General features: G+C 37.6%; 2 protein-coding genes and 5 pseudogenes across 7 annotated transcripts, besides 15 other annotated features; 3 read left to right on the plus strand and 4 right to left on the minus strand.

The window, feature by feature from the left end:
* Positions 18,127–18,702: an enhancer, noted in NCBI's record as "OCT4-NANOG-H3K27ac hESC enhancer chr4:69137738-69138313 (GRCh37/hg19 assembly coordinates)". NCBI's record gives its function as "activates a minimal SCP1, AML or CMV promoter by ChIP-STARR-seq in primed H9 embryonic stem cells {active_cell/tissue: H9 hESC(primed)}" and the evidence as "EXISTENCE:reporter gene assay evidence [ECO:0000049][PMID:30033119]".
* Positions 18,703–19,277: an enhancer, noted in NCBI's record as "OCT4-NANOG-H3K27ac hESC enhancer chr4:69138314-69138888 (GRCh37/hg19 assembly coordinates)". NCBI's record gives its function as "activates a minimal SCP1, AML or CMV promoter by ChIP-STARR-seq in primed H9 embryonic stem cells {active_cell/tissue: H9 hESC(primed)}" and the evidence as "EXISTENCE:reporter gene assay evidence [ECO:0000049][PMID:30033119]".
* Positions 23,439–23,981: an enhancer, noted in NCBI's record as "H3K4me1 hESC enhancer chr4:69143050-69143592 (GRCh37/hg19 assembly coordinates)". NCBI's record gives its function as "activates a minimal SCP1, AML or CMV promoter by ChIP-STARR-seq in primed H9 embryonic stem cells {active_cell/tissue: H9 hESC(primed)}" and the evidence as "EXISTENCE:reporter gene assay evidence [ECO:0000049][PMID:30033119]".
* Positions 46,429–48,566, plus strand: LOC100422188 (UDP glucuronosyltransferase family 2 member B11 pseudogene; annotated as a pseudogene).
* APOOP4 (apolipoprotein O pseudogene 4) lies at positions 50,309–51,073 on the minus strand (annotated as a pseudogene).
* Positions 56,494–96,197, minus strand: YTHDC1 (YTH N6-methyladenosine RNA binding protein C1). 4 transcript variants are annotated; one of them, NM_001031732.4, is made up of 17 exons: positions 95,833–96,197; positions 84,390–84,491; positions 83,679–84,007; positions 83,134–83,557; positions 79,415–79,504; positions 78,901–78,954; positions 78,210–78,304; positions 76,309–76,417; positions 76,109–76,226; positions 70,246–70,330; positions 68,856–69,022; positions 66,230–66,312; positions 64,933–64,969; positions 64,797–64,836; positions 64,626–64,688; positions 62,421–62,555; positions 56,494–60,430 (listed from the first exon to the last, which is right to left on the minus strand). In NM_001031732.4, the coding sequence occupies exons 1-17, from the start codon at positions 95,858–95,860 to the stop codon at positions 60,206–60,208; spliced, it is 2,184 nt and encodes a 727-aa protein (NP_001026902.1). In that variant the 5' UTR covers positions 95,861–96,197; the 3' UTR covers positions 56,494–60,205. The 4 variants fall into 4 exon arrangements, with proteins under 4 accessions (NP_001026902.1, NP_001317627.1, NP_588611.2 ...); NM_001330698.2 differs by having other exon boundaries at positions 64,797–64,860; NM_133370.4 differs by lacking the exon at positions 78,901–78,954.
* Positions 95,566–96,145: an enhancer, noted in NCBI's record as "NANOG-H3K27ac-H3K4me1 hESC enhancer chr4:69215177-69215756 (GRCh37/hg19 assembly coordinates)". NCBI's record gives its function as "activates a minimal SCP1, AML or CMV promoter by ChIP-STARR-seq in primed H9 embryonic stem cells {active_cell/tissue: H9 hESC(primed)}" and the evidence as "EXISTENCE:reporter gene assay evidence [ECO:0000049][PMID:30033119]".
* Positions 122,358–122,757, plus strand: MT2P1 (metallothionein 2 pseudogene 1; annotated as a pseudogene).
* On the minus strand, positions 128,807–128,961 carry LOC124900917 (uncharacterized; annotated as a pseudogene).
* Positions 134,991–135,547: an enhancer, noted in NCBI's record as "H3K27ac hESC enhancer chr4:69254602-69255158 (GRCh37/hg19 assembly coordinates)". NCBI's record gives its function as "activates a minimal SCP1, AML or CMV promoter by ChIP-STARR-seq in primed H9 embryonic stem cells {active_cell/tissue: H9 hESC(primed)}" and the evidence as "EXISTENCE:reporter gene assay evidence [ECO:0000049][PMID:30033119]".
* Positions 135,548–136,103: an enhancer, noted in NCBI's record as "OCT4-NANOG-H3K27ac hESC enhancer chr4:69255159-69255714 (GRCh37/hg19 assembly coordinates)". NCBI's record gives its function as "activates a minimal SCP1, AML or CMV promoter by ChIP-STARR-seq in naive H9 embryonic stem cells {active_cell/tissue: H9 hESC(naive)}" and the evidence as "EXISTENCE:reporter gene assay evidence [ECO:0000049][PMID:30033119]".
* Positions 150,188–150,887: an enhancer, noted in NCBI's record as "OCT4-NANOG-H3K27ac-H3K4me1 hESC enhancer chr4:69269799-69270498 (GRCh37/hg19 assembly coordinates)". NCBI's record gives its function as "activates a minimal SCP1, AML or CMV promoter by ChIP-STARR-seq in naive and primed H9 embryonic stem cells {active_cell/tissue: H9 hESC(naive and primed)}" and the evidence as "EXISTENCE:reporter gene assay evidence [ECO:0000049][PMID:30033119]".
* Positions 151,588–152,287: an enhancer, noted in NCBI's record as "OCT4-NANOG-H3K27ac-H3K4me1 hESC enhancer chr4:69271199-69271898 (GRCh37/hg19 assembly coordinates)". NCBI's record gives its function as "activates a minimal SCP1, AML or CMV promoter by ChIP-STARR-seq in naive and primed H9 embryonic stem cells {active_cell/tissue: H9 hESC(naive and primed)}" and the evidence as "EXISTENCE:reporter gene assay evidence [ECO:0000049][PMID:30033119]".
* Positions 152,288–152,987: an enhancer, noted in NCBI's record as "OCT4-NANOG-H3K27ac hESC enhancer chr4:69271899-69272598 (GRCh37/hg19 assembly coordinates)". NCBI's record gives its function as "activates a minimal SCP1, AML or CMV promoter by ChIP-STARR-seq in primed H9 embryonic stem cells {active_cell/tissue: H9 hESC(primed)}" and the evidence as "EXISTENCE:reporter gene assay evidence [ECO:0000049][PMID:30033119]".
* Positions 152,988–153,687: an enhancer, noted in NCBI's record as "OCT4-NANOG-H3K27ac hESC enhancer chr4:69272599-69273298 (GRCh37/hg19 assembly coordinates)". NCBI's record gives its function as "activates a minimal SCP1, AML or CMV promoter by ChIP-STARR-seq in naive H9 embryonic stem cells {active_cell/tissue: H9 hESC(naive)}" and the evidence as "EXISTENCE:reporter gene assay evidence [ECO:0000049][PMID:30033119]".
* Positions 153,688–154,385: an enhancer, noted in NCBI's record as "OCT4-NANOG-H3K27ac hESC enhancer chr4:69273299-69273996 (GRCh37/hg19 assembly coordinates)". NCBI's record gives its function as "activates a minimal SCP1, AML or CMV promoter by ChIP-STARR-seq in naive H9 embryonic stem cells {active_cell/tissue: H9 hESC(naive)}" and the evidence as "EXISTENCE:reporter gene assay evidence [ECO:0000049][PMID:30033119]".
* Positions 153,978–154,272: a silencer, noted in NCBI's record as "tiled region #109; HepG2 Repressive non-DNase unmatched - State 24:Quies". NCBI's record gives its function as "represses a minimal TATA promoter and a strong SV40 promoter by Sharpr-MPRA in HepG2 cells {active_cell/tissue: HepG2}" and the evidence as "EXISTENCE:reporter gene assay evidence [ECO:0000049][PMID:27701403]".
* Positions 156,093–156,851: an enhancer, noted in NCBI's record as "OCT4-NANOG-H3K27ac-H3K4me1 hESC enhancer chr4:69275704-69276462 (GRCh37/hg19 assembly coordinates)". NCBI's record gives its function as "activates a minimal SCP1, AML or CMV promoter by ChIP-STARR-seq in naive H9 embryonic stem cells {active_cell/tissue: H9 hESC(naive)}" and the evidence as "EXISTENCE:reporter gene assay evidence [ECO:0000049][PMID:30033119]".
* Positions 193,570–243,711, plus strand: TMPRSS11E (transmembrane serine protease 11E). 3 transcript variants are annotated; one of them, NM_014058.4, is made up of 10 exons: positions 193,570–193,630; positions 207,928–208,052; positions 212,738–212,859; positions 214,986–215,053; positions 217,567–217,730; positions 220,830–220,868; positions 222,368–222,545; positions 223,476–223,735; positions 224,956–225,098; positions 242,750–243,711. In NM_014058.4, the coding sequence occupies exons 1-10, from the start codon at positions 193,620–193,622 to the stop codon at positions 242,909–242,911; spliced, it is 1,272 nt and encodes a 423-aa protein (NP_054777.2). In that variant the 5' UTR covers positions 193,570–193,619; the 3' UTR covers positions 242,912–243,711. The 3 variants fall into 3 exon arrangements, with proteins under 3 accessions (NP_054777.2, XP_011530198.1, XP_047306095.1); XM_047450139.1 differs by lacking the exon at positions 193,570–193,630 and adding an exon at positions 207,235–207,313; XM_011531896.3 differs by lacking the exon at positions 207,928–208,052.
* Positions 197,433–198,016: an enhancer, noted in NCBI's record as "OCT4-NANOG hESC enhancer chr4:69317044-69317627 (GRCh37/hg19 assembly coordinates)". NCBI's record gives its function as "activates a minimal SCP1, AML or CMV promoter by ChIP-STARR-seq in naive and primed H9 embryonic stem cells {active_cell/tissue: H9 hESC(naive and primed)}" and the evidence as "EXISTENCE:reporter gene assay evidence [ECO:0000049][PMID:30033119]".
* Positions 198,017–198,599: an enhancer, noted in NCBI's record as "OCT4-NANOG hESC enhancer chr4:69317628-69318210 (GRCh37/hg19 assembly coordinates)". NCBI's record gives its function as "activates a minimal SCP1, AML or CMV promoter by ChIP-STARR-seq in naive and primed H9 embryonic stem cells {active_cell/tissue: H9 hESC(naive and primed)}" and the evidence as "EXISTENCE:reporter gene assay evidence [ECO:0000049][PMID:30033119]".
* On the minus strand, positions 263,024–263,777 carry UGT2B29P (UDP glucuronosyltransferase family 2 member B29, pseudogene; annotated as a pseudogene).

Consider the following 278,839-nt stretch of genomic DNA (forward strand, 5'->3'; position numbering starts at 1 on the left):
TTAGTTATTTGAAAATGCACAATAAATAATTCCCTTTCTTTTTGTTTTTTGTTTTGTTTTGTTTTTTTGTTTTGAGACAGGGTCTCACACCTGTTACCCAGGCTGGAATGCAATGGCGTGATCATGGCTTACTGCAGCCTCAATTTCCCAAGTTCAAGCGATCCTCCTGTCTCAGCCTCGTGAGTAGCTTGGACTACAGGCACACACAACCACACTCAGCTAATTTCTGTATTTTTTTGTAAAGATGGGTTTTTGCTATTTTGCCCAGGCTAGTCTTGAACTCCCGAGCTGAAGTGATTCTCCTGCCTTGGTCTCCCAAAATGCTGAGATTCAGACATGGGCCACCATGTCTAACATAATTCCCACACTTTTGAAGTTCTGTTTGAAGATGTCTTTGTAGGAAGCCCCACTCAGGACAGATATGTTAATTGAGAAATGAGATAACCCAAAAAATTCACTGTGAATAAAGTGTTGCAGGCAAAAGGGAAAAAGCCTTTACTCTTACTTCACACAATATGATTGTGAACCATCATTTTCTAGATTTGCTTTTATCTGTACCTTATAGTAGCTAACAGACAGTTCTCAAGTACCTTGTCTATTGGCTGGCAGTATAATATTTATCACCAGAAGATATTTATCACTAGAAAATAATCTGATTCTTTCTTCAGTAAGCAAAACTTTGGTTTTTCCTCATAGGAGATAATTATATGTATGATTTCTCTAACATATAAGAAAAAATACATTCAGTATGAGATCAGCAATTTATGACGTGATTTCAAATTTTAATGTTAAAGCTGAAAGATCAAGTCTAGGTGGGACACTGTAGAAGGCCAACACAGGTGGATCACTTGAGTCCAGGAGTTTGAGACCAGCCTGGCAACATGGCAAAACCCTGTGTCTACAAAAAAATACAAGAATGAGCTGGGAGTGGTGGCATGTACTGGTAGTCCCGTGTACTCAGGAGGCTCCCCTATTCAGGAGGCTGAGGCAGGTGGATGGCTTGAGCCTGTGAGGTCGAGACTGCAGTGAACCATGATGATGCCACTGCACTCCAGCCTGGGTGAGACCCTGTCTCAAAAAAAGAAAAAACAAAGCAAAACAACAACAACAACAAAAAAAAACCAGATTAATTCTAGAGTTTGGTACATATTGTCAATAGTCTAAATGTTGCCAGTCTAAGGACATCCAGATAAAAGGTAGTGGGCGATAGAGCCAAAATCACGTCAGGGATAAAAGGCTTTTGTCTAAATAAGTGAACTTTTAAAAGGGTAAAATTTAACTTTAATAACTTGCTTCTATTTTAAGTTATTTTTATGCATCATTTTCTTTCTTAGTCTTTTTAATGTTTTAACTGCTTAACTGTTTCACTCTTTCAATTATTTTGTTAGTTGTAATGCAGTTGTCCACTTTCTCTTTGTCCAGACGCTTTCTTCCTCAATGTTCTTAAGAACACATCTCTGGCAGCCATGAAAAAGAATGAGTTCATGTCCTTTGCAGGGACATGGATGAAGCTGGAAACCATCATTCTCAGCAAACTAACACAGGAACAGAAAACCAAACACCGCATGTTCTCACTCATAAGTGGGAGTTGATCGATAAGAACACATGGACACAGGGAGGGGAACATCACACACCGGGGCCTGTTGAGGGGTGGAGGGCAAGGGGAGGGAGAGCATTAGGACAATATCTAACGCATGCAGGGCTTAAAATCTAGATAACGAGTTGATAGGTGCAGCAAACCACCATGGCACGTGTATACCTATGTTACAAACCTGCACTATCTGCACATGTATTCCAGAACTTAAAGTAAAATGAAAATAATAATAATAATAATAATAATAATAAAGAACACATCTATGGTCACTTCTTAATCTCATTTACTTTTTCAAAAGAACTTTAAATTTTGTAGTTTTTAGGTTTAGTCCAAAGTTTTCTCTCTTCTTGCTCTATCGTCTCTCTCTACTGGAGCTTACCCACTCACTCAGCTTAAAATACCACCTATATGGTGACAATAATAAAATGTATATCTTAAGATCAAACTGCAATTCTTGGTACCAGATTCACTTGTTCAACTCCCCCTACTCACCTGCTCCTTTCACATTCCTCATAGACATCTCAAGAACATATCCAAGAGTAAGCCCATGATCTCTTCCCCGAAACAAGCTCTTTCTCTTTCCTCGTCTCTTCCCATCTCAGTAAATGGCTCCCTAGTGGTTTCATTTTGCTGTTAGAAATGAGGGTTCCATTCTTAAAGACTCCTCACTCATCCACTCCCATGCGCCACCAGTTGTCTGTATGGCCAAATTTTCTTGCTGAGTGTTTTGAAAATTCATCTGCTTCCTTTTATTACCTCTACTACTACTCCTGTTTATATCACCATCGTTTACTACCTGAACTTCTGCAAAAGCTTTGTACCTGAGCTCTCCACGTCACACTTGGCTGCCCTGCATGTAACAGCTCTTCTCTAGACAGGGTAGTATGCCTGAAACACAACCCTGACTGGGTCCTTCAGGTTTAGGATGAAAGAATCCGCAACACAACTTATCAGGCCTAACAGAATCTAGTCCCTGACAACTTCTCAGTCTTATCTCAGGCCATTGTTTCTCCTTCTCTAAGCTAAAGCCACTGTGGTCTTCCTCACAATTTTCCCACGGTTAAGTTATGCACTTCTGGGCCTTCTCATATGCTAATCTCATAAACTAATCTCTTGACCAGAACATTCTTCCCCTCATGTCTCATCTGAAAGGCCACTTCTTCCCTATATTGCAAGCTAAGTTAAGTCCCCCTTAGAGACCTTCTTTGCTTCAATTATGACTTCAAAGGTAATTTTATTCACGTGGTTTTTTTTGTTATTCAATGTCTGTCTTCCTTGCTAGATTGTAGGCAGGGGAGACAGACAGATGTCTTTTTTTTTTTAAAGTAACTAGATTAAAGCCATGCCCTTTGTACCTGTTTGATCAACATATATTGAATGAATTATGATATGTCACTTTTTCTTTGACTTATTTGGATTTTCTTTTTGGATTTATTTGTATTTACTTTTTAAGTTACAATTTTTTTTTCTTCTCTCTGACTTCTGATAGGCTATCATCCATTATGAGCAATGAGTACTTCCCATCTATTTCCTCCAATGTCACACTTTCTAAGCTATGTAACTTAAGAGATTCATAGGCCAACTTCTTATTTTGAAGATAATACTATGTTTTAACCTGTATTAATAAAACATTTGAACTACTAGATTGTGACCATCTTTTCAAGTATAAACCTTCTCACCTGTTCACAGAGGTGATGTGAACCAACCCTTGGTCACTGCTCATATGATGATTGGTTATTGGAGAAGATGTGATCCAAAGGACGGGGGAGGCTTCTTTCAAGAAAATAATTTTTGACAAAACCTTCCCAAGTTCAAGTTTAGTAAGTATGTGAAATTGAATCTTCCAATATGGAAGGTGAGATATTGAAGCATTTGAAGTATTTCTCACATTTTTCCACCTCCTATATATTTATTGATAATAAAATGTTACACAAGAATTACCATGGGAAATGTCTTCCTCCCTCTTCTATTTCATTATGAGACACACACACACAAAAAAATTGACCACAGATAGCATTAGTCCTAAAAGACTCTTTAGGTCGGTATTTATTTCTCTGCCAATTATTCCTTTAAAATAAGCCAAAACAATAATGTAGTATTTATTAAGCAGTCCAGAAATGTTTAGAGTACCAGAGTTTCTTGAGAAAGGATGCTTTCTAATTCTCTAGTGGTTAAGGAATGTGGCATGTAAGATGTCTCCTCTGGGGAATCAATTATAATTTTCTCAATGACCTATACCTGGCCAATTTTTGTTTTAGTGTGGCTCTCATGAACAGAATCTGGCTTTTTTTTTTTTTTAAATCAGAATCTCAGAGCGTACTGGATACTGTGATGTGCTGCCCAGATTCCCTTTCAAGATCAAAGCAGTCATTCCTCTAGCTGCCAGGAGTTGTACTAGGTTGTAGTTTACAGCTCATTCCCTACACAGAAATTGCGCTCAACCAAAACAGCAGCCTTCATCCCATGACTAATTACTGCGGAGGAAGTTGGTTTTAAAGCTGGAGTGTCAAGTGAAATAACTCAGTCGAATACCGCATAGTCTCATTTATAAATTGGAGCTAAACAAGGGCAATACAGAGCAGAATAATAAACACTGGAGACTACAAAAGGTGGGAGTGTAGTAGAAGCATGAGGGTTAAAAAATTACCTATTGGGTACAACGTTCACTATCGAGGTGATGGGTATAATAAAAGCCCAGGCTTCACCACTACACAATATATGCATGCAATAAATCTGCACTTGTATCCTCTGAATATACAAAAAGTAAAAATTAAATTTTTAAAAGCTAGGGTCTTTGATTGGATTCCAGACATGTCTGAGAGGCCATCTCAGCTTCAGAGCTCTGTGTGATATTGATTGAGGCCCTTGTGGCAACTTCTTCCTCTTCCAAATCTTGCTTCCTCACCTTTTTCTAGGTATTATTCCTGTAAGCATTGTTCCATAAACCCCTATATGCAAATGTCTGTCACAGAGTCTATTTGCTGATAATTTACGGCAGATTATCTCTGGCTTTTAAACGAATCTAACTCATTTATGTTTATTATGATTATGCATGTATTTAGACTTGTTTCTACCATCTTATTTTATGACTTATGTTGATTTGTTTTTATTGTTATTTTCTTCTTTATAATGAATTAAGCATATTCCTTTTTTTTGTAATCTCTGGCAGTTGAGAAATTGCATATTCTTTCAGTTTACATAATGATAACAATGTAATTATCTTATTTCAATGTATGCCTTCAGTTTCTAGCAAAAATTTAAACATATTTGTCTATCATTATCTACGGCTAATAGCATCTACAAGAGAAGAATTTTAGCATCCATTCCCTTCTTCTATTAAAATAATCTGGCATTTTAATTTTATAATTTTTTTTGTTTTTGTGTTATATGAGAAATATAATTGCAAGGTAGAAGTTTTTCTGGTACCTTTCAATCTTTCTTACTTTGGTCTCAAGTATAGTTTTTCTAATGTACATTAATTTTTTTAAACTACATATTTTTAACACTTGAAAGCTAAATGTGAGCCCCACGCACATCACAAATAATTTCCAAAAGCTAAGCATTAAAAACATAAAATAATATAAAGAATAGAAAAGAACGTTGAAACCTTTTTATATATTATTAAGTGTGGAAGAATTATGACACAAAACTTATCAGTTTGACAATTTAAAAAATGTAAAGCTGCAATATGATAAATGTCATTTATATAATGTTAAAAGCAAGTGACTAATTGAGGAAAAAACTTACTAAATATGTAAAGAGGATTAATATTCATAATATATAAACAGACCCAACACATCAATATGAAAAAGCAGTCTTCCTAGAAGAAATTTGTATGACTAATTCAAATTAGTCTTTACCGAGAAAAGAAAAATAGCTCAGAGCAGTCTGGGCTATGTGAGGTCTGCAAAATGTACCAGGATCAGAAAGACATGAGCATAGCAATAAGGCATTTTGTTTCTGACTAGCTGCCTCACCCATTATCTTCATGTTCTTGGAATTTGTGATACAAAGAACAATATATAGCCACTCTGTAGCTTATATTAATATAAATTCTTAGTAAAGAACTTAAGAACAGCTTCTTTTTCTTTAAAAATCCACTTGCAACTGCTGCTAATCAGAATGTATATTCAAGGCAACTTGAATCTATGTTCCCAGGTTGCAGTCCTCAAACTTGGTCCAAATAATATCCCTATTTATATTAAATTTGTCTCAGCTTTTTCCTTTAGACAGAGAGTACCATGGCATTCAGCACCTTATAAAAGCTTTGTCTTACTTTCTGGAAGAGTTTACAATAGATTTCAGCATTATTAACCTTTATTTGTAGAGTTATCACTCTTCTGCTCAAAAGTTCCTCAGCTGCTGTGCCTATGGAGTAGGCATTCTTGTATTCCTTTACTTTCTTAAAAAACTTGCTTTCCCTTTAGTCTATGGATTTGCCCTGAATCCTTTCTTGCAGAGATCCAAGAACCCTCTCTTGAAATCTGGATTGGCACCCCTTTCTGGTAACACCTTCTTGATGAACCATGAAGAGACTACGCTGAGGAGACCCCCAACCCAAAGGAAAGGAAATAGACTGCAGCACTAATTGACTGACTGGGTAAGTGGGGTGCATCTGCCTGAGTAAAGGATGGAATTAGCTTAGAGGCACAACTTAGGGGAGTTAGAGTCTCTCCTAAGACAGAGAGGGTTAAAGGCCCCACTTAATAAAAGGCAAGGATGCTTGACTGAACTTAGGTTCGAGGCCCAACTTAGGAAGGTTAGAGTCCTTCCTAAGGTTTACGGGCTTAAAGGCCCATCTCAGTACAGTCCCTCTTAGCTAAAAATGACAGGAGCCATCTGGAGGAATGTTTGAGCCTTGCCAGTTTGATATTGGGTGGTAAGCAGAGTGGCTACTGTAGCAAATCTGGTGTATCTTGTGCCATAAACTTGTCTTTCTATATTGTTCTGTCATAAAGAGGGGTACCTTAGGATAGAACACGGGGCTAGGATCCCATACACCTGCTGTTCAAGATAACCCAGTAAACCAGTCAGTTACAAACTTTGCTGCAGATGCTTGGACAAAAAAAAAAAAAACCAAAAACTGAATAAAGTTTTCATCTCGTTTCATGTCCTTGGAAGCTTGACCTTGTAAAGACACGGTAGCACTTTCTCTTGGTTTCCACCGTCCAGGAGACAGGAATTTTGGAATTCATGTCATAGTTAGCCCTAAAAATTATCTTGAGCAGTTAAAAGCCTTTGCAAGCTCAAAACTGGCTGCTGTAGGCTCCTTTTGGGAAGGGCAATGGGAACTGCCCAGTGCTGTAGCTTAGTAACTAAGGCTTTGTCTTTTCACAATGGTGGCACGTGTTCAGGGTTCAATTCCTGGCTTAAAGCATGAGTCCTTTCTGTGTGATATCTGTGTGATCTTTACCATTTATTTATTCTCTTCCCCTCCATGAACTATCTTGGTTTTTTTTTTTTTTGTCTGAGCACCTGGGAGGTTAGCTTTAGTAAAGTTCAAAAGCCAGAAATGTTGGCAGTTTGGTGTGGCTAACCATGGGTAATAAGAAATTTAAAAGGATTTATTTTCTTTAAAGAACACTGTATTAGTCTATTATCATGCTGCTAATAAAGACATATGCAAGACTGTGTAATTTATAAAGGAAAGAGATTTCATTGACTCACAGTTCCACATGGCTAGGGAGGCCTCACAATACGGCAGAAGGTGAATGAGGAGCAAAGTCATTTCTTACATGGTGGCAGCCAAGAGGGCATGTGCAGGGGAACTTCCCTTTATAAAACCATTGGTTCCCATGAGACTTATTCACTATCACAAGAACAGTATTGGGGAAACTGCCCCCCATGATTCAATAATCTTCACCTGGCCCTGCCCTTGACATGTGGGGATTATTACAATTCAAGGTCAGCTTTGGGTGGGGACATAGCCAAACTATATCAAGCTTCTGTTCTGTTTTGCATTGCCTTATATGATGGTTTTTACTCTTGGGGGTATCTGAAACCACTTTGCGTTATGAAAGAGCTTTGATGTGTAATGACTAGGTAGAAAAAATAGTTTTGGAGATCCTCAGCTCTTTGCATGTTTGGATCAGAGAAACATGCTCTTGGCCACCTGGAAGGTATGAAGACATCCCTAACCCCCAAATCCCCACTGAGAGAAAAGACTGCCACGCAGGATGGGCTAATCACAGAACAGGCTGATTGGATTTTGTTTCCTTTGCAATAAAATCATTGCACTGTATTGTTCTATAGAGTTTCTCTGTTTTGGGATCTAAGATCTGATATAAAAAATGGGATCCTTAATTTTGGGAGATAATGTTTTACCTTCCAGTTGTGCATGCTTATAAGGCCATAGAAACTGCATGCTTTCCTGGCCCTGTTCCTCCAAGGGCTCCACCTTGAAGTCAATAATCCAGTTAAAGAACTAGCAAATGAAAGATCTTAAAACTACTGGACCTCCTTCTTCTGTCTGTGTATTTATATGTGTTGTGTGTGTGATATGAAAGAGCTTTGATTAATTGGTTTAAAAATAATAAGAGCTTAAATCAAATATTTTATCAGAAAAATAAAAACTGTAATGTCTTTTAGTTCACATGGCTTTAGCAATCTTTTGGAAATAAAAACAGTTTTACATGCAACATGTGTAAAGAAAGTAAAATGTGTTTTTGGTAAAAGATTATAAGAAGTCATGGGAATGTGGATTTTTTTAACCTATATTAAAGCGTTAACAGATTGTTTTAAGTTAGATAGAATAAAGCTGAAGGTTTGAGCAAGTTGTAGAAGGTTCAGAAAAATTAACCTTGTAAAAGAAAGTCTGTGTGTAAACATATTGGCTAAAGTTAAAGGGGTATTATTCAGTTTTTCCATAAACTGAACATTGGAATAAAAACACAACAGGTTTTTCTTACACCACTGATCTGCTCCTTAACAAAAAATGTAAAGGATTATAAAAAAAGATTTATGAGAATCTTATCTTATGGTCAGACATTAAAATTGAATAGATTTGTCTGTAAGGTTTTATTAAGAATTGTGTTTGACATCAATAATGCCCTAACGTGGACAGACATGAGGGCTCGTGCCTGTAATCCCAACACTTTGAGAGGCCAAAGCAGGCTGATCACTTGAGGCCAGGAGTTGGAGACCAGCCTTGACAACATGGTGAAACCTCATCTTTACTAAAAATACAAAAATTAGCCAGGTGTGGTGGTACATGCCTGTAATCCCAGCTATTTGGGAGTCTGAGGTATGAGAATAGCTTGAATCCAGGAGGCGAAGGTTGCAGTGAGCCCAGATTGTGCCACTAGACCCCAGCCTGGGCAACAGAGAGATACTTTGTCTCAAAAAGAAAAATAATAATAATAATAATGCAGTAATGTAACAGTACAATTTGGCTTTCTCTCTTGAACAAGATTTTTAAATTTTATTTAAAAAAGGTTTTTGTTTGCCTTTTGAATAAACTATAGGAAAAAGAAGAGAAAGAAATGTTTGGAAAGCTAAGTCTTTCCTCTATTAATTTGTAAAGATTTTTGTCTTCTTAAAATTTTTAAGTTATCATTTTGACTAAATGAATAACTTACCAATAATTTATGGTGGCCTGGGACTTTATTTTTTAATATCAAGTGTTTTAAACCTTGATATTTGAAAAACTTTCTAAAACTAAATTATAAATTATGTCTTTTTCAGAACTAATTAATCTTTTAAAAATTAGGTCCCTAAAGTTCAGAAGAGACATATTGGCTTATTTGGTATAAAAATTATACAGGAAGCATTGTCAAATATGAAATGGTGCTTGGTTTTCTTTGGGCAGTGTTTGTATAAATGTGTTATTGATATGTGTTCCAAAACTTTCTTAAACTCCTATAATTCTGATGACTTAGTATATGTTATTAAAAACTATAATTGTTATGTAAAATTGTTGTATGCCACAGGAGTAATCAAAATTTCTAGTCAATTGTAGCTTTAATAGAGGCTGCCCTAAGATGTTTTGTCATCCATGGACAATTGTTTTCTAGTTTTCATCCTCTTCAAAAGGTGGTTTATAATCAGCTATAGAACTTTCAGGTGCTCTTGAATGCAGGTTTCTGACAACTTTGGAAATTATGACACTAGAATAGAGAGAAAAACTTTCAGGACTCATGGAGAGCCAAAATGTTTATGAATATCAAGCAGGACAGGAGTTAACTTAATAGAAATTAATAGAAGGCTTATGTGATCTTTTTTGACTTTTTGCTTAAAACATTGCTGATCTTTTATCTTGTTTTTTAGAGTCAAGGAAACTTTTCTTTTGAGCTATTTACAGCTTTTAATGACTGATTATAGTATACTCCCATGAACAAAAGGTGGAGCATATTTGTTTCTCTCTACCTGATTTCTCCAGAATTTGGAGACTATGTGTGAGTATTCTTAACTTATGGCAATATAGTTATTTGCGTAAGTGCAATAACAATGTTTTATTTTTCAATAGGACACAATTGGAGAAACTCGTTATTTTACCAAGGCCTTGACTAGAATGGTGTGCTTTCCTTTAAAGAATCAAATTTAACTTGTAGAACCAATAAAAAGCCCTTGGGAAAACTGGCCTTATACATTGTCTACACAGTCCCTGTACAGGGTTCCTGACCTACAGTAAGTAAAGAATGTCACTTTCTAATAGCCTCAGAAGCCCCAAATTACCTTGGGACCTCAAGTGGAGAGGAATTTACCCAACTCATGGGTATTTGAGGGTACAAACCTATGGCTGGGATTGGTTTTAAAAGTCTTATCTGAGATTACTTCTATGGAACAGATTTCCATCAAAGCCAATTTTTAAAAGCCTATGTAAAAAAATAATTATTTTTGCTGAATTTATAGAAATAATCAGGCCAAGTATAATAAAGCAAATCAGTCTTACCATGATTTATCCTTAGTAAAAATGGGAAACTGGAGAGAGAAAAAAATCATGTTTCAAAAACTGTGGTACACCTGTTACTAGACCCTAGTCTCATAAATTGTTTTGGAGTTTTTTTTTTCCTGAGATTTAAACTGACCCTACTTTTTTCCTGTGAACCAACCAGTGATTTCTGGCTGCTGCTCAGGAGAAACAGGAGAGATGCATAATGTAAAAATATGGATCAATATTCTAATTCTGAGCATGTTGGAATCAGCTAGCAACCCATATCAGCTTGGTTTCAACAATTGCCCAGTTCATGGTAAGCATTCTTATTTCATTTAGTTGGGGTAATTTTACTTATTTTGCTTTACTATTGTGGAATATATTGCTGTTCTACTCTTTGTGTAGGAATGCAGGATAAGCTTACCAAATGTTTTCTTAAACTGAACACTTATTAATTTTCCAGATATCACCTTTTGTTGGAACTCAAGAGTTATGAGTGGCCCTTAACATACCGATGTTTTCTAACTGAGCTGCTCTCTACCCTGAATACAAGAGACCTTAATAGTTAGGTAGGACTATCATTGCCCCTGTTCACCATGAATAAGTTACAGAAGATGAATCTTCATCCCTCTGCAACCCTTAGTATTAAGGATTCCCTTGTAAAAGGGAAGGGGGGAAATATGTCAGAGACATTTGAACCAGAGCAACTTCATCTTGAGTAGGGGCTGTGTAAAATAAGGCTGAGAGACCTACTGGGCTGCATTCCCAGGAGGTTAAGACGTTCTAACTCACAGAATGAGATAGGAGGTTGGCCCAAGATACAGGTCATAAAGACCTTGCTGATAAAGCAGGTTGCGATAAAGAAGCCAGCCAAAACCCACCAAAACCAAGATGGCAATGAGAGTGACCTCTGGTCATCCTCACTGCTCATTATACATATTATAATGCATTGACATGCTAAAAGACACTCCCACCCACGCCATGACAATTTCCAAATGTCATGGCAATGTCAGGAAGTTACCCCATATGGTCTAAAAAGGGGAGGAAACCTCAATTCTGGGTATTGCCTACCTCTTTCTCAGAAAACTCATGAAGAATACACCTCTTGTTTAGCAAATAATCAATAAATAACTGTAAGTATCCTTAGTCTAATATCCCAAGCTTCTGCTCTGTCTATGAAGTAGACATTCTTTTATTCCTTTACTTTCTTAATAAACTTGCTTTCACTTAAAAAAAGTTCATCATATTCCACAGGGTAAATGCATTAGGATAGCATTCAAGGTTCTCCATAACTGTCTACAACCTGCTTTTTCTATCATATTTATTAGTTCTCCAACGAAAACCTACTTTACTTCATTAAAAAATGATATTCCTATTTAATGTCCCTAAGATATATGATAACATTTTTCTCCTTCATTTACTTTATATTTTACTTCTTATTGTTATAAGTTCTTACTATTTTTCTGTTAACAGGAAAATCAAACTCTAAAATATTTTAAAGAGTTTTATTCTGAGGTAATATGAATGACCATGAGCCCAGAGAAAACACAATCTCAAGAAGTCCTGAGAAAGTGCGCCCAAGGTGGTTAAAGTTTGGTTTCATACATTTTAGGGAGGCAGGAGTTACAGGCAAAGATATTAATCAATACACGGAAGGTATTCATTGGTTTGACCTCAAAATGGTGGGATATCTTGAAGGGGGAGCGGCTTACAGTTTATAGGTGGATTCAAAGATTCTTTAATTTGCAATTGATTAAAGGAGTAAGGTTCTCTCTAAAACTTAAAGTCAGCAGAACAAATTGTTTTAAATGTTTTAAGTCAAGATAAAGATGTAGCAAGATAAGGATGTGGCAAGATTGATGGCCTGTGGGTGAGGCTTCACACTTGCCTTGCATGGCCTTAGGACTTGTTTATAATTTACTATCTTACTGCAGCAAAGTATCTGTTATGTCAGTCTTAAGATGTCTATTTTAACATTAATGCTAGTCAGCTGTTATGCCTAAACTGCAAAAGGGAGAGAGTATAAGGCAGCATGTCTGACCTTCCTTCACATCATAGCCAAGATTTCAGTTTTGTCTTTTTTTTGTTTTGTTTTGTTTTGTTTTGAATTGAGGTGAAGTTTCACTCTGTTGCCCCGGCTGGAGTGCAATGGCGTGATCTTGGCTCACTGCGACCTCCAGCCCCCCGGGTTCAAGTGATTCTCCTGCCTCAGCCTCCCAAGTAGCTGGGATTACAGGCATCTGCCATCATGCCCAGCTAATTTTTGTATTTTTAGTAGAGACAGGGTTTCACCATGTTGGCCAGGCTGGTCTCGAACTCCTGACCTCATGATCCACCTATGGAATTATAGCTGTGAGTCACTGTGCCAGGCCAGGAATTCAGTTTTTAAGGTTTTTCTCCCCTTGGCTAAGGGAGAGGCTTAGGATTTTACTTTTAGTTTACAGTTCTCATAAAACACCCTATTTTTTCCTGCCAATGAATCCTACCCATTTTTCAAGATCTAGCTCAGATTTTAGCTTTTTAGAGAGACCTTTTTAAGCACCTTAACGCCCTGTGATTCTTCCATATATCAACTCAATTCTCACAGCAACGCTATGAGGTAGGTATTATTACCTGTTATTTTATAGATTGTTAAACTGAAGCATGAAGAGGTTAAATAACCTGCCAAGCATTTCATGATTAGTATGTGACAGGTGAAATTCAGACCCAGAAGATCTGCTCCAGAGTCCTTGCCATTGCCTGCTCTACTCTTTTAATTATTCTAAATTCCTAGAGAAGAAGAAAATATGGTAAAGTGGAAGAAGATACACTCTGAAAATCTGGCTGCAAATTTGAGTTGGGTTGTTTACATTCTATATGACCTTGGGCAAATTACTTAAACTCTCAGAGTCTCATTTTTCGTTTTTAAAAAATAGAAAATTGTGAAGACGAAGTTAAAAAGATATATCTAAATTTCCAGACACATAATAAGTATTATGTATTGTGTATTCAAAGAGAGCCAACAGCCTTTGAAAAGACTATAATGGTGAGAAAATTATGACAGTGAAAGAGATCTAATCTAACTGACTCCATCTTGCCTATAACCTCCAAGCTGCCTTTGTTCATTCTTGGGCATAGGCCAAACTAACTCTGGGAGGAATTTAGTTTATAATTTAACTTTGGAGCAAAGGTGATAACAGCGCTTCCCTAAACAAATTGCCTTCTTGCTGGGGGGACCAGACTGCCTTCATAAAGCTAACAAATGAGACACAAGATTAGAAATTATGACTCAGAAGTCATGCAGCTAGAGGCTACAACCTCCCCAGTTGTTCCTATGAATAACATAACTACTGCAAAACCGAACATTGGTGTTCAAGATATTTTTTTAGACCCTATGTTCTGATAGATCAGCTGGTACAACCCAGACTGGTAAACTGGCTCATCTGATCTTGTGGCCTCCACCCAGGAACTGACTCAGCACAAGAGGACCCAACTAATCAACATTCCCCATTTCCTAGTTCCTGCCTGCCAAAGTATCTGTAAAAAACCCTAGCATCTGAATTTGAGGGGAGGCTGATTTGAGTAATAAGAAAATTCTGCTCTCCCATTTAGCTGGCTCTACGTGTATTAAACTCTTTCTCTATTGCAATTCCCTTGTCTTGATAAATCAACTTTATCTGGGAAGCAGGCAAGAAAAACCCACATCTTTTTTATAAAAACAAGTCAAAATGTTTTATCTGCTCTTCCATTATGAGGTCATTTGTGAATTTCATTTAACTCTAACATTTAGCCTTTTACCTTTAGTACAACAGACAGAACTGGTGGGTTGAATACTGTTTAGGTTAATACTCAATGTCTCTGAACTTGAGCCAAGTTTATAAATTTACTCAAGAAAACAAGAAGCTACATTCACCAGCCACTGCCTGATGATTAGAGAGGCTCCACAGTGGTGTTGGCTTCTCCCTCATATGTTGGCCTGCCATGGCCATCGGCCCTGTACAGAACTCCTCCCAGTCAAAAGTCAGTCAGTTTTTCCAAAATTGGTGTCTGATGATGACTGTCATCTACAGGCTGGCAAAAAAAGTGGTTAGCTTGTCGACTCCAAGAGCAGATTTATCTATTTATATTACATATTCATGACTGCAAATCAGTACTTACATTAATAATGCAAAGTACTCTGATTAACGTTTATATTAACCATAACTACTTGTGAGGTTTCTTCTGGGTTGGGAGAGTTTTGTTGTTAGATTTCTTCAGCAGGTGCTATGTTTGCAATACGCTGAGTTGTTAACGACTAATTATTTTATCTTTCCTGATCGATAAATAATATATTTAAGATATATTTATGCTTTCTGCTTTGCTTTATGCTATTCTGCTCTGTATTCCTATTTAGTGTACCACTAAACATAGTACATATAGTACACATAGTACATATAGTGTACACATAGTACATATAGTGTATTACACATAGTACATGTAGTGTATTACACATAGTACATATAGTGTATTACACATAGTACATATAGTGTATTACACATAGTACATATAGTACATATAGTGTATTACACATAGTACAAATTGAGATGAATATATAGCATGAACAACATATTATATAGGTAATTCATTATAAAATTACTAGGTTAATTTATTCTTTCTATAAAAAATATAGATTAGTTTTTATTTTCTTTGACTTCTCAATTCTTCTTTTGTTTCCTTATTTTATTTTACTCAGATGTGATATCTCTCACTTCTACTTCTCTTAACCATTGCTTTGTTTCTGTGTTATATGGAAGAGTAATTGACTAAAGGATTCCAGAAAGGTCTGTTGCACTATTTTAAAAGATAAATGTATGTATTAGTCCATTTCACACTACTATAAAGAACTATGCAAGACTGAGTAATTTATAAAGAAAAGGGGCTTAATTAACTCATAGTTCCACATGACTGGGGAGGCCTCAGGAAATATACAATCTTGGTGGAAGGAGAAGGGGAAGCAAGGCACGTCTTACATGGTGTCACGAGAGAGAGAGCACGCAGGGGAAACTGCCACTTTTAAACCATCAGATCTCATGAAAACTCCATCACTATCACAAGAACAGCATGGGGAAACTGCCCCCATTATCCAATCACCTCCCACCAGGTTCCTCCCTCGACATGTGGGGATTACAAGTTAAGATGAGATTTGGATGGGGACACAGAGCCAAACCATATCATTCTGCCCCTGTTCCCCTGACCAAATCTCATGTCCTCACATTTCAAAACCAATCATGCCTTCCCAAAAGTCTCCCATGTCTTAGTTCATTCTAGCATTAACTCGAAAGTCCAAGTCCAAAGTCTCATCTGAGACAAGGCAAGCCCCTTTCACCTATAATCCTATAAAATCAAAAGCAAGTTAGTTACTTGTAAGACACAATGGGGATACAGGCATTGGGTAAATGTTCCCATTCCAAATGGGATAAATTGGTCAAAACAAAGAGGCCACAGGCCCCACGCTAGTCTGAAACCCAACTCTGCACTAATTAAATCTTAAAGCTCCAAAATCTCCTTTGACTCCATATTTCATATTCAGGGCACACTGGTGCAAGGGGTGAGCTCCCATGGCCTTGAGTGGCTCTGCAGGGTACAGCTCCTGTGCCTGCTTTCACAGGCTGGTGTTGAGTGCCTGTGGTTTTTCCAGATGCACAATGCAAGCTGTCAGTGGATCTACCATTCTGGGGTCTAGAGGACAGTGGCCTTCTTCTCACACCTCCACTAGACAGTGCCCCAGTGGGGACCCTGTGTGAGGGTTCCAATCCCATGTTTCCCCTCTGCATTGTATTAGTAGAGGTTCTCTATGAGGCCTCCACCACTGCAACGGACTTATGCATGGACATCCAGGTGTTTTCATGCATCTTCTGAAATCTAGGTGGAGGTTCCCAAACCTCAACTCTTGTCTTCTGTGCACTCAAAGGCCCAACATCACATGGAAGCCACCAAGGCTTGGGACCTGCACACTCTGAAGCAATGGCCCAAGCTGTACATGGCTGGAGCAGCTGACATGCAGGGTGCCATGTCCCAAGGCTGCACAGAGCAGGGGGACCCTGAGCCCAGTTCACATGAAACCATTTTTCCTTCCTAGGCCTCCAGGCCTATGATGGAAGGGGCTGCTGTGAAGATCTTTCACATGCCCTGGAGATATTTTCCTCATTGTCTTGGCTCTTAACATTCAACTCCTTGTTACTTATGCAAATGTCTTCAGCCAGCTTGAATTCCTTCCCAGAAAATGGGTTTTTCTTAGCTGCCTCTTGGTCAGGCTGCAAATTTTTCAAACCTTTATGCTCTGCTTCCCTTTTAAACATAAGAAGTTCCAATTTCAAACCATCTCTTTGTGAACTCGCATGACTGAACACTTTCAGAATCAACCAGGCCACATCTTGAATGCTTTGCTGTTTGGAAGTTTCTTCTGCCAGATACCCTAAATCATCTCTCTCAAGTTCAAAGTTCCACAGATCTCCAGGGCAGGGGCAAAATGCCACCTGTCTCTTTGCTAAAAAAAAAGCATGTGTGACCTGTGCTCCAGTTCCCAATAAGTTTGCCATCTCCATCTGAGACCACCTCAGCCTTGGCTTTATTATCCATATCACTATCAACATTTTGGTTAAAACCATTCAACAAGTCTCAAGGAAGTTCCAGACTTTCTCACATCTTCCTGTCTTCTTCTGGCCCCTCCAAACTGTTCCAATCTCTCCCCATTACCCAGTTCCAAAGTTGCTTCCACATTTTCAAATATCTTTATAGCATTACCCCACTCTTGGTACCAATTCTCTGTATTCATCCATTTTCACACTGATATAAAGAACTACCCAAGATAAAGAAAAGAGGTTTAATTGACTCACAGTTCTTTCTGGCTGGTGTGGCCTGAGGAAACTACAATCCTGGTGGAAGGGAAGCAAAACATGTCTTACATGGTGTCAGGAGAGACAGAGCACGCAGGGGAAACCCACTTTTAAACCATGAGATCTTGTGAGAACGCTCTCACAATCATGAGAACAGCATAGGGGAAACTGCCCCCATGATCCAATCACCTCCCACCAGATCTTCCCACATCATGGGATTACAATTAGAGACGAGATTTGGGTAGGGACACAGAGCCTAACTATATCATTCTGCCCCCGTGCCCTCCCAAATCTCATGTCCTTTTCACATTTCAAAACCAATCATGCCTTCCCAGCAGTCCCCCCAATGTCTTAACATATTCCATCATTAACTGAAAAGTCCAAATCCATAAGTAAAGTCATGTGAACTAAAAGTCTACAGTTTTTATTTTTCTGATAAAATATTTTATTTAAACTCATTATTTTTAAACCAATTAATCAATATACTATCATCTTTAGTAAAGGATGCACCTTGAGAAAATATTAGAGGATGTGTTACATTCGTTACAAATTTCTCATTGTTGATTAAAATGTCAGCATTGCTCTCATTATGAAATTTGGGAAAGAAAGGGAACATTTTTTAACCCAAACTAAGTAACTAATAGTCAGTTTTAAAAGCTTAGTTATTTGGATTATTTCATTACTCAAAAACTGGCTCACTGACGATTCAGGACTTTTTGCTCTTACCACTTACATTTTAGTCATTACCCCACATGTCCACTAGATGGTGTGTAAGGACAGAAAAAAATAAATTAAAAAATCAAAGAACTTAGAGGGAGATGACCACAGTGTTTAAGTGAAGAGCTGAGAATTTTCTTTGGATTTTATCCCTAGTAATTCCAGTTACTCTAAAACAAGTGAGAAAGATCCATACTAAAGAAAACCTTTTTAATGTCATCCTGGCCAACATGGTGAAACCCCGTCTCTGCTAAAAACACACAAATTAGCTGTAGTCCTAGCTACTAAGGATGAGGCGGTAGAATCTGAACCCGGGAGGCGGAGGTTTCAGTGAGCCGAGATCGCGACACTGCACTCCAGCCTGGCGACAGAGCGAGACTCCGTCTCAAAAAAAAAAAGAAGAAAGAAAAAAAATTTATTTATGGCATTTGCCTACCAAAATTACTTTTTGAAAAGGTTTTCAAGTCATTGAACATAAATGTCTTTTCGGTCAGAGGCGTGCATAGAAATAGAGATGGGAAGGCAAAAGGAAGCAATACTAGCAACCACTGAAAAAACTCTTGTGGGCAGACAGGGAAGAAAATGTGGGCTGCTGTTTTGACTAGCAGCCATCTACAGAGGAATGTTACTGCTCTTTGAGAAATAGTCCCTCCTAGGTCATGGCTCATTGATGGCTGTGTCTGCCTAAAATGACAGAACTGTAAGGAACAGCTAGCTGTCAGTCATTCTACTCTTTGGAACTACCAGGATTCAGCTTCCACAAAATAGAGGTAGAAACAATGTAGGTGGTATTTGCTTGATATATTTATGCTGCTATGCTTTTGGATCCACATGTCACCTAACAAGAATTTTACTGACCTAATTGAGTTGACTCTGTAATTGATTTTTGCAAAACTCCCCCAAAAAGTAAAACAAACAAACCAAAATGTAGTATTTTATTTTCTTAGTTCTCCTGGGAATTCTAGAAACTTGTTTTTGCAGGAGTGGCATCTCCATATGCCCATACGGAATTTGTTCACCAAAGAAAGTTAAGGTTGACTATTGATATGTATTTGCATAGTACTTTACAAATGAGTGGAGGCGAAAAGGGAAGATACAAACACTTTGGTGCTGTACTAACTGGGTACTAAGGTCACTGAAATTACTCAGCCTCAGGAATCTAAGGAGCTCATTATGAATAACAAAAGAAACTTCTATCACTCAGAAAATTCCAAGGGTTTTAGGAGTTTTGTGCCTGGAACCAGATTGCCAAACATATTTCTTATTCTAACACAGCCATATTAAACTAGAATTTTTCAGTGTATCAGAGATTTATCAACAGAGAACAAAACTGAGCTTACATTGTCAGCCGTGGTGGTAATCTCATTTCAAAGCTATGTATACTTTTGAATGATATAGATATGAATATAGCAAAATTCTGATTTACAAGAATCTCAATACATTTGCTCAGAGCTGTGCTAGGCTGTAATAGTTCTTTTTCACAACTACCATTGTAGGTGAATGCCAGATATATGACAGTCACCTTCATACTAGTAAGTTTTCTCTATGAAAAAATTTCAAAGAATTTTGTGTCAGTAAAGGGTTGTGACTTGAGAAATAAAAATAAAATTCTAAGCCCCCACAACTGACTGAATGGATTTCCTCTTGACAAAGGGAACCACAGAGAAAACCTGCATTCACAACCATAATGGGACGGGAGATCAGTCATGCCTCATCATAACCCTTCCCTTGCTAACTGTCATTAGGTTTTCTTCCCTAAGTAGTCCCAATAAACTTGGTAGTCCCAAAAGTGGGATCTTTCCTTGTTTGGTATTGCAGAGCCAATACACAAAACCAAACATGAGCATCGAGTGGAGCAAAGAAAGGAGAAACAGGAACATGGCTCACAGATCAACTTCTCACCTAGTGAGAGGTGAGGAGTTAAAATGTAGAGTCTCTTTAAGGAAAGGCTTGGACATTAAAAGGGAGGGGAGGAATATTCATATCCTTTCTGGAAATGGGCAGTGATATCAGAACCAGAGTCCAACCTTGTTCTTGTTCTTTTATGGTTTCTTCTGGTCATTGTCATGGCGACTGTTAACTATCATGACCCGGCTGGAAGTGTCACTTAGCATGAAAATTGGATTATAATGAAGTCTGAGATATATTTACGGCCACTCAGTCAGCCATCTTGATTCTAACTGGTTTTTGACCAATTCTCCTGAGGAGGAACTTCTGTCTGCATGCCTTCCTGTTTCTAAAAATAAGGAAAGTTACAGTGAGGTAGAAGTTCAGCTATGTCACACAGGCATTATACTAGGTAATAAATTAACTAAACAGAAATCAGCCTCTTCAAAAGACTGCTAAATTGTCTTCCATGTATAGAACAAAGGTAAGATGAGATTAATAATTCCTTCACCTTCCCCTGAGACATCTGCTCCCTCTATTCTCTTTTTTCCTCAAATGTTCACCTATCTTATGTAAACTGTTCATTTACTGGGCACTAAATAATGTCTCACAAGTATGTAATCATTTGTCTCACTGCCACTGTCACGCGCATCCGTGTGAAGACACCACTAAACAGGCTTTGTGCGAGCAACAAGGCTGTTTATTTCACCTGGGTGCAGGTGGGCTGAGTCCGAAAAAGGAGTCAGTGAAGGGAGATAGGGCTGGGGCCGTTTTACAGGATTTGGGTAGGTAGTGGAAAATTACAGTCAAAGGGGGTTGTTCTCTGGTGGGCAGAGGCGGGGGTCACAAGGTGCTCAGTGGGGGAGCTTCTGAGCCAGGAGAAGGAATTTCACAAGGTAATGTCATCAGCTAAGGCAGGAACCGGCCATTTTCACTACTTTTGTGATTCTTCAGTTACTTCAGGCCATCTGGATGTATACGTGCGGGCTTGGGCTCAGAGGCCTGACAGCCACCACCCCTCCTTTTTTGAAGGAAAATTCATAAATACTAAACCTCCCAAGAACTTCTTTGGAAACAATTGATTTCTGTCAAATGTACTTTTCAGGTCATGTTTAACAGAGTAATCCACCAGCAAATGATTATTTAAAAAGCAGAATCCAATTCCTGCCCCCCAGACCAATGTATTTGAGTCTGGGAATGGTGCTCAAGACATTGTATTTTTGACAGAATTATCAAATTCTGATAAATTTTACAAATATCACAGTTTGGAAACAATTTCTCTCTTTTCTTTCTCTCTCTCTTTTTTTTTTTTTTTTTTGAGACAGGGTCTTGTTTTGTTGCCCAGGATGATGTGTAGTGGCATAATCATTGCATAGCTTACTGCAGCCTCCACCTTCTGGACTCAAGCAATTCTTCTGTCTCAGCCTCCTGAGTAGCTGGGACTGCAGGCGTGTGCTACCATGCCCACCAATTTTTTTTTTTTTGAGATGGAGTCTCACTTTGTTGCCCAGGCTGGAGTGCAGTGGCGCGATCTCGGCTCACTGCAACCTCCACCTCCTGGGTTCAAGCGATTCTCCTGCCTCAGCCACCCGAGTAGCTGGGACTACATGCGCCCGCCACCACGCCCGGCTAAATTTTTTTGTATTTTTAGTAGAGACAGGGTTTCACTGTGTTAACCAGGATGGTCTCGATCTCCTGACCTCGTGATCCACCAGCCGCGGGCTCCCAAAGTGCTGGGATTACAGGCGTGAGCCACTGCGCTGGGCCGCCATACACTATTTCTCTAGTTTTGTTTTTTGTTTGTTTGGTTTTGCTTTGTATTGTTGTTGCTGTTGTTGTTGTTTGAGACAGAGTGTCTCTATGTCGCCCAGGCTGGAGTGCAGGGGCATGATCTTGGCTCACTGCAACCTCCACCTCCCGGGTTCCAGTGATTCTTCTGCCTCAGCCTCCCAAGTAGCTGGACTACAGGCACACCCCACCACATCTGGCTAATTTTTGTATTTTTAGTGGAGATGGAGCTTCACCATGTTGGTCAGGCTGGTCTTGAACTCCTGACCTCAAGTGATCCACCCACCTCGGCCTCCCAAAGTGCTGGGATTACAGGCATCAGGTTAGTTTTAGTAAAAGTAAACTCTAGGATGTAAAGAATAAGTGTCTTTCTTTTAAAACTTTAAAGAATTCTAATCCTCAAAGGATGAGATCAGTGGGTTTTGGCCTATGTTGAAAATAGTGAAAGAAATTATTAGTACACCCTTGCATATCCAAGTGTCAGATTTTTAATATTTCACATAAGTCCTATGTTTTAGTTACTAATATTCTACTAATGTTAATTTGCTGTTCCCAATAACTATTCTATGGTTATATGAAATGTTTGTGTTAGAAGAAGTGGGGTGAAAAATATAAGGAAACTCCTTTTTCTATTTTTGCAACTTTTTATAAGTCAGAAAATAGTTCAAAGTAAGTTTTTTTAAGCTACTTAAGTCTTTGAATAATCCTTATTAGACCTTGTTGCAAATATAATAAAATAGCCCGGTGTTTTGAACACTGTGGCTTATGTTCTATTTTCAGCTATATTATCCACCAGCATTTTTCCTTATGGCTCAAAAGATTGGGCTAAACCAGAGCTAGATTCACTATGACATTGCTTCTATCCTTAACATGGAATTCTATGATTCCAATTTATATATTCTGGATATGTTATCCTCATCCAGTGTATATATTGCAAATATATATTTCCAGACTGTGGCTTTCTTTTTCATTCTCTTAACAGTGTCATTTCATAAACAGAAGTTCTTAATTTTAATGAAGGCCAACTGTCACACTTTCCTTGATGGTGAGTGCTTTTTATGTCCTGTTTAAGAAATGTTCCCCTACTACAAGGCCATGAAGTTATTCTCCTACATTCTTATCCTCATGCTCATTGTTGATATGGTTTGGCTTTGTGTCCCCACCCAAATCTCATCTCAAATTGTAATCCCCAGGTGTTGAGGGAGGAACCTGGTGGCAGGTGATTGGATCATGGGGTTGGTGTTCTCCCCATGGTGTTTTCATGATAGTAAGTGAGTTCTCCTCATGAGATCTGATGGTTTTCTAAGTGTCAGTTTCCTCTACTCTCTCTTTTTCTGCCACTTTGTGAAGAAGGTACTTGTTTCTCCTTTGCCTTCCACCATGATTGTAAGTTTTCTGAGGTCTCCCCAGCCATGTGGAACTGTGAGTCAATTAAACCTCTTTCCTTTATAAATTATCCAATCGTGGGTATTTCTTTATAACATTGTGGAAATGAAATAATACAGAGAAGTGACACCAGGAGTGGGGCACTGCTGTAAAGATACTTAAATGTGGAAGCAACTTTGGAACTGGGTAATGGGCAGAGTTTGGAACAGTTTGGAGGGCTCAGAAGAAGACAGGAAGATATGAGTTTGGAACTTCCTAGAGACTTGTTGAGTGGTTTTCACCAAAATACTGATAGTGATATGAACAATGAAGTCCACACTGAGGTAGTCTCCGTTAAAGATGAGGAAACTATTGGGAACAGGAGTAAAGATCACACTCATGCTATGCTTTAACAAAGAGACAGGCAGCCTTTGCCCTAGAGATCTGTGGAACTTTGAACTTGAGAGAGATGATTTAGGGTATCTGGCCAAAGAAATTTCTAAGCAGCAGGCATTCAATAGGTGAACTGAATTTTCCTGAAAGTGTATAGTTGTATGCATTCGCAAAGAGATAATTTGAAATTGGAACTTATGTTTATTAATACAAGGGAAGTAGAGCATCAAAGTTTGGAAAATTTGGAGCTTTACACTGAGGTAGAAAAGAAAAATCCATTTTCTAGGGAGAAATTCAAGCTGGCCACAGAAATTTGCATAAGTAATGAGGAACAAAATGTTAATAGCCAAGACAATGGGGAAAATATACCCAGGGCATGTCAGAGATCTTCACAGCAGCCCCTCCCATCACAGGCCTGAGGCGTAGCAGGGCAAAAAACGTTTCTTGGGCCAGGCTCAGGGCCCTGCTGCTCTGTGCAGCCTCAGGACTTGGTGACCTGCATCCCAGCTGCACCAGCTCCAGCCATGTCTTAAAGGTGCCAAAATACAGCTTGGGCCATTGCTTCAGAGGGTTCAAGCCCCAAGCCTTGGCAGCTTCCATGTGGTGTTGGGCCTGTGGGTGCACAGAATATAAGGATTGAGGTTTGGGAACCTCTGCCTAGATTCCAGAGGACGTATGGAAATGCCTGGATGTCCACTGAGTCATGCAAAAATCACAAAAAGCAAAAAGACAAAAAAAAAAAACAAAACCCTACTTGCCTTTTGTTCCCAAACAGACAGCTGTAATTTCATATGCTTACTTTATCTCTTACATAAAATGTAGATTTACTGAGTACAAGTCAAATGCATAATTGACCTTTCCCCCACAGTCTTCCTTCCAAATGTAAAATGTATATTCACCGAGCATTAATCAGAGCTTCACAAGAATTGACTCATTGCCTACCCTACCTCCCTTTTTTTTCCTTCCCCTCCTGCTTGCTCTTTTCCCTTTAAATATTGAAGTTCCCAAAACCCTGTTTGAAAAAACTCAGGCCACAGATCCTACTGTAACTTGTATTTCTTTTTCCCAGGCATGTCCTCCACCTTGGTAAAATAGATCTCTGAATCCACTGAGATCTGCCTCAGTCACTTTTTGGATTACAGGTGTATTAGTCTGTTTTCACATTGCTATAAAGAACTGCTGGAGACTGGGTAACTTATAAACAAAAAAGGTTTAATTGACTCACAGTTACTCGTGGCTGAGGAAGCCTCAGGAAACTTACAATCCCGGTGGAAGGTGAAGAAGAAGCAAGCACCTTCTTCACAAGGCAGCAAGAGAGAGAAAAGGAGAGGGGGTGAACTGCCAAACACTTTAAAACCATCAGATCTTGTGAGAACTCACTGAGTATCATAAGAACAGCATGGAGAAACTGCCCCCATGATCCAATCACCTCCCACCAGATCCCTCTCTGGACATGCAGGAATTACAATTCAAGATGAGATTTGAGTGGGGACTCAGAGCCAAACCATATCAACAGTATATTCTATTAATTCAGAATCACTTGTTGAAAAGCAAAATTGTTTGCCCAGTAAATTGTAGTTGTGTAGTTGTCATAAAATTAGGTGACTAGATGTATGTGTCAGTTTCTGGTCTCCGACCTCTCTTCTATAGATATATCTGTCTATCCTCACAGTAATACCACTGTAGTCTAGATGTCTGGAAGTATAACTTCCAGGTTTGACTTTCTTCAAGGCTATACAAGGTTCAAAACAGTATCAAAATCCAGAGGTAGAAGGCAAGTTTGTGATGAGGTGCAGGGCCACATCCAGATAGGGCTAATCAGGAGTTAGTACTGACCAGGATTTGATGTTGACCTTATAACAGTGAATTAAGTTTTAAATATGAGAAGGTGGGTTGTCTTATCTGTTTTTATTACTCTCTCTGTTCCTCAGTTTTTTATTCAGTGTAACACATAGGAAAAGTATATTTCTTATTTGATTATTGTGAGCAATAATGTATTGATTCATAAAATACTTAAAATTATTCTTATTATGTAGTAGACTTCTATTATATAGTAGACTCTTACTTAATGTTTGGTATTGTAATTATTGTTTTTCTTGTTAGTATTCTTATTTTAGCATCTGGAAAGTGCTCAACATTTTACTTTGAGGCATTGCAGTTGCATCTCTTTCTACTATTGAAATGATTATGAGGCCGGGCGCGGTGGCTCACGCCTGCAATCCCAGCACTTTGGGAGGCTGAGGCGGGAAGATCACGAGGTCAGGAGATCGAGACCATCCTGGCTAACATGGTGAAACCCCATATCTACTAAAAATACAAAAAGAAATTAGTCGGGCATGCTGGCAGGCGCCTGTAGTCCCAGCTACTCAGGAGGCTGAGACAGGAGAATGGCGCGAACCCAGGAGGCAGAGGTTGCAGTGAGCCGAGATTGTGCCACTGCACTCCAGCCTGGGCGACAGAGCAAGACTCTGTCTCAAAAAAAAAAAAAATTGATTATAAACTGACAGATAATGAAAACAGGTGTAAATGGGGATATGGCTTGCAAACGTTGAACCACAAAATGCTATAGAATGGCACTACAGCAATATCAATGGAGATCATTTCCTCTTATTTGAAAAACAGAGTGGGAGAACTGGGTTTTTGAGAGTGGGTACTAATCCTGTTATATTTTTATAATTTAATGGGGAAATGAAGAAATTACTTAATACATTAAAAAACTAATACAATATCTTTCATATTATAAATATTCAATATGTATCAGCTAGTAGAGAAATTATCAGCTGGTCATGGTGGTTCAGGCCTGTAATCCCGGCATTTTGGAAGGCCAGAGTGGGTGGATTACTTGTGTTCAGTAGTTGGAGACCGGCCTGAGCAACATGGCAAAACCCTGTCTCTACAAAATTAAAAAATACTAAAACTTATTGTGGCATATGGCATGTGCCTGTAGTCTGAGCTACTCAGGAGGCCGAGGTGGGAAGATCACTTGAGCCTAGGAGGCAGAGGTTGCAGTGAGTGAGATTGCACCATTGCACTCCAGCCTGGGCAACAGAGAGAGACCTTGTCTCAAAAAAAAATTATTTTCATTTTTGTACACTAGCATTAGGTTTATTAAAAAGCAACAAGTGTAGAAAGACATCTATGCTAGAGAGATGTACTTTTACATTCAACCACTAAGTGAAAGATATATTTGTTTCTCAAAAACAAAAAGAAAACATGCTTCTCGTGGTACTCAGTAGGATGAACATCAGTTGTGCTAAAATTAAAGTAACATAGCTTTAAAAACATTTCATGTTCAGTGTATTATTATTGCCAATATACCCTCAAACAAAATGTTGTATTTTTATGTAGGTCATTATGAAACAGAAGGAAAATATATATATATATATAAAAAGATTAAAAATAATAATAGTAATATTATAACTGAAATTAATGTATATACTGAATAATTTGGAAACAAAATATTTTTGGTTTCAGAAATTTTGCCTTTTAACCAGGAAAATTCCAACTTATCTCTTCCAAGTAAAATACTTCGTGATTTTATAATTCTTCAGATATGACAAAAAACCACAACCAAAAGAGCTAAGAATATGCCTACATTTATACGCAGTATCCTCTTTTTTCAATAGTTTTAATTGGGTAAATTTGAAATCCCTGGTTGTTTATTATTTATCATTGAAGGGATCAAAATATTCACATAGGAAATTCAGGATGCATCAAATGTAATGGGAATTAGTGATTGATTATGTTGTGTTCCTTTACTGGAACCTAAAACACTTTAGAAGACTTTAAAACATTTGAAAAGTTTTCATGCTGAAAGAAAATGATAACTCTGCAGATTAGTAATTATAATATTCATGGTTCCCTACTTCAACTTTGTTCTCAACGCTTTCTGTAATCATTTAGTGACAAACTTCAGTAATTCCTTTCATTCTGCTTGAGGCTATTTCAAAATTTGTCCACTATCCTTAAACCTCCTACAAATTTTTTCACTAAAACCACTGGAAAAAAACTAACTGACAAAAATTAAGCAAATTTGTACTTACTACTGTATTCATTTTCAGCCATACTATTGCCACATTGGCCTTCCTGTAAAATATGTAAATTGAAGGGGGCCAGCTCCTCCACACCTGTGGGTGTTTCTGGTCAGGTGGGACAAGAGATTGAGAAAAGGAATAAGACACAGAGACAAAGTATAGAGAAAGAAAAGTGGGGCTAGGGGACCAGCGCTCAGCATACGGAGGACCCACGCCGGCACGGGTCTGCGTTCCCTGAGTATTTATTGATCACTCTACCATTTCGGAGAGGGGGATGTGGCAGGTCAATAGGGTAATAGTGGGGAGAGGGTCAGCAGGAAAACATGTGAGCAAAGATCTCTGTGTCATAAATAAGTTTAAGGAAAGGTGCTGTGCTTTGTTGTGCATGTACACAAACATCTTGGTGCATTAAAGAGCAGTATTGCCACTAGCATGTCTCACCTCCAGCCCTAAGGCTGTTTTCTCCTATCTCAGTAAATAGAACATACAATCAGGTTTTACACCGAGACATTCCATTCCCAGGGACAAGCAGGAGACAGATGCCTTCCTCTTATCTCAACTGCAAAGAGGCCTTCATATTTTACTAATCCTCCTCAGCACAGACCCTTTACGGGTGTTGGGCTGGGGGACGGTCAGGTCTTTCCCTTCCCACGAGGCCATATCTCAGGCTATCACATGGTGAGAAACCTTGGACAATACCTGGCTTTCCTAGGCAGAGGTCCCTGCGGCCTTCCACAGTGTATTGTGTCCCTGGGTACTTGAGATTAGAGAATGGCGATGACTTTTACCAAGCATACTGCCTTCAAGCACTTTTTTAACAAAGCACATTCTGCACAGCCCTAAATCCATTAAACCTTGGGTCAACACAGCACATATCTCTGCAAGCACAGGGTTGGGGCTAGGGTTACAGATTAACAACATCTCAAGGCAGAAGAATTTCTCTTAGTACAGAACAAAATGGAGTTTCTTATGTCTACTTCTTTCTACATAGACACATTAACAGTCTGATTTCTCTTTCTTTTCCCCACATAGAGTAAAAAAAAAATTATACTCATGAAGGGTTATATATGACTGTCTTCTATATATCGAGCAAATCTGTACTTGACTTTGTGCTCAAGTCCAATATAACAGCTGCTCCCTTGGCCTTCATGTGAGCAATGTTATCATGTTGGTCCGCAAACAAAGGAATGCCCATGGAGGGACTCCACGGTAGATCATCTCATAGATGCTATTGTTCCACCATAAGTTATAAAGGCTTTGGTTTGGGGATGATCTAGGATTGTGTGATTTTTAGCAAGATTACTAATTGTACATCTGAGAAATAAGATGAGAAACGCACAATATAAGGCAATGAAAGATAAAGTGTTTTCTATGAACAAGTTATTGCATGCATGAAACTGCACTGATATTGCTTTCAGATCTCAGAGGAAGAAGCACCTAAGCCCACTGGGGAGGTAAGTGAAGGCTACGTGAAAAAGGTACTGTGTGACATGAGACTTGAGACTTGAAAAATGAGTGTGAGATTGCCAGAAGGAGAAAATGAAGGAACACATTCACAATAAATAAAGAGCAAGTGTGAGAAAGGGAGAGGGAAGCAAAAGAAAAATACATTATCTTAAAGAAACATTGATGTCACACTGAAAGTGATATGTAGGGCAGGGCAACAGGGAATTGAGTGGGCATGCTGGAATCAGAGGAAGGACAGGCCACACTTTATCATGAAATATATTATCATTTCATAATAAAGTTGTCAAGTATTTTCTCATAGAAAATGCAGTCTCTCATAATAAAAGAGGTGTTGTTATTTTTCAGAGGCAGTAGGGGAGATAGGTGTAAGACTGCAGAACAAAGGACAGTGTGACAATCCAGGAAGTTATCAAAAAATCCTCTGTGATATGTAACTGCATTTGAAATAAGGTACTTTGATTCCGGCCATAAAGAATGTGACTCTGGGTTAAAAAGTGCCATCCCAGGCTGAGCACAGTGGCTGATTTCTGGAATCCCAGTGTTTGGGAGTCTGAGCCTAGAGGATCGCTTGAGGCCTGGAGTTCAAGACCAGCCTGGGCAACATAGTGAGACCCTGTTACTACAAAAAAATTAGCCGGGCATGGTGGTGTGCACCTGTAGTCCCAGCCACTGGGGCGGCTGAGAAAGGAGGCTCACTACTGTAATCTATGATTGTACTACTATGCTTCAGCCTGGGCTACAGAGCAAGACCTTATCTCAGGAAACAACAACAACAACCCCTTAAAGTATGTCTTTTCCTCTCTAAAACTAGAAAATAAATATGAAGAAGTTAATTTTATTTTTAAATTTTTTATTAATAAGTGTTTAATAAATTATTTCCTGTTTATTATCACTCTGGCTATTACTCATGTTTTCAGTATTTTCTTTTTTCATGTCTTATGAAGACATTCATTCTGTGGGATCCACCTATGCCACTGAGTATTGGATCTTAAGGTATTTGGTTTCCTTCCAAAAATACCTTATTGACAATACCTTATAGCATGCAGGAATTCTAAAGAGATTAAGAGATCGCATAGTTAAACGCCTTTCATATGACAGACAAGGAAATGAGGACAAGACAGGGTGAGTAATGAGAACTGTTAAAACATTGATGTAAATAGGAATACTCACATTTCTCGTACTTACTTTTATATTCAATTAAGGTATGAAATGTAACCTTGATGTTTCACAAATAGTTTCTTAAACAAATGAGATTATCAATGACAAATTTAAATATTTAAGAAAGAGTTAAACATCATTATAATTGTAATGCAAAGAATTGTAGCAAATTTCTAATGAGCTATACTTGTTTTTGTTTTATGTACCTATTTTTTATATTAGCTCTCATTTTCCAACTTAATATAACCTCTTAATTTTTTTGAGTTGTGCTGGAGGGCATTGACTTATATTATTTGTTCTATACATTATTTTATTAAAGTTTTAAATATTTTAACTTACAGAAAAGCATGTCTATGAAATCATCTGCTTGTGAGAAATAAAATAATTCTGATTTTTAAAAAGTGTAACTTCTTTTAGATGACAAAGTATTAAACACTGCTTCCAAGAAAAATCTGAAGTGGTAATTTAGAATATAAATTTCGAGTATCATCATGATTGCTGAGTTTGAAAATCCTTCAAATGTTTAATCAAAAGACCAATCTTAATTCAAAAGTTATTACTTTTGTAATAACTGTTTAAAAAATTCAAAATTGTGATGATGCTTAATTTTGTTGAACTGACAGTTAACACTTTGATGATGTACTACAAAGCATTAACGTCAGTGATTAATATGATTTCATATAGCCAAGTCATTTCCATGCCCAGGCCCAAAATAAGGTACTGATTTTGGAATTCCCAAGATCCTTATAAACTGAAGTACCATAGACAATTTTTTTAACTTTTACTTGGTATATGAGTGTTAGAGTTAATTCAAATTTTCAGCAAAAAAATTAGTATAGGTAATTAGAAGGCAATAGCAGACAGAAAATTTAAAAAGTAGCTCACAAATACCTAAAGACCAGAGGAGTACTCTATACATTAGAAAATACATTACTAATATATTTTTTGAAGTTGAGGGCATCTGAACCTCTTCCTATGGTATGCTTGCTTCCACTTTACTGCTTCTTATATTCCCTTCTTCCTCCATTAGGAGAAGGCGTTTATTGGAAGCAGAATCTTTGTGAGGTCACATTTTATAATACACAGGGTTCATCTTAAGGGCAGGATTCCATCTTCACCCTTTCTCTTACTTCTTCCTGCTTGAAACATTGGCAAGCTCAGGTTCACCAATTCAGGCTGGTTTTCTCTTTCTCTAAATCTACCTGGGTTGGTTGGTACCTAGACTCAAAGTTAGTGAGCCCTGAACTTTTTTTCTCTGCATACTCCCTGAACAGCACACTGAATAGCTCTGTTCCAACATTTCGGTGATGTAAAAGAGGCAGGGATAACATGGCAAGCTTAAACTGTGATGCGATTCAGAGGCTTTTAAATGCAAGCTTAGGGTTATTTTGCTAGTACAGGGGCTCATTAAATTTAACTTTTTTCTAATAACATCTGTAGCATTTCCAGTGTCCTCAGGAATGCTGTGAGGAAAAGGAGGAAATAGACGGGCAGAATTTGGTGATTTCTCTGTCCCTACCTGTAACACAAGTATAATATCAACTGTATAATATGCTATACCTGTAAAGATTTTTATTTCTAATCACAATGTTAATGCCAAAGTTATCGATAAAAAACAGTTATCTTAGCATGTGCCAAATATATATACGTATATATAAACCATATATATGTTTTTAAGTGCTTTCTGAGATAAATTAGAGCTATCCAACAGTCTACCTTTTACAGAGGTGATTTCTACAATCAGACACTTTATAGACTCATTCAGTAGCTGTCTTCAATTAAGGAACTTCATCTAACATTTTGTGGGATCTGGGAAAGTGCTGATGCAATCACTCTGACCTGTTCTTCTTTCATGTTTCTAATCACTGATCCCACAGAAAACACCACCAACACCATTTTTCTGCAGAGCTGAGGACCACATCTTCCATTTCCTTTGAAGAAAGAATTTTCTCCATCACAAAAGAGTAAGACCACAGCAAACGCTATAGAAAGGATTGATACAAATAACTTAGAAGATAAATTTTATATTACCAGGAATTAATAGAGCTTGGCTATTTTTAAAATGACTTAATCACTCAATTTCTTTGGAAGGAGTTGTGTAATCTGAAATAGATGGCCTCTATTAGGCATATTATGTAAATGTTTGTATGTGTGTATGTGTAAGAAAGAAACGAAATAGAGCTAGTATATAATAGTCAGGGAGAGATAATGTTAGACAATAATGTACTCAGATGCCTAATTTATGTTACTAATTACTAATATAGATTCCTGAAAGCAGGCATCACAGCTAGTTCTAAATTCAGTTTTAATTCTATCTTGTTATACTTTTACCAAATCACTTGTGTTTATTCTATGTAAGTTTTCTGGAGAATACTTTTAATTTGGAGTCATTTGGCTTTACTTGTCTGACTACAAGCAGTGTGGAAAAGTTACTTGTGGTTTTGTCATCTCTATGATCTTTTATAACTCACCTTAAAAATTGCAGGAATTTCTTAAACATTTCCCCTAAAATACCTCTTAAAAGCTGGAGGTTAAGAGTTGCTGACAGTTAGAAGTCTGGTATTCTGGCTTGCAATTTCTGTGAAATAGTCCTAAGAGTTCTGCTTATATCCAGAACAATACTTGTATAATACCTATTAGAGTGAGCCTTATTTCTGGGCTTCTTTAACTTTTGCACTGAAATCATACTGTAAAATTGATATCCCTGTAGAATGTGCTGTTTGTAACTGGCAGTGTGGGACCCTCATCATTACCTACCTCATGGGGGTGATGAAAGGATGAATGCATTAACTTGGTAAAGCACTAAACTTGTACATAGCAACTTAAATTTGCATTTATTTTAATTATTATTAAGTGAAGAGAAAAATTTCCACAATGATTCTAGTTCTTACTTTCATTACCTAATATATTTTTTAAATGTAATATGTTTCAAATACAAATGATAAAAATACGAGCATATGCTACTTCAAAAGTAGGAATTAACTTTATGGTATAAACTGAGGGCTGGTAAATTGAGGCCTTTGGGCCAAATCTGACCAACCACGTGTTTTTTTTAATAATTGAGGTAAAATCACATACAATAAAATTTCATTTTATTTGTTATAAATAATATTATTAATAACCCTTTTAAAGTGAATAATTCAGTAGCACTTAATACATACACAGTGTTGTGCAACTGTCACTACAATCTAGAATCAAAGAATTTTCATCCCCCTAAAAGAATATCTGTACACATTAGACAGTTACTTCCCATTCAACCATCCCCCAGCCTGGTAACCTGGCATTATGTGTTAAAATCATTCTACTTGCTATTAGAAAATCAAAACAGAAACAAACAAAAAACCATACAGCAATATACCTTTAACAAAGTGAGGTTTTTTCCTTAATTTTCACATATGCTTAATTATCATTTTCTGATATGGAAATATGTACTTTTAGCTCCCTGATTGCTTTTTGCTACAATATATGCAGACAGTAGAGATATTTTACAAGAAAATCTTGTACCAGTCACTTTCCAAATGGTATCATGGCATGGGAAGTCCCATGGACCAGCTCCCAAGTAAAACAGGAGTAACTAGTGATTTTTTTTTTTAAATAATTTGCAGTCTCTAAGAATTGTCCTAAGGACATACAACAAATAAAGAAATATGTGCTGAAGAAACTCCACTATTTCTTGGTGAAATTAAACCACAACATGCTCATTTGTCCACCTCCTAATTCATGGTAACAGAAACTCCATCATTCCAGAGAGGTATAAACAATACCACAGGGCTCCCACTTTTGAAGCTCCCAGTTGAGGACTATGGTATCTTGTTGGGAGGCAACGTTGCCCTGAATTTTTCATGCACATACCCAAGTATGTGTTACAGAGGCTAAATTCCAGGCAAGTGTGGCTAAGAAGGATCTCCCATATTCCATCCAGCCACTGTCATAACACAGATGTTCTATTCATGAACACTGAGTACCAAATAGCCACTATCCCAGTTGGAGATTCCATGAGAGGAGAGGAAAACTGAGAATAAAGGCCAAAGTAGAAATGCACCACTGTCCATGCCCCCAGTCCTATAGTCAAGGTCAAGACACTCTGCACAGGGGAGAGTCAGGCCATAAACACAGAGCTACAAATGTTTTCCCAAAGGAACTTACTTTATTTGAAACAGTGTGAAAATTGTAATCCTAAGAGTGCTCTGAAAACACGGAGGCTTTCTGGTAAATAATTAAGAGGAAGCTGTTAGCTTCAGAACACATAAATGCTAAGCCACAGGCAAACTAATTTATTAGAGGAAACCAAAGATACAGATTGAAAAAAATCTTCCTGGGGTCTGAGCAATGATCAAATACTGACCTCAAAAACTATCGCTGCAAAAGAATCACTGAATTTTATTGGATCAGACTGTGGAACAATTTATACTCTCAGGCCATTATCAAAAGTAATAGAGCACTCAATCAGCAACTTGTGAAGGCTAACAGCAGGGTTCAGCCGTAGAAGAGGCAGTCAAAGAATGTCCTCCTGCAACCACCATTATTACAGGACATGTGAGCATACCAAGGCTGCACCCTTGCATAGCAATATCAAGCTTAACACTGCAAAGGAAAGAGGCTTCGCTAAAATAGTCCATCTAGTCATCAGCCACAGATTAAAATACACAGAAAGAGGATATCTAATATCTACAGTTGCTACAATCTATTATCAAACATGTAGAGTTTTTAACACAAATTTAAATGACATGCTGAAAAGAAATCAGGAGAGTATGATTCCCACGTGAGGCAAAAGCAGGCAACAGAACCTGCCTGTTTAAGAGACAAGGTGTTGGATTTAATAGGCAAAACCTTCAAAATAATCATTATAAATATGTTCAGAGACCTAAAAGAAGTAATACTAAAGAGGAAAAGCAGGTATAGTAACAATGCAGTATCCAATAGAAGATATATGGAAAGTGATAGTAATTATATTTTTTAAAAAGAAGCAAATGGAAATATTGGAGTTGAAAACTGCAATAACTGAAATTAAAAAAAATTTACAAGAACTCAACAGTAGATATGAGATAGCAGAAGACAGAGCCAGCCAACTTGAAGGTAGGTCAGTAGACATTGTGTAACCCAAAGAACAGAAGATAGAAAATAAAGAAAAACGAAGACAGTCTTACAGAATTTTGCGACAATCTTAAGCATTTCAACATACACAAAGTGAAAGTAATAGAAAAGGAAAAAAAAGAAGAGAAGGGAACAGAAAAAAACTTACAAAAATAGTGCCTAAAGACTCTTCAAATATGATGAGACATTAATTTACAAAGGCCAGAAATACAACAAATTTCAAGTAAGATAAACACAGAGATCCAATCACAGAAACATCATAGAGAAAGACTGAGGGTAAAGACAGAAGATGGCAAAGAAACAAGAGAGAAACAGCTCATGACGTTCAAGGGCACTCCAAAATCATGAATAGCTGACTTATCATCAGAAACTATAGAACCCATAAGGCACTAGCATGTCATATTCAAACTAATGAAAGAAAAAATTCAACCTAGAACTTTATCTACCACAAAACTATTTTCCAAAACTGAAGGAAATAAAAAATAAAAAAAAAATACATTCCCAAGCCAACAAAAACAGACAACTTGTTGCTAGCAAACCTGTCTTATAAGAAACACTAAAAGAAGCTCTTCAGATTGAAACCAATTAAGCAAGCCTAATCCACACAATAAAGGAAAGAGCACCAATAAAGGTCATTATACAATTATAAAAGATAGTATAAATCTACATTTCTTCTCCTTTTTTCTTTGAACAAACTTCAGAAGGAAGTATATAGAGCATGTATACATACAGTCATATCGTTGGGCATATCACCTATAAATATACATGTCTGTCAATAACAGCACAAAAGAGATGATTGGGAGCAAAGCTTTGTTAGAGTAAGAAATGGCAACAAATAGCAACCTGAATCCACAGGAACGAATAATGAGAACCAATAATATTCTGATTTATCTTCAGATTGTATAAATCTTTCACCTTTCACTAAAGAGAACCAATAATGGTAAATAATATGATTAGTATAATCAAAGATAAAAATATATACTTGCTCTCCAAATTGTTTCCATTTCTAAAAAGACATACAATTATATAGTGTCATAAAAACAATGTAATGTTGTGTTGGTAACATACATAGATGCAATATCTATAACAATAATACCACATGTAACACAAAGAAATGATAAATGCTTAAGGGGATAGATATCCCATTTAATTTAATGTGATAATTATACATTGTATGCCTGTATCAAAATATCTCATATACCCCATAAATATATATACCTAGTATTTACTCATAAAAGTAATACTAATATCACAAAAATGGGAAGAGACTGGAACTATATGTGAATAATGTCTCTACAGAGGACAGAGATTTAAGTCAGTATAAATCTGAAGTTGATTCTGATAATTTACCATATATATCTGGTAAGCCCTAGAGCAATCACTAAGGAAATAACGATGAAAAATAGTAAAATGGAACATGTTCACTTAGTGCAAAGAAATATATATTTAAAAAGAAGAAAAAATTAAATGTATATATATGACAACAGTAAACAGCAAACGTAAATTTAATCATAATAAAAACACCACATGTAAATGGATTTTAAAAATCTAGTCAAAAGGCATATATTACAGACCATATTTTCTTTAAATCCAACCATATGCTACATAATAGGACACACTAGAAATTCACATATACAAATAGGTTAATATAAAAGGATGGAAGGAGATATACAAGGAAACAGCAAACATAATAAAGCTGAGGTGGCTATACTTATTTCAGGCAGGTAGATTTCTAACCAAAAATGTTAGTAGAGGTGAAGAAGGACATTTTACAATTGTTACAGTATAAATCCATCAGGAACACATAACAATAATAAGTATATGTGCATCTATTAACAGAGTTCAAAATACAGGAGGAAAAACCATACAGAAATGGAGAAACAGACAATCCAAACAATAATAATTTGCAAATCTGTAGTAATCAAGAAAGTGTGGTACAGGCATCAACAGAATTGATTTTTAAATCCAGAAGAATTATTGGAAGAATATGGGTTTGAACTGTGCAGGTCCACTTACACACAGTTTTCCTTTCACTTCTACTACCCCTGAGACATCAAGACTAACCCCTTCCTCCTCATCATCCTCAGCCAACTCAACACAAAAATGATAATAAAGATCTTTATTATAATTTACTTCCACTTAATAAATAGTAAATATTTTTTCCTTTTTATAATTGTGTTAGTCTGTTGTCATACTGCTAATAAAGACATACCCAAGACTGTGTAATTATAAAGAAAAGGAGGTTTAATGGACTCACAGTTCCACATGGCTGGGGAAGCCTCACAATCATGGTGAAAGGTGAAGGAGAAGCAAAGGCATGTTTTACACGGCAGCAGGCAAAACAGCATGTGCAGGGGAACTGCCCTTTATAAAACCATCAAATCTCATGAGACCTATTCACTATCATGAGAGCAACACAGGAAAAACCCACCTCCATGATTCAGTTACCTCCCACTGAGTCCCTTCCACAACACATGGGGATTATGGGTGCTGTAATTCAAGATGAGATTTGGATGGGGACACAGCCAAACCATATCTTTCTGCCCCTGGCCCCTCCCAAATCTCATATCCTCACATTTCAAAACCAATCATGCCTTCCCAACAGCCCCCCAAAGTCTTAACTCATTCCAGCATTAACTCAAAAGTCCAAGTCCAAAGTCTAATCTGAGACAAGGCAAGTCCCTTCCATTTATTAGCCCATAAAATCAAAAGCAAGTTAGTTACTTCCTAGATACAATGGGGGTACAGGCATTGGGTAAATACACCCATTCTAAATGGCAAAAAATGGCCAAAATGAAGGGGCTATAGGCCCCATGCAAGTCTGAAATCCAGGGGGGCAGTCAAATCTTAAAGCTCCAAGATGATCTTCTTTGACTCCATGTCTCACATCCAGGTCATGCTGATGTGAGAGGTGGGTTCCTATGGTCTTGGGCAAGTCTGCTGCTGTGGCTTTGTGGGGTACAGCCCCCTTCCCTGCTGCTTTCACAGCACCACTAGGCAGTGCCCCAGTGGGGACTCTGTGTGGGGGATCCCATCCTATTTCTGGTACCAATTTACTGTATTAGTCCATTCTCATGCTGCTAATAAAGACATACCAAGACTGGGTCATTTATAAAGAAAAAGTGTTTTAATGGACTCACAGATCCACATGGTTGGGGAGGCCTCACCATCATGGTGGAAATGAAGGAGAAGCAAAAGCACATCTTACATGGCAGCAGACAAGACAGTATGTGCAGGGGAACTGCCCTTTATAAAAGCATCAGATCTTGTGAGACTTACCATCACAAGAACAGCACAGGAAAAACCCACCCCCATGATTAAATTACCTCCTGCTGGGTCCCTCCCACAACATGTGGGGATTATGGGAGCTACAATTCAAGATGAGATTTGAGTGGGAACACAGTCAAGACATATCAATAATTTTCTTAATAACATTTTCCTCTAGTTTATTATAAGAATACAGTAATAACATATAACATAAAAAATATATTTTAACCAAATTTTTATGTTATTGGAAAGGCTTCTGGTCAACATCAGGCTATTAGTTATGTTTTAGGGAGTCAAAGTTATATGCAAATTATTGACTTCCTGGGAGATCAGTGCCCTTAAGCCCCACATTGTTCAAGGATCAACTGTACAGCCATATATTATGGTCAATTAATTTTTGACAAGAATGTCAGAACTATACAATAAAGAAAGTACAGCCTCTTTAAAAATGTTGGTGGGAAAACAGATTTGCCCCATCAAAAGAATGAAATTGGATCCCTTTCTTCAAACCATATACAATAATTAATTGAAAATAAATAAAAACCTACATGTAAGAGCTATAACTATAAAACTCTAAATATAAAAAAAGATAAATATTTGTAACATTTAATTTGGCAATTGTTTCTTAGATATGACACCAAAAGGAGAAACAACCAAATTAAAATGAACGAATTGGACTTCATAAAAATTAAAACTTATGTGCATCAAAGAATACCATCAAGAAAGTGAAATGACGAGCCACAAAATTGGAGAATATATTTACAAACCATATATCTGATAAGTTACTTTTATCAAGAAAATGTAAAGAAAATTTAACATTCAAGAAGAAAACAACACAATGAAGAAGTGGGTCGAATTATTACTTTAGGTTTGAAAGTTATGGAAAAATGCTGTTGTGGCCAATGAAATATAATCAATGGAGCAATTTAAAGACACTACTGAATGAACTTGTTTGGATAGTTCATGAGGATAGTTCATGAGGTTCTGACACCTTCATATTTCATTACCCTTGATCTCGATAAACTATTATTAAATTTGAAATTTTTTCTACATCTTATACTAGAGTTGAACTGGAATTTTTTTTTTTTTTACCAAATGAGTCAGGAAATGGGTGTATAATTTGCCAAAAGACACACATTGAGCATATTTTCCATTACTGCAAAAATGTTCTGGGGCGAAAGTTCTGATTACTTTGAAAAGTTCTATAGAGATGTAGTTCTGAACAAGAAACTTATGACAAACTACAAAAATCAAAGTTTGACATTACTATGGTTTAAATGTGTTCCCTTCAAAATTCAAAATGTTGAATTTCCATTTCAAAATTCAAATGTTGCCAATGTGACAGTATTGAGGTAGACCTTTTAAGAGGAGATTAGGCCATGAGGGCTTCTCCCTTGTGAATGGGACTAGGTGCCCTTATAACAGAACTTGACAGTGACAGTTTGCCCCTTTTTGCCTTTATGTCTTTATGCCTTCTGCCAAGAGAGGACACAGCATTCCTCACTTCCAGAAGACTCAGTGTTCCAGGAGCCATCTTGGAAGCAGAGACCAGAGAGACCCTCACCAGACAATGAATCTACTAGCCCCTTGATCTTGAACTTTCCAGCCTCCAGTACTGTGTGAAGCAAATTTCGGTTCTTTATAAATTATCCACTCTCAGGTATTTTGTTATAGCAGTGCAAATGGACTAAGACAATGTCCTTCTTGGAGATGCCAGTGGTCCCTGTGGTGAGTTGCTGTCTGAGATACTTGAAATGTCCTTTGTGTATAGTCTCTGCTTCTCTCTTGGCTATACATTGAAAAAATATAGGTGAGGACTTTGATTCCTTCCTTCCTATATATCCGTTGTTATATCTGAATTAAGTGGTAGAATGAAATTTATGGAGAAGGTAAAAATATGATATATGTGCTTTATTTTGACTTTTGGTTCCAAACGTTTTATGAAAAGAAATGAGATCAGTTTTACAGAGAAATATTAGGTACGCTGTTTTTATACGGTAGCATAAACATTCAACTTTCTTTGTGCATTTGAAGGTGAGCTTATATGAATATAAAATCAAAGAAAGTTTCCTTTTTTTTTTTTTTTTTTGAGGCAAGAGTCTCGCTCTGTCACCCAGGCTGGAGTGCAGTGGCGTGATCTCAGCTCACTGCAAGCTCCGCCTCCCGGGTTCACGCCATTCTCCTGCCTCAGCCTCCCAAGTAGCTGGGACTACAGGCGCCCGCCACCACGCCCGGCTAATTTTTTTTGTATTTTTAGTAGAGATGGGGTTTCACCGTGTTAGCCAGGATGGTCTCGATCTCCTGACGTCGTGATCCGCTGACCTTGGCCTCCCAAAGTGCTGGGATTACAGGCGTGAGCCACTGCGCCCGGCCAAAAATCAAAGAAAGTTTTCTTTTATAGGTAAATAAGGAAATGAAAATATAAAATGATCTATCAATCTGATAAATATTCTGAAGGGGCTTACATTATAGGGTCAGTTAGAACCCTGTGGCCATCACTCATACAAGACACTCTAAGAAATCATAACTCTGCAAATTGAAGCACCTAGGATTTCTTTCGGAAATTACAGATTCATTTAATTATAGTTTTAGTTTTATCTCTAAATGAACATAGATGCATACGTTGACTTACAAACATATTTCTAGCACAACTGTCTATATAGTAATAAGAAAATTGTTTTCTCTTTCCCTACTTAGAAATAATAAATATCACACACACAACACATAGAAGTATACAGACAGACAAAAAAGATCTAGTAATTGTAAGATTTATCATTTGCCAGTTTGTAAGTTTCTCTTTAAAGAATGCAGTTTCTAGGACCTAATAAGCAGGCACAGCTGGAAGACAAACAGATCCCCCAAAATTAAGGGTCCTATTTTTATACTAAAACCTGGATCCCCAAAAGAGGGAATCAGTCCATCTCCCATAAGAGTCTTATCTCTCAGTGTGGGGCGATGACATTTCCATGTCTTCTAGGTGGCCAAGAGCATGCTTCTCTGATTTAAACGTGCAAAGAGCCATGTATTCTCATATAACAGCTATTTCCTTTTCCCAAAAGGGTATTTCCTACCTAGTTATAAAACACCAAAGCTCTCTCATAATGTGAAGTAATTTCTGATACCCTCAAAAGTCAAAACTGTCAAATAACGCAATGTAAAGAGAACAGAGCCTTAAATTTTGAAAGGAATCTATCCACTTCTAATTCCTGGGGTTTCATGAGGAAAAAACAGATTTTCTCCAAAAGAGGGTCTTTGATTCCTCCTCCGTTTTTCCCAAGGAGTCCCAGGCTATTAGAACTGGAATAAGCTGACTTTTAGTCCTTTTAAATCTCTGATTACCAGATGTTAGCCATGCCAAATCACCAATATTTCTGGCTTTTAAATTTTACCAAAAGTAACCTCCTAGGTGCTCAGAGAAAAAAAATTCAAGATGGGTCATGGAGGGAAAGAGAATTAATGAATAGTAAAGGTCACACAGATAGCAACCCAGAAAGTACTCATTCCCTAAGCCAGGAATTGAACCCTGAACCCCGGCCACCGCTATGAAAAGACAAAGCCTTAGCTGCTGACTACAGCATTGGATGGTTTCCATTGTCCTTCCCAGAAGGAGCCTATAGCAACAAATTTTGAGCTTGCAATGGCTTTTAATTGCACAAGATAGTTTTTAGGGCTAACTATGACATGAACCCCAAAATTACTGTTCCCTGGAAGGCAGAGATGAAGAGAAAGTATCGCCATGTGGCTACAAAGTCAAGCTCCCAAGGACATTTTCAACATGTGGTCTCTGGACAAGATGAAGTGGCAGACTGTTGCCCACAGTAACAGAAAAAATAAAAAAAAGAAAGGGAGAAAAACATTGGCTATGGCAGGGTGGGGAAGGTGAGGCACTCAGGGAGGCCAAAGACCCACTCAGAGCAGTGTCACTGAATCGAAAGTTCAGGCAGCCTCTTGTCAGTAGGGAAGGGATCTTTTCCAGCAGTCCCATCAGCTCTGAATTTTCCACTTTTAGGGAGAAAAACCTCCCCATGTCTTTTGATCCTGCACATACCTAATCCTGTCACCCATAGCAATCAGCAAAGAGTACAATACAGATTAATCCAAACAGAATAGTGGTTAACATCCCATAGTGCCAAACCTGTTCTTAGCCAAGAGGGACTTTACCGAGAGAGAGGGCTCTATATCTCTAAATCTTAGGAAGGACTCTAACCTTCCCAACTTGGGCCTCAAACCCAAGTTCGGTCAAACATCCTTGCCTTTTATTAAGCGGGGTCTTTAACCCTTTCTGTCTTAGGAGAAACTCTAACAACCCTAAGTTGGGCCTCTAACCCAGTCGCATCCTCTACCTGGGTAAATGCACCCCATTTATTCAAAGTCGGCCAATCAGTGCTGCAGTCTATTTCCTTTGAGTTGGGGGGTCTCCTCAGTATGGTATCTTCATGGTTTGCCAGAAAAGGGTCCTGACCCAAACCCCAAGAGAAAGTTCTTGGCTCTCACACAAGAAAGAATTTGGGGCGAGTGCACAGAGTAAGTGAAAACAAATGTATTATGAAAGTAAGGGAATAAAGAATGGCTACTCCATAGGAGGAGCACCCCTAAACTTTTTTTTTCTTTTCAACTTTTATTTTAGGTTCAAGCTTTACATGCTCAGGTTTGTTACATGGGTAAATTGTGTGTTGCGGTGGTTTGGTGTACAGATAATTTTGTCACTCGGGTAATGTGCATAGTACCCAATAGATCGGTTTTTGATCCTCACCCTCCTCCCGCCTTCCACCCTCAAATAGGCTGCAGTGTCTATTGTTCCCTTCTTTGTGCCCATGTGTATTCAATATTTAGTTCCCACTTACAAGTGAGAACATGCAGTATTTGATTTTTGCTTCTGCGTTAATTTGCTTAGGATAATGGCCTTTAGCTCCATCCATGTTGCTGCAAAGGATGTGATCTCATTCTTTTTTATGGCTGCATAGTATTCCATAGTGTATATTTACTGCATTTTCTTTATCCAGTACACCACTGATGGGCATCTAGGTTGATTCTACGTCTTTGCTGTTGTGAATAGTGCTGCGATGAACATACATGTGCATGTGTCTTTACAGTTTACTAATTATATTTCTTTGGGTATGTGCCCAGTGAGATTGCTGGGTTGAATGGTAGTTCTATTTTCAGTTCTTTGAGAAATCTTCAGAATGCTTTCCACAGTGGCTGAAATGATTTACATTCCCACCACAGTGTATAAGCGCTCCCTTTTCTCTGCAATCTCCCCAGCATCTCTTATTTTTTGACTTTTTATAATAGTCATTCTGACTCGTGTGAGATGGTCTCTTATTATGGTTTTGATTTGCATTTTCATAATGATTAGTGATACTGAGCATTTTTATGTGCTTCTTGGCCACATATATTTCTTCTTTTGAGAAGTGTGTGTTCATGTCCTTTGCCCATTTTGTAAGGGAGTTGTTTTTTGTTAATTTGTTTAAGGTCCTTATAGATTCTGGATATTAAACCTTTGTCAGATGCTTAGTTTGCAAATATTTTCTTCCATTCTGTTGGTTGTCTGTTTACTCTGTTGATAGTTTCTTTTGCTGTGCAGAAGCTCTTTAGTTTAATTTGGTCCCATTGTCAATTTTTGTTTTTGTTGCAATTGCTTTTGGAGTCTTTGTCTTGAAGTCTTTCCCAGGGCCTACATCCATAATGGTATTTCCTAGGTTTTCTTCAAGAGTTTTAATTTTAGGTTTTACACTTAAGTCTTTAATCCATCTTGAGTCAATTTTTGTATATGGTGAAAGGTAGGTGTCCAGTTTTAATCTTCTACATATAACTAGCCAGTTATCCCAGCACTGTTTTTGTCAGTGTTGCCAAAACTTAGATAGTTTTAGGTGTGCAGCTTTATTTCTATTTGGGCTTTTTTCGGTTCCAAAGGAACATTAGAATTTTTTTTCTAATTCTGTAAAAAATGTCATTGGTGCTTTGATAGGAATAGCATTGAATCTGTAAATTGCTTTGGGTAATATGACCATTTTAACAATATTATTTTTTCCTATCCATGAGCATAGAATGTTTTTCCATTTGTTTGTGACACATCTAATTGGAAACACATCTTGTTTCCTGAACTGAAACACTTAATATTTTATTAATGACAATACTGCCCCAAATGATATATAAATTCAATGCAATCCTTATAAAAACCACAGCTGACTTCATAGCATAAATTGACAAGATGATCCTAAAATTTATATTAGATATTTAAAGGACCTAAAAATAGCAAAACGCTCTTAAAAAGAACAAAGTTGGGGGACTTGTACTTACTGATTTTGAAGCCAACTGTAAATCTACAGTAATAAAGAAAATGTGGCATAGGCATACAGATAGATGTATAGATTGATCGAATAGGTTTTAGAATCCTGAAATATACCATATGTTAATGGTCAACTGATATTTGACAAGAGTGCCAAAGCAGTTCAATAGGGAAAGAGCCTAGTAAACAAATGTTGTTTGTGTTGACAATTAATAACACGTGTTGTCAAGGATGTGGAGGAATTGGAATCCTCATACATTGCTAATGAGACTGGAAAATGGTATGGCCACTTTGGAAAACAGTCTAGTAATTCTTCGAAAGTTAAACATAAAGCTAATATGTAACCCAGCAATTCCATCTCTAGGTATATACCCAAGAGAAATGAAAACATGTCTACACAAAACTTGTACATGAACATTAATAAATAACATTATTCATGATAGCCAAAAACTGGAAAAAACTCAAATGTCCATTAACTGATGAATAATAAACAAAATGTAGTATATCCATAGTATATAACATTATTTGGAAATAAACATGAATGAAATCTTGATACTTTAACATGAATGAGTCTTTAAAATATTATGAAAAGTGAAAGCCAACCACAAAAGACCACGTATTGTATGATTTCATTAGTATGAAATATCGAGAAAAGGAAAACCCATAGAGAGATAGTACATTAGTGTGTGGTTGCCTAGAACTCTGGATATGCAGAAATTGCATAGGGTGGAGGTTGACAGCTAATGGTAAAGTACTTCTTTTTGGGAGATGAACCTGTTCTAAAATTATTTTCTGATTTTACAAGTCTGTTAATATACAATGAGACATTCAATTGTACACTGATATGGTTTGACTGTGTCCCCACCCAAATCTCACCTTGAGTTGTAATAATCCTCACATTTCAAGGGTGGTGCCAGGTGGAGATAATTGAATCATGTGGGTCGTTTCCTCCAGTTTCCTCCATACTGTTCTTGTGGTAGTGAATAAGAAACATGAGATCTGATGGTTTTATAAATGGGAGTTCCCCTGCACAAGCTCTCTGTCTTGCCTGTCACCACGGTTGTGAGGCCTCCCCAGCCATGTGGAACTGTGAGTCAATTAAACCTCTTTCCTTTGTAAACTACCCAGTCTTGGATATGTCTTTACTAGCAGCATGGGAACAGACTAATATATACACATTAGATTGGTGAATTGCATAGCATGTGAATTATACGTCAAAAAGTCATGACTAAAGTGTTTTTATAAAAATAACTCTAAAAAATGCTGATTCATCCATATAATTATTTTATCTCTAGTTCTGTGTCAAGGAGACTGAAGACAAAAGAGCCTCTCTATTGCCACTACTTTTGGCAGTATACTAAAATACATCACATAAATGCGACGACTTGTTCATGCAAAATCATTGATCTTAGCTAGATGAAAGCACTTAAAAACATAAAAGAGACATTAAATACATTTGTGTAAACACAGGGTCATCTACCTTTTGTTTTTCTATTTGCCATTGACATGTTCAGACTACTTATATAATGTATTTACTTCGAGGTGTAAGAGTTATATTTTAACTTCCGGATTGATTTATCATTGCATAAAAACAAAACGTAAGAATGGCAGAGGGAACAACAATTTAAAAAGAAGCATTGTATTTTATCAAGATGGCTATGAAATGGACTTCAGTCCTTCTGTTGATACAGCTGAGCTATTACTCTAGCTCTGGGAGTTGTGGAAATGTGCCGCTGTGGCCCATGGAATATAGTCCTTGGATGAATATAAAGACAATCCTGGATAAACTTATGCAGATAAGTCATGAGGTGACTGTTCTAACATTGTCAGCTTCCATTCTTGTTGATCCCAACATAACATCTGTTACTAAATTTGAGGTTTATTCTATATCTGTAATTAAAGATGATTTTGCAGGGTTTTTTTTCACACAACAGATTACTAAATGGATACATGATCTTCCAAAACATATATTTTGAACATATTTTTCATTAATGCAAGAATATTCTTTGGGAATATTCTGGTTATACTGAGAAGTTCTTTAAAGATGTAGTTTTGAACAAGAAACTTATGACAAACCTACAAGAATCAAGGTCTGATGTCGTTCATGCAAATGCCATTGGTCCCTTTGGAGAGCTGCTGGCTGAGCTATTAAAAATATCCTTTGTGTACAGTCTCCACTTCTCTCCTGGCTACACATTTGAGAAATACAGTGGAGGATTTCTACTTCCACCTTCCTATGGAGCTGTTATTCTGTCAGAATTAAGTGGTTCGATGACATTCATGGAGACAGTAAGAAATATTATATATGTGTTTTATTTTGACTTTTGGTTCCAAACATTTGATATGAAGAAGTGAGACCAGTTTTACAGTGAAGTTCTAGGTAAGTCATGTTTTTAATTGGTGGTTATTAAGTCCTAACTTTCCCTGTGCCTTTAGAGGTGAGTTTGCATGAGTATAAAATCAGAGGAGTGTGTTTTTTGTAAATGAAATGATGAAGTGAAAATATAAGATGATCAATCAATCTCACAAATACTATGGAAAGCCTGACATTAGTAAGTTAGAACTCTGGGACCATCAATTGTACAGGATGCTCCAGTAAGTCATAATCCTGCAAATTGAACCACTGAGGATTTCTCTAAGCAATTACATATCCATCTTACAATGCTTTTATTTTGTCCTTAAAATAGTCATTAGAAATTTCAATAAATGTCTTGATGAGAGCAGACATGTAGATTACATATACATTTCTACAACTATTTATGTAGCATTAGGACATTGTTTCCCTTATGTAGCTTAGTTTCCTAATTTAAAAAATTAAAACATTTTTCCATATTACTATTACTATGAGGATTTCTTCATATTTGAGTGAATAGTGTCTGTCCCAGATGCAAAAAGCTATATAATTTGAGGTCTCTCAGACTTCCACATTCCTTCAACAACTGCTTACAAGTCATATATTTTAAGGCCTAAAATCTTGTTGAAGAGTGAACATGTAATTATTAGTTTATATTTTTAAAACTATATCTTTCCATTAAAGAAAATATGAATCTAAATAAGGCTGAGCACAAATCACTATTTTAATAATTTGTAAAAATTTTCCAGCTGTTACTTTCAATATCAATATTATTAATAAACTAAAATTATTAGTCACCTATTATGAATCAAATACAGTAGTAGCTACTAGAAACCCCAAAACCTTACAATTCATTTGGAGAATCAAAGATTAAGGAAATAAATTGCTTCCTAAATTGTAGAAACTAGACTGAATACTCTTGAAAAACATGGCTATGGCTATGGTAGAATTAAGTGATGGTGGATTTCAAAGAGTTTTTAAATTTATAATGGTTACTTTTGTATTTTAGAGAGAAAACAAATCTATGTTTAATTCTACAGTGACTCGTTTTAATAATCATTCATGATTGTGTATATACCAATGTGACATTAGAGTCTACCCACTTTACTTACATATGTATGAACAACATCTATAAAATATATAAATTATGTATAAATATGCACATTTATATTTGCTTTAGCAAGTCATAAAAAATTTTGGCTACATTATTTCAAATAATTTTAGAAAATTACCTGGCATATTCACATGACAATTTTATTTCTTTTGCCTTTCCCCCCCCTTCAGGAAAATGCACTACAATTATCTGAGATAATGGGAAAAGCTGAAATGTGGCTCATTCGAAACTACTGGTATTTGGAATTTCCTCGCCCACTCTTACCTAATTTTGAATTTGTTGTAAGACTCTACTGCAAACCTGTCAACCCCCTGCCTAAGGTAAACCTATTCCTAGTTGTTTTATTCTTTTTGTTTTGCATTTTCAGGGGGAATGACTGTATTCTTCGTTCAGAGTGTTTGTCTCATGGTAAGACAGATATGACAAGTGAGGAAAGTGACCTGCCAATTAGAAACTGATATATTTCTTTTCTGTACCATCACAAGTATGTGAATTTCATTACCATTACAGAATAACCTGAGATACCTGGGAGACTTTGAGAGTATAGTCAGTTAACTTAAGGTGTTATTATTCAACACATAAGAATCAATTATTCATTTAAAGAATATAGTGACTAAAATATACCAGAAGTGCCAGATTTGCAAAGAAATGAAGTAGACATAACTTCTGCCCCCTATACATCTTATCTTCTGTTGTGAAAGATAAAATATAAGCAAGTAATAAAAATTGGGTGAAAAGTGTCATCTTAAGGAAAGACCACAGTGCTAACGAAGCATTTAGAGATTACAGACAGTATCTCCACGTCATTAACAATTAAGGTAAGCCCTAAACAAGGTGGAGGGACAGGTGAAGGGATGAGAGGGAGAGGAAGAAACATAAAGAAAAGCAGATAGAGAAGTAAGGACAGTTCCCAAAGACCCTAAGTTTAGTTCTGCAGGAAGAGGCTGAGTAATGAAGCAGATGATGCTGGTGAGGTAGTATAGAGCCAGATAATTATAGGAGTTTGAACATATGTTAAGGGGATGGGGAAGACAGTGAAAAGAGTTAAACAAAAAAGGAATATTATCAGATTTCCTTTTTAAAAAAAATCTCAAGCTTTAGTCACTGGGTTGATTGTAGAGGGGCAAGACTATAGAAAGGGGAATCACTCTAAAGGGAACTTTTGTAAGAATGTTCTTACAAGAGTTCAGGCAACAGGTGACAGAAAACTAGATTAGAATGTTCATAGAGGCAAGACGCAATGGCTTACATCTATAATTCCAGCACTTTGGGAGGTGGAGGCAGGAGGAGGGCTTGAGCCCAGGAGTTCGAGACCATCATGGGCAAAAAAGTGAGCCCTTGTTTCTAGAAAAAAAATGTTTAAAAGTTAGCTGGGTATGGTGGCACATGCCTGTCATCCTAGCTACACGGGAGGCTGTGGCAGGAGAATCACTTCAGCCCACAAGATCAAGGCTGCAGTGAGCTGTAATCATGCCACTGTATCCTAGCCTGGGCAACGGATGGAGACCTTGTCTTAATAAAAAAAAAAAAAAAAAAAAAAAAAAAAAAAAAAAAAAAAAAAAAAAAGTTTATAGAGATGACTACACCTACTCATACAATAATAGGCCAACCTCATATTGTGTTCTGTGTGTGGGAAAAAATAGTTAACATAGATAAAACACTTGAAATATCTCTGGTACATAGTGATCCAGAGTAATATTGACTCTTGCCATTATTGCTGTTTTGTTTATATTACTAATACTATTAACTAATTTGTGCCAGACACTTTAGATATTATTCCTCATTTTATAGAAACTGGTCTTCTAATAGATTAACATTGTATTCTCAACCAAAGTCCTAGAGAACAGATATCCTGTGGATTGCTTTAAAAGTCAATGTATGGATCAGATGAGCAAGTGGAAATGCTAAAATTGTATTGGAAAGGTTGAGGCTTTTCACCTGTATTTTAGCTTTAAAGAAACACCATTCCTCAAAAATATAAGTATATGACTTCAACTATATTTGCAGACAGAACTAACATTTACTTTCTTTCTTTTTTTAACTTGGGTTTTAATTATATACGTATTTTTTCCTGAAGAAGAAAGCCATTTTAATACATTCAATACTGACTTATCCTCCATTTTTCTGTAGAAATAGTGATTTATTGTATGGAGTTTCCAGTGTTTACCTCTATCTGATTAAAATGGGTAGAGCAGGGAGTTTTCTACTTAGTTCCAGGTGAATTCTTCACATTTCCTGGCTTTTAAAAGTTCTCCTTCCACAAATCTTCTATTACTATATATCCGTGTAAACCCCAGTCATATAATCTCTCCCCACTGACCTTGGCAAACACGATGGCTTGTTGTGGATAACAGGTGGAGGCAGCTAATCCCATGAAACCAGGTGGACACACTAGCTTCTTTATTTTTGAACCTCTAGCCAAAAAGAGTCCATTAAGGCCAGCAAAACCAATAACACCAAGTCTTGGAAAAAATCCAGGAGGTGCATTTTAGAGATACTCATAGCTGTCTAATCCCCACTGAACCAAACTTTGCATCTTAGGCTTAGTTTGGGAGTACGTTTCCTGACACAAATTTCTATGTGGCTCACAATAGCGTCGGAACTGTGAGATGCCTACTTCAAGCTGGCTCCTTGACTCTTCCACACACTTCGATTGACCCTCGGGAACTGAGTACAGTGAAAGCTCATCAACCTTCATGGGATTTTGAGGAGGTGAGTCCTTTTTTGGTGCTGCATAGACTTTGAAGGTGAACAAGCGTAGGCTGGTTGGCCTCACGGACCTCCGAATTACCTTGAACATGTCGCTGTCCGTGGTGGCTCTGGCAGGATTTACTTTCTTTTATTCCAGTTTTATTCCAGTATTTCTTTTTTTAAAATTTCTTTTATTCCAGTATTTCTTTTTTAAACCTATTCTTTCTGAAGATCCCAAACTTTTACATATTAGAGAATACAATGGTGGTTTACCTTATGAGAGGAAGTGTTTTCTGCCTTATGCCCAGACTAATAGTACACCTCAGTAAAGCTCATTTTGGGAACATGTGTCTTGCTATATCACAGCTGCTTGATAGAGAAGCATAGAAAAATGTACAGTGCATGTATAATAAAGACCAAATAATTTCTACCACTTGTATCAGTTCTGTCAGTATATAGGATGATATTCCTTATGAAGGAACACAAGAGTCAACATATTCTAACTTAATATCATACTTTTAAGATATAAGCAGAAAGGAAGCATTCTTTATGTACTATATGATCTAAGATATTATTTTTGTCTATGTTCTTATTGGCAGCAATATAAAAGTGAGATCTTATTCAAGTGTTAAGACTCAAAGTCCATTTTGACTGCAAATTGTTTAGGCTGTATACAGTAACTTTCACAAGGTAAAATAGCTGAGGTAGGATTGGTAGAATTTCTAACAAACTAACTCCTATTCTTGAAAGATTTCTTCATGCATATAAAGGGAAAGTGATAATGTTGGCAAGGAGGGAAAAAGAGGAGGAGGAGAAGGAAGGCACAGAGAAAGGTAATAGCAGTATAGTGGCAATCATCAGCTATTGTTACCAAGTTGGAGAAAGCAAGATTTGAATAGATGTCAGGAAGCTTGTCCTTTTATTCTTTGTTTTTGATGTTATAGATTGTTATACAGTATCTCATATTGTTGCTTCTTGGTGTGACAAGAGCTGCTAAAATCTACTTAGTAAAAGTCCCTTATACAATTTTATTAACCACAGTCCTCATCTTGTACATTAAATCTCTAAACTTGCTCATTCTACATATTTGCTAATTTGTATGCTTTGACCTACATCTTCCCATTTCCTCTCACTGCCCACCACCCCTGCTGGTGGCAACCACTGTTTTGTTCTCTGTGTATCTGAGATCTTTTTAAAAATACATATTCCATGTGTAAGGGAAATCATGCGATATTTTTATTTCTATCTCTGGCTTATTTATCATAGCATGAAGTCCTCTCTGTCCATCTGCGTGGTGGCAAGTGTTAACATTTCCATCTTTTTAAGGCTGAATAATATTACACACACACACACACACACACACACATATATATATCACATTTTTAAATCCACTCATCAGTCAATGGACACAAGTTGTTTCCATATCTTTGCTATTGTGAATACTGTTGCAGTGAACATGGGAGTGCAGCTATCTTTACAAAGTGGTGATTTTCATTTTTTGTTTTATACCCATAAGAGAGATTCCTGGGTCATATGGTAGTCTATTTTTAATTTCTTTAGGAAACTCCATACAGTTTTTCATAATGATTGCACCATTCTGCAGTCTTACCGATAGCGAACTAGGGTTCACTATTTTCTCCATACTCTCACCAGCATTTTTTGTCTCTTGTCTTTTTGATAACAGCTATTCTTACGGATGTGAGATGATATCTCATAGTGGTTTCATTTGTATTTCTCTGATGATTAGTGATGTTGAGCAATTTTTAATATGCCTATTGGCTATTTTTGTTTTCTTTAGAGAAATTTCTGGTCAGGTCCTTTGTCCATTTTTAATAGGGTTATTCATGTATTTTCGGTATTGAGTTGTAAGAGTTCTTTATAAATTTGGGGTATTAACCCCTTATCAGATATGCAATTTGCAAATATTTTTCCCAGTCTGTAGGCTGCCTTTTTATTTTGTTGATTGTTTCCTTTGATGTGAAGAAGCATTTAAATTTGATGTAATCCCACTTACATATTTTGCTTTTGTAATCTGAACTATTAGTATGATATCCAGAAAATCACTGCCAAGGCCAATGTTGAAGAGATTTTCCCTTATGTTTTCTTCTAGGAGTTTTATGGCTTCAGGTCTTACATTTAGGTGTTTTATTCATTTTGAGCTGGTTTTTGTTGTGTATCTCACATGTATAGTGTGAGATAAGAGTTCTTTTTCATTCTTTTGCAGGTGGAAATACAGTTTTCCCAGCACCATTTATTGGAGACTATACTTTCCCCTTTGCGTCCACTTGGTGCCTTGGTCGAAATTTAGTTGACCATGTATGTTTGCATTTATTTCTTTGCTCTCTATTCTCTTCCATTAGTCCATGTTTCTGTTTTTTACCAGTGTAATTCTGTTTATTATACCTTCGTAACATAACTTTAAATCAGGAAGTATGATGCCCCCAACTTTATCTTTCTCAGTATTTCTTTAGCTCTTCAGTTTGTGCGTGTGTGTCTGTCTGTGTATGTGTGGTTCCATAGAAATTTTAGAATTTTTGTTTCTATTTCTGTAAAAAATGCCATTAAACTTTCGGTACAGATAGTGTTGAATCCATGTATTGCACTGTGTAGTATGGACATTTAAAAAATATTAATCCCATGAATAAATAAGAGATATCATTCCATTTATTTGTGTCTTCAATTTCTTTGATCTGTATTTCATAGTTTTCCTTGTACAAATCTTTTACCTTCTTGGTTAAATGTATTGTTTTTCTGGGTGCTATTATAAATGGGATTGTTTTCTTGATTCCTTTTTTAGTTAGGTGATTATCTGTCTATAGAAATGTTACTTTTGTTTCCATGTTGATTTGGTATCCTGCAACTTTTCTGATTTACTCCAACAGTGTTTTTTAAGCATCTTTAAGGGTTTTCAACATATAGGATCATATCATCTGCAAATAGGGATAGTTTTACCTCTGATTTAGATGCCTTTTATTTCTTTTACTTATTTAATTGCTCTTGCTAATCTTTCAAGTACAATGTTGAATAGAAGTGATTAGAGTGAGAATCCTCCCCTGATACCAGATCTTACTGGAAAAACTTTCAGTCGTTCCCCACTGATGTAATATTATCTGTGTGTGTTTTTTATAAATGACTTTTACTATTTTGAGAAACTTTACTTCTATACTTGAAAGTCTTTATTGGGAAAGATGCAGAACTTTGTTAACTTCTTTTCCTGCATCATTTGAAAGGAACATGTGGTTTTTAACATTCTCATAATTCACATGTCACATTGATTGTATATGATAAACCAGGCTTGCATGCCAGGGTTAAATCTCACTTGTCATGATGTATGTTCTTTTTGATGTGTTGTTTAGTTGTTTGCTAATATTTTATTAAAGATTAGTGTATCAATGTTCATTAGAAATATTGCCCTATAGCTATCTTTTCTTACAGTGTCTTTGTCTGCCTTGGATATGAAAGTGATTCTGATGCCATGAAATGTTTGGAAGTATCTCCTCTATTTCTACTTTTTGACCGAGTTTAAGAAGTATTGATAGATTCTTTTATGAACATTTGGTACAATTTGGCCATGAAACCTTCTGGTCCTGTGCTATTCTTGGTTGGAAGGTTTTTAATGACTTCTTCAACTGATTTGTTGGATTGGTTCAAGTTTTCTACTTCTTCCTGACTCAATCTTGGTAGGTTATATTTTTCCAGGAATTTATCTATTTTTTTCTAGATTATCCAATTTGTTGCATATATTTATAATAGGCCTTATAATACTTTACTTGTGAGGCATCTGGTGTAATGTCTCCATTTTCATGTTTGGTTTTATTTATTTGGGTCTTTCCTCTTTTTGTCATAGTCTAGCTAGTATTTTGCTGATCTTATTTTTTCAAAGATTACTTTTTTGCTTTTTTCTGTGTTTTTGTTCTCTGTTTTACTGATTTGTATTATTTTCCTCCTTTTGCTAACTTTGGCTTTAGTTCTTTTTCTAGCTTTTTGAGACATAATGTGGTATGTGCACTAGAAAAGAAATGTATATTCTGCTGTTCTTGGATGGAAAGTTCTGTATGTCTGTTAGGTCCATTTGGTCAAACCCAGTATTTGCTTAATTTTCTGTTTAGTTGAGCTATTCAGTGTTTAAGGCGGGGTACTAAGATCACCAACTATTATTGTACTGCTATCTATTTTTCCTTCACGTACATTTTTTTTTTTTTTTTTTGAGATGGAGTCTCGCTCTGTTGCCCAAGCTGGAGTGCAATGGTGTGATCTCAGTTCACTGCAACCTCCGCCTCCCAGGTTTAAGAGATTCTCCTGTCTCAGCTTCCCGAGTAGTTGGAGTTGCAGGTGCCCACCACCACACCCAGCTAATTTTTGTGTTTTTAGTAAAGATGGGGTTTTGCCATGTTGGTCAGGCTGGTCTCAAACTCCTCACCTCAGGTGATCTGCCCGCCTCAGCCTCCCAAAGTGTTGGGATTACAGGTGTGAGCCATCGCGCCCAGCCAATACTTTCTATATGTATTTAGGTGCTTTGTTATTGGGTGCATATATAATTCTTATGTCATCTTGATGAATTGGCCGCTTTATCATTAATGACCATCTTTGTTTTTGTAACAGCTTTTACCTTGAAGTTTCTTTTATCTAATGTATATTACGCCATCCCTGCTCTTTTTTGGTTACTATTTGTATGGATTTTCCCATTCTTATACTTCCAACTTTTGTGTGTTCTGGAAGCTGAAGTGGGTCTCTTTTAGGCAGCTCAGTTACATTGTTTTTTAATCCATTCAACCACTCTTTACTGGATAATTTAATTCATTTAAAATCAAGGTTATTATTGATAGGTAAGGACCTATTTTGCCATTTTAAAATTGTTTTCTAGTTGTTTTGTAGATTCTTTGTTCATTTCGTCCTCTCTTGTTGTTTACCTTTGTGATATGGTAATTTTCTGTAGTGCTAATAAGCTTTGTCCTTTATCATTGTTTGTGTATCTGTTGTAATTTTTTGGTTTGTGGTTACCATGGGCTTACATAAAATGTTACAGTTGTAATACACTATTTTAAGCTGGTAACAACACAGATCATATAGAATTATTCTAGATTTTTACCCTCTTCCCAACAATTTATATTTTTGTTGCCATAACTTACTTTTTTTTTTTTTTTTTGAGACGGACTCTTGCTTTGTCGCCCAGGCTGGAAGGCAATGGCACAATCTTGGTTCACTGCAACATCTGCCTCCCGGGTTCAGGCGATTCTCCTGCCTCAGCCTCTTGAGTACCTGGGATTACAGGCATGCGCCACCATGCCCCACTAATTTTTGTGTTTTTAGTAGAGGAGGGGTGTCACTATGTTGGCCAGGATGGTCTTGAATGCCTGACCTCAGGTGATCCACCCATCTTGGCCTCCCAAAGTGTTGGGATTACAGGCGTGAGCCACTGCACCCAGTCTTACATTTTTTTACATTGTATATTCCTTAGCTTTTCAGAGCTATTATTTTTGACTGTCTTTCAAATCTCCAGTATGAAGGTTACAAATGAAAATATTTAATAGTCAATAGTCTGTGTTTAAGACATAGTAGTATTTAAGATACATTTAATGTATTTATTAGTATTTAAGACAATAGTCAATAATCTATATTTAAGACACAGAAGAAACTGAAAGTGTAAGATTTAGAAACAAGAGAATCCCCACCCCAAAAAATTAGAGATTAAATGATCTACATGATAGATAACAGAATACTATGCATGGATTGCTTATACTCTAAGGATTCCTATTCCTACTATAAGGAACTTGGGGACTAAACTTGAGCCAGTTCTTTCCTGTGTGCCTCAATTTTAATATGTGTTTCAAACTGCATTTGGAATGTTTCCTACCCAAATAACAAAATCTTAAACATGAAGCTAAAATTATCCATGTGTGTCACAGTCACCCTTACGTTGGGTCAGGGAACTCTAGCTTGGTCAGTTAACTGCTGGCAACAGTTCCTTCTTCAATTCCATGCCCCTGAGGACTCTTAATGGTTAACATTATGACAAGACAGGATGTATGTGACCCTCAGAAAGACCACGACATTCTACAGCAGAATGTAGATATATCCAAGGGCAAGATGCCACACCTGTGATGGCAAAATACTCTGAAAAGTCAAACATTCAGGTGTTATAACTTGTATGAGATCCTGATTTAATGGACATCTGCTAAATTTCCTCTGTCCATGTCTTTTGGAGACTGTCCTTCCTGATGTAATCCTCACAGAGGTGACCATAACATGTGCCTCTCTTGCTTCCCAATGCTGGGAGACAAAGAACCCCATTTCCTTGGAAATACAGATTGGATTACGGCTGGCTCCAAAACCAACATGGCTATTCAGTCCTTTTGGGGAACTGACATGGACACTGGGAGGAAAATAGTCTCTCTCCTGCCACTGAAACTACATGGACAATGGAAGCTTGGAGATAATGGCCATTTTCTGAAAAATTAGACCATGCTTGAAAAAAAGCCATTATGGAGGAAATCATTATGGAGGAAATCAAATCCAAAAATTACATGCTTGAATTTTCACTCCTTTGAACTATTACTCCAGCCAATAAAATCCCTGACCGGATTTCTAAACTCGGAATGACTGAATTTTCTGTTTTTCATCTGAACACATCATACTAATGTAGATTGTTAGAATCACAGCACAGTGGAGTACACGAAAGAAACCATGTCTTCTCACAGTGACAAAAGCTGTCATGTGTACGAATATTAAATAAAACATACTGATTTTTATATACTGACTCTTCTGTACAGAAAAAAATCTTGCATTTTTTATACAATGTTCCGGTAAGTTTATTTTAAAAATTAGGAAAGGAGAAAACAGTGATGATTATGTGAGCCAACAGAATTGTTTAGAATAGTGCCAGATACTTGGTAAAAACTTAATGTTGGCTTTTTAAAATAGATCGACTCAATACTAAGCTCAACATACAAAGCATAACTTAACATCTAATTGGATGGCACTTTAGAAAAATCCTCTGCTTAAGCCTGAAGGAAATGTTAATGTTTAAAAATCTCAGGCCAGGTGCAGTGGCTCACGCCTGTAATCCCAACACTTTAGGAGGCTGAGGCAGGTGAGGTCACTTGAGGTCGAGTTTGAGACCAGCCTGGCCAACATGTTGGAACCCCATCTCTACTAAAATTACAAAAATTAGCGGGGTGTGGTGGTGGGTGCCTGTAGTCCCAGCCATTCGGGAGGCTGAGGCAGGAGGTTGCAGTGAGCCAAGATCATGCCACTGCCCTCCACCTGGGCGACAGACTCCATCTCCAAAACATTTATTAATTTATATACTGTTTTTTCAAAAGTGATGAGGTGGTTTAGAAACACCAAATAAAAACATGGGTAAAATCTTGGCCCATCAATTACTACCTTTCTAATCTTGGGCAAGTTTACTAGCCTCTCTGAGCCCATTTAAATGAGTCTGTATATAAAAGCACAAAGTCTCTATTGCATACAAAGTGCTCAGTATTTATTCCTATTATTTCAGGAAAATACCTTTAATATTACCTACCAGTTTTGTATAATGGTTACAGAAATTCTTAAACTGTAGCTATCATCTTGTCTAGCTTACTGATGAATACACAAAATGCCAATGAAGTGACTTACCATGTATCACTAACCGGTTTAATTAAAGACAATGACAAAACTAGAACCCAGGTTTCCTTAAAAGTACTTTTTCCTCTCTACCACAATGCAGATTTAAAACAAATCCTCAGGCTTTAGTTTTGTCATTGTAAATAAAACTTCTGTGAATGCAGGGAAAGATACTACATGCTGGTATGAATATGAATGCAGTATAACTATAGTTTATTATATCCTTTAAGAGTAAAGTGCCTGTGTTGTTCTTTTCAGGCCAATATAGATTAAATGTAAAACTGTACTATGTGATCTGGTACACAGTACAACTGTTGATACTATAAAAAAATCAAACATTCAAATATTCCTAATGTTTATAAAGGCCAAATTCCAAAGGCCAAAACTCCAGGTGTAACTCAAGAAAAAATTCAAAAAAATTATTTCATAAACTGTTTTCTTGAGCGGCTCTATTTCTATGTTATAGTTGGTTACCACTGGGAGAACTGGACAGTTAACTTAAAATACAGAACTAATACAAGAGGGTTAAAAGTCCATTTATGAAGTAAAGTAGAAAGCATGTACAAAGTCGTTCACTTACAGAAGACTAAAACAACAAATAGAAAACCTAAATAAACGATTCTGTGATCAGAGTAGACTCAAAATGTTATCAGGTGTATAAATACTTAACCAAATTATTAACATAACTCTGTGTATCTTATGTTAGAAATAGAAGTAAGCTTTTAATGCAACAGGCCTAGGTCAATCATTTCTGCTAAAGTGTGCCTCAAAAAAAGCAAATGGGGTTCCTAAAATTCCTGAACAAAAAGCATGCTTTTATGTCCATTATTGCATAATAAAACAAACCTGCAATTGGATAAGAAAAAGATACAAAAGATAACCGTCAATCTTTACCAATTTATTTTATACAAAACAGTAGCAATGTAGAATATGGGAATCGTCTTCCGCTGCCACGCACGCAAGTTGTGAACATTCCAAGCCAATGTATACAATTTGGAGGGGAAGGCTAAACAATAGCATCAACCACGCTACTGAACATAGGAATTTTTCATTTAAAAAGATTAAAAATTAGATAGCAATGTCTTCTTAATATTGCTCTCGTCATTGAAGACTGAGGAAAAATAAAAAGTGACTTTATAAGTTTTTTAAAAAAAGAGGCAATGGGGAAAAAAACAAGAGGCTGCTACAACACTGCCATACAGTCAAACCATCATACTTCAATATTTGCATACTCGATAGCAGCATTATTTTTACTGAACCGTGTGCAACTACATGTAGAAACACATCAAAGCAAAATATCATGGCAGTTATCAATCAAGATCCAAAAAGGAAAAAAACAAACAAAAAAATAACTCTAGGATGAACACACTATAAGAACATTTATGGAGAAAGAATCAGTATCTACATTCTTGGACTGTTCCATTCTGCCCCAATAAAAGTGTCAATTCAACTGTCAGCTGTGGATTTTTGGCGGATTTGAGTTTTTCCAGTTCTTATGATACTGCATGCTTGGAACAAAGGGGGTCATAATAAATCCTTCTACACAATGAACTTCATAGGCAGACAGCTGAAAATAAATTTACTACTTGTAAACACACACAAAAAAAAAATACAAGATTTTTTGTATCTTTAAACAATCAGTGCTTCCAAAAGCCCATTATCTTCTATATCGACCTCTCTCCCCTCGGTCTCTGTCTCGATCACATAATCGCTCTCTTTCTCTTTCTCTATCACGTCCTCTATCTCGCTCTCTGTCTCGTCTGTTATCTCTAGGGCGGTCTCGCTCTCGTTCCCGGTCTCTTTCACGGGGTCTACTTCTCCGGCCACTGACAACAGCTTGTGTGCGACGAAGGAAATCATCCACCCTCATATCATAATCATGCTAGAAAAGGAAAGAAATGTGTTAGGTATGTCAAAAAGGCAAATAGTGTTAAGTGGATCCCTGATTTGAAAAAAAAATTTATATAAACAATTTTAAAATATAAAAAAAGAAAAGTCTCTGTATTATAATCGGCGGAGAGAACAATCCAAAGAAATGCAATAATAAATTAATTCACAGAAGGTAATATGCTGACATGGTTTAGAAAAAGGATGATGCCTCATTAGACATCTACAACAGATTATTCAAATCTCTTTATGCAGTTTTCCACTTAACTTTAATGACTTTTCCATCTGATCCCTTCAGTAAGATTTAGGCCAAAGATATTAACTAGTGATGACCTTCAACTATTATCCATATATACTGCCAATTATGCTAAATGTCATCAATGTTTTTCTGGCACAGGCTAGCTCTACATTTTTCCTCCAATTCTACCAACTTCAATTTTACAAACTGAGTATTATGTTCCAGATTTTCTTTCAAACTAAATTGTTACAACTAAGTTGATGTGCAAGAAAAGTTGTGGCTGCTCCTAAACTTGGCCCCTGCTCTAGTTTAAACTTTCTACTCTTAGTTCTCAGCTTACCTTACTGATTTTGGTCTTCTCTCAAAACTTAGCTGAAATAAGATTTGAAAACACAGTCCCACATTACCTTTTATATATGTGATTATGTAAGTAGAGAATATGTATACTAACCAAAAAATCACTACATAAAGATCCATAAAATAGAACTTGTTAAAAAGGATATAGTTGAGGAAAACAAAAAAATCTCAGACTTCCTATTTTAAAAGCCATGTGATCAGTTATGGGAATTTTTAAGACACCACAACCCATCTAGTCAACTAAGATTTCATTATAGATAGACTGTATATTTCTTTCTTGTGTGCTTAACTGAAAATAAACTACTAATTTAAAGTTTGTGAATTAGTTAACTAGTACTCTCAAATTATTTTACAGAATGTTAGAAGTCATGATAAGATTTGATTTAGAGAAAATTACTATCTTTATAAGGAAATTACTGACAACACAAAAAAATGTCTCAAAGATAGGCTAGAAAGCTGCTCTGATTCTCACAAATAGGCCCACTCTTCATCTTAAGTGGGAAAATAAAAAGATGTTTATTTGGCCCCATACAGACTCATCAACCTAAGTAGGGAGTGGAAAAAAATTCTAACTTGCATATCCTACTTAGTTTAACAACAAAACTACCTTTCTAAGGCTATCAAACTTATATGCATATGAATTATGCTTCCAACACTTGCCAGAAGACAATTCTGCTTTATAAATAAAAGTACTATTGGGGGGGGTGGGGAAGCATTTAATAAACTCAGCCCCACTAGTTAAAAACCCAGAAAACTCAAACTAAAACTAGAGTCTTTTTTTCACTGGTCCTGTTTTGAAGCCATCAAAAAAAGCTTTCACATCAATCTTATCAAATAATTAACAGAATCAATGAATAAAGGACATGTCTGCTACATATCATAACATCTGGTTATTCTTTGCTAACATCACAATAACCAGAGGTAAAACAATTTATCAGTTACTAGCTTTAACATTTGGTAGAAATAAAAACAAATGACTAAATGAGATTACAGCTTATCAGCTAACTTAATATACACGATCTATCCTAGAAAAATTGAGTAAGAATACACAAAAAGTTCAGAAATATCTATTAACAATATTAATTACATAGCATAATTAAGATCTCAATATGGAAAGAACATAGCCTAGGTACTACCTAAAAGGAGTTCTATTTGTAGGCGTTTGCCTTAAGCAGTTTGTGATTTGATCAGTAAAAGAAATATATTCTATCTATATAATCCAAAGGGGCATAATCAGGCATTTTTAATAAAAACAAACAATTATTCCAAAACAGTCTGCAGTAAGAATATGCAATGGTCCGTCAATCATCATACTCTGGTCTCCCCATATTTAAGTTACCTACAGAATTCTAAGTAGTTCCCTCACACCTTTGCCTCCTTGTGCACTTACTACTCGTTTATCTCTGTATCTTGCTTCATGTGGTACTGGATGATGTCCTGAGTAAGGGGGATGAGCTTGAGGAGGTGGAGCATGGTGCTGATAGTAAGGATGGTGTGGAGGTTGTTCCATTCCTGGGTAAGGGGGCTAAAAAAGGAAAACCATTTACATTAAGAATCTACCAACACCCTTGTAAACAAGCGATTCTTAGAACCCTTCATCCAAAACACCAATCCCAAACAAGTGAATCTGTACTAGACATTTACTTTGATGGCATTAAGGTGTTTCAAAATATGCTTTTTGTCGAAAATTACACATCTTCTAAGATTTAACATGTTTATGCTTTTCTACTCCTATCATATAAATAACAATGGAAATAGCAAACACTTACATGGTGCTTACTGTGAGCCAGGCATTGTTCTAAGCACTTTACTAGTCTCATTTAATTCTCACAGCAACCTTATGAGATAGATACTATTGTTCCCAGTTTACAAAAGGGAAAACTGAAGCAACAAGGAGTTAAGTAACCTGCTTATAGTCACACTACTGTTAAAGTGGTGAAGCAGGCATACGGCATCAGGCATCCTAGTTCTGCAGTTGGTAAACTGGTTAACCACTTTGTATGTATCTGTTCTTAGAAACATCAACAGGCCTGGTGTGGTGGCTCACGCCCATATCCCAGTGCTTTGGGAGGCTGAGGGAAAAGAATCCCTTAAGCCAGGAGTTGGAGACCAGCTTGGGTAACAGAGTGAGACCTTGTCTCTATAAAAAAATTAGCCAGGCACAGTGGCATGTGCCTGTAGTCCCACCTACTCAGGAAGCTGAGGCAGCAGGACCACTTGTGCCCAGGAGTTCAAGGCTGCACAGAGCTATCATCACACCACTGCATTCCAGCCTGGGAGACCGAATGAGACCCTGTCTCTCAAAAAAAAAGTCCAGGAGCAAATTAACTTTTAAATGCCATTTAAAAAATGAATAAAGGGTAAATTAAAGATTACTTTCATAGTTACTATCAAGATCATATATTATTAAATTTTTAAAATTTCCTAGAATCTAAAGGGGAAAAGTCTCATAATCATCTGCATATAATAGTATAAAACTGTATACCTTAAAAGTGAAACAAAAGTCAGATGAAGAGGCCATATAACATATTGCATTTAAAAAAAGACATAAATTAAAATGTAAGAAAACAGTAGAAGCTACTTCAACTTCCAGGTTTTTATTTCTTGAAAATTAATGCTTCAGCTATCTTCAATATCTTAAAATATACTCTAAGACAATTCAGTTTTCTTAAAGGAAATAATTAAAAAGCAGGAATAATCAGGGTTTAATTAATCTTATTTTACACAGAAAATTTAGTGAGTATTAGATCAGGCACTATGCTAAACTTAACATGTACTTTGTAAATTTATCTTGACAATGAAAATGACACTACTACATTAAATTTTAAGCTATACCAGGACAGTCATGATGTCAATTTCATTCACCATGATATAATCAGAACAAGCACAGTGCCTTGCACAGAGTAAGTACTAAATATTATATTTGATAAGACAAAGCATCAGTGAATGCCCATGGAATTTTACAGATGAGGAAAACTAAGAGTTGTATTAAGAAATTAACCCAAAGTCACAGAGTTGGGAAGAAAAAGAAATATATCTGAACCCAAGCGGACTTTGCACTACTAATTACTACCATAATACACTATTACAGTTCTCAAGCCTGTACTATTAACACAAATGAGCTTTTAGTCTTTAGTTTGAAAGACAGCATACAATTATTTATCATCAAAAATCTGTATTTTAAGTCTTTTTGAGATGGAGTCTCCCTCTGTTGCCCAGGCTGGAGTGCAGTGGCGCAATCTCGGCTCACTGTAACCTCTGCCTCCTGGGTTGAAGCAATTCTCCTGCCTCAGCCTCCCCGAGTAGCTGGGAGTACAGGCACACGCCACCACACCCAGCTAATGTTTTTTGTATTTTTAGTAGAGACAAGGTTTCAGTTTCACCGTGTTGGCCAGGCTGGTCTCGAACTCTTCACCTCAGGTGATCTAGCCGCCTCAGCCTCCCAAAGTGCTGGGACTGCAGGTGTGAGCCACGGCGCCTGGCCAGTTTAAGTCTCTTTAATGAGTAACTGTAACAATCATATTCCGAGTAAGCACCTGAAATACTAGAACTGCAAATTAAGTTATGTAACTTATAAAAATAGAATAATACAAACCATTCCTTGCCAAGGTGGTGGTGGTCCCATGTTATGAAATTCCCTCACATAATCATTGTAGGACTAAAATAAAAGATGATAATGTCAATATAATTAAAAATTATCACAGAACTGCAAAATAAATCAGAGCCTGATTTTATCCACATTAAATAGATAAAATGAAATGCTTACCCCATTTAAAAACACATCTCGGCGAACTCCTGAAAATCGTCTGTTGGGAATAAGATTTGTGAAACTAAATTCAGGTAATTCATAAACTAGTTCCAAGAATGTAATTCAAAACTAGGCAAGAGTGAACCCGACTTACCTGTCCACTTCCTGGTATCGTGGATCCTTTAAATACCCTGTTCAAACATCAAGCATTTTAGTAAATCAAATTTATATTTTTCTTTTATGGCATTATAATTAAACCTTCCTTACCACTCGTTTCAATTCTTTCCATGAAATATGTACTTTAAGTGATGCTACTACTGTATTATCCCATTTTCAAATTTTCTTCTCAGATTACATGATAATCTAGGAAATAACTAATGATATCATAGAATTGTAAACTGCTAGAGAAGCTTTCAGATAGGTATCTTCTATGTTCACACTCCAAATCTTGCTAATCAGAAAATTTCTTCCTTCTGCTTCACAGGGAAGGTAAGGGCAGAGGAACTATCTTGAGCACACTATGACAGGACTTCCTTAAAACAAATGTTTACTTTCCACCTTGGGTATATGTAGGTCTTACCAAGAAAACCACAGATAAGCTTTTTAAAATGTAAACTTAAGGGGGAGGGGGAAAAAATTGCAAAAGTTGCAAAAATGAAGATGTATACACTGAAAATGAAAAATCGATGGTGGTTAGAAAAATATTCTTTCCCCTGCTTCTTTTAATAAGAACCCAACAAATTAAAATGTAAAAACATTTGAGTAGTCATGTTACTGGGGAAAAACTATTTTCACTTTCTACAACAGGACAACCTATTTTGGAAGAATGAGGCTAATCAAGCCACTTGTTACATAATAGTGCTATAATGATCACTAACATCAATCTCCTAACTGCCTAAGTTTCACAAGTGTATCACTGACTCTCTTCAAATACATGATATCCCTTCTTGAATATAGTTTGCTCTCTTAAATTTCAGTAAGGGATAGATTAATTGAAAAGCTACATTTAGATTACATACCGAGTATTTCCCATTCCTCTCCAAAGACATAAAGATTTTTATTTAAAAAAAGTAGCATTGTATGTATATGTATCACATGAAACACTAACTACCATAGGGAACAAAAAGCCTGATAGAATATAAGGTTATTGCTTTTCATAACTACTTTTAACCTTAAACACATGTGCAGATAAGTTTCCATTTTTGCAAAATTAGCAATTTCAGGTAATTCATAGGGTATGATGAGTTACACTGGAATAGACTAGACAACCTTAACGAAGTTAAGGGAAGAATTACACTAATGAGAACTACTAAAATTTCTCAAGATTTAAGTAGTCAGGTCCTGAATTTTTTTCACTTTTAAAACTGCAGGATTGTGAGGGTTGTTTTTAATTTTTTAATTTTTTTCCAATAATTTGAAATCAAATATCTGCAGGATTATAAAATATTAACCTGGTCTCTGGTGAAACTCAGGGGGATAGTCAATCCTTGGTTTCTTTCTGCTGTTATGAATATCATAATCTTCTGGTCGACGCCTACACAAATTAGACACATTAGAAATTAAACCAAAAACTGCTGGGAGAACAAAGAGTAAAGCAAGAGTTTCTGACAGAGATAAGTACAAAGAATAACCCATTATTTAACATCTTAATTTTTTTAGTGAGCAAATTATTTTAAAATTCCTACATTTTGATTCTCAAATTAATTCCTATAAACCAAACTTTAAATGTACTGCTGGAAGTAGATATTCTCTGCCAACTCATGCTATGATGAGAAAATTGCAGACTAGTCCAATCAAAACATGTAAGTCACATTTTAGTAGTCTAAACAAAAGTAAACAAAGTCATTCTCAAACTAAATATCAGTTTTAACAATTAAAACACTTTCCCAAATAAAGTCTCCATTCAGATGAAAAATAAAAACTAGAAAAACCTATCATCATTGTACAATATGTAACTCTAAAATCTGCATATTTAAAACTTATAAATGTCATTTTAGGTTAAGTCTAAACAAAATTAAGAATTTATTTTTCCTCTGCTTTGCACAAATTATGAATTTTACATGATCATACAGAAAATTTGATACTTATTAAAAGCAACTTTACAGGAAAGTTTTTAAAATCTTAATAGTTAAAAAACTATTTCTTAATAATCCTTAGTAACATTTAGTTTTTCTTTCTACATCTAATGACATTTAAGAATTAAGGGAATTTTTTTTTTCCAGAGACAATGCCTTGTAATAAAATAGGCTTTTATAAATTGGCAAGTAATGGGTCAGAATTTTAACAGAGTTCATAAAACTAATTCAAAATATATTCTTTAGAAGGTGAAACTTTACTGACTACAGAGGGCTGTTCTTTACTGTCTTCCATAAATCGGGTTAACTTAACACATCATTAAATACACTTCAATTTACTTAGCAGCTAATAAAGAGTTAAACAAAAAAAAAGTCCAAAATATTTAGAAAATAAATATATCTTTTTAACCTTAATGTCAAATAAAAACTTGATAACAACCTAGCATTCACTAGTTTTCAGCTATTTGTCTGAGTACCAACTGCTTTCATTAACTTTTTCAACACAGTTCACTCAAACTGCAAAGTTAAGTGCAATAATCCCAAGCCCCCCAACAGAATAAAAACAGTTGCATCTACAATAAATAATACTAAGAAAATTAAAAGCTGGTTTAAAAAATAAACATACCGCTTTCCTGTAGTTTGGGGAGTGCATTTACGACCGGTATAAAACATGATAGTAACAGTTCATATAGTAGTCCAACTACTGACTTTAAGCTGTAAGCCACATACATAAATGGAGGCCCTGGCAGGCTTGAGAGAAGGTGTAGTGGTGTAATAAGTATAGTTTGCAGTCCATTGCAAAACTGAGGTAAAAACTTCACTTGTATATATTGTATTGCACTGGAAACCTCTTAGCTTAAAACTTCAAAAGACATCTTGGTGCTCAGTCCTTTTAGGCCAAAAATAAGGGGCTCTGCCAGGTTTCCTCCTACCTACTCGACAGTGTCCTTTTTAAGCTCAAAGAAATGGGGACTCTTGTTGGATTATCTGTACCTACCACAGGATGTCTCCACCAAAAGGAAATTTAATCAAAGGTTTCATCCCATCAACCATACATCCAATAGTCTTTAGCAGAATATTTTAGATTTAGCTGTATGCAAATCTACACAGGGGAAGGTGTTGGGTAGAAGGGCTTAAATCAGTCCTTTGCAAAGACTTCTCCAATTCTGTAACAAGTTAAACCCCCTTTTTCTGGAAAATGCTGTTTAGTTCATAAAGTAGTGATCAATAACCATGGCGATCCTCTAAAAAACACTTTTAAGTCCACAGGTACTGCCAGCATCTGGAAAAGTTGTAAACAGACACAGCAACAGCCCTTCTTTTTGGTTTGTTGCCGGGTCTCCCAGGGCCACTTGATCCCCTTTGGAAAGAACCTATTGTTTTCAGAAGCTCAGCAAGATGTGTGAATTCACTGGGTACATGTTAGAGAATATTTGGCAATAGGGTTAACACATCACGGTGATAAAATCTGAAACAGTCCCAATAATGCTCCTCTTGAATATCAAAATAACTTAAAATATTTTATCCTCTAAATGAGGCGTCATCTTCTGAAAAAATATTAGTGATCCTTTATAAAAGTCCCATATCTGATAAGGCTTATCCAGAGACATACCTGAAAGAAAAGGCTTTTTAAAAAGTATTAACAATTTTTGCAAATAAAGACTTCCTCCTCTTCCTCCTTTCTAGCCTGTTCTTAGCAACAAATGCCTACCTCATTTCAATTGTATACATTGTATTATCAGAGTATTATCTAATCTAAACTGGTTATCACTGGTTATACTTTTTTCTGCATAAGGAAAGATCCCCATTTTCCTCTTGAAAAATGACTGAGACCAAGGTGACCATGTGAAATCCTCAATGAAGCCACAAACTAGTCCATGCAGCTTGATTTGAGGATTTTCTCTTTCTTCTTTACCGCAGGACAAACTTTTGACGAATCATATTCCTCCATCATGTTATTCTGATACATGTGCCTATTATCAGTCCAAAGAACGTTTCTAACCTTCCCACATCCCGGACTGGTTCTCGACGGGATGGACGTCCTCGTGATCGGGGCTGAGAATGCATTCTTCTCTTGTGACGCATTTTATGAATGACCTGATACAAGTCAATACTTTCATCGGGGGGAAACAGAAGACAAAGCTGGGTTCCACATTCAAGTTCAATTTCCTAGAATAGGAAAGTAGCAATTTATAAAACAAAAACAGACCCTTTCAACAGACTTGCATTTTCCTGATGTACCAGAACAAAAACTGACTTGGAAGCTTTCTTCCCAAGGCTGATGATCATATGGGATTCCAATAAGACTTCCAGATTTATAAAACATTTAAAAAGTGTTTTGTGTATTTATATAAAGGGTAAAAACTAAAAGTGTAGAATCTCTGAAGTTAAATACACAAATGCAGTTGCTTAAAATTCTGTGACAACCACCCTCTGAAAAGGGACTATTTCTTTGTGCAAAATAGAAAAATATCAGGACAAGGTCATTTAATACAATGGAAAAAAAAAATTCATGTTAGTGTGTGTACCAACAACTTTGATAATTATGATCTACTAAGTGTATTGAAATACATTAGATTTACCACAAAGGCAGACCAATCTATGGGCTCTTTAAAATTAAATCATTTTCAGCTATTTGTAATTGAAAAAGTGAAAACATTTTTACTCATGAGCAATAAAATGTCATATTACTTTTGCATGGCCAGGCATAGTGGCTCATGCCTGTAATTCCAGCACTTTGGGAGCCCCAGGCAGGCGGATCGCTTGAGGCCAGGAGTTTGAGACCAGCCTCGCAAAATGGTGAAACCCTGTCTCGACCGAAAATACAAAAATTAGCCACTCTCGTAACCTGGTTTCCAAAAAAATTAAAATTAAAAAATAAAATAAAACAAAACTTCTGGTTCAGAATTACATGTGAGAATTACAAGGGTCAAAGAAAGGTTTTGGTTAATTTTCAATTACTCCACATTTTCAGTTCCATTTGTAGACTTGAAAACCTGAGTACATATATTTAATCTTTTCAGAAAGCTGCTTTCTACTCAGAAAACTAGCACATATACTAAACGGCAATTCTAAAATGTATTACAGAAACTGAAGAATCTGTTAAACAGTGATAATATAGTCAAAACAAATTTAAATCTGGCAAATTCTCTTTAGAAATATTTCCTTCAATTGTATCAAATGAAAGTACCATATAAAGCTGCCTATATTTCAACATTAATGGATGTCTTATTAGTCTCAATCACAGTTATTATAAACTTCAGATAAGATTATTTTTTCAAATTCTCACGTGGTCTCTTTCATCAGAAACGGTTAAAACGAATACATCAATAAAGATCTCTAAAAGGGTTGATTAAATGTGTTTTTTTAAAGAATCAATTAAGGCCACAAACCTGTCCATCACGTCCGATCTTTACTGGTTTATGTTCATTCCAAGGATTGGTGAGATGAGCCGACTTAGTGAAGGGTAATTCACGCCTAAATACAAAGTAATATCAATTACATTCTTCTGCAGAATCCTTTAAGGACCTTATACTACTTTTAGTAGTGAATTCCTGTATTAACTGTGACTTAAATGTGACTAAATTTTAAAAACCACTTACAGTGGTTAATTCCCTATAGAAAGCCTCTTCAGAGACTTTTTCCATATTCTCCAGTTTTCTAAAAAAGAGCTTAAGAGCAAGGGCTTGAGAACCAAGATAACTTGGGGCTTAAACCCCAGCCTGCTCTCTTCTCTGAGCCTGAATCTATTTCTTTGATAAACAAGAATATCACCATCTACTTTATAGTTGTTTTACGCAGTTTGCAAATGAAATGACACAGAAAATATTTAGTATATCCCTTTCTTCTATGAACTCAAAAAACTTAAAAACTGACCAAAAAGAAGCTGGACCTTAACCCAGCTGTTAAAACCAAATGAAAATAGAAGTGTCCCTTATTCTCATTTGGAGGGTGCTTTCCCTGTTCAAGTGTACTTCCTCATTCAATATGGCAATACTCTTCACTACGCATAGAATGGCTTGAGTTGTACAATAGATAATTTATTTATAAATGCATATATTTATATTAATTATGCCCTTTACTGAAACTCAAGGGCAGTATCTATATAATTTAAATACTAAAAACCTGGTTTTAAGATCTCTAAGCCATGACAAAATGGTCTCACCAAACTTAAAAAGATATCCTCTATTTTTATAGTTCTTTGTCAACCTAGCACAATGTCACATGAATACAAAGATGACACATAACCAACAGTTGTTAGCTGCCAAGAAATAATTGTAAATTAACACTATTTGATAAGGTTTTATCTGCCTGTGCATAAAACAAATAATGCCAAAATAAATAAACACTTTAAAGAACTATTCACTGTACTTACAATACAAATGAAACTGTTCAGCCAAAGTACATACAAAGACGAGAAAGATAAGAGTTTGCATCCCTAACCTTTCTTCCATAGCCATCGAAGAAAAATAAGCACACACAATTTTCAAAGACAATGGGTACTATATGCACAATACAGAAGATTTTTTTTTTGTTTTTAATAGGAGTGGTTGTATCTATTTTGAAAGAAAGAAAAATAATCACAAAATGCTTCATGAAAGAAGTGGTACAAGAGTTAAGCTTGAAAGAAAACCCAGGTAAAGCCTTATGTAGAGAACTAAGGCAGGGATACATTTGAAACAAAGAGAAGGGCTAGAACACAGGCATAATGGAAAAGGGAAAACATAAGTAACTTTGCCCAGTGAACATGCCACATAACCTTACATGAATTTTCTTGAAAGTGAATATTGCCTGCTCAGACCTTTTTTTAAATTTAATTTTTTAGAGATTGGATCTATTTTGCCTTGGCTGATTGTGAATAAATGGGCTCAAGCAATCCTCTCACCTCAGCCTCCGAAAATGCTAGGATTACAGCTGTGAGCCACCACACCTGGCCTGAATGCTCAGATCTTATATAACTTGTTTTAAACCTCAGGAAAAACTTTGACATTTTCCAGGGAAATAGAAGTATTTTAGAGTTAAATTAACAAGGTGGTATATTCTGTGATGGAGGTGATATATATATACATGGAAGAGTGGTCAGTGAGTAATGAAAATATCCACTAAGTATCACTTAAAAGCTTGGTTTCTTTTTCTAATATACACCTTACTTCACCCATCAAGAGTGAGTCAAAAATACTGAATTTTTTTTCCCCCTTTTCAGGCTCTCAGAAGTAGAAAGACTAGAACAAGTCCACATCAAAGCTTGAATATCCAGAGGCAGAGATCTAGTTTTCTTTGTATTCTGTTGAATAATTTAAATTTTTCTTCTAATTGCCAGTTTAAAACAGTTATAGGAAAGGCATAAATGAAAACCTACAGCCACCAAAATATAAGAAGGTTATAAATTAATGGGATTATCACTGTTATTTAAATATCAGCAATTAAATACCCACGATCCAAGTAGAAGTAAAAGCATAGGCCAAGCTAAATGTATCATTTGGGGTTGAGATTCTTTGGTGGCACTGGTTCCAACTAGATTCAAGAGACATCTGTTCACTGTTTCAACACAGTTAATCTCAGCCAGAACATCACAGAAAACTGTGAAGCCTGAGGCAAAACAGGGCTCAGAATAAATTAAGAAAAATTGCAGGGTCTGTGATCCATGTAGCATCCTTATTTTATCCTTTCTTCTCAGATCACAATCATAGAACAAGCAACCTAACAGTTACCTTCTGAGCAGCTATGTTATGAAGCATACAGATACAACTTATCTTTACTGTGAGTTCTTTGAGAACATGTAAGGGACTCTCTGACCTAAGTGGTTCTGCAAATAGGGCAAATTTAACAAAGAATGTAAAACTGTGCACAGTTTTTTGTTTTGAGACACAGTCTCACTCTGTTACCCAGACTGGAGTGCAGCTGCATGATCTCGGCTTGCTGCAACCTCCGCCTCCTGAGTTCAAGGGATTCTCATGCCTCAGCCTCCCATGTAGCTGGGACTACAGGCATGCGCCACCACATCTGGCTAATTTTTGCATTTTTAGTAGAGACGGGGTTTCACCATGTTGGCCATGCTAGTCTCGAACTCCTGGCCTCAAGTGATGCACCCACCTCAGCCTCCCAAAGTGCTGGGATTACAGGCATGAACCACTGCGCCCAGCCATGCAGAGGCTCTTATATGCTGGACAGTGGTTTGTTGATTAAAGTTAAAAAGAAAAATGGAGGCCGGGCGCAGTGGCTCATGCCTGTAGTAATCCCAGCACTTTGGGAGGCTGAGGCGGGCGGATCACCTGAGGTCGGGAGTTCGAGACCAGCCTAACCAACATGGAGAAACCCCGTCTCTACTAAAAATAAAAAATTAGCCGGGCGTGGTGGCACATGCCTGTAATCCCAGCTACTAGGGAGGCTGAGGCAGAAGAATCGCTTGAACCCGGGAGGCGGAAGTTGTGGTGAGCCGAGATTGCGCCATTGCACTCTAGCCTGGGCAACAAGAGCGAAACTCCGTCTCAAAAGAAAAGAAAAGAAAAATGGAGAGACTCTAAATGAAAACAGAAATGGGTTGTTTGGAATGGACATGAAAGGAATATAACACCTAGTCAGTAAATGTAACTCTGGATGAATAGTATTTCATAGATCATGCCTTATTTTGAGCTAATTACAGGTGGCAACCTTAATAAGTCGCTTTTTATGCCTCCCTCTCTTTATCAGCTAAAACATGACACTTATCTGGTCCCAATCTTCCATGTGCCTACCAACTACCTGAACCATCAAGAATTTAACAGGTTTGAGGTGGGTTTCAAGATTCTGCATTTTAACAGTCAGATGCTACTGATGTAAGTGATCCAGGGATCACACCTAAAAAAGCTTAAGTCTAGTTATTATTATATCCAAAGGGTCCTTAAATATAAATCTAATAATTATTATATCTGCAAAAGAAAAAAATATTAACAGCAGTTACTGTTGATAGCAAAGTCCTGACCATTTCTATTTATTAAATTTAAATGTTCTGAGACTCAAATGTAATTCTCACTATATAGAGAGAATTTAAACTCAAGAGAGTTCAAGTGACTTATCTAAGGAAATATCAATGTTAGAAATATCACAAGCCCTCCAGAACTGTAAAGTATTGTAAAATTACACTTGAATAGAACTTGAGTATTAAAACATTAAAACTATAGTTTTATTATGTAAAAATACTATTTCTAGGTAAACCCATAAACTTACTTTAAAATAATAAAAGCACTTTACTGCCCACAATTTTACACCTCACGTTAGTAGGATAGACAAATTGAGTCTGTCTACCTCTTCGGTTGCTTGATACATTTCAAACAAATTAGTAGAATAGTCAATAAGTCAATGAAGAGGAATATGAAGAATGAATAATCCATGAAAAATTAAATTCATCTTAAAATTAAGAATTTCCTTATCAGTAATGTAAAAATGAAGGTTAACAGAACAAATAACATTTGAAACAAAATCTGCTGCAACCCACATAAAAATGGGCAATTATTTTCTCTCCTGTTCCCAAGAAAGCAACACCTGCAAATATGTTACATTACAACGTTTCCTCTGGCCTTTACAGAGCAGTCACATACACACACAAAATAAAAATAATCACTCCCTTTCCTACAAATTGTCACCAGATTTTCAACTTTAATTATAACTTAATTATAATTTTGATTTCAAAAAAACCAAGTTTATATTTTAAAACCCCTGGGGGCAACAGAGAGGAAGTGGGAGAAAGCACTAACAGTCTCACCACCTAACACTGCATTCCAATACCATAATTATGTATTTTTTCATTTGTTATACCTTTCCATGTTGATATGTGCACAATTACTTCCACATATATTTAAGAGACAAACTATAATTTAACTAATTTTCTATTTCAAAGAATTTAGATGATTTCCAACTCTTTCCCACAGAAAGTAATAATGGGATGAGTATTTTTTCTGCACATAGCTTTTTGCTACGCTATTATCAACCTAATACAGTTATGTGTCACTTAATGACAGGGATACACTCATTAGGTGATTTCATTGTGTGAACATCACAGAATGCACTTACACAAACCTAAATGGTATAGCCTACTACATACCTAGGATATATGGTATGACCTGTTTCTCCTAGCCTACAAATCTGCACAGCATGTTACTGTATTGAATAGTGTAGGTAAATGTAACACAATGGAAAATACTTGTGTATCTAAACATAGAAAAGGTATAGTAAAATATGGTATTATAGGTACCTCTTACGAGTCCTACAGTCTTATGGGACAAGATTCTTTGTTGATGGGTATGTCACTACACAGTAAGTGACTGTATGCTATTTGTAATATATCACTCCCTCTATCTTCACAGCTCCTCACTATCCTACAATAAACATTTAGGCTGACTCACATTCATTCATTCTTATCCATCTTTGCCCTCTGTTCTTCTCTTTTCCTAACCATCTCCTTCATAAAAAAAGGTAGCTCCCTATCCCACTCACACATCCATATGCCCTCCCACTGCTCCCCACAACCCTGCAACCCCATAGTTTGTTTCCATGCTCTTCTTGGCTTAGGCTGATTTCCATCATATGCATAGCATTTTTCTTCTTTTTCATCCGACCCCTTCAGGCTCATCAAGATCTAATACCCAAAAACAACTTAAAACTCACAAAGTAACCATCTCCTTTCAGACACTTTTTAACTAAAATTAATTTTACAGGTAATACATTTGTGTATGCCACGTAAAGATCACTTAAATAATGAGCTTCTTGTGTACAATACTTCAGTGTGCAGTAAGGACCTAAAAATAGTGACAACTCAGTGTTCAAAATAAGCCTGATTATTTTTCTAATAAATACAGTTAAATCTTAACTCAGTTTCAGAAGATCACAATGGCAACTAAACATCATTTGCTAACCTCCTTAAAAAATACTGTCCACGACTAAACTAGTTACCTCCGAAATTGTTAGCCAAGTCATAGTACTTATTTCCCATTCCTCAATAACTTAAGTGACATGTTAAATCACTAAAATTATACAGATACGCCAGACAACATTTCAAGCAACTGTCCAATTCATTTACTGCTTTATTACTAATATACAAAACAAATCAAATACATGTAACTTTAGACTAAATACGCCTTTGTTGTGTCCCACATTAGATAAAGGTAGTTACTGAACAAGGTAAGATAAGTATACAGTGACTTTTTCACTTTAACACATTATTCTAAACTGGTAGTGTATTCAAAATTTCAGTTATCTATACTGAAGTGTATAATTTACCTGCAAATCCAGTCAATTTTAAAGACACCTCCCAGCATTTTAGCACTCATTCCTGCTGGAAGCACCCAGTGTATAGGAGATCCTCCGTGATGTGATTCTGAAGAAAGTCTTGCAAACCCTAAGAGAATCATATCATAATATAATATGTAGATGCTAATATAATTAATGTTTTTATATGTCCAAATTATTTTTATTCTTACCTTGAAATTTTCCACTCTCTCTGACAGAAAATATTAAGATAACACTCCTTGCAGATCTAAATGCAAGATTTAATTTCTTCTCATTTACAGGGAGCGTGGACCATACACCCTACATAAATAACATAAAGACCACAAAGTGAAATTAACTACAACTCTTTTGTGTTTCCAGTTATGTTTGAAAAAAAACTACATATTTTGGTGTGCTTTCAATTTAAGTAAGCTATAATGAAGAAAGGTTTTATTTATCAGCTGTCAGAATAACGTAGTAATAATTTATAAAAACCTAAGGGAAAAAATGGAGACAATTACCAATTTTACAAAACCATTAAAGCAAGTAGTAAATAGATGGAGATGAGGTTCAAATCTAAGGGACTAGAATTCTATATAGTAAAACCAATCACTACAATTATTTTAATATTACAACCATTTACTGTGGTAAATACATCCTGTTTGAAGGTGAATCGCCACTTAGAAGTTAGTCTTCTTGCAAAACCGTACCTGATCAAATAATTTAAAATTACTCTATTAGTCAAGAATCTAGCATTTTTCTATTTAAGTTCGTTTTTTAAAGCAGTTTTTAAGTTCAAATTTTTATGTATCAATAGTTTGACTGAAGAGGCCTACGTTTTACCTACAGCTGGAAGATATTTGTTAATTTCTAAAGCATTTTAACCAATTCTTCATTCATAACAGATAAAAAGAAATGGAATAATAAGGCAGATGCTATCATTCAGCTCACACCATCTGCTCATACAAATGACATCTCATTCAAACTAAGTGCTTACAGTTGTTCCTCAGTCTCCACTGGGGACTGGTTCCAGGACCCATGCAGATACCAAAATCTGAGGATGCTCAAGTCCCTTATATAAAATGGCACAGTATTTGCGTATAACCCATGCATATACTCCCATATACTTTAAATCACCTCTAGAATACTTATACCTAATACAATGTAAATGCTATGTGAATAGTTGTTATACTGTGTTTAAGTTTGTATTTTCTGTTTTATTATTTCTCATTCCTTTTTCCCCTAATATTTCAATCCAGTTAGTTAAATCGAAAGATGAGGAACCCTGTGGATACCGAGGGCCAAGTGTACTTCTGCCTAAATCCACTTAAGCTAGAGAACAGAATAAGGCTATTTGGTGTACTGTTTCCTTCTGTTTGTAAAGTTTTAGGGGTAGTCCTTAAGGTAGAAATATAGAATACTGACAGAAATATCATTAGAGAAATGTCTAACTTTAGTTTTAAGTTTCTGAAAATCAGTTGAAACTGTAGTTACTCAGTTTAAACCAAGAATAGCAAAACACTGTAACAGCTAGTGTAACACAAAAATGTATTTTTGTAGCCAAACATAAAAAGAAAATTATTATCTTACAACATCCTACAGCAACTATGCATATCTTTTTTGCAAAGTCTGGAGTGGATCTTTAAGCTAATTCTTTTTCTTCTAAATCCCAATGATCTTAATTCTAAAAAATAAAACTCTCCATAAAAGAATGATTTCAAAAGAACCTCAAAGTGTAAATCAAGCATCAACATAAAACAAAAATTGGTTAACTACAGGTACTTTTAGAAGTGTTAGCACAATAAATGAGCCACTGAGGAAGTACAGAAACAAAAATCAACAGAAACAGGATCTTTTACAGCAAAAAGTTAAACTGTATAGCCTTCAACATTTAATATTCTGACCCCTAAAATCATCTTAAAAAAAAAAAAAGAAAACTCAAATTACAAGTAGGCTGACTGACTACAACCAGATCCTAAGTGGCCATTGGAATGTAGATCTTTAAAGCCGTAATGAAAATCATAATACCTATGCTACTTGATATAATACAAGTCTATTTTCCCATTTAAAAATTTTGATATTAGGATAGTTTCAACAGAACTGATGCTAATACCTTCGCTTTGGCAAGAGACACATTCTCATGGTTGTTACTCTTTATGAGGAAAAATCTTGCATCTTGAAGCACATATTTGAGTTTACTGGTTTGATCTGAAAAAAAAAGAAACCCAAATCGATTAACCACAAGCCATTATCACACAAAGGGGTCAAAACTGTACTAACTGAAATTAGCCCTCCACAACCCAGCTAAACTTTTAAAACGCAACAATCACCCATTCAACCTGGAAGGCTAAGCCACATGTAATAAAGCAAAGCTAAGAAAAGACAATCAGCATATTGCAAGAAAGTAAACCTAACCTAGTGATGTTCCGATATATCAAATCCATATTTAAGTATGAAAATGGTTACCAAGTTTTATAGATTTTCTTACTCAGATTCAAGAATAACAGACCATTATATACATACATATATATACACACACATCTATATATAACACATACACACATACACACACACACCCATCCCATTTTGTCCAAAAACTAAAATATCCTGAAATGTTTGGTATTATTCTAAAAAATATGCAGTAAGAAGCAGACACAGAGCTTTCTATGTTAAGATATTATTTTTTGCTTCATGTAATATATCGGAACATTACTACATTAAAAGCAGCTATTAATGGAGAACCAATAAGGAAAAATAATGACTATGCAGCATGCAATGAAAACAATTTCAAATTTAAATGATACCTTTTCGGACAGCACGAACGGAAGATGATAATTTCTCATGCTTCTTTTCTGAACCTGTATTTAGCCAAAGTACATTTGTTCAGATTGAGCTTTAATAGAGATAAGACAAAATTTCTACAGTCTTGTCACATAAAATTCTCATTCAAGACAAATTATTCTTCCTGGCGCACCCACACACACAAAAAAAACTTCTCAATGTGTACGAGTGTTTTGCTTTTTGGGTTGTTTGGATTTTTTTAAAAGTATGTATATTTGAACAGTTTCCCACTCAGAAAACTAGTCACTGAATCATCATCTTCCAAGAAAAAAAAAGTGAAAATTCCACTTAAGCAGTAACAGAACAGGATTAAAATAATAAGAAAAAGCTTAGTTTTCTCTAGAATTATTACACTGAACATGCCAAAAATCAGTGCTAATGGACATCAACAAGTTCACACTAAACTACAGCCTCCACACGCTTTCTAAAGCAGATTACATTAGAATCAAGTCAGATATGATCACAAAATGAGAATACCTGCATATGACTCTGATGCAGAGCTTCCACTTCTATCAAAAACAATTGGAGATATGCCTCTAGCTCTCTTCCTTTCCTTCTTTTTCTCATCTAAAAAGAACAAGAGTTTTTTTTTTAAATCACAATACAGAAACGAAGAGAAGTAATCAAACAAGAATGTATCATTACATGTCTAGTTTTTGCATAGCCCTTCTATTAGTCTGTGCTCCTCTCTCCTGATCCCTCAATTTCCTCAGAATGTTTTATTTTAAAAATACTGTTTAAAAAGTACGGGCATCTTGTTTCTTTCATCAGTTTCAATCAAATAAAAACACACGAAATAACTACAAAGTCAGGGCCTTAATTGCCATATATAGGTGGCCTTGAATACAGTTTTCCAAGCGGGGGGGGAAATTTGCAAAGCAAAAACAATTTCTTTCAAAACTGTGTCCTTTCTACACACCAGGTAACACTGTCTTAAGTCCTTATTTTTTTAAACTCCACTACCATTCTTCAGCACAATTACAATTCTGATTCTATCTTAAGAGATCTGATGAACCCCTGAACCCAAAGCTTTACAACTGGAAAAATATATATACCATAATTAGTGATTCCCTTCTGGTTGCCATTGCTTGTTTTTGTGTCTTCTATTTCATTCTCCTTAGCCATTTCCTCCCTGGATTACTGCTCTTATTTTCAAATTCAATTTAAAATTTATCCCTACAATTTTAATGGTAGCCTGTGTATTTCTGTAAGAGAGCTGAAAATCTTCAGTAAATAGAAAAGGTTTGGATTACCTGCCATGTAAGAACCAGTCCCAAGCTTAATTTGGAACTTTGTAAGCATATACATGAGGACTTGAAATGGAATTCAGCTCTCCTATCTGTTTATTTTTATCTTAGTTTTACCATGATAAGCTCCTTTTACTTTTCAGCTTAGAGATAAGGGAATAGGAAGAAAAAAATGCATATACTTATTTTTATATAAACAATGGAAAGCTGAAAAATAATAATCAGTGATCATGTATACAATAACCTACTATATAATGACAGCTATTTAAAAAGCTTTAACTACTTATCTCCTTTAATTCTCATAACAAGTTCACAAGATATTCTCATTACAGATGAAGAAACCTTGAATTAGACAGGCAGTTAGGCAACTAGACTAGGGTCCCACAGTTCCTGGATGGCAGAACCTAGACTCAAGGGCAGGTCCTCTGGCTTGAGCAAGTAGAAAGGATGTTTTATACTATTTTTGAAAGGTGATTACAGGTTTAACTAGTTTTGGGGGCTTTTTTCATTATTTCTTTCAAAAGTTCTGACATGTTTCTTCTAATTTTTCCCCCATGGATATTTCTTTCAGTAGTCTAAGCATTATGAATGCATCTGACTGAGTGTAATTTATCTCTTGTTGCTGTTAAAAAAGAATTATTTCATGGTCCAAAGTACTAAAAAGGGCCTGGTGCAGTTGCTCGTGCCTGTAATCCCAGCACTTTGGGAGGTCGAGGCAGGCGGATCACTTGACCTCAGGAGTTCGAGACCAGCCTGGGCAACATAGCAAGACCCTCTTTATATAAAGACAAAAACAATAATTAAAAAGTTACTAAAAAGATCTGAGATAATGCAGGGAAAATAACAGAAGCAGAAGATCCTACTCAATTGTTTTTATATAATGCTAAACCTAGCATTAGCATGAGAAATCTCCAAGGAATTTTCATCATTTTTGTATGAATAACTCCCAATGCTCTTAAGTTTATGGCCCTCTCCCCCAACTATTACTCTCAGGTCAAAAGAACAATGAAAATCATCTAATAAATAAACTGTTATCAATCAGTCTGTTGCTTTTATAAAGTTACCAAAAATTCTGAGAATAAGGTAAAATGAACTGGAATCTAGAAAATTCATGACAGAGAAACTCAACTGTGATCACTTTTATTTAAAAACTGACGTCTCTTAATCAAGAAGTTCCAAAATCACCCCATTACTCTTTCATAAACTATTGTATAAAAAAAAATTTCCTGCATATTAATATAGTACCTAAAGCATGTTCCACATAAGGGATTTTCCTTTATAAGGAAAATAAAACTTTCAGGTATCTCTTTTAGAATAAACCTAGTCTAGTAACAGAGTTTTGATATCAAGATTTATTATAAAACTACAGTTACCATTTAATTTGAAATGTCTTCTCCACAAAAACAAAGTGTGTCAATCAAGTTACCTTACTATGGTATCATCTAGGAGCCTGTTACAAATGCAATTTCTGGTCCTACCCATTTAAGTAAGTTCCCTTTGTTTAATGTAAACAATACAAACATTAAAGTCTAAGAAATAACAGAGATACCAAAAAGAAGATTCCTACAACAAAACGTTCCCTACCCAAGGGAGTGGTTTCATACATTCTCCACAATAAATGAACATTCAACACATACTGCTAATGAAATATTTATTATCTTAAATTATAAAAAATATATCCTATCAGTTTGTAAAAGGCATGATGGAAGCATAAAGATTTCATATGTTTTTACAACAAATCCAACTACTCATCTATTCTGTTTAACTCTACCTCCCTTGAAAAGCCTATCTTAACTCCCAAACCTAGAATTCTAGTGAACAAAAGGTTGAAAGCACTTCAGTTGCCAATCACTAGAAAATAACTGGCCATCTGCTCTACCTATACTGTATGTAGTATAGATATATACTATCCATATAGTATAAATATATAGTATAAAATATATAGTATAGATATATACTATCTGTATATAGTATAGGTAGAGCAGATGGCCAGTTATCTTCTAGTGATTGGCAACTGAAGTACTTTTCTATACTATATATACTATATATATAAAACAATGTACTATTATAAATGATCAAATTCTATAATAAACTGTAAATGTATTTCAAAAAAATAGGAATTTTCTTATGTTTAGTACATTTTGCTTATGTAGCAATCTGGTAGCATCTTTACATAAGACAGTCATGAGATTATAATCATCATATAGTGCTCTGTAAGTACCCTGACCTCTCCTTGCTGTACCCTCCCCCAAGAAAAGTTCCCCTAAGCCTAGTGCCTCCAACTACGTAACAGTCATACATTTTTGTCTCATAGGTATAGAGAGGCAGGATATATATAGCATTGAAGAAATGACTGAAGATGGTTCTTACCTGATTTTTCCACAAGAATTTTATTTATAGTCTTCATCTCCATCTTATACCTTACACCCCAGCCCTCTTGTCGACCCTGTCTCAGCCAGTCAACTGACAGACACAAAATTAGAAGAAAAGTCTGTGCTCCCAGAGATAAAAAAGAAATAATCTGTTTTGATTCTGAAGCCATATGATGGAAATCTAGGGGTATTTTACCAAGGAAATACTGTAATACCCAGTGGACAGGTTTCCTATGAATATACTTCAAGTACATCAGTGTTTAAATAAACTGCTGACTGGTATGAAAATCTAAGAATTTACAGAAATCTGAAATACATTTCCTTATACAGAATCAAATGGACTTGTGTTCATTTACAACACAACCATTCTGTAGCTAGGAAATGCCTTTCCTAAAATATGTAAATCTTATCCAAGATTATTCAAATGTATTTATAACATTCAAAAGCATATAAAGGATCACAAGACAATCCTATTAATATCCCCCATCTCCTCAACAATTTTATAATTTAAACATTTTCAAGACTGAAACCTATCAAGCTTTTTTTAAGACAAACTTTTACATATAAAAAGTAGTACCTGATCCATCTGTGCCTGAACCAGATCTGACAGACCCATCTGTGAAGGAAACAGATTCAGAACCAGAGTCACTGGCCTCACTTCGAGTGTCATAATCATTTCCCTCCTCTTTCTGGTCTCTCTCATCCTGTTCATATTCTTCTTCTTCCTCCTCCTCCTCCTCCTCTTCCTCCTCCTCCTCTTCCTCCTCCTCCTCTCCATCTTCATCCACCTCTTCATCTTCTTCTGCATCTTCTTCTACTTCTTCATCTTCCTCCACATCTTCTTCCACTCCTTCCTCCTCATTCTCAGTGTTGTTCCCTTGCTCATCAGAAGAACCACTGCTGCCAGTCTCATGGTCAGAGCCATATTCTTCAGAGTTCACTTCTTCCTTAGAAGACTGGCTGGATCTGCTTGCACGTCTATCCACTTCAAGCCCAATTCTCTGATGTTTAAAGAAAAAGGGAATCAGCAGTCATATAAAAGACAAGGTCAGGGTGAATAAACAGTTCTAAAGCCTCAAAAAGAATGGCTTTCTGTTTTATATCTGCAATAATATTTACTACCTCAGAACCATCTGGCGTAGGAGATTTGGCCCTCCTTTCAGGATCCCTTTTCCGGACACAGGTTTTTTCAGGTTGATTCTTATAAGGTTCTCTGGAGGCACTACTTGATAGACGAATTTTCCGATCAGCATCTAGACGCTTGTTTCTTTCAGATCTTTGATATTCCTCATTTTTATACTCTGTGGCTGACTTTCCTTTTGTACTAACTATTCTTTTGTTATTGCTAACAGATGAGCTCAGTGGCTTAGAAACCAGTTGTCTAGAATGGACAGAAGGCTTTTGTCGTTTGGTATCAGTAGATTCCATTCGATCACTTTTTCTTTTTGATCCTTTAAAATACAATGTAAAAAAAAAAAAAAGAAGTATTTGTAGTATTCCATTTATTTCACCAAAGACTGACAATAATATATACATCAGGAAGGGGGGATAGGCCTCATTTCTTTAAAAGTCTTCTGAGAGATTTCTTCTCCAGAGTTAATCTAAAAGAAAACATAGCTTTCAACTATGGGAATAAAACCATATATTTGAGAAGTTTCATATATTAGAAAAAAACAGATTATCCCTATTCATATGGATACCAGTTTATTATGTACATTTAGTGTTAACTGCCTCAAGGAACAAGCACAAAAAAGCACAGTCATTTTTTTTAAGAAATTGAATCTCCTCTATTTATACTGTTATTTCAACAAAAATAATAGAACTCTTACATACCCTTTTTCTCATTTTTATCTTGTTCACTCTCTGGATTATACAGTTCATCATCTTGTTCTGGTACTTCAGTTAAAATATCATCCAGAACATTAAGTTCTCCATCTGCAAATAAAATTAAAAATTAATAGGGAAAAATCACTATCATTGAACATGTATTTTTGAGTACTTACTAAGTGTGAGGCCACAAGCGCCTAGGAGCTTTTACTTTTATATAAAAAGCTTTACTTTTATTTCAGAATCAAGACACAAGATTAATTTCTATAAAACTAATACAGGGTAAAGAATTGGCCAGTCGTGGTGGCTCATGCCTGCAATCCCAGCACTTTGGGAGGCTGAGGCAGGCCAATCACGTGACGCCAGGAGTTTGAGACCAGCCTGGCCAACATGGCAAAACCCTGCTCTGCTAAAAATACAAAAATTAGCAGGGCATGGTGGCACATGCCTTTAACCCCAGCTACTCAGAAGGCTCAGGGACAAGAATCACTTGAACCTGGGAAGCAGAGGTTGCAGTAAGCCAAGATTGTGCCACTGCATTCCAGCCTGGGCGATAAGAGTGAGTTTCTCAAAATACACACACACACACAAACAGAAGTCTGGGCTATCTGGTCTACAAAGCCAGGAGTATACATCTCAGAAGGCATGAAAAGATATACTGAGGCATAAAAAGAAAATGCAAGAATGTCTCTATTTTTACCTCATTCTTTAATTTCTAATATTTCTGAGGGCTTTAAAATGTGTACAATAAATTAGTATACAAATACGTATGTACAACTTATAAATACACATTTACCAAAAATGTGCACTCTCCACAATTACAAAGGGAAAACGACTTTACAGTGGAGAAATGTTTCACAGGCCAAATTAACCAGATAATCAAAGTTAACATCACCAGTAATGAGACAAATCAACATCATGGACCTCCTGTAACAATGCTCTGAGAATAGAACAATGCTTTTGTAATGTTCTATGCAAAATGGAAAAGCTGAACCTACATGAGGAAAAAAATCAGACAAACCCAAATTAAAGGGCATCCAAATATGTCACTGTCATGAAACAAAGAGTAAGAACTATTTCATATCAAAGCAGACCTAGAGAGGCATGATAACTGAACACAGCCCACAATATTGGACATAATTGGAAAAACTGGTGAAATCTGAATAAAGTTTGTAAATCAGAGTAAGTAGCAATGTTATTTTTCTAATTTTGACTGTACTATGGTTAAGTCAAAGTCCTTATAACACATATTTAAGTATTTAGGGACAAAGATATATTATGTCTACAACTTACAAATGGTTCAGGAAAAAAGTGTGCACACATGCACGTACACACACAGACACACAGAATGAGACAAATGTGACAAAATGCTAACATCTGCAGAATGTGTTTGGAGAGTAAAAGAAAATTCTTCACACTGCACTTGTAGCTATTATGCTTATCTGAAATTATGTCAAACTGCAAGTTAAATGAAAAAATTATCAATGTGCTATATAATAAAAAAAACATTTAGAGCCTGCTGGTGTGGACTGTAAAAGCACAAAACTTGTTCAGAGAAGGGAACTATGACTTTATTCAATGATCATGAAAGCATAAAACTCAGTTTTGTCCCCACTTCTACCTTGTCCAACAAGATAAACCTTAGAAATACACACAAATACCATTTTAAATTTTAAAATGTACTAATGCTAATAGTAAATGTTTAAACATTAACTATTCCAATATCAAAAACATCTTTCCAAATTTAAGGTGTGCCAAAGAGGAAGTATAAAGCCATGAAAACTGATGAGACAGAACAATTACATTTGTGGCTTCAGGAAAAAAACAAAGCCCACATGAATTACAGAAAGGTCTATTAATTAACCTGGGGGCTATAAACAGGTTAAATGGGATTCAAATTTTCCCCAAAGTGGGAAAGAAATCTGTGACTGAAGAGAATAGTTAATACAAACGATAAGGTTACATAGGAAATGGAAAAGATATCATTTTCCTTTACATTTGGAAACAGACACAATCTAAAGATATCTGAAAATTACTATGTCTGGAATAGCAAAATTGATCATTTTGGGTGGTACCAATGCTGATATGTACTTTCTATCATTTTTCTAAAATGAAAACAGGCTATATGGGTTTTTATTTTTGTTTACTTTTAAAAAATCTTATTTAAAATCAAGATATGTCAAACAAAAAAGCTTCTCTCATCATCTAGATTCATGTTTTTGCTAAGAAAAATTTCTTCAAGATCTGAATGGTGGCAAACACCATTTTCGGACTCTAAATTATAAAAAAAATAGTCTGATAGAAGTAAATCAATGTTTTACAGATGTTTAATAAGTACTGGGTCAAAGCTCACTAATCAGTAAAAAAGTAGATCCAACAGGTCTTCACAGAATCAAATACATTTGTAGAAGACAAAAAGAAAAAATTTCAAGACTATCACAATGAAACAGGCAAATAATGCTATACAAATCTTTTCATAAAATCACTAGATCTTATTCAGAAATATCATCCCCGAACCCTGAACATTTATATTATATACTTTAGACATGCTAAATTTAATACAGAATGAAATAATTTTGCAGAATGTTAATTTAAATAAATTTAAGTTTCAAACACACTTAAAGCCTGGTTTTCCTATAAAAAGGGGTATTACTGTTTTAAAGTTTTAACGAATTCAAATTCAGATACTGGTTGTAGTTTTAGAAAGCACCTACAACCTTTTTCAAGACAACAAATATTAACCAATGCTTACTACTTTTTAAAAATACTTTGTCACTTTTAAAATTTTATCACTTTTAAAATATATCATATATACAAATCATATAAAATAGAGCATGTTTAATCATTCATTACTTTGCAGATAAAGAAAGAGAAGCTCAAATGTTCCAGTTGACCAAATACACTTGTCTAGTAACAAATGGATATTAGTATGAAGTTCCGGCTTTAGAAATTGACAGTTAAATCAGATGGGGAACAATAAAAGCAACTTTAACCAAAGTATAAAGAACACAAATGCAAAATATTAAAAGGGCATATATACTAGAACATAAATTTCAAATTAGTGCACCAGAAAGCTCTATATCTTTAACATTACAACATTTAAAATCTACTGAAATATTCAAAATCAACTATAACACCCTCACTTAAATGATGTACACACTTTTATCCGTATTATAGTCCATAACATCAATAAACTGTGTGGTTTTACCACAAACTGGCAAACTAAAACCTACAGGATAAACATGGCCCATTGCCTATTTAGAATGGCCTGCAAGAATGGTTTTTACGTTTTTAAGGCGCTTATTAACAAGAAAAAAAAAAAAGCAAAGAATATGTCAGAGAACACTTACAGCCCACAAAGTCTATTTGGCCCTTTACAAAGAGTTTTGCCAACCCCTGATATAATACAAATGACCAAATTTTAAGTACTTTTCTCCATCACTGAAACTCCTTATATATACACTGGAATATAATATACAAGGGGAAAAGTCTTGGAGGTTAAGGAAATGCAGGTTATAGCTTGCATTTAGGTATCAGGAAATTCCCAGTCTTTCTGAGTTCAAGATTCTTCACCTCTGATAAGAGGCACTTAAAAAAGGTCAGTTTTGGGGAAAGGAAAAGCAGGACATTTGAATCTTCTATGAGTTTTTCAACCTGTAAGAAGACTCTCCTTCCTTATAACTATTGGACTTTAATAAAACCTGCCTGCCCCAACCCTCTTGCTAATGACTGGGCTATGTGATATATATAAAATCTGGTCCAGAACACAAAACAAAATTCCTTCTTCAACAAAACAGGTATGGTATATGCATACATGTTCTGATTATCTACTGCTGTATAAGATGATCACCCTAAAACTTGACTTAAAATGGTAACACCTTTCATTATGGCTCATGGTTCCAGGGCTCAACCGGGGTCTCCCATGTGGCTGCAGTCAAATGGGGCTGGGGCTGGGGCTGAAATCATCTGAAGGCTTGTTCATTGACAAGTCTCGTTGATGTCTAGGCTGGGAAGATTCAAAGCTGGAGCTTCTCCAACATTTCTGTGTGTGTGATTACTCATTACTATGGCAACCACCGAGTAGGCAGATCTTTTACATGGTAGTTTAGGACTCTCGTGTCCCAACAGAGACGGGAACAGGTAGAAATCCAGCAACACCATCACAGTATTTATTCATCACAAAAGCTTACCTAGCTTCAAACAGAGGGGACACATATTCCAATCACTGTTGACAGAAGTGTCATACATAATACATGACAGATGTTTCCAAAATTACTATAGTTTTATTTAAGGGTAAATATTTTAATTATATACTTGAGGTGCATTTTTAATAACAAAAATTCATTTAAATAGGTCAATGTTAAAGCTTATAGTATTAAGTTATAAAGCTAATGTAAACTGCTGCTTCTGGCCATATTCTTCACTGACTTGAAAAAGTACACTTTGCATACATTTTAATTCATTTTTTTAACGTAGAATGAATTATAAAAGAAGAAACATTTTAATACTCTCACAAGCTACTGCTGTTAAAGACTATAATCATCACTGGCATATCCTTTTTGAAAAGAAATAATTATCTCTTTTAGATATAAAGTAATATCCACTAGTTCTAGGTTGACTTTCTTTTAACCTACCTGAACAAACGTTTTTAACCATTTCCTTTGTCCTGAAATTTAACATTATTGATATTCTATATAGAGATATGTATACTTTCAATTACTTCATAATAGTTTGACAGTAGTATCCCAACCCAAGAATAACAACAGTAAACAAAGATTAGAAATGCCAGGTTAAGAAAAGGCCTATAAGCATACAATTCATGCACTACAAAAATCCTAATTTCTATGACATAAAGCACTTCACATTGAAAGCCTTTTTTAGATGTCTATATAGAGAACTATAGACATTAAAAATCACTTTTTTTTTAATTTGTTTTTTTGGAGACAGAGTCTCTCTCTGTCACCCAGGCTGGAGTGCAGTGGCGCAATCTGGGATCACTGCAACCTCCACTTCCCAGGTTCAAGTGATTCTCCTGCCTCAGCCTCCCGAGTAGCTAGGATTACAGAGGCCCGCCACACCATGCCCAGCTAATTTTTGTTATTTTTAGTAGAGACAGGGTTTCACCATGTTGTCCAGGCTGTTCTCGAACTCCTGACCTCAGGTGATCCACCTGCCTTGGCCTCCCAAAGTCTTGGGATTATAGGCATGAGCCACCGTGCCCGGCCTTAAAAAATCACTTAAAATCTTTAAAAAAAAAAAAAAAAAAATTTTTTTTTTTTTTGAGACAGTCTCACTGTTGCCGAGGCTGGAGTGCAGTGACATGATCTCAACTCACTGCAACCTCCGCCTCTGAGGTTCAAGCAATTCTCCCTGCCTCAGCCTCCCAAGTAGCTGGGATTACAGGCACCTGCCACCACGCCGAGCTAAATTTTTATATTTTTAGTAGAGAAGTGGTTTTGCCATGTTGGCCATGCTGGTCTTGAACTCCTGACCTCAGGTTAAAATCTATAAAATTTTGTTCCAAAATTAAGATGTCACAAAAAGATGGATTTTTTTATAATGTGCCAGTTCAAGAAATAAGCTTAATGAAACAATCCTACATTAAACAGTATTTACATTTAGAGCTAAAATTCAAATCTATCTAAAAGTTTTACACTAGCAGTCTAGAGGATAAACTCAGCTCTTGAATGCTGTTTTTAAAAATTCTAAGGATTTAATATGAAAACCCACTTAAAAAAATACTATTTGATTATTAGGGGCCCAGATTCTCACCTGAAAACAACCAGCTGGAAGAGTCTAGTCTTCTGTTAAGACACAGAGAAGGTAACATATGTCAAAGTTTTGCATGAGACAATCTGGGTTTGTATCTGGTGAATGAGTTTGTATCTGGTGAATCAGTATTACTACCTGAACAAAGAGCATGCTGGCTCTTAAAAAAAAAAAAAAACAAACTCATGATACCTAACGTATTAAGCAAGTACTTTATCTTTATCTGCCAGATTCTGGCATGCACACACATCTGCAACCCCTGCATAACACTGATCTTAAACTTGAAAAAACCCAAGGCTCAGTTTAATACACTAAGGCACAGGAACATCAAACTAGTTTTAGTATACCGTATATAATACTTTGGGAAAGAGGAGGAAAGCTAAAGGGGACAATCCTACTCAACTCCAGAAGATTAACTTCCTTGACAGTTGCAAGCACTGTGTTGTCAGATCTTCCACATTTTCAAGAGGACTCTGAAACCCAGATTTTTATTTGGAATTGCATGACTCTTCAGTGCTGCCTCAATTAAAAATGAAACAGCTGGCTGATAGATTCCACAGTTGGCTGCTAGATTCCTCCGTGAAAGTATAATCACGTGTGAATGTTTTGTATTAATATTATACACAAACTAATAGCAAAATGAGTTTTGAGGTAAAGGTACAGATTCCCAGGATACAGGAAGTAAACAAGGATATAAAAAGAGTAACAGGTCGGGCATGGTGGTTCACACTTGTAATCCCAGCATTTTGGGAGGCCAAAGCAGGCATATAGCTTGAGCTCAGGAGCTTGAAATCTGCTTGGGCAACATGATGAAACCCCATCTCTACAAAAAACACAAAAATTAGTGGTGTGCACCGCACCTGTAGTCTCAGCTACTTAGGAAGCTGAAGTGGGAGAATCACCAGAGTCTGGGAGGTCGCGGCTGCAGTGAGCCCTGATCGCACTACTGCACTTCAGCCTGGGCAACAGAGTAAGACCCTGTCTCCCCGCCAACAACAAAAAAAATCATTATTTTTAAGGCCTGTTCAAAAACTGACAAGATGTTAGAAATAACAAAGCTAGCTGTTTGTTGCTTGGCTGGGGGATTTTTGTTTTAGGTAAACATGGGAACTTAAAATTTACCATAATCTTTACATTCTTGGCCAGGAAGGTCACAAACTTTAACTCTAGGGATATCAGGGTAGAAAATTAACCTTTATCTGGGACAGTCATTTTTTACTGCAGAAGCTTCTGGGTCAGAAGACAGTGCTATTTATTAACATGTGAGGTTCCAGCATCAGACTAAGATTTAGTATTTAAGGAAAGTTAAATACTAAATATACTACACATTTTGTTTTCTAACACAAGGTACCAAAATAAATTATATTTTAATTCATTTAATATAATTTTAGTGGGACTTGGCAATGGAGCAAGATTACTAGAACCTCCCCCTTCTATTGTCTTGTAATGTACGTTGTACATTTAGACCAGTTTCTCAGTTTTTGTCATTGAAAATCGTCATTCCTCCAAATGAAGTTTAAAAACTTGGATTTCCCATCCAAAACCGCTCTTATAAAAACATACAATTTAAGTGCAAAGATATCATTTTAAATTTTCTACCTTACTTATACTATAGGTAAAATAAATATATTGGAGTATCAATATGTACTCTATGCCTTACAGAGCCCAAACTAAAGTGAACCAAGACAGGCAATTTTATCCTAAGAAATTACTATAGTGAGGGCCATAGTATATACACATAGTATATACAAATGTTGTGGCACAGTCATCATTTTGATGTTCAGATACACAAATATTTCCCATTGTGTTACTACTGCCTACAGTAGCACGCCCAACAGATCTGTTGCCTAGGGACAATAGACTATACCATACAGCCTAGATATGTAGTAGGTTATGCCACCTAAGTTTGTGTAAACACACTATGATAACACAACAAAACCGCCTAACAATGCCCATCTTCATTGTTAAATGACACGACTGTGTTTGTGTGCACGTGACTGTGTGCATGTGTGTGCACATGACTGTGTGTGTACATATATATATATATATATATATACACACACACCTGCATGTAACCGTCTGTATAACGGCTGGGCACGGTGGCTCACACCTGTAATTCCAGCACTTTGGGAGGCTAAGGCAGGCAGACTGCTTAAGCCCGGGAGTTCAAGACAATCCTGGGCAACATAGGAAGACCTCGTCTCTACTAAAAATAAAAAATTAGCTGGGCATGGTGGCACACACCTGTAGTCCCAGCTACTAGGGAGCCCTTGGGAGGTTGGGGATGCAGTGAGCCGTGACTGCTCCACTGCACTCCAGCCTAGGCGACAGAAGCCGTCTGAAAACAACTGTGTGTATATATACAGTAGTCCCTCACTTATCCAAGGTTTTGCTTTTGAGGGTTTGTTACCCCCAGTCAACTGAGTCAATCACTGTCCAAAGATATAAAAATGGAGAATTCCAGAAATAATTCATAAGTTTTAAATTGTGCGCTAAGTAGTGTGATGAAATTACGCACTGTCCCACTCTGTCCTGCCTGGAAAATGAATCATCCCTTTGGTCAACAAATATTTGCATTGCATATGTTACCTGCCATTAGTCATTTAGTAACTGTCTCGGGTAGTAGATCAACTGTCCACATATGGCAGTGTCAGTGTTCAAAGTAACTCTTATTTTACTTAATAATAGCCCCAAAGCACAAGAGTAGTGATGATGGCATACTGTAATGACTGTTCTACTTTATTATTGTTGTGGTTGATCTCTTACAGTCCCTGACTTATAAATTAAACTTCATCATAGGTATATACATATAGAAAAAAACATAGTATAGATAGGATATAGTAATATCCATTGTTTCAGGTATCCACTGTGGATCTTAGAACGTATTTACCAGGAAAATAAGGCTGGTAGAGGTTGGGGGTCAGGGGAGAACTGTTGTATAACTTAAACTGAGAAACTCTTAGCTTTCGTTATCATACTGCACATGTCATTTAACCAGTCAGTCAATGAAGTCCAACCTGGTAAATACTCAAGGTACTGAAACACAATTACTGTATACAAAGAACCCAGTGAACAAGACAGATGTACTCCGGGCACTCAGGGAGCTTCTAGTCTGGTAATCTAGAAAACACGTTATTTTTAACACAGTAACTCATTACACATTACTCATACACATTTTGGATAGATTAAACTTTTGTAACTGTTCTTTGTAGAGAACTTTGTAAAAGATTAATACAATTTATACAAGGTGTTTGCAATAATAGAAAAGATGCATATTTCCTCCTTATATAGAAAAATGGCATTTAATATTAGTTAACACCAACATTGCAACACCTTTCAAATCCAGTTTCTTGGGCAAATTATCACCACAGGAATCACAGGGAGCTAGCAATCTGTCCACTTATATGGGCTGCAGCTTCTAGGTATGAGTATTATTGAAGCATTGTTATAGATTATAGAAATTCATGTCTTTATTACCCAGATAAGTGCAAAACCCCATCAAGAACTCTATGAACAAGGGTCTTTACTGTTCTGTGATTAATATAATTGCCAATTTCTGCAACTTATAGACTCATTTGCTATCAAGATCTTAAACCATTTATGGAATCATTTGAGAAAGAACTTAACGTTTGTGACATGACTGAGATTTTTAGAGGGTTTATCCTTATAATTTCCTGTTTCATGTAAGACAATAAAGCGCTTAAGAGTCCCACTTTTCCTTAAGAGAGGAAGACCTAAGTATTGATTCTAACTATAAAGCTAAGTGTGTGATGATGATCATCAAGTAAATGATACAACCTGTAGGTTACCTAGAACTCTCCCAAAACGAAATAAACAATTCCAGTAGGTAAGTGCTAGTTCTCCGTGTAGTCCAGAAACAATCTTTGTTCTAAACTATAAAGATAAAGCACTTACATCAAGTTTTTAAATAAAGTTATGAAAATTAAATAAAAAAAACTAAGCAAATGTGAGGCAAAGAACCTTTTCAAAAGTGGGGAAATGTATCCTATGTATAGACAACAGGTGATATCACTACTTCCCAGTAATAGCTACACAGTTTATGTATTTGGACTGCATTATCATCACTAAATCATTTCTAAAGCAAAACTTTTAAAATCATCTACTTTTCTTCTTCAATGTGCATTACTGCGTCTACTCTATTAACGACTTGTAAATATTTTCATCTTAGACAACGAATTCTTGAGAAGTACTGAATTTTACTCATTTTTGTGTTTGGTTCATTTCGCCCACCACAACCACTACAGACTCCCATATCCACAGTTCATAAATTAGAAAGACAATCAGATGTTTGCTGAATACTTACTAATTAAGATCATGTATTTTAATAACTGAGTTAACTAATTAAAAGCATTTTCCTTTACTCACTAACACCATACAATCCTATGTTCCCATTACTTCTGGATTTCTCAAAAAAAAAAAAAAAAAAGGCCCAGGGAGATTTTTTAGCATTTAGTTTAAGGATGGAACATTAAACTGCTATAACCTAATCAAAGAACTACTTTAGGATAAGGGCAGTATCTTAAAAGTATTCCCACCCATTCCACTTTCCCAGCTTGTCCCTAACCTAGGGCAGTTCATTGAAGCATGAAGACTCTCCTGATGCAGAAACCAGAAAAATTAAGAAAAAAGGATTACACGCCTAATGTAACTTGACTCTAGAGCCCACTTAACAACCCCCGACAAAAAAACCCCAAATCAATTAGGCACACAGAAGAGATGTGTGAGACACAGAGCAGCGACCGTGTCATATTTTTAACTATAATCTTTCCAAGACTATTATGTTAATCTTAGGGTTGAAAAAGATCTTAAAGCAGCATTTAATCTAGACCACTCTCCAGAGAGACACTGATCTAGGACCTACATTAATATCTCTAGGGCTTGGGAACTTAGTATTACTATCTTTCCATTACAGCAACGTCAGTTCTCTCTACATTTCACTGAAATTTATCCCTCCAACTCTCTGTAACTTGCATTCATTTGTTTCTGACTGTACCCTCTGGGAGCTACACACGGTTTTTCTAACATAATAGCACCCAGGATTTCTTTGCCAGCCTAAGTCACACAGTCATCTTTCCAAACTAAGTATTCCTTTTTCCAAGTACTATGTTTTTCCAAAATAAGTATTCGAGGAACAAAACGGGTAATTCACTTTGCCTATTTAACAGGAACAGCCAGAAGTTATTTGCAGATATTTCTCAAGATTAATAACCTGCCAGTGCCACTTCCTAAACTTGCTCACTTACCACACCACCAGTGTTGATCGCGGCATTAGGGGTTTTCAAATTTTAGCCTAACAGAAATGGTTGTCCTGAAAATACGCGTTACATCCGCATGATCCTACCAGGAAATAAACCTAGGAGCTTGCAACTCAGAAAGGGCCCCTCTCAGCCCAAGACAGCTAAACGGAAAGTCAAGCGTGAAATCCGCATCAAAGAAAAACCCTACTGAGATGAAGTGCTAGGCCATATGGAGACTGAGGACGAAAGGGCAGGCCTGGTCTCCGCCAGAGTCTAAGTGTCTCGGTGGGGGCCACCGGCTCCTCGCGAGGCCAGCTAACCTCCCCAACCCCCACCCCCCACCCCCAACGACGACCACTGCTCCATCACCCCACTCCCGGGCCCCAGCCTCGCCTCGGCCCGTCATCTTTCTCCGCACTAACCTTTCTCCTCCCGACTGTCAGCCGCCATGGCTCCCCTTCGGTTTCCGCCGCTGCCACCGCCGCCGCCGCTTAGACGCGACTCGCGCGGGCGCCGCAGCCGCGGCAGAAGCACGGGCCCGTCCGTCAGTCCGTCTGCCCGGATACGCGCGTCGCACTTGGCCTCTTAACACTCAGCCTTCTCGACTCTTCCCGCTTTTTCCCTTTCTCCCTTCCTTTCACTCCAGCATCCAGCGGCCTAGGCCCAGCCTTCTCGTTAGGGCTCAGACTCGGGCTAGGTATGGGGGAGGGAAGGGAAACAGATGGCGACGGCGGGCGGCGCTAAAATGGAGCCTGCTTCCTGCGCGAAACAATCCCGCTCCCGAAATGCCCTGCGCTGTTTACGCTTCGTTCCTCTCTGGGAACGTCACAGTGCGGAGAGGGGCGGGGAGGCGGGGACGTGCAAAGGAACGTGACGTGACGTCAGCGCGTCGCCCTGCCGCCCTCAGCCCACTGGTACCTGGAAGGAGTCTTATTCAGGGATTAGGTTACCCAGGTTGTTCATGGAGTTCCCGCTGTACGGCCTATAACTGGATGGCGCAATTTTCCCACCTGAAACTCTTAGTGCAGGGCCTAACAGGCCTTCTTAGCTAGAGTCGCTCTAAAGGACTCCTGATTCAGTTCGGGTAATCGGAGTCTTATTTAGGACAAGTCTGGGTGAATCCCTTATGTTTACCAGATGTACTTTCTTAGTTGGAGTTCCACTCTTACCCAAAGGCAGTGCAGCATGCAACCAGCTTGTTTGTAGTCACAAAAGCCTGCTAGTTTTTGTTTGTTTTGAGACGGAGTCTCGCTCTGTCGCTAGGTTGGAGTGCAGCAGCGCGATCTCGGCTCACCGCAACCTCCGCCTCCCAGGTTCAAGCGATTCTCCTGGCTCTGCCTCCTGAGTAGCTGGGACTACAGGCGCCCGCCACCACGCCCAGTTAATTTTTTTATTTTTAGTAGAGACGGGATTTCACCATGTTGGCCAGGATGAAGTGCTGGGATTACAGGCGTGAGCTACCACGCCCGGCCTAGTTTTGTTTTTAATTGGGGAAAGAATTGTATCATAATAGGTCTTTGTAATTAATAACTAATTTAAACATGTTATCAAGGCCCTGGGGCACAAAATTGATTTAAGCAGACCATCGAGGAATCGAAACTACAGAATAAATGACCAGTAGATACATAACTACATAGTGTGGTAAAATCTGCAAGAGAAACTTGCTTAAGATTCATTGTCCAACGGAAACAATCTAATTTTGCTTCCTTGAACTATAACTGAGTTATAAGGGAAAGAAAAATCTGAAAAAGGTAACTAAGTAACTTCGTGATATGAAGACAAACTGGCAAACTAACTGCATATTCAGGGAAAGACAAGTAGTCTAGAAGTCTAGAATGTGGTACCTCTTTTTTTTTGAGACGTGGTCTCACTGTGACACAGGCTGGAGTGCAGTGGTGTGATCATGGCTCACTGCAACCTTGGGCTCAAGTGATCCTCCCACCTTAACCTCCCAGGTAGCTGGAACTACAGGCATGCTCCACCACATCCGACACATTTTTTGCATTTTTTGTGGAGATATACCATCTCCGCAAGATGGCTAACACCTAGCCATCTTGCCCAGGCTAGTGTCTAAATCCTGGGCTCCAGCAATCCTCCCACCTCGGCCTCCCAAAGTGCGGGATTACAGGTGTGAAGCCACCAGGAGTGGCCCCATTTCTAGGACCTTAATTGAACACTAATTTGAATATACGAACACGCACACGCCACAAACACACACACACACACACATTAAATAATATCTGATGATCCTGAGGAATTGCTATTTGTATTTTTAGTTTTAATAAGTTTTGCTTTTTAAAGAATTTCTTATAATTTCATGATTCATATGAAAATATTTGCAGGCCAGATGCAGTGGCTCATACCTGTAATCCCAGCACTTCGGGAGGCCCAGGCGGGCGGATCACCTGTGGTCAGGAGTTTGAGACCAGCCTGACCAATATGGTGAAACCCCGTCTCTGCTAAAAATACAAAAATTAGCCAGGCATGATGGCATGCGCCTGTAGTCCCAGCTACTCGGGAGGCTAAGGCAGAATTGCTTGAACCCGGGAGGCGGAGGTTGCAGTGAGCTGAGATTGTGCCACTTTCACCCCAACCAGGACAACAGAGCTAGACTCTGTCTCAAAATAATAATAAGAATAGTAATAAATATTTGCAAATGAAATTATATGGTATCTGGGATTTATCAAACTGGTGGCAGGTGTAGCGAAATGGGTAGGAGAATAGATTAAACAAGTCTACCCATGAGTTAACAATTGTTGAAGCTGGGCGATACATATGTGAAAGGAAAATCTCCCCAACATCACTAAGCCAAAGGAAGAAGTCAAGCTGGTGATTGATGTCTCATGTATCCCTAAAATGTATAAAATGAAGCTGTGCACGACCACCTTGGGCACATGTCATCAGGACAGCTTGAGGCTGTCATGGGCTCTTTCTTAACCTTGGCAAAATAAACTTTCTAAATTGATTGAGACCTGCCTCAGATACCTTTTGATTTCCACATACATTAGTTAATATTATACTCTCTTCTCTACTTTTTTGCATATTTGAGTTTCCTTTAATAATTTTTTGTAAAGAAGAGCATAAGAAAACAGCCAAGTAATTTAGAAGATATCAAAATGCCATTTTCCCTGATTCTACATTTGTCCTATTAGAACTAAGGAGTAATTTTTAATGTAAATAGAATTCCATATTTGCATCTTTGTTATTAAAATAAGTTTATGGGGCCAGCTGCAGTGGCACATGCCTGTAATTCCAGCCCTTTGGGAGGCCAAGGCAGGTGGATCACTTGGGCTCAGGAGTTTTAAGACCAGCTTGGGCAACCTGGCGAAACCACATCTCTGCAGAAAATAAAATAAAAAATAGCTGGTCATGGTGGTGCACACCTGTAGTCCCAACTTCTCTGGGGGCCAAAGTGGGAGGATTGCTTGAGCCGGCGAGGTCAAGGCTGCAGTGAGACATGATTACGCCTCTGCACTCCAGCCTGGGCAACAGAGCTGGACCCTGTCTCAAAAAATAAAATGAAGTAAGTTTATGTTAAACTAAGAGCACAGCTGTAAAAAAATGCGGTTTTTAATTCAGTCATGTTAGTAAATAGGAAAAGTTGTTGAGGTTATAAAGGATGAACTCTAGGTATGTTGAACATTGGTCTGAAGCTATTGTGTAGTGATTAAGAGAGTAAGCTTTGCAGTCATAATGACGTGGGTACAAATTCCAGCTCTGTCTCTCAATAGCATGAGACCTTAGAGAAATTAACTTCTAATCTTTAGTATCTTAATAAATGGGAATTTAGAAATAATTTCCAAAGGATTGCTATAATGTTTCAAATGATTTTTTTAAAGGCAGTTAAGTGATCAATAAGCTGGAGCTATTGTTATTTTTATTGTTTCTGTAGTTCAGGAAAGATGGATTGTTCTAACAATTATTGTTGGTGAACTTAACCAGAAAATGTAGTATTGAGTGACTCAGATTTTTGGCCTAGCTATGGGTGGAAATAACTTTCTGGGTAAAGATGCTGAACTAAAAACTTGCAGCCAAAAATCCTCTTCAGACCTCAGGGATCATCACAATATAATTGTAAAAATATAACAATGAACATGGAAGTACAGATATCTCTTTTGAGAGCCTGATTTCAATTGTTTTGGATATATACACAGAAATAGAATTGCTGGATCATATGGTAGTTCTATATTTGAGGAACTTCCATACTCTTTTTTTTTTTTATATAGTCGCTGCACCGTTTTACATTCCTGCTATGGTGTATAAGTATTCCAATTTCTCCGTATCCTTGCCAAAACCTGGTATCTTTTGAAACAACTTATACGTCTGTTGAAAGATGAATGGGTTAAAAAACATATGGTTTATACATTCAATTGAATACTATTCAGTCTTAAAAAAGAAGAAAATCGGCCAGTCACAGTGGCTTATGCCTGTAATCTCGGCACTTTGGGAGGCCAAGGCAAGCCGATCACTAGACGCCAGGAGTTGGAGATCAGCTTGGCATACATGGCGAAACCCCATCACTACTAAAAATACAAAAGTTAGCCTGGCATGGTAGCTCGCACCTGTAATCCCAGCTACTCAGGAGGCTGACAGGACAATCGGTTGAGCCTGGGAGGCAGAGGTTGTAGTGACCCGAGATCGCACCACTGCACTCCAGCCTAGGCCGCAGAGGAGAGACTGTGTCTCAAATAAAAATAAAAATAAAAATAAAAAAAGGAAATCTTGCTGTATGTAACAACATGAATGACCCTGGAGGATGTTCTGCTAAGTGAAATAAATCAGTCGGAGAAGGACAAATACTGTACTGCATGATTCCACTTCTATGAAGTATCTAAAATATTCACATTCACGGAAACAGTAAGATGGTTGTTGCCAGGGACTAGGGGGAAAGGGAAATGGGGAGTTGCTGTTCAACAGGTATAAAGTTTTATTTCTGCAAGACAAATAAGTTATAGAGAGCTGCTGTACAATGTTGTGCCTGCTGTTAATGATACTGTATTCTGCACTTAACATTTTGTTGAGGGTAGATTTCATGTTCAAGGTTCTTACTGCAATAAAATTTTTTTTAAAAAACCTCAATAATTACCAAAAAATTATTTCAATATGTAGTAAAAAGAAATATAATGCTTCTGAAGGCAGTTCCTTTTGTACTGATGATAACGAATTGTGAATTGAGATGAGTGGAATTTAGCAATAAAAAGTGTCAAGAGCATTGGGCAATATTGATGTCAATTCTACCTAATTTCATCTATAGATTTGGAACAATCCCAATCAAAACCTCAGTGCTTTTTAACAGAAATTCACAATATTGAGTTTCTTGTTAATTGAAATTTACAAGGAAAGGTAATGGATATAGGATATCGAAAACAATTTTGGAAAACAACAACAATTTTGGAGGACTAGCATTACCTGATTTCAGGGCTTACTACAAACTTATGGTATCAAGATAGTGTGGTATTTATGTAAAGTAAGACAAATACATCAATAGATCAGAACACAGTGTCCAAAAGTAGAGTCACAGATATTATGGTCAATTGAATTTGACAAAGGTACCAACATAATTGAAATGTGTAGAAGGATAGCCTTTTCGACAAATAGTGTTGAGGCAATTAGATATACATATGGAAATAAATGACCGTGACCCCTACCTTACATAATACACAAAAATTAATTCAAAATGGATGATAGGTCTAAATATAAAAGTTGTTTTAAAACTTCTAGAAGAAAACATGGGAGAAAATTTTTACCACCTTGGAGTAGGAAAAGATTTCTCATATAAAATAATCACAAGTCCTAACATTTTTAAAAATTAATACAATTGCAGCTCAAAAAATTAAAATGTTATGGTCTTTAAAAGATGCTAAATGAATAAGTAAGTGAATAAGGCACATTACAGACTAGGAGAAAATAGTTACAAAACATTTGTCCAACAAAAGACTCGTAGGATATATACAGAGAGAGGACTTGCTACTCAGTAAAAAGACAAATATCCCAATTTGAAAAAATAGACAAAAGACTTCATCATAGAAGATGTGTTGAACAGGCAATTATCACATCATTGTCATCATGAAATATCACTTCAATCCCACTGGAATGGCTAAAATTAATAAGATTGGAAATAGCAAGTGTCGCACAGGCATGGTGGCTCACACCTGTAATCCTAGCACTTTGGGAGGCTGAGGCGGGAAGATTGTTTGGGCTTGGAGTTTGAGACCAGCCTGGGCAACATAGTGAGACATCTCTACAAAAAATTTTAAAAATTAGCAGGGCATGGTAGCACATGCCTGTAGTCCCAGCTATTTGGGAGGCTGAAGTGGGAAGAACTCTTGAGCCTGGGGAGGAGAGGGCTGCAGTGAGCCCTGATTACACCACTGCACTCCATCCTGGGTGACAGAGTAAGACCCTGTGTCAATAAATAAATAAATACATAATAAAAAATGAAAATAGCAAATGTTGGCAAGGATCTGAAGCAATTAGAGCATTTATACTTTGCTAGTAGGAATATAAAATAGTACAACCACTTTGGAAAACAGTAGTAATTATTTATTATGAATCTAAACAAGTACTTATCATAGGACCCAATATTTCCCCTCCTAACAAAAACAAATTGTGTCATATTTATCAGTCAAAATACTGCTCAGCAATAAAACAAAAACTACACATGACAACATGGATGAATCTCACATATATGCTGAGTGAAAGATGCTGGACACAATATGGTTGAGATGACACTAGTCATTAAGAAATAAATCACATTTGTGGTTCCCAGGTGCAAGAATGTTGGGGAAGTTTAATGGCAAAGGAGCATGAGAAACCTTCTAGGGAGATGGAAATGCTCTATATCTTGATTGTTGTGGTGGTTACGTGGATGAATACAAAGACTCTCTCCTTGACCAAACTTAGTCAGGCTCCTCTGATACCTTTTGTCAACTAGACCTTGACCTTAGGCTTCCATGTCTTTATTTGTTCAGTTTTAGCTAGACTCCTGCTAAGTCACTTTAGTAAGAGTCCCTTGCTTTTGGTATCTGGTCACCTTCAAAATCTGATCAAATTCATTATTCTCTACCTTCCCCCAGATGATATCTGATCACCCTAACCTGCCTTTAGAAAGAATACTATCAAATCAGTTTAGCAAGAATCTCCTCTTACCCCTTGCTATGATTTGGATGTTTGTCCCCTCCAAAATCATGTTGAAATTTAATTGCCATTGTAACAGTATTAAGAAGTGAGACCCTTAAGAGGTGATTAGGCAATAAAGGCTCCACCCTCATAAGTGGGACTGATATTATAAAAAGGAGACTTCAACCCTCTGTTGGCCTTTTTGCCTTCCACCATGGAATGATGCTGCAAGAAGGCTCTTACCAGATGTCAGCACCTTGACATTGAACTTCTCAGCTTTCTGAACTATGAACCAATAAATTTCTGTTCATTATAAATGACCCAGTCTCTTGGGCCAGGCATGGTGGCTCACGCCTGTAATCCCAGCACTTTGGGAGGCCAAGGTGGGTGGATCACTTGAGATCAGGAGTTCAAGACCAGCCTTATCAACATGGAGAAACCCCGTCTCTACTAAAAATACAAAATTAGCCAAGCGTGGTGGTTCATGCCTGTAATCCCAGCTACTCAGGAGGCTGAGACAGGAGAATCGCTTGAACCCGGGAAGCGGAGATTTCAGTGAGCCGAGATTGCGCCATTGCACTCCAGCCTGGGCATACAGAGCAAGACTCCGTCTCAAAAAAAAATAAATAAATAAATAAATAAATAAATAAATTACCCAGTCTCAGGTATTCTGTTACAGCAGCACAAAATGGACAAAGACACCCCTAATGTTTCCTCTTAGTAATTTTCAATCCACTGACCCCCAACCCTGTTCATTTGCTATAAATCTCCCCTTGTTCATGCTGTATTCAGAATTGAGCCCAATTCCATACTGAGGTTTATTTTCCTACATTGCAATATTTACTAAATAAAATTTGTTTTTTCTGCTCTAGCTACTATTCAACTGTGATTTTCTTTAACAGTGTAATGCAGCAGAGTCATTTGTGTTGTGCCAAGTTCCTGCCTGTGAAATTTAGCATATGTTGTAGTTTTAAAATAACTAACATTTTACCAATACATTTACTTATAACTTCTTTTTGACATATATTATCTTATTTAACATTCTGAAACAGCTTGTGATTTAATTACAATAACACCAATTATATTTTTAATTGAAAAATAAATAAAAGGAATATTTAAATATCACTGGGTATTCTTAAATTTGGAAATGTATTAATCTTCAGATTTAAGACCAGGTACCTAAGCCTTTTCTTCCACAGTAGGATGTCAATGTTAAATTTTCATTTAGCTTTTACATGTACCACAGAATGCAGCCTTGAATCCTTTAATAGCAATTATATTGGTTTATTGAGTTTCATAACAGGAAATAGACTATCAAAATATAAGTACTTCCAAAAAAAGATAACATTTTACAAGGCCCTTTTTTGGAAAACATGGTTAATTATTCCTGAGATATTTATAGAATTCTGGAATTCTGAAGTTGTTCTGCTTACTTTTGAGTAATATCGGTAGCTGACATTTTCTGAGTACTGACTGTGCCCAATCTGCTCTGTGTGCTGCCTATATTTTACCTCACTTAATTCTTATCACAGTCTTATAAGGGATTTTTTTTTTTTTTTTGAGACAGAGTATGCCCTATGTGGCCCAGGCTGGAGTGCAGTGGTGCGATCTTGGCTCACTGCAACCTCTGTTTCCTGGGTTCAAGCGATTCTCCTTCCTCAGCCTCCCGAGTAGCTAGGACTATAGGCAAGCACCACCATGCCTGGCTAATTTTTGTATTTTTAGTAAAGATGGGTTTTTGCCATGTTGGCCAGGCTGGTCTCGAACTCCTGACCTCAAGTGATCTGCCCACCTCAGCCTCCCAAAGTGCTGGAATTACAGGCATGAGCCACAGCGCCTGACTTGTTATCTTTATTAGGAACAAAGTTTCTTCTGAGTAAACATTTAGTCTTTTTGTTGTTGTTGTTGTTGTTGTTGTTGAGACAGGGTCTCGCTCTGTTGTCTAGGCTGGAGTGCAGTGGCATGATATCGGCTCACTACAATCTCCTCCTCCTGGGTTCAAGCATTCTTCTGCCTCATCCTCCCAAGTAGCTGAGATTACAGGTGCGCGGCACCATGCCTGGCTAATTTTTTGTTGTTTTAGTAGAGATGGGGTTTCACTATGTTGGCCAGGCTGGTCTCAAACTCCTGGCCTTAAGTGATCCGCCTACCTCGGCCTCCCAAGGTGGTGGGATTACAGTTGTGAGCCATCACGCCGGCTTCTTGGTGGCATCTTGATACAGGGTGTGCTGGATATCTGTGGCCACCCTGATCAATTTTCCACCTTGCTCTATTCCTTAAGAATCTCATTCATAGGGACTACACAATAATCGTTTATCTTCTCTCAGTTTTGGTTGAGTTCAGGCATTTGAAGATAGGAAGAAAGTAAGGGTTTTGAACTATTTATTTTCATGGCTCCCTCTATGTAGGGTTAACATAGGGTAGCTCTGTCTCTCTATCTATGACCTCAATTCCTTTTCAACCCTATCTATACATCTATTCTATCTGGGCTCTAGTAACTCTGCCTTCCACTTGCCCATCCAGGCCCAGGGTAGTGCTATGGAATGAACTCCCATCCACCCCCAAATTCATATGTTGAAGCCCTATTCCCCAATATGACTATATTCGAAAATAAGACCTTAAGGAGGTTATTAAACTTAAATGAGTTCATAAGGGTGTGGTCCTGATCCAGTTGGGTTAATGTACTTATTAAAAGAGACACCAGAGAGCTTGCTTTCTCTTCTCATTCAGGCACCAAGGAAGGGCCATGTGAGGACAAAGCAGCTGTCTGTAAGCCAGGAAGGGAGCCCTCACCAGATATTGTACCCTGTTAGAACGAACCTTGATCTTGGACTGTCCAGTCTCTAAAACTGTAAGAAAATTAACTTCTGTTGTTTAAGCCATCCAGTCTGTGGTATTTTGTTATGGAAGCCCAGGCTGACTAATTGGGATAGTAAGGCACTATCTTGTATAGTTTCTTAACACTCTGCCCGCACTTTTGTAAAGAGTCCCTTTATTAAACTCCCCCTAATTGGCATTCATGCTGTTTTCTGATAGGATCCTGATTCATACAAAGCAGACAATCAGAGAACATTACCCAAGCTAAGAAGAGTGACTGACCCAAATGTTCTCCTTCTCTCCTGGAACTTGAAGGCATAATAAGAGTGCATCTTATTTCTCTTGGTAGTTAGGCTTCAGTTTCTGTTTCTGTTTTGAAGTGTATGAGACTGCTGTAACTCATGCTCTGTTCTTTTGGCCCAGCCAATGTATGGCAGTTTCTTATAAGGATCACAACCCACCATCTCCTCAGGCTGACCAGATTCTTCACTTCAGCTCTTGCTGGTACTGTGGATTTTTCAAGACTCACTTATGTGCATACTCCATTTGACCCTAGCACTGGCCTTTGCAGTGGTGACTCCTTGGAGAAAAACTCACTCAGTCCATGGTTAACTTGCACACACCTCCAGAGTTACATGGGCATTTCTAGTTCTCTTCACATCTTGGGAAACCAAGAGACAATCTCCTAGGCTCCCCCTGCTTAAACATGCTACTTAACCATTTTAACTCTACTGTGGCCTTCACATTGGCTCTAGGCACTCTGCTTCCAAAATTCCAAACAGGAAGTGGGGTGCAAATCCTATGTACTTTCACTTAATGTCTCTGTAGACATTCAGAAGCACATTTCCACCCAATTTCCCTCTGACCCTCTTCTTGGACAAAGTTTTTGTGATAACCACTTTGATGATAAAGAATCTAGTGAGGCCTTAAGATACAACCTAAGAAAGAAGGTCAAAAACTGCAAAGTAGAAAGAACATTTAGATTTCTACAACTTTTGCAATTTCTTGTGTATGTGACGTTTGTCTCCTTATACCACAGAGATTACCAAAACAGGCACCAGAGGAAAAAAAAGATGATCACCACCACCACCACCACCATTTAATAAATAATGTGTTTAGCATAACTTCAGGATGAGAAAAGAAGATTAGAGCTGGTGGGACAGTGATTCTAAGACTTCTCAGAGGTGATTTCCAGGATGACTACTCCAAAGAGAAGAGGCAAGTAAACTGCAGTCCTCAGGACCTGTTGCTAAGAAGAAAAGAAATTCTGAAGAATCAATTCAGATCTGAAAATATTGGACTGGGTCGAAACACACTTGAAAATATAATCTGTCATACATTTTCTCATTGCTTAGGAGTATGGGCTTGGGCATAAATAAGATTAGCATTTTAGCAAACATTTACTGCTTAGAAGCTATGTGAACGTGGAGAAGTGTAACACAGAGGTGAAGAGCCCTGGCTCCAGAGTTAGGGATGTGGCTTGAATCCTCGCTCTGCTACCCAGAGCAAATTATTTACTTCTTTGAGCAAATTATTTACTTCTTTGAACCTCATTTTGTTTTCTTTAACTAGGATAGCTAATCCAATAGTTTTTTCTTCATCAAGTCATATGTGAAGTACTTATCACTAACCTGTTGTGTGTATGCATGTTAGTGCTAAGTACTTCAGCAATTGATCATCATTATTATCAACCTGAGAAAACTCACTTTACTCTTGTCAAAGGAAAATAAATCTCAGGACCCAAAAATCACTAAGCCAAAGGGAAGTCAAGCTGGGAACTGCAATGGGCACACCTGCCTCCCATTCTATTCCTAAATAAGATAGCTACAAAAATTAAAAAGCTACATGCTTCCCTTGCAGTTTTCCCATAAGGAAATTCCTTGTGAACAAGAGACGGAACTCAGAGTCATCCCTGTGCTCACGTGAGTCAGAGTCCAGCCTGGGCAGCATAGTGAGGCCCTGTCTCGACAAAAATTTAAAAACTTAGCTGAGTGTGATTGTGTGGTTGGCTCATGCCTGTAGTTCCAATTACTTGGGAGGCTGAGGTGGGAGGATTGCTTGAGCCAGGTTGCTCAATGCTGCAGTGAGGTATGACACTGCCACTGCATGTCAGCCTGGAAGACAGAGTCAGATCCTATCTCTGGAAAAAAAAAATGCTTGTAGAATGTAAACATGAGGCCCTGTCTCTACAAAAAGTTGCTTGGGTGTGGTTGAGCCCAGGAGTTTGAGGTTGCAGTGAGCAATGATTGCACCATTGCATTCCAGCCTGGATAACAGAGTAAGATACTGTTTGAAACAGGAAAAAGAAACAAAAACAACATTTGTATGTGGGTATGTTTTATTTCCGGGGGGCTGCTATAACAAAGTATTATAGATTGTGTCTTCATATTTTGGAAGGGGAAAACAAGCTCATTGGGGCCGCTTTTTTAAGGGCACTAATCCCATTTATGAGGGCTCTTCTGTCACGATCCAATCACCATCCAAAGGCCCAACCTCTTAATACCAACACCTTGGGGCTTAGAATTTCAACAAACGGATTTTGGAGGCAGGGGACATAAATGTTCTGATAGCAGGGCTTTTTAGAAGTGTCATGAATAATTAAATTCTAATCATGGTAGCCAAGCCATGTATCAGCTTTCTTATAACTTAATTAGAATGCCAAATACTGTGGAAGAAACAATAACATTGCAAGCAAATGTGTTATTGTTACTTTGAAGGAAGTTATCTTCTAGTATAGTAGAAGTAGTAGATATTGTAGTGGGGTAAAACGTGTTTTCTGACAATGACTCCTTTTACCAGTAGTGAACTGGTAAATGTTTAACAACCAGCTCTCCAGAAAAACAAAATAAAACAAAACTTATTTGTAATGTTTGTCAATTTATGTGGTGTAATTACTCCTGCCATGACCAATTTCAAACTATCTATGTGACATCTCATCACTGAACACAGGAAGAAATGAGAAGTAACAAAATTTTATAGTATTTTCACCATACAGGTGCAATAATTGTAAATATAAATAACCTCAAGAACAAATAATATTAAGTTATAATTGAAAGAATCAGGAAGTGGTGAATTTTGAATATTTATTACTTTTGTATTTAATATAGTTTACTTAACTATACTTAATATTATTAACTTTGTATAATTTATTTTTTAATAATCCCTATGTTTAACAACCAGTCTACAAAAATTTTAAAAATTTAACAACTGGCTCTTATAAGTCATTACAGGCAAGCTTCAGCACACCATTATGCTTAACTGCCCCTCAGATACACAGCACTCATAGCTATATATGTATGATTTTATAGGATATCCTGGCCACAGCTGATGAGAGTAAATAGGGATGGGAATAGGTTCAATGTCACTTCTCCCAGAATTTGGAAAGGGAATCAGACTGGAAATCATCCTGTTTGTGTGGCTGAAACTATAACTCATGAAAATTTGAAGTTACAGGCAGTCACTTTTTGACCATTATGTGGACTTAGTAGTAAATAAGATTTATCTTCCAGTATAGAAGCATAAAAATATGCAAAGGGAAACCAGAAATGGGGAAACACATCTCATTTGTCTTAAAGCATTCTAGATTTCAGCGGCAGTTCTTGAGACCTGGTTGCATTCTACCCTTCGATTTGGACAGATACATTTACCCTCACAGTAGTTTTCCTTTTCCTCTAATATAACTCGAATTGCTTTTTGTTATTTGCAAACAAAAAGATGGACATGAAGGAAAAAGGAAATAGCAAAATACGCAAAATAATAAGCGTAGTATAATACTGGGTGAAAAATGTTCAATTGCTCTATAGCTCATAGATCAAAATAGAGAACTTTGCCCTAACTCTATTCGTAGATAATGAACATTAGGATAAATATTTCAACTCTCCTTTTTGAGAAAACCACAATCTAAATACAGCTACCTTTCTCTGTAGATTCTACTGTAATGTGTGCTTGGATTTAACTGCCTCTCATTGTAAACAAGATTGTTTTGAGGCAGCTGAAAGGTAAAGAGCTTTCCTTTGGCAAGCTCAACAACTCTTGTGACTTAATCATCATCTATACAAGAATGATTACTTCAGTCAGACTTCTCACCTGATGTCAGTTGTTTCCTTGACATCTTTTCTTAGATGTCTCATGATTAGCTCAATTTTAAAAAGCTCAACAGTACCCCCTTGATCCACCACTACCCACACTGTCCACTAACCTACTCATGCTAGGGATCTGGGAATTAGCCTTCTCCTCACCTCACATCTCCAGCACTTGCAGTACAGTGGGGAAGTGAGGGTGAAGGGGAAAGGGAGCTAAGGTACAGACAATGGCTAATTTACATCTCTTGGTGGCAAGTGTTACAACAGGAATAGTATACAACACTATAGAGACATACAATGGGAATAAATCCATGAGTTAGTCATATGCTCCTTTCTAGACCGTTCTCTGGGTACTCACTGCCTGAAAAACATGATTTTTTCTTACAGGTTTCAGCTAATTCTGCATCTCACCAAGAAATTTTTCCTTGACAACCTCTCCCTAACAGAATTAGTTGTCTCTGTTGTGTTCCTGTAACCGAGTATCCCCATTTTTCTTAAGAAAAAGGGAATGAATAACTATTATTATTTTCTCTTCTCTTTTTCCTTTTCCCCTTGATATGGTTTGGCTCTGTGTCCCCACCCAAATCTCATCTGAAATTGTAATCCTTCCCCATGTGTCAAGGAAGGGACCTGGCCATGGGGCGATAGGATCATGGGGGCAGTTTCCCTCATGGTGTTCTCAAAAGATCTGAGTTCTCAAAAGTGAGAAGTGAGTTCTCAAAAGATCTGACAGTTTAAAGGTGTGTGGCAGTTCCCCCTTCATTCTCTCCTGTCACCTTGTGAGAAGGTGCTTGCCTCTCCTTCACCCTTTACCATGATTATAAGTTTCCTGAGGCCTCCTCAGCCATGTGGAACTGTGAAGCAATTAAACCTTTTTTAAATAAATGAGCCAGTCTCGAGTAGTTCTTCATAGCAGTTTAACAATGGACTAATACAGAGAATTGGTACTGGAGTTTGAGGCACTGCTATAAAGATACTTGAAAATGCAGAAGTGACTTTGGAACTGGATAATGGGCAGAGGTTGGAACAGTCTGGCGTGCTCAGAAGAAGACAGAAAGACATGGGAACAAGTTTGGAACTTCTTAGAGTCTAGTTGAGTGATTTTGACCAAAATGCTGATATTGATATGGACAATGAAGTTCAGGCTGAGATGGTCTCAGATGGAGATAAGGAACTTATTGGGAACTGGAGTAAAGGTCACTCTTGATATGCTTTACTCCAGAGACTGGCAGCATTTTGCCCCTGCCCTGGAGATCTGTGGAACTTTGAACTTGAGAGAGATGATTTAGGTTATCTGGAAGAATAAATTTCCTTTTTTTTTGAGACAGAGTCTCGCTCTGTCACCCAGGCTGGAGTGCAGTGGCACGATCTCGGCTCACTGCAAGCTCCGCCTCCCAGGTTCACACCATTCTCCTGCCTCAGCCTCCCAAGTAGCTGAGACTACAGGCACCCACCACCACACCCAGCTACTTTTCTGTATTTGTTTAGTAGAGACGGGGTTTCACCATGTTGGCCAGGATGGTCTCAATCTCCTGACCTCGTGATCTGCCTGCCTCAGCCTCTGAAAGTGCTGGGATTACTGGCATGAGCCACCATGCTCAGCCTATAAATTTCTAAGAAGCAAAGCATTCAAAGTGGGATCTGGCTTTTTCTAAAAGCCTGCAGTCATATGCATTCACAAAGAGATGATCTGAAATTGGAACTTAGGTTTAAAAGAGAAGTAGAGTGTAAAGGTTTGGAAAAGTTGCAGCCTGACCATGTGGTGGAAAAGGAAAACCTGTTTTTTGGGGAGAAATTCAAGTCAGCTGCAGAAATCTGCAAAAGTAAAGAGAAGCCAAATGTTAATAGCCAAGACAATGGGGAAAACCTCTCCAGGGTGTTTCAAAGTTCTTCACAGCAGTCCCTCCCATCACAGACTCAGAGGCCAAGGAGGAAAAAATGGTTTCGTGGGCCAGGCCCAGGGCCCCCCTGCTTTGTACAGCTTTGGGACATGGTTCCCTGTGTCCCAGCTGCTCCAGTGCCAGCCATGGCCAATGGAGGACAAGGTACAGCTTAGTTCATTGCTTCAGAGGGTGCAATCCCCAAGCCTTGATGGCTTCCACATGGTGTTAAGCCTGCAGGTGTGCAGAAGACAAGAGTTGAGCTTTGGGAACCTCCAACTAGATTTCAGAGGATGTATGGAAACGCCTGGATGTCCAGGGAGAAGTCAGCTGCAGGGGCAGAGCCCTCATGCAGAGCTCATACTAGGGCAATGCAGAGGAGAACTGTGGGGTGGAGCCCCCACACAGAACCTCCACTGGGGCACCACCTCATGCAGCTGTGAGAAGAGGACTACTGTCCTCCAGATTCCCAAATGGAAGATTCACTGACAGCTTGCACTGTGTGCCTAGAAAAACTGCAGGCACTCAATGTCAGGACTTAATGCCACCCAATGAAAGCAACTGCAGTGGCTGTACCCTGCCCAGAGCCACAAGGGCAGAGCTGCCTAAGGTCTTGGGAGCCCACCCCTTGCATCAGCATGACCTGGACGTGAGGCATGGAGTCAAAAGAGATTATTTTGGAGCTCTAACACTTAATGACTGCCCTATTGAGTTTCTGATTTGCACGGGGGCCTGTAGCCCCTTTGTTTTGGCCAATTTTTCCCGTTTGAAATGGGACCATTTACCCAATACCTGTAACCCCATCATACACTGGAAGTTATTAACTTGCTTTTGATTTTACAGGCTCATAAGCAGAACGGACTTGCCTTGTCTCAGTTGAGATTTTGGACCTGGACTTTTGGGTTAATGCTAGAATGAGTTAAGACTTTGGGGTACTGTTGGAAAGGCATGATTGTGTTTTGAAATGTGAGAAGGATATGAGCTTTGGGCGGGGCTGGGATGGAATGATGTGATTTGGCTTTGCATCCCAACCCAACTCTCATCTTGAATTGTAATCCCTGCATGTCAAGGGAGGGACCTGGTGGGAGGTGATTGGATCATAGGGGCAGTTTCCCCCATTCTGTTCTCATGATAGTGACTGAGTTCTCACCAGATCTGATGGTTTAAAAGTGTGTGGCAGTTCCCCCTTCATGCTCTCTCTCCCGCTACCTTGTGAAGAAGGTGCTTGCTTCTCTTTCACCTTCCACCATGATTGTAAGTTTCCTCAGTCTTCCCCAGCCATGCAGAACTGTGAATCAGTTAAACCTTTTTTTTAAAATAAGTTACCCAGTCTCAGGTAGTTCTTTATAGCAGTGTGAAAATGGACTGATACACCCCTGTTCTCCACTTTCTACTTAGTCTTTTAGTAATGACAATATAGCCTTTTACCATCCCCTTCACCAGACGCTCCCTACAGGGTAAGTTCATCTATGCACTCTAAGACGGAACTCTCTTTGAGAGTTAACAGTCGATTTATAGACCAAAGCATGCCTGCTATGGAACTCTCACCCACCAGAGGGTTACCTCAAGAGATAACAATTGAAAAACATGTCCGCTACTGTCTCCCAGCTAGGGAGTTTTTATCATAGTCCTGCCCACAAAAATGCCAGAAGTCACCAGCTTGACCTCCTGGTATGTAAGGGACCAAGCTAACATGCAGACCCCTCACCTTGCTCACTTCCTCTCCTGCCTTTTAAAAGTGCCTGCTTTAGGTTCTCACTCATAAGTAGGAGTTGAAGAATGAAAACACATGGACACAGGGAGGGGAACAACACACACCATGGCCTGTTGGGAAGTTGGGGATGAGGGGAAGGAACTTAGAGGATGGGTCCGTAGGTGCAGCAAACCACCATGGCACACATATACCTGTGTAGCAAACCTGCACGTTCTGTACATGTATCCCAGAACTTAAAGTAAAATAAAAAAATAAAAAAATAAAAAGAAAAAAGAAAATGAAAAAACAAAAAAAGGAAAAAGAAAGTAAGTGCCTGCTTTTGCTCCAGAAACAAAGTAGTACATTTAAAGTCAAGACTCCTGTGCTTCTTCCCCTAAGCTAGCTTGGGAAATAAATCACTTTGTTTATACCAGACCTCGCTTTTGTTAATTGGGCTCTGCAAGCATTGAGTGACTAACCTGCATTTATTAGTTACATTCTCACTGCATTTGTACTTGTCTCCATTACAACAATTATAATTATAGATACATTTTAAGTTACTATGGAGCCCCAGCAGAATGCCTGTCACATCAAAATTATCAAAGAAGTATTTAGTAAAGAGAAGAAAAAAAAGAATAAACAGAAGATATCAACAGCTCTGGATTCTACCAGTGACCAGCATTCAATCAACTCTATATAAATTATTCTCTCTGTTCCTATATTTTCTCCTTTGTCCAGTAAGAAATTGGACTCATGGCCAGATGCAGTGGCTCATGCCTGTAATCCCAGCACTTTGGGAGGCTCAGTGGGGTGGATCACTTGAGCCCAGGTGTTCTGAGACCAGCCTGGGCAAAATGGGGAAACCCCATTGTGGGGGTTCAGTCAGGCTGGTGGGAAAAATTTTAGTTATCATAGCCACAAACCCTCTTGGAAGGCCTGAGAGTTTGCATAACTTCAGTAATAGATCTAGCTGAAGGCAGCCTAGTCCCTTTACCTTTAGTTAAATAGGTTAAAGTAGATACAAAGGAATGTGGGGGAGTTTATCTAACTAGCTTGTTTACTCATGTGGTCCTAAGACTAATCTTAGTGTGCTTAATTGCTTTCTACTCGGGAGGTCCGCAATGTCAATTACCCTCTAGTGGTGTTGACTCAAGCCTTTGTCAATTAATCTTTACTGAATGAATGTGAGTCTTGCTGTGTCTAGGCTGGAGGTTCCAACTATTTACAGCACTCTTCTTGGTGTCTGTAAGTGGTCTGGATGCTCAGCCAGACTGGCAAAGCAGAATATCTGTGTCAGTGCACGTTATTCATCTGTCATTGGGTCAGGGTCTGCAGGACAGACCCCTGCACCCCATCTCTACAAAAAACACCCCCTGCAAAATTGTCTGGGCATGGTGCCACATGCCTGTAGTCCCAGCTACTTGGGAGACTGAAGCGGGAGGATTCCCTGAGTCCAGGAGGTGGAGGCTGATATAAGCCAGGATCATATCATTGCACTTCAGCCTAGGCAATAGAATGAGACCCTGTCTAAAAAGAATTAAAAAAAAAAAAAAAGGAAAGAAAGGAAAAAAAGAAAAACGATATGGAGCTTGAACTTTCCTTGACTTTGGGCACGTCACATGGCTTCGATTTCTTCATCTATAAAATGTCAACCACAGAGTTATTGTGAAGATCAAATGAGCTGTGCATGTGAAATGAAACTACCTTTACAAGCATTAAATGCTATAAAAATTTTAAGCATGGCTTTTAGTAGTTTTAGCTCTAATTTTCTATTATTCTAAATAGTGGAATGTGGTAGAAGTATATCACTGTTTTTTCTTTTTTTCTTTTTAACCAGTGGTGGGGATAAGGGGAAGGAAGTGGTTGAAAAATCGAAAGGGAACTTCTTACTTGGGTAAGTCTGGACTTAATTGTGCCAAACTTTCTAAAGCAGCTTCCAGGACAAATTTCCAGGAATATTTAAAAAATTGTTTAGACTGACTGGAACACAGATATGAAGCCACATTTTTTGTGCACGTGTGACTATGTGTGCCTCTGGAAGATTTCAACACAAACACGCTCTCATCTAAATTAACGCTTTCCTCTGAATTGACTCATTTGACCAGCATAACCAGTTTGCATGCCAGTGCAAGCAGAGAAAGTTGTAATAAAAAGAAGAAAAGAATGAAAGGCATTTAGAAATTCGGTGGTTAAATGTACACTTAGTTAATCATTGTATTTGTTTTTCAAGGGCTTCCTAACCTTTTGGAGAAAGAAAAATATGGCAGAAAGCTGACTGAAGTTTGAAATTAATATGTGCAAAATGTCTGTAGAGGATCTAGTCTATCCTCCTTTCCTTCATCTTAAGACTTAATTTTATCCAAAAATTAAGTAGCCTGATTAGTCATCCTTGCTTTCTTCTCTTCCTGGCTCCTTGGGTTTTTTCCCACATGTATTTGTTCAGCATCTATTACAAAGCAGGCACTGCCCAAGGCATTGTTTTTAATGTACAAGTAGGGAGTTTGAAATTCATCCTTTCGATCAGAAGTTCTCAAACTATACGGTGTATATGATTCACAAGGAAAATTTGTCCAAAGTGCAGATTTCTAGTCTTAATCCCAGATATCAGATTTGAGGCTCTTCGTGGGGCCTGGCAATCTGCCATTTTAACAAGTGTCTGGGAGAGCTGTGGCTCATGCCTATTATGCCAGCACTTTGGAAGGACGATGCAAGAGGATTGATTGGAATTTGTGACCAGCCTAGGCAACACTGCATGACTCTGTCTCCACAAAAATTTAAAAAATTAGCCAGGTGTGGTGTTGCATGACTGTAGTCCCAGCTATTTGGGAGGCTGAGGTGGGAGGATGGAGTGAGCTGTGATCGTGCCACTGCACTCCAGCCTGCGAGACAGAGGTGAGACCTTGCCTCAAGAGACAACAACAGGGCCAAACGCGGTGGCTCACGCCTGCAATCCCAGCACTTTGGGAGGCTGAGGCAGGCGGATCACCTGAAGTTGGGAGTTTGAGACCAGCCTGACCAACATGGAGAAACCCCATCTTTACTAAAAAATACAAAATTAGCCAGGCATGGTGGTGCGTGCCTGTAGTCCCAGGTGAGACAGGAGAATCGCTTGAACCCGGGAGGTGGAGGTTGCAGTGAGCGAAGATGGCACCACTGCACTCCAGCCTGGGCAACAAGAGAGAAACTCTGTCTCAAAAAAAAAAAAAAAAGACAACAACAATGGCCGGGTTCAGTGGCTCACGCGTGTAATCCCAGCACTTTGGGAAGCCAAGGAGAATGGATTATCTGAGGTCAGGAGTTCGAGACCAGCCTGGCCAACATGGTGAAACCCTGTCTCTACTAAAAATACAAAAATTAGTCAGGCATGGTGGCAGACACCTATAATCCCAGCTATTCAGTAGGGTAAGGCAGGAGAATGGCCTGAACCCAGGAGGCATAGTTTGCAGTGAGCCGAGATCGCACCACTGCACTCCAGCCTGGGTAACAGATGGAGATTCCATCTCAAAAAAAAAAAAAAAAAAGACAACAACAAACAAGTGATAAGCAATTCAAGGGACTCCATTCACCTGTTTGAAATTAATAAAACACTTAGTGATTAGATTAGGTTGGTGGGCAGCTGAACTCTTCAAGATTTTATCTATATCTCTTTAAGAACTCCAGAATCGGGGCTCTCTGTTCGAATCCAGACTCTGCCACTTAGGAGCTATTCAGTTGATTGTATTAATCAAGTTAACCTCTTTGTACTCTGTGTCCTCCTCTGTGACAGTACATGGGAATCAAAATATCTACCTCAGAGAGTCACTGGGCAGATTTAGCAGATAAAGCATGGGTGTTATCTGGCATATAGCAGTAAGTACAAAAAAGTAGCTACAATAATAATAACATAACATATAAATTAATATAATAACATTGTTACCATTATTGGCAGTAGTTTTACTGTGGCTCTATTTTTTAGAGAGAAGAGAGAAGACACAAAGTTTTGCCCACAATAAGTGGTCAGGTCTTGGAATATGACTAGATGATTGCTTCAAAAGAGAGAAGTGTTCTGACTGCTTGTATATGTCTTCTGAGGCGGAAATTGCTGTTAGTAACAACCATTTTAGTTTACATTTTCTAAATATTATTAAATCCCTGAGTAGTAGGTAATATTATTGCTATTCTGACATTTTCTTCTCATGGCTTAATTTAAAAGAATCAAAATTATACCCAGCTCAGAGAGGTAAATAACAAATGTTCTCAAGAAGCATCTAAGGCCAGGTGCAGTGGCTCACGCCTGTAATCCCAGCACTTTGGGAGGCCGAGGCAGGTGGATCACGAGGTCCGGAGTTCAAGACCAGCCTGAACAATACAGTGAAACCGCGTCTCTACTAAAAATACAAAAATTATCTGGGCGTGGTGGTGGGAGCCTATAATCCCAGCTACTAGGGAGGCTGAGGCAGGGAACTCCTTGAACCCTGGACGTGCAGGTTGCAGTGAGCTGAGATCGTGCCACTGCACTCCAGCCTGGACGACAGAGTGAGACTCCGTCTCAAAAAAAAAAAAAAAAGCATCTAAAACAGGGGTCCCCAACCCCCATGACACAGATTCTGGTCCATGGTCTTTAGGAACTGGGTTGCATAGTAGGAGGTGACCAGCAGGCAAGCAAGTGAGCATTACCACCTGAGCACCACCTCCTGTTGGATTAGTGGTGGCATTAGATTCTCATAGGATCGTGAACCCCATTGCAAATCGTGCATGTGAAGGAGCTACATTGTAAGCTCCTGATGAGAGTCTAACTAATGCCTGATGATCTGAGGTGGAATAGTTTCATCTGGAAACCATTCATCTCTCTTGTCCATGGAAAAATTGTTTTCCATTAAACTGGTCCCTGGTGCCAAAAAGGCTGGGGACTGCTGATCTAAAAGATGTCCTCATCATAATCACAGATAATGAATACAGAATACTCAGTATCGGAGGAAAGATAAAAAGTTCAGTTTGGGTCAATTTCTTCACTATTTACATACACTTAGGGCCTTAGACCCTTCCATGCTAAAATTTAAATGCATGCATTAGCTCATTTAATCTATAATAGCCCTATAAGTAAATTGCTATTATAATCCTTATTTATTTATTTATACATTTTTTTGAGATGGAGTCTCGCTCTGTTGCCCAGGCTGGAGTGCAGTGGCATAATCTTGGCTCACTGCAACCTTCACTTCCCAGGTTCAAGCGACTCTCCTGCCTCAGCACTCCCTGGGACTACAGGTGTGCACCACCACACCACACTAATTTTTAAAATATTTTTTAGTAGAGATGGGGTTTCACCATGTTGGCCAGGTTGGCCTTGAACTCCTGAACTCAGGTGATCAGCCCACCTTGACCTCCCAGAGTGCTGGGATTACAGGCGTGAGCCACTGCGCCTGGCCTATAATCTCATTTTAAAAGATGCCATTATAAAACATCTTTAAAAATGAAATTTATTCTCTGAAGTGTCAACATAATAAGAAAGAAAAAAAAGACACTTAGGTTAACTAAAGTAATAAAGGAACTCAAACTTGAACCAAGAGCTATGTGATCTTACATCTCACTTTAGTCTGCATATCAAACCGCCTCCTAGACACTTTGAGGCTCACGGGTCTGAAGTGGGTGTAGTGGCATCCTGGGAAGATTTAATAGGACAACAAAGGTAAGTCACACAATGAGCTCTAAATTCTAGTCTGTCCAAAGCATGCTCCTTTCTAAAATTATATTCTAAAATGTTAAGAAAAAATACAAAAAAGGGCATTTTCAGAAAATGTTTTATAGTCCTTCCTCTGAATGACTAACTTTACCTTTTTTCTACATTGCATATTCTTTATCCCAAACATATGCAGAACATGTTGATGTGTTCTCTGATTACAAAGTGTTTTCAAATGATAATGTAATGACTCAGTAGACTTGTGAAATGCAGGCAGAAAAAAATCATTTAAAACCAAAATTGACTGTGCTGCTTCTACCTGCTAAGGGAAGTGGTCTAATTCGCATCAGAGGGGTAAGAGGCAGAGTTCCCTTCCCCTTTTGTAAAAGAAAAATGGGGACAGCAAGCAAAAAATCACTCAATTGTTAGGAAAAAATATCTAAGCCACCCTCTCACCTTCCTTCTCTTTCCCAAGAATTGGTTGCACTACTGAAACCAGAGGAGTGCAGGAATTCCACTATTTTGTAAAATAAGTTTGAGCCAAATTTGCCTGAATTTCTAAGACAGGCTACTTTGGTTGATACACGGATTAAGCCTAAAAATAAAACCTTTTGAGATAAATTGGGTAGTACACCCACAGAATCGCGCCCGAGTCAAGGAGGGAAATCCTTTTGGTATTGTGTTTAAAAATCATTTTTAATTTTCCCTACAACGAAGCGAAACTCCTCACATGTGTTTAATTGTTCGCTCTGAAAGACTACACAGGCCGTTACGAAAATAGTTTTTGGCATGAGTAGTGATCTAGTTATAAATCAGTGAAAAATAAATTGTGTCCATAAAAAAGTTACAGAATTTACCCCTGTGCCATTAAATATTAGTTAACAACCTTGATTTTTAAATTGATGTGCCATATTCTACCATATCGATACTGTATTTGATATGGTTCAGTTGCAGACTGCTCTTCCAGAATAAATAGGCAGAAAGGAATTTATCACTGGCTGCAAACCATTAGATGGCTTACAAACTGTTTGGAATTGTAGGGGCAGGCGCTGTGTGAGCGTTTAGGAACAACTTCCATTCTCCAGAAATGGCATGGGTAGTCCTGCGATCCAAAGGCAGCAGTGTCAGGTGGAAGCGCTAGAAGCCCGAGGCTGCCATTGGCAGAACAAAGCAGTCTCGGCCTGGCTTGGCAGCATCCAAAAGGACCGCAGCCGCCCTGCCGCTGCACACGGTGCATCTGATTGGCGGAACCCAAACCCTTCCGCAGCCCTCCCTGCGAAGATATCTGGGAAACGTAGTTTTTACCTTCTAACCTCTAAGGCACGGAAAGCTTATTCGATGTTGATTGTAATGGAAATAGAACTATGTATTAGGATTTGTTTAACCATCCCTTGAGTTTTAAATTTTTTGGTTGTTACGTAATTTTCTCTGTAATAAATAAATAAAATTCCCTAAACAATATGAATACTTTTCAAATTTTTGATAATGATTGCAAAATTGCTCTCTTGAAAAGTTATGCCAGTTTATACTCCTTCCAGCAATCTTTGTTCCATATTGTCAGTCATGATTAATACATTTGTCAATGCTTTTGAAAAGGAAAGTGACATATTATTTAAAAACTATGAATTTCTTTGGCTAGTTTGAAGATTTTAATTCTCACCACAAGTGAATTACGATTAGATTTTTTTTTTTTTTTTTGAGATGGAGTCTCACTCTATCACCCAGGCTGGAGTGCAGTGGCCAATCTCTGCTCACCAGCAACCTCCGCCTCCCGGGTTCAAGAGATTCTCGTGCCTCAGCCTCCAGAGTAGCTGGGATTTGAGGCATACGCCACCACACTAGGCTAATTTTTGTATTTTTAGTAGAGATGGGGTTTTTGTCCTATTGGCCAGGCTGGTCTCGAACTCCCGACCTCAGGTGATTCTCTGGCCTCGGCCTCCCAAATTGCTGGGATTATAGGGGTTAGCCCTCGCGCACGGCCGCAATTAAGTCTTTAGACGATCTGTTTCCCCAGTATTTCCCAGCAATGTATTTATGAATCATCTCGCATCTCGCATGGTGAGAAACTTAACATGAACGTTCAACCATGTAAAATTATTACCAGTGAAATAAATAACTTAATGTCTAGTGACCTCTTACTGTAGCTCTGTATTGGTAGATAGACACTTCTTTTTTGATCTTTCAAGTATATAGTAAAAAAAATGTTCCTTTTACAGTTTTCAATTTTTTTTTTTTTTTTTTTTTTTGAGATGGAGTCTCGATCTGTCTCCCAGGCTGGAGCGCAGTGGCCTGATCTCGGCTCACTGCAACATCCGCCTCCCCGGTTGAAGCGATTCTCCTGCCTCGGCTTCCCAAGGAGCTGGGATTACAGGCATGCATCACCACGCCTGGCTAATTTTTGTATTTTCTTTAAATTAGAGACAGGGTTTCACCATGTTGGCCAGGCTATTCTCGAACTCCTGACCTCAAGTGATCTGCCCGCCTCAGACTCCCAGAGTGCTGGGATTACAGGTGTGAGCCACCGCGCCTGGCTAATTTTTCATGTTTTTAGTAGAGACGGGGTTTCTCCATGTTGGCCAAGCTGGTCTCAAACTACTGACCTCAAGTGATCCACCCGCCTTGGCCTCCCAAAGTGCTGGGATTACAGGCGTAAGCCATCGCGCCCTGCCTTGTTTTCAAAATTAAACTTAGTTGAAGCCTGTAAGACTTAAAATGAAAGCAAGATTATGTGACTTGATTATGATGCAGCCAAATGAATTTAGATGCAAATGCTAGACTTGAAATGTAAGTGTACGAATATACAGCAGTATAATTTTATGAGGTCTGGGGGTTACTTGTGCATGAGCCCAGGATTTAGATATCTGGCTACTCACAGTAAGATCCATGGAAGGAAATAAATTCTATAAGGAAGCACTGTATAACTCAAAGAAACTAGAGAGGCCCAAATGTCCAAAGCTGCCATTTCGCTTGCTGGAATTTGCTGGTGGAATAACTACCCTTCCCCGAATTAATGAGGCTAAATGAATTCCTGGGGAACCCTCAGGCTGTCAGTGTAACACCTCCCACATCTTTTTTCTCCAGCAGGTGGCATGTACAGCACCATCCTGAAATGGTGATAACTTTATTATTATTATTGTCACTATTCATGGGGCTAACCATCTTCCCTTTTCTTCCCAAATAAGTACATGGAGTTTTAGCATAGGTATTAAAGAAGGCTCGTCAGCATGATGGCTTAAGTCTGTAATCCCAGCTACTGGGGAGGCTGAGGTGGGAACCGAGGAGTTCAAGGCTACAGTGAGCTATGATCATGCCACTGCACTATAGCCTGAGTGACAGAAGGAGACCCCGTCTGTAAAAACAATTTAAAGAGAGAAAGAGAAAGATAGAGAGAGAGAGAATTCTTGTTTCAATGACCTAGAGGAAAAAAGATGTTATAAGTTCGCTTTTGAAACTGGAACATTAATTTTTCACCATATTAAGACAAGACCCTGTATATACACGTTAAACTTAAACAGCTATCTTTTAGGCTGTTGAATGCAAGAAGGTAAGTTTAAGTACCATCTAGTGGTAGGCATCACCCTCCACCTAGTGGCATCCCTCTCCATCTAGTGGCAAGATAGGCGAATTGAAAGCAAGTGCCAAAGAAGAAATAGTCTGATACTGAAATGTTGAACAAAAGTTTAAAAAGACAACAGTATTGACCACGCCTCCTCCAAGTCCCAGCGAGCCCGTGTACAACCTGTCCCGACTCCAGCCGCCTCTTCAGCTCGCCATGGATCCCAACTGCTCCTGTGCCGCCAGTGACTCCTGCACCTGCGCCGGCTCCTGCAAGTGCAAAGAGTGCAAATGCACCTCCTGCAAGAAAAGCTGCTGCTCCTGCTGTCCTGTGGGCTGTGCCAAGTGTGCCCAGGGCTGCATCTGCAAAGGGGCGTCGGACAAGTGCAGCTGCTGTGCCTGATGCTGGGACAGCCCTGCCCCCAGATGTAAATAACGCGACCTCTACAAACCTGGATTTTTTATGTACAACCCTGACCCTGACGTTTGCTACATTCCTTTTTCTATGAAATAATGTGAATGATAATAAAACAGCTTTGACTTGAAAAAAAAAAAAAAAAGAGAATAGTATTAAAGTACCAGATAAACTTTACCACTGTTTTATTAAATTTTAATATAAATAAACTATGTAAAATAATTCATGATTGTAGCAGGTTATCTAATTTGGAAATAAAAAGAATACTCTTGCTGGATGGTAAACAGACTATTCCTAGCATGAGGTCTTTTCTTGGAATTATTTTATCTTAGTCCTTACCTAGAAGGACTTAGGAAGTGACAAACAGTGCTAAAAACCTGAGAGAAAAGTTAAGACATAGTGACAGAATTTTGCAGGACAAAAGAGTGATATTAGTACAGTCTTTCTTATGTTAAACCTTTTATGATCTTGAAAATCTTATCTTTAAATCTTAAGAAGCTGTTGGATTATACTTTAATCATTGCAGGGAAAAGATTTAGAAATTATGTTGTCAACCAGTTTAGATCAAATTGACATCAGAATTGGGTCTTTAGGAGGAGATTTTTGGTACAATAACTTTGTAATCTGAGGATACTAATCAGGGTATAATAGTACACTTAATTAGTATGATTAGCTGATAGTCTCAAGTTAGGACGACAGTCATTGAGCCCATATCAGGTAGTTAACAGTGAGCATCTATCTGTTCTAATATGTTCAGCATTCTGTTAGGATTAGTTGGTGTCCATGCTGTCCTTGTTATTAAATCATCTGAATATCATCCAAGACCATAAGGGACTGTATGTTCACAGGAAAAAAATAACAAAATCACAAAATGTGAAGAATGTATGTATTATGAAAAGAAGGTAGGCAAACAGATATCTTTAAAAGAGGAAGCTAAAAAAATAAAAATAAAAGAGGAAGCCAAATGAATGGATCAGATAGAAAAAAATGTTCAAAAGTGTAATAATTGTTTTAAAAGGACTAAAAATATTTTTAGAGACCCAAAGGAGGAAATTAGAAACATGAATCAGAAAAATCAGTTATGAAGGACCAACTGGAGATATTCAGTATGAAAAACCTAATAACTGAAATAACTCAGTAAGTATGGTATTAGATAAACCTTATAGATGTTTTTTAGATACTGCTTTTCAGAGTGAACACACTTGAAATACAAATTAGTGAGCTGAAAGATCAGGTCAATCAACTCTTCTAGAAGGACTCAGGAAGGACAAAGCAGTGCTAAAAAACTGAGAGAAAAGGTAAGATACAGTGACAGAATTTTGCAGGACGAAAGAGTGATATTAGTACAGTCTTTCTTCAGTATCTTCAAGGATTGGTTCAAGGACCCACTGCCTTCATAGTAAAATCCAGGAATGCTCAATTCCCTTATATAAAATGGCCTGTTTGCTCATAATCTACATACATCCTCCTGTATACATTCAATTATCTCTATATTACATATGATACCTAATACAATAGGAATGCTATGTAAATAGTTGTTATGCTGCTTTGGTTTTTATTTGTATTTTTTTAATTGTTAATTTGGTTTTTTCTTGAATATTTTCGGTCCCAGGTTGTTTGAATCTGTAAATGCAGAACCTGAAGATACATAGGGCTGAGTGTATTTGATAGAAAGAGGACAGAGAAATTGTTGAAATAAGAGAAATTTGAAGCTAGGATGCTATATCCAATTAATTCAATGTAAGGCTGAAATAAGTTATTGTAAGGTACACAAGGCCTCAGAAGGCTGACAAAAATTCTGTTTGAAAACACTTTGGGAGGATGTGCTCAAGTAAGACAAGGAATCAATCCAGAAGTTAACCAAGAGATGTGAAAAGTGTGGAACAAGTGAAGCTTTGTAACGTGTTTAGATGAAAAACTGCCAGAGGCATCTTTAATATAAACAGCTTCAGGAAGAGAGACACACTGTATTGCTTTCTTTATCCCAGAGATTTTGGAGCGTATACATAGGTGTCATGCATGTCGTATGTATATGTGCGTATTTGTTGGAGGAACAAAGCCCAACCCCCACCCCCGACAAAATCCCATGAGTTTATTTACACATTGTACATGAGAATTTGCGCTATTTCCTATCTTCAGACGTGATATTTAAAATATATAACAATTAGTACAACATAGGGCACTGACCAATCAGAACAGACACCAGCCAAACTGCTAGAGCAGCTTCCTGGATGCTGTGCCCTTCATGTCCGGATTATGAGTACACCTCTGGTGGGCTGGGGCAGAGGCATGGGGCAGGGTCTCAAAGTGGCTTCTATTTACCATGTATATAGGATTGTTTCAATATTTTAACAACTTGTATGGTCATGTATACTGACTGAATAGCAACTCTGCTATGAGACATAAGACATGTTTGATGACTTCATGCAATTTTCTGAAACATGCTCTTTTTTTTTTTAAAATAAACCTTGGGCAGATGTTATGTTAAGACAGTCTCTGTAGTAAAATAATTTGCCATATTGGAGAGGCTTATCATCTTTACAATGAAAGTCAGAAAATATAAGTAAAACATATTAAGTTGTACTAAAGCAGAGAGAATAATCAAATATAATCTTACTCAAGATATTTTCATGACAACTCAGCTTGCAAGATGTTTTCCTAGGCTTACTGGGTCATAAATATTCGGTATCATTTTTTTTCCTATATTTTAAAGAAAAGGAATTTGGAACATGTAAACTATAAATCTAAGTTTTAAAAAATCTAAACAACAGTTTCCTCTCATTGCAGACCTCATTCAAATTGCAGGCTGGAGCCATGCCCAATATGCCTCTTCAGAGCCACAACTACCCACAGGTAGGTGGGCACTTGGTGAGTGAGGATAAAAAGTTTGTTGTTATAAGTCATTGAGTTGTGCAGTTGTTTGTTACACAGCAAATGACATTCCTTTTTTACTTATTCATCATTCATTCAACGTATTCTAAACATATAACTATGAACTATAAAAACTCAAAACTGGCTTTTCTTTTAAAAGATTGACTAGACAAATTTATGTTAAAACTAATCAGGAAAGGAATGGAGATGCAAATAAACAACAGCACCTATGAAGTTTGCATTCTACTATTGAAACAGAAAATACACAAATAAACTGGGAATCCCAAATGGTTCATAAGCAAACGAAGAGTGACTTACCCTTACTCTGTAATCAGAGAACTGCAAATTAAAACAATTGGAAAGTCTGACAATATCATGCAGTGATGAGGATGTTGGGAAATAAGAGACCTCCCATTCAACTTAAGGGAAAGTAAGCTGTTGCAACCATTCCAGGGAGCAACCTGAAAGTACTTGGTAAATTAACTATCTTTATACTTTCTCAATGATGTAGCAATTACACTTCTAGGTCTCTTGCACATGTCCCTAGGAATATTTTTCACAGCAATGTTTGTGGTAGTAAGAATGGAGAAAGTCTAGATGTCCATTGACAGAGGAATGGGAAATAAAATAAGGGATAGACACATAATAAAGTTATATTCAGCACTCAGAAATAATGTTCTAGATTAATATTTATCTGGATGGCTCTTAAAATATCATGACAAATTGGGGAATAAACAATATGAGATTTATAAAAGAATAACTTTCAAGGATATTACATGCATATGCCCAGAAACACCAAATTCATCTTTAAAGATACACATATATCTAAATGAATATAGCAATGATATACTGGTAGGGTATAAATTAAATATGTAAGGGTGGGGTGAGGTGAGAATGGTGGATGCATGGGAAAAAGGTAGTAAAAAGTAGAAAGGTAAAATTTAAAAAGGGGTATTGCACAGACGCTGAAAATGTGCAATGAAATGAAGGGTGTGATTAATTCAATTTTGTGACTTGATAGTCTAAAAATAACTATATGTAGTAGAATCTGAAATATGAGGAATAGGGAACTTTAAGGGAGTATATGGAAGTCAACGCCGTCTAAGCATGTGCACACTGAATTCTCACACTTTCGATGATGTCCTGCTATTATATCTTTTCTAAGCTTAGAGGAAGATAAATACCACAGTAGTTATATTTTAATTCTAGTTTTATTTAGGTAAATGATAATAATGAGATAAGCCACAAAGTTCGAATTGACATATCTATTAGTATTAGTATACATAAATGTAGAAAATATATTTCAAAAGAAAAAAGAACGTACTATGATCATCAAAAACCTCACCTTTCCACATGATACATATTGTTGATATTTTGATATTTTTCCACCATGGAATTTATTTTGCAATTACCTTGTTAATCAGTATAATGTATAATGTGAGGATTAAATTGCATCTATGGATCTTGATGTGTTATCTTTAGAACTTATTTAGATTGAAGCTTTCATTTTATCTTTTTCAAACTACTATATTAATGATCTTGAATGAAGATTATTATAGGAGTTCAGTGCCTCGCAAAATTTTCTTGTACTTACCCTGTGCTTCATACTCTTATTGTCTTGCCTCCTTTGAATAATCACAAAAGAAAAAGAAGGCAAAGGACTATATAGCACAACCTATTAGAGGAAATGGCTGAAATAGTATTCTCTTAATGTTTAATGTGACTATTAAGAGGGTATTATGCTGGCATGTAAAACAGTTAATTGTATTCAGTGTGTTTTAACATCACTGATTAATTGATGGCATAGTGAATGTTCATCTTGGAGAAAATACCACCTTTGTATCTCAGGGGATCTAAAGAATGTCTTTTGCTGCTGAATAAAGTGCTTCAAAAAGTTCAAAGGGAGAAATGTGTATTTTTTTTTATGGTAAGGAAGAATAGATTTTACCACTTGGGAAAGTAACAGCTTATGAAATCACGCAGTGATGACTGTAATTCAGCTGTCGTCTGTTTCTTTCACCTTCTAACCAGTGAAAAAAGTTAGGTTACTTATTTCTTTGACTAAGTAAATTGAAAAGGAATAAATTCAGAAAGATTATCTAAGGAAACTGGTTATTAGAGCAAAATGGTTTGTATTCACTCTGTAAATGAATGCTCCTGCTGCTTTTCTCTTCATTTTAATCATAATATTTCTTTTTTCCAGTTGTTTCATGTGAATTTTATTTTATTGTTTGTTTTTGTTTTTGAGATGGAGTCTCGCTCTGTTGCCCAGGATGGAGTGCAGTGGTGCCATGTCGGCTCACTGCAATCTCCTCCTCCCGGGTTCAAGCAATTCTCCTGCTTCAGCCTCCCCAGTAGCTGGAACTACAGGCATGAGGCACCACGACTGGCTAATTTTTTTGTATTTTTAGTAGAGATGGGGTTTCACCATGTTGGTCAGGCTGGTCTCAAACTCCTGACCTCAAATGATCTGCCCGCCCTGGCCTCCCAAAGTGCTGGGATTACAGCTTGAGCCACTGTACCTGGCCGTGAATTTTTAAATATATCACATTTCAAAATAATTTTGCAGTTCCAAAATAATTATTTTGTAATTCAAAGACAGTTGAATAAGCAAATCCCTTGGGATTTGATTGTGTCAGAATTATAAGGTCCTGCTTATTTTTATTTTTATTTTTGGAATTTGTCTGATGGTTGCAGATTATTGTCACCGGTTCCTCACGTTTGTTCCCAAAAGAAGTAGGATTTGTGAGACTTGGTTCCACCTTTGATTTTGATCCATCCCTCTGAATCAGGCTAAGTCACAGACTCCCTAGGTCATTGCCACAATTTTATAAGTAAGGCAACTAAAAATAATCTATAGTACTCACTTTCAAAAGATCAATCACTCAATTCACTGAGTGTTAATAACTGATTTAGCTCAGGGAGAAGGACATTTCTCTTATTATTCTCTATAAGAAGGTAAAATATCTAGGTTCTTACATTTTTGAATAGCAAAGTAATGTTGAAATTAGATGGACACCTTGACATAAATCTGAATAAAAATAACATATCTCAGGAATCTTTTAGTATTATATTATTGATATAAAAATTATTAAAATAGGCTGAGCGCTGTGGCTTACGCCTGTAATCCCAGCACTTTGGGAGGCTGAGGTGGGCGGATCACGAGGTCTGGAGATCGAGACCATCCTGGCTAATAAGGTGAAACCCTGTCTCTACTAAAAATACAAAAAAAAAATTAGCCGGGCGTGACGGCGGGCGCCTGTAGTCCCAGCTACTCGGGAGGCTGAGGAAGGAGAATGGCGTGAACCTGGGAGGCGGAGCTTGCAGTGAGCCGAGATCGCGCCACTGCACTCCAGCCTGGGCAACAGAGCAAGACTCCATCCCCCCAAAAAAAAAAAAATTATTAAAATAGCAATATTATTAATGTCTACACTTGGTCTTAGCCAAAAGGCCAAGAAGATATAGTTTCTTAAATTTCTGAGATCTTTCTAATTTATAAAATGCTTTAATATACAGCTTTATTTTTATTAATTTAATTTAATTTAATTTATTTATTTTTTAGATACAGAGTCTTGCTATGTTGCCCAGCCTAGACTTGAACTCCTGGGCCCAAGTGATCCTTTTGCCTCAGACTCCTAAATAGCTGGTACTAGGCGTGCGCATCACTGTACCTTACCTCCATACGCAGCTTTTTAGAGGCAGAAACTATTTCACTGACTTCTATCCCTTAAACCCAGAAATTGCCAGACATAGGTTAATAAGTGCCTAAAGTAAACTTCAGTCTTTTGTTGCTGTTTCCCACCTCCTATATTTGAGGAATTCTCTGCAATATGTATCTTTAACAGAAGCTCCAAAGGCCATGTGCTCTATATCCCATCTTTCTCTTCAACTACAGCACAGTAACGTAACTTAGGCTCACCTGATCAGCTGTACCCAGTTGAACTTTCGCTGGGAGCTGGTGATGCAAAAGAGTAGCAATGGTGGAGAATCTATTCTGATAGTGGCAGCAGTATAGATAGCAACAACCTGTTCCAGGGCAGTAGTGGAAATGAAACTAGTGGTGGCATACGGTGGCTGGTGCCTGAGGTGATGGCTGTACATGTGGTGGCATCCAGTGTTCAGCCATGGTGGGAGCAGTCCCCTTATGACCCTGGATCTATGGTTTTACTTGTGGATCTGGCTGGTGCATAGTGCTCATTGTTGATCTTCCCTTTTTCAAAACTTGTTTCTTTATTCTTCTTGACAATTCTCTTAGATATATAAAATCCTTTTAATAAATTCTGCTTAAATTAGAATTGGCTTCTGTCACTTGCATTAATATACTTGACAAATAAAATATGAAACTGACTTGCATAGCTCTATAACCCTATCAAGACAGGTTTTACGAATACTGTTTATATATCAGTAAGCAAAGACTAAGAGACAGTAATTTACTTGGCTAAGATTAACGTTTAGTAAGAACGAAGAGCCAGGAATCATACATAGTCACTCCGATTCTATGCCTGGGTCTCTTTCTTCCCTATCACAGTGTGGCAGAGATGGGTTAATTTTCTAAGTACACAGAAAGCTTACATTTCACAACTTCTCTTTTAATTCTCAGCATCATCACTTGGTGTAGAGTCCCCCAGAGAGCAACCTGATCCATATCACAAACCTGAGACAAATTTTGGTTGCCTTAAGCCCTTACAATTTGGAGTTTATTCTTATAGCAGCTAATGATCTTTACTCCAATTAATGCAGAAATTAGTAACAAAATTGAGGTGCTGTCATAACAAAAACTTAAAATACGTGACATTGACAGCTGTTAGCTGGATAGTGAGGAGAGAGATACCAGAGATCTATGTTATATGGTGGTAAAATTTTTGGTAAATTTATTACCTTCTTACAAGACAGAAAATGTACCTACTGGGCTTGTCGTTTTAGAGGAAGAGTTTGCAAAATCAAATGTTGGCAGAGTTTGTTGGGACTGTTGGCTTATTTGGAAAAGTGTAGTAATAAAAGAGATGTTCCCAGAAGAAGATTGACCAATTGATGAACAGAAATGAAAGTAGAGAGAGAACAGAAATTTAGAGCTTTTCAAGTTGAATAGTCCTAACTTTGAAACCCTAAATGGTAAGAAATGGACTTACAAAAGGCTTTGAATGAAAGAAGTCCAGTACAACTTGACACTAATAGTTGGATAAAGGGACTCACAGCAAAGATCAGATTAGGGTATGCCTTACACATTGTTTGCTCCAGATAGACTCAAAATACCTGCCATTAAGTAAAAAGAGGAACCACAGTGGCAAAGAAGCAACACAGATCAGACTAGACAATCATTTCTAGGAATAAACTATTGGTATAGTTACTGGCACGTGGATTTGATTGGAAACAAACAGATAGAAGAATATAAAATTTTGAATAAATGATTTTGCCAATGGAGTCATGAAATTGCAATAAAAAAACACGTAAGATATCAGAATTTAACACAACCTGCATGTCCTAGACCTTCAAGCAGGTGGCAGGCAGTAGGCAGTAGACTTGCACATTCATATAGCTGCCAAAAAGGTCATGTGCCCCAGTTCCCACTGCAGATGCGGTCAAGGAGAATAACAGACAGGGGGATACCTTCCAGAGGGTGAGGACATTGCATAAAAGAACTCTCTCCAGAAGGCATAAACAGTGCCTAATGAAGAATTTCTCCTGTCCCCAAGGCAATGTCTGCCCAATGGGATTTTAAAATTGCCCCAAACCAGTTGCTGTGTTTCTTTTTCCCCTTCTAAATGGAAGCGTTTATTGTGGTAATTGTAACCCTTCTCCACCGTTGTAATTAGATATGTATTTATTGTCTTTTTAGTTCATAGGTCTCCGGAGCCTGGGGCATCGCATCTAGATGGAAAGGACTGAATATCAACTGAAGAGCCTAAATTTTGGGCTGATGCAGTCAGTGATTAAGAGTTTTGAGTCAGTGATGGGGCGAATATGTTTCATGTGTGGAAAGATAAATAAAAGGGATGATGCATGACCAGAAAGGAGGACTGTGGCAGAAACAGCCTAGATGCTCACCAATCTTATTTCTACTGTTTGGGCAGATGGAAACTGCTATAGTTCAAAGCCTCTCTTGGAGTTAGATTGCAATCATATGACTGAGAAATAGAATGTGAGCGAAACTCACTGGTGTCACTTCCAAACTTGGCTCTTTAAATGTTCTTCACAATCATTCATGTACTCACTCTACTGTCTTATGACTATTGTACATATTCATGCACATAATGATGTTTCCATACATATAATGTGTAATAATCAGATCAGGGAGAGTCGCATATCTATCAGCTCAAATGTTTATCATTTCTCTGTGTTGGGAATGTTCAATATCTTCCTTCTAGCTATTTGAAACTATATATTATTGTTAACTCCTGTCATCCTACAGTAGTATAGATTATTATAAGTTATTCCTCCTATCTAGCTGTAATTTTATATCCTTTAACAAATCTCTCCCTGTCTCTCAGTAAAGTATCCTGAGATAGTGGAACTTCTCTGGTTAACACTTGGAAAAGAATTGCTGAAAAGAGCTGTCTCACCAACTTTGGGCTGTGATTTTGTTTTGTGAAGTCATTGTGATTTTGGGATGGTTGTTTATAGCAGCTAGCAAGTCTTAGCATGGCAAATACAGTAACTGTCATACTAAAAAATATGATGCAGAATAAATTATGTTAGGTAGATTAAATAAATCTATATTATTAATAAATAATATTTGTAAGTCTGAATTTTATCTGTTGGAATGTCAGAAAAGAATGGGGATTATATAAAAAAGAATTGTTAGAAACCAGAGTGTATCCTATATAGGATCATTAGTGAAGAAATAGATGGAAAAGTGGAAATGAATAACTATTTCTTCCACACAGAATAAAACCCAGAAACAAAGAAAAGTTAAGTAGTATTAGATAGTGATTCCCAAGCCTGGGAATGGGAGTCAGTGATACTCACCTAGGAGAGAATATTAGGAAGGAGTGAGTGACATGAAAAAAAAAGTCACGGAGGGAAAGGGTAAAGTTTTAGTAAGTCCTATGGATGACAATTATGTATTACCTGCAGCTTGTCCTACTAGAGGAATAGTCTCTGTGCCAAGAGGAAAAAAAAAGGCTCAGAATTTCTGATCTAAGACATAGGTAGTTAAGAACTCAAAAGGAAAAATGTAGTCAGTGTATAAGATGATGGAAATCTTGTTTTAAGAGAACTGAATTATTGGAGAATGTGTAAAGAAGAAAGAGGTGTTAAACTTTTGAAGGGGAGTCAGATTTGCTCACATTTTTAACCTTTAACAGTTTCCCACTTTTTTTTTGAAACGGAGTTTCACTCGTGTTGCCCAGGCTGGAGTGCAATGGTGCGATCTCGGCTCACAGCAACCTCCACCTCCCAGGTTCAAGTGATTCTCCTGCCTCAGCTTCCCAAGTAGCTGGGATTACAGGCCCGTGCCACCATACCCGGCTAATTTTTTGTATCTTTAGTAGAAACAGGGTTTACCATGTTGGCCAGGCTGGTCTGGAACTCCTGGCCTCGTGATCTGCCTGCCTCAGCCTCCCAAAGTGCTGAGATTACAGGCGTGAGCCACAGCGCCCGGCCATACTTTATTCTTTATGATACAATGTCTCACTCTGTTGTCCAGGCTGGAATGCAGTGGCAGAATCACAGGTCACTGCAGCCTTGACCTCCTGGGCTAAAGTAATCCTCTACCCCAGCCTTCCAAGTAGCTGGGACCACAGGCGTGCACCACCACGCCTGGCTAATTTTTAAATTTTTTGTGGGTATCACTATGTTGCCCAGGCTGGTCTTGAACTCCTGGGCTCAAGCAATCCTCCCATCTTGGCTTCCCAAAGTATTGGGATTACAGGAGTGAGCCACTGTGCCTGGCCTGGATGGGTAACCTTTGAAAAGTTATGTAAAATCTGTGTGCCTCAATGAGGATAGTAACAGAAACTTCCCTGGAATTACTTGAAGTTTAAATGAGTTAATCTATGTAAACAACCTAGAACGGGCCGGGCACAGTGGCTCACGACTGTAATCCCAGCACTTTAGGAGGCCAAGGTGGGTGGATCTCCTGAGGTCAGGAGTTCCAGACCAGTCAGGCCAACATGGCGAAACCCCATCTCTACTAAAAATACAAAAACTAGCTGGGGGTGGTGGCACATGCCTGTAATCCCCACTCCTCGAGAGGCTAAGGCAGGAGAATAGTTTGAACACAGGAGGCAGAGGTTGCAGTGAGTCGAGACTGTGCCACTGCACTCTAGCCTGGGCAGCAGAGAGAGACTCCATCTCAAAAAAAAAAAAAAAAAAAAAAGAACCTAGAACAATGGCTGGCATAGAGGCATAGAATAAGCATTATATGTATTAGCTATGATTACAAAAGAGGAATCTATAAGGTATTCTGCAGACAAAGAGAAGGAAGTGGCTAATTTAGTCTGCAGAGTAGAGAAGAACCTCAGAGAGCTGCAATTTGCAAAGCAAGGAGGAGAGATGAATATTTGTTTTGTTTTGTTTTTTGAGACCAAGTTTCAGTCTTGTTGCCCAGGCTGGAATGGAATGGCATGATCCCGGCTCACTGCAACCTCTGCCTCCAGGATTCAAGCGATTCTCCTGCCTCAGCCTCCCAAGTAGCTGGAATTACAGGCACCCACCACCATGCCTGGCTAATTTTTGTGTTTTTAGTAGAGACGGGGTTTTACCATGTTGGCCAGGCTGGTCTCGAACTCCTGACCTCAGGTGATCCACCCGCCTCGGCCTCCCTAAGTGCTGGGATTACAGTCATGAACCACCGTGCCCGGCCGAGAGATGAATATTAAAACATATTTGAGGGACTTTAGAAATTGTCAGTCTTTAAAGTCTGTAAGAAGGATGGTCTGGATGACTCCTTTAGCATGAACTCATTATTTAGTAGATGACTCCATCCCAATTAGTATTTATGCCTGTGGAAATCTCATATGAAGAGCTAGATCTGATTAGCAGCTCTATTATATCTAGCTTAATGCTCACAATTTGTTCCACAAAGCCATTCTCTCTCTCTCTCTCGTCTTTCCCTCCTTCCATTTTGTTAGATCACATATTATAATAGTTATATGCTTTAAACCCTTATTTAGAACAATAAAGATGACTGACTTACATTTCAGACATTGTCGCTCCATGTCGCTAGTTTTAAAACCTGCCCAACTTAGTAATAAAAAGTAATGGCTCCTCAGATAAGAGTTTCATGATAGTTTCTTAGAAACGAGTCAATGACACTACTGTAATAGCAGGGGAAAAGATTTCTAAGTCACATCATATTTTCAAACTGACAATTTTAGCTACAAAAGTACAACTTCCAAGAGGTCTTTCCCAGGTAAACATGGAAGGGATTTACCAGTCCACAGAAAAGTGACTGCCTCTCCCTTGGATAAATGAGATTCTTTGCTTCCTGAAAATGAGAAACTGCTATTTCAATTTCAATGCCAAAGATCAAATTTTCTGACTACTGTGAATGAGGCTGCTCAGCATTTACAACACTAAAAACAAAGAAAAGAAAGCCGAAGAGGAACAATTTTTTTTTAGCATTTGCCCCAGGCCTTTGCAATCAAAGCATAACCCAGCTTATTTTTGGGGTGACTACACCCTCCATTCTCCAGGTAGCTGAATCTTCCTTGCATGTGTGAAAGCATCACTGACAAAGTTTCGTTGTCATGGAGTTTTTAGATAAGTATCTCTGAGTTTAAAATCCCAAATTATATGCATCCACCCACCCTTATACTATAATTAATATCTGTCTTGGGGCTTTTTAGAAATAACTACACACATCAACAGTTTCACAACTGCTTCTGTGAGTGGTGAGATTAGTAGGCAGATTTCTAGGGGAATTATGCAGGTGACCAGTCATTAATATGCACATTGTTAAAATGTTTGAACGTTGTCATGATGATGATACAGCGCCGATGAGTGGAGGAACACCAAGTTCTACGTCCTCATGCTGGTTTAGATAAAACGACACTGACACACGTGGAGTGGTTTTAAGGAGCGGAAAGTTTAATAGGCAAGAAAGAAAAGAGAAGGCAGAAGGAAGAGGCTCTCCTGTACAGAGACAGAGGGAGGGGGGCTCCAAAGCCGAGAGAGGGAACCCCATCTGGCAGGGATACCAGCCAGGTATATATACAGAGGCTGGAGGAGGCAGTGTCTGATTTGTATAGGGCTCAGGGGATTGGTTTGACAAAGCATGTCATTCATATAGCCCAGGAAAAAGCCTGCCCTCCCACCCTAGCCTTTTAATATGCCAATGCAGGGCACCATGATGTTCTACCCACGTGGGGATATGTGGGGGCGGCCATGTTGCCAGGAAGTGTGGGGCAAGGTCAAGATGGCAGTGGGAATAGCCATGTTTGGGTGGACCCAGTTTCTAATGGATGGCATTTGCATATCAAAGGTTGCCAGCCTGGCTCTAAGAGCTGCTTTAAAAACGAAAACTTCCCAAGGACCCCTTTTCCTCTCTATCTGCCTAAAATAATTTCTTAATAACTCCTACAACAATGACACCAAGGGGCCAAATTCTAAGATTCCACCAACATGATGCAGTTGGCTTGGCACTTCATAACTCAATTAAAGGGATTTTTGAGGGTTGTTGCCTTAGGTGTACACTGCATGCTTTGAAGTTTTTCCTCATAAAGAACATAATGCAGTAACTTAGGAGAGACCATTAAAGCATTTTTCCCTTTAAGAACTGCAGCAATAATTATAATCTGGTAGCTACTTTCTTATGTTCTTGTAAGATAACTAGTCATCAACAAATTTTTTTCTCTATTAATTTCACTGCGATCAAATATTTCTCAATGAAAATAAAAGATAGGAATTTCCTGTATATATATAAACTCAGTTATTTTGAAACAACACATAACATTAGAATTGAGAAAGACCATGGAAATATTGATTTCAGTGTGAATGAAAAAGAAAAACTTGGGACCTTAATTCACTATGCCAAAAAAGAAAAAAATTAAGCTGAAAGATGAGTCATGCAAGAAACTGCCTTTCCTTTTGTTCCTAAGCAGATAGCTACAGATAAAAGTTAAACATCTCCACTGACTGCTACTCCATGTTCACCTTATTTTATGTAAAGTGCCGATTTACTGAGCCCAAGATCAATACTTAACTGACAATTCCCCTACTTATTCATTTTCCTCTGCAGCTTGTGGATTACCATACTCTCCCCTTTTCCCCTCCAGCTGGCTTTTCCTCTTTAAATATTGAAGCCTGCAAATTCATCCTTGGAGAAAGGCACAGACCACAGACTGCTTCTGTTATTCCATGTTCATTTCTTCCTGGCATGTCCTTAACCTTGGCAAAACAAACTTCTAAATCTATTTAGATCACAGAAAGGATTTTTTATTTCTATACTTCTTTAATGTGTTTTTAAATGTCTGCCTAATAGTTCATGCAGTTGATATTCCATAATCTCATCATGATTGAGTTTATTTCTCAGCTGTATAGAAGAGGACACAAAGGAACAGAAAAGGCAAGTATCTCATCCAGGATTACCTAGCTAGTAAAATGAATGCAGGAAAAAGGGAAAGGCCAAGAACAGTCACATCTATCTGTCTTTTCATTTTGTTTCTTCTTTTGCTTTTCATGCTTAGAAATTCTTTCTCCGCCTAGAGATGAAATGAATATTCAATTATGGTTTCTTCCAATTGTTTCTGGTGCTCATTTTTATATTTATATTTAACCTAAGATAATCTGGGATATATTTTGGTAGAACAAATAAATTAGATGTTTGTTCTAAGAGAAGTCTTGATGAAATGATTAAAAAGTTTATCTATAAGAATTAACAGATAATACAACTGAGAAATCTTTAAAAGGAAGAGTACTGGAACAGGTAACTTGTACTGACAAAAATTGAAACTGATAATCATCGTAACAATTAGATTAGCATGCACCGTTTTAAGGAAAACAAGATCAATTCTATTTAGCATAAAAGCAGCAATTAAAATGATATGAAAATCTGTTTTTCTCAGACAGCATATTAGTTTATTAATTTAGTATTTGATAATTTTTTCAGATACAGATAATATCTAAGTGATAATTTAAAAAAATCCAAACATCCTAAATAAAAATCTAAGCCAAAATCTCATAACAAGCCTGTCTCTTAATGAGCTGTGACAGTGAAATAATCCTTTTTACATGGTGATAGCTGATATTGTGATAGCTGTAAACTTAGCTGTCATCACAGATCTTGGCTACAGAGGCTGCTGTGGTAACGAGTGAACCTAATGGGCTTTGTTTACTTGAGTGAGGAGTTTTCTTCATGCCCCAACCCTGCCCGCTTGCAATGTGCATCTGAAGCCAGGAGGATGTCTCTCCAACTGATCGTATATTTCTTTCTTGTTTTTCCTTTTTTTTTTTTTTTTTTTTTGAGATGGAGTTTTGCTCTTGTTGCCCAGGCTGGAATGCAATGGCACGATCTTGGCTCACTGCAGCCTCTGTCTGCTGGGTTCAAGCGATTCTCCTACCTCAGCCTCCTGAGTAGCTGGGATTACAGGTGCCTGCCACCACCCCTGGCCAATTTTCTGTATTTTTAGTAGAGACGGGGTTTCTCCATGTTGGCCAGCCTGGTCTCAAACTCCTGGCCTCAGGTGATCCACCCTTCTCAGCCTCCCAAAGTGCTGGGATTACAGGCATGAGCCACCGTGCCCAGCCAGATCCTACTATCTTTCTACTTTTGAATTGCAATGTGGTTTATGTCTTTGGATTTTAATAAGCACAAAACTCCTCCTAGAATTAGCAAGATATCAAAAAAGGCCTCCAAGTGGAGAGCATTTGGCCTTGACCTCATGTAGGAAAGAAAGGAGTTGGCCAGGTGTGGTGGCTCCTACCTGTAATCCCAGCATTTTGTGAGGCAGAGGAGGATGGATCACTTGAGCTCAGGAGTTCGAGACCAGCCTGGGCAACACAACAAAACCCTGTCTCCACAAAAAGTACAAAAATTAGATGGGCATGGTGGTGTACGCCTGTAATCCCAGCTAGTAGGGTGGCTGAGGCAGGTGAGTTGCTTGAACCTAGAAGGCGGAGGCTGCAGTGAGCTGAGATTGTGCCACTGCACTCTGGCCTGGGCCACAGAATGAGACACTGTCTCAAGAAAAAAACAAAACGAAACAGGGAGAGTTTGAAGAACAATAATTCTATAATTAAAGTGTTTTTAGAATAGCCCTCAAGGATCCTCTTTCTATCTTTTATACTACCAAACCTATAAACATATATGTGGTTTCCAGGATGAGGAACACAATACTTGAGATGGAAAACTAAAGACCGGCTATGAGCTCCAAGGTTGAGGAACATATTTGCTGAACCCTTTTCCTTAAATTACATTTATAGAAATAGGAAAAATGGAATATCTCCATTAGGCATAATTCAAAAGCACTGAAGAAGTGTAGGGATGTGAAAACACTTCTAAAAAAGCAAGCTTGGCAAAATACCAACTTTTCTCGAGGAACCAATCCATTCTATTTTTCTGTTTGTTTGTCCCAGGTTCTTAAGCAGCATCTGATTTCTAAACTCTTACAAGGGTAGTCTGGATAAAGCACGTTTTATTTTCTCTGTTGAAAACTAAGTATTGCTTAAATGGAGAATCATGCCTTATTTGGTAGTACGCAAAGGTTTAAGGCATTTTTTTTCCTTAGATGAGGGATATCAATACAGAAAAGTCTGTCACTCTGTTTTAAAATTTATATAAGCTCAAAGTTTCAAGTGCTAGTTCATGGGGGAAAGAATTTGTTTATTTTTTGTTTTTGCATTTTCTATGACATCTTTTAGCATAAAGCCTTACAGAGATCATTTTTTTAAATAGTAGAAACATAAATGCTTATTGAACTGAGCACTCTAGCCAAGGAAAAACTTTTCATTAATTTTGAGATAAGAGGCAAAAATGAAAGCATATTATAAACCTTACTGATTATTTCTTCCTTACTTTGGCTATTGGCCATCTTTTAGTTGAAGCATATACATTTATTAAATGTATTAATAAATACATTAAATTAATAAAGTCCCATATTAAAGAAGTTTATGGAAAGATCTCTCCTTATGTCTTAGTGTTCTCTTCCAGGAAGAGGGTATACAGACTTTATAGGAAGCAGATATTCCCTCTTATCTTGTAATATATGTCCTTGTGCAGCATGAGAAGAAAACTTTAAGATCACAGACTAGCCTAAGAAAAATGATTTATCTTTCAGCAAATATTTCTCATCCATAATTTACTTTGGCTTACTTCTGTGTCTACAAGTGTCTGTTGTAGCATATAAATGAAACTAGTTTCAAACAACTTTTCAGGTGCAATAACAAAATGTATGTACCAGAGCTTCTGGATAGCTGAACACATGTCAGTTCCTGGAGGGCGGTGTGCCCAGGGATGGCATGGAAGCTCTGTGCCCCTTCCCCTATGTCTCACCCTATGCACCTCTTCATCTGTATCTTTTGTAATATCTTTTATTTACTTTTTTTTTTTAGAGACAAGGTCTTGCTCTGTCACCCAGGATGGAGTGAAGTGGTGCGATCTTGGCTCACTACAACCTCCTCCTCCCAAGTTCAAGCAATTCTCCTGCCTCAGCCTCCCAAGTAGCTGGGATTACCGGCATACACCACCATGCCTGGCCAATTATTGTATTTTTAATAGAAACGGCATTTTTACAGTGTTGGCCAGGCTGGTCTCGAACTCCTGACATCAAGCTATCCGCCTGCCTCGGCCTCCCAAAGTGTTGGGATTACAGGCATGAGCCACCGCACCTAGCCTGCAATATCTTTTACAATAAACCAGTAGATGTAAGCATTTCCCTGAGTTCTGTGGGCTGTTCCAGCAAATTAACTGAACCCAAAAAAGGGGTCATGGGAACTGCAACTTGAAGCGCGGTGGTCAGAAGTTCCAGAGGCCCAGACTTGCAACTGGTTTGTGTGTAGTTGGCAGTCTTGGGGACGGAGCCCTCAGTTTGTGGAATCTGACTCTACCTCTGGGTAGATAGGATTGGAATGGAACTAAAGAACATCCAGCTGGTGTCTGCCGCTTGGTGTGTTAGGAAAAAACTCCATGCATTTGGTCATAGAATTCTTCTTCTGTGTTGATGACTGTTGTGTTGTCAGAGGAGAGAGAAAACACAGTTAGGGAGAGTTCCCCTACACAATTGATGTCAGTGAAATGGGATTTGCTAGAACAGCCCTCACTCACAGAAACATGTGGTTTAGGAAGAGAAAGGCTAAAAGGCTGGGAGGATGAGGAATCTTTGATTCCTGGGTGACCATCGTGGTCACCCATGATATGAAGTTGCAGTTGTGTTGAGATCAGTTACTACAGGTGAAAGTTACCAGCGGAATTTAGAGATGGATAGAACTCCCCAGGAATTGGTTCACTGGATGCAAAAGGGAATGCAAACTAATAAGAAAAAAGCAAAATATTCAGTCCTTTGGTTGTTGTTACTTAAAATTGCTAAAATGAAAGTAAAATAGGGTGCTGCATCAGGACTTGAAGTTGGACCAAGTTCAGATGGGGACATGTCTGAGCTTAGTTAGGCCACTAGCCTCAAAGTCACACACAAAGGAGAAAATTATGCAGGGACAGTAGAAAGTACCTCTGAAACCTGTGGAAGACAGTCAATGTGAAGGCAGGGCAAAACCAAGTAACTATTTAAACTATTAGAGTAGGTAGTTAGGTAGGCATGAGCAGGACAGGAGCGAGGCCCCATCCAGAAATGCCAGGCAACCATCAGGTGATGGTTAGTTGGTTGTTAAACTGTTGCTCTAAAATAATAATTGGTCACAGCCAGTGCAGGGAAAAACAGTCTCCCAATAAATAGACAATACCTGAAACTGGTGATCAGCAGCTTCCTGATAAGATTTCAGGAGTTGGGTGAACAGGCTCAAGAATGCCCACTAAAAAGCAAAATGGCAGAGATTAACTGGTATATGATCTTTCTCTAGGAAAACCTGACTGGTAAGGAAAAAATGCCTCAAATGAGCATGTGTACAACTTTGGCAAACACAGTGTGCATGTTGCCCCTCCCCAAGTGCTGGCGGACCAGTGTGCATGCAGATAGCCCACCCCAAGGGAAGAATCAGGGGAGAAGAAATGCAAACCTTGGAACGATGCCAATGTATTCTTTCCTCCTTGCAGGCAAGAATCGTTTGCTGCAGACCTGTTGGATTCACAGCTGGTAACAAAACCGGAGAGTATAGTGTGAAGGAATTGTTTCATTTTTGTAGAATGGTGTTATCAGCTTCCTGAGGAACTATTGCTAAAATGGATTATAAGAATGACAAATGTAGGGGCAGTGTCTTTGGTTTCAAATCTTGCAGAGTGAAGAGCATGTTTGGGTTGATATAGGACCCACAGCTGACCATTTGAACAATCACAGATGGGTATATATGATCCAGATATGTAGGTTATTCCGCAAGGAACAGCCAGTCTGATAGATTGGATAAAAGCCATTATAAGATCTATTTGAGAAGGTGGACTGTTGAACTCCACCTATAAATGCCAAGTGGAACACCTTACATAAGGCAGCTGATACAATTCATATGCAAGCCATGTGTGACTGGCTTTATGAGGACATGAATATTCACTCAGTGAATATGTCCATTACCCAGGTCACGGTAAATACTCTGGTTAAGGGGACCCCATGTGACATTACTCCTGCAGACTCAAATAGTTCAAGAAGCCTTATCAAATTTGTGGACTGAGTTTCCCCTCATGGATCTCACAGATGCTAATAAAAACATTAGGTTAATTAATAAGAGAACAGTGAAAGGCAAAAGGGAGAGTCAAAGACTCATCCCCGGAAGATAGAAATTTTAAAATGGTTATTAAAAAATAAGGTGAATGAAGAAAACATTGATGGGGTGAAACTAAGAAGAAAAAGAAAGGGGAGAGTCATGGGACTCGTCCCAGCAGAATGGAAAACTTTAGATGCTTATTAAGAAATAGAATCAATAAAATAGACATTGATGGGGTTAAGCAAAGGTCTTAATACAACACTATTGTAGGTTGGATGGACCAGAGGGGGCCCCATCTTGTCCCCCAACATTAAAAGGCCGCAAACCAGTCTGCTGTATTTCTGCCAGCTTGGAGAAATTTAAAAAGCTGGAAGGCAGAGATTACAATGAAAAATCAGATCTAAAATTGCCTGGGGCAACAGTCAGGCAGACTAATCGAGATAAAGATTAATAAAAGGGCCAGGGTCCTTGGGCTCAATCCTTGGCTGGGGACCCAAAGCTTTTTACACAAGAGAGGGTAAAATGACCTGGGGGTAAAGAAGAGAAGATCCTGAAACTAGAACATAAAAATGTAAGAGTTGATAGGACTATGGAAGTTGGTATATTTGAAAACACTTTATGTGAAGTGATTGCATCTCTTTTACCTGATTTTTTTTTTTGTGGGAATGAACAAAGTATCTCATTGGGAAATATTTCTCCTCCCTGGTGCTGTAAAACAGAAGGCATGTAATAATCTGCCCTCAAGCAATATTAATTGGACATGCTAAATGGGAACCAGTGAGATTGCCCAAGTCCACACAGTGCAGAGTAGAAGCTAGAATGCTGTTATGGATAAATTCTCCACTTGATAAGCCTCTGTGATGCTATTTCCTGGATCTTGTGGCAAAAGCCTCTGAGCACCTCCCAGCAACATCTACTGGGACTTTGGACTATGGAACTTCCATCTGAGGGGCATTTACTGCTTTGCTGTGAAATGTTAGGTGAAGCTACCGCTATTAACACCTGAAATACCCATGTTGGCCCAGCGATGTCAGAGAAACATTCTAACAGGGATGGCAGTGCCCAGGAGAGTTCCATAATAAAATGGACATGGTTTATCGAGGATCATGCCACCTAAGAACTGCAAGGAGGGGATACTCTTGAGCAGGGTGTTTCTTTTCTCCTGAGACTGACTCTGGAACTGTGTGAGAAACTGCTGGATTCTACAGTGCCTGATAAATGGCTCTCAACTCATGAGAAAGAGCTACTTAGTTTGTGGCCAGTAATTCCAAGGTAAATGGACACCATTGTGTTTGGAAGGCAGCTACTTTGATAAAAGAAGGTAAAAACAGATCTGCTTGGTGGGCTGAATTGCACACTGTTTTTCTAACAGTGATGGAAGAATTGATCAATGGTAAAAGCCCCTGAGTTTGGGTGTTTACTGAGCTGTGGGCAGTGTGACCCATGGCCTGGCCATACACTCAGGCAAGAGGGCCATGGAAATTTGGCCTATTAAATGGATGCACATAGGAGCACTGTTCTATGGAGATTTGAGGGGTGCATTAAAGAAGAACAAGTGAATGCCCATCAGAAGAACTCCCTTCCAGGTTCAGAAAGTGACTGGAATTGACAAGCAGATATCCCCATGTACTCCCTTGAAGTGGCCACCTGGGCCTTTGAAATGAGTGGATATGGGAGTATTGTAACAGGGCAGAGATGGGCTGAATGTAGAGATGGTTTTTTTGCACCTTCTCAGGCACAAAATGCCAGAAAGAACTGTTGTGTTTCTCAATAAGAAAGCCAGAGACTGCTGACGGCTTTGGGACAGATTCTCTGGTGGGAAGGCCCTGAACATAGCTGGCAAGTGCGACAAATGCTGGTAGCCCTGGAGGCTACAAATGGGTCTTGACAGGAATAGACACTGGCTATGGAGTGGATGTTGCTTGCCCAGAAGAAGATGAAAATTCTCTGAGTGCCATAAAAAACCGGAACAGAAGATATTACATGGATATAGATGGCTAACCATCAGTTTTTCAGACCAAGGAACACACTGTACAGCCCATAAGAATAGTCCAACAATGGACAAAGAGATATCCACCTAGAGTAATAGTTTGATAGAGCAGTAGAGCAGGCAATTGAAACATTGATTGTGTAAAACAGGGGGAGATAAAAGCACAAAGGGCTGGCTCACATGCCTTCCTGTCTGCTCACACTCAACATGAGCAGGACTAGAGTGTTTCTGCTAGATTTTTTTTCTTTGTTTTTCTGGTTGATCTGGGGAACAGGGAGTTGGGAGGATGCTGGTATGACTATGCCATTCTTGCCAAGGGACGAGTACACTGGTATAACAAATGTAAGTTTTTCTTTCTTCCCCAAATCACCTAAAAGAAATTTATTTTTTTCTCCCCTGGCTGATGCAGTGGTCCTAGGACCAGGACTGCAATTACAACTGCTGGATTAGCAGGGGTGATTTCTAAGCAAAAACCTGTAACTGTGTTTTGAAACCTTATATCAAAATTCCCAAAGGCATGATGGGAGTGGGTTGTGTCTTCATGCTATCTAGAAAAATTGGGGCTATCAGTGAATGCAGCTATATTGCCTGGTGGTAAAAATAGCTCACTAGTTCTGCACCTATGTAACCTTACCCGGTCTGAATTGGCGTGGACTGAGAAGGAGCTAATTGCTAGACTTGTATTACTACTTGCAATGTAGACCGGCACTGTGGTGGTTCTAATTTCTCTTCCAAAGGTGAAAAGGTTTAGGTATTAATGGAGAGAAGGAGAAATAGTAGCTGAGAGTAAATAAATGAATAAATGAGTTATTAATTGAGAAAAATTCAGTATTACATAACAACTCAAAAGAGTCTCAGAGCAAGAGATGACATTGTCTCTTAGCTTAATTATCCCAGATGCCTTAAAGGGTGAAGCTGCGTATTTACTGAGGCCACTCCTGCTTTCGAGACCTGACAAGATTGAGAGGAAACTTGCAACCCTGAGTGGCCTCATCCTGGAAGACATTCAAACAATATGAAGGATTTGATTAATTGTTAATGATTGTGCATAATATATATATTTTTGAAGTAAAGGCACCATGGTGGAAAACCAGGGAGTGGCCTGTGGTGTTATGATATACACTGGTTTTAGTCCACAGTTCCTGGCTTATAACTCCTATATCCCTTGTTACAATATTTTCTTTTTTTTATATAATGTTGGGTATGTTAGGCCTCAGGAGCAAGCCTCTGACCTTCTCCTGCCTTACTTTCACTCTAATGTTTCCCCACTTTCTAATTGTGACGCTTAAGACTCTCACAGGAGAGGGTTCCATCCTATATCCTGAGGGAAGGAATGCTGATGTCATGAAGCTTTCATAAAAACCCAAGAGGACAGGGTTCAGTGAGCTTCCGGATAGCTGAACATGTGGCACTTCCTGGAGGGTGGCGCACCCAGGGAGGGCATGGAAGCTCCGGGCCCCTTCCTTCATACCTTCCCCTATGGTTCTCTTCATCTGGATCCTTTGCAATATCCTTTATAATAAACCAGTACATGTAAGAAAAAAAAAAAAAATGTACTTACAGTTTCCTTCCTTCCTTCCTTCTCCTTCCTTCCTTCCTTCCCTCCCTCCCTCCCTCCCTCCCTCCCTCCCTCCCTCCCTCCCTCCCTCCTTTCTTTCTTTCTTTCTTCCTTCCTTCCTTCCTTCCTTCCTTCCTTCCTTCCTTCCTTCCTTCCTTTTCTTTCCTCTCTCTCTTTCTGACAAACTCTCGCACTGTCACCAGGCTGGAGTGCAGTGGCATGATCTTGGCTCACTGCAACTCCTACCTCCTGGGTTCAAGCTATTCTCCTGCCTCAACCTCCCAAGTAGCTGTGACTATAGGCACATGCCACCAAGCCCAGCTAATTTTTTTTGTATTTTTAGTAGAGACGGGGTTTCACCATGTTGGCCAGGATGGTCTCATCTCTTGACCTTGTGATCCACCTGCCTCGGCCTCCCAAAGTGCTGGGATTACAGGCGTGAGCCACCATGCCTGGCCAACCTACAGTATTTTTTCTAAGGCCATCTCTAGCTGCATACTTACCACACTAGGTAAATTTTCTGTAAAGGCATATGCCATAAATCAGGATTTTTTTGTTGTGGTTTTTTGGTCAAGATTAGTTTCTACATATCATCCAGTATTTGTTACGTCTAATGAGAGGTTGTATATATACATGTGAATGTTTCAGGACCATATGGCAATTATTCCATTTAAAATATTGCTGTCCTACTTCTCAGAAAAAAGGCAAGGCATAAATTATTGTTTTTACTATTTTAAAAAATGTAGCCCTTCATCAGAGCTTAGATCTATAGGTATAAATTACTAATGCTCATCCCTTTCCAGTGGCAAAAAGGAGATATCAAATTATTTTGAGATTTGAGTAAGAATAAAATTAATAAATAGCAAGAGGACAGGTGTGTGAAAGTTTTCATATGAGTAACGCTCGGGTTACTTATTTCTTTCCTTTTAACAAGAATTATTTAGCCCTTGCCTGGCTCTTGCTGCAGTCAATTTGAGAGGAAAGGACATCTTGCCATTGATTTTAATTATTCCCAGTCATCCCATTCCTTTTTTAGTAGATTGAAACTCTCTTGGGCTGGTTTTCTAGCTCCACCTACGTATTGGTTGGCACTGTCTTCATTTAATTTTGCCTGTTATTATTCCTTCATAATGCCTTTCCCTGAAGTGACAGAACATCCTTCACCTGCCAAGGTCAGCAGTTTGCTACAGGAGATGACACTTCCAGGATCATATGCCAAGTCTATGTAAGGGCACAAGCGAACGGTGGTGGTAACTAATAGTCTTAAAGTTATCTTGTTTATTCTTATTTCAGCTTTCCTGCTATATTTTTTGCATACTCTCTAAAGTAATACATGGTAATTGGAAAAATGTGAGAAGATAAAAAAGAAAATCAGAGAGAATGAGATTGTGTATTAATTAGTTATCACCAAACAAAACTCCAGACTGTATAAATACCAAACAAACTCCAGACTGTATAAAAAGTAAAAACAGGAAATAATCATTTCAAAATTTCATTGGATTAATGTTTTCTATTCCTGCATTCTTCCCCCTCCTTCTTACCTCTTCCTCCTCATCTTTCTTCTTTTCCCCATGTCAAGTAATTTCCAAGATGGCCCAGGAATAAAGATATGCAGTTACAAAACATTCTAGCCCTAACTAGTAAGAACAAATATTCTCTTTCTGTGAATAGAAAGGATAGATGGATCTGTATATACACAGACTTGCATGTGAGTTTTTAGAATATGTACATCAGTTAGATTGTGTTAAGGCACAAAGCCATAGAGTTATGCCCCACATTAGGAAATACTTCCAGGAATGTGTATTGCATGAATAAATAAATGAACCAATAGCTTACTATGTGTCAGATTCTTTGCTGTCCTTTAAATAGATGATCTTATTGAATCTTTTCCCCATATTAGGAAATACTTCTAGGAATAAGTATTGCATGAATAAATGATGAACCAATAGCTTACTATGTGTCAGATTCTTTGCTGTCCTTTAAATAGATGATCTTGTTGAAAATTCACTGTGAAAAGAATGGGGATCTAGCATGATAAAAAGATACTTGTTGACTTTATGGCAGGACACAAGTTACACATTTTGCAGACTTAAGAGAGGCTGTGTGGCCTGAATTTTGAAGTAGTACCTACTGCTATAGTAGTGGGCACTCAGATTTTGTAGAATTAGGCTTATCAGAAATCCTCAGTTTAATTGTACATTCTATGCACTTAATATTTGAGATTTGTTACATTGTATTGGTGTCTAATATTTTATTCATTCCCTATGAGTGCCAGAAAAGGAGTGAAGGTAGAGAATATTTCATTTGTCAGTATTCCATGAAACTACTGATTATGGGAAATTCATGAAAGAGCTTACAGTTTAAAATTCTACAATGGATTAATTAAATATATATATCTGATTACAGCTGAAGTTCAAGTCCCTCAGATCAATCAGCAGTATTTTCAGAGATAAGTAGATTTATTTCTTAATTAATTAATTAATATTTATGTGTCTATTAAATATGGTTCTTCATTGCACATACTTTGAAATTTTTTTTCTTTTTTAGAGAGAGTGTCTTGCTCTGTCACCTAGGCTGGAGTGCAGTGGCGCAACCTAGGCTCACTGCAACCTCTGCCTCCCAGGTTCAAGCAATTCTCATGCCTCAGCCTCCAGAATAGCTGGGATTACAGGCACGTGCCACCATGCCCAGCTAAGTTTTATATTTTTAGTAGAGATGGGGTTTCACTGTGTTGGCCAGGCTGGTCTCAAACTCGCAACTTCAGGTGATCTGCCCACCTCGGCCTCCCAAAGTGCTGGGATTGCAGGCATGAGCCATCACACCTGGCCCATACTTTGATATTTTTAACCATCAAATTAGTGAATAAATTACTGAATAAAACTTAACCATATCTCTTCCATGGGTAGGGAGACTATGGCATCACAAAGGAACAGTGTTGTTATATCTTTACAATAGGAAACATTGGACAAAGATGGAAGAGTAAGGACAATGTTATCATTTTCATTGTTCCATCATCATAATGTGCCATGTTGTGTATAGACTTCTCTACACTGTGTGGCTGCTTCTTTGGAATACACAGTCCTAAGCATTGCTGGGATTGTGAATGTCAAACTACTACTATAGATATTTTGTATCTCAGAACTTAAACTTGATGCAGTAATTATTGTCTTAATCATTGGTTTTACCCTTCCTATCATTGTGTTGGAATAAGGTCTTTCCTGAAGTGAGTACTATAAGCAATAGTATAGAAATACACAAGAGACAATAAAGTACGTGAGGAAGGCTGGGCACAGTGGGTCACACCTGTAATCCCAGCACTTTGGGAGGCTGAGGCGGGTAGATCACCTGAGGTCAGGAGTTCAAGACCATCCTGACCAACATGGTGAAACCCTGTCTCTACTAAAAATACAAAAATTAGCTGGGTGTGGTAGCATGTGCCTGTAATCCCAGCTACTTGGGAGGCTGAGGCAGGAGAATCACTTGAATTTGGGAGGTGGAGGTTGCAGTGAGCCAAGATTGTGGCATTGCACTCCAGCTTGGGTAACAGAGTGAGACATTATGTATATATATATGTGTATATAAATATATATGTATGTATGTGAGGAGGATAATAGTTAATCCTAACAGATTAACTTGGAATCATTCAATAAGTAGACTGAACTAAAATTGGGAAGCCATTATTTGGTATTAAATTATGGGCACCAGGGGTAAATGACTGACTAATAGAGCAGGAAACACCAGACAGAGAAAGGAATGAAATACAAATGATGGTCAGTAGGGAGGAGGTGGTCAAGGAAAATGAGTTATGAACAGAAAGAACTCTATTTACAGGCTGACACTATAAATGCTTGTAAATGAAAAATAAAATTCTAAGGCCTCCAGTGAACTGAATGGAACCCTCATCTTGGCCAAGGGTATTCCAAAGTTAACCTGAAACACTAGTTCAAGCCATGACGGGAATGAGTGGTCAGACATGCCTCATTATACCCTCGTCCTGTTGGAATTCAGTCACTACTGACCAGCATTAACATTAAAACAGAGACCTTGGCCGGATGCGGTGGCTCACACCTGTAATCCCAGCACCCGCCTCAGCACTTTGGGAGGCTGAGGCGGGTGGATCACGAGGTCAGGAGTTCAAGACCTGCCTGGCCAAGATGGTGAAACCCCGTCTCTACTAAAAATACAAAAATTAGCCGGGCATGGTGGTGGGCACCTGTAATCCCAGCTACTCGGGAGGCTGAGGCAGAGAATTGCTTGAACCCAGGAGGCGGAGGTTGCAGTGAGCCAAGATCGTGCCACTGCACTCCAGCCTGGGTGACAGAGGGAGACTCTGTCTCAAAAAAAAAAAAAAAAACAGAGTCCTTAAGACAACGAAGGGAGACACTGTAGCAATAAGAGACCAACATAGCAGACAGCAGGCCCTGAAGAAAACTGAAATATTTTACCCCAAGATATATTTCTTTGACATATTTTGAAATGGCCCTGCAATGGTGTCTGTTGTGGGGAAAATCCATATTCTGTAAAGAATTCCCTTCCTTTTCCAAGTCTTTTTCCTGATCCAGGAGAGAATTAACTAAGAATTTGGCACCTTTTTAAGTCTGATGAGAAATATTTACAGTGTATTCTCTCTGAAGCCTCCCATCTGGAGGCTTTATCTGCATAATAAAAGCCTTGATCTCCACAACAACCGCTTTTCTTAACCCAGACACTCCCTTCTATTGATTCCACGCCTTTAGATAAACTCTTCAACTGTGAATCCACCTATGACCTGAAATCCCACTCCCCACAAGCCCTCCCAACCAAGTTGAGTTGTCCCACCTTTCCAGACCAAACCAATATACATCTTACATGTATTGATTGATGTTTTATGTCTCCTTAAAATGTATAAAACCAAGCTGTAGCTGACCACCTTGGGCACATGTTCTCAGGACTCCTAAGGTTGTGTCACGGGTATGTTTTTGACCTTGGCAAAATAAACTTCTAAATTGTTTGGGAACTGTCTCAAATACCCTTTGGGTTACTCCCTGAACTATGCCAGAAAATCATTGACATTGTGAAGGGAAAATATCTTGGGTCCCCCAAATCACTAAGCTAAAGGGAAAAGTTAAGGTTGGGAACCTCTTAGGGAAACCTGCCTCCCACTCTATTCAGTCACCCCTCTTCTCACTGAGATAAGCGCATATCTGATTGCCTCCTTTGGAGAGGCTGATCACAAACTCAAAAGAATGCAACCATTTGTCTCTTATCTACTTATGACCTGGAAGCCCCCTCCAAGCTTCCAGTTGTCCTGCCTTTCCAGACCGAAATGATGTTCATCTTACATATGTTGATTGATGTCTCATGTCTCCCTGAAATGTATAAATCCAAACTGCTCTGACTGCCTTGGGACATGTCATCAGAACTTCCTGAGGCTGTCATGGGCTCACATCCTCAACCATGGCAAAATAAGCTTTCTGAATTAACTGAGACCTGTCTCATAATTTGGGGGTTCATGTTTTGGTAACCACAGAGGGATTCTAAGTAGAGGTGCCCCTGACCTTTGACAAATCTCCTTTTGGTGTTTGGTATCAGCTTGAGCTATCTTTATGGCTCAAACCAATAGGATAATTTGCTGAGGTCTGGAAGCACCCTCTCCAGAGAATCCCTGATCTTCCAAAATTTGGTTGAGATCTACAGTTTATTTTGGTACGTAACTCCTTTTTTTGAATTTTACTTGCTTCCAACCCAAGGAAGGCAAGTTTTCCCTGCTTCCATAATGATGGAAGGCAGATAACTCCTTTATGGAGTTTGAGCTCACTTCCAACAGGGAAGATGAGTTTTTGTTGTTGTTTGTTTATTTGTTTTGAGACAGAGTCTTGCTCTGTCACCCAGGCTGGAGTGCAGTGGCACGATCTCAGCTCACTGCAATCTCTGCCTCCTGGGTTCAAGTGATTCTCCTACCTCAGCCTCCTGAGTAGCTGGGACTATAGGCGTTCACCACCATGCCCAGCTAATTTTTTATTTTTAGTAGAGACAGGGTTTCAACATGTTGGTTAGGCTGGTCTTGAACTACTAACCTCAAGTGATCTGCCTGCCCTGGCCTCCCAAAATGCTGGGGTTACCGGTGTGAGCCACCGCACCCAGCCTGATGAGATCCCCTCCGCTGCCCCCTACTTCTAGGATGGTAGAGAGCAGCCTTCAGCCTGAAATCCATCCCTAGGCAAGTAAATGATGTCAGGCCTCTGAGCCCAAGCTAAGCCATCGTATCCCCTGTGACTTGCACATACACATCCCGGTGGCCGGTTCCTGCCTTAACTGATGACATTCCACCACAAAAGAAGTGAAAATGGCCTGTTTCTGCCTTAACTGATGACATTGTCTTGTGAAATTCCTTATCCTGGCTCAAAAGCTCCCCTACTGAGCACCTTGTGATCCCCCACTCTGCCCGCCAGCGAACAACCCCCCTTTGACTGTAATTTTCCTTTATCTACCCAAATCCTATAAAACGGTCCCACCCTTATCTCCCTTCGCTGACTCTCTTTTCAGACTCAGCCCGCCTGCACCCAGGTGAAATAAACAGCCATGTTGCTCACACAAAGCCTGTTTGGTGGTCTCTTCACACGGATGCACATGAAAAATGAAGTGGGGTTTGTCTTGGTTAAAGTTAAGATTTCCAACCGCCTGATCTTAATTTCTCCTTACCATTAGAGTGCTTGGTAATCATGTAAGTTGTGCAATTGTTTGTTTTGCTTAACTTTTGTTTTGTTATTGTTTTTTGTTTCTGGTTTTTGTTGTTGTTTCAGTCTTTTTCTCATTGGGTTTGATCAACTCTATCCAACTAGATCAAATCCAAAGGAAGTTCCAAATTATGGAACAAGGCCTCTGAAGTGGCTAAATTCCCAGAAAAACGACGACAACAACAACAGCAACAACAACTACAAAAACGGTGGTGTGGTAGCAGAGAAATATACCAGCAAAAGGAAAAAAAAGAGGAAAGGCTTTGATTTTGACTACTAATAGGCTTTATTTACATAGCAAGGTGGCCTTTTTGCTAATCAGGCCAAACTGAAAGAGCAATGGCTATTACTTCTGAAATAGCAGCAATTTGTCCTAGCTGAAATATGGTAATGATATTTAAAAACATATTTTTTAAAGGGGCTCAGTGGCTAGTCAGCTTAATTAAAAGCTAACATCCAAGATGTGTGTGTGTATGTGTGCATATGTGTGTGTTTGTATTTAAAAGACCCTCATGCTTTTGTTTTTGCTTTTCTCCTAGGACCTTGTCTCTTTTTCGAGCAAAAGTTTTTTCTTCTCAGTTGACTGAATTCTGTTTTCTTCACTTGTTTGTTTCTGCTCTCTCTCCTTTCTCTTGCACCCTCTGCTGCATGGGGAACCTAAAATAGTTCGTAATAGCCTGGGGTTCCTTAAAGAAAACAGTGAAGGCACCAGACTCCCTTCGGAGGAGAAACCTGTTTTTCCTTATGGAACCCCAAGAATGCAAACAGACAAGGTCCTCTCAGCTCTTAAACTGCTTACTTTTTTTCACTCACGTCCGTGTGAAGAGACCACCAAACAGGCTTTGTGTGAGCAACAAGGCTGTTTATTTCACCTGGGTGCAGGCGGGCTGAGTCCGAAAAGAGTCAGCGAAGGCAGATAGGGGTGGGGCCGTTTTATAAGATTTGGGTAGGTAAAGGAAAAAGGGAGGTTGTTCTCTGGCGGGCAGGGGTGGGGGTCACAAAGTGCTCAGCGGGGGAGCTTTTGAGCCAGGAGGAGCCAGGAGAAGGAATTTCACAAGGTAATGTCATCAGTTAAGGCAGGAACAGGCCATTTTCACTTCTTTTGTGGTGGAATGTCATCAGTTAAGGCAGGAACCAGCCATCTGGATGTGTATGTGCAGGTCACAGGGGATATGATGTCTTAGCTTGGGCTCAGAGGCCTGACACTTTTGTATTGTGTTACCTGGTTTTTTGTTTTTGTTTTTGGCTAACATAGTTATTGCAACAGAGTTTGCTCTTGGGTTTTTAAGGAAGAGTGTGTTTTAGACACTAGAAATGTCTTTGCTTAAAAAAAATTTTTCTAAGTGCACTTAAAAAAACTTAAAAAAGTATCATGTGGTCTAACCTTATTATAATTCTCCCATTCTGGAGACCCTGGAATCAGTGTGGGCTCTGCCCACAGCTCAGGGATCCAGTTAAAAGATAGGTAGTTCCTATCTAAATAAAACTGGTCTCCTTATCCAATCTTACGATAGATTTCTGTAATTTTATGTTTGATTTGGCATCTATCTTTAATCTCCCTCTAGCATCACCAGACTTTTTCTCTCAGTACCTTGTGATGTAAATTTTGCTATTTGCATTTCACCTGAGTCGTTTCCTTTAATTTGCAAATTTAAGCGTGTTTACCTGACAACTGCCTAGGGTTGTGAAACAGATTATCAAAAATCTGAAAGTCTAAGATAGGGAAAAAAAGGTTTTTATAAATCTATAAGATGTAATTTATCAGCATGCCTAATATGTCTATGTATTTATATGTTATGTACAGAATGTTTCACTACTCAAAATAGATAAAAGAGCTCTAATTAATTGGCTTAAGAAAACAAAAATGCTTGAATCAAATACTTTATTGGAAAAAAGAAAAGACTAGTCAAATGCTTATTCAAGTTTATGTAACTTAAGTAAAATCTTTAATAAATAAGCTAGCTTTAAAATTATTGGTAAAGTAATATTAGAAATGTCTTAAGAATTGCCAGCATACATTTTTGTTTTGTATTTATTAATCAAGCAATTTCATACTTATCCCTGTCAAATGCTATGAGGTGTCAAAATTTGGCATAGTGGTTACAAAACTATAAAACCAGCCCAAGAAAATGATCTTTCCCTGTGTAATCTTTAAATAAATTAGAGATTGATATTGGTGTAATAAGCTACATCATTTTATTTTATTTATTTATTTATTTGTGTTTTTTTGAGACAGTCTTGCTCTGTCACCGAGGCTGGAGTGCAGTGGCACGATCTCGGCTCACTGCAACCTCCACCTCCCAAGTTCAAGTGATTCTCCTGCCTCAGCCTGAGCCTCCTGCCTCAGTCCGGAGTAGCTGGGACTACAGGCGCATGCCACCACACGGAGCTAATTTTTTGTAGTTTTAGTAGAGATGGGGTTTCACCTTGTTAGCCAGGGTGATCTCAATATCCTTACTTCGTGATCCGCCCACCTCGGTCTTCCAAAGTGCTAGGATTACAGTCATGAACCACCATGCCCTGCCTTTATTTACTTTTTTTGAGACTGAGTCTCACTCTGTCACCGAGGCTGTAGTGCAGTGGCATGATCTCAGCTCACTGCAACCTCTGCCTCTTGGGTTCAAGTGATTCTCATGCCTCAGCCTCCCAAGTAGCTGGGATTACAGGCATGTGCCGCCGTTCCCAGATAATTTTTGTATTTTTTGTATAGACAGGGTTTCGCCATGTTAGCCAGGCTGGACTCAAACTCCTGGGCTCATATGATTTGCCCGCTTCAGCCTCCCAAAGTGCTGGGATTATAAGCAGGAGCCACCAAGTCCTGCCAACATCTTGAATTTAGTAAGATTACTGTGACTTCTAATCTTGTGGCTTTTGTCGGTCTAGTCCACAGGCAGTAAGGTTTGTTTTGGGAAAGGACTGTTATCATCTTTCTTTCAAAGCTAAACTATAAAATAAGTTCTTCCCAAAGTTAGTTCAAACTTTTATCAAAGCCAATTTAAAAGCCTATGTAAAAAAATAATTATTCTTGCTGAGCTGTATACAAATAATTTGGCCAAGTATCATAAAGCAAATGAATCCTATCATGATTTGTCTTGAGTAAAAATTAAAAACTGGAGAGAGAATAACTGTGTTTCAAAACCTATACTATACCTGTTGTTAGATTCTAGGTCTTGCCTAATGTTTTTCAATTTTTATTATTTTCTACAGTTTGGACCAAATTCTAATTTTTCTTGGCTACAAGTCTTCAAAATAATGTTCTCATTTTTTTCTTCTTTTTTTTCCCCATTTTTCCTAATTTGGAGTCACTGAAAACTAAGCTGTGCTTTCGTAAAGCCCTGTGAACTGAAGCTAGACAACTCGAACTTCAGAAGAAAATAACAGCAACCTATTTACATACATAAGCCACTTTCCTACCTGCCTCCAATGTAAGGATTTCAGAGTAATGTGGCCTATATCAATTTTCCAGGATTGTTCTTTTGCTTATTGTTGTTTTTCTCCCTTCCTCCCCCTATTTTATCTTTAAAGGATATGAAGCTTCACAACTTCTAAAAAATGAGCTTTCCTAATAACTCAGGACCTATCTGCCTAGGAATAACCCATTGTACCCATGAGAAATTAGAGGAAATCTGAGATCAGAGACTCATTTTCTTTTAACATGTTTTCTCCAAAGATTTTAAAAAAGAAAAGGGGGGAAATGTGAGAGAAAAATATCCTGCCCCCCCAAGGTTACTGAACTAAAGGGAAAAGTCAAGCTGGGAACTGCTTAGGGCAAACTTGCCTCCCATTCTATTCAAAGTCACCCCTTGCTCACTGAGATAAATGCAAATCTGATTGTCTCCTTTGGAGAGGCTAATTAGAAACTCAGAAGAATGCAACCATTTGTCTCTTATCTATGTATGACCCGGAAGTCCCCTCCAAGCTTCCAGTTGTCCTGCCTTTCCAGAATGAAACAATGTTCATCTTACCTATGTTGATTGATGTCTCATGTCTCCCTGAAATGTATAAAACCAAACTGTGCTCTGACCATCTTGGGCACATGTCATCAGGACCTCCTGAGACTGTGTCACGGGAGCAAGTCCTCAGCACTGGCAAACTTACTAAATTGACTGAGACCTGTCTTAGATTTTTGGGGTTCACAACATTCATTAGCTATTGGGGGTCTAGGACTGAAATTTAAAGGCATAGATGAAGTCTGACAGATCCAATCTGATGTTAACTTTGGGATTTTCTTTAGTTACCACTCAGTGCCCCAGTCCTCCTTAAAATACTTTACACCTCCAAGTCTTTTTCCTTCCATAAAAGCCAATTGTTTCTCTAACACTAGGTCTCTGCCTTGCTGTTACCTGCCTTCAGAACCTGGGGTCTTCCCTTCATAGTTAGGGTTCCCACCAGCTAAGAATTCACGGCCTGGATCTCTGCATATTGCCTATGCTCAGATTGCCTTGCTGCCATGTCCCACCTATCCTGTCACACTTTTCTCACCTGGAGTTTGATGGTTTCCTTGTCACTCTTCCTCCCTTGCAGTGTGCTCTACTTTGCTTCTCTGGGCAGACCCTTGCATAATCCTGGGTCTGCCCCTATATGCCTCTAGTAGGAGTTGATGCTGGGCTTGTATTTTGGATAGACCCAATGGTAAATAAACCCTGACTGTCATTCATTCATCTGTCAAATATCATTATGCTCTACCATGTATTAAGCATTATGCTAGGCACTTGAGATATAATGAGAGAAATAACCATGGAGGAACACAGGAACTCTCATACATTGCTGCAATTTGGCAGTATATTGTAAAGTTGAACAGGTACATGCCCTACTCTGCAGCTAATTAATGTCTCGGTATCTACCTATAAAGACTCTTGTTTCTCCTCATTTACTTCATTTGCTTTTCTTTCATTTACAACATATTATGTAGGACATACTTTTTTTTTTTTTTTTTTTTTTTTTTGAGATGGAGTCTCTCTCTGTCCCTCAGGCTGGAGTGCAGTGGAGCAATCTGGGCTTACTGTAACCGCTACCTCCTGAGCTCAAGTAAGGTGGAGGTTGCAGTGAGCCCAGATCCTCCTGCCTCAGCCTTCTGAGTAGCTGGGATTATAGGCACATGCCACCAAGCCCGGCTCCGGTACATGACTTCAGGTGATCCTGACCTCAGATGACCCACCCACCTCGGCCTCCCAAAGTGCTGGGATTACAGGCATGAGTCACTGTGTCTGGCTGAGCATGCAAAATTTGTAATCGGTAGACATTGTTTATAGGCATGTTTCATAATTATAAAATGAATTAAAAATCAGTCACATAAATATATGGGCTTTTTCAAAATAACCCAACATGGAAACCTTGATATCCTTCCCTAGATCTATGGCAGTCTTTGTAGTCTCCATGACATTGCACAGCTTGGGTTCAGAAATGACTCTCTAGAAAAACTGAAACACCACACCTCTGTAGATAATGATGTGCAGCTGGGGCTCAGCCACTTGTGTTAGTGAAGTTCCTTTCACACCAAAGATACTCACCCCACTTCCATATTATATCCAATCATAGTATTTCAACTTCTGTCAAAATTCCCAGTCTCCAACTATGGTGCAGCAGATCCTTTCAAATGTAAATACAATAGCATAAACTTATATACTGACAATTCTGTAACATACAGAATTTCATTCTGTATGATTCTATTTAATAGAGTTTCAAAATATTCATATGGATGACCATAAAAGAAAGTAAGATTAAAGATGTGCTCTTTATGAAAAGGTGTAACCCACATTTCAATCAGGGATACTTTATAATCTTTAAAAAACACACCATTGACCAGGTGCGGTGACTCATGCCTGTAATCCCAGCACTGTGGGAGGCTGAGGCAGGTGAATCACCTGAGGTCAGGAGTTCAAGACCAGCCTGGCCAACATGGTGAAACCCCATCTCCACTAAAAATACAAAAATGCTAGCCAGGCATGGTGGCAGGTGCCTGTAATTCCAGCTACCAGGGAGGCTGAGGCAGGAGAATCACTTGAACCTAGGAGGCGGAGGCTGCAGTGAGCCAAGATTGCACCACTGCACTCCAGGCTGGGTGACAGAGTGAGACTCTGTCTCAAAACAAACAATCAAACAGCCACACCATCGGCCAGGCGCAGTGGCTCATGCCTGTAATCCCAGTACTTTGGAGGTTGAGGTGGGCAGATCCCTTGAGGCCAGGAGTTTGAGATCAGCCTGGGCAACATGGTGAAACCCAGTCTCTACTGAAAATACAAAAATTAGCCGGGCATGATGGTGCATGCCTGTAACCCAGCTACTAGGGAGGCTGAGGCACAAGAATCACTTGAACCTGGGAAGTGGAGGTTGCACTGAGCCGAACTTGCGCCACTGCACTCCAGTCTGGGCAACAGAGATAGACGCTGTCTCAAAAAAACCCAAAAAACCAAAAACAAACAAACATACAAACAAAAAACACCATTGTTTTTATTTTTATTTTTTCCCTATTTACTACTTCCACAGGAAAATTGTTTGATTTTTGCTCTATTTTAAGCCAAACTTCATATGCAGGGTAAGGCTGAGGCAAAACAAGTGAGAAAGTGGTTGTAGATAAATGTAAACGAATGACCATGAGATGACCCTTTCAGAACTTGTGCAACACGTATGTCACCAGCCCCATTAGCCTGTGTTAGGAATAACGTTCAAAATCCTAAGGAAATTGAACACTCGAACAAAGGATTCTTAGCAAAGCAATTTTACTTCTGCGCACAGGGGTGCCTCCTTGGCCAGTTACATGAGAGCACACCTGAACAAAGGGGCAGGGGAACCTTTATTTCTGTTGCAAGTCCTGCCCCGTACGCTTTTTTTATTGGCCAGGGTCGGGTCGTACAATTTAAACTAATCTCGGTTGGCTAAGCATTTGATTTTTTTTAGATAGGGTGGGCACGTACAAGAAAGTGGAGAGGAAGGCTGGACGCGGTGGCTCACGCCTGTAATCCCAGCACTTTGGGAGGCCGAGGCGGGCAGAACACGAGGTCAGGAGATTGAGACCACCCTGGCTAACACGGTGAAACCTCGTCTCTACTAAAAATACAAAAAAATTAGTCGGGCGCCTGTAGTCCCAGCTACTAGGGAGGCGGAGGCAGGAGAATGACGTGAACCCAGGAGGCGGAGCTTGCAGCGAGCCAAGATTGCGCCACTGCACTCTAGCCTGGGGGACAGAGGGAGACTCCGTCTAAAAAAAAAAAAAAAAAAAAAAAAAAAAAAAAAAAGGAAGTGGAGAGGAAGGGGAAGGGTTGTCTGCAATGAGCTAGAAAGTTAGTCTTTTTTTTTTTTTTAAATAAGGAAAGGAATGCGAGGTGGTACTGATAATGCCTGGTACTGTAGCGTGCCTGGGCATTAAAGGAGAAAAACGGAAAAACGGAAAAACGGCGGGGGTACTATGAATTAAAGAATAAAAGATTGATCAGATTATTTGAAGAGAAACCGCATCATATCCCACACCTGTCACTACATAATGAGGTTATGCTTCATTTTTATATGTATATAATTATGAAAAAAGACTCTGTCTGTTTGCTTACCAGATGTTAGCATGTATTTTTCTACAACATTGTTTGGAGCGTTTCCTAGAGTACTGCTTGGCTTTTTGTTCAGGAGCCTTGCTGCAGCTGGGTCCTTCCTTGCAGCCTTCCCACCCTGCTGACTGACAGGATGCTACCTTTATTGCTGCTGATGTTTATCAGACTGATACTCTGCCTCTAATTGCAACTGGCATTGTCTCTCCAGCTCACAGGAGGGGAAACTGTTCTTGTAATTCTTCGTAATACAGTTGAGGCCCGGCTAGGACCTTGGCCAGGCTTGGGAGTCATAGGGTTTGCAAACTCAAATGTCAACAGAAGTCTGGCTGGTAATGGAAGCGTGAAGGCTGCATAGTTTAAGAAATGTGGGCATGCCATTTGGCTTTAATGTTAGGAAATAACAGCCAGTGGCCAGGCGCAGTGGCTCACGACTGTAACCCCAGCGTTTTGGGAGGCCGAGATGGGCGGATCACGAAGTCAGGAGATCGAGATCATCCTGGCTAACATGGTGAAACCCCGTCTCTACTAAAAATACAAAAAAATTAGCTGGGCATGGTGGCAGGCACCTGTAGTCCCAGCTACTCGGGAGGCTGAGGCAGGAGAATGGCGTGGACCCGGGAGGCGGAGCTTGCAGTGAGCTGAGATCACGCCACTGCACTCCAGCCTAGGCGACAGAGCGAGGCTCCGTCTCAAAAAAAAAAAAAAAAAAAAGAAAAGAAAAGAAAAGAAAAGAAATAACAGCCAGTATGAGTGAACTGACGACGACATACTGCATTTAAAGGGAGAAGCTGCTATTCAAAGCCAACTGATTGTTGATATATGGAAACAGGGCTTAGTTTTTCCAGTTACGATTTTGCAAAAGAACTCTGCAATTTATATTTTTTAAGGGAAATATTCTTATTTTTCAATACTGGCAACTAATTCTTTTTTTTTTTTTAAAGAAAGTGCTGTGGCCAAACCAAATATTTCTGTGGGCCTCCATAGAACTATGAAACACTAATCTATGACCATTGACTAACAACTGCTACCGGAAGTAGTTACTTGCTACTCCCAGGACTCACAGTCCAACTATCTTTTAGATTCCCTGCATAGCAACCGGCAGACCTCCATGTAGCATGAGCTGACACAGACAGACATACAGACATACACACACACACATGCACACGCACATTTACAGAGTGCATATGAATGAAAATCCCATTTATATCAGGAGAAAAACCCACATCCTCCCCAATATTGGTGTTGGGCTCCACAGACTACTCAAAGCCATCACTGTGGTTTGCCCATTTAGTCTCAAGTAACACTTTATGTGGAAGAGAAATGTTACATTATAGTCCATATGCCACTGCGTCAAATCCAATGCACTTTGCATTCAATCTTGCCTTCAGGATGAGGTAAAGAAAAGTTGCTACTGTATGCATGGCATAATCTCATCTCCTATCTCCTGGAAGCAAATGGTTAAACAAAAATTATAAACACAACTTCCAAGAACAAAATAGTAATTTTCAGTAGCAAGTAGCCTGAATTCAGATTTAAGATAAACTATGTCTAACTCTGTGGAGGTTCAGCCTGGCTAATAAATCAAATTTACATTAAGGTCAGGGCTCTGGTGGGACTATTCCCTTATATTCAGGAGTGTCTTCAAGAATAATGGAAAGCTACTTGAGTACAAGAGTAAAAGGGCCCACTCAATTTCCACATCAGAATGCGGGAAAACCACATGCCATATTCTCATTGGAAACTTCTCCTGCTTCAAAATTTAAAGTTCATTCTGCACCAGATAATCCATTTGATTAAAAGAAAACAACTTCTGAGGGCTAACCTGTTAAATAAGCCCACATCCAAAGTCATCTTAAAGGTGACTATCAGAGCAATAAAATGAAACAGTAACCCTGCTTGAAGGCAAAACAAATTTGAAGAACAATTCAGCCAGAGGTAGAGTCTTGAAGTCTAACACCAGCTGTAAGAAATGAACACTATGCTGGAGAAGAGGTGAGAGATCAGGCTACCTTGTTTTTGAGTAACCTAGCATGTAGATATCTATTGTGCAGGAAGATGTATCAGGTACCTTGGAATTACAGAACTAATGTCTATGGTGCTGAATTTATGCTAAGAAATATTCTGATAATTTAATTTTCCCATTAAGAAAAAGTTTGCTGGTCAACCTGAAAAATATGGTCTATTTGGCCAGATTGACAATATTTCTCATTATAAATTAACAAATAAGTTTTCTGGTTATATACTTTAGTTACACAAATATATTGTGTAATTGTATGATATGATTACATTGAGAGGGTCTAAATATTTTATATACTTAAGAAATATTAGGTAAGTTGATTTTAAATAGGCATTACAGATGGCAACATAAGTAAATTAAAATATCACCTTATACAGTCAACTCATTTTTAACTTTTCTTTATTCATGCACTGGAAACATGCATTTTTATTTTTATTTCTCAAACTATTTTTTAAGATTAAATGAATTCATTTTTCTTTACCTGCAGAAAATTGCCCTGTCATTAAGAAAGAGGAAGAAGAGAACACTCATATTTATTGACAGCATTGTTTGGCCTCTTATATATATAAAATGTCATTTATTTTGCACAATAACCCTGGGGAAAAAAGGTATTCTCCCTGTGTAATAAAAATAGGTTGAGGCATGTTTAGTAAAACATGCCCTAGGTCACACAGCTAGTAAATTGTGGGCTAAGATGACTCTTTTATTCTTTATGATTTTTTTATTGGCACATTGTAGCCTAAAATTCTAAAAGAACATATAATCTTGTGTGCTACTAAAAATTTTAATCTGCTCTACCCAAGGTTTAAGTAGTATTTGAATGAGCCAGATTGGGAGAGGCCGTGACTCAGTCAGAGTCAGACTGTCAGACTTGCAGTGTTGTTTGGAAAGATGGGTTTCTGAGATGCGCATTAGGCCAGGGACATCAGGCTTCAAGTAAATCTAAAATCTAGGAGATTATTCTTTGTAGGGTAGAGGAGACGCAAAGGACATAGGTTTAAAATAAGCATATTAACCTGTGCAGCTGCATTAATGAGTGCGGCTTCAAAAGAATCTCTTCAGTAACAGAGAAAATAATGACTATATTCATACATAGTAGGCCATTGACAGAAGACCCAGGAATAAGATCAGCCATATATTGTATCTGAAATATGGCTAAAGTGTAATTAAATATTTAATATTAAACTAAACTCATATAGAACTGGGAAATAAGACCATCAAATTCTCAGTTATTGTTATCTCTGAAAGTGGCTTTGTTTAGTTGATAATTTGACTAGGGTTAGAATTATAGGTCCAAATATATACATATATATATATACACACACACACGTATATATATATATATATATATACCGTATATATATATATATATATATATATATATATATATACACTTTTTTTCCAACTCAATATTTTGCTCAAGTGTTTAATTGCAAGTAGTATGCTGATGAAAAATCTGTTGTTAATCTTGTTCTTATTTTCCTGTAAGGAATCTTTCTTTTCTCTCTAGCAGTGTCAGAAATTTCCTTTTTATACTTAGTATTCTAAGATTTCACCATCTTGTACCTGTCTTTTTAATTTTGCATGGCTTTCACTGACCCATTATGTAGTTTCATGTCTTTATAAAGTTCTGGAAAATTTTAGGCTATTACCTCCTGAAATATTTTTTCCCTACATTCTGTCTAAATCTATTGAAAAGAGTTACGAGTGGGTAGGTAATTTGGTGACTGGTCTCTTGGTATGAGAGCATCTCATTCCTTTTGGTGTCACCAATTCTCTAATACACTGCCCTATTTCTCTGCAATAAGAACTGTATTCATCTTTCCTTTGTGGAGATAGATATTGCTATTTGTCTTATAGGAGGGAGAGGAGAGAGATACTCAGGGGCTGACCTGTCTGGGTTCTCCCTTTGTGGGGCTCCAACTAATCATCCTGCCAATGGCTTTTGGGTACCCCTCCTGCTCCTGGATTTCATTCCTTCCAGGCGTGGAGCATTTATCTTGTTGGTCTCACCTCCTGGGTTAGAACTTTTCTGAAGGAATCATGGGCTGTGACCTCTTTCTTTTCTGCTCATATTTTTCAAAGACTAATTATTATTTCTGTCGTTTTCACCATAGATATTTTTATTTATTTAAAAAATAAATTTTCCTTAATTTTTATGAATTTAGTGTAAGAGGAGGGATTATATTAAATGCTCACCATTTTAAAATTAGAAGTCTGTCTTCTATCTTTCCTTCACTAATATGTGTGTTTTGTACTTAGTCATATGGTCAAATACTTGTACATAAAATTATCTGAAAAAGCAAATGAAAAATTAACTAGATTTCCCCGTCGTATTTGCATGTATTCCTTACAAACTTACCTCAGTCTTCATTTTTTCCTGCTCTGTCCATTTTCATCCAAAACATACACATATACATCATACAGTCAAGATAAGCATGCATATATCACAGGTATCTTTAACACAGTTTGAAGATGTAACCCTTCATTAAATGATGATGGAGAAAAAATAAAGGTAAACTTAGAGGGTATAGTTGAGAGACAGTATTAAAACAATTGACTTTTAACCTTATTGGTCTTGATTATGGAACAGAGATGGGTGAATCGTTCATTTAGATTTTTTTTTTTTTTTTTGAGACAGAGTTTCACTCTTGTTGCCCAGGCTGGAGTGCAATGGCACAATCTCAGCTCACTGCAACCTCCGCCTCCCTGGTTCAAGTGATTATCTTACCTCAGCCTCCTGAGTAGCTGGGATTACAGGCATGCACCACCACGCCCAACTAATTTTTGTATTTTTAGTAGGGACGGGGTTTCACCATGTTGGCCAGGATGGTCTCAATCTCTTGACCTCGTGATCCACCTGCCTTGGCCTCCCAAAGTTCTGGGATTACAGGTGTGAGCCACTGCACCTGGCCTCATTTAGATTTTATGTTATTTATTTATAGCTTGATAATATTTTGTCTTTTAATTTTTATTATTGTCTAAATATTCAGATTTAGAGGAAATATTATTTTCTTCAGGCAAAATAACAGTCCTGAGAGGCAAAGTTTTTTTGCTTCTTTTTTTTGAGATGCAGTTTCACTCTTGTCATCCAGGCTGGAGTGCAACGGTGCGATCTCGGCTCACTGCAACCTTTACCTCCTGGATTCAAGCGATTCTCCTACCTAGGCTCCCAAGTAGCTGGGACTACAGGCACACACCACCATGCCTGGCTAATGTTTTGTTTTGTTTTTTTTTTTAGTAGAGATGGGGTTCGAGACCATGTTGGCCAGGCTGGTCTCGAACTCCTGACCTCAGGTGATCCACCCGCCTCAGCCTCCCAAAGTGCTGGGATTACAGGCATGAGCCGCCACACCCAGCCTGCTTTTAAAAATATTATTTTTAAGTTATTAGTAGAATGGACTTATTGAAATATGTATTTTTTAACTGAAGGTACTTGGCATAGTAAGTTTAACTATGTTTAACTCTGTTGATTTGCTTTTACATTTTGTGCAATCATAAGTGTCCTTCAGTTCTTAAATATCCACAGCAAATCAAATATTAACTCTGTGCATGTTTTTGAGTTTTTATTAAGTAGTGTTTATATCATTGTACCTATTCTTATAGCTATTGCCTACATCCAAGTAGGCATTTTGTTTAGTTCTTTTTCTTTAGTCTCTCGAAATAATGAAAAGTGAAAATTTCTATCATTTGATTGACTGTTTTAAGTCTTTAAGTATATTACACTTTGGGCAAAATGCCTACTACTGATAAAGACAGCAAAGTTTTTACAGATGTATAATTAAAAACTGACAATGCAGTATAATGGAGAACACACAGAAAGTTCCCTTTGTAGTAGTAAAAATGTTGGTATGCATAGAGGTGGGAACTTCAATGTGCTAGTGTGGAGGGAGTGGTGTGGAAGTGGTATGCCATAAGTGTGGAAAGGTAGGTAGGAACCGGATCTTTCCTGGCCTTATAGGTTATAATAAGGATATTAGATCTTTTTCTCAAGCCAATAAGGAATTTTAAAATAACTTTAAAGAGGGGAATGGCATGATTAGTCTATAGTTTTAAAAAGTCACTCTGCCTTCATTATGGGAAATACATTGGGGGCAGAGGGTATACAAATGCACATAGGGAGGAGGATGTGCATTGAAACATATACATTTGTGGGCACAAAATAAATATTTTGGGATATTGGCAGATTGGCTAACTCTATTCTCTTCAGACTTCTTTTCAATATTTTCTGAAACGTCACCATGGACAAATAATAATTAATAATTAATAATTCATTAATTAATCATTAATACAGGAGGTTCCAAGATGGCCGAATAGGAACAGCTCCAGACTGCAGCTCCCAGAAGATGGGTTATTTCTGCATTTTCAACTGAGGTACCAGGTTCATCTCAATGGGGCTTGTCAGACAGCGGGTGCAGCCCAGGGTGCAGGGCGGGGCATCGCCTCACCCAGGAAGCGCAAGGGGTCAGGGAATTCCCCTTCCTAGCAAAGAGAAGCCATGACAGACAGTACCTGGAAAATCAGGACACTCCCACCCTAATACTGTGCTTTTCCAATGGCCTTGGCAAACAGCACACCAGGAGATTATATCCTGCACCTGGCTTGGAGGGTCCCTTGCTCACTGCTAGCACAGCAGTCTGAGATCAAACTGCAAGGCGGCAGCAAGGCTGGGGGAGGGGCGTCCGCCATTGCTGAAGCTTGAGTAGGTAAACAAAGCGGCCGGGAAGCTCGAACTGGGTGGAGCCTACCACAGCTCAAGGAGGCCTGCCTGCCTCTGTATACTCTACCTCTGCGGGCAGGGCATAGCTGAACAAAAGGCAGCAGAAACTTCTGCAGACTTAAATGTCCCTATCTGACAGTTTTGAAGAGAGTAGTGCTTCTCCCAGCATGGAGTTTGAGATCTGAGAATGGACAGACTGCCTCCTCAAATGGGTCCCCGACCTCCAAGTAGCCTAACTGGGAGACTCCTCCCAGTATGGGCTGACTGACACCTCATACAGCCAGGTATCCCTCTGAGATGAAGCTTCCAGAGGAAGGATCAGGCAGCAACATTTGCCATTCTGCAATATTTGCTGTTCTGCAGCCTCTGCTGGGATACCCAGGCAAACAGGGTCTGGAATGGACCTCCAGCAAATTCCAACAGACCTGCAGCTGAGGGTCCTGACTGTTAGAAGGAAAACTAACAAACAGAAAGGACATCCACACCAAAACCCCATCTGTAGGTCACCATGATCAAAGACCAAAGGTAGATAAAGCCACAAAGATGGGGAGAAACCAGAGCAGAAAAGCTGAAAATTCTAAAAATCAGAGCACCTCTTCTCCAAAGGAATGCAGCTCCTCACCAGCAATAGAATAAAACTGGATGGAGAATGACTTTGACGAGTTGAAAGAAGACGGCTTCAGACGATTGGTAATAACAAACTTCTCCAAGCTACAGGAGGATGTTCAAACCCATTGCAAAGAAGCTAAAAACCTTGAAAAAAGACTAGACAAATGGCTAACTAGAATAAACAGTGTAGAGAAGTCCTTAAAGGACCTGATGGAGCTGAAAACCATGGCACGAGAAGTATGTGACGCATGCACAAGCTTCAGTAGCCGATTCGATCAACTGGAAGAAGGGGTATCAGTGATTGAAGATCAAATGAATGAAATGCAGTGAGAAGAGAAGTTTAGAGAAAAAAGAGTAAAAAGAAATGAACAAAGCCTCCAAGAAATATGGGATTATGTGAAAAGACCAAATCTACGTCTGAATGGTGTACCTGAAAGTGACGGGGAGAATGGAACCAAGTTGGAAAACACTCTGCAGGATATTATCCAGGAGAATTTCCCCAACCTAGCAAGGCAAGCCAACATTCAAATTCAGGAAATACAGAGAATGTCACAGAGATACTCCTCAAGAAGAGCAACTCCAAGACACATAATTGTCAGATTCACCAAAATAGAAATGAAGGAAAAAATGTTAAGGGCAGGCAGAGAGAAAGATTGGGTTACCCACAAAGGGAAGCCCATCAGACTAACAGCGGATCTCTCAGCAGAATCTCTATAAGCCAGAAGAGAGTGGGGGCCAATATTCAACATTCTTAAAGAAAAGAATTTTCAGCCTAGAATTTCATATCCAGCCAAACTAAGCTTCGTAAGTGGAATGGCACAATCTCATGCGCCAAACAAATGCTGACAGATTTTGTCACCACCAGGCCTGCCTTGCAAGAGCTCCTGCAGGAAGCACTAAACATGGAAAGGAACAACTGGTACCAGTCACTGCAAAAACATGCCAAATTGTAAAGACCATTGAGGCTAGGAAGAAACTGCATCAACTAACAAGCAAAATAACCAGCTAACATCATGACAGGATCCAATTCACACATAACAATATTAACCTTAAATGTAAATGGGCTAAATGCTCCAATGAAAAGACACAGACTGGCAAATTGGATAAAGAGTCAAGACCCATCAGTGTTCTGTATTCAGTAAACCCATCTCACATGCAGAGACACACATAGGCTCAAAATAAAAGGATGGAGGAAGATCTGCCAAGCAAATGGAAAACAAAAAAAGGCAGGGGTTGCAATCCTAGTCTCTGATAAAACAGACTTTAAACCAACAAAGATCAAAAGAGACAAAGAAGGCCATTACGTATTGGTAAAGGGATCAATTCAACAAGAAGAGCTAACTATCCTAAATATATATGCACCCAATATAGGAGCACCCAGATTCACAAAGCAAGTCCTTAGAGAACTACAAAGAGACTTAGACTCCCACACAATAATAAAGGGAGACTTTAACACTCCACTGTCAACATTAGACAGATCGAGACAGAAAGTTAACAAGGATATCCAGGAATTGAACTCAGCTCTGCACCAAGCAGACCTAATAGACATCTACAGAATTCTCCACCCCAAATCAACAGAATATACATTCTTCTCAGCACCACATCCCACTTATTCCAAAACTGATCACATAGTTGGAAGTAAAGCACTCCTTAGCAAATGTAAAAGAACAGAAATTATAACAAACTGTCTCTCAGACCACAGTTCAATCAAACTAGAACTCAGGATTAAGAAACTCACTCAAAACCGCTCAACTGCACGGAAACTGAACAACCTGCTCCTGAATGACTACTGGGTACATAACGAAATGAAGGCAGAAATAAAGATGTTCTTTGAAACCAGTGAGAACAAAGACACAACATACCAGAATCTCTGGGACACATTTAAAGCAGTGTGTAGAGGGAAATTTATAGCACTAAATGCCCATAAGAGAAAGCAGGAAAGATCCAAAATTGACACCCTAACATCACAGTTAAAAGAACTAGAAAAGCAAGAGCAAACATATTCAAAAGTTAGCAGAAGGCAAGAAATAACTAAGATCAGAGCAGAACTGAAGGAGCTAGAGACACAAAAAAACCCTTCAAAAAATCAATGAATCCAGGAGCTGGTTTTTTGAGAAGATCAACAAAATTGATAGACTGCTAGTAAGATTAATAAAGAAGAAAGGGGAGAAGAATCAAATAGATGCAATAAAAAATGAGAAAGAGGATATCACCACCAATCCCACAGAAATACAAACTACCATCAGAGAATACTATAAACACCTCTATGCAAATAAACTAGAAAATCTGGAAGAAATGTATAAGTTCCTGGACACATACGCCCTCCCAAGACTAAACCAGTAACAAGTTGAATCCCTGAATACACCAATAAAAGGCTCTGAAATTGAGGCAATAATTAATAGCTTACCAACCAAGAAAAATCCAGGACCACATGGATTCACAGCCAAATTCTACCAGAGGTACAAAGAGGAGATGGTACTATTCCTTCTGAAACTTTCCCAATCAATAGAAAAAGAGGGAATCCTCCCTAATTCATTTTATGAGGCCAACATCATCCTGATACCAAAGCCTGGCAGAGACACAACAAAAAAAGAGAATTTTAGACCAATATCCCTGATGAACATCGATGCAAAAATCCTCAATAAAATACTGGCAAACCCAATCCAGCAGCACATCAAAAAGCTTATCCACCATGATCAAGTGGGCTTCATCCCTGGGATGCAAGGCTGGTTCAACATAAGCAAATCAATAAATGTAATCCATCATATTAACAGAACCAAAGACAACAACCACATGATTATCTCAATAGATGCAGAAAAGGCCTTTGACAAAATTCAACAGCCCTTCATGCTAAAAACTCTCAATAAACTAGGTATTGATGACAAGTATCTCAAAATAATAAGAGCTATTTATGACAAATCCACAGCCACTATCACACTGAATGGGCAAAAACTGGAAGCATTCCCTTTGAAAATCAGCACAAGACAGGGATGCCTCCCTCACCACTCCTATTAAACATATCATTGGAAGTTCTGGCCAGGGCAATCAGGCAAGAGAAAGAAATAAAGAGTATTCAATTAGACAAAGAGGAAGTCAAATTGTCCCTGTTTGCAGATGACATGATCATATATTTAGAAAACCCCATCATCTCAGCCCAAAATCTCTTTAAGCGATAAGCAACTTCAGCAAATTCTCGGGTTACAAATTCAATGTGCAAAAATCACAAGGATTCCTATACACCAATAATAGACAAACAGAGAGGCAAGTCATGAGTGAACTCCCATTCACAATTGCTTCAAAGACAATAAAATACCAAGGAATCCAACTTACAAGGGATGTGAAGGACCTCTTCAAGGAGAACTACAAACCACTGTTCAACGAAATAAAAGAGGACACAAACAAATGGAAGAAAATTCCATGCTCATGGATAGGAAGAATCAATATTTTGAAAATGGCCATACTGCCCAAGGTAATTTATAGATTCAATGCCATCCCCATCAAGCTACCAATGACTTTCTTCACAGAATTGGAAAAACCTACTTTAAAGTTCATGTGGAACCAAAAAAGAGCCCACATTGCCAAGTCAGTCCTAAGCCAAAAGAACAAAGCTGGAGGCATCATACTACCTGACTTCAAACTATACTACAAGGCTACAGTAACCAAAACAGCATGGTACTGGTACCAAAACAGAGATATAGACCAATGGAACAGAATAGAGCCCCCGGAAATAATACCACACATCTAGAACCATCTGATCTTTGACAAACCTGACAAAAACAAGAAATGGGGAAGGGATTCCCTATTTAATAAATGGTGCTGGGAAAACTGGCTAGCCATATGTAGAAAGCTGAAACTGGATCCCTTCCTTATACTTTATACAAAAATTAATTCAAGATGGATTAAAGACTTAAATGTTAGACCTAAAACCATAAAAACCCTAGAAGAAAACCTAGGCAATACCATTCAGGACATAGGCATGGGCAATGACTTCATGATTAAAGCACCAAAAGCAAGGGCAACAAAAGCCAAAATTGACAAATGGGATCTAATTAAACTAAAGGGCTTCTGCACAGCAAAAGAAACTACCATCAGAGTGAACAGGCAACCTACAGAATGGGAGGAAATTTTTGCAATCTACCCATCTGACAAAGGGCTAATATCCAGAATCTACAAAGAACTTAAACAAATTTACAAGAAAAAAAACAACTCCATCAAAAAATGGGCAAAGGATATGAACAGACAATTCTCAAAAGAAGACATTTATGCAGCCAACGGACACATGAAAAAGTGCTCATCGTCACTGGCCATCAGAGAAATGGAAATCAAAACCACAATGAGATACCATCTCACACCAGTTAGAACAGCGATCATTAAAAAGTCAAGAAACAAGAGGTGCTGGAGAGGATGTGGAGAAATAGGAATGCTTTTACACTATTGGTGGGAGTGTAAACTAGTTCAGTCATTGTGGAAGACAGTGTGGTGATTCCTCAGGGATCTAGAACTAGAAATACCATTTGACCCAGCCATCCCATTACTGGGCATATACGTAAAGGAATATAAATCATGCTGCTATAAGGACACATGCACAAGTTTGTTTATTATGGCACTATTCACAATAGCAAAGACTTGGAACCAACCCAAATGTCCATCAATGATAGACTGGATTAAGAAAATGTGGCACATATACAGCATGGAATACTATGCAGCCATAAAAAAGGATGAGTTCATGTCCTTTGTAGGTACACGGATGAAGCTGGAAACCATCATTCTGAGCAAACTATCGCAAGGAGAGAAAACCAAACACCGCATGTTCTCACTCATAGGTGGGAATTGAACAATGAGAACAGCTGGACACAGGGCGGGGAGCATCACACATTGGGGCCTGTCGTGGGGTTGGGGAAGCAGGGAGGGATAGCATTAGGAGAGATACCTAATGTAAACGATGAATTAACAGGTGCAGCACACCAACATGGCACTTGTATACATATGTAACAACCTGCCCGTTGTGCAAATGTACCCTAGAACTTAAAGTATAAAAAAAAAAAAAAGAACAAGAACTCCAATAACAGGCCTTGAAAAACTAAGCGTGAAATCCAGGTTGTGGAACGTTTGACCCCAGGAAGAATGTATTTCATCTGTGTGTAGTTCATCTGTATTCTTGTGGTAATCAAGCAGACACCAGCTAGACCACTAGTTGGCCCACTGCTCAAGACAGTCGTCAAGACCAGACATACTACCGCACACGTAGTCAACTCCTGTGCTTCCCATAAAAACCGTCTAGCTAGCCTGAGAAACTTGAGATGATCTTTGTGACATGAGTCCACCATCTCCTCTGGTTGTCAACTCCTGAATAAACCCATTTTTCTCCCTCAAAAAACATTAATAATTATTAATAATAAATTAACAATAAATCATTAACAATAATTAATAATTAATAATAATTAATAATAAAAATTAATAAAAATAAAATAAAATAAAAGTATTAAAAACTCTAATAAAATATAATACAATATAATATATAATACAATACAACATAATATGTGTTATGGCTAAGGAAATTTCAGATTAGGAAGGACACCTAATTTAGACTAAAAGAGAACAGCTTCCTAGAGAAGGTGAAAGATGAGTTAAGTGCTGATAGCTGGATAGTTCAGTCAGACCAAGAAAGAATGGCTTTTCTGAATCAAAGAAGAACATTTATGTGGATATCCTGATAAAACGGAAAACAGATCAGAGTACAAAGTATACCATTACCAGGGATGTGGCTGAAGAGATAGGCCGACAAGATATTAGATATTATGCTAAAAATCCAGGATTTATCCTGAAATGGTAAATGGTAATTGAAAGATTTTTAGCAAGACAGTGACATGATGAAACTGGTATTTCAAAATGAACATGCTAGCAAGAGGTGGGATAATGTACTGGATGAGAATAAGACGGGAAGCAGAGAGGCCCATTAGGAATTTGATTCATTTATTCACTAATGGTGATACCAAATGCTTAGTATGTAACAACTATTGAGCCAGGTGTTAGGGACACAGTGGTCAACAAAAAAGAGGGCCACTGCTTTCCTTCAAAGGTTTAAAGTCTAGCACATCAATAAAATAATACAGGGAGGTAATCCAGCGCTTGACCATTCTCTCCCTTTAAAAATTATGTGTGTTACTTTATTATAATTTAAAAATACAGATGAATAAGAAGAATGTGAACAAAATCAGACATCCACTCAACCTCTATGGAATGTTAACATTTTATTGTGTGTACATACTTCTAGATGTTTAAAAATATAGTATGTGTATATATTGTATATCATACAATTATATGAATAAATCAGACTGTTCTCAATTGGTTTATGATCTAGTTTCCTCTTAACAACACATGGTGATCTTTCCATAACCATAAATCTATTTATCCATATTATTTTTTATGAGGGGATGATGTTCTACTGCATTTTCGGACATTTTAGGTAGGACTATTCAAAACAATGTTAGAATGAATATTCTTATAGGCAAGTTTTAAATTTCATTTCATTAGATTAAATTCTTAGAAGTGGAATAAAAGAAAATGCACATTTTAAAGGCCTTTGATAATGCCCCAAACCCTCCTTTATAATCTTTTCTTCTGGCTTCCATACCATACTTTGTTAGGTTTTTTTTTTTTTTTTAACTACATCAGCAACTCATACACAGTCTTCTTCATTAGTTCATTGCTGCACATTGAAATCATCTGGGGATTTTTAAAAATTACTGATGCCTGGCTCCCACCCTTAGACATACCAATTTCATTGGTATGTGGTACAATCTGGGAATTGGAATTTTTAGAAGTGCCTCAAGTGATTCTTACTTGCAGCAAAAGATAGAAACCACTGTATTCTTTTATTTTCCCTGTTTACTACAGAAATTTAAGTTCCATCCTAGATCTGCATCTTACCTTTTTTCACATGCTCTTCATATGTAATCATAATTTCACCTCTTCCACTCTAAACTCTATGAATATAATTAAAAACTCGTATCTTGCACTTTTCCTGAGGTCCAGTTCCACTTTGTTCATTGCCTATAGGAAAGTGTGCACTAATGCTAAATATAGAATTAGCTCTCAAACTTGGTGTATCTCAAACTGAATTAAGAGGTCTCCCTTACTCTTGATAAACAGAAAACTAAACACATGTTTAAAAAAACAGCAACACCTGTGGGGAAAGATATTTTCTACCTTTCAGTTGGTTGCAAAGCTCTTGTCTTGATTCTTTCTCTAAAACATATTTTAAATCAGTTTCCCCTACCCTTTCTATTACCATTACCACAACCTCTACCCTCAGAGTAGTACCACTGTGACAATACTTATCTGAATATCTGTCTTGGGAGCACTGGCCTGTCAGAGTAGTTTGCCTGCAATCTCACTTGCATGAAGATAGCACCTAGTGAATACCAGTAGATATGACATTAGGGACTGAAATCAAGGTGGAATTAAAAATTTCAACACATGTAAGTAAGAGTGTGTGTGTGTGGGAGGAAGTGGGATAATGTAGGAGAAGGGACAGTGATCATTTCCAACTACTTGAAGATGGCCACTCTTGGGCCAGGAACTCAGCCCAGGGTTGGAGAATGTTGAGATACATCGGGCTCATCCCGATTGATTTCAGGCTGCAAAGGTCACTTTGAGAATTAATTGACCCAATAATGGAGGAACAACTATAACGTTCCAGGAGAAAGAAGGCTAAAAAGCAAAACTATTTTATTTGTGTTATAAATATCTGAATTTTTAAAAAATTTGAACTCCTTACCCAGGCAAGTCTGCCATAATTTCAACCAAGGAATACTGACAAATCTAGAAATTGAGAGATTTATAAGCTACTGAATCTAAAATATGGAAGCAGCTAAGCTGACATGACTGGGGAAAGTGAGGATCCTTTAATCTCTGACTGTGAGGGTGACTGTCCTTGACATGCTGTGAAGAGTAGCTATAAACCATCACTTCTTGTTTCTCAGATCTCAAACTATTGATCCACTCAGCTAAAATAAAAGCTCCATTGAGCAGAGGCCTTGATTGTACAATTAATTATTCTCCAGCAGCTCTGAGAGTGTGAGATATATGGTAGCCATACAAAAAATATTGAGTTAATAATTTCTCATACTGGGGCCAAAACCCCTGTGACCATAGTAGCAATGTAGTAGGGTGTTCAAGTGTGTTACTTCTTTAGAATTTTAGAAATGTAATTTAAGAATTTTTTTTTTTTTTTTTTTTGAGACTGAATCTCACTTTGTTTCCCAGGCTGGAGTGCGGTGGCTCGATTCTGGCTCACTGCAACCTCCGTCTCCTGGGTTCAAGTGATTTGCCTGCCTCAGCCTCCCGAGTAGTTGGGATTACAGGCGTGCGCCACCATGCCCAGCTAATTTTGTATATTTAGTAGAGATGGGGTTTCACATGTTAGCCAGGCTGATCTCTAACTGCTGACCTCTGGTGATCTGCCCGCCTCAGTCTCCCAAAGTGCTGGGATTAACAGGCGTGAGCCACCACTCCTGGCCTAAGATCATTTTAATAAGATTTAAGAGACACTAATTTCTGTCTTTCAAGAGAGGTACTAATTTCCATCTAAGCAGGCCCACCAGAAAGTAGATATGGAAAAACAGGACAAGCATATAATATTTGTAAAGCAAAGCATTTTATTTCTAGAGGAAGATTTGAAATCCATGGAAGTTAGGAGATAACACAGTTGTTTTAGTTATTTGTCACACTTTAAAGTCATTGTAGCAGTTAGGAAATAGTGAGATCTTGGCAAACAAAATGTGGACATCTAGGAGAAGCCAAAGAGTTGGCAACACTTTTTAAGCATCTCTGGCAGCTCCTGTCTAGTTGGACTAAAGGAATACCATATCCTATTATAAATCACATTTCCCTGGAACTCAGCTTAAAGGGCAAACTTTAGAAGGAAAACCTCCATCATCCTCATTCAATACTTCAGCTACTGTTTCTTATCCGCATCTAAACAAAGGCCATTAAATAGAGTTTCAGGGAAAGGCAGAGCTGCCAGGAATGATGCAGAGATGGCCTTTTTCTTTAGTAAACCAGAAGCTTAAATGGGCATGACTCCATAAGATTTTTTGTTTTAGTAATTAGCAAATAGAGTTTCAAATTCAAATTGACTTGAAGCAAGCAGAAGTTTTAAATTAATTAAATTTTCCAGGAAAGGGAAGCCTAGCCCTAGGAACAGAGATTACTCAACTTGTAATGCATTCCTCAGGCCTAAGTATCCACACCTATAAAGAATGACTTGGACTTGCAAAGGTAATAGAGCTACTTAAGAAGAATCTCTCCAACATCCCTCTGAGAAGCAGCCCAGAAAGATACAAGGCAAGGGAAATCTTTCCAGGGAGAAGAACTCAAGGTGCTGAATGGCTTTTAAAGGACATTTCTGAGCCGGGTGTGTTGGCTCATGCCTGTAATCCTAGCACTTTGAGAGGTCAAAGCGGGTGGATAGCTTGAGTCCAGTGGTTTGAGACCAGACTGGTGAGCATGGGGAAATCCCACCTCTACAAAAAATACAAAAATTAGCTGGGTGTAGTGGCACACACCTGTAGTCCTAGCTACTTGGGGGCTGAGGCTGGAGGATCGCTTGATTCTAGGAGGTTGAGGGTGCAGTGACCTGAGGTTGTGCCACTGCACTTCAGCCTTGGCAGTAGAGTGAGACCTTGTCTCAACAAAACAAAACAAAACAAAACAAACAAAACAAAACAAAACAAAACAGCAAAGACACTTTCTCTATTTCCAAGGGAGCAAGTCAAGAACATTTTATACTGCCTGCTCCTAACAAGTGATTATTCTCAAGCCCCTTTCTTTCCCCTAAATGAGATAATTTTATTAAGGTAATTCTGTCTGTGGTGCACCTTTATTTGCCCCTCTGAATCCTTCTCCACGCTCCACCTTCCTCTACCTGCAATGCTATCCTGGGAGGCTGACCTGCATGAAAAACCTTAAAGGATTCTTACCTCCTCTGGCTTCCAGTTGGGTTCAGCCAATGGCACAGCAGTAGATAAGAAGGAGGTGGGGCGGGCGCGGTGGCTCAAGCCTGTAATCCCAGCACTTTGGGAGGCCAAGGCGGGCGGATCACGAGGTCAGGAGATCGAGACCATCCTGGCTAACATGGTGAAACCCCGTCTCTACTAAAAATACAAAAAAAAAATTAGCCGGGCGTGGTGGCGGGCGCCTGTAGTCCCAGCTACTAGGGAGGCTGAGGCACTAGAATGGAGTGAACCCGGGAGGCAGAGCTTGCAGTGAGCCGAGATCGCGCCACTGCACTCCAGCCTGGGCGACAGAGCGAGACTCTATCTCCAAAAAAAAAAAAAAAAAAAAAAAAAGAAGGAGGTGGGAGGCTAGGAGCTAGGATAAGGGTACTTATCTTAAGCCTCCGTTCCTGTGTCCCTCAGCTGAAGGTCACTGCTCATTTCAGGCCAAATGGCTTCATGGGACTCTCCCTCCTTTAGTAACCGCTGGCCGAGGGGCAATAGCTCAGCTACTACAAAACCCCGAGCTCTTGAATTATAAATCAGAATTACCCTACGTCCACACTTAATTTCCTTCTTGAAATCTACTCTCTACATAGACAAGTGAATTTTCCCCTCCCTGACCAAATCAGGCCTCCAAATATAAGCTTTTGTAGCTTGCTTAAATTCTTGATTAATTTTTACTATTAAATGATTAGTTTGAATTCTCCCTTCCTCTCACAGAATGTAAGTTTCACGAGAGCAGAAAGTGCATTAGTGTTGTTCTCAGCTGTTTGCTCAAGGTTTAAATAAAAACTTAAACATAGAAACAAAAATTTTTCTTTTTAGTTGTGCTTTCTATTTTTTCTTGGGACCCTGATAGACAGAACAGTGAAATTCATCATCTAACTGAAGATTGCAGTATTTTGGAACTTGGCATTAAAAGCCTGACTCAATTACACTGAAGGAGATTGTACATCTCACAGAAAGCTTGGACTTGAGCACTGACCTCCAGACACTACCTGAGAAGGTCTAGTAGACATGATTTTCCATTGGAGAGGTGGTGGTGTTTTTGATGGCATGTAGATTGTGACTGGCAGGGGCATTTTTGGAATGTAAGCATGTCTTTGAGTATGTGCTAGGTAAAATTGAAGAGTAGATTGTAGTGAGCCTCCACTGTGGTTCTGCTTTATGCCAATAATTTTTCTTTTAATTTTCTATTCATAAAATAATCTGCATTAGGACTTTTGCCAATTCAGCAGAATTATGTCATTAATACAAAGGATTATAATAGAACATAAATTGGCTGGCCCATGCATGAAATCCAAAATAATATGAGTATTCACAATTTTGACAAAGCATTCACCTTAAGAAGAGGCAAACAAGCAGGGAACTAATACAGATACAGTTAGGTTTGGTAGAACACTGATACTTGTGATATTTATGACATAATCATGGTTCTTTTTGTCATAATATGGTATTTTATATAGCTATTTACTTAAGTGACTATATGCATATGAACTACTAACATTTTTCACATTTTCTCTGCCCATATTTGGGCTGCTCAATAACAGATAGAAATGTTATAGTTAAAAAGAAAATTATTGGCCAGGTGCGGTGGCTCATGCCTGTAATCCCAGCACTTTGGGAGGCCGAGGCGGGCGGATCACGAGGTCAGGAGATTGAGACCATCCTGGCTAACACTGTGAAGCCCCGTCTTACTAAAAATCCAAAAAATTAGCCAGGCGTGGAAGGACATGCCTGTAATCCCAGCTACTTGGGAAGCTGAGGCAGGAGAATCGCTTGAACCTGGGAGGCGGAGGTTGCAGTGAGCCAAGATCGCACCACTGCACTCCAGCCTGGATGACAGAGTGAGACTCCGTCTCAAATTAAAAAAAAAATAAAAAAGAAAATTATTATCTGGCTGGGTGTAGTGGCTCAACCTGTAATCCCAGAACTTTGGGGGCTGAAGGGGTGGATCACCTGAGGTCGGGAGTTTGAGACAAGCCTGACCAACATGGTGAAACCCCGTCTCTACTAAAAATACAAAAAAATTACTGGGCGTGGTGGCAGGTGCCTGTAATCCCATCTATTCGGGCAGCTGAGGCAGGAGAATCACTTGAACCTGGGAGGCAGGGGTTACCATAAGCTGAGATTGCGCCATTGCACTCCAGCCTGGGTGACAAGAGCGAAACTCCATCTCAACAACAACAAAAAAAAAAAAAAAAGAAAGAAGAAAAAAAGAAAATTGTTACCTATTCTCCTTAGATAACCCTAATCTTAATCTAGTAATACTGTATCCTTTTTGAGAAGATTTCAGCTGTATCCTTTTTGAGAAGATTCAGCTAAAGGTTAATTCAGCTAAAGGTTAACTTCAGCTAAAGGTTAATTGGTTAACGTGACATATTACGCTTAAAAATCCCTAAATGAGTCGTTTTAAAAACCTGTCTTTCCCTCTAATAGCCAGAGTTTCTTTGTGCTATTGTGTTACCTTCTGATTCATCCGAGTGATGCTTGAGAATGCCAGGAAAACAATAAAAACATTTCTTGCCACTGAGCCCTACCTTTGCCTGGAACTCAGTGAACATCCTCCATGAGGTGGCAAAATTGTTCTGGTATTAGTTTGTAGTAAAATTTCCTGAATTAGGAGTGGAAAGGAAGACAATATTATGTAAAACTTTCCGTGGGTTCACAAAAATGAAGTGTTATCTTGTGTTCAGATCCCAGACTTAGAGAAAATGATTGTGTTTTCTTTTTCTTTTCTTTTTTTTTTTTTTTGAGACAGAGTTTTGTTCTTGTTGCCCAGGCTGGAGTGCAATGGCGCAATCTCGGCTCACCGCAACTTCCGCCTCCCAGGTTTAAGCGATTCTCCTGCCTCAGCCCCCTGAGTAGCTGGGATTACAGGTGTGAGCCACCATGCCCGGTTAATTTTGTATTTTTAGTAGAGACGGGGTTTCTCTACGTTGGTCAGGCTGGTCTCGAACTCCCAACCTCGGGTGATCCGCCCGCCTCGGCCTCCCAAAGTGCTGGGATTACAGGCATAAGCCACCATGCCCTGCCAATAAAATGATTTTGAACATATAGTTCTATATTATTTATAGTGAACATTTAATGGAGGGGAAGTTCTGCCTTCAGGAAGACTATGAATATTGGGACTGTGTCCTTAGTAGACTTGGCACTAAAAAAATTCACTCATTTGACATCACAAGATTGCACAATAAATATTGGAGATGTTGGAAAGGTACAGGTACACAATGGAATACTACACATTCGAAATGAAGCTGTAGAATTGAATTTATTGACAAAGATGTTTATAATATATCATCATTAAGTGCACAAAAAGGGTAAACTATATGCTGAAGGATAGTTTGGGCAGCAAGCAAAAGAACATCTAATTCAAAATGAATTAAATAAATATATTTATTTTTATAATTATCATAATTACATTTATTAATCTAATTGTTCTAGTGCAGAGGTAAAATAGGCTTCAGGGTAGACTGATTCAGTGACCCAACAATATTATTAAAAAACAATGTTCTTTCTGTCTCTCTGCTCTGTAATCCAAAATATCTGCTTTATCTCACAGCTAGTTCCCCCAAATAATTGTAAGATAGATTCCAGGTGCAATTGGATATTACTACTTGCTTTCTCATTCATATGCTGAAGAAAGAGAGAATGGCTTGTTATTGCTTTCTGCAAAGACCAAAGAGGAAATTTTTGAAGTCTGTAGCCACTATCTCTTCATTTATCATTGGCTAGAACTGCTGATTTCTAAACTGATAGCTGGCGGAAAGAATGTGATTATCTTTAGACCAGTCAGACTCACACATTGAGTTAAAGGCAATTTCTAAAATCAGAGTACTGCCATTTCATGGATAGTAGAGTGGAATGCATTTGGGGATTTGGACACAGTTAAAAAAATCTCTATCTAATCTCTCTCTATGGATATTCTAGAAAATTAATATTGTCATATGATAGTATCTGGACAATGACTTACATTTCTTTTTAATTTTCTTCCTTTCACTCACATGTATATAATATTCTTCTGTAAATAAGCATACATTGTTTTTTGTCTCTTTAACATTTTAGTATGGAAAATTTCAAATAAATCCAAAAATAAAGATAGTAATAAAATGAAACCTCAAGTATCCATCACCCAGATTCAACAATTATCAACTTCTGGAAAACCTTGTTTTATGCACTGTTTGTAATAAGAAAAAAAAAAGTTGATTTTAGTTAAAAAAGAAGTTAAGATCTGCTTAACATTTTCTCTTGTCCATAGAATATACCTTAAAGCAAATCAGTAAAGTTTAGCTAAGGATAGCCCAATATTTTTCCTGTCAATTGCCCAAGATCTCTCTTAAATTATACCCCAAGTATTTTTTTGAAAATTTGGTTTTTCTCAGTTTCTTATCCTACATATGCATCTCAAAAATTTGGACCGCAGTACCCCAACATCAGGAGAAAAGCACAAAACTCTAGGAGCTTGTGTATATGAAACAAAGTGGCTCACTAAAAGCATAGTTATTTTGAAATCTCATTTTTAGTTTTAAAGTCTGTATTTTTTTTTTTTTACTCTATCTACCAATGTTTAATAGAAATAAAATATTTCAAATTACTCACCATTGAATAAACTTGACACTGTTGGAAGATGGTCCATGTTGGTCTTTTGGCTTCTTGTCCTCTGAGGCACCCTGACAAATACCCCTGTGAACACAAGGTCCCCAATTTAAGAGTCATAGATTATAGTTTTCTTCCCTTTTAAGACTCCCCTTTTGATCTTTGACCATATTTCCTTGACTTTTAAACTTCATTCTCTTTGAGGACTTTGCTTTGAATTCAGTCCTCTTGTTTTTTCCATTTTAGACCTCCTCAGCTCGTATGCCCTATCTTAGGATTAATACTCACTTTCCAGTCCTGGCCAGGCCTGGCCCAGTACTCTGCAAGAGGATCTTGGACCTGTAAGTCACAAATATCAAGGTACTCATTCATTTACTAAATCTTTATTGAGTATCAACCATGTTTCTGGCACTTAGCTAGTCCCTGGGGATACTGTGGTTAAAAAGGATAAAATCTCAGTGTTTAAGAAGACTAAAGACATCAGGAACACAAAAAATATTTAGGCAATTATAAAATGGGCAAATAAGTGCTACATTGGATGAAGTACTGCATCCTATAAAGCACAAAGCAGTATCCTAAGCAGATGAGGGAAGTCTTCCAGGAATGAGATGCAGTATAACAATAGGAAGGAAAAGTAAGTGGTGGTAATTTTCTATATTTGAATGAAAACTTACTCTTGCTCAACCACGAAGGATGTTTTCTTAGAAATAAAGGGATTGTCAAAAGCAGCATTCAGTATGGGAGCTTACAGTGATGTATCTAGAGGGGACAAGCATGAAGAGTTTGATTACTCGGGAGTGCAGTTTAGAAAATAACTATGTTTCCTTCACAGAAAGGAAGTGTTCTGCCAGGCGGAGTCATTGCTTCCTTTTCTCTCTTCCCTTAGTCCTTTGTTTTCTTTTTTCTCTTGTTTTCTTTTCTATTTTTTCTATTTTTTTTTTTTTTTTTTGAGATGGAGTCTCACTCTGTAACTCAGGCTGGAGTGCAATGGTGCAATCTCTGCTCACTGCAACCTCTGCCTCCCAGGCTATTCTCCTGCCTCAGCCTCCTAAGTAGCTGAGATTACAGGCACATGCCACCACACCAAGCTAATTTTTGTATTATTAATAGAGACAGGGGTTTTACCATGTTGGCCAGGCTGGTCTCGAACTCCTGACCTCAGGTGATTCGCCTGCCTGGGCCTCCCAAAGTGCTGAGATTACAGGTGTGAGCCACCACGCCTGGGCCAGCCCTTTGCTGTCATATCACATGTGGAACATCCCTACCTGCCTCTCCTATGCCTTCCTACCTGAAGAAATAAATTAATCATTTTCCCTTCTAATCTACAAACTGTGTATTATACTGAAACACAATGATACTTTAAAAAATTTAAGAATTAAATTGATTCAAATTTTATTTTATTTTTAGATTCAACTGATTATTTTGATTACTTAATCATTAAAAAATGATACTGTTCAGTATTCAGAAAGTTTGGGTTCATTTTTTTCTTTCTTGTTTCTCAATAAAAGAAATGGGTAGTGGTAGTGATGTTGGCATTTGTTCTGAAAGATAAATGTGACATGATACTCATTTCCTGCCTGGCGCGGTGGCTCACGCCTATAATTGCAGCACTTTGGGAGGCTGAGGCAGGTGGATCGCTTGAGCCCAGGAATTCGAGATCAGCCTGGGCAACATAGCAAGACCGCATCCCTAAAAAAGGAGTACAAAAAAAAATTAGCCAGTCTCATAACTTGGCCTGAAAATAAATAAATAAATAAATAAATAAATAGACTCATTTCCCATTGAGTAATCCAGAAAGAGACACACCCTGAATGGTATTGCCTAGGTTTTCTTCTAGGGTTTTTATGGTTTTAGGTCTAACATTTAAGTCTTTAATCCATCTTGAATTAATTTTTGTATAAAGTATAAGGAAGGGATCCAGTTTCAGCTTTCTACATTTGGCTAGCCAGTTTTCCCAGCACCATTTATTAAATAGGGAATCCTTTCCCCATTTCTTGTTTTTGTCAGGTTTGTCAAAGATCAGATGGTTGTAGATGTGTGGTATTATTTCTGAGGGCTCTGCTCTGTTCCACTGGTTATAGGAATTGGCAAGGACTTCATGACTAAAACACCAAAAGCAATGGCAACAAAAGCCAAAATTGACAAATGGGATCTAATTAAACTGAAGGGCTTCTGCACAGCAAAAGAAACTACCATCAGAGTGAACAGGCAACCTACAGAATGGGAGGAAATTTTTGCAATCTACCCATCTGACAAAGGGCTAATATCCAGAATCTACAAAGAACTTAAACAAATTTACAAGAAAAAAATCAAACAACTCCATCAAAAAATGGGCAAAGGATATGAACAGACAATTCTCAAAAGAACACATTTATGCAGCCAACAGACACATGAAAAAGTGCTCATCATCACTGGCCATCAGAGAAATGCAAATCAAAACCACAATGCGATACCATCTCACACCAGTTAGAATGGCAATCATTAAAAAGTCAGGAAACAACAGGTGCTGGAGAGGATGTGGAGAAATAGGAATGCTTTTACACTATTGGTGGGAGTGTAAACTAGTTCAGTCATTGTGGAAGACAGTGTGGTGATTCCTCAGGGATCTAGAACTAGAAATACCATTTGACCCAGCCATCCCATTACTGGGCATATACGTAAAGGAGTATAAATCATGCTGCTATAAGGACACATGCACATGTATGTTTATTGTGGCACTATTCACAATAGCAAAGACTTGGAACCAACCCAAATGTCCATCAGTGATAGACTGGATTAAGAAAATGTGGCACATATACAGCATGGAATACTATGCAGCCATAAAAAAGGATGAGTTTATGTCCTTTGTAGGGACATGGATGAAGCTGGAAACCATCATTCTGAGCAAACTATCACAAGGACAGAAAACCAAACACCGCATGTTCTCACTCATAGGTGGGAATTGAGTAATGAGAACACATGGACCCAGGGTGGGGAACATCACACACCAGGGCCTGTCATGGGGTAGAGGGAGGGAGGAGGGATAGCATTAGGAGATCTACCTAATGTAAATGACGAGTTAATGGGTGCAGCACACCAACATGGCACGTGTATACATATGTAACAAACCTGCATGTTGTGTGCATGTACCCTAGTACTTAAAGTATAATAAAAAAATAAAAATAAATAAAAAAAAGAAAGAGACACACCCAACCATTATTGAAGTCCTCTAAGGTGGGGATAGAGGACACACAGTTCATCAGGGCTGAGGAATAGAGAATGGGAAAACAGATGAAGAAAGGCCTGTGCTGACCTTTTCCATGCCCTCCCATGGATGTGTTTTTCCTGCACGTCAAGTTATTTAAGCAAAGGATTGTTTTTGTCTGGATTTTTTTCTTTTCCAACTTCAGCCATTTCTTTTGTTCTTTTTAGGCATGAAACATTAAATAAAGTTATTCTTAATATGGGATATTCTCCCCTAAGTCTTTTTAGATGATAAGGAAACAGCATGTCCATTCCAATAGCCTGTTCAAGAGTTCTACTTTTAATAATTTGTGTCTCATACTTCCAGATAGTCCACACATAGGGCAGGTCTTATTATTTCTTGTGTATTTCATTATAACCTTATTAGGCCCAAACAAAATAAGAGTCACGAATAGGCAGGAAAACATATGACTGTAGTAAGCTAGGTGTTGAACAGGAAACTGTGGCTTCCAGAGATTAAAATAGTTTTGTTTTTGATCTTAGAGGAAACCCAAAAGGTGTTCACTTAGGTCTGGTTTTAAACAGGCAGAACAACATATTTTAAAGTAATATTTCTGGTAATTCTGCAGCTACTTTGTAGTGCCTCTGCTGTTCTAGGCATTGTGCTAGATGGTATGAGGAATTAAAGATGAATAAGAACAAAGTTTCCTTCTTAGGAGGGAATACAATCTAAGTTAGCTTTTCTCTTTATTTATTTATTTATTTTTCTGAGATGGAGTCTCACTCTTTCGCCCAGGCCGGACTGCAGTGGCACTATCTCAGCTCACTGCAAGCTCCGCCTCCTGGGTTCATGCCATTCTCCTGCCTCAGCCTCCCCAGTAGCTGGGACTACAGGTGCCCGCCACTGCACCCGGCTAATTTTTTTGTATTTTTAGTAGAGACGGGGTTTCACCGTGTTAGCCAGGATGGTCTCGATCTGCTGACGTCGTGATCCACCCACCTCGGCCTCCCAAAGCGCTGGGATTACAGGTGTGAGCCACCGCGCCCAGCCTGCTTTTCTTTATTGTAACCAAAATCATTTGATGACTTCCAAACAGGGCAACATATGTGTCAAATATGGTCATATTTAAATAACTATGCCAAGGTTCTGCAGTTCAATTAACTTCATTTAATTTGGACACTTCTAGTATTAGAAAAATATCTTTTTTTGCTATCATCCATTAAATCATCAATATTTTTAAAGATTCACTTCCATCTCTCTTTTTAAGAATGAGGTGTTACATAAAACTATAGGTAAATGAATTTGAAAAAGAAAGCAAGTAAGGCTGAGTGCAGTGGCTTAATGCTGTAATCTTAGCTCTTTGGGAGGCCGAGGCAGGTGGATCACTTGAGGTCAGGAGTTCGAGACCAGCCTGGCCAACATGGTGAAAATCCAACTCTACTAAAAATACAAAAAATTGGGTGTGTTGGCATGCACCAGTAATCCCAATTACTTGGGAGGCTGAGGCAGGAGAATTGCTTGAACTCAGGAGGTGGAGGTTACAGTAAGCTGAGATTGTGCCACTGTACTGCGCCACTGCACTCCAGCCTGGGTGACAGAGCAAGACTCTGCACCCCCAACCCCCCAAAAAAAGCAAACAAGCAAGTGCAAGTAAGACTTTGTATCTCTGATTAGATGTTGAACAGTGAATGTCTCTTCCCAGACAATTTAGATAATTTACATACATTCTTTCTCTGGTTAGCCTTACAGATTAAAAAATGGTGGCTTTTTAAGTTTTAAGTTGAGTGACTTATCAAAAATACTTTAAGACTTGAAGACCACCAGTCTAGAAGTTAGAGATGAAATATTAGAATATGGCAGTAAACAGTCCAGCCTATGAACTAGAACTAGATTGACTGGGTTCAAATCTCAGCTTAGCCACCTACTAGTATGAGACTTGGGTTAAGTTAAAAAAGCCCTTGTATCTCAGTTCTCTTATTTTTAAAATGCTGATAACAATAATGTTTGTAAGATGTTGTGGGCATTAAATCAATAAATATATGTGAAGTGCTTGAAAAAAGGTATGGCATAGGCAAACACTCCATAGAGTGTCACCTATTATCATTTTTATGTGAGTGTGGGACCTGCTATCCAATGACATCAGTAGTCTCCCACTGTGACATAAAAGGATTGCATACAAAGAAATGCTTAATAAATAATTCATTCGTTCAAACAAGTATTTTTGAGAGCCTAAATTCTAGATTCTGGGGATAGAGCCAAGGAGGACAAGCTGAAGTTCTCAGTTTTAAGTGACTTTCATCTGAATGAAGTAAACTGACAATAAACAAGAGGAACAAATATACATAAACATATTAAGCATTACTACCTACTTTGAAGAAAAAGAAAGCAGGCTAAAGGGATAGAGACTAATAAGGAATAATAATGGGCAAGCTGTTATAGATGGGGAGATTTACACTCTTTTGAGGAGATGATATTTGAGCAGAGATATGAATGAAATGAGAGTGAATGCTGGGAAAATCAACAGGAAATGAATTCTAGAAAGTGGGAACAGCAGAATAAAGGCCAGGAGGCAGAACTGAATTCAGGGGTTCAAGAGTAAACAGAAGGCCCATCGTGGCGTGAAGTAAGATCTAGTATTCGAAGATGAGGTAGAAGTAGTCAAATAATTTTGGATGAATAATAGATACATTTAATGACTCAATCAAAATGATGAGACATCATGCTGAAAGGAAGCTTAAGATACATTTGTAAATAAGATTATAAGATGTTGAGTGGGACTTTTTTTGTTGCCCATAATTGAAAATAAGAAGAGCTAAGTAACCCCCTTTCTATGAGAAGCTCCTAATAGATGCCAAATATTGAGGCCAGACACTGTCCCCACCTACTAAAGGGTATGTTACGAGGCGAAAAAAATTCTCTCCTACCAGCAACTAGCACCTAGCTCTGGATACGCATAAAGAGAAAACTGGAGAGAGAACAGTGCAAGTCAGCAGACAGTGCTCACAGGGAAAGGTTACTCCTCTTCTCAAGGGGAACAGAAGGATTATTATTTTTTTCTTGCTGAAGCCAATTAATGGGAGTCCATCAGAGAATGTTTAGAGATTGTGTGCGAGTTTGTGGGAAGGAAGACTGGCAATTCATTTCTCAGCTGGCTGGATGGTAATTTACTAAACACACCAGTCCCTCTGGAGCTACTATGGCGGAGCGGGGGCGAATGTCTCCGCGGAGTTGTGTATTTGCTACCTGAAGTTTAGGACTCACCCCTGAATCCAAAACAGCTGCTAGTCTTAACATTTCTGAAGGAGAGGAAATTGCTGGAGTAGCTTATGGTAACAGAGTTAGAAGGAACTGTGGTTCAGAGTTTGTTCTTGAGAGGGGTTAAATTCCCTCCTTTATCCCCATCCTGGTCTTTTGTGGCCCTTGGAGCATTTAGAAGATGGTCTCAGAGGTTACTATGGCTCAATGCAAAACAGCATGGTGGTAAGGAAGGGAGCAGAATAGCTGGTAGTGAGGAGACACTCCAGCTGGGGAAGCAGTTAGGGGCATGGTCTGCTGTCAGGGTCCAGGCTTTTCTCTGAGGGATTCCTCAGTGAGTGAGGGGGCAAAGCAAAGACGAAGAGTGTCTATAGAAAACCAAGCACACCACCAGCACAGATTTCTCAACACCACCATCTGTTAGCAATAGACAAAACTGGATTGAACCAGAGAAAAACCTAGGACGCTTTCTCACGCAGACATGTAACTGATTATGTAAGATCTCTACCACCTTTGTCTTCTCTCTCTGACCCCAAAACTAGAGGAGTTCAGCAGCGGGGAGTGAGGATGGTTGTCTCAGAGTCAGATCTCCTTCCAACTTCTCTACTCCAAGCAGTCAGCCTCACAGTTTGTGTTGAGGGGAAAGAAAGGTAATCATATTTATGTTAGTTTCACAATCCAAGTTTTAAATTGGACAAAAATAAACTTCAAATAACTGAAACTGGTAGAAAGTTAGAAGATTTGCACTTTGGGAGGCCGAGGAGGGCTGATCACGAGGTCAGGAGATCAAGACCATACTGGCTAACACGGTGAAACCCCGTCTCTACTAAAAATACAAAAAATTAGCCGGGCGTGGTGGCGGGCGCCTGTAGTTCCAGCTACTCGGGAGGCTGAGGCAGGAGAATGGCGTGAACCCAGGAGGCGGAGCTTGCAGTGAGCAGAGATCAAGCCATTGCACTCCAGCCTGGGCGACAGAGCGAGACTCCATCTCAAAAAAAAAAAAAAGGACAGTTAGAAGATTTGCTAGGATATTCATTAAAGGACACGAGAATAAGACTTGACAATCATGATTGGAAGCCTTGATTAGAATAAAAAATATAACTCTTTTGTATCTATGCTCTTGTTGAGACACATTACATGAGTAACCAAACAATGAAACATAACACTATAAACCACAGCACATCTATGGAGAAATCAAAATGCACTAATCGAAAATTATAATTTCGTGGGACATTTTATTTAAATGTAAAATTTCATCTGGCTTCTCAGTTTTGATAAAGTAGAGAGTCTGTCAATTGCTTCTTTCTTATAATAAAGTGAGTCAATCTTCCTTCCATCAGCAACATATAATACAAATTCTTCAGGCCCTTGTCAGGAATATAAACTCATACTTTCTCCTATTCCGTTTCTAAAAAGGTCTTCTAAGGAAGTAATATTTAAGAAAGTTCATCTAAGAAACATTGTACCCTTTGTCTAAGTACTTTGAATTCTGCCTTTGAATCAAGCTAGACCACTGGAAGTATATGCACCTGACCACAAAAATATATCTCCTTTAAAAATCTGTCACCAACTTTAACTTCAAAATTTTATTCTCAGGCTTCTTTGAATTATCATAAGAAAGTTTATAAAATTCTCTTCTATTTGTTGGTAAAAATATTGCTGATATTATTCAACGCGTTGCTCAGTGTCATCTCCATATGAGAAATTTCTCCATCAACTTAGTGGCAGGAAAAATTCTCTCTTGATTTGTTTCTTTCTTTTAAATAATGAGAATTGTGAAACTCCCTAAGTTTCCCTTGTTATTCTTGCTATCGGCAAGTTCAAAGCCAAATTTGCAGCTCTGTCAGAGCAAGTCTCTTATACAATATGTACAATGTATTCCACTTCGGTTTTTTCTTGAATTTGAACCTTATTTTATCAGTATATTTTATATTTTAGGGGCGTTGTCTATTTGTAAAGAAATGGAGTATAGGTAAATAAATTTGGTTCATGTGCTAGGAAAAGTTGGTTCAGATGACTGAAAGTTGATCTCCTAACATGAAATTGATTAATCTTTGAGGTGTTTTTCAAAGACTACTTGCAAAAAAAAAGAAAAAAAAAAAAGAGACTTAAAATGGCCCCCAAAATGTTATCTTCATTCATTAGTTTAATATCATTAACCAGGCTAAACTGTATATTCCAATAAATTGAACAATAATAGGATTATTTTAACATTATTACTGTCAGTTAATTCTAAAAACCTTATCTTTGGTTTTTATTATATGTACCATTATATATTGAAAAGCTTAGCAGATCCTCACATCAATGTCCAGAAAAATTATCTCCAGCATTATGAAGACACTTATATCAGTTGTAGAACATCTTATAGAAGAATAGGGAAGAGAGGTAATATTTTGGGTAAGAATGTAGCACAAGCAAAAGGAGAGTCAGTGACAGAGTAGTGACAGCTTGTCTCTAAATGCTAATTAATTATATTGATCCTCTTTGTTTTCTCAGCTTAAACAAAATAAAGTGCATGGGTACCTTCAAAACAACACATGATAGAAGGGAATGGATTCACAAATGACAATAGCTGTGTTTACCTGGACACCTAGTTAATTCACTAGTTTAACAATATTGGCCAGTCTGTAATGTACATCCCAATAAACTGACCAATAAAAGGATTGCCTTAGCATTATGGAAATATAGCTAAAGTATAAGTTTAAGGGCTTCCATAAATTAATCAGATTATTATTATACATAGGCATTTATGTATTATCAGGTATAAAAGACATTTGTTCAAACTAGGAGATATTCAAATAATGATAAAAATCATCTATGACTAGCCACCTGGGAACTATACTTTTCTAGTTTAAAGCCATAAGATGCCTCATTGCTTTGACATTGCTAAGTATAAAAAGGACTGTAGAATAATTTGTTGGTGATAAAAATGTCTGTGGTCACATTGCTATTTTACTTATTATGCAATGTAAGATATCTACTGTGGATTTCTAACAGACTCAAGTCCACAAATATATTTCTCCTGACTGTTCCTGACATTGCACAGAATGGCACAGGGAACACAGACCAACACACAAAAAGAAGAGTAACTCTTTGAAAACATTTTCTTCACACTGTAGTTTAGGACAAAAGTATTGCAGAATAAAATTTATGGTTTTAGAAAAAACAGCAACAAAAATTTGAATGAAAGACAAACTTTTGCTTTTTCGAACTTTTGGAAGACAAAATTATGACTCTAATGTTTCATTCCTTCTTCTTTCCTTGCCATTCAAATTTCTACTAAAGTGTAAGATATATCATAAAATTTGATAATATACACTGCAATGCCCATTGAGCAGACTGAACAAAGGCCATTAATATAGCAAGGAAGACATATTTTTAATATCTTTAGTCTGACATTCACTTGTCCTTTATTTACATATGCGTAATCTCTTAATTTTCTACAAATTGTAGCTTATACTCACAGAGTTTTAAAAAAATTCATGATAGCCCTCTCATTTTCTGTATCTACAATTCTAGGTTATATATTACCCTAAGTATACAGGTCCATAGGCCTATATAAAGAATTTATTTGAATTTGAAATCTTGATTTTGTGAAAGAAACAAATGTCTTGAGATTTTGTTAAAATAAGTCTGGCAAGTCTTGGCCCAAAGTTACACTGAGAGGGAATCTGTTTTCCTTTGAAAACAAAAGTATTATCAATATTTTCATAAAATGTGAGTATAAAATAGAACATAGTATTATTAAACCATATTAACATTTCATTGGCAGAGATTTCACTTTGTTAAAGGCTGTATAAGAACAGCTTAATCTCATAACCCAGAAGTTTTTACTGTTATTATTGCCTCTTTATTTTTGGCTAAAGTGTAATTTTTAAATGAGTATACAGAAACCTAATACTATATATTGAATGACTTTAAGTAAATAAATATCCATGCTATTCATCAGGATAAGTGACCTAGTGACCAGAATAAAAAGGATATATGTTGGTAGCCCCTAGCACAGTATGCCTCAGCACAGAGGTTTCTTGGGTTACTGCTAGTGAATGATTCCAATTCTTGGCCGTCTGATCCCACACATTACATAAATTCCAACTCCTGCATCTGTTTAGGTGAGCTGTTGGCTAAATGGATATGTAATGAAATTAAACAATATTTTTAAGGTGCTTTTTAGGATGGGTTATACCCCCTCTTTTTCTCCTCCTTTCCTTGCAACCTGCCCTCTACTCATTCTTTTTATGCATATTTTTGAGAGCCTGAATATGCTAGGAAGAGGGTTTCAGTCTGTTAAGAATTCACAACCTTGTGGAGTTGAGATACAATTAATAAAATTTCTAGTATAATGAGGTAAGTATTATGATACCATGAAAGCACAGAGGAGAAACACCTACTCTGTTTTGTAAGGATTAGGGAAAGCAATTTAGAGATTATACCTAACACAAACACACAGATATTTGCATAGTATGTGAGCACACGTTTAAAAAAATGTAATTTTCACCCTAGAAATAAGACAGTAGTGATTCAGCGTGAGTTGATATGCCTGTCTCCACTATAATGAAAGAAATATAACGTCTTAAGTATGGGTTGACATTTGCAAACTAACTGATTTTTCTAGAAGAATGATGCCACATAATTTAAAAATATTAATGCTTTTCTAATCTCTAGTGTATTTTCAATGGCTAACATAGTTAAAACCAAAGTGAAATTTTTATTATGTACATAATCGAATGCAAATTGTGTCAGGCTAGTTTAAAAAATATGAATGTCAGTCCTGGCTTGGCAATTTAATAACTATTTGGTTTTTGACCAAGTCATTTAACTTAATTAAACCTCAGTTTCTTCTCTGTAAACAAGAGAAGGTCAAGCAAGATAGTTTTAAAATTTCTTTCCAAATTTATACGTCTGACTTTTCTAAAAAATCTGGTTTACACTAATACTTAAAAGAAATTATCTTAAAACAATAAATTATAAATTTATTTTTTGCTCTTGCTCCCTGTAAAATTTGTCCTTGTCCTGCTAGTCACATATAGTCCCCACTACACCAGCCAAGACTTGTCAGACTGGTTCTGTTGAGATCATCAGTGACTTATTTCCTCACTTCAATTCAGCCCACAAAGTCATTGATAGAGCTGGATTCACACACTTGGATGTAGACCTCGACCTTCACAGGACTCTTCATTGCTGGTTGGCAATGATGTATCGGTGAGTTAGTTCCCTTTTTCTTTCTAGAAGTCTTAAGGTAACTTTTAGTTTAAAACAGTATGAGCCACACCAAGGAATGTGTAGATCTACAGTTTATTATTTTTTTAAATATAGAAACATATTTTTGAGATTTTACATAAAATTATGTCAAGAAAAAGATTTCTATTCTTTCTGTATTAGTGTTTCCTGTCCTCTTTTGTTGTATCCCATGTGTTTTTCTGTTTACTTTTAGAAGGTTTCTACACAATGTAAAGGTACATGGTGTTTGACAGCTGTCTTTTAGTTAGTTTGGCCATATGTTTCAAGAAAGATATAACATATTTTTAGCTTGGGCTTTGTTTGTCTTATTGAGAAACACTTTTATTTTAGAAGGTGTACATGAAAAAAAGTCTGAAATAATGCAGAAAAAAATGTTTATTTCTGTAAGTAGTTAAAAATTTAAAAACTCTAGATGTTTTGAAAGAATCAGAAACAACTGAAGAAAATAATATGACTAAATTATTATAGCCTGATTTAAAAAATAAATCCACTGATATGCCTGGCCATAGTCAACTTCTCCAAAGATAAGTCATGATCATTTTGAGGTTTTCTTTCAAAGTTAGAAACTAATCAGTAACAAGGTTTTGGGGTACTAGTTTTGTCTTTGAAAATAATTTTATCTCCTGATTAAAATTTATTTTCTCTGATTCTCATATTGGCATATCATTTTTTATTAGTTTTTACTTTGAGAACAGTTTGAAAATGTTAAACTTTGAATGAAATCTGTGGTCTTCATTTAACATGGAAAAACAGGTTCTGTCATCAGTTGAAAGTTCTACATACTTGTTATTAGAAGTTTAATACTCTTCTGTACATATCCATGAAGCAACTAAAAGCTACGGATACTAAACATTTTGTTGGGCTTATCAAGGCTCCCTGCCTTTTGCAAGTATTTCTTTACAACCAATGATGGTTTTGTATCCTATTCTCTTTTTCTCATTGACTTTACTATAGAAAACAGTGCTTCAAGAAAGCTTCCAATAAACTTAACATACTAAATAGATTACAAGCCTTATCTATGGTATATGTCAGAGATTTGGAATTTGGTTATAAATGTGTAGAGGCGGTATAATGTGGGAATACTGGAGTGAATTTTTCTGAGTGTAGTCTCTAATTTGAAGCAAAAGATGTGACTATTTTTAAAAATCCTGCTGCAGAATAGATGCAAATAATCTCTCATGGAAAAAACCAAAAACCAAAACCAACCATCTAACAAACAAAAACGTCTTCCTGATCTGAAGATTGTATGAAAGATGAAGCACATCTATGTTTGAGTGGGTCTAGATGAGATAAAATGTTAAGAGCATGTACTAGAGCAAAAAAGGATTAAGTTTATTATTCACATTTGCTGTCGTAAATGTGCCAACAGGAGTGTTATCGAGGAAGAGGGATAATTGAAATCCTAGGATATAAGTAGACAATTTCTTCTTAAGGTCATTGGTTTTAACTCAGAAAGAATACAAGAAACAGGTGGGGAATTTTATTAAATAGCATGCTCCTTCCTTTTCAGTCAGATTTCGGATAGCCTTCTCCCTGACTCTACCTGAATAAGAATCAGTTTTTTTTTTTTTTTTTTAGAATTTAAGGGTAGGAAAAAATTTAAACTGGGTAAGCATTATTCTTCTTGTACTGCCATTTTCTCCAAACTCTTATTTTGGACTATTCTTTGAGCATGAAGAGATCAACACATGAATTTTATAAACACACAACAGAAAGTTAAAGAAAACTCTATCAGGCATAAGTTTATAGAGAACAGATTTGGGAAGAGAAGAATGTGTCCATTAAATATATTTATTGGTCATAGGGGTGTATACTAACTGTATTTATCAGCAACCACTGAGAAGAAGTGAAAATAAGCAGACTGAATTTATAGGCATCGACATCCACACATATTGAGATGGCTGAAGGTGAAATGAGTAATATTCAAATGACACAAAATGGACAACTTTAATTTTTACCTAATAGGGTAAGCACTGTCTCTAAAAGTGTGGTCCGTAGACCCCTGCATTACAGTGCTTATTAAAAATAGGAATCTCCAGCTCTCATCCCAGAAATTCTAATGAATCTCTGGTTGAGACATGGAAATCATATTTAAAACATTTACACAATGTAATTCTTATTTACCCTAAAGTTTGACAAGCACTAATGGTGTAAAGACATAGAAAAAGAAAAAGAAATGTGTAAGCCTGAAAGAAATTAAACCATAAATGAAATAGGCCAGTTGTTAAAAGTAGTTCTGTTTTATTTAAATTGGTGTAATTACATCTGAATGGGAGGTGCTCTTTCCCAGTCACCTTTCCCTTCAAGGGAGAAGAGTACTCATTTATGCAACATGGTGATGATTAAGAAAGAGAGGATAATTTCAGAAAGGAGGGGAAACTGAGGGGGGAGAACATAGACATTTTTTGCTTAGTTTGTGTCTGATAAGGAGGATGACTTTATATGGATCATAAAAATCTATTTGTTTACAGGAAAAACCTTGGTATAAAATTAATGTAGCAGTGTTACCCTGTGACATTAGTCAGTATGGATACTGAAGAGACACTCCTTTTAGGCTTAGGCCCAGAGTTGCTATATGGTTGTGTTATAAGTATTTAGCATGTGCTCACACTTCTCCTTCAACTAGAATCAGCCCTGATCCATATAACAACTTTTAGTGAGTTCTCATTGCATACTAAGTCCTGTGTGGAAGAAAACTCTCTGTTGAGCACCTACTATATATTGTGTATTTTATAAAATGCAATTTCATTAAATTTTGGTAATGTTTTGATAAGTGGTTATTGCTTTCATTCCTTTTAAAAGATGAAGCACCTGTGGCTCAGATTGTCTAGGCGGTTAGTAAGTGTCGAATCTAGAATCTAATTCTGATCTTTCTGATTTTAAAATATACTTTTTTCCCTGTAACATATTGTCTACCATGTGTAGGAAGCTATAAGTAGAATCTTTGAGAAGTTTACAGAGAAAATAGATGGCAACAGAGAAATAGAAAATAAACGCACACATATCCACACATGGAGAAAATGTTGGTGCATAGATTTAAAAAACCAGAAGATGTAAAGACTAATATGAAATCATGCACATTTATGCTGAGGAAAGAAGTGTGGAGGTGTAATTTTACTTTCATTTATAAGTTTTAAAAACATTTTAAAAAATGCATTGCCTGCCCTTATACAACCGACTTTGTATTTAAACTAAATAAACAGTGATCTATCTTTTCTGCACTGTTTCAAAGGTGATCAGAGTATAGCACTTTAACTACATCATCTCTGTTTTCTAAAAAGGATTACATTTGCTATATTGTGAAAATCATGTTTATCTTAGAGCAATATTTCATGGAACTAATTCACTGGTCTGCAGTAGCTGTCTGCTAAATGAATCTTTGTTGTTCTGTCATTGTTGTCTGCTTTCCTCCAAAAATATGTCATTGCTTCAACTTAAAGAGAAAATAAATAGAAACAATCCAGAGAAACATGAAAAATAGCAGTGTCGTGTGTTTCCGTATTAGCACTGAGATTTATAAGCATGCCTGATGGTTTTAGTGCTTGTGAAAGAGGTAGATTGAACAGTCGTGAAGCAGGTCTTCTGGAAGGGTAGGAGGTAAAATGGGTTCTCTGGCTTGTTTTATGGCTCTATCAGGGTTAGAGTTTAGAGAAACTGCACAGAGAAGTTCTTCAAGTGCGCTCCTTTGGATCTGCTCTCATTGAAGATAATAGCTAAGAACTGTGAAGAATACTTTCACATTTTCAGGTTTTAATAGGTTTAAAATGACTGGACTAGAGAGAAGGAAGGTTTTAAGAGGCTGAGAAAGAAAAATGGGCTGCAGAAACACTGAGTCATGCCAGAACCTGTAAGCCCAACCTTCTTCTCCCATGTACACACATGGCCTGTGTGGTAGGGCAATTTTTAGAATTGCAATTCTAAGATGATAGAACTAATCTTAGGGGGATCCAAAGTACTATACAGGCATATTTAAATTCTATTTTGCAACCTTTTATCTGAAAATGTCAGATGATATCTCTGTTTTGAAACTGCAAAAGCAGACACAGAGGGATTTAGCACTTTGTTTAAAGTTGAACTGTGAGTCAGTGCAGGACAAAATAATAATTGCTATCTTTAGTTTCACATGTACTATCTGCCAACTACTGTCTTAAAACATCATATGCATTTAAACTTTATATCAACCTATGGTTATATTATCATACTCATTTTACAGATGAGAAAAATGAGGCTCAGACAGGTAATTTTTTTTTGCCCAGGGGTAATAATAAAAGGCAGAACTGATGGTTAACCAGGGTCTATCTGACTTCAAAGCCTATGCTCTTAATCACAGTGCTATACCACCCTCACAATGTCTCCTTTGTCTGCCTAAGTGGTTCTTTTACTACTTTGATTTAACTGACTTACTGTCTTAAAAGGTGAAAAATTTACATTTTCAAGAAACATTGTTATGGATGATCTTTAAAGTAGACCTCTAAGGCCAGTGGATAGGAAGCATTGCTGTATGCATTCTCTAAAGGAAGGGAACAAAATGCTCAAAGATGAGATAATTTGCATGTGGCCACAGGAATGGGTGAGTCAGTCAAGACAGAGATGTAGTCTGTCCTCCCACTTCACCTGTATACTGATGTCAATACAGTCAAACAGAAGAGTTAAATTAACACCGGTGGCTACATGACCCAAGACATATTATTGTTATTTTTATTACTATTACCATTTAAGCTTGTATGAAAATATGTGGCCCATTTAAAATTAGTTACTTTACATTAAATTTTGTCAGGTCACAGTTAGTAAAATTTAGAGAGGGTACATATCGTAACAATAAAAATATTATTTGACGTAAATATGCTACATATGTAATTTCAACATATGTTTTCTCATTTGGTACTTTACAACACTGAGAATCAGATAATTTTAATATTACCATGACTTTACAGCTAGGGAAACCAAAAATTAGGAAGACTGAGACTTCCAAATCTCTGCTAAGTGACTGGTAGAGCTGGAATCTGAGCACACCTGTTCTCACATCAGCCCTGTGCTTTCTAGTCCTGGCTTCTGCCAGGTCATGATTCTGGGATCAGAAGTGCTTCTTTGGTGAAGCACAGATAACTTACCTTGGCTTTCAAAAAATTACTTTATCTTAGTGTTTCAACTTTCCTAATTCAGAAAATACCAAAGATAATAAATGAACACTTTAAAAATATTTCAAACCAATCTTTTAATTATATAGTACATTCAAGTCATTATTAGGCATTTGGGGATACATTATTTGATTCAACAATAAAGCTATATTTGGCCTTTTAAAAACAGGGTAATGAATTCTTGTACTAAACTGTAGGACAACTGGCAGCTGCCTGACTCAAATCTCTGAATTGGATGGGTCCGAAGATGAACGCTTTTTAAAGTTTTCTTTACTAGTTGAATCCCTTTTTGCACTGGAAGCTTAATGCAGACCCTTGATGTTTGGAGCAGAATTGCTGTGGGTGGAGTGGGATAGAGGCTAGAAGCTTCCTCTACCTTCCTGTCTTTTATTCCCTTAGGCATACGTGAGGCATCTGAGTGGATTTTTCAACCCACCTTAAAGCTAATTTTTCATTATGAAAGAGGAAATAATGACAATGGCCAACTTTTGTGGTGTATTTACTGTGTGCCTGGCATGGTGCCATCTCCCTTGTGTTACTTTATTTAATCTTCAGAAGAATCTTCTGAGTTAGGTCTTATCATTATCTCCATTTGTGGGTGGGGAAATGTAGATTTAGAGAAGGTGAGTAACTTTCCTAGAGCCACCTAACTAGTAACAGGCAGTTAGGACTAATCCCAAGCTGTTTGATGCCTAAGCCCAAGTCTTTATCCACTAAACAAGAAAATGGAAGTCATTTGCTTAAAGTCATAGAGCTTGTTACAAAGAGGCTCTTGACTAGAACCTTGGTCTTCTGATATATTAATATTATAATTATTAATTGTATCTCAAAATTATGCTGCTAGAGAAAATTAAGTTAAAATAGTTTACCATCTTTCACATATACAGAATTTGCAAGAGAATTAGTAAATACACGTCTTCATGTCCTCTTTTCCCAAAGATCATTATGTGAAAGTGGCAATTTCCCTTGATTGCAACAATCTGTTTTGCATATTATAATAGTATCGGATTTAGCTACGAGTGACAGGAAACCCAGAGTAACAGGGGATTACATAAAATGGAATTTTATTCCGTTTAATGTGAAACAATTCTGGAGATAGGCAGGTAAGAGCTAATAGGGAGGTTCACAAAATAATTAGGAATCTAGTCTCCTACTATTGTGCTGTCCTACCAGCTTGATTACGTGTCTTCCAAATCCTGGTCTACTGTGGCAATCCATGCTTCAACTAGCACATATGTATTCTAACTATGAAATGCACATTAGGATTCCAGCCAACAAAATAGAGACTCCATTGGAAAGAAAGTATTCATATGCTGACTCTTATGGACAAGGGGCACTATTTGATTTTTCTGGTGGCTGTGTGCCTAACCAAAGATCAAGGTTTCTGTTATTAGAAAAAAAAGAATAAATATTTGGGATAGGCGTCTAGGAGTTTCTAGTATAGCTGTATTAAGTTTGAATGGTAAGAGGTATAGCCCATTGTGATGAACATAGGCTGGTGGATATATAGTTTTGAAGTGTAGGCAAGTGAGCTGAGCTGCAGTTATAGATTTGGTAGTCATCAGTATATAGATATGAATTAAACGCATGGACATTGGTAACTAAAAGTATTTGTTCTTTTGGGTAAAATAATGCATTTCTTATAATTTTTATGGTATTAATTTGCACAGAAATCCTACTTTATTCTAATATGAACCTGAGCTTATTTCACTATGTTATTATTAAATGCCAATATATTAGAACGTAATTGTCAAGGTGAGTATATAATAAAAAATTTCATAAATTTTATGTACCATCCAAAAATTAAAACTGAATTCTTACATATATTTCAGGTCGATAACTGGGGCAGAAAATTCTTTAATCAGGAAAACTCACTTTTCATTTTGGAAGAATTATTTAAACATCGAGAGGGTCTATACATTTTTCAATTTCTCCTCATTGCTGAATTAATTCAGATAGAATTTTGTTACATGTAGAAATTTCTAGACTGTCTAAAGAATTCTTGGTGTATGGTTTAGAGTGCTTTCTAAGGAAACAGCAAGCCAGAGGACACAACAAGGTGTCAGCATGTGGCCCAACTGTCACATTCAGGCACATTTTAATCAGGGTCTAGAGATTTTAAAAAGTTGGTGTATAGTAGTTATACATATTTTGGGGGTATCTGTGATATTTTGATGCTTGTATGCAATGTGTAATGATCAAATCAAGGTAACTGGGATGTCTATGACCATCTTGTGTTGGAAATATTACAGTTCTCTTCTAGCTATTTTGAAATGCAAAACAAGATATTGTTAACTAAAATTTCCCTACTGTACTGAATGGTAGAACTTATTCCTTCTATCTATACATTTGTACCCCTTAACCAACTTCTCAATACAAGTAGTAAAGTATGATTTTCAAAGTCTGGCTTTCTCAGGTATGGTATTTAGATTGTTTCAAATAACTTGTAGTCTCTTAGTTTGACTGCAAATTATTTCAAATTATCTGACATTGTAGTCAACAGAAAAATGAGGCATTTGAAAAATTGCCTGAAGTCTGATTGTTTAACAAATGCTGAATTTTAATTAGGATATGTAACTTTTTGTGTTATGTGAGGCATGGAACATTAGCTTGGATGAAAATTGAAGACCATTTAGATCAATTTAAATTTCCGCTGATTTTTTAACATGTGAAGAAAAGGAGAGCTCTCAATATCATACAAGTTGGGGCTCAGGGGATGCTGGAACTCGTTTGATGTGGAGTATGCTCTCAGATTTCTCATCTGTTTGAACTAACACTAAGACATAGGTTACTGGTTTTACAGTTTAGATCTACTTCCATTCTATCATGCAAACTTTCTTGGAGTCATCTAGACAATGTCAAGAAGAAGATTTGGTAGGAAGACAGCTAAAATTTTAAAAAGTTTCTGAAAGTCTCAAGCTATATATTAGCAGCCACAAGAGTGTCTCTAGCTCAGGTTTCTCAATCATTTTTCTTCTGATACACTTGCAGTGATATCAGCACACTGCTTGTTAATTCTTATTTTTCTTCCACATTTTGAAGTGTGTAAAATTCCCTATGATTGGCTGCAATGGCATCGCTCGTTAACTTTGCTGTGGGATATTGTTGTGTATAAAGTTGCTCAGGTAATGCCAGTTTATTATCTTGAACTAAAAAGAGTTTGAGGAAAAGAAAGCAAATATATTAGTAGAATTCAAACTTCAGTAGCTTAGTTTAAGTCTATAAACCCATAACTAATTACTTAATAATATCTTTAATTTTTTTGCAACCCACCTATCTGTATGTAGTTGCAAATTTCTAGAGATCAGGCCAAGTGTCAACTTAAATATCAGTTTGTAGTCACCTGTGCTGTACCATATTTAGTTGGGAACTTAATAAAACCTTGATGATAATCACAGTGGAGGTCAGAGACATTCCTTACTGTTGAGTTGCCACTAATATTTATGTAGTACACCTATCTAACAAAGTCTATTGATATCATATGCAATCTTCACAACCTCCTTTTAAAGGTAAGGGAAAGATACTGTCACGTAAGTTTTATGGTTGGCTAAACAGAAATAGTTAAACTCTGGGTTTTGTAACTTCTCTATGAGAACTAGCCGTAATTATTATGGTAGGGAATGCAAACATTGTGATTCAGCCCAAGCGCCTGGCTGATGCTATCAGATACTTATAGATGTGTTTTATCTTCCAGTGGATAGGACAGAAATATGTTATTTGTAATTTTATGTGGAGTAATTTGCTTGTATTTCTTCTTTTTTTAAAAAAACAGCAATGAAAATATATAATCCATGCACGTATATATGATATTCTGTTTTATTTCTACTGTGGATATTTTTATAGTCCTGTTCTAGAAAGTGTGAGAAGGATTAATTATGTCACCAATGCTTGCTGGTTTGGGCTTTTCACAAAGTAAAACACATCTCAAATACTTTTGTTGATAGGATAAGCAGGCACAATCCTATGAGCTAAGCTACGGTCAAATACATATCATATGCCAAAACAAATATATAGACCAATGGAACAGAACAGAGGCCTCAGAAATAATGCCACACATCTGCAACCATCTGATCTTTGACAAACCTGACAAAAACAAGCAATGAGGAAAGGATTCCCTATTTAATCAATGGTGTTGAGAAAATTGGCTAGTCATATGCAGAAAACTGAAAGTGGACCTCTTCCTTACACCTTAAACAAAAATTAACTCAAGATGGATTAAACTTAAATGTAAGACCTAAAACCATAAAAACTCTAGAAGAAAACCTAGGCAATACCATTCAGGACATAGGCATGGGCAAAGACTTCATGACTAAAACACCAAAAGCAATGGCAACAGAAGCCAAAATTGACAAATGGGATCTAATTAAACTAAAGAGCCTCTGCACAACAAAAGAAACTATCATCAGAGTGAACAGGCAACCTAGAGAATGGGAGAAAATTTTTGCAATCTATTTATCTGACAAAGGGCTAATATGCAGAATCTACAAAGAACTTAAATTTACAAGAAGAAAACAACCCCATAAAAAAGTAGGCAAAGGATATGAACAGACACTTCTCAAAAGAAGACATTTATGCAGCCAACAAACATATGAAAAAAAGCTCATCATCACTGTTCATCAGAGAAATGCAAATCAAAACCACAATGAGTACCATCTCATGCCAGTTAGAATGGCGATCATTAAAAAGTCAGGAAACAACAGATGTTGGAGAGGATGTGGAGAAATAGGGACATTTTTACACTGTTGGTGGGAGTGTAAATTAGTTCAACCATTGTGGAAGACAGTGTGGTGATTCCTCAAGGATCTAGAACCAGAAATACTATTTGACCCAGACATCCCATTACTGGGTATATACCAAAAGGATTATAAATCATGCTACTATAAAGACACATGCACACGTATGTTTATTGCGGCACTGTTCACAATAGCAAAGACTTGGAACCAACCCAAATGCCCATCAATGATGTCTGTTATACGTATCTCATTTCTTCTTCAATGATAGACTGGATAAAGAAAACATGGCACATATACACCATGGAATACTATGCAGCCATAAAAGAGGATGAGTTCATGTTCTTTGCAGGGACACGGATGAAGCCGGAAACCATCATTCTCAGCAAACTAACACAGGAACAGAAAACCAAATACTGCATGTTTTCACTCATAAGTGGGAGTTAAACAATGAGAATACATGGACACAGGGAGCAGAACATCATACACTGGGGCCTATCAGTGGGTGGGGGGCTAGGGGAGGGATAGTATTAGGAGAAATACCTAATGTAGATGATGGGTTGATGGGTGCAGCAAACCACCATGGCACGTGTATACCTATGTAACACACCTGCACATTCTGCCCATGTACCCCAAAACTTAAAGTATAATTTTTCTTTTTTTAAAAGACCAACTATTGATTGGTGGTATTGCTGTGAAGAGGCTTCTTCTGGTAAATTTTTCTTTGAAACACTGAGCCTTGACTTGTCATTTTCCAGTGCTTGCCATTAGCTTTATTTGCACTAGTACATTTTCCCCTTGTCTTTTTGCTGTTGCTGCTGCTTTTCTTTTTTAGCACTATTCTAAAAATTACACATTAATAAGCAATAATAATAATGCAGCCTAAGCATATTGCTTGTTTTCTGGCAATTTGGGGCTAAAAAAACAAAGCATACTTTAACTGTTATATTCACTTGACTTGTCACTAATTATACATGTCTCCAGATTGAAAAGAAAATCATATAAAGAAAGAAATTTGATATTACTAAAGCTGTTAGAATTCAATCAGTCTATCTGAAGGTGATTTTACACGAATAGGTGCACATAAGTTTTGATAGATGAAAATATTGACTGGACAAGTGTTTATGTATGTTCAGGAGGAGGTTAATTATACAAACGTCTGTTGATATGTAAAATAAATTTATTCCTTCACTTTACTACTTTCTTTGAGCATACTTTTTTCACATCTAATTTGGAGGAATTCAGTATTGAATCACTTACTGAGAAAATAAAAAAGTAACTAAGAAATAGGATCAATTATATCTCAAAAAAGCTAAAAAATAGGGTGAATCAGTTTGAAAAACAATGCTATACAGACTGGGAAAAGAACAAATAATGTTTCAAGTGACAAACATCTTAGTAATGTGGTCATTACCACTATTACTAATAATTAAAATAATGATGATGATAATTATCATCCTCGTTATTTGTACAATGATTTTTCCACTTGGGAGCTCAAAGTACCAAACCGCCTTCTCATTTTTATCTCTACCTAGCTCATTAGGTTAGGAGGGGTCTGGACTTATTATCCTTGTTTTTCATATGGAGAAATTAAGACAGATAATTGAATCTCTGCGTACAAGACTATATAATAAATGAGTTGGTGGCAGGGCTCAGAAATATAATCTCTTAATTGTTTATTCAAAGTATTTTTGACTGGATTCTCTTTTTCCTTTGTCCCATATTATCCCTTTTGTCTACTTCTAGCCACTCAGGAGAGCATGTCACTAAAATAGTTGTGAGTAATGTGGAAAGGTGGGGGTCAGAAGAAGAATCACAGTGGTACCTTGGACACTGCAGTGATGTAAATTCCATGAAAATACATATATAATCTTCCTTAGTTTTTTTTTCATATTTTAAGAATGTCCTATGTCTCTCGCTCTCTTTTTTTTAATTCAAACGCCATAATGTTGTTCTTAAAAAATCCACCATAAAACAAACAAATCCATAAATTAAAATTAAAATTTCTCACTTATTTGTTATTCGGCTTCTTACTAATAAATATTGGTTGTGTCTTCTATATATTTTGTTATGCACACACATATATAGTTTCATTATTTATGAAAACCGAAACATGAAATGCATATTATTCTATAACTTTTTAAAATTGAAACTTATCATTAACCTTTTTAATGTTAATACATGAAACCTACTTCATCAATAGAATGGCTGCATTGCTTACATTTTTGTCTTGATTAAAACTTACTGTAGAACAAATAGAACGTGTCTAATATTTCACAATTCTATATAACAATCATATACTTTTGATAATTTCATGTTTTCTACAAGCACACATTCATTTTCTTCATCTGACATGTTTTGATATTAGTTGAGAAACCCTTCTCTCCCTGTATTCCCCCCAAAGTTTTGCTTACGTGTGTTATACCCATCTCCTTTCTTCTGTAACAGATTAATAGCAAGCATTCAGGGATGAAGGAAGAAGAGTCAGTTTTGGGGGTTTCTTAGGCTCAGTTGCACATAAAACATAATCTCATTGTGGAGAAGACTTTTTATATTGCAGTAATTGACATTCTAGGAACAGGTGTTTGGAATTCTACTCAAGGGAAAACTGGAGATGGGAAAGGTTGAGGAGAGTAAGATAAAAGCTTCCCTGGTTACGGCCCCGTGGAAAAATCACAGGAACAAGGCAGGAGAACAAGCAGAGCCCCTGGAGCCTTCCACTACATCTCAGTCCCTTTCCCAGGGACAGGATTATACAGCGATGATAACACCATTGACTTCTATGCCAATGCTCTTTATTTTGTGTCCAGCCAGAGCCAGGATCTAATGATGGTGTGACAGGGGCCAACATGATAATATTATCACTTCCTGATCCTATATCATCAGGAAACAGAGCGTTCTTGTTTTCTGTAAACAAAAGGCATTTATTGTGAAATGCTTTGCTGTTTACACGTTCATGATCTAATTTTAGGTCCCAAAGTGCTTTAGACGGAATGGTTATCCCGCCCCTTACTGATATATGGGGAAATTGAGCTCAGAGTTTAAATGATTTTTCCGTCGCTGATCTGTTAATGAAAGGGCTGCACTTAGAATTCTCCTTATTCTGATTCAACACCCAGTACTCCTCCAGGAGAATACCATGTTTTCCTCAAGTCCTCATGTAGCAGACAGTTAGCACTCTAGAAAAAAGAAAAAAGCATAGCACACACTGGCGTAAATACCTCAAGAAATCTAAAATAAGAGTATCATATTCAAACTCCTTAGTCATCTCTGACTTATTATTTCACATTTCTGGCTTTAGAGTTTGCTTACCAAATATTATAACCCAATGGGACAGCAACTTTACCAATCAAACAAAAATCATGTGGATCAATGTTTTTCAGTAACATGTATTTTTGAAGGCAGAACAAATAGAAGTTGAGGGAATCTCATGCAAAAAGAATTTCCTGTAGCTTTTTTTTTTTTTTTAAGACGGAGTCTCGCTCTACCGCCCAGGCTGGAGTGCAGTGGCCCGATCTTAGCTCACTCCAAGCTCCGCCTCCCAGGTTCACGCCATTCTCCTGCCTCAGCCTCCAGAGTAGCTGGGACTACAGGCGCCTGCCACCATGCCCGGCTAATTTTTTTGTATTTTTAGTAGAGACGGGGTTTCACCATGTTAGCCAGGATGGTCTTGATCTCCCGACCTCATGATCCGCCCGCCTCGGCCTCCCAAAGTGCTGGGATTATAGGCGTGAGCCACCGTGCCCGGCCTTCTGTAGCATCATTAAAGCTTAAAGGTAAATATTAGCTCAAAACCTCAGGTTCTTTAGGAAGGGGCCTCTGGTTGTTTCTTCTATGTATCCTCAAAGTTTGGTTTGGAAATAGATCAGAAAATTAGAAGAATAGAATTAGCAACTCCATGTGAAACCTGGTATGCTTCAAGCTGTAACACACTTCAAAGGCTATTTAAGATTCTAGAGTGCTAGAGAAAAGGCTTAAAATATTTTTGTAGCCCCTGCAGTGTCTAACTCTATATCAAGTACATGGCTGGCTCAACAAGTGATAGCTAACATTTAATATTGCACTTTTCTACATGTCAGGCATTGTTACAGGCACTTTATATGTAGTACTTCATTTAATCCTCACAATAATCATATGAAATAGGTACTATCATTATCATCTTCCTTTTATGGATGAGGAAACCCAAGCACAAAAGTCAAACTACTTGCCTAGCAACAGGAGTCAGAGTCAGGACTGGCCTCAGCAGCCTGGAACCAGGGTGTGCTCTAAACCCAGACAGTACACGACCCTCCAACTGAATGTCCTTTATTCCCCCAAAATATCTGTTTTGTCTAATGAGTGGATGTGTTGCATGCTCTGAAATAATCTATCTATTTATTTTCTTCCTTAGGCCAGATGTGGTGAGGGCTAGGAAAAGAGTTTGTTGGGAACCCTGGGTTATCGGCCTCGTCATCTTCATATCCCTGATTGTCCTGGCAGTGTGCATTGGACTCACTGTTCATTATGTGAGATATAGTAAGTATAAGCTGCCTTGGCATCATGTGATTTACCCCAAATATTTCCTCATACCTTGCTGTTTTGATTTGCCTCAGGCTTATTCATTTATCACTACGATTCATTTGCATAGCCTGTACAAAGGGATCTTTACCTGCTTTCTCTCTTATTTAGTCCTCATAAGTCAAGGAGGATTCTTTTTTCTATCTTTGATGTAGTGATGCTTTCTGCTGGGAACAGCATGCTTATTTGCATCTTCCTTAATAAGCAATAAGTGAGTATTAATCAAAGGAAAACTACAGGATAGCTAGAACCAATGTCTTGAGTTGTTTGAGGTCACAGGGCAAGCATCTTGATTTAAAATAATTCTGACCGGGTGCAGTGGCTCACGCCTGTAATCTCAGCACTTTGGGAGGCTGAGGCGGGTGGATCACTTGAGGTCAGGAGTTTGAGACCAGGCTGGCCAACATGGTGAAACCCCGTGTCTACTAAAAAAAAAAAAAAAAAAAATAGCCAGGTGTGATGGTGTACACCTGTAGTCCCAGTTCCTGGGGAGGCTGAGGCAGGAGAATCACTTGAACCCAGGAGGCGGAGGTTTCAGTGAGCCGAGATCACACCGCTGCACTCCAGTCTGGGCAAGAGAGAGAGACTCGGTCTCAAAAAGAAAAAAAAAAATCCAACTCGTTGAAGTCCTGACATCCCAATAAATCAATGACACAATCTGGAGTCATAAAGAAGTAGGCTCTATTCTGTACCAGTAAGTTACAAAAATAGTCATAGTGATGTATTGTTGAGTAAGTGCCTATTTCTGTTATTAAAATCTCATCTTAGGATATATTGTAGGTGATTAAAGAGGATAGGGTATGCCAAGAAAGCTAATTATAAAGATGTTCACCCTGCGGTTATCAGGTACCTCATTGCTAGATGAACTGTTAGTTGCTATGTTATTAGAAAGGTCTCCAGGGTACTTCAGAACTGTTATTCTGGGATGTAACAGCCCTTCTGAAGTTTCCTCCTACTCTGCCTAGGGTTTTAATTACTTGACTCAACCATGACCTGTTAGTTTAATATCTTCCTCTGTTACTAGATTATACTTGGATGTTCAAGGCACCGTAACCATAGAAGCTAATAACTTGATTCTAATTTAATTGGGACCTTGTTGAAGTTTCTTTCCAGTAACGAGAAAGAGTACTCTGTAACCTGGTTATCTTCCTCTACTATCCACGCAAGTATAATCTCAATTTACAAAGCAAGGTGGATCATTTCTGGATAGTTTAAAAAAATATTTAAAACAAAGATTTTTTTGGTAGAATTTGCATACAGGCAAGTCTTTAAATTTGGAGTATCTGCATATTAATAACAGATTTTTCTGTAGCACACTTTTTTTTTGCTTTTTGAGACGGAGTCTTGGTCTGTTCCCAGGCTGGAGTGCAGTGGCTCGATCTCGGCTCACTGCAACCCCTGCCTCCTGGGTTCAAGTGATTTTTGTGCCTCAGCCTCCTGAGTAGCTGAGATTACAGGCATGCGCCACCACACCCGGCTAATTTTTTCTATTTTTAGCAGAGACAGGGTTTCACCATGTTCGTCAGGCTGGTCTCGAACTTCTGACCTCAAAAGATCTGCCTTCCTTGGCCTCCCAAAGTGTTGGGATTACAGGCATAAGCCACTGTGCTGGGACTGAAGCATACTTTAAATAAAAATGAATTGCTGGAATAACTTTATAGTTCTACAGTTCTGCTGAGAATATTGAGTCCTACTTTGTTGTAAGCATCATTATTTGTCCCCATGGATGTCTAGGACTGTTTTACACACTTTTGTGTGTCTAGAATTTATCAGAATCTTGGCACATGTTATGTGCTTTATAAATATTTATTAAATACTGAATGATAATATCAAATGAATCATGCCTACAATATTTTCTTGGGCCATACTTCGGCTTGTCTGACTTCACAAGGAATTCCTAGTAACACTAGGGGCTAATCACCTCAGTGAGAGAAAATGTCCCTTTCTACTTCTCATTTGCCTCTTCCCAAGCCAAGTTTTATAAGATTCATAAATCTTACTCATATGTATACAGTGAAAACTTGGCAAGAATTTTTTCAGTAACCTGTTCCTGAATCCTGTTGTTTGGATGATCAACTGAGTAATACTGAACACACAGCTTCTACTGCCCACACAGTACACCTGAATAAACAGTGATTGTTGTGATGTGTGTTACTGCCTTCTATTTGTGACCTGCTTTCTGTTTTGGGATGTAAACTAACCGAGTGGCTTTGGCAGACAAATATTTAGAAGCTGACATGCCAAAATAACCAAATCAAACCAAACCAAAAAAATCTGTCACAGAAATAGACAGATACAGACAAAGGTAATCAGATTTGGAAAAATATCATTTTGGTTCTCATTTCATAAAGCCCAGGACAATGTAGAATTCTGTGTATGGTTCGTGTCTGGGGCCTTTGGGGGTGCATTTCTGCCCCTGTGTAATTTGGATGTCAGAAGATGAATCTGTTATAAGCAACATCACTGCAGATTATAGAATCACAAAACTGCTAGAAATTTACCAACAAACTCATGTTTATCCTTATTTTTAACTTTTCTGTTAATATTCCCAACATATTTTAGTAACTACTCATACCATATATTTATGGCAGCTGGTAATATGTTTTAACAGTGGCATGCTTAAGTCTACAGGGTAAAGTAAAATACTGAGCACAGATAATAAATTGTTAACTTGGTTAAACCATATGAAATTGCCAATATTTGACTATTTTTGACCTGTACTAATGGTGATTTTAAATCATTCAATCTAATAAGCCAAAAAACTACATTTAAGGGTGTAGAAGGGTCTGTTAGCATTCTGTCTAGAATCTTGCTATTTAATATGTGATTAGCTACCAGAAGCATCAACATCACTTGCTAGCTTGTTAGAAATGCAAAATCTTGAGTCTAACTTTAGACCTCATGTACCAGAATGTGCATTTTAACAGGCTCCCTAGGCAGTTCACTTTCACATTAAAATTTGAAGCAGAATTCTAGAAGAATGGATACAACTCCACAGAGAGTTATAGTTAACTATGAGGCAGATGTTAAAAAATACAAATGTAGTAGAACAGTAGTTTACAGAGATAGTTATGAGTTATTTCCCAGTATTTCAATAAATTTAAAATCTTACTTGAAGTTATGTATATTTCCAGGTACCTGCCTGAATTTCATGTCACCCTGGCCATTCAGAGAAAGGGAGGTGAGGAAGGATGGAGGAAGAGTAAAACCTCCCAAGTCCTTCACTTAGGTCTCTTGTACTCTGGTGACTCAACTTTCAGTGTCTCCTGCCTGCCATTCATCTCTTTTATTCATCACCAACCGCACCCAAGCCCTTGTCAGAGTCTGATGGCTGCTTCCCTCTCTGTCCCATCAAATCCTCTGGATGGCCAGGGTGTTTTATTTGAAATACACCAGTAGTTTTTTGCATAACTTTTATACAACAAAAGATTTGTCCTCTAGCTTTAATAAGTGGCTTTTTTTCCTACTCTAAGAAGCAGCATGTGAAGTAAGTGGGTACTTTGGGAGTTAGTCTTGGCTATGTCCTGCTGGACTTGGGCAAGTTATTTACATTTCCAAGACTGTAATCTATTAAATGTGGATAACATTGCCTTTTCATGGAGTTATTGTAAATTAAATGAGATATGTGAATGTACTAGGGACACTGGTGTCCAGTGTTAGTTTCCTTTTCTTCTGTGGTTTAAGTGAAGAGGGAAAGAATAGGGAGGAAGAGAAAGGAGGAGAGAGACTGTGACTGGATGAGCCACAGTCTGCTTTCCTATAGTAACTATATACAACTGTCTTGATCACCAGTGTATTTCTAATGGTTGACACAGTGTCTCTTCCTGAAAAGTGGTTGGCATTAATATTTGTTGAATGAATACATTAATTTTCTGAGGGCTGTCTGCTTGCTTTATGCACTGGAGGGTAGAGGAAAAGTTATATCACATTAACTTTTCAGCAGGTCAAAAATGTGGGTTGCTTAAATTGAATGCAGAATGTAGAGACAGTGGCTAAGGAGCAGACAAGCCAACCCCTGTGGTTGGTGGGAAAAACATACATGCAGTGACAAGGGACCCAGGTGAAACTAAATAGTGTCCCTGGAAGGTTATGCCAGGTGGCAACTTTAGCTCCCTAAACTTCCATTTACTGAATCCCTTGCATTTTAATTCCTAACCTCATCTTCCTTTTCAGCCAAAATAAATTTTCTCAAACTAGAGTTCTTGCGGCCAGAATTGATGTATAGTTGATGGAAGGGAAAAGAAAATCTATGTTTGGAATATAAAAATGCAGTGACCCTTGGGAGGCTTCTGAATCCATCCCTGTTTGTATGCTCAGATGGCATGACTTGCTGTCTCTTGTGGCTTACTTAGGAATGAGTAACACATGAATAATCAGCCCACTGTTCCAATGAGCTACTTGTACAGTACTCCAGGAACACCAGGCATTTCTTACAGCTTTTATTCTCTAAATCACATGATGATAAATGTTGTTGTTTTTTATCCTGAGATAACTATGAGGCCTGGGGCAGGATGATGATGATGACCTGTGCTAAGAGCATTCCTTCCTGTTTCAGTCTTCCAGCAACCACCAAGCGGGGATATAATGATGCTTTACACACATCTGATAAAAATTATGATAGTGTTTTGCTTCTTTCCTTGTAGATCAAAAGAAGACCTACAATTACTATAGCACATTGTCATTTACAACTGACAAACTATATGCTGAGTTTGGCAGAGAGGCTTCTAACAATTTTACAGAAATGAGCCAGAGACTTGAATCAATGGTAAGCAACTTGTCATCTACTTCTAGTGCATTTGCTTTCACTTTTTACCATATTTTTAGCATCCTAGCTTCTAAAAGATCCATTCAACTAACGGATCCCTGTGTATTTGCAAAATGAAAAGAGGCCCTAACCCAAGGAATATAAAACAAAATGGACAATACATCACTTAGCACAATATGACTCACAGGGTTGAACCAAAGAAACTTTAGCCATTCGGTCAGGTCCTTCTTACTCACCTTTCCTTAGCTAGTGATATACTCTTGATCAGTAGAGTCCAGAGATTCTGGAAATGTGAGTGTGGCTTAAAATATATTTGTTGTATCCTAGACTTCCTAAAAAAGAGACCCCGAGCAGAAGATTGCCAAGATTGAAACTATTTAGGCACATACCTAAATAGTCTGTTAGGTTTTAAAAATATCTAACCTTCAACCAGCTTTTGGTATATAAATCTGTAGTAAATCCACAGATATGCAACTCTACCCAGTTTTTAAAAATATTTAACCTTCAACTAGCTTTTGGTATGTAAATCCACAGATAAGCAACTCTACCCTTAACGCATCAACATTCATCTTGAGGGATCAATTAAATACTTAAGAAACTGGAAAAATTAGCAGCATGGGCCAAAAGAACAAGGGCCTAAGTGGTAACTTCTTGTCATTATCAGATTAATTAAAGAATAATTTAACTTTTCCTGGAAACCTGTGAGGTAATTCATGATATAATGTGATGGAAAGAACACTGAACTGGGAGCTGGGAGGCACATGTATCTCCAATGGTATCTACTAGGTAATGATACATCACTTGGAATATTAGTTTATCATTCTGCACAAAGTTCTGTAAATTGAAAATTAAGGTATTAGGTTAGATAATTTCCAAATTGTCTTCCAGTTCCAATAACCTGAATAAGAATGGAAGTGAGACCCTGGAAACCGCCCAGTAGACAGAAGCCTGGGGATTTGGCCACCTTGCTGAGACAGTGGTTGAATCCTGGTTACATTTGCACTTGCAAACACCAAATCAGGGAAATATTTGACCAGGCTCTTCTCTAAGGCTAAATACATATGCAAAATGAAGGAAATGAAATTGAATTAAAAAGGTCAAGAAGAGATGCCACTATTTCCCTTGTTCTTTGTGCCATTCATTCAAATAAATTTTATTTAAGTAAATAAAATCCAGACAGATTTAAATCTAAAGGAATATACATAAGGCTCTTTAATGCCTTCAAAATTAATAATAGTTTTGAAGTTACTTGACAAAAATTAACCCTTAAATAAAAATTTTCTTGTGAATACTGCCATCCTATTCAGAGGACTTCTGCTATTCAGCTTTGTCTCATAATTGCAAGAAGTGTCCTTAGTAAAAAAATTCGGAATTAATAAAATGTAAGAAAGAATTAAAAGGCTCATTGCTTCTGTTAATCACCAGCATGTAGTAAGTGTTTACTAAATATCCACATACTGGAAACAAGACACCTTTGAGTGTTTCCTTACATAAACTCCTAATTAAAAAATTAAGTTGCCTAGAATTCTTATTTAGAATAATAACTAACGTCTCTACAAAAATAGACTCTTTCACTTTAGTAGAGTAAAACTCATAGGTGTGTTAGGCTAAGTATCCCAGTTCACCTGGGCCTTTTTAAGAGCACTTGGAGTGCTGAACTTCGTGTACATTATGCCAGGAAAACTGACAACTTTGTCACTAGGTTTGGGAAGCATTTGACATGGTCATGCACTCATTTCTATAATCCAAGTATTATGTGGCAGAATTATTTCATTTCCTTTGTCTATGGGCAGTAAAAGTCCTTACTTCAGAGTAAAATTTCTCACTCTTAATTTTGAAGAAACAGCATGTTCATTTTCTTTGGTCTCTTTCTGAGCATTAGTACAGCAGATATCACTTCTGGCCCCACTGCGGTTCCCTACTCCTATCATTCCTAAGACAGCGTTCAGTTGAAATCACTGAGAAAACCACAATAGATTCCTCAAGCTTCCTCAGTTCCACTCACTGTGAAATGTCAATGTTTTTTGCTCTGTTTTGTTTTTTAATTTTCTAAAAAGCTTTGAATTAATTTGTGGAATTTCAGAAAGTTGTTCTTGCTGATATATTTTGAATATTTTTACAAACAGGTGAAAAATGCATTTTATAAATCTCCATTAAGGGAAGAATTTGTCAAGTCTCAGGTTATCAAGTTCAGGTATGTAAATCTGAATTGCTGACTTCTGAATTTAAAGTTGAAGCTGTTAATCTGCTCAGCAATAAATATGTTTTCAAGTGTTAAAGATATAATTCAATCCAACAAACATTTGACACTTGTCCTGTGTAAGTCATGGGTTACAAAGTCCCTTATTCATTCCTTAAATCCCAAAGTAAGCATTTGCAAGATGGTTGCTGGGGACAGAGGTATAATTGGTGCCTATGTTATAAAATTGTTTTCTGGGAAACTTACCAAGTACAGATAGTACTAAATACAGATAGACCTAACACACATCCTTGGTTTAATGGCAAGTAGTGCCCCATGTAAGACAATATAGTAGATCAGGTTTGTCTTTAGCTCTTCTTCCTCCTATTAATCAATCTTCTTTATCTTCTTCTATTCCATCCCTCCATTCTCAAAATATGTAGCTGAGAAAATCTCATCTGTCAACTAACCATTGATAAATGGGTTTAGTACATAATGTTAAGGAAAATATTATAAGAATTTTCAATAAGATATTGACATAATACAAATTATTTGTATTAAAAAACAGAATAAGAATTATTTCCAATATTATTCCAATGACAAAACTTTAAAAGTTTCCTGCCATTCTATTACTTAGCTGATATCTCTAAGGCATTACTTTGATCACTGTCTTCTAAAAATTCTGTACTCTCTGGTGTTTGAGATACTGCCCTTTCTTGGATCTGCAACTACTTCTCTTATCTTTAAGTTTCACTTTCTCAAAGGGACCTCATTCACCCACATGGTCTCATATGCTATTGAAATACAAGTTTCTATCTCTAGTCTGAACTATTTTTCTGATTTCTATAACTATATACACATCCCCATGTGGAAGTTCCACAGAAAATTCCCTAACTCAGGAAGAATCCAATCACATAAATGAGAAACCTGGAAGTCATCAAACACTCCTTCCTTTCCTGGTCCCCTCATACTTTATGAATAACTAAGTTCCACTAATTCTATTTTCCCAATAACTTTCCAATTTGCTCACCTCTTTATTCCAGTAATCTTGCTACTGCTACTCATTATTCTGTCTTCTGTTACTGCAATAGTGAGAAGAGCAAGTTTATTGGAAAGATGAAGTCAATTTTGGAGATGTTGAATTTACATTCTAAGGGACCATATGAACCTGAAAAATGAGGGTGACTCAGTAGAGGGAAATGGAACTGAGCAGAAGATAGAAATTTGCTCATGATCAACTCAAAAATTTGGAAGCATGGGTGTAAATTTCTCAGAAAAAGAATAATAAAAGGGAATGAAAAGGATGACAAAGAAAGCTTGAAGACCAATATTTAAGGTGATGGAAGGAATATAGGAAACTTAGATATAGGGAAAGAGCAGGAAAATAGAAAAATCATGACAAAATCACCACTGATGCAAAAGATAAGAAGTTTCAAAGAGAGTGTGGTCGGCATTGACAAATATTCCTGACTGAGTAATATAAATATTGAAAAGAATCCACTGGCTTTGTCAACTAGGATACTTGGGTTGTTACTTATTTTCGTGTCCTGAAAATAGTGTTACAATTAACATGTTTATAGGTATGTCCTTGCACAAATGTATGAGTGCATTTGAATGTTTAATTTCTAGAAGTGGAAATGCTGTGCCAGAGAAGACAGATATTCAAACTTATAATAGATAACACTGCCATCCAAAAATAAGACTCTAATTTGTATTCCCACTTCCAGTTTATGAGAGTAGTGGTTGATGCAATATATAGTGAAGAGTTAGATTCAGAAGTGACTATGAAAAGGAGTGGGTAAAGTAGCTGGCAGGATGATTCCAAGGTAGTAATTCATACAAATAGTATTAAGACTAATTAATGCTCTGTGTTGAAAATACAGTCACATGAAGTCAGTACAATTTGGTAAAGCGGTCTTATATCTTTAGGATTAGGAGTTGTTTAGGATAGCCTGAAGATTGTTTAGGGGAGGTAAGTAGACTTGAGTCACAAGAATAAAACCTGAAATTCAAAACCACAGTTGATTTCATATTTAAGACACACTGTATTTGATAATTTTGAATGGTTTTTGACAAGGTGTCTTTTTATATTAATAGCCATATACTTAACTAGACCTTTTGATGGTAAGGGAGACCATGAACAGACTAACTCACTATATGAGAGGCTGAATTTGTGGTTCTTCACATAGTAAACAGTAGCAATATAGAAGGAAACATTTATGGATGTATTTTATGTGTGCATTTCATGTAAGTGATAAAGAAAAAAGCAGATTGTGATATTACCCTTCTTTCTTTTCTTTTCTCTTTTCTTTTCTTTCTCTCTCTCTCCCTCTCTCTCCTTCCTCCCCTCCATTCCCTTCTCTTCACTTCCTTTTTCCTTTCCCTTCTCCTTCCTTCCTTTTCTCTTTTCTTTCTTTCCTCCCTCCCTCCTTTCTTCACTTCCTCCTTCCCTCCCTCCCTCCCTCCCTTCCTGCCTTTCTTTCTTCTTTTCTTTTCTTTCTTTCATTTTCTTCTTTTTTGGCCCACAGTCAACAGAAGCATGGAGTGTTGGCTCATATGCTGTTGATTTGTAGATTTCACTCTACTGAGGATCCTGAAACTGTAGATAAAATTGTTCAACTTGTTTTACATGAAAAGCTGCAAGATGCTGTAGGACCCCCTAAAGTAGATCCTCACTCAGTTAAAATTAAAAGTAAGTTAATTTCTCTTATTTTTCTTTCATAGAACAGCTTCATGTTAGGTTTGATCTTGGCACTTATTAAAAAATTTTTTTTGATGTCCTTTAATTCTGGGGTCTTGCCACCAACAGTATATTTCTTTGGAACTAAATTTGTCCTAATGAAGTATTTTAATTTTTAAGACTACCCTAAACTTAGGCCTCCCATGCAAGCTTTTTATTAACTCCTTAGCAGTTTTCTTTATATTACACTTTATAGTTTGGCTATAGAATCCAATTATAAGTGAAGAAAATGGCTTTGTATTTTCTTCTTTTTCTTGTTGCTTTCATTGTGTGTTCTGAGGGTGTGGTATATGGAAAGGTTCATGCCATTTACACATTTGTTTTCAAATGTCATTAATATACCTTGCTATACTTTCTTCCCTTAAACTTTTCACCAGTGAAACATTTATAATAAACTTATTTTTGGTATATTTACAACTATAAATGAAAAATTTAGGTAGATTTTTGTTGTTCTTGTTGTTATTGTTTGTAGGGCCACATGGGACAAAACAAGTGATGATAGGTCCTCACATTTAGAAAATAAGAAATATGAGATCCTCAGTGGAAATTAAGATCTGGCTAAGGGCTGGTTCATATGTTACAGAACAATGAAGGTCTATAGAAATACTATCTGGGCACAAGTATAATGTTACATTTTCTAGAAGTTACATTAAAAATAAAAATAAACATGTAAAATTAATTTTCAATAATTTGTATATTCAACCCAATATGTCCAAAGTATTATCATTTAAACAAATAGTCAATGTAAAAATTAATTATTCATCAAATATTTCACTTTTTTTTGTAGTAAGGCTCTGGAATCTAGCGTACATTTTATACTGATAGTACATTTCAATTTAGACTAGCCACACTGCAAAAGCTCATTGGCCACAGGTGGCTAGTGGATACAGTAGTGGATATGGCAGCACTGGAAACTACAGAATAGGGGACAAGTAGAGAGAATGAATACAAACTGCTAATATAATATCTGATAGATCTAAGTAGATGCCTAAATTGATGGCCAGCCAACCCACTTGCTTAGGAAGGAGGCTTCAGTAGTCAGGGACAGATACATAATTTATGCGCCTTAGCACAAAATGAAAATGCTAGACCTGTTTTCAAAAAGCAAGAAAAAAGTGCTGTTAAAAGTACAAAGATATAACACTTTTCTTTCTTCCCTGGTCTCGCTCTCGACTTTCCATGGTGTTTTCATTTGCTGATTATTGTCATTCTAAGAGAAAAAAATTAAATTTGTAGATTACTAATATGAGTTTAATTGTTTATATCATGCAATGTCGATATAAATGCATATATAAGTACATTTAACTTGTATTTCAAATCATGGAAATTATGCAACTATATTTCGTAGCTTATACATACATGTTTTTCATTTTTGCCTCAATGGAAATAGTACAAAAGGCTAATGACTCTTTTTATTTTCCTGGTTAATATGAGAAAATTCTACCAACACTCTCTACCTTCAGCTTATTGAGGGGTGAGGAAGGACTAGAAGGAAAAGGAGATCTGGATTTCCCTATCTTTCTCTTTCTACATTGTAGTTTTCAGCAAAAGTTGTTGGCTAATACACAGAAGTAACAGAAGCAAGAAAGGATATGGCAGGATCTGTTGTTCATTTGTGTTTATTAGAATGCTATTGTCTTTTCTATGGGTTCTAAGCAAGTTTTGGTTCAAACAGAAAACATGGCCTCCAAGGCATGTCAGTCCACCTCTGCTTACTTAATGGAAGGGATAGCACACTTACCTTGTACTTGCTTTGAGTCTTGCTGAACCCCTGTGGATTGTGGGTCCACTAGAATTCTGATTTCATAGGGAATTGTGAATGATATATGCAAATGGAGTGGAAAGAAACTATGGACACACTTATTGCACATATCTTGTCTGCCAACACTATAATCCATTATCCTATTGAACTTCATTTTCAAAACACAAGTTACAAGATAAAATTATTAAGAATGTCAAGTGAGCAATAGCAGAGCATTGTACCAAGCACAAGGCCATTGTGAGTGTGAGACCCAGTGCAGATGTATAAGTCACACATGAAGCCAGCCTTGTCAGTGCTATCAATACTCAGAGCTTGACATTTTCCTAGGAAGAGCTTGAGATAGAGAACAGGTTATTTGAAACAAAGAGATCAGAGGTGGTCCTTTTAATATTAACTGAGACTAAATTGTAAATTCTTCCTTATTTTTGCCATTTTCCCCACAAGTAGCCAGAATAAATAAAGTCAGAAAGAAGGCCTTCTAGAATATAGATTTCCACTTCATTCATACTATTAAATACTAAAGAAAAAAATTAACACTAATAATATTTTTGCATTTAGAGCATCCATCCTTCCATGTACAAAGAATAGTTTTGGTCATTAGAACTCTGCTGAGTCAGAAAGTTTGAGCTTAGAGTTTTATGTATCTATTAGCTGGGTTAGTGTTTGCATAGGGTTTGAGACTGACTAGTGAGAAGTCAGCAAGCTAAGAAGTCATTGGCTGGAGCTAAATGACAATTTGAGGGCAGACTGTCTTTTGAAATTTGACTTCAAAAAGGGTAACATTGTTTTTAACTGTGAGTGAGTACAAATTTATGGAGATGCTACTCAGGTGTGTTATACAAATGGGACTAGGCTTATGAGCTCAATGATACAATCTGAAATAATGGTTAATAAAGGTATTGTTACATTTGGGGAATTAATACTATGGTTTAGAGTAGTATTTCCCATGGAGGGGCTGTGGACTCTCTGCATCTTATTTACTGGTATAAAATCCAAATTCTTGGGCGTCATTACAAGCTACTGAATTAGAGTTACTGGGAAGGTGAACAGGAGTTTCATTATAAATATGCTTCCTATGTGACTCTTACCCACATTAAAGTTTAACACACCGTTCACATTCTCTGCAATGTGATGATCATCCTATGTCTATGACAAGCTATGTTGCCTTCTTTATAATCTAGAGATACTGTTTTATAATAAAATTAAGCAGCCTTTTAGTATTTGAAATACTCGGAGGCATAGTGTAACTCTGATGTGCTGACCCTATTTGCCATTTCTGTGTGTTTCAGAAATCAACAAGACAGAAACAGACAGCTATCTAAACCATTGTAAGTTTAATATATTTATTAAAATAGCATTACCTGAAGGTAAAAAGCTAACACTATAGGTCATTTAGGTTTACTTTGTGTTGATATCATAGGGACAGAACACATAAAGTTTGATTAATTTGTGTACAGTTCATGGTACTTTATCATATCTTGGAGATACATTTTATTAGTAAAGGATAGCAAAATTGAGATAACTTTGGAGTGGATGTATGGGTGCCTGTGGCAGATGTGTAGTGGAATTGAGTTGTACAGCTGTTAAAGAAGAGGCAAGAAATGTTTACTTATCAATGTTCTGTTTGTAGATATCTATAAGATAAAACAAATCTATACATTGTGTTTTTCAGCTAGAGGCAGAAACTCATTGTCACTATATCCTAGATAAAATCTTCTTGATGTTATTAATCCTACGGATTAATACGAAAGTGCAGGAAATTATCGGGTCATGGAAGAGTCACAGAAAGTGCAGGAAATTATGGGGTATATTTTAATAAAATTACTGAAGACACATAGATAATATCTTCACCTATATTATAAAAGTGCTGAGTCTAGGCCTAGCATTTTTCTTCGCCTATAGCCAAGTATGCCACCATGATTTACAGTATACATTCAATAGTTATGGGGTTGTTGCACATTACATTTCTCTTAAAAGGTGGAAAAATATGTGCTACTCACCAGCTCATATAGTTGGTTAATTTCTAAAATCAACTAAACACAAAACCAAAAGATAATCTCATTACCTAAATAGCATATATTCTCACCACCAATATTTATTGGGAACCTACCATGTGCTAGCACTGTGTTAGACAACAGGCATTCCAAATGGATAAGATATAATATCTCTACCTGAAGCACCTTATACTTTAATGGGACTAGGTGCATGAGACTAATTCATGAACACATCATTCTTAAACAACACTTCTCAACCAAGGGAAATATTGTTGGCCAAGCTATCATGCCCCACTGTGGCATTTTTGTCATGAATATAGGGGGAGGGCTACTGGCATCTATAGTGGATCTACAGTATATAGGCCAAGATCTTATGATGCACAGGGCAGCCCCCTACAACAAAGAATTAAATGGTTCAATATGTTAGTGGTGCCAAGGTTGAGGAACCCTGTCATAAACAATGTCAGTATGTATACATACACATAAGCACACATACAGAGTGTGTTTGTTATACACATAAGCACACACACAGAGTGTATTTGTTACTATTATTATTTTGGAAGCACCAAGAAAGTAATAACTAATCCAGATTGGAGACAGGGGAGTTAGAGAAAGCATCCTAGAGAGGTAACAACTGATTTAGATTTTACAAAATGAACAGGAGTTAGCTAAATAAAACACTACAGTTTACAGAAAGGTAAGAGCATGAGAAAACATTTGATACTTTTGGAGCACAAAGTAGAAGAAATATGGGACATAGTAACACAATTTGATGTGCAAAACAACTGCTAATTAATGCACCCACCAATGCACCCCCCCTCTCTCTTTTGCAGGCTGCGGAACACGAAGAAGTAAAACTCTAGGTCAGAGTCTCAGGATCGTTGGTGGGACAGAAGTAGAAGAGGGTGAATGGCCCTGGCAGGCTAGCCTGCAGTGGGATGGGAGTCATCGCTGTGGAGCAACCTTAATTAATGCCACATGGCTTGTGAGTGCTGCTCACTGTTTTACAACGTAAGTCTTGAAGCTTGAGAATGATTGGGAGTGAACAAAGTGCACTGGGTTTTGGCAAGAAAATACCTCATGAATTTTGGGAGATATGAGTTTAGCATAAATTAAAAATAGTGTGTATATCACAAAAGACTGGATCATTTGTAAACATTAGTAAGAGGTTTTAAAGTCTGGAAATGGAAATGGAGTCAAAGTATATGTAAATAAATAATCTTTTGATAAACACACAATAGTTTCTCAAAGAAAGCAGGAATTTTAAAGTCATTTTTGGATTTGAATTTGCTGTCAAACAGGAGTGCTCTATCTCTGCTGAGTACCTTAATCAGAGATGGAGTCTGGATAGGTTGTAGGTTTGATCCTAAGGGGGAAATTTCACATGGTAAGAAAAAGAATTAAATACGAAGAATTATGTAATGAAGATATGAAGAATTTGGAAGTAGCAAGTTGTATAAATGAATAGATTGACTAATTATATTGCAAGAAATGGAGGACCCTTCAATCTATTGTCAAAATGTCTATAGTATATAAAATAATAATACTTTGTTAAATTATTGTGTGGACTTTTTGGTTTTCAGAGAAATGTGTATATTTCTGGGTGGGGTACATGAGACACATAGAATATATTAATTTCTCTTATTCTGTACAGGGTACTTTCCATAGGTCCCTTGGAGTCATTAATATACAGAAAAATCAAAAAGCCTTAGCATTTGGAGTGGATGACTTGGCATATGGAGTGGCATGTATATTATAGGAAATGGTGGCTTTTTCACCTGGTCAGAACCCTGAGCCTTATTATCAAATTGGAAAGAGTTCTATACATCAAAACTATAAAAAGAAAAAAAAATCTACACCTGTAGACTAAATTATTTAATATAAATTATTCGACTGGTAGCATGGTAAAAAGAAATTTATTCTTCATTTTTTTCTCCCCAGATATAAGAACCCTGCCAGATGGACTGCTTCCTTTGGAGTAACAATAAAACCTTCGAAAATGAAACGGGGTCTCCGGAGAATAATTGTCCATGAAAAATACAAACACCCATCACATGACTATGATATTTCTCTTGCAGAGCTTTCTAGCCCTGTTCCCTACACAAATGCAGTACATAGAGTTTGTCTCCCTGATGCATCCTATGAGTTTCAACCAGGTGATGTGATGTTTGTGACAGGATTTGGAGCACTGAAAAATGATGGTGAGCATCGGAAGAGGAACTCAAGTAAAAGTTAAATTGGTATTTTATGGCATTTAAGCAATGAAATGCCATTATGCCAAAATATGTTAGTTGTGTGGTCATATGACCTGGACCAAGTCAGGCCCTAAAAGTGAAGTAAATAACTTGGAAGGCACAAAAATTCCTTCCTGCCTAAGTTAATATCGAGTAAATTGCTCCTACTATATACTACAGTCATAGTACTGCTAAGATGTCTGAAAAAGCAAATATGTCTCCTAGCCATGAACTTTCTTTAGAGAATTAACCAGTTTAGAGATTAGCAATCAATAATATACCCAATTCTGAAGATTGGAGAATCATAAAGCCACCATTCTCCCCTACTGAAATTTCCTTGTAATCTTAACAATGGAGTGGACATTATTTAGATAACTTGTGGTTCTTTCCTAGGCACCCAACTTTTTGCTCAAAGTAGTTAGGAACAAATTATCTTCCCAAATATTATTGTTCTAAACATATGTAGTCTAAGATTCTGTATCACTATCTTTTTTTTTTTTTTTTGAGACAGAGTCTCCTTGTTGAGACAGAGTCTCCAGGCAGAAGTGCAATGGTGCGATCTTGGCTCACTGCAACCTCTGCCTCACAGGTTCAAGCGATTCTCCTGCCTCAGCCTCCCCAGTGATTGGGACTACAGGTGCCCGCCTAATTTTTCCATTTTTAGTAGAGACAGGGTTTCACCATGTTGGCCAGGCTGGTCTCAAACTCTTGACCTCAGGTGATCTGCCCTCCTCGGCCTCCGAAAGTGCTGGGATTACAGGTGTAAGCCACCGCACCCGGTATCCCCCGCTTTTTTTTTTTTTTTTTTTTTAAGATGGGGCTTCTTTCTGTCCCCCAGGCTGGAGTTCAGTGGCCCGATCTTGGCTCACTGCAACCTCTGCCTCCCGGGTTCAAGAGATTTACCTGCATCAGCCTCCTGAATAGCTGGGATTACAGGTGCATGCCACCACCCCCGGCTAATTTTTGTATTTTTAGTAGAGACAGGATTTCACCATGTTGGCCAAGCTGGTCTTGAACTCCTGGCTTCAAGCGATCCTCCAATCTCGGCCTCTCAAAGTGCTGGGATTACTGGCGTTAGTCACCGTGCCTGGCCTGTATCACCATCTTATTCCTAATCATGAAACATTTTCTTCAAGTTTATAAAATATATGTATGTCTACAAATACAAAGACTTTTTTTTCTTTTAGGTTACAGTCAAAATCATCTTCGACAAGCACAGGTGACTCTCATAGACGCTACAACTTGCAATGAACCTCAAGCTTACAATGACGCCATAACTCCTAGAATGTTATGTGCTGGCTCCTTAGAAGGAAAAACAGATGCATGCCAGGTAAACAGTTTTGCCCATTAGTAGGTTGTGTAATTTTTTGTTTACTTTTCTTTGAAATAATTATATATCTACAGGAAGTTGCAAAGATAGTACAGAGGAGTCACAACATCTCACCCAGTTTTCTCCAATGATTACATCTCACATAACTATAGTTCAATATAAGATCTGGGAAACTGACAGTCGTACAAAGTATGTGTCTAATTCTATGGCATTTTGTCACATCTGTAGATTTGTGTAACCACCACTACAGTTAAGATGAAGAACTATTCTATCACCACAAAGACCTACCTTTTTCCCTCCTCCTACTATCCCTAACATCTGGCAATCACTAATTTATTCTCCATCTCTATAATTTTTCAATTTTCAGAATGTTATATAAATAGAGTAACAGTAGCTTTTTAAACAGAATTTAATTTTGGATCATCTATTGGTATTTTTGGCTTTTTGTTGTAGAAAAATTTTAGTGGTTCCTTTAAGTTATATATATGTGTATATAAATATATATTTATTTATATATACATACATAACATCACTGTCTATGTGTATTGAAATTTTACTAGTTTTGGTGGAGTATAGAATAAAAAACTTACTTCCCCTTAAATCCCTTTGCTTTTCCCTCTTTAATATTAAACATTAACAAATATAAACATTAAATATTAATAAATATAAATATTAAATATTTGCTTTATATTTTGAGAACCACAGAAGACAATGTTTTGCTTCAACTGTCAAATGTAATTTAGAAAACATAAGAGGAAAAGGAAAGACTATTTACCTATGGATTTCTTCTTTCCTCTTTCCTGATTCCTTTTTTAAAAACAGTCATTTCTGTTTTAGGAACTTCTTTTAGCCACTCTTTTAGTATAGGTATGCTGGTGAAAAATTCTCTTAGATTTTCTTTGTCTCTAACAGTCTTTATTTCTTCTTCATTACTGGAGCATAATTTAGCACTGACAGTTCTTTTCTTTCAGCATTTAAATCATTGCCTCTGTGATTTCTGCAAGGAATTTGCTGCTATTAGAATTATTTTTTTCCAATAGATGAGGTGTCATTTCTTGCTGTGTTCAAGAGTTTGTCTTTAGTTTTCAGAAGTTTGATTATGTATCTTGGCATGGATTTCTTTGGGCTTATCCTGTTTGAGGTTTGCTCAGCTTTTTGAATATGTAGATTTATATCCTTTGTCAAGTTTGAGAAATTTTTGGTCATTATTTCTTAAAATACTCTTTCAGTCCCACCTTCTTTCTTCTTTCCTTCTGGAACTCTAACCACAGCAATGTTTACTCTTTTATTATAGTCCCAGAGTTTCCTAAGCTTTTGTTTATTTTTTTTGCACTCTAGTTTCTCTCTGTTTTTGAGATTGGGTAATTTCAATGTATCTTCAAGTTTACTGATTCTTTGCTCTGTCTTCTCTATTCTTATGTTAAGCCCGTCCAGTGAGTTTTGAATTTTGCTTATCATATTTTTTAGTTCCAGGGTTTTTCTTTGTTTCTTCTTTTTATATTTACTATTTCTTTGTTGACACTTCCTATTTCTTTTCCTTTGTTTTAAACATGATGGTAATTGCTCATTGAGATGTATTTATGATGGCTGCTTTAAAATCTTTGTCAAATAATTTCAACATTTGTGTTATCTCAGTGTTGGTATCTGTTGATTGCCTTTTCTCATTCAAGTAAAAACTTTTATATTTCATTGTATGATGACTGATATTCAGATATATGCTGAGCATCTAATTATTATTTATTCTGTTTTGTTGTTGTTGTTATATCATGCTTTTAAATTTATATTATTTTATTTAATTAATTACTTTGCTTCTTCCAACTTTTATTTTAGGTTCAGAGGTTACATCTGCAGGATTGTTACATGGGTAAATTGTGTGTTGCTGGGGTTTGGTGTACAAATTATTTCATCATGCAGGTAGTAAGCATAATAACCAATAGGTAGTTTTTGGTTCTCATCCTCCTCCCACCCTCAACCCTCAAGTAAGCCCCAGTATGTATTGTTCCTCTCTTTGTGTCCATATGTACTCAATGTTTAGCTTCCACTTATAAGTGAGAACATGAGGTATTTGGTTTTCTGTTCCTGCATTCATTTGCTTAGTATAATGGCCTGTGGCTGCATCCATATTGCTGCAAAAACCATGGTTTCATTTTGCTTTCTGGCTCCATAGCATTCCATGGGGTATATTTACCACATTTTCTGTATCCAGTCCACTGTTGATGGACATTTTAGGTTGATTCCATGACTATTGTGACAATTGCTGCCATGAACATATGCATACATGTGTCTTTATGGCAGAACAATTTGTATTCCTTTGTGTATAATATACCCAGTAATGGGATTGCTGGGTCAAATTGTAGTTCTGTCTTAATTTCTTTGAGAAATCTCCAAGCTGCTTCCCACAGTGGCTGACCTAATTTACATTCCCACGAGCAGTGTATAAGCATTCCCTTTTCTCCACAACCTCAACAACATCTGTTGTTTTTTTGACTTTTTAGTAATAGCCATTCTGACTGGTTTGAGATGGTATCTTATTATGGTTTTTAATTTCCCATTTCCCTGATTAGTGATGTTGAGCATTTGTCCATATGTTTGTTGGCTGCTTGTGTGTCTTCATTTGAGAAGTGTCTGTTCCTGTCTGTATTAGGCTGTTCTTACACTGCTATAAAAAAATACCTGGGTCGGGAATGGTGGCTCATGCAGGTAATCTCAGCACTTTGGGAGGCCAAGGGAGGTGGATCACTAGAGCTCAGAAGTTCAAGACCAGCTTGGGCAACATGGGGAAATCCTGTCTCTGCTAGAAATACAAACATTAGCCAATGTGGTGGTGTGTGCCTGTAGTCCCAGCTACTTGGAAATTATGAGGCAGGAGGATTGTTTGAACCCAAGAGGTCGAGGCTGCACTGCACCCACTGCACTCCAGCTTGGGTGACAGAGCAAAACCCTGTCTCCAAAAACAAACAAACAAACTAACAAAACCAAGTAAACAAAAAGCCAATATTAGGTAATGTATAAAGAGAAAAGGTTTAATTGGCTTATGATTCTGCAGGCTTTATGGGCAGCATGGTGCTGGCATCTGCTCGGTTTCTAGGGAGGAAGCTTACAATCATGGCAGAAGGTGAAGTGTGAAATGGGAGGGAGCAGGTACATCACATGGTGAAAGCAGGAGCAAGAGGGATAGAGGTGCCATACACTTTTAAACAATCCGATCTCACAAGAGCTCACTCACTATTGCAAAGATAACTCCAAGCCGTGAGTGATTGGCTCCCATGACCTGAACACCTCCCACCAGGTCCTACCTTCAGCATTGGGGGTGACAAAGCAACATGAGATTTGGGCAGGGATAAATATCCAAATTATATCATTCTGCTCCTGGCCTCTCCCAAATCTCATGTCTTCTCACATTGCAAAATATAATTATGCCTTCCTAACAGTCCCCAAAAGTCTTAACTCATTCCGACTTTAACTCAAAAATTCAAAGTTGGCCAGATGCAGTGGCTCACACCTATAATCCCAGCATTTTGGAAGGCCAAGGTGGGTGGATTTCTTGAGCCCAGGAGTTTGAGACCAGCCTGGGTAATGTGGCAAAACTGCATCTCCACAAAAAAAAAAAAAAAAAAAAAAAAAAAAAAAATTAGCTGGGCTTTGTGGCATATGCCTATAGTTCCAGCTGTTTGGGAGGCTGAGGTGGGAAGATTGATTGATCGTGGGAGGTTTAGGCTGCATTGAGCTGTGATCGCACCACTGCAGTCCAGCTTGGGTGACACAGAAAGACTTCATCTTGGGGAAAAAAAAAAAGTCTGAAGTCCAAAGTCTCATCTGAGATAAAGCAATTCCCTTCCACCTCATCAATCTGGATTTCACTGTCGATGTAACTATCAGCATTTTGGTCACAACCATTTAACCAGTTTCTAAGAAATTTCAGACTTGATCATATCTGTCTTCTGAGCCTTCAAAATTCTTCCATTCTTTACCTGTTACCCAGTTGCCAAGTCGCTTTCACATTTTCCAATATCTTTATAGCAATGCCACACTCATAGTTACCAATTTTCTGTGTTAGGCTGTTCTTGCATTGCTATTAAGAAATATCTGAGGCTGGGTAATTTATTAGAAAAGATGTTTAATTGGCTCATGGCTTTTCAGACTTTATAGTAAGCCTGATGCTGGCATTAACTTAGCTCCTAGGGAGGCATCAGGAAGCTTATAATCATGGTGGGAGGTGAAAGGGGAGCAGGAACATCATGTGGTGAAAGCAGGAGCGAGAGAGAGAGAGAGTGGGAGGAGGTGCCACACACTTTTAAACAACCAGATATCGTGACAGTTCACTTGCTATCGCAAAGACAGCACTATGCTGTCAGGGATCCGTTACCCAAACAACTCCCACCAGCCTCACTTCCAGCAATGGAGATTAAACTTCAACATGAGATTTGAGAGGGGACAAATATTCAAACTGTATCTATGTTTTTTTTCCCCATTTTAAAAGGGAGTTGTTTGTTTTTTGCTTGTTGATTTGTTTAAGATTTCTTAAAGATTCTGGATATTAGACCTTTGTCAGATGCATAGTTTGCAAATATTTTTTCCTATTCTGTAGGTCGTCTGTTTACTCTGTTAATAGTTTATTTTCCTGTGCAGAAGCTCTTTAGTTTAATTAGATCCCAGTTGTCAATTTTTGTTTTAGTTGCAATTGCTTTTAGGGTCTTTGTTATAAAAGCTTTGCTAAGGCTGATGTCCAGAATGGTAGTTCCTAGGTTTTCTTCTAGAGTTTTTATAGTTTTAGGTTTTACACTTAAGTATTTCAACCATCTCAAGTTGATTTTTGTATATGGTGAAAGAAAGGGGTTCAGTTTTAATTTTTTGCATATGGCTAGCCAGTTATACCCAGCACCATTTATTGAGTAGGGAGTCCTTTCCCCATTTCTTGTTATGGTCAGCTTTGTCAAAGATGAGATGGTTGTAGACATGCAGCTTTACTTCTGGCTTCTCTATTTGGTTCCATTGATCTATGTGTCTACTTTTTTTGTACTAGCACCATGATCTTCTGGTTACTATAGCTTTGTGGTATAGTTTGAAGTCTGGTAGTGTGATGCCACCAGCTTTGTTTTTTTGTTTAGGATTGCTTTGGCTATTAAGGCTCTTTTTTGGTTCCATATAAATATTACAACAGTTTTTACTAATTCTGTGAAAAATGACATTGGTAGTTTTATAGGAATAACATTTAATCTGTAAATTTCTTTGAGCAGTATGGCCATTTTAACAATACTGATTCTTTCTATTCATGAACACAAACTGTTTTACCATTTGTTTGTGTCAACTATGGTTTCTTTCTTTTTTTTCTTGAGACAAGGTCTTACCCTGTTGACCAGGCTGGAGTGCAGTGCCACAACTATAGTTCACTGCAGCCTTGAACTCCTGGGCTCAAGCGATCCTCCCACTTCAGTCTCCTGAGTAGCGGGGACTATAGGCATTCACCACCACACATGGCTAATTTTTTAGATTTTTGGTAGAGATGGAGTCTTGCCATGTTGCTCATGCTGGTCTTGAACTCCTGAGCTCAAGCAATCCTCCTGCCTCTGCCTCCTAAAGTGCTGGGATTACGGGCATCAGCCACTGTACCTGGCCTTCAACTATGATTTCTTTCAGCAGTGTTTTTAATTCTCATTGTAGAGGTCCTTCACCTTCCTAGTTAGCCATATGTCTATGTATTTTATTCTTCTTGTGGCAATTGTGAATGAGATTGCACTCTTGATTTGGCTCTCGGCTAAGATGTTAATGTTGTATAGAAGTGCTCCTCATTTTAGTACATTGATTTTGTATTCAGAAACTTTACTGAAGTTGTTTATCAGTTCTAGGAGCCTTTGGGCAGAGACTGTGGAGTTTTCTGGGTGTAGAATCATATCATTTGTGAAGAGAGATAGTTTGACTTCCTCTCTTCTATTTGGATGCCTTTTATGTCTTTCTCTTGCCTAATTGCTTTGGTCAAAACTTCCAGTACTATGTTGAATAACAGTAGTGAGAGTGCACATCCTTGTCTTTTCTGGTTCACAGGGGAATGCTTCTAGCTTTTGCCCATTCATTATGATGTTGGTTATGGGGTTGTCATAGAAGGCTTTTATTATTTTGAAGTATGTTCCTCTGATGCCTAGTTAGTTCAAGGTTTTTTTCTTTTTTTTCTTTTTGAGACAGAGTCTCGCTTTGTCACCCAGGCTGGAGTGCAGTGGTGCGATCTCAGCTCACTGCAACCTCTGTCCCCCAGGTTCTAGTGATTCTCCTGCCTTAGCCTCCTGAGTAGCTGGGATTACAGGTGCCAACCACCATGCCTGGCTAATTTTTGTATTTTTAGTAGAGATGGGGTTTTGCCATGTTGGTCAGGCTGGTCTTGAACACTTGACCTCAGGTGATCCACACATCTCGGCCTCCCAAAGTGCTGGGATTACAGGCATGAGCCACCGTGCCCAGCCATATTTATTTATTTTCATATGTTGAACCAGCCTTGCATCCTAGAAAATAAGACTACATTACTGTGGTGGATAAGCTTTTTGATGTGCTGCTGGATTTGGTTTGCAAGTATTTTGTTGAGGATTTTTGCATCAATGTTCATCAAGGATATTGTCCTGAAGTTTTCTCTTTTTGTTGTGTCTCTTCCAGGTTTTGGTATCAGAAAAACACTGCCTTCATAAAATGTGTTAGGGAGGCTTCTCTTTTTCTAGAATTTTGGGAGTATTTTCAATATAATTGGTACCAGCTCTTCTTTATATATCTGGTAGAATTTGGCTGTGAATCTCTCTGTTCCAGGGCCTTCCTTGTTGGCTGTTTTTTTAAAATTACTGGTTCAATTTTGGAACTCATTATTTATCTTCTCAGGTATTCAATTTCTTCCTGGTTCAATATTGGGAGTTTGTGTTTCCAAGAATTTATCCATTCCTTCTAGATTTTCTAGTTTGTGTGCACAGAGGTGTTTACAATCATCTTTGAAATTTTTTGTAAAAAATATTTCTCTTCCCTTTGGCATTTCTGATGGTGCTTATTTGAAAGTTCTTTCTTTTTTTTCTTTGTTAGTCTTGCTAGCAGTGTATCAATCTTATTTATTCTTTCAAAGAACAAGTTGTTTGGTTTCATTGATCTTTTATATGGATTTTTGTGTCTCTATTTCATTCAGTTCAGCTCTAATTTTGGTTATTTTTGTCTTGTGCTAGTTTAGGGGTTCACTTACTCTTGTTTTTCTAGTTCCTCAAGGTGTGATGCTACATTGTTAATTTAAGATATTTATATCTTTTCGATGTTGGCATTTTGCCCCATAAACTTTCCTGTTAATACTGCTTTACCTGTGTCCCAGAAATTCTGGCATGTTGTATCTTTATTTTCATTAATTTCAAAGAATTTCTTGCTTTCTGTCTTAATTTCATTCTTTACTCAAAAGACATTCAGGAGCAGGCTGTTTAATTTCCATGTAATTGTATAATTTTGAGAGATCTTGGTATTGATTTCTATTTTTATTGCACTGTGGTCTGAGAGTGTGATTGGAATGATTTTTAAAAATTTGTTTAGAATTGCTTTATGGCCAAGTGCATGGTTGATCTTAGAGTATGTGCCATACATATGCAGATGAAAAGAATGTATATTTTCTTGTTGTTAGGTGGAGTGTTCTATAGATATCTCTTAGGTTCATTTGGTCAAGTGTTGAGTTTAGGTTCGGAATATCTTTGTTAGTTTTCTGCCTTTATAACACCTTTAGAGGGGTGTTGAAATCTCCACTATAATTTTGTATTTATCTAAGTCTTTTTTGTAGGCTCTAAGAACTTATTTTCTGAGTCTGGATGCTCCAGTGTTGGATGCATATACATTTAGATAGTTAATCTTCTTGTTGAATTGAACACTTTATCACTTTGTTACACCATTTTTTGTCCTTTTTAATTATTGTTTTAAAGTCTGTTTTGTCTGAAATAAGAGTAGCAACCCCTGTTCTTTTTTGTTTTTCATTTGCTTGGTAGATCTTTCCTTATGCCTTTACTTTGAGACTATGAGTGTCATTGCATTTGAGATGGGTCTCCTGATGATAGCATACAGTTGGGTCTTGCTTCTTTATCCAATGGGCTACTCTGTCCCTTGTAAGTGGGGCATTAAGCCTGTTTATATTCAAGTTATAATATTGATATGTGAAGATTTGATCCTGCCATCATGTTGCTAGCTGGTTATTCCACAGGCTTGATTGTATAGTTGCATATAGTGTCAGTGGACTATGTAATTGTCTTTTCTGTGGTGTCAGGAATTTTTTTTTTTTTTTGAGACCGCGTTTTGCTCTTGTTGCTCAGGCTGGAGTGCAAAGGTGCAATCTGAGCTCACTACATCCTCTACCTCCTGGGTTCAAGCGATTCTTCTGCCTTAGCCTCCTGAGTACCTGGGATTACAAATGCATGCCATTACACCTGGCTAATTTTGTATTTTTAGTAGAGATGGGATTTCGCTATGTTGGCCAGGCTGGTCTTGAACTCCTGGCCTCAGGTGATCTGCCCACCTCGGCCTTCCAAAGTGCTGGGATTACAGGCGTGAGAAACCATGCCTAGCCAGGTAATGGTCTTTTGTTGCCATGTTTAGCACTCTCTTAAGGACTTTTTGCAAGGCAAGTCTGGTGGTAATAAATTCCCTTAACATTTGCTTGTCTGAAAAAGATTCCGTTTCTCCTTCGCTTATGAAGCTTAGTTTGGCTGGATATGAAATTCTTGATTGGAATTTTTTTCTTTAAGAATGCTGAATATACCAGCCTGGCCAACATGGTGAAACCCCATCTCTACTAAAAATACAAAAATTAGCCAGGCATGCTAATGGGCGCCTGTAATCCCAGCTATTCGGGAGGCTGAGGCAGGAGAATTGCTTTCACCTGAGAGGCAGAGGTTACAGTGAGCTGAGATCATATCATTGCGCTCCAGCCTGGGTGACAAGGGTGAGACTCTGTCTCAAAAAAAAAAAAAAAAAAAAAAAAGAATGCTGGCTGAGTATAGGTCCCCAATCTCTTTTGGCTTATAAGGTTTCTGCTGAAGGTTCTGCTGTTATCCTGATATCACCCCCTTTGTATGTGACCTGTCCCTTTGCTCTACTGCTTTTAAGATTTTTTCTTTCATGTTGACCTTGGAGAATCTGACGACAAGGCGTCTGGAGGATGGGTGTCTTGTATGTTATATCTCTGGGGTTCTCTGAATTTCTTGAATTTGTATGTTAACCTCTGCAGCAAGATTGGGGAAATTTTCAGGAACGATATTCATAAATGAGTTTTCCAAGTTGCTTGCTCTCTCTCTTTCCTTGGGGATGCCAGTGAATTGTAGATTTGGTATATTTATATAATTCCATATTTCTTGGAGATTTTGTTCATTAAAGAATATCTTTTTCTTTATCTAACTGAGTTGATTTGAAGAACTGGCCTTCAAGTTCTAAAATTGTTTTCAGTTTGATCTGTTCTGCTGTTAATACTGCCCATTGTATTATGAAATTCTTGTAGTGAGTTTTTCAGCTCTAGGAGATCAGTTTCTCTTCTTTTCTTTCCTTTTTTCTTTTCTCTCTTCTCTTCTCTTCTTTTCTCTCAGAGTCTCACTCGGTTGCCCAGGCTGGAGTGCAGTGGCAAGATATCGGCTCACTGCAAGCTCCGCCTCCCGGGTTAATGCCATTCTCCTGCCTCAGCCTCCTGAGTAGCTGGGATTACAGGGGCCCGCCACCATGCCCGGCTAATTTTTTTGTATTTTTAATAGAGACGGGGTTTCACCGTGTTAGCCAGGATGGTTTCGATCTCCTGACCTCGTGATCTACCCACCTTCGGCCTCCCAAAGTGCTGGGATTACAGGCGTGAGCCACCGCGCCCGACCCTGATTCTTTCTTAAAATGGCAATTTCATCTTTCAGCTCTTGTGTTATTTTATTGATGCCATAAGTTCCTTAGACTGTGTTTCAACTTTCCCCTGAATCTTGATGATCTTCATTGACATCTGTATTCTGAATTCCATGTCTGTCATTTCAGTCTGGTTATGAACCATTGCTGGGGAGCTAGTTCAGTCATTTGGAGGTAAGAAGACACTCTTGCTTTTAGAGTTACCAGAGTTCTTGCATTGGTTCTTTCTCATCTGTGTGTGTGAAGTTGTTGTCCTTTGTATGGAGCTTTTTACTTTTATATTCTTTGATGCCTTTTGTGGTTTGATTGTGGTATTAGTTGTGCTTAGTTAATTTCATTCGTTTTTGGATGATTTCAGGGGTCCAAGGGTTAGCTCAGCACTCCTGGGCTGCATGCTGTACCAGGCTGTAACCTTGGGAAATTGGGACCAGGTCTGAGGCGGTTTTCTCTAGCCCCTAGAGGTTAAGTACCTCCTGGGTTGGAAGGAATGAGGTGTTCCTGGTCCACTGGCAACAAAACTGTGCTGGCAAAGGCACTTTGGCGGGGTGGCAGTGGGTCAGTGAGGGTCCTTGTGCTCACATACGTGCTGGTCGTGGGGTAGTGGCAAGTCCTGCACAGGCATGCGTGCTGGTGGTGGGGCAGTGATGGGGTCAGTGTGCATGCATACACCAGTGAGTCAGTGGCTGGAGGCTGCAGGCAAAGGCATGACAGCAAAGCAGCAGGTAGAGGCTGCCAGTGAGTGCATGCTGGTGGGCGCTCACTGACAGGGACCTGCCTTCAGGAGCTCTCCAGCTGTTAGGCAGGGTCTGCCATCAAAATAGCAATGGCTGTGGCTGTCAAAAAATGCCTTGGCTGGGCAGCTGAGGCAGTGCTGCAAGTTTGTGTAGCCAGGCAGGGAATTTGGCATAGGCCAGCAGACAAGCGAGTGCTTGGATCAGATTGTTCCCATCCCACAAGCAAGAGAGCCCTGTGATGTCCAGGTCTGTCCATCAACAAAGGCGAAAGCCACCTAGAGATGTATGATATTTGGGGGATGGGCACCCATGCCATGCTCTGCTGTAGCCATTCTCATGCCAAACCCTGTGGACTCTGTGCAGGCTAGAATTCTGTCTCTTTCAACTCTCCAGGCTGTTCTCCCTGCCACCTTAACTGTCCATGGGGGATGAGGGGTCTCCTGCAGCTAAGATTCTGGAGGTCTGTGGTGTGAGTTGGCCACTCCATGACCATTTAACTTACTCCTTCCCCAGGAGCCTCTCCAGGCCAGGAACAAGTTCTGGTGCTTGGCAACCCTGTGCAGGGTTACCAGCTTCCTTCCCTTTCAGCCTGGGGTCTGCATTCTCCTTCCATCAACTCTCAATGCCTTCTTTCTGAAAATTTGTTCAGAGTGTGCCAGTCTTCTTGATGGTCTGGTCCCTCACTGGGAGAAGGTCTTCTTGTCTGCGTCTGGTCGGCCATTTTGTTTTAGTATTTATTAAATAATGAAATAATAATAATTTGAAAAAATTAAATTATTATTATTTAAAACTCTAGATCTTATTTAAATTTTCTATTTAACCATGCCTCAGCAGACATTGTGATGCAGAGGGAGGGGGATGTATGAAGGAATTGCCTCATTTCCCACTCAGCTTCCTTTGATGCTCAGGTGAGGGACTAATGCTCATTACTACTGCATGGAGGTTAGGCCTCTTCTGATAACACTCTGGCTGAAGGTACTTTGTTACTGCTCCCCTTTTGGCCTCCACTGACATCATGGGGTAGTGATTTCATTACTGCTTCGCAGTGGTGAAAGACTTGACTTCCCACTACCTCTCCTCAGACATGGTTCTAGTAGATGGGGAGAGTTATTCCTCATTACTGGGTGGTAGTTCATGCTTCCCACTCAGCATATTCTTTTTTTTTTTTTTTTTTTTTTTTTTGAGGTGGAGTCTCGCTTGTTGCCCAGGCTGGAGTGCAGTGGTGCCATCTTGGCTCACTGCAACCTCTGCCTCCTAGGTTCCAGCAATTCTCCTGCCTCAGCCTCCTGAGTAGCTGAGATTAAAGGCATGTGCCACGACACCTGACTAATTTTTGTATTTTTAGTAGAGACGGCGTTTTGCCATGTTTGCTAGGCTGGTCTGAAACTCCTGATTTCAGGTCATCCACCTGCTTCAGCCTTCCAACGTGCTGGGATTACGAGTGTGAGCCACTGCACCTGGTGCCTATTCAGCATATTCTGACACCAATCTAGTAGGGAATTGGGCCTTCTTACAGCCTGGTAAGCATGGAAGTCTTTTCAGTTGGGATTTATTGTCTTCCTGGATTTGCTGTTTTCCCAAGTTGTCCTCTTATTGATTATTTTACTAGGGAGAGCAGGATTTTCTTGGAGCCTTTTAAAAAACTTGCACTTGTTGGCAGGTTGCCAGGTTGCTGGCTTCTTCCAAGTCCATGATATATGAAGCAAAAAAAAAAAAAAAAAAAAAAAAATTGAGAGAGCTCACTCTTGTATCATTCCTTTTGTCCTGCATTTCTGAGCCCACCTGTCGTCTTCTCTCTAATTTTCAGAGTCTTTTTATGTTTGTTTTATTTGTAATGCCCAGGTATTTTTTTGTTTGTTTTAGCCATATTTAGCTGGGGAAAAAAGAATAAGTAAGTCTGTCCCATATTGGTCTGGAGCGTTTACATATTTTTGAAGCCGGGTTTTGTTTTCCAGTGTTTGGCTATTGCCACCAATTTTGTGCCTTTGGTGGATACAAAAATTTTGACCTCTATGTCTTCATGTGCATCACTCACAAAATCATGGAGGGGGCCAATAACTGGTTCCTTCTGTGTGTCACTAAATGCTTTCATAATTTTCATTTTGTGATTTGACAGAATTTTTGTTTAATGTGCTTTCTAAGCCCTATAGTTCTCTTCAGAATTCCATGTTACTCTGTGTGCTTTCTAATCTGTATTCATAAAATGGTACCATTAATTTCTAAGATTTTTTTTTACAATTTTTAATGTTATTCCTTTCATGCTTTCGCATGAACACTATCTGTATTGCCTTCATTTGCTCCACCTCATTTAATTCCCTGTTGGCATCACTATAGTTCTTTCCCAACTTTTACCTTTGGGTTAGTCGTTTTAGCAATGTTCAGTTTGCTACATTAAATTCTTTTATTCAGTTGACCTTTGTTTATACTCTGGCAAATGCCCAAGTTTAGACTCACTTCATTTTGTTTCTTTTTCTGTGTTTCCTAATTGCTCCTGGAGGAACACACGGAACAAAGTAGATTGGTCCCATTACCACACACTACTAAAAATTCCTTCCTAACAATTGAAATTGATTCTGTAATTCAATCTCCTGAAATGAATTCAACTTAAAAGATGACTTGAAAATATACTTGATCCTTGTTATTTGCAGATTCCATATTTGCAAATTCACCTACTCACTAAAATTTATTTGTAACCCCCAAATCAATACTCAAGGCACTTTTATGATCATTCACAAGCATGCACAGAGTGGCAAAATATCTTATTACTCAATGAGCATATTCTTACCTGAGGTTGAAAAATGTGATACTGTGCCTTTTTGTTTCAGTTCTCATTCTGTAAACAAGTGTCTTTTCTTGGTCTACATAGTGCTACATTTTTCACATTTTTATTATCTTTGCTGGCGATTTTGCTGTTTAAAATAGTCCCCAACTGTAGTGCCAAAGTATAGTGCAAGAAGGTTGTGATGTGCCATATGGAGAAAATATGTATATTTGGTAAGCTTTGTTTAGTTATAAGTTTTAGCGGTGTTTACTGTGAGTTTAATGTTAATGAATCAACAATGTATATTAAATAGAACGTCTTTAAACAGAAACACACACGAAATCTGTTTATGTCTTGAGCAGTTGACAAAAATGTGACCAGAGTCTCCTGGAAAACCAACCCTGTATTTCTCCTAAGAACAAGGACTCAACAGTCATTAATTCAGCATTTGTGGTGACTTCACAGAACACGACTACCATGAATAATGAGAATAACCTGTATTTTATTTGTCTTCTTGACGGTCATGGAATCATTGATGGTTTAGATATTATGCTAGACCTTCTTTTGTCCTAATCATCATCATCCTACTTGCCTCCAACTTTCCTGAAACTGTTGAAAACATCGTGCACTTTTACATTTATGATCATCCATTATTTTCTTTATTCAACTATCTCGGTTTCTATAGTCTCTATAGTAATGTCCTTCCTAAAAATTTCAGAGAAACAGATGTATGCCCTCTTAATCTTTTATTTTATAATTTTTATTATAAAAATTTCAATGGTATGCAAAAATAGGGAGGATAAAATAATGAACTTTCATGTACTCATCACCTAGTTCAAAAATTTACAACTCATGGCCAACCTTACGTTATCCGTACATACCCTGATAAAATCCCCTCATCCCCTTTCCCTACCAAAATATCAAATCTATTTTGAAGTTAATCCCAGATGTTATATACTTTCATCTGAAAATGTCCCCATTCAAAAATACTATTTTGATGGTGATATTAGAGGTACACGCTTTACAAACTTTGTGAGCTACAGAAGAGAAGCCAAATTTGCCCTATGATTACAATATTCTACTTTCTTATCTCTGGGAAGACATGGCACCCATTTTTTTGGGGGGGAGGGATGGAGTTTCATGCTTGTTACCCAGGCTGGAGTGCAGTGGTGTGATCTCGGCTCACTGCAACCTCCACCTTCTGGATTTAAGCTATTCTCTCGCCTCAGCCTCCTGAGTAGCTGAGATTACAGGCAACCGCCACCACACCAGACTAATTTTTGTATTTTTAGTAGAGACAAGGTTTCACCATGTTGGTGAAAAATTCCTTCCTAGCTTCCAGGCTGGTCTCAAGCTCCTGACCTCAGGAGATCTACCTGCCTCAGCTTCCCAAGGTGCTGGGATTACAGGTGTAAGCCATCTTGCCCAGCCTCCATTTAAAAAATGTTCATGTCTAGCATCCACAGTTTTTACCACTTGCCTTGCTCTTTATATTTTAATATCACAAAAACCACTAATAACCTCATATGTAAAAATTTTTCCTTGAATCTCCTACTGTTTCTCATCTCAGTGGTATTTGGCGACCTTGCCTTTCTTAAGACATATCCCTTGTTTGAATTTCATAATTCTGAAATTTGCTGATTTCTTTCCTCCTCCTCCATCTACTCATTTCTGGCTGTATCCTTTGATTAATCTTTCTCTCTCTCTCTCAATCTGGCTATGCTCAAGATTCAGATCTCAGATAAAGTTTTTATCTGCTGTCTATATTCTCACTCAAAGAAGCCATCTTTTCTTTGAACTCAGCTATCACCTTAATGAGTGCCAAACCTGTGTCTCCAGAATTCAACTCTTGCCCATATTTAGTCTTACATTTCTACCTACTTCAAAGTGATTTCTATTTATATATTTTAAGTTCTTAATAGGAAATGAAAATTTGTATATGTGCCATTTGAAACTCAACAGGCATCATGAAATGTTGCCTGGGTTTTTAAGTTTCTCGCTCATATTATTAGGGTTCACTATTAGAGTTTTTTTTACTCTTATGTTTCCTCCACATGTATTCAGTTAAGTCCTAGACTATTTTCCCACTTTACCATATCTTTTATGTTTATTTCTTATGCCCCTATTATTTCTGTTAACACCCTAATCTATTCCCTCATTTCTTTGTGTCTTAATACTTCCACGGCTTCCTGTTTGGCTTCTTCCAATTTTAGAAGTTTCTGAATACACTTCCTGTTCTGTTTCTCACTAAACCATTCACTAAAAATAACAGGATTAATGAGACAAATAGAGATAGAGACAGACTGGTCCCTCAAAAGCTATGCAACTTTATAACTGAAGAATTAACAAATATAATAATTGGTACCTTTAAAAATAGCTTGCACAGTGTAGGCAGGCAAAACGCCCAAAGTCTGGTGGCTTACTCAGGGCATGTTAAAAATGCAAAGAAAAATAATGTGGAAACACAGGTTTGCTGGTGCTAAGGCAATATACACAGGGAAGTGTAGTCCTGAGCAGAAGAGGAAATGCAACCTAAAACTGATACAAAGCTAGGATACATCTCTCTGGGGAGGGAGTTTTGGGTACAGGCACTCAGGCATTTTCTTAAAACAGTGCCCCAAATGTGTCTGCCTGTGTAATAGCTGAGTTGAAAGGGTTTTCCTTTTCTTCTGAAGTTTATAATTCCACTCCCATTATTCTGGCTCCCTTGCCTAAAAAAAAGCATATCTAAACCATCATAATTTCCATCTTCTACTGACATAACTCTGCCATTCACTAATCAAATGTGAGCTAATTAGTGCTGGTAGAATAGACTCTATATTTTTTTCTATTTGATACTTGCTGGACATCACCTTACTTTTCAGCTTGTAATGCTATTTACTGCTATTTATATACTATTATTTATATTATTTACTATTTGTATACTGCTATCTCTTTAAAATAATTATTTATTCTCGGACTCATTTATTCCTGTCTCTTATGCTGATTAAAGCTTTGTTTTCTCTTGTATCTTCTATTTCTCTATCCTGATTTTCTCTGCCTGCATATAGACTTGGGATTTTATTATCAAAATTATTTATTTTTGAATAGCTTCATATGGCATATCTTATTTCTATAAGCAGATTGCAGGTTTCTAGAGGACAAGATCCATGTGTTTATAATACTCTTTTTATATCTCCTCCTACATACGAGGGTATCAGTAAATGCTTATTGGTTAGTTGATTTAAAATCACAAATGTATTATTTCAAATTTACTATTATATTAGTTAATTTTTTAAATGGACAAAAGAAAATTCACAAGGAAGTTAGCATAACGTAGGGAAAAAAGCATGGGCTTCTGAATTAGATCGCTCTGGATTCAAATTCGGGGTCTGCCACTGATTAGCACGTGATCTCAGGCAAATTACTTAATGTTTCTGAGTTTCAGTTTTCTTAGTAACCCAGAAAAAATTAACCTAGTTCTATGTTTTTTGTAAACAAGAATTACATGAATTAATGAGATAATATTTTAATCAATTAAGAACTTCATAGAGTGAGTATGAATACTTAATGGGTGGTCAATAATTAGAAGCGCCAGGATCTTGAGGAATAATCAGCCAGTACCTCATTATTACAAGCCATATAAAGAATCAAAACTCTGGAGTTTGCAGGATATAAATAATGAGAATTTGTGATTTTATATATGCATTTCCTAAGTTCTGCCTTTTGCTAGACTAAGCACTTTACATTCACTGTCTTACATCATCTTCATAGCACTCATCACAGGTAGGTATTATTAGGAGCATTTACAGATAAATAAATTAAAGGTCTTAGCCAGCATGGAAAGGCCAAACTTGAGATAGAAACCCTGGTGTCTGACTCTAATGTCTGTTTTTTTTTGTTTGTTTGTTTTTTTAAAATCAGTAATAGACTCTTCACTCCCTTTTTTGGGGGGTTATGTTACACTAATAAAGAGTATAGACAAAATAATTAGGGAGTTATTTTGTCAGATGTGTCACATAAGTTAAGAGTACAGTTCTTCAAAGAGATGGAGGCTTCAATCTCATTGTTTTGAAGGTTTCAAGGTATTTCAAGGTTTCAAGGTTTCAATCTCATCAGTTTTCAAGGTATTGGAGGTCCTCTTTTAGGTGGATAACTGACATAGATGGAGAAAATCACTTATGCATGCGAACACACGGAATACTTTTGAAAATTACCCCTTTCATTACATTCTTAAGTTAGAAAAATAGCCAATTCCTCTGTAATGAACTGAATTATGAATTACTAATTTCTGTCTTCTCCTTTAGGGTGACTCTGGAGGACCACTGGTTAGTTCAGATGCTAGAGATATCTGGTACCTTGCTGGAATAGTGAGCTGGGGAGATGAATGTGCGAAACCCAACAAGCCTGGTGTTTATACTAGAGTTACGGCCTTGCGGGACTGGATTACTTCAAAAACTGGTATCTAAGAGAGAAAAGCCTCATGGAACAGATAACATTTTTTTTTGTTTTTTGGGTGTGGAGGCCATTTTTAGAGATACAGAATTGGAGAAGACTTGCAAAACAGCTAGATTTGACTGATCTCAATAAACTGTTTGCTTGATGCATGTATTTTCTTCCCAGCTCTGTTCCGCACATAAGCATCCTGCTTCTGCCAGATCAACTCTGTCATCTGTGAGCAATAGTTGAAACTTTATGTACATAGAGAAATAGATAATACAATATTACATTACAGCCTGTATTCATTTGTTCTCTAGAAGTTTTGTCAGAATTTTGACTTGTTGACATAAATTTGTAATGCATATATACAATTTGAAGCACTCCTTTTCTTCAGTTCCTCAGCTCCTCTCATTTCAGCAAATATCCATTTTCAAGGTGCAGAACAAGGAGTGAAAGAAAATATAAGAAGAAAAAAATCCCCTACATTTTATTGGCACAGAAAAGTATTAGGTGTTTTTCTTAGTGGAATATTAGAAATGATCATATTCATTATGAAAGGTCAAGCAAAGACAGCAGAATACCAATCACTTCATCATTTAGGAAGTATGGGAACTAAGTTAAGGAAATCCAGAAAGAAGCCAAGATATATCCTTATTTTCATTTCCAAACAACTACTATGATAAATGTGAAGAAGATTCTGTTTTTTTGTGACCTATAATAATTATACAAACTTCATGCAATGTACTTGTTCTAAGCAAATTAAAGCAAATATTTATTTAACATTGTTACTGAGGATGTCAACATATAACAATAAAATATAAATCACCCATTTGCTTGACATTATGATATGATAATCCACAAAGAAGGGGAAGATGGGAAAAATGTTACTAGTCAATTTATTGTAAATTTTTTTAAAATTTGAGGCTAGGATGAAAATTAATTTAATAACAATCAGCATGCTTATGTACTAAAATAATTGTGTTGTGGAATGGGAGGGAACGAAGAGTTCAAACAATTGACTGGAAAGGTTTTATTCATCTAAGACTTTCCCAAACAGCAAATCCTTGAAGGGAATGAGATCCAGGTGTTAGTGTACAGTCTAGTCATGCAACTGAACTGGGGCTCAGACCTCTATTTTGAGATGATTGTAGATATTTTTCTTCCCCTGCTGCTGTGTTTACAGTTCATACATGGTTAATGGTCCTGTTAGACTCCTCTTCGCTGAGATGGAAAGATACCATAGAGAAAATATCCTGGAAGCTGCCTCACTGCTGCATCTAGTGTGACACTGAATGGCTAACTGCCTGGATAACAAAACTGAAGAGTAAAAGCATGATATTGGCCACCTTCATGATTTTTAGTTTTGGTAAATTATTACTGAGCTGTTAGAGACACAGCTTTCAAGTAATCCAGACCGTAATGAAGTTAGGACTGGTACCATGATGTACGGCATGTTAATGGTGAGATTTCACCAAGTCTGTCCTCATTGCATATAGCTACTCATATAAGTTCTATATTGTACAATAATTACCCTGAAAACCAGTATTGCCACGAAAAATTTAAGTTTATTGATCTGAATAACACTGGAGTATGAACTGATAACATTTAGGCACTTGGCAAAAATATGAAAACTGACATGAATTGATAGTGCTAAATATTTTGCATAAGCTATTTTTGTTTCATTTAGCAAAATGCTCTGGGAAAAAACAAAATTGAGGAAAACCTTGAATTTTAAGCAAGGATATAAGTACCTTTAAAACTACTCTCAGTGTTCTGTTAAAAATGGATTCCTCTTGTTTCAGTGTATTCTGTAGTTGGGCCTCTAGGTGGCACCCACAAGCTGTAGGAAGCTATGGGGAAGCCTGACATCAAGAAGGATGTCTAGATCTGTAAGTAATAATGAGAACTGTACCTGAAATTAGAGTCTCGTGAAACCAAAAGAATACAGTTTTTCTTTGCAAATGGCGTTTAAAAATTAATTCGTGTTGATTTACATCATTATTCGTATTTTTCAAATTTCTGGACATTTGATTCCAAACTAAAATAAAATTTATGTTGCATGATTTGAGGAACTCCCTCTGCAAAAGCACCTGGAGCAATTTAAATTAAGAAGAAATTTTAAAAGCTTAATTTTGCAATGACATCTTATTCCTAAGAGAAATACTTTTGATATTTCCTTCTACAAAGGATTTGAGAAATAGAAGTTTGGGTCAAAGTGAAAATATGAGCGATAGTTCAAACTTTATGTACATAGAGAAATAGGTAATACATTTCTAAAATGGTAACTTCTTTTGAAAAGTAATTACCAAAGGGTTTTATCTGCATGTCTGTGTTAACTGTTTCATTGGAGATAGTTAAGAAGATGTGACGATAATATTTATTACTTTTTTCAAGAGGGCAGGCAGTTCCTCTTCTATATCTTCGATCTCTCTTCCTACAGCACTAGTAAAGTACTCTGTATATAACAGTCCTTCAATAAATGTTGTTGAATGACTCTTTTATTTTTACATTATGCAGAAAACATAGCTTTATTATTATTTACACATTGATTTTTAAAAGTAATCCCAGATTTTACACTGAGTGAATTAAGCCGGTTACTATTTATCTAAGCCTATAATCTCACCCGTAAGATAGAGATGATATTTGCTCAAATGATTGTTGTGGAAATAAAACTGTGAATGTTTAAAAAGTGCTTAGCACAGTTCTTGGAACATTAGTAGGTGTTCAAGAGACCATAGTAATAATAACTGTTGCTATAATGAAACTACACTCTTGTTTTAAAAAATATGGTATTTGATTATAACAGGCTGAATACCTTTTTTTTTTGAAATGACAAGATAATTAGACCAACAAAATGTGCTAGTTAAAAAAATTTCTGATTCTACAAAAAGTTTTACTGGGATAATTCCGAAACATATTTATCAAAGTGGTCTGTCAATGTGAGGGTTCATTCTAACTTTTGACTTCAATTTTAAAAAATGATAAACTTTATTAACCACCGAGTGGCTGGATTATATCAAGATCTATGGTGTAGTTCAAATGTCGCCTCTTCCCTGAAGCCTTTTTTTACTTCCTCAAGTGGATGTACTATACGTTTCTTCTGAACTTCCTTACCATTAATTTTTTTTATTTTCAGATAATCATTGATTCAGATACGGTTAAGATATAACTGTAAGATATAATTCACAGAGATTCTGTGTACCCTTTACTCAGTTTACCTCAATAGTAAGATCTTGCTTAGGTGTAGTATAATATTACAATGAAGAAGTTGACATTGAGACAATCCATTAACTTTATTAGGATGCAATCAATTATATATGTGTGTGTAGGTGTGTGTGTAATTAGTTCTATGTAATTTAATTACATATGTAGATTCATGTGATTACCAAGATACAGATAGTTTGTTCACAAGGCTACATCACGCTACCGACAGCCATCCAGCTCCCTCCCTAGGCCTGTGTCTAGTCTCTAATCCCTGGCAACCACTAATCTGCTCTCCATCTTTATAATTTTTATTGTTTCAAGAATGGTATATAAATATATTATACAATATGTAACTTTTTCAGGTTGGCTTTTTCGCTCAGTATAATTTTCTTGAGATCTGTCCAAGTTGTTGTGTGTGTCAGTAGTTAATTCTTTTTTTATTACTGAGTAGTATTACATGATAGGGCTGTACCTCAGTTTGTTAACTGTATACCCACTGAAGGGCATTTGGATTGTTCTCAGGTTTTGGCTATTACAAATAAAGCTGCTATGAAGATTTGTGTGTAAGCTTTTGTGTGGACATAAGTTTTATTTTTCTGAGATTTATGGCCTAGAGTATGCTGGGTCATACGGTAAGTACATGTTTAGATTTTTAAGAAACGGCCATATTCTTTTCACATGGCTCCTTACTACTTGTAAAACTCTCTGTACTTAGAATATCTACCTGTGTATTTCACATGTGCAGACAGATGTGATTTCAACAACTAGACTGTAAACTCCATGAGGGTGGGGACACTAACTGGTTCATTTTTATATCCTTCACAGTTCACAGGAAACTATAATATTGTTTATGGCAGTTGTTCTATAAAGATTTATTAAATAAAAATAAAGAGTAATAAAAGCAAACAAATAAATATACGTGAAATAAAAAAGAAGAAATGGCTTTGGGTAGAAAAGAATGAACAGTATTTCCTTCATGAAGGTATTACTGCTCAATTTCTGTAATTCTGCATGGACTCTACCATGGCACTTCCATGTATCTTATGTTGGTTGATATAAAGTCTGTTTTTCACCTTTCCACAGGGTACACAATCAAACATAGACTAAAGACATGGTTGATATGGAGAATCTTTATACCTGAATTTAGTTTCTGATACATGTTATATTTAAGAGTTTTCTGACACATCTGTATCAGCTTCTACTGTATTTGTGGAATGGATTCCAGTTTAGGAGCACAATCAATAAATATTTGTTGCTCTTACTTTTTATAACTATGATTCTATAATTTGTCCTAATGTAATTTTTATTATATAACTCAAGGTGGAGTGAAAGACAGAGACCTGTGAAATGTAATCAGAAGTTCTCTCTTAATTGTCTCTAACACATTAATCAGTACCTCTTTGGCGTAGATGTAGTCAGCTTAAATTTTACAATCACTGTACTCACTGCCTTGCATATACCCCTCACCTGCTTGTTCTCTTGCTCCACCACTCTGTGACACTTGCTTTTTACTATGATCCTGGTAAAATTTAACTCTCCACTTACTGTTTTTAAAAACTAATTAATTTCCCCCAATTTTATTAAAGTATAATTGGCTAATAAAAATTGTATATAGTTACAGTGTAAAATTTGATGTTTTGATATATGTATACATTGTGAAATTATTTAATCAAGCTAATTAATATATTCATTACCTCAATACTTACTATTTTTTAAAAGAACATTTAATATCTATTCAGCAATATCTACTTTTAACAATTTAAAAATACTCAATACATTATTATTAACTGTAGTCTCCATGCTGTAAATAGGCCTCCAGAACTTATTTCTTCTATATAACTGAAACTTTGTACCTTTTAATCAATATCTTCTCATTTCTACCACACTCCAGCCTCTAGCAACCACCATTTTACTCTCTGCTTCTATTAGTTCAGCTTTCTTAGATTCCACATATAAGTGAGATCATGTAGTAATCAGCACTCTGTGTTTGGCTTATTTCACTTAACATAATATCCTCCAGATTCATCTATGTTGTCACAAATGACACGATTCCCTTCGTTTTTAAAGCTGTATCATATTCCAATGTGTGTATTTCTTTATTCTTCCACCAATGGACATGTAGGTTGATTCTATATTTTGGCTATTGTGAATAATGCTACAATAAACATGAGAATACAAGTATTTCTGTACCAAAAGTGAAAAACAGAATGGTTGTATGGTACTTAAAGTATGGTTTCTACTGAATATTTCAATTAATCACTGCTGAGATAACCAAAATAGTGTGTAAAAAACAAGCAAATCAGCAAAACCAAAATTGCACTTTTTCAAAATGTCAGATAAATGACTAATCTTTTAACTAGACTGAACTCCCATAAAGGAGATGATTCACATTTTAATAATAAAGTCAGATATAATAGTAAAGACATTATTACCAATCATACAGAAATAAAAGAATTATAATTGTATATTAGGAGCACTGGTATGTCAACAAATTATAATAACTTAAATGAAATGAACAAATCTCTAAAAGACACAGTCATACAGACTCAAGAGTTCTAACACAATTCCATTATGTTCAAAGGACACACTTCGTATGATTTCAGTACTTTTATTGAGAGACACGGCCTAGCAATGGCCTATCTTGGAAAATGTTAATGTACTTGAGAATATTATATACAGTCATGCATTGCTTAACAACAGGGATATATGAACTGCATTGTTACATGATTTTGTTGTGTGAACATCATACAGTGTACTTACATAAATCTACAGGGTGTAGCCTACTACACACCTAGGCTGTATGGCATAATCTATTGCTCCTAACTTACAACCTGTACAGCATATTACTATACTGAATACTACAGGGAATTGTAACACAGTGGGAAGCATTTGTGTATTTAAACATAACTATACGTAGAAAAGTTACTGTACAAATACAATCATCTAAAAAATTAAAAAATGGTATACCTGTTAAAATTCTTATCATGAATGGAGTTTTCAGGGCTAGAAGTTGCTCTGGGTGAGTCAGTGAGTGAGTGGTGAATGAATGTGAAGGCATAGGACATTATTATACACTACCGTAGACTTTATAAACACCATGCACTTAGGCTACACTAAATTTGTAAACAATTTTCCCTCTTCAATGAAAAATCAACTTTAGCTTACTGTAACCCTTTTAATTTATAAACTTTAAATTTCTTTTACTTTTTGACTCTTTTATAATAGCACTTAGCTTAAAAACAAACATATTTTTCAGCCATACAAAAATATTTTTTCTTTATACCCTTATTCTATAAGCTTTTTAAAATATTTTAATAATTTATTATTTTTTACCTTTAAACTTTTTGGTTAAAAACTAAGAGCCCACCACAGCTCAGCAAGGCCACTGTGGCCAGACTGACTCTCTAGATTCCCTCCTCTCTGGGCAGAACATCTCTGAAAAAAAGGCAGCAGCCCCAGTCAGGGACTTATAGATAAAACCCCCACCTCCTGGGACAGAGCAGCTGGGGGAAGGGGTGGTTGTGGGCACAGCTTCAGCAGACTTAAATGTTCCTACCTGGCAGCTCTGAAGACAGCAGTGGATCTCCCAGCACAGCGTTCAAGCTCTGATAAGGGACAGCCTGCCTCCTCAAGTGGGTCACTGACCCCCGTGTATCCTGACTGGGAGACACCTCCCAGTAGAGGCCGACAGACACCTCATACAGGAGAGCTCTGGCTGACATCTGGTGGGTGCTCCTCTGGGACAAAGCTTCCAGAGGAAGGAACAAGCAGCAATTTTTGCTGTTCTGTAGCCTCCGCTAGTGATAGCCAGGCAAACAGGTTCTGGAGTGGACCTCCAGCAAACTCCAGCAGACCTGCAGCAGAGGGCCCTGAATGTTAGAGGGAAAACTAACAAACAGAAAGGAATAGTATCGACATCAACAAAAAGGATGTCCACTCAGAGACCCCATCGGAAAGTCACTGACTTCAAAGACCAAAGGTAGATAAATCCACGAAGATGGGGAGAAACAAGTGCAAAAAGGCTGAAAATCCAAAAACCAGAATGCCTCCTCTCCTCCAAAGGATCACAACTCCTCACCAGCAAGGGAACAAAATGGGATGGAGAATGAGTTTGATGAATTGACAGAAGTAGGCTTCAGAAGGTGGGTAATAACAAACTCCTCCGAGCTAAAGGAGCATGTTCTAACCCAATGCAAGGAAGCTAAGAACCTTGAAAAAAGGTTAGATGAATTGCTAACTAGAATAAACAGTTTAGAGAAGAGCATAAATGACCTGATAGAGCTGAAAAACACAGCAGGAGAACTTCATGAAGCATACGCAAGTATCAATAGCTGAACCAATCAAGCAGAAGAAAGGATATCAGAGATTGAAGATCAACTCAATGAAATAAAGCAAGAAGACAAGATTAGAGCAAAAAGAGTGAAAAGAAAAGAACAAAGCATCCAAGAAATATAGGACTATGTGAAAAGACCAAATCTATGTGTGATTGGTGTACCTGAAAGTGATGGAGAGAATGGAACCAAGTTGGAAAACACTCTTCAGGATATTATCCAGGAGAACTTTCCCAACCTAGCAAGGCAGGCCAACATTCAAATTCAGGAAATACAGAGATCACCACAAAGATATTCCTGGAGAAGAGCAACCCCAAGACACATAATTGTCAGATTCACCAAGGTTGAAGTGAAGGAAAAAAATGTTAAGGGCAGCCAGAGAGAAACGTTGGGTTACCCACAAAGGGAAGCCAATCAGACTAACAGCAGATCTCTCTGCAGAAACCCTACAAGCCAGAAGAGAGTGGGGGCCAATATTCAACATTCTTAAAAAAATTTTCAACCCAGAATTTCATATCCAGACAAACTAAGTTTCCTAAGCGAAGGAGAAATAAAATCCTTTACAGAAAAGGAAATACTGAGAGATTTTTGTCACCACCAGGCCTGCCCTACAGGAGCTCCTGCAGTAGTTTCTGCTGCCTTTTGTTCAGCTATGACCTGCCACCAGAGGTGGAGTCTACAGAGGTAGGCAGGGCTCCTTGAGCTGCAGTGGGCTCCACCCAGTTCAAGCTTCCTGGCTGCTTTGTTTACCTACTCAAGCCTCAGCAATGGCGAATGCCCCTCCCACAGCCAGTCTGCCACCTTGCAGTTCTATCTCAGACTGCTGTGCTAGCAGTGAGCAAGGCTCTGTGGGCATGGGACCCGCTGAGCCAGGGCCGGGATATAATCTCCTGGTGTGCTGTTTGCTGAGACCATTGGAAAAGGTGGGAGTGTCCCAATTTTCCTGGTAGAGTCTGTCATGGCTTCCCCTGGCTAGGAAATGGAAATCCCCCAACCCCTTGCACTTCCAGGGTGAGGTGATGCCCCACCCTGCTTCAGCTTGCCTTCTGTGGGCTGCACCCACTACCCAACCAGTCCCAGTAGGATGAACCAGGTACCTCAGTTGAAAATGCAGAAATCACCCATCTTCTGCATTGATCATGCTGGGAGCTGCAGACCAGAGCTGTTCCTATTTGGCCATCTTGGTTCTTCACTATAGACATGTTACAAAGGAAGATATACAAGCAGTCAACAAGCATATGAACAAAAAGATCAATATCACTGATCATTAGGGAAATGCAAATTGAAACCACAGTGAGATACCACTGATCATTAGATAAATGCAAATCAAAACCACAGTGAGATACTATTTCACACAAGTTAGAGTGGCTATAATTAGTCAAAAAATAGCAGATACTGGTGAGGTTGCAGAGAAAAGGGAACACTTATACACTGTTGGTGGGAGCGTAAATTAGTTCAACCATTGTGGAAAGAGGTGTGGTGATTACTCAAAAAGCTAAAAGCAGAACTACCATTTGACCCAGCAGTCCTGTTACTGGATATATGCCCAAAGGAATATATATCATTCTACCATAAAGACACATGTACATTTATGTTCATTGCAGCACTGTTCACAATAGCAAAGACATGGAATCAACCTAAATGCCCATCAATGGTAGACTGGATAAAGAATATGTGGTACATATACACCATGGGATGCTATGCAGCCATAAAAAAGAATGAGATCATGTCCTTTGCAGGAACATGGATGGAACTGGAGACCATCATCCTTAGCAAACTAACACAGGAACAGAAAACCAAATGCTGCATGTACTCACTTATGAGGGGGAGCTAACTGATGAGAACACATGGATGCAAAGAGACAACAGACACTGGGGTCTACTTGAGGGTGGAGGGTTGGGGAGAAGAATAGGATCAGAAAAAATAACTATTGGGTCCTAGGCTTTGTACCTGGGTGATGAAGTAGTCTGCACAACAAACTCCCATGACAGGAGATCACCTATATTAGAAGCCTGCACTTTTACCCCTGAACCTAAACTATAAGTTTTTTTTTAAAAAAAATCTTAAGAAAGAAACATAAAGTCAAACGTTTTGTGAATATTATGTCAAAATTATGTGCTTATCATTTTGCTGCTGTTCCTTTTTTAAAAATGCTTTTTTTATCTCTCTGTAAAATAATGGTGTTCCCTTTCTAATGCAAACATACTTTCAGATCCTAATCATTGGGGTAAACATTCTTTTTAAAACTATTGTTTACAAAAGTAAAAATCTGACTTTGTCCATGCAGATCATCTATTGACAAGTATTTTTCAACAACATAATTTTAACCTTATGACATCAGTTTTAATAGCAGTCATTACACTATTATTCCAGGTGATTCTGGGACACCTGAGTACTCTGTGTAATTGAAGTTATCTGTAGCCACATTTAATATGACATGTTCAATGTTTGGTCTCACAAGCTCACTGCTTAGAGTCTTCTTCATCCACCCAATATTGAAGTAATGAAATGGCTGTTAATAGATTCATCACTGATCTCATTCTGCGACATCTTTATCAGAATAATATAAAATCAATGTAAGAAATTTGGTGAAATTATGAAAATTTAGGAAAAAATAAATTTCATTTATAAAATCTGTGTGCTTTCATTATGGTTTTATTCTATTTATATAACTCAAAGTACATATATTATGTTTACATAAAAATTTTTTATCTCATTGCATGTATCTTTTCTTCTGACACAAAAATTGTGATATTTTTCTGTTCATCATTTTGTTCCGTAGTATTCAACAATACCTGTACTATGGCTGACAGTGTAATTTAACATTTTTTGATAAAACAATTGTAATGACATGGTACACACATTGTATACATTTTAAATCATTTCTCAATGTAAAATATTTGAATTGTCTCCAGTGTTTATTTTATGAATGTCTGCCACAAATATTGAATCTGACCATCGTGATTTAGGTGTTCTCTGTATAGTTTCATATGAGTATATTATGAAGCCAATGTCTATATGCATTTTTATAATACTTAATACTTTTCCCCAAGTGTCTGATTCTTTTAAAATATGCAATCATTATCTGAGAATCTAATACATAATGGAAAAGCAAGAAAATTTGTGACAAAAATTATTTTATGTAAGAAAGAAGTAGAGGACAGGCTGCACAACTATTGACCTGGATTCGAACCTACCTTCTGCAAATGAATAACAACAGCTAGTATTAGTATTTATCACTATTGTTCTAATAGTCATTCTTGCCCTTGTCTTCCTTCTCCACCTACTCTCTTCCCCCTTCTAATGGCACCATCACTTTCCTCTAATGTGAATGGGAAAATTTTTTGAGAATAAGGTTAGAGTGCATAGAATTTTCATTGGTCTTACCTCTGCCTTTGTCCTTTGGGAAATTACCACATAGAGCCTATGCAATTTTCATTCAACATAAACATTGAGTTTTAACTCAAGTAAGATTTCAGTTTTCTGTTGCTGCTTATAAGAAGGTAGACAAAAAGATCTCTTAAGGCTTATATAATAAAGTAGTGAGGAATGCTTGCTTTCTGCTTATGTCTCAAAAGAATAACATTAAAGTAAAATATATGAGGTTCTTTTGTTTCTTCGTAAGGAAGATCATCCTATATCCTGACAGAATTCTTTTGTAAATCTCAGTGTAGTTTTCAGATGCAAGTGGTAGACATTATTTGGATCTTATTATACATGCATTGTTCATTTTTTTTTGGTGCTTCTCTGTCAGGCAGCTGTGATGATGAGTCCCAAGTTTCCCAGAGATTTTTACTGAGGTGTCCTATAGGCTTGGTATAAGGCAGAAAACATTAAAAGGGTAAACTGACCCTTTTATGCTCTAAGATATAAACCTCTGTCATCTCACTGACTAATGTTTTAAATGCTAGAGTGAAAGCAAGTAAACATTGGCTTTGGCTGTGAATATTCTGGTGGCACACATTTATGTCGTTGATGAATAGTGTACCTTGAAAAGCCTTAACCCTTACGCCGTTAGCATTTCATCTTGTTCATCTGACTGCCCAAACATCTATATTTAAACAAATCCACAGGGGATCTGTTCTCTAGGACTTTGCTGGAGAACCTTGATGTGTCGGAAAACTGTTCCTATTAATAGAGGAATTATATCTCGAGTGGCTGGCATATGTTAACTAATGGATACTATTAATAGTAATAACAAAAATAAAAAATCATTACAATATTACTACTATTTGAATCACTGACTATGTATGAGAGACATTATAAGTGTTTTATCTATGTTAAGTATATTTCCAACACGACACAATAGGAGGTAATTGCCATTATTATAGAAGTAGGCATAATTATCTCTATCAACATTCTAGTCCACTTTTCCATCATTATCTGTTGCATAAACTCATGCAAAATCTTCTAAATGATCTACACTTTTCACAATCTGGCCTTTTTGCGATGTAATCCATTGACAACATTGAGAGCTTTTTAAAGAAAGGGAATCTGATAATATCTCTCCATTTCTGAACTCTGTGCAGTAGCTCCCCTTTGCCCTTAATAGATACTTAGATCTCCTTATAGTTATATTGCTTCAACTTACCTCTCTAGCATCATCTGCTACTTTACTCAGCTTTTTCCTGCATACTAATTTGAAACCTTAGGCACTGCCTTTACTTCACTACCTGCTTTTCTTTTTGTGTTTTCCTCTCCCCCTCATCTTTTCATCTACTCCTAGACATTATTGAGGACTCACTTTATCAATGACTTTGAGATCTCTTCTACATGTTTCCTTAGCATTGTGACCTTATAACACTTTTAGACTTTTCCTTTTTACTTGCTTATAGTCTATCTTTCAAAGTACAACGTAAGGCATGAGGGAGCAGAAAGTGCCTACATTTCTTCTCTGAAAATCCAGCACTTATCCGTGGTTTGTGCTGATCAATTCATAAATATTCCTTGAAGGAATGACTTATTTTTTTTTTTACATTGCACAATGAAGGCTTTCATTGAATCAACCCTGTTTTCAGAGTCTCTTTAGTATCCCTCTTTGATATTTAATGACACTAAAGTTTACACAGTTGTGATGATATAGCAACATATGAGTTTCTAATGGTAGGTCACTTTCTTTGACCTCCCGTATTTCTCTCACTGTGAGTCAAACACTCTGAATGAAAACATATCTGGCCATTCCTTCTGAAATGCAAAGCAAATAAATCAAACATGAATACATTTACCTTAGGCAGGGTTTTGGCTGGTTTACAGTGGAGTTCCCCCACAAAATCGACATTTGGTAAGGGTGGGTGAAGAAATTCAAAATCCCAGTACGTTTGAATGAGCCACACTTCAGCTTTCCCCATTGTCTCAAATAATGTACATTAATAAAATAAATATATACATATATTTTTATATATAAGCATAACAATTTTATATATTGCATATTACTTATATATAAGGAAAGCAAAATGTTCAGAGAATTAAGAGGAAATTACATATATTTTTTTCTTTTTCTTTTTTTTATTATACTTTAAGTTTTAGGGTACATGTGCACATTGTGCAGGTTAGTTACATATGTATACATGTGCCATGCTGGTGCACTGCACCCACTAACTCGTCATCTAGCATTAGGTATATCTCCCAATGCTATCCCTGCCCCCTGCCCCTACCCCACCACAGTCCCCAGAGTGTGATATTCCCCTTCCTGTGTCCATGTGATCTCATTGTTCAATTCCCACCTATGAGTGAGAATATGTGGTGTTTGGTTTTTTGTTCTTGCGATAGTTTACTGAGAATGATGATTTCCAATTTCATCCATGTCCCTACAAAGGACATGAACTCATCATTTTTTATGGCTGCATAGTATTCCATGGTATATATGTGCCACATTTTCTTAATCCAGTCTATCATTGTTGGACATTTGGGTTGGTTCCAAGTCTTTGCTATTGTGAATAATGTCACAATAAACATACGTGTGCATGTGTCTTTATAGCAGTATGATTTTTAGTCCTTTGGGTATATACCCAGTAATGGGATGGCTGGGTCAAATGGTATTTCTAGTTCTAGATCCCTGAGGAATTGCCACACTGACTTCCACAATGGTTGAACTAGTTTACAGTCCCACCAACAGTGTAAAAGTGTTCCTATTTCTCCACATCCTCTCCAGCACCTGTTTTTTCCTGACTTTTTAATGATTGCCATTCTAACTGGTGTGAGATGGTATCTCATTGTGGTTTTGATTTGCATTTCTCTGATGGCCAGTGATGATGAGCATTTTTTCATGTCTTTTTTGGCTGCATAAATGTCTTCTTTTGAGAAGTGTCTGTTCATGTCCTTTGCCCACTTTTTGATGGGGTTGTTTGTTTTTTTCTTGTAAATTTGTTTGAGTTCATTGTAGATTCTGGATATTAGCCCTTTGTCAGTTGAGTAGGTTGCAAAAATTTTCTCCCATTCTGTAGGTTGCCTGTTCACTCTGATGGTAGTTTCTTTTGCTGTGCAGAAGCTCTTTAGTTTAATTAGATCCCATTTGTCAATTTTGGCTTTTCTTGCCATTGCTTTTGGTGTTTTAGACATGAAGTCCTTGCCCATGCCTATGTCCTGAATGGTAATGCCTAGATTTTCTTCTAGGGTTTTTATGGTTTTAGGTCTAACGTTTAAGTCTTTAATCCATCTTGAATTGATTTTTGTATAAGGTGTAAGGAAGGGATCCAGTTTCAGCTTTCTACATATGGCTAGCCAGTTTTCCCAGCACCATTTATTAAATAGGGAATCCTTTCCCCATTGCTTGTTTTTCTCAGGTTTGTCAAAGATCAGATAGTTGTAGATATGCGGCGTTATTTCTGAGGGCTCTGTTGTGTTCCATTGATCTATATCTCTGTTTTGGTACCAGTACCATGCTGTTTTGGTTACTGTAGCCTTGTAGTATAGTTTGAAGTCAGGTAGCGTGATGCCTCCAGCTTTGTTCTTTTGGCTTAGGATTGACTTGGTGATGCGGGCTCTTTTTTGGTTCCATATGAACTTTAAAGTAGTTTTTTCCAATTCTGTGAAGAAAGGCATTGGTAGCTTGATGGGGATGGCATTGCATCTGTAAATTACCTTGGGCAGTATGGCCATTTTCACGATATCGATTCTTCCTACCCATGAGCAGGGAATGTTCTTCCATTTGTTTGTATCCTCTTTTATTTCCTTGAGCAGTGGTTTGCAGTTCTCCTTGAAGAGGTCCTTCATATCCCTTGTAATTTGGATTCCTAGGTATTTAATTCTCTTTGAAGCAATTGTGAATGGGAGTTCACTCATGATTTGGCTCTCTGTTTGTCTGTTGTTGGTGTATAAGAATGCTTGTGATTTTGGTACATTGATTTTGTATCCTGAGACTTTGCTAAAGTTGCTTATCAGCTTAAGGAGATTTTGGGCTGAGACAATGGGGTTTTCTAGATATACAATCATGTCTTCTGCAAACAGGGACAATTTGACTTCCTCTTTTCCTAATTGAATACCCTTTATTTCCTTCTCCTGCCTCATTGCCCTGGCCAGAACTTCCAACACTATGTTGAATAGGAGTGGTGAGAGAGGGCATCCCTGTCTTGTGCCAGTTTTCAAAGGGAATGCTTCCAGTTTTTGCCCATTCAGTATGATATTGGCTGTGGGTTTGTCATAGATAGCTCTTATTATTTTGAAATACGTCCCATCAATACCTAATTTATTGAGAGTTTTTAGCATGAAGGGTTGTTGAATTTTGTCAAAGGCTTTTTCTGCATCTATTGAGATAATCATGTGGTTTTTGTCTTTGGCTCTGTTTATATGCTGGATTACATTTATTGATTTGTGTATATTGAACCAGCCTTGCATCCCAGGGATGAAGCCCACTTGATCATGGTGGATACGCTTTTTGATGTGCTGCTGGATTCGATTTGGCAGTATTTTATTGAGGATTTTTGCATCAATGTTCATCAAGGATATTGGTCTAAAATTCTCTTTTTTGGTTGTGTCTCTGCCTGGCTTTGGTATTAGAATGATGCTGGCCTCATAAAATGAGTTAGGGAGGATTCCCTCTTTTTCTATTGATTGGAATAGTTTCAGAAGGAATGGTACCAGTTCCTCCTTGTACCTCTGGTAGAATTCGGCTGTGAATCCATCTGGTCCTGGACTCTTTTTTGTTGGTAAGCTATTGATTATTGCCATAATTTCAGATCCTGTTATTGGTCTATTCAGAGATTCACCTTCTTCCTGGTTTAGTCTTGGGAGAGTGTATGTGTCGAGGAATTTATCCATTTCTTCTAGATTTTCTAGTTTATTTGCGTAGAGGTGTTTGTAGTATTCTCTGATGGTAGTTTGTATTTCTGTGGGATCAGTGGTGATATCCCCTTTATCATTTTTTATTGCGTCTATTTGATTCTTCTCTCTTTTTTTCTTTATTAGTCTTGCTAGCGGTCTATCAATTTTGTTGATCCTTTCAAAAAACCAGCTCCTGGATTCATTAATTTTTTGAAGGGTTTTTTGTGTCTCTATTTCCTTCAGTTCTGCTCTGATTTTAGTTATTTCTTGCCTTCTGCTAGCTTTTGAATGTGTTTGCTCTTGCTTTTCTAGTTATTTTAATTGTGATGTTAGGGTGTCAATTTTGGATCTTTCCTGCTTTCTCTTGTGGGCATTTAGTGCTATAAATTTCCCTCTACACACTGCTTTAAATGCGTCCCAGAGATTCTGGTATGTTGTGTCTTTGTTCTCATTGGTTTCAAAGAACATCTTTATTTCTGCCTTCATTTTGTTATGTACCCAGTAGTCATTCAGGAGCAGGTTGTTCAGTTTCCATGTAGTTGAGCGGTTTTGAGTGAGATTCTTAATCCTGAGTTCTACTTTGATTGTACTGTGGTCTGAGAGATAGTTTGTTGTAATTTCTGTTCTTTTACATTTGCTGAGGAGAGCTTTACTTCCAAGTACGTGGTCAATTTTGGAATAGGTGTGGTGTGGTGCTGAAAAAAATGTATATTCTGTTGATTTGGGGTGGAGAGTTTTGTAGATGTCTATTAGGTCCGCTTGGTGCAGAGCTGAGTTCAATTCCTGGGTATCCTTGTTGACTTTCTCTCTCGTTGATCTGTCTAATGTTGACAGTGGGGTGTTAAAGTCTCCCATTATTAATGTGTGGGAGTCTAAGTCTCTTTGTAGGTCACTTAGGACTTGCTTTATGAATCTGGGTGCTCCTGTATTGGGTGCATGTATATTTAGGATAGTTAGCTCTTCTTGTTGAATTGATCCCTTTACCATTATGTAATGACCTTCTTTGTCTCTTTTGATCTTTGTTGGTTTAAAGTCTGTTTTATCAGAGACTAGGATTGCAACCCCTGCCTTTTTTTGTTTTCCATTTGCTTGGTAGATCTTCCTCCATCCTTTTATTTTGAGCCTATGTGTGTCTCTGCACGTGGGATGGGTTTCCTGAATACAGCACACTGATGGGTCTTGACTTTTTATCCAATTTGCCAGTCTGTGTCTTTTAATTGGAGCATTTAGTCCATTTACATTTAAAGTTAATATTGTTATGTGTGAATTTGATCCTGTCATTATGATGTTAGCTGGTTATTTTGCTAGTTAGTTGATGCAGTTTCTTCCTAGTCTCAATGGTCTTTACATTTTGGCATGATTTTGCAGCAGCTGGTACCGGTTGTTCCTTTCCATGTTTAGCATTTCCTTCAGGAGCTCTTTTAGGGCAGGACTGGTGGTGACAAAATCTTTCAGCATTTGCTTGTCTGTAAAGTATTTTATTTCTCCTTCACTTATGAAACTTAGTTTGGCTGGATATGAAATTCTGGGTTGAAAATTCTTTTCTTTAAGAATGTTGAGTATTGGCCCCCACTCTCTTCTGGCTTGTAGGGTTTCTGCCGAGAGATCCACTGTTAGTCTGATGGGCTTCCCTTTGAGGGTAAGCCCACCCTTCTCTCTGTCTGCCCTTAACATTTTTTTCTTCATTTCAACTTTGGTGAATCTGACAATTATGTGTCTTGGAGTTGCTCTTCTCGAGGAGTATCTTTGTGGCGTTCTTTGTATTTCCTGAATCTGAATGTTGGCCTGCCTTGCTAGATTGGGGAAGTTCTCCTGGATAATACCCTGCAGAGTGTTTTCCAACTTGGTTCCATTCTCCCCATCACTTTCAGGTACACCAATCAGACGTAGATTTGGTCTTTTCACATAGTCCCATATTTCTTGGAGGCTTTGCTCATTTCTTTTTATTCTTTTTTCTCTAAACTTCCCTTCTCGCTTCATTTCATTCATTTCATCTTCCATTGCTGATACCCTTTCTTCCAGTTGATCGCATCGGCTCCTGAGGCTTCTGCATTCTTCACGTAGTTCTCGAGCCTTGGTTTTCAGCTCCATCAGCTCCTTTAAGCACTTCTCTGTGTTGGTTATTCTAGTTATACATTCTTCTAAATTTTTTTCAAAGTTTTCAACTTATTTGCCTTTGGTTTGAATGTCCTCCCGTACCTCAGAGTAATTTGATCGTCTGAAGCCTTCTTCTCTCAGCTCGTCAAAGTCATTCTCCATCCAGCTTTGTTCCGTTGCTGGTGAGGAACTATGTTCCTTTGGAGGAGGAGAGGCGCTCTGCTTTTTAGAGTTTCCAGTTTTTCTGTTCTGTTTTTTCCCCATCTTTGTGGTTTTATCTACTTTTGGTCTTTGATGATGGTGATGTACAGATGGGTTTTTGGTGTGGATGTCCTTTCTGTTTGTTAGTTTTCCTTCTAACAGACAGGACCCTCAGCTGCAGGTCTGTTGGAATACCCCACCGTGTGAGGTGTCAGTGTGCCCCTGCTGCGGGGTGCCTCTCAGTTAGGCTGCTTGGGGGTCAGGGGTCAGGGACCCACTTGAGGAGGCAGTCTGCCCGTTCTCAGATCTCCAGCTGCGTGCTGGGAGAACCACTGCTCTCTTCAAAGCTGTCAGACAGGGACATTTAAGTCTGCAGAGGTTACTGCTGTCTTTTTGTCTGTGCCCTGCCCCCAGAGGTGGAGCCTACAGAGGCAGGCAGGCCTCCTTGAGCTGTGGTGGGCTCCACCCAGTTCGAGCTTCCCTGTTGCTTTGTTTACCTAAGCAAGCCTGGGCAATGGCGGGCGCCCCTCCCCCAGCCTCACTGCCACCTTGCAGTTTGATCTCAGACTGCTGTGCTAGCAATCAGCGAGACTCCATGGGCGTAGGACCCTCCGATCCAGGTGCGGGATATAATCTCGTGGTGCACCATTTTTTAAGCCCGTCGGAAAAGCCCAGTATTTGGGTGGGAGTGACCCGATTTTCCAGGTACGTCCCTCACCCCTTTCTTTGACTCGGAAAGGGAACTCCCTGACCCCTTGTGCTTCCCAAGTGAGGCATTGCCTCGCCCTGCTTTGGCTCACGCATGGTACGCGCACCCACTGACCTGTGCCCACTGTCTGGCACTCCCTAGTGAGATGAACCCGGTACCTCAGATGGAAATGCAGAAATCACCTGTCTTCTGCGTCGCTCACACTGGGAGCTGTAGACCTGAGCTGTTCCTATTCGGCCATCTTCGGAAATTACATATTTAATGTAACATTAGTATATTCACAATCTCAAATAGTTATTAAAATAAGCCACTATGGACTTAAATATGCATTTGTTTCCTCTCTGAAACTGCAGTAGTAACTGATATACATTTAAACAGCTCTTTGAGCTCCAGGATGAATTCATCTTACTATACTCATAAAAACAGCTTTCTACGAAGTGCACAATCTCGTTTCCACAATTTATCAAGTCAGTCCCTTGATCCTTGGTTCTCCAAGTGAACTGTGAGTTTTCTGAGAGTATGCCTGAAATCCTTGAACATACTACTGCTTCTAGTTCACGTTAAGATTTTAACAATATTAGCTTTAAAATACATACATTAAAAATGATAGCTAGTATATTTTCAGAATTTATTGAAACAGAGATATGTGCTCCCCCTTAACTTGGCCCATATTTTCCCTAATAAAGAGATGTAGTTAATAAAGTATAGATTAAAAGCTTGAATGTTCACTTTCAACAAGATTTTAATTCACAAAGCAAATAATTTCTCAGTTGTTAGTGAATGATATACAAACACTAGAAACCTCAAATTTTAGGTTTCTGTTTCTGAAATAGAGCCAGTATACCTCTCAACTGTGAAGGAATCCTTCTGTTTATAGAGAAAAATATTTTAATACCTAAATAAGAAAACTGAGGTACACAAAGAGAAACAAGTTTCTCAATGCTGCATTGATAGTTATGCTAGAAATATGTGTAGCTCCTCATCTAAATGTCTGCCTTCATCAAGTTGTTTATTGATATATGTTTTGCCTTTTTTAAAGATGAAAAAAGTATAGTAAAATACGTATATAGTTGCTTAAAGAAATCATAAGTGCTTTACTTTGTAGTTTTTTTTTTTTTAATTCCTGTAGTGTCCTATAGGAGTGATGACCAAAGGGTTCTAGCTGAGCCTATAATATCAACATTTCTATAATATTTGTGAGATTGATAGATCATCTTACATTTGGCATTCATCATTTCATTTAAACAACACTATCCTCTTACATTATATTTATATACGCTCACCTTCAAAGGCAAAAGGAAAGTTAGGACTTATTAATCATTGATTAGAAACATGACTTACCTAGAACTTCACTGTAAAACTTCTCCCACTTCTCGTATCAAACATTTGAAACCAAAAGTCAAAATAAAGCACATGTATTAGATTTTTAATCCTCTCCACGAATGTCATTTTACCACTTAATTCAGACAGAACAGCAGGTATGCGGGAAATGGGGAATGGAAGTCCTCCATTATACTTCTCAAGTGTGTAGCCAGGAGACTGTCAACAAAGGACATGTATTTAACATGCCTTTAACATGCTCAGCTAGCAGTTCACCACAGGCACCAAGGGCATCTGCAAGAACGACATCAAACTTTGACTCTTGTAGTTTTGTCGTAATTTTCTTGTTCAAAACTACATCTTTACAGAGATTATTAACACAGTCTGTAGATTCCCAAAAGAGTTCTTGTGCTTGTGAAAAATATGACCAAAATGCATCTTTTGGAAGATCGTATATCCATCTATTGATCAGTTTCACAACAAGACCCTCAAAATTATTTTTAATTAGAGATGTTGGATAAACTTCAAATTTAATAGCAGATGATTTACTAGGGTCAATAATAATGGAAGCCGAAGATGTCAACACAGTCATCTTGTGGCCTCTCCAAACAAGTTCATCCAGGATTGTCTTTATATTCATCCAATGGCTGTATTCTGTGGGCCACAGCAGCACCTTTCCACAACTCCCAGAGCTAAAGTAACAACTGAGTTGTATCAGGAGAATATTTGACATCGATTTCAATGTCCTCCTGGTGCAATGCAATGTTTCTTTTCAAATTGCTGTTTCTTTCTGTCTTTCTCATACTTACATCTGAGCATAAATCAATCAAGTGAAAGTATAACTGCTACAATTCAAAGTAGCAGTTACCATATAATTTCTAAATTATCATAGGAATTGTCTGTTACCATACAATTTCTAAATTACCATAGGAATTTTCAGATTGTTTTTCACAGTGGTTGCTTCCATTTCCATTCTCACCAGCAATGTATAAGAATTTTAATTTCTTCCCAACATTGCCAACACTTGGGATTACATTTCGTTTGATTATAGCCAGTGTGAATGAAGTGATATCTCATTATGCTTTACCTTTCCTTGATATGAAATCATGTTGAGAATGTTTTGCCTAGTTTTGATTGAATTATTTGTCTTCTTATGGACTTGTGTTTTTAATATTTTTGATGTAAGAACCTTATCACATGTATGATTTCCTTGTATTTTTTTATTCTTTGGGCTGTCCTTTTACTTTCTTAATGGTGTTAATTGAAGCACAAAAGTATTGATTTTAATGAAGTCCAACTAATCAATTTTAATTTGGTTGCTTTTATTTTTGATTTTATATCTCACAAACCATTTCCAAGTTATGAAAATTAGTACCTGTTATTTATTATTAGAGTTTTATAGTTCTAGTGCTTACATTTAAGTTTTTGATCACCTATGAATTAGCTTTTGTAAGTGATTTGAGGTAGAGGGTCCCAACTTAATTATTTTGTATACAGATAATCATTTTTCCCACTTATATTTGTTGAATAATCTATTCTTTCCCCTATTAAAACGTTTTGAAACTTTTGTCAAAAACTTTAAATGCATGGGCATATTTCTATGTTCTAAAATCATTCCATTGATCTACATGTCTATCTGTAGGCCTGTATCACACTCTCTTGATTATCATATATTTGTATTTGTCTTTAAAGGCAGGAAATGTAAGTTTTCCAGCTTTTTTTTATTTAAATTGTTTCAGTTTTTTTTTTAATTTTTTTCTTCTTGTTTTTTTTTTTTTTTTTTTAAGAGATAGAAGTCTTACTATATTGCCCAGGCTAGATTCAAATTTCTGGGCTCAAGCAATCCTCCCAACACAGCTTCTTGAGTAGCTGGAATTACAGGTGTGTTTCACTATACCTAGCTTCTTTTGGCTATTAGTATGTCTCTTGAATATGTACATAAATTTCAGGATCAGTTTGTCTGTTTATACAAAGAAGCAATCTGGGATTTTGATACGGATTGCATTGATTTGGTATATCAGTTTGGGGAGTAGAGTATGGTCATTATCACAATTTTAGGTCTTTCAATAAATGAAAATGAGATGCCTTTCTATTTATTTAGATGTTCTTATTTCCACAGTGTTTTGTAGATTTTGTTACAGTGGCTAGCTAGTCAGACACAAACAGGGCAGAAGAGGGCTCCCACACCCTACCAGGAAAGTCAGGTGACCATCAGTTAATGGCCAGGCAGTTGTCACACTGTTTAAAACAATAATTGGTTGCAGCCAGCCAGGGAAAGGCAGATTTCTTATAGATAGAAAAAATCAAATCTGGTAATCAGCAGCTTCCTGATAAGATCTCAGCAGTTGGGAGAGTGGGTTCACACACACACATTAAGAGGCCAAATGGTGGAGTACGACATTCCGGGGGCACCAGAAAAGGGAAGAATGCCTCAGGGGAGCATGCATATGACTCCAGTAAATATACTGTGCATGCTCATCTCCTAAGTGGTAGCAGGCCATCACACATGCCAGCAGGTCATTCTAAGGAAAGAATCAAGGAAAAGGGAAGCAGGACCCGGAAAGTATGCCAACATATAAAACCCTAAGTCAAAGGTCAAACACCACACTTTACCTTCAAAATGGCTACTTGTATCTATCCCAAGTGTACTTTCCTTTCTTTCCTGCTATAAAACTTTTTAATAAATTTTCACTTCTGTTCTGAAACTTGTGCTGGTCTCTTTTTCTGCCTTATGCCGCTCAGTCAAATTCATTCTTCTGAGGAGGCAAGAATTCAGGTTGCTGCAGAACCATAAATACTTGCTGCAGTAACCACCGCTGGTAATAATGTCACAGTAAGAGTTGTACAATTTTTTGATAAACTTATTGCTAAGAATTATATTTTTTCATGGTATTATAGGGGTGACTGTGTAATCTTTATTTTAGTTTAAATTTCCATTGCAATTGTGTAGATTTTTTGTTTGTTTATTTACCTTGTATCCCAAAATCTTGTTTTATTAGTTTACTTGAATATTTTTTAGTGGATTTGTAAAAATTTTCTATTATAAGATCATGATATATGCCAATAGAGACAGTTTAACTTCTTTCTTTCTAATGTGGATTCCTTTTATTTCATTTTCTTTCCTATTTGTTGGCTGAAAGTTCTACTGCAATATTGAGTGAAAGTGAGAAGAGTCAGTTTAGTGTGATGTTAGCTGTGTGTTTTTTTATAGACACTATTGATCAGTTTTAGAATGTTCCCCTTTACTTCTAGTTTAAGTGTTCTTATCATGAAGAATATTGAATTTCATTAAGTAAGTTTTTCTGCAGTTATCGAAATGATTATGCAGTTTTTTCCTTTATTCTAATGATATGATATATTAGTTGGCTTTTTCAGATGTTAACATAACTTTGCATTCCTGGAATAAAGTTCATTTGTTTATGGCATTTAAGCTTTTCATGTGTTCCTGAATTTTGTTTGCTAGTGTGAAAAGAAAGTAAAAATCTTGAGTCATTAAACTCACTATGTCAAAGAGAAAAGTTAATCTTGGGAAATGAAGCATGTAAAATTGGCTCCCATTTTGTTCCTAAACAGATAGCTGCAAAGATAGAAGGCCACATACCTCCCCAGATGGCCTCCTTCCCAATTTACTCACAAGGAAATTCACAAGGCCCTAAAACAGAGTTCTCTTGAATTTTACCCTGACAATATAAATTAACATTTTATATTCACAGGTATATAAAAGACAGGACTTGAAGCCATTGTGTGGTTTTTAGCATAAGGGCTTACTGAATGGTGGTTATGTTTTCTCCTCTTTTATTTTTTGGAGAATTAGTTATTTTAAATACTTGATAGAAGTATAGAGCTTTTATATTTTCTACTCTACCATTTCCAGTTATTACCCAGCTATGTTTTTCTAAATAATATTTCATTGGAAGCCGTCAGACACTGGGCTTTTCTTTTATGGGAGACTTTTTCTTACAGCTTCAATCTTGTTACTTGTTATTAGTTTGTTCAGGTTTTTTATTTCTTCATGGGTCTATTTTGGCCGGTTGTATGTGTCCAGGAATTTATTAATATCATCTAGGTTTTCCAAATTGTTGGTATATAGTTGTTCATAATATTCTGTAATAATTTGTGTTTCTGTAATCTCAGTTTTTATGTCTCCTCTTTCACTTCTGATTTTATTTAGTGGGTCTGTTCTCACTTTTTCTTACTTAGTCTAGCTAACAGTTTGTTGATTTTGTTTACTTTTACAGAGTTTACCTTATTGACTATGGCTGCTTTTGTACTACAATGGAAGAGTTGAGTAGGCACAGGAGTCCAAAGGGTTTGCAAATTCCAAAAATGTTTACCATCTGAGGCTTTATAGAACCTATTCTGATCTCTGCTCTACAGTAAGCAGGTTCGTTTTTTCCTTTAACCTTTCTATATATTCAATGCAATTTTACTAAAACAGTATAGATTTTTAGTGAGTGAGCCAGATGGTTTACGTTTAATTTTGTTAATAATTAGTTAATAAATTAATCTATTTGTATTTCCATTTTATTTAGAATAGGTGAATTTGTTTATTATGTGGAATGGTGCTTCTGTTTTGCCTTTTTTTTTTGAGAAATCTCTAAACTGCTTTCCACAGTAGTTCAACTAATTTGCATTCCACCAACAGTGTATAAGCATTTCCTTTTCTCTGGATCCTCACCAGCATATGGTTTTTTTTTTTTTTTTTTACTTTTTAATAATAGCTGTTATGACTAGTGCGAGATGGTCTCATTGTGATTTTGATTTGCATTTCTATGATGATTAGTGATGTTGAGCATTTTTGTCATATGTTTGTTGGTTCCTTGTATGTCATCCTTTGAGAAGTACCTGTTCACATCTTTTGCCCAGTTTTTCATAGGGTTACTTGATTTTTGCTTGTTGAATTATTCAAGTTTCTTATAGATTCTGGATATTAGACCTTTAACAGATGTGTAGCTTGCTAATATATTCTTCCATTCAATAGGTTGTTTGTTTATTCTCTTGATAGTCTGCTGTGCAGAAGCTCTTCAGTTTACATCTCACTTGTGAATTTTGAGTTTTGTTGCAATTGCTATTGAGGACTTAGTTATAAATTCTTTCCCAAGGCTGATGTCTAGAATGGTATTTCCTAGATTTTCTTCAATTATTCTTATAGCTTTAGGTCTTATATTTAAACATTTAATCCATCATGGGTTAATTTTTGCATGGTGAAAAGTAGAGGTCCAGTTTTGTTCTTTTCCTTATGGCTAGCAAGCTATCCCACCATCGTTTATTGAATAGGGAGTCCTTTTCTCCTTTGCTTATTTTTGTTGACTTAGTGATGGATGACTATAGGTCTGTTGCTGTATTTCTGGGCTCTGTATTCTGTTTCATTGATTTATGTGTCTGTTTTTGTAACAGAACCATGCTGTTTTGGTATCTGCAGCCTTATAGTTTGAAGTTGGGTAATGTGATGCCTCTGGCTTTGTTCTCTTTGCCCAGGCATGCTTCAGCTATTTGGACTAACTTTTGGTTTTATGGAAATTTTTGAATATTTTTTTCTAATTCTGTGAATAATGACATTGGCATTTTAATAGGAATAGCATTTAATGTGTGGATGGCTTTGGTTAGGATGGTTATTTTAATGATACTGATTCTTCCAGCCTTGAGCATAAAATGTTCTACCATTTGTTTGAGTCATCTATGATTTATTTCAGCAGTGCTTTGTAGTTCTTGTAGAAATCTTTTGTCTCCTCGGTTAGATGTATTTTTAAGTATATTTTGTTTATGTGACTGGTGTAAATGTGATTTTGTTCTTGATTTGATTCTCAGCCTGAATTCTTATTGGTGTATAGAAATGGTATTGATTTTTGTACATTGATTTTGCATCTTGAAACCCTACTGAAGTCATTTTTCAGTTCTAGCAGGCTTTAGGCAGTCTTTAGGATTTTCTAGGTATAGAATCATATCATCAGGAAAGAGAGATACCTTCAATTCTTTTCCTGTTTGGATGCCTTTTATAGCTTTCTCTTGCCTAAGTGCTCAATTAGTACATTATTGAAATAGAAAGTGCTGTTATTTTAATCATTTATATTTGAAACATAAAATTTAAAAAATGTATTAGCCTATGTTAAGTCCAAATTCATTGCGGAAATGTACTCATCCACCTAATAATAATAATAGTTGTAGCAAATTGAATATTACTATATACAGCAATTACTTACAGCAACTCTTTTAGCCTCAGCAATGCTATTAAGTAGGTAGTGCCATTGCCTCATCTCCATTTCACTGAAGGAGAATGTGAGGCATAGACCTGATAAGTAATTTGCTTAACCATAAGTGATTCTGTAATGGTTTTGCAAAGATGATATAGGTTATCTGGATTCAGAGTGCAAGCTCTTACCCACCATCCTATGCTGACTACTCTTTCTGGGTTACAGGTAGTTACAAAATGTAACATAGAATCACATTTTTTTCGTACGTATATATTAATTATAATATTATTACAGGTGTATGATTCAAATATGTAAAAATATTTTTCTGGTTGTCTATCACTGCTTAACCAACTGCTCTCAAATGAAGGTGCTTAGAACAGCAACATTTTATCATCGCCTGTTTTAATTCTAGGTTGTTGGCCAGGCTCAATTAGGTGTTTATGGCACAGCATTTCTCAACTGGTTACTGTCCTAAGGTAGCTTAGGCTAATCATCTGAAGGTTAATCACTCACATATCTGGTAATTAGTATTAAAAGTCTCAAGCTACTGGAGTGCTGGACCAATTGTGACTTCTTAGGCATACATATGTATTTCTACACCAAATGGTATATTTCTCCTGGGGACTGTGGATATGGCACAGGGCTCCAAAGTGAGTGGAGAGACCGAGAGAAAGGAAAAAAAATGACAGAAACACAGAGAAAAGGACAGAAGGACAGACAGAGAAAATGTATTCACAACTTTTTTGAGCTTTGGAAGTTAAGCTCCTCACTTCCACTATATTCTCTTTTTTAAGACAGCCACAAAGTTTGCTAAATTTCACAGGAAGGGTATATGACTTGATTAGAGGATTGCCAATGCATTTGTAATCACATCCCAAAATTACTGCAAATATAACCTTAAAAATTAGAAGAAATCACTAAATTACTATAGAATTCATAAAATGTTGACATAAGACAGTAAAATTTAAAAAAATTTTGTATTTAAATTTTAACCATGATTAAAAATTTTAATTAACATTCTAATATATTTATTCATAAATATTTAAAATATCAAGTAGGTGTCCAAAAACAATCTGTAAATTTATCAGATAGAGAGTACCAGATTCCTGGTCAATTTAAGTTTTCTAAATGGCACTAATAGATTGATAATATTATATTAAAACCTAAGAACATGCTATCTCAAATCAATGTTTATTTCACTAATTAATTTTTAAAACTATATAATTAAATATAAAAACAAATTTGTGCAAGGTTAGTGAATGAAGTATGTAGAATCAAAATTAAAAGTAGAATCCTCTATGTTTATACAGATTTACAGATTCTTAATTTTATTTCAAAGAAGTATACTCATTTTTTTCTGGAACTTGTTTTTCATTTAGCAATGTGATGTGGAGAACATTCCCTGATATTGTCTGTAATATGCCTGTTCTCTGTAATTACTTCATACCTTCTACTTTTTGTGGGAGGTATGTATGTGCACTGACTGATAGCCATGTAAGTGATGGAGGGAACAACCTGTACATACACGCACTCAGGTGCAAGTGTATCTGGATAGCAGATGACTAGATGTAGAATTGCAGAGTCAAACTCTAAGTATAATTTTTTTTGTAAGGGTTATTTCACTTTATACTCTCTCACAAACTCTTTTCTCAGGTTCTTATGTTTGATCAATCTTCTGTGGGAAAATAATTCATTGACTTTTTATGGCTACATAGTAATCCATGGTGTATACATACTGCACTTTCCTTATTCAGTCTATCATTGATGGACATTTAGGTTGATTTCATGTCTTTGCTATTGTGAATAGTGTTGTAATCAACATATATGTGCATGTGTCTTTATAATAGAATGATTATATTCCTTTGGGTATATACCCAGTAATGGGATTGCTGGGTCAAATGGTATTTCTGTCATTAGGTCTTGGAACAGACAACCAAATGCTGCATGTTCTCACTTACAAGTGGAAGCTAAATAATGAGAACACCTGGAACACATGAACAACACACACTGGGGCCTATTGGAGGGTAGAAGGTGGGAGGGGGGAGAGGATCAAGAAAAATAAGTAGTGGGTTCTGGGCTTAATACCTGGGTGATGACACATATTTGCCTATGTAACAAACTTGCACATGTACCCCTGAACTTAAAAGTTAAAAAAGTTCATTGACTTAACATTATTGACTTAATAAATTATAATGTCCAATTTTCTAGTACAAGTAGCTTTTGTCATCTTTTTGATGTGATTGGCCATTTTTACTTCTGTGAATTGTCAATTCATATCCTTCATCTATTTTCATATTGGTCTGTTTGTCTTTTTGGTTGGTGATATATAATAGCTCTCATTGTACAAGGGATACCAGTCCTTTGTCTACGTATTGCAGGATAGGCTTGATGTAAATTACTTTAGGTTGGTATGCATGATGTAACAATATTATCTGCTATGACACTATATTTATTCAATATTTCTTAAAAATGTTTCATTTATCTGGATACATTTTATAAAAATTCTGCTGCAATCTCTTCCAATAATTCCCTTAGCATCAAAGTTTTAATTTATTTTTAGAATACATTCATGCCATAGGTCATAGAGTGGTTGTTGTGAGACTTGGATGATGGTCTTCTTGCCAATAAAGACACAAAGGTTTTTGTTAACCCATACTACTTTGATCACAAAGTGTTTCCTTGATGTGTAGCTTTTAGGAGGGCCTTGAGAATTCCTGAGATTTTATTATTTGCCATTTTTTTGGTAATTTTTGTGTTCTTGATATTATTACTGATTATGATTAGTTGCAATATGTTTACATTAAAAATGATTATCTTATTTTTAGTCATGCTAAATGACTTATGTTTTCATATTAGTGTTATGGGATGAATAGAGCTACAGGCTTCTGTGGAAAGAGAGAAACATGAGACATCCTTATATAAAATAGGGTTATATAGAATAATGGTCACTTTTAACTGTCTTCTACAAACACATTCAGTTTCACAAACATCTGTAAGGTAGCTCAATAATTCTGTGCCTTGTTTTGGAAGAAGTGAACACATATATACATGTACAGTTGTGATAATCAAAATCGGTAAGTCCCCTTAAAGTGCTGGTTCTATATTATCACAACCTACAATTCAGACATTTAATCCACTATTAACGTTTATAAATGACCGTGAAAGCAACCAGTTCACACTTTAGAAAAGTTCATGGGGAAAAGACAATTAGCTTGTGAACAAAGGTTTTCCCAAATAGTTAAATTTTGTAGTATTTGTCAGGTAGGAGTCATTCTATCTCTAATTTGTCATATATTGTGCTTTTGATCCTTGAACAACATGGAGGTTTGAACTGAACCTCTGATTATATGCAGATTTTCTTTTGCCTCTGCCAGCCTGAGATAACAAGGCCAACTTCTCTTTCTCTTCCTCCTTTGCCTACTTAATGTGAATACATGAAGAAGAAAACCTTTGTGATGATCCACTTCCACTTAATAAATAGTAAACATATTTAACCTTCCTTGTGATTTTCTTAATAACATTTTCTTTTGTCTATCTTACTTTATTGTAAAACTATGATATACAATACATATAGCATGCACAATATGTGTTAATTTACTGTTTATGTTATTGGTAAGGCTTCTGGCCAACAGTAAACTATCTGTAGTTAAATTTTGTGGAGTCAAAAGTTATAAATGGCTTTTTGATGGTGTGATAGGAGAGATTTGCCCGTAGGTCCACTGCTGTTCACAGGTCAACTTTACTGCAAAATGATTTAAGTTGGCAGAAGCCAAATGCACTGCCATATTTTTTTAGAAAAGAGGTGATGTTGTAGCCGGATGCACATTAAGGACTAGCAGCATTACTTGTCTCCAAACCACAGAGGAATATGGTGGTCCCAGATTTTCAGTTTTGTTCCCCAACTCCATGTATCTGAGTCCCATTATTTTGCTCTTCAGGCCCTAAATGTGGCATAAAGTGTAGTAGAGGCGGACAGTGTCGTCTCCTGTGCATCACTGTTGTTTTGCGATGAAATTCTCAATGTGGTCAGCTGCTGCTGCTGCAGAAGTCGATTTTCTTCAAACACTGCCAAGAACATCTGACTTACATAGCATATTTTGATTTGATATTTATTCAAACTGAGCCTTTTTTCTTTTTACAAGCTCTCTGAAACTGTTAAAAGTCTTCACTTTATAAACTATGTAGTTACCATGATCTTTATACTGTTGGTAAAGCAATGATTCACTTTCCCCGTGTCTTTCACCTCAGTTCTTTTCTTCCCTGTGTGAATTGTATCCATTTTGATCAAAGTGATTTTACTGAATACCAGGAGTTATCACCTCTCAAGTGTTGTTGGCAAGGAGACTGTTTTTGCCAGTTATCAGTGAGTTATTAAATTCCAAAGTCCCATTTTGAGGGTCTGCTTTTTAGTGCCACTTGCCCAAGCTGCCATAGTCTATTTTTCTCAGAAAGCAAAGCCTGAGATAAGAATTAGTGTGCAATAACTAATTTGAGAAATGTTCTTAGGGTACAGGAGTAGGGGACAGGAAAGGGTGAAACAAGAAGGGAGAAAAGTCAGTACAAGAATGTGTTACCAAACTAATCATCACCGTGACTGTTGGGACTTAAGCTCATGTGGACCCAGTAGGAAGCTGTGTGGATGTAAGGCGTGATCATTAACCATCACTTTCTATTGTTCACACTGCCAGGTTATGCACATGTGAGTGAGTGTTAGCTGAGTTTCTTTGACGGTTCCATGAAGAGATGTTAAAGAAGACTGGTGCAGAAAATGAGAGACCTGTCCTATCAGAAGATGACTTTACAAAGCTCCTTGACACAGCAAAGGCTAGAGAAAAAAAAATTAGCTGAAAAATATGGGGTGCAACCTAATTTGATCAAATGTATTAGAGCTTTCTTTTTTCTTTTGTTTCATTTTCACAGTATATTACATTTCATATGATTGAATACTGTAAATTTTCTCAGTTTTCTGATAAAGTTATGTCTGTGATACAGGAACTAGAAAGAAATTATTCAGGCAGATAGTGAGGGTGAGAGTCCTCGGTAAGGTTTTGTTTTAATAAAAAGCAGCTCCGCAAATCATTTCCTTGCTAACAAAAAGCAGCCTGAAAAATCAAGCTTCAAACATAGAGAAACAAGCTAAAAGCTTGCATAGGTAGGGAAAAGAAAGAGAGATCAGACTGTTACTGTGTCTATGTAGAAAGGGAAGACATAAGAGACTCCATTTTGAAAAAGACCTGTACTTTAAACAATTGCTTTGCTGAGATGTTGTTAATTTGTAGCTTTGCCCCAGCCACTTTGCCCCAGCCACTTTGACCCAACCTGGAGCTCACAAAAACATGTGTTGTATGAAATCAAGGTTTAAGGGATCTAGGACTGTGCAGGACATGCCTTTTTAACAAAATGTTTACAGGCAGTATACTTGGTAAAAGTCATCACCATTCTCTAGTCTCAATAAACCAGGGGCACAATGCACTGCGGAAAGCCGCAGGGACCTCTGCCCTTGAAAGCTGGGTACTGTCCAAGGTTTCTCTCCATGTGATAGTCTGAAATATGGCCTCATGGGATGAGAAAGACCTGGCTGTCCCCCAGCCTGACACCCGTAAAGGGTCTGTGCTGAGGTGGAGTAGTAGAAGAGGAAAGCCTCTTGCAGTCGAGATAGAGGAAGGCCACTATCTCCCGCCTGCCCCTGGGAACTGAATGTCTCAGTATAAAATCCGATTGTACATTTCTTCAATTCTGAGATGAGAGAAAAAAACCACCCTATGGTGGGAGGTGAGACATGTTTGCAGCAATGCTGCCTTGTTATTTTTTACTCCACTGAGATGTTTGGGTGGAGAGAAACATAAATCTGGCTTACGTGCACGTCCAGTCATAGTACCTTCCCTTGAACTTAATTATGACATAGATTCTATTGCTCACATGTTTGTTGCTGACCTTCTCCTTATTATCACCCTGCTCTCCTACTACATTCCTTCCTGCTGAAATAATGAAGATAATAATCAATAAAAACTGAGGGAACTCAGAGACCGGTGCTGGTGCAGATCCTTGGTATGCTGAGTGCTGGTCCACTGGGCCTACTGTTGTTTCTCTATATTTTGTCTCTGTGTCTCATTTCTCTTTCTCAGTCTCTCATCCCACCTGACTAGAAATACCCACAGGTGTGGAGGGTCAGGCCACCCCTTCACTTGCTAACAAAAAGCAGCCTGAAAAATCAAGCTTCAAACATAGATAAACAAGCTAAAAGCTTGCATAAGTAAATGCTGGCAACTGTGCCAATAATTCCTCAAGGATCTAGAACTAGAAATACCATTTGACACAGCAATCCCATTACTGGATATATACCCAAAGGATTCTAAATCATTCTACTATAAAGACACATGCACACATATGTTTATTGCAGCACTATTCACAATAGCAAAGACTTGGAGCCAACCCAAATGTCCATCAATGATAGACTGGATAAAGAAAACGTGGCACATATACACCATGGAATACTATGCATCCATAAAAAAGATGAGTTCATGTCCTTTGCAGGGACATGGATGAAGCTGGAAACCATCATTTTCAGCAAACTAACACAAGAACAGAAAACCAAACACCAATTGTTCTCACTCATAAGTGGGAGTTGAACAATGAGATCACATAGACACAGGGAGGGGAACATCACACACTGGGGCCCGTTGAGGTGTGGGGGACTAGGGGAGGGATAGCATCAGGAGAAATATCTAATGGAGGTGATGGGTTGATGGTTGCAGCAAACCACTGTGGCACATGTATGCCTATGTAACAAAACTGCATATTCTGCACATGTACCCCAGAACTTAAAGTATAATTAAAAAAAAAAAAAAGAAAGAAAAGGGATGGGATACCTTGAAGCCAGGTATATTCAACAGGGAGGTTCCCTCTTTCCTTTCCTTTGTCAACCACACGTGCAATAAAGAAGCAGGCAACATGGCACTGGCCAGGTAGAGAAAGCATATGCATAATAGAAGATTAGGGTGGGGCAGCAAGCTTCTTCTTACACTATGTAAATGGCACCCCTGGTTCCACCAATCCTTTGGGCCCTATATAAATCAGACACTGCTTCCTCAAGCTTGTCTATAAAACCCAGTGCATTTCGCCATGGAACTAGAAGATCTATTTGGGATCACCTTTCTGCAGGAAAGAGAGCTATTCTCTTTTCTCTTTCTTTCCCCTATTAAACCTCCATTCTTAAACTCACTTCTCGTGTGTCCGTGTTTTCAGTTTCCCTGGAGTGAGATGATGAGTCTTGGGTATTTACCCCAGACAATGATGCTGCTTAACCTGTTACTTTTATTTATTCTTACTTGAAAAATTTTTATTTATTTTTTATTTATTTTACTTAAATTCTGTGATACATGTACAGAACGTGCAGGTTTGTTACCTAGGTACACATGTGCCATTGTGGTTTGCTGCACCCATCGACCCATCATCTAGGTTTTAAGCCCTGCGTGCATTAGGTATTTGTTCTAATGCTCTCTGTCTCCTTGTCCCAGACCCCCTGACAGGCTCCAGTGTGTGATGTTCCCCTCTGTGTCTATGTGTTCTCATTGTTCAACTCCCATTTATAAGTGAGAACATGCAGCATTTGGTTTTCTGTTCCTTTGTTAGTTTGCTGAGAATGATGGTTTCTATCCACATCCCTGCAAAGGACATGAACTCATGCTTTTTTATGGCTGCATAGTATTCCATGGTGTATATGTACACATTTTCTTTATTCGGTCTATCATTGATAGGCATTTGGGTTGTTTCCAAGTCTTTGCTATTGTAAATAGTGGTGCAATAAACATACGTGTGCATGTCTCTTTATAGTAGAATGATTTGTAATCCTTTGGGTATATACCCAGTAATGGGATTGCTGGGTGAAATCGTATTTCTGCTTCTAGATCCTTGAGCAATTGCCACAATGTCTTCCACAATGGTTGAACTAATTTGCACTGCCATCAACAGTGTAAAAGTGTTCCTATTTCTCCAAATCCTCTCCAGCATCTGTTGTTTCTTGACTTTTTAATGATTGTCATTCTAATTGGCATGAGAAGGTATCTTATTGTGGATTTAATTTGTATTTCTCTAATGACCAGTGATGATGAGCTTTTTTTCATATGTTTGTTGGCCATGTAAATGTCTTCTTTTGAGAAGTGTCTGTTTATAGCCTTTGTGATGGTGTTGTTTGTTTTTGTCTTGTAAATTTGTTTAAGTTCCTTGTAGACTCTAGATATTAGACCGTTGTCAGAGGGATAGATTGCAAAAATGTTTGCCGATTCTGTAGGTTGCCTGTTCCCTCTGATGATAGTTTATTTTGCTGTGCAGAAGCTCTTTAGTTTAATTAGATCTCATTTGTCAATTTTGGCTTTTGCTGCAATTGCTTTTGGTGTTTTAGTCATGAAGTCTTTGCCCATGCCTATGTCTTGAATGGTATTGCCTAGGTTTTCTTCTAGTGTTCTTATGGTTTTGGGTTTTACATTTAAGTCTTTAATCCATCTTGAGTTAATTTTTATATAAGGTGTAAGAAAGGGGACCAGTTTTTGTTTTCTGCATATGGATAGCAAGTTTTCCCAGTACCATTTATTAAATAGGGAATCCTTTTCCCATTGCTTGTTTTTGTCAGGTTTGTCAAAGATCAGATGGTTGTAGATGTATGGTGTATGGTGTTATTTCTGAAGCCTCTGTTCTGTTCCATTGGTCTATATATCTGTCTTGGTACCAGTACCATGCTGTTTTGGTTACTGTAGCTTTGTAGTATAGTTTGAAGTCAGGTAGAGTGATGCCTCCAGTTTTTTTTTTTTTTTTTTTGCTTAGGGTTGTTTTGGCTATACAAGCTCTTTTTTGTTCCATATAAAATGCAAAGTAGTTTTTTCTAGTTCTGAGAAGAAAGTCAATGGTAGCTTGATTTGAATAGCATTGAATCTATAAATTACTCTAAGCACTGTGGCCATTTTCATGATATTGATTCTTCCTAGCCGTGAGTATGGAATGCTTTTTCATTTGTTTGTGTCCTCTCTTATTTCCTTGAGCAGTGGTTTGTAGTTCTCCTTGAAGAAATCCTTCATGACTGTTTTTAGGAGTATTCCTAGGTATTTTATTCTCTTTGTAGTGCTTGTGAATGGGAGTTCACTCATGATTTGACTGTCAGTTTGTCTATTATCAGTGTATAAGAATGCTTGTGATTTTTGCCCATTGATTTTGTATTCAGAGACTTTGCTGAAGTTGCTTATCAGCTTAAGGAGTTTTTGGGCTGAGATGATGGGGTTTTCCAAATATAGAATCATGTCATCTGCAAACAGAGACAACTTGACGTCCTCTTTTTCTATTTCAATACACTTTATTTCTTTCTCTTGCCTGATTGCCCTGGGCAGAACTTCCAATACTATGTTGAAAAGGAGTAGTGAGAGAGGGCATCCTTGTCTTGTGCCAGTTTTCAAAGGGAGTGCTTCCAGCTTTTTCCCATTCAGTATGATATGGGCTATGGATTTGTCATAAGTTGCTTTTATTATTTTGACATATGTTCCATCAATACCTAGTGAATTGAAAGTTTTTAGCATGAAGGCATGTTGAATTTTATCAAAGGCCTTTTCTGCATCTATTGAGATAATCATGTGGTATTTGTAATTCGTTCTGTTTATG

This window comes from Homo sapiens, chromosome 4, assembly GCF_000001405.40.
Source record: "Homo sapiens chromosome 4, GRCh38.p14 Primary Assembly".
Classification (NCBI taxonomy): Eukaryota; Metazoa; Chordata; class Mammalia; order Primates; family Hominidae; genus Homo; species Homo sapiens.

Coding starts and splice junctions, on each gene's coding strand:
- YTHDC1 (NM_001330698.2), bottom strand. CDS start 95,860: ATGGCGGCTGACAGTCGGGAGGAGAAAG. Junction 64,689..64,796: donor GAGATGTGTTTTTAAATGGG/GTAAGCATTTCA, acceptor CTTTTATTTTAG/TCCTACAATGATTATGTGAG. Junction 60,431..62,420: donor GATACAGAGATAAACGAGTA/GTAAGTGCACAA, acceptor TTCCTTTTCTAG/CATGATTATGATATGAGGGT.
- TMPRSS11E (NM_014058.4), top strand. Junction 223,736..224,955: donor TGGAGCACTGAAAAATGATG/GTGAGCATCGGA, acceptor TTTTTCTTTTAG/GTTACAGTCAAAATCATCTT. Junction 225,099..242,749: donor GAAAAACAGATGCATGCCAG/GTAAACAGTTTT, acceptor CTTCTCCTTTAG/GGTGACTCTGGAGGACCACT.